The 288,358-nt window shown below is 50.8% G+C and overlaps 3 protein-coding genes across 8 annotated transcripts in view; 2 read left to right on the forward strand and 1 right to left on the reverse strand.

The window, feature by feature from the left end:
• CMAS (cytidine monophosphate N-acetylneuraminic acid synthetase) overlaps positions 1-5,741 on the reverse strand; it is a 9,508-nt gene extending 3,767 nt beyond the window's left edge. Inside the window, exons 1-7 of the mRNA XM_077267223.1 lie at positions 5,506-5,741; positions 3,361-3,503; positions 3,088-3,243; positions 2,826-2,956; positions 2,487-2,581; positions 2,183-2,351; positions 1,019-1,172 (exon numbers count right to left, since the gene is read on the reverse strand). Coding sequence (XP_077123338.1) covers positions 1,019-1,172; positions 2,183-2,351; positions 2,487-2,581; positions 2,826-2,956; positions 3,088-3,243; positions 3,361-3,503; positions 5,506-5,660 — 1,003 coding nt within the window. The 5' untranslated portion in view covers positions 5,661-5,741. The remainder of the gene's footprint in view (positions 1-1,018; positions 1,173-2,182; positions 2,352-2,486; positions 2,582-2,825; positions 2,957-3,087; positions 3,244-3,360; positions 3,504-5,505) is intronic.
• A 45,526-nt stretch (positions 5,742-51,267) lies between these two features.
• ABCC9 (ATP binding cassette subfamily C member 9) lies at positions 51,268-235,817 on the forward strand. Of its 6 annotated transcripts, none has more exons than XM_077267227.1 (41): positions 51,268-51,320; positions 80,059-80,209; positions 83,929-84,070; positions 106,421-106,542; positions 108,063-108,229; positions 109,527-109,769; positions 115,758-115,943; positions 116,852-117,028; positions 117,307-117,462; positions 117,553-117,687; positions 117,954-118,116; positions 122,084-122,124; positions 122,265-122,407; positions 122,485-122,593; positions 137,869-137,973; positions 138,076-138,148; positions 138,634-138,739; positions 141,138-141,167; positions 155,863-155,901; positions 156,459-156,560; positions 158,681-158,765; positions 159,550-159,630; positions 162,435-162,572; positions 189,253-189,378; positions 200,742-200,841; positions 200,959-201,191; positions 201,269-201,441; positions 219,266-219,335; positions 219,407-219,564; positions 219,637-219,729; positions 220,040-220,142; positions 220,891-220,992; positions 225,257-225,377; positions 225,512-225,642; positions 225,856-225,934; positions 226,416-226,524; positions 230,010-230,113; positions 230,564-230,697; positions 233,719-233,781; positions 233,900-234,071; positions 235,458-235,817. In XM_077267227.1, exons 2-40 carry the CDS (start codon positions 80,065-80,067, stop codon positions 234,035-234,037), a joined length of 4,725 nt encoding a protein of 1,574 aa, XP_077123342.1. In that variant the 5' UTR covers positions 51,268-51,320; positions 80,059-80,064; the 3' UTR covers positions 234,038-234,071; positions 235,458-235,817. The 6 variants fall into 6 exon arrangements, with proteins under 6 accessions (XP_077123342.1, XP_077123340.1, XP_077123339.1 ...); XM_077267225.1 differs by lacking the exon at positions 51,268-51,320 and adding an exon at positions 59,745-60,191; XM_077267224.1 differs by lacking the exon at positions 51,268-51,320 and adding an exon at positions 59,745-60,605 and having other exon boundaries at positions 235,458-235,816.
• Positions 235,818-241,232: 5,415 nt separating this feature from the next.
• KCNJ8 (potassium inwardly rectifying channel subfamily J member 8) lies at positions 241,233-275,089 on the forward strand. Its single transcript, XM_077267231.1, has 3 exons — positions 241,233-242,378; positions 257,278-257,713; positions 273,981-275,089. Exons 2-3 carry the CDS (start codon positions 257,361-257,363, stop codon positions 274,870-274,872), a joined length of 1,245 nt encoding a protein of 414 aa, XP_077123346.1. The 5' UTR covers positions 241,233-242,378; positions 257,278-257,360; the 3' UTR covers positions 274,873-275,089.
• The last annotated feature ends 13,269 nt before the right edge of the window (positions 275,090-288,358 follow it).

A 288,358-nucleotide genomic window follows, 5' to 3' on the forward strand; every position in this document is an offset into this window, starting at 1 on the left:
GCTACTGCAGGAAAAGGGAGGGAAACAAGCAAGCGTTACTGAAGGAAAAGAGAAATGAGCGATCGCTACTGCGGAAATAGGGAGGGAAACGAGAGAGAGCAACTGCGGGAACAGTGAGGGAAACGAGAGATCACTACTGCAGGAAAAGGGAGGGAAACGATCGATCGCTACTGCAGGAAAAGGGAGGGAAATGAGTGAGCGCAACTGCAGCAATAGGGAGGGAAACGAGTGATCGCTACTGCGGGAATAGGGAGGGAAACGAGCGCGAGCAACTGCAGCAATAGGGAGGGAAACGAGAGATCGCTACCGCGGCAATAGGGAGGGAAACGAGCGATCACTACTGCGGGAAAAGGGAGGGAAATGAGTGAGCGCAACTGCAGGAAAAGGGAGGGAAACTAGCGAGCGCAACTGCAGGAAAAGAGAGGGAAACGAGCTATCGCTACTGCAGGAAAAGAGAAGTAAATGAGAGAGCTACTGCAGGAAAAAAGAGGTAAATAAGAGAGCTACTGCAGGAAAAGGGAGGTAAATGAGAGAGAGCTACTGCAGGAAAAGGGAAGTAAATGAGAGAGCTACTGCAGGAAAAGGGAGGTAAATGAGAGAGCTACTGCAGGAAAAGGGAGGTAAACGGATAGAGGTAGGGAAACAGGCGAGTGCTATAGCGGGTGAATTCTCCGCCTGTCACACTACAACACCCAGCATACATTGAGAAAGCCCAAAAAGAGTGTTACAGTAATGATATTTTGGATTAGTTTTTTATCGTCACCAAGAATTCAGAATCGATGGGAGAAAATTCACCTGTGACTGTCAGAGCATGCTGGTTGTCGTAGTCCCTTACCAGGTGGAGAAGCTACATTATGAAACGAAGCAGTGTGGAAGCCCCTCCCCATCACGAGAACTCATCCCCCATTACAGAAGCCCTCCCTTAACAAGAGCTCCTCTTCATTGCAGAAGCCCTCCTTTACAACAGACCCTCCCATCACGCGGGCTCCTCCCCTTCAGAAGCCCCTTCTCCTCTCACCCATGTAGGCTGTCTCGCTCAGAGACAGTCCCATCTCCCTTGTCCATCGCTGGAGAGCTTCCCTCTTGTCGGTGACGTTCACCTCGATCTTACACGGCAGCTTCAGGGCAGAAATCAACGAGGGGCCGATCATCCTCTCCGAGATCAGCAGGACCTGAAGGCAGGAATGACAGCAGGAAGAATCAGAGGGGAGGAGCAAGGGTCCGCCCAGCCGGTCAGAAGAGCGATGGTCAGCCCAGCCGGTCAGAAGAGCGATGGTCAGCCCAGCCGGTCAGAAGAGCGATGGTCCGCCCAGCCGGTCAGAACAGCGATGGTCCGCCCAGCCGGTCAGAAGAGCGATGGTCCGCCCAGCCGGTCAGAAGAGCGATGGTCCGCCCAGCCGGTCAGAAGAGCGATGGTCCGCCCAGCCGGTCAGAAGAGCGATGGTCCGCCCAGCCGGTCAGAAGAGCGATGGTCCGCCCAGCCGGTCAGAAGAGCGATGGTCCGCCCAGCCGGTCAGAAGAGCGATGGTCCGCCCAGTCTGTCAGAAGAGCGATGGTCAGCCCAGTCAGTCAGAAGAGCGATGGTCAGCCCAGTCAGTCAGAAGAGCGATGGTCAGCCCAGTCAGTCAGAAGAGCGATGGTCAGCCCAGTCAGTCAGAAGAGCGATGGTCAGCCCAGTCAGTCAGAAGAGCGATGGTCAGCCCAGTCAATCAGAAGAGCGATGGTCAGCCCAGTCAGTCAGAAGAGCGATGGTCAGCCCAGTCAGAAGAGTGATGGTCAGCCCAGTCAGAAGAGCGATGGTCAGCCCAGCCAGAAGAGCAATGGTCAGCCCAGTCAGAAGAGCAATGGTCAGCCCAGTCAGAAGAGCGATGGTCAGCCCAGTCAGAAGAGCGATGGTCAGCCCAGTCAGAAGAGCGATGGTCAGCCCAGTCAGAAGAGGAAGAGCAATTGTCCGCCCAGTCAGTCAGAAGAGGAAGAGCAATGGTCCGCCCAGTCAGTTGGAAAGAGGGGGTCTAGTGATCGAGTCAGCCCACTGAACCGGAGAGGGGTGAGGAATGATGGGCTGCCCAGTCAGTCGAAGGGGAGAGGAACAATGGTCAGGCCAGTCTTTCCGAGAGGGAAGGAGCCGATGGTCAGCTCAGTTAGGCTGGGGGAGAGGAGCGATGGTCAGCCCCTCACTCACTGTGACTCCGCGATCCAGCAGTTTCCGGATCCCGTCCAGATCCCGCAGACTGTAGGAGATCATCTCCTGCTCCTGGCTGAGGTAGACGCGGCCGTCCGTGAAGCAGCCATCAATGTTACAGATCAGCAGCTTCACCACGGTGGGCGCCGCCTTACCGAAATAGCCGTACCTGGGGAGCGACACATGGTGAAGTGTTACCTTACGTCACAAGCAGGGGCAGCCGCCATGTTACAGGAGGCGGTGTCCCCAGCAATATATTGAGTGATGGGTGGAGCCCTCCTTTGGGGGCGTGGTTTCATCTCACCTTTTAACCCTTTGCTCTGCAATGGGCCAGTCCAGGTCGACGTCGATGTCTGTGCTGTGCTCTGGCTTCATCTCATAGTAAGCCATCCTCCCGCCCTGCAAAGAAACAGCACGTCAAAACATCGCCAACAGCACCACCGCGCCATCACCCGCCGGGTACAGGGGTCACGGCGATACAACGGACACCTCGGGTGCACCGCAGGATTGACACTGACTTCCATACTAGCGCGGCAGTATCTGATACTACAGCTCCTCACCCAAAGCCAGGGCCTGTGCCAGCCGTGGGTGGAGGGCGGACAAACACACCCGAAAGGGGCCGCGGGGGAGGGGAACAACACACCTGCAAGAGGCCGCGGACGATCAGCTCTTTGGTGGCGAAGTAGAAGGATCCATTCTCATAGAGCTCCCCCCTCCAGTCCTGGCGACGTGGTCGGCGCTCTGGGATCAGGTTCTCCGGTACCGTGGCCTCACCTGGTGGAATATGAACAGGGTCACTGGTAAAAACATCCAGGAACAGGATGCTGGGACTTGTAGTTCAGCAGCCCTGCACACGCACTCCTATCAGTGGCCGTTGAGCAATGGCGACTTTCCTGCCTGCTCACCTGGCGCCTTCACTTCTCGCCACCGGAATAGGTGATGGCGGACGACCGAAAAGACAGAGTCGAAGCCCTGAGTGGAGATCATATCCACCACCTTGATGAGGTCTTCAGGGTGGAGGCACGGAGAGGTGGCCTGGATGTTCCCCACAACGTCCACCTCTGCGAAAGAGAAGAGCGTGAGAGACCGAGTCCGGCGTACAGCGCCCATATGGGGGGACACGAACACAGGAGAAAACAAACAGGAAGCCTCCGTGGTGACCCCGCATGACCTCTGACCTGGGTGCTGCTGCAGGAACTCCTGGATGGTCTCCAGGGAGGAGGTTGTGTCCTTAGACACCTCCGCGCTCCTCCGATGAACCTGCGCCCCGTAATCCAGCGCCACCTTCTCAATCTCATCGTTGTCTGTAGAAACCCAGACGCTGGAAGAAAAGGAAAATTGTGAAAACCCAAAAATCCAGGGGCGAGAGTGAGGAGAGCGACGTAACGCGGCGAGAGGAGAACAGAGCGACGGAACGGGGCGAGAGGAGAACAGAGCGACGGAACGGGGCGAGAGGAGAACAGAGCGACGGAACGGGGCGAGAGGAGAACAGAGCGACGGAACGGGGAGAGGGAGAGACGGAACGGGGCGAGAGAAGAACAGAGCGACGGAACGGGGCGAGAGAAGAACAGAGCGACGGAACGGGGAGAGGGAGAGACGGAACGGGGCGAGAGGAGAACAGAGCGACGGAACGGGGCGAGAGGAGAACAGAGCGACGGAACGGGGAGAGGGAGAGACGGAACGGGGCGAGAGGAGAACAGAGCGACGGAACGGGGAGAGGGAGAGACGGAACGGGGCGAGAGGAGAACAGAGCGACGGAACGGGGCGAGAGGAGAACAGAGCGACGGAACGGGGCGAGAGGAGAACAGAGCGACGGAACGGGGCGAGAGGAGAACAGAGCGACGGAACGGGGCGAGAGGAGAACAGAGCGACGGAACGGGGCGAGAGGAGAACAGAGCGACGGAACGGGGCGAGAGGAGAACAGAGCGACGGAACGGGGCGAGAGGGAGAGACGGAACGGGGCGAGAGGGAGAGACGGAACGGGGCGAGAGGGAGAGACGGAACGGGGCGAGAGGGAGAGACGGAACGGGGCGAGAGGGAGAGACGGAACGGGGCGAGAGGGAGAGACGGAACGGGGCGAGAGGGAGAGACGGAACGGGGCGAGAGGGAGAGACGGAACGGGGCGAGAGGGAGAGACGGAACGGGGCGAGAGGGAGAGACGGAACGGGGCGAGAGGGAGAGACGGAACGGGGCGAGAGGGAGAGACGGAACGGGGGAGAGGGAGAGACGGAACGGGGGAGAGACGGAACAGGGGAGAGGGAGAGACGGAACGGGGGAGAGACGGAACAGGGGAGAGGGAGAGACGGAACGGGGGAGAGACGGAACAGGGGAGAGGGAGAGACGGAACGGGGCGAGAGGGAGAGACGGAACGGGGCGAGAGGGAGAGACGGAACGGGGCGAGAGGGAGAGACGGAACGGGGCGAGAGGGAGAGACGGAACGGGGCGAGAGGGAGAGACGGAACGGGGCGAGAGGGAGAGACGGAACGGGGCGAGAGGGAGAGACGGAACGGGGCGAGAGGGAGAGACGGAACGGGGCGAGAGGGAGAGACGGAACGGGGCGAGAGGGAGAGACGGAACGGGGGAGAGGGAGAGACGGAACAGGGGAGAGACGGAACAGGGGAGAGGGAGAGACGGAACGGGGGAGAGACGGAACAGGGGAGAGGGAGAGACGGAACGGGGGAGAGACGGAACAGGGGAGAGGGAGAGACGGAACGGGGGAGAGACGGAACAGGGGAGAGGGAGAGACGGAACGGGGGAGAGGGAGAGACGGAACGGGGGAGAGACGGAACAGGGGAGAGGGAGAGACGGAACGGGGGAGAGACGGAACGGGGGAGAGACGGAACGGGGGAGAGACGGAACGGGGGAGAGACGGAACGGGGGAGAGACGGAACGGGGGAGAGACGAGCGCGGGAATGGGGGAAGAAAGAGAAGAGAGCGATGGAACGGGGAGATTGAGAGACGGAATGGGGGGAGAGAGAGAAGAGAGCGACAGAACGGGTAGACAGAGAGATCGACTGGCTGGGGCGAGAGAGCAATGGCTCCCACTGTTCGGGGAGGCGGTGTCTATGGTGACGGGTCGTACAGTAGGGGGCGGTGTCTATGGTGACGGTTGGTCGTACGGTAGGGGGCGGTATCTATGGCGACGGGTCTTACTGTAGGGGGCGGTGATGGGTCAGTGTGGTGGTGTCTGTATGTTGATGGATCCCACTGTTTCTATGGTGATAGGATACACGGGGGCGGGCGTGGGGCAGTGTCTCTATGGTGACGGATCACACTGTGGGGGGGGTCTCTATGGTGACGGCGCCCCCCGTCGCCATGGTTACCTGTGGAAGGCTCCGCTGTCCACCGCCGCCCGCAGCACCCAGCCAATCAGCGGCCTCCCCGCTAACTTCTTGATGTTCTTCAGCGGAATCCCCTTACTGCCGCCCCGGGCCAGGACCAGCGCCGCCACATGCCGCGTCCCGCGCTCCGCCGCCATAGTCTGCTCTCTGCCGCTGCTACGTGTCCGGACCGCCCACTTCCACCACGTGACCGGGCAAAGAGCGGAGCAGCCAATCACAGCGCAGCTCCGTACAGATCACATGACAGGAATCCTCCACTCACAGTCCGGATCAGAGGTCCCTCGGTGTCCGGCCTGACGGCTCCTCGGTGCAGTGTGATGTGACGCGGTTCCCGGGGTCTCCCTGCCCTCACCCCGGGGCTGGATGATGTAACCCGCACTGTACTGATCACAGGGTCCGGGGATGAGGGCAGGATCCCGGTCACTCTACATAGGAGGGCGGTACCAGCGTGTGCTGTGGGAACGGGACACTGTGAGGGGGACACTGAGGGACGGGGACACTGTGAGAGGGGGGACACTGTGAGGGGGACACTGAGGGACGGGGACACTGTGAGAGGGGGGACACTGAGGGACGGGGACACTGTGAGAGGGGGGACAATGAGGGACGGGGACACTGAGGGAAGGGGAACACTGAGGGACGGGGACACTGTGAGAGGGGGGACACTGTGAGGGGGACACTGAGGGACGGGGACACTGTGAGGGGGACACTGAGGGACGGGGACACTGTGAGAGGGGGGACAATGAGGGACGGGGACACTGAGGGAAGGGGAACACTGAGGGACGGGGACACTGTGAGAGGGGGGACACTGTGAGGGGGACACTGAGGGACGGGGACACTGTGAGGGGGACACTGAGGGACGGGGACACTGTGAGAGGGGGGACAATGAGGGACGGGGACACTGAGGGAAGGGGAACACTGAGGGACGGGGACACTGTGAGAGGGGGGACAATGAGGGACGGGGACACTGTGAGAGGGGGGACAATGAGGGACGGGGACACTGTGAGAGGGGGGACACTGTGAGGGGGACACTGAGGGACGGGGACACTGAGAGGGGGGACACTGTGAGGGGGACACTGAGGGACGGGGACACTGTGAGAGGGGGGACAATGAGGGACGGGGACACTGAGGGAAGGGGGACACTGTGAGGGGGGGGCACTGTGAGGGGGAACACTGAGGGACGGGGACACTGAGAGGGGGGACAATGAGGGACGGGGACACTGTGAGAGGGGGGACATTGTAGGACGGGGACACTGAGGGAAGGGGGACACTGTGAGGGGGGGGCACTGTGAGGGGGAACACTGAGGGACGGGGACACTGTGAGGGGGAACACTGAGGGACGGGGACACTGTGAGAGGGACATTGTCGGACGGGGACACTGTGAGAGGGGGGCACTGTGAGGGGGACATTGTCGGACGGGGACAGTGTGGGACATTGTCGGACGGGGACACAGAGGGGGACATTGTCGGACGGGGACAGTGTGGGACTGGAGGAGGGAAAAAAAATCTTAGAAAAATGAAGGAAATTTTGGAAAACTGCGGCTGTGAGAGACGGCGAGATGTAGAAGGGCGTGAGAACAACTTGTGACTGAACACAAGGAGTCCAGAAGGAGCGACGTCCGATGGCGTCTTCCTCTAGAGCATCACGGGCGTTTCTTCACGTTACGTGGATCCTGGAATTGATGTCTGTGATCTGGTGATCAGTGATGGGGCGATACTTCATGTCTCTGTGATCTGGTGATCAGTGATGGGACGATACTTCATGTCTCTGTGATCTGGTGGTCAGTGATGGGGCGATACTTCATGTCTCTGTGATCTGGTGATCAGTGATGGGACGATACTTCATGTCTCTGTGATCTGGTGATCAGTGATGGGACGATACTTCATGTCTCTGTGATCTGGTGATCAGTGATGGGACGATACTTCATGTCTCTGTGATCTGGTGATCAGTGATGGGACGATACTTCATGTCTCTGTGATCTGGTGGTCAGTGATGGGGCGATACTTCATGTCTCTGTGATCTGGTGATCAGTGATGGGACGATACTTCATGTCTCTGTGATCTGGTGATCAGTGATGGGACGATACTTCATGTCTCTGTGATCTGGTGATCAGTGATGGGACGATACTTCATGTCTCTGTGATCTGGTGATCAGTGATGGGACGATACTTCATGTCTCTGTGATCTGGTGGTCAGTGATGGGGCGATACTTCATGTCTCTGTGATCTGGTGATCAGTGATGGGGCGATACTTCATGTCTCTGTGATCTGGTGATCAGTGATGGGACGATACTTCATGTCTCTGTGATCTGGTGATCAGTGATGGGACGATACTTCATGTCTCTGTGATCTGGTGATCAGTGATGGGACGATACTTCATGTCTCTGTGATCTGGTGATCAGTGATGGGACGATACTTCATGTCTCTGTGATCTGGTGGTCAGTGATGGGGCGATACTTCATGTCTCTGTGATCTGGTGATCAGTGATGGGACGATACTTCATGTCTCTGTGATCTGGTGATCAGTGATGGGACGATACTTCATGTCTCTGTGATCTGGTGATCAGTGATGGGACGATACTTCATGTCTCTGTGATCTGGTGATCAGTGATGGGACGATACTTCATGTCTCTGTGATCTGGTGGTCAGTGATGGGGCGATACTTCATGTCTCTGTGATCTGGTGATCAGTGATGGGGCGATACTTCATGTCTCTGTGATCTGGTGATCAGTGATGGGGCGATACTTCATGTCTCTGTGATCTGGTGGTCAGTGATGGGGCGATACTTCATGTCTCTGTGATCTGGTGATCAGTGATGGGGCGATACTTCATGTCTCTGTGATCTGGTGATCAGTGATGGGACGATACTTCATGTCTCTGTGATCTGGTGATCAGTGATGGGACGATACTTCATGTCTCTGTGATCTGGTGATCAGTGATGGGACGATACTTCATGTCTCTGTGATCTGGTGATCAGTGATGAGACGATACTTCATGTCTCTGTGATCTGGTGGTCAGTGATGGGGCGATACTTCATGTCTCTGTGATCTGGTGATCAGTGATGGGGCGATACTTCATGTCTCTGTGATCTGGTGATCAGTGATGGGGCGATACTTCATGTCTCTGTGATCTGGTGGTCAGTGATGGGGCGATACTTCATGTCTCTGTGATCTGGTGATCAGTGATGGGGCGATACTTCATGTCTCTGTGATCTGGTGATCAGTGATGGGACGATACTTCATGTCTCTGTGATCTGGTGATCAGTGATGGGACGATACTTCATGTCTCTGTGATCTGGTGATCAGTGATGGGACGATACTTCATGTCTCTGTGATCTGGTGGTCAGTGATGGGGCGATACTTCATGTCTCTGTGATCTGGTGATCAGTGATGGGGCGATACTTCATGTCTCTGTGATCTGGTGGTCAGTGATGGGACATCTACCTAAAACTACCATGGCTTTCCGACTCTCCCTCTTCCTACTCTGCCTGTGTGTGTAACCAAAAACCCCTCATTTCCCCCTCCCTCAATAATTTATGTGGATCTATGCTGCGACAGACAAGTCTCCCTATCCTCCTCATTCCCCCTCCCACCTGCTACTGTTTAAAACTGGTATAGAAACCATGAGCTTCTATTCTGCAATATTATTCGGCCCCTGTAACTTAATACTTTGTTGCGCCCCTTTTGCTGCGATTACAAGTCTCTTGGGGTTTGTCTCTATCAGTTTTGTACATGGAGAGACTGAAATTCTCGCCCGTTCTTCCTTGGCAAACAGCTCGAGCTCAGTGAGGTTCGATGGAGATCGTTTGTGATCAGCAGTTTTCAGCTCTTTCCACAGATTCTCCATTGGATTGAGGTCTGGACTGTGACTTGGCCATTCTAACACCTGGATACGTTTATTTGTGAACCATTCCATTGTAGATTTTGCTTTATGTTTGGGATCATTGTCTTGTTGGAAGACAAATCTCCGTCCCAGTCTCAGGTCTTTTGCAGACTCCAACAGGTTTTCTTCAAGAATGGTCCTGTATTTGGCTCCATCCATCTTCCCATCAATTTTAACCATCTTCCCTGTCCCTGCTGAAGAAAAGCAGGCCCAAACCATGATGCTGCCACCACCATGTGGATTTTGGTTTCATCTGACCAGAGCACCTTCTTCCACATGTTTGGTGTCTCCCAGGTGGCTTGTTGTTTATGGATATCTTTGAGAAATGGCTTTCTTCTTGCCACTCTTCCATAAAGGTCAGATTTGTGCAGTGTACGACTGATTGTTGTCCTATGGACAGACTGTCCCACCTCAGCTGTAGATCTCTGCAGTTCCTCCAGAGTGATCATGGGCCTCTTGGCTGCCTCTCTGATCAGTCTTCTCCTTGTCTGAGATGAAGGTTTAGAGGGACGGCCGGGTCTTGGTAGATTTGCAGAGGTATGATACTCCTTCCATCTCAATATGATCCTTGCACAGTGCTCCTTGGGATGTTTAGAGTTTTGGAAATCATTTTGTATAAAAATCCGGCTTTAAACTTCTCCACAACAGTATCACGGACCTGCCTGTTGTGTTCCTTGGTCTTCATGATGCTCTCGGTGCTTCACACAGAACCCTGAGACTATCACAGAGCAGGTGCATTTATACGGAGACTTGATTACACACAGGTGGATTATATTTATCATCATTAGGCATTTAGGACAACACTGGATCACTCAGAGATCCACAATGAACTTCTGTACTGAAAGTAAAGGGGCCGAATAATATTGCACGCCCCACTTAAAGGGCACCTGTCACCCCGTTTTTTGAAGATGAGCTAAAAATACCGTTAAATAGGGGCAGAGCTGGGCGTTACAATACTGTCTTTATTACCCACCTATGCTGCCGAAATACCTTTGTAAAGTCGCCGTTTTCTGCTGTCACTCACGCTGGTCTGGTCCTATGGGCGTGGTGACAGCGCTGTTTCTCCCCCAGAAACCTGCTCATCATTACGTTGGTGGCGTAGTGGTGTGCGCATGTCCAAAGCGAAGATCCACTGCCCAGGAGATTCAAAACAGCGCGGTCTTCGCTATTCGCAGTTTACCGGTGGGCGTGGCCATCTTTCCTGTGGCCGCGCGTGCGCAGATGGAGCGCTCTGCTGCCCGGGGCTTCAGGAAAATGGCCGCTGCGATCTCCATCTGCGCACGCGCGGAATCCCGCGGCCATTTTCCTGAAGCCCTGGGCAGCAGAGCGCTCCATCTGCGCACGCGCGGCCACAGGAAAGATGGCCGCGCCCACCGGTAAACTGCGAATAGCGAAGACCGCGCTGTTTTGAATCTCCTGGGCAGTGGATCTTCGCTTTGGACATGCGCACACCACTACGCCACCAACGTAATGATGAGCAGGTTTCTGGGGGAGAAACAGCGCTGTCACCACACCCATATGACCAGACCAGCGTGAGTGACAGCAGAAAACGGCGACTTTACAAAGGTATTTCGGCAGCATAGGTGGGTAATAAAGGCACACAAAGACACTAATGTAACGCCCAGCTCTGCCCCTATTTAACGGTATTTTTAGCTCATCTTCAAAAAACGGGGTGACAGGTTCCCTTTAATAATAATAATCTTTCTTTTTATATAGCGCTAACATATTCCGCAGCGCTTTACAGTTTGCACACATTATCATCACTGTCCCCGATGGGGCTCACAATCTAAATAACTTTTCAGTTTTTGAATTTCCACAAAAATGTAAAATAACCAATAAATTTCGTTCAGCTTCACAATTGTGTTCCACTTGTTGAGTCTTCACCAAAAATTTACATTTGGTATCTTTATGTTTGAAGCCTGATATATGGGAAAAGGTTGAAAAGTTCCAGGGGGCCGAATACTTTTGCAAGGCACTGTATATAGAGGCACCGATCAGGGCTGGAGATATAAGGATTATAAATTTCGATGTCCATTGAGGGATCTATAACTCCCTGGAATCTAGAAGCTAAACCCAATGAGTGCAAGGAGGGGTTTTCCCCGTAAGAGGGTCGTGTAGCTACGCCTTGTTTACACTTAAAAGAATCGCCCCGACGTGGTGCACATCCTGATCATTGTGTCTTTCATATATGAGGTTCGTACAGCGAGCTAGGCATAAAAATGGGTGCCATAACTCTAAGAAAAGGGGAGGATTTAGCCTCTGAGGTCACCACAGGGGGGGCTTTGGTTTTAGGCTAGGAAACGAGTGTAGCAGCAGTCTTCACATGCCTTTGTCTGGGGTCTAGCTGACAGACGGCTGTGATGCATCTGGATATATGCTCGCTCATCCCCCACAGCACACGGTCAGCCACGAAATGATATGACATAACGAAATGTGTTTTTCAACTTTAATCCCATTTTATTTTTAATTGTACTGTACATACGATAATTGTCTTCTTTGCAATATCTTTTTATACTTCTGTAAACACTGCCTACCTTTTTTGGAGTAAAATATAAAAGTACTATCTTTGTCTCTCCTTGCTCAATAATGTACGGTCATGTCCTCTGAAGTGAATTACACTACTGATCTGGTTGGCTCCGGACCCTTTAATAATTAAGAAATCGGAGCTGGTGGCACCAGAATTTGTCCTGCGCGTTTGGGAGTCTTTGTAGCAACCGGCAGCATTGATAATTATTTTTCCCTTCTAACTGGGAGTAGTTATATCGCCCTCGCTGCAGTGTGTCCATTAGCCAGTACAAAGTAAGGCAGCCTTTCTGGTGACTAATTACCCTAGGTGCAATACCTGATCTGACCTGAGGGTAAAGGTGGTGCCAGAGAGCAGCAAGTTCCAAAGCGGAACTGGGAAGTGGGATATAGATAAATCCCCTTCAGAAAGAACCAGGGGCAACCAAACAACCTCGGTTCATGACAAATTGGTGTGAGTGGTGGGGATGATAAAGATATCCTCCCCGTGAACCTTGACACTGATACTTCATGTCTCTGTGATCTGGTGATTATTAATAGGACGATACTTCATGTCTCTGTGATCTGGTGGTCAGTGATGGGGCGATACTTCAGGTCTCTGTGATCTGGTGATCAGTAATGGGGCGATACTTCATATCTCTGTCATCTGGTGATCAGTGATGGGGCGTTACTTCATGTCTCTGATCTGGTGGTCAGTGATGGGGCGATTCTTCATGTCTCTGATCTGGTGATTTATAATAGGACGATACTTCATGTCTCTGTGATCTGGTGATCAGTGATGGGGCGATACTTCATGTCTCTGTGATCTGGTGGTCAGTGATGGGGCGATACTTCATGTCTCTGATCTGGTGATTTATAATAGGACGATACTTCATGTCTCTGTGATCTGGTGATCAGTGATGGGGCGATACTTCATGTCTCTATGATCTGGTGATCAGTGATGGGGCGATACTTCATGTCTCTGTGATCTGGTGATCAGTGATGGGGCGATACTTCATGTCTCTGTGATCTGGTGATCAGTGATGGGACGATACTTCATGTCTCTATGATCTGGTGATCAGTGATGGGGCGATACTTCATGTCTCTTGTTGTGAACTCTGTTTTTGGGCTCCCTCTTGTGGTCACAAGTGGTACTGTGTGAGTGTCACTCTGCAGGTCTGAGGCTGGATCAGCTGTCTCGTTATCTGTTAGCTGGTTTCCTATTTAGTTCACTTGGACTCTCAGTTGTTGCCTGCTGTCGTTGTATTCAGTGCTATTCTGATTGCTCCTGTCTACATCCGTTATCAGTCTCTCAAGAGAAGCTAAGTTTTGTTTGCTTATTTTTGCTCATCTGTGTTCAAGATGTGTCCTAGTATATGATGTGTTTAGTCCAGCTTGCTAATATGTGATTTCCCTGCTTGCTGGTGCTCTGGGGTGCTGAGTTGCTCCCCCCACATCGTTAGTTGGTGTGGGGGTTCTCGCATTCTCTGCGTGGATATTTTTGCATAGGGTTTTTTACTGACCGCACAGATCCCTTGCTATTTTCTGCTATCTAGCGTTAGCGGGCCTCATTTGCTTAACCTGTTTCATCTCTGCGTTTGTCTTTTCCCTCTTAACTCACTGTTATTATTTGTGGGGGCTTCTATATCTTTGGGGTTATTTCTCTGAGGCAAGTGAGGTCTGCACTTTCTCTTTAGGGGTAGTCAGTTTCTCAGGCCGTGAAGAGACGTCTAGGATTTCAGGAAACGTTCCACGGCTACCTTTAGTGTGTTTGGTTAGGATCAGGTTTGCGGTCAGTCCAGTTACCACATCCCCAGAGCTCGTCCTATTATCTCTGACTTAGCTGGTTAGATTTGTGATCCTAAGCCACTGGGATCTAACAGTACAGCAGGCCTGAAAAGTGTTTAATGCATCGCAGAAGTGGGATAAGAGAAGTCCTGAGTACAATTTTTTTTTTTTTTCTCTTCCTTTGCTGCAGTCTGTCCAGCTTCTCTCATCCCCTTAATCTCTGGGTGGCTTTGAGTTCAGCTGCAGACATGTATATTCAGAGTCTGACTTCTAGTGTGGATCATCTTGCTGCAAGGGTGCAAAGCATTCAGGATTTTGTTGTTCACAGTCCTATGTCTGAGCCAAAAGTACCTATTCCTGAGTTGTTTTCTGGAGATAGATCTAGGTTTCTGAATTTTAAAAATAATTGTAAATTATTTCTTTCTTTGAGACCTCGTTCCTCTGGTGATTCCGCTCAGCAAGTTAGAATTGTTATCTCCCTGTTACGTGGCGACCCTCAAGGTTGGGCTTTCTCCCTGGCGCCAGGAGATCCTGCATTGCTGAATGTGGATGCGTTTTTTCTGGCGCTTGGTTTGCTTTATGAGGAACCTAATCTTGAGAACCAGGCAGAAAAGGCCTTGCTGGCTCTCTCTCAGGGCCAGGATGAAGCTGAGGTGTATTGTCAAAAATTTCGGAAATGGTCGGTGCTTACTCAATGGAATGAGTGTGCCCTGGCTGCAAATTTCAGAGAAGGTCTTTCTGAAGCCATTAAGAATGTTATGGTGGGGTTCCCCACGCCTGCAAGTCTGAATGACTCAATGGCTTTGGCCATTCAGATTGATCGGCGTTTGCGGGAGCGCAAATCTACGCACCATCTGGCGGTGTTTTCTGAACAGAGACCTGAGTCTATGCAATGTGACCGAATTCTGACCAGAATTGAGCGGCAAAATCATAGACGTCAAAATGGGTTGTGCTTTTACTGTGGTGATTCAACTCATGTTATCTCAGCATGCTCTAAGCGCGTAAAAAAAATCGCTAAATCTGTCACCGTTGGTACTATACAGCCTAAATTCATTTTGTCTGTTACTTTAATTTGTTCTTTGTCATCCTACTCGGTTATGGCTTTTGTGGATTCAGGTGCTGCCCTGAATCTGATGGATTTGTCGTTTGCCAGGCGCTGTGGTTTTGTCCTGGAGCCTTTGGAATTCCCTATTCCACTGAGAGGAATTGATGCTACGCCATTGGCTACGAATAGACCTCAGTACTGGACACAAGTGACCATGTGCATGACTCCTGTGCATCAGGAGGTGATTCGCTTTCTTGTGCTGCATAATCTGCATGATGTTGTCGTTTTGGGTCTGCCATGGCTGCAGGCCAATAATCCAATTCTGGATGGGAAAGCTATGTCTGTGTCAAGTTGGGGTTGCCAGGGGATTCATGGCGATGCTCCTTTGGTATCAATTGCTGCTTCCACTCCTTCTGAGGTCCCTGAGTTTTTGTCGGACTACCAGGATGTATTTGATGAGCCCAGATCCGGTGCCCTGCCTCCTCACAGGGATTGTGATTGTGCTATAAATGTGATTCCTGGTAGTAAGTTCCCTAAGGGACGACTTTTTAATTTGTCTGTACCAGAACATGCCGCAATGCGGAGTTATATAAAGGAGTCTTTAGAGAAGGGACATATTCGCCCGTCCTCCTCCCCTCTTGGTGCAGGATTCTTTTTTGTGGCCAAGAAGGATGGTTCTCTGAGACCTTGTATAGATTATTGTCTTCTAAATAAAATCACGGTCAAATTTCAGTATCCTTTGCCATTGTTGTCTGATCTGTTTGCTTGGATTAAGGGGGCCAGTTGGTTCACCAAGATAGATCTCCGTGGTGCGTATAACCTTGTGCGTATTAAGCAGGGGGATGAATGGAAAACAGCATTTAATACGCCCGAAGGCCATTTTGAGTACTTGGTGATGCCTTTTGGACTCTCTAATGCTCCTTCTGTGTTCCAGTCCTTCATGCATGACATCTTCCGAGAATATCTGGATAAATTTATGATTGTGTATCTGGATGACATTTTGGTCTTTTCTGAGGACTGGGAGTCCCATGTGAAGCAGGTCAGGATGGTATTTCAGGTCCTGCGTGCTAATGCCTTATTTGTGAAGGGCTCAAAATGTCTCTTCGGAGTACAGAAGGTTTCCTTTTTGGGTTTTATTTTTTCTCCTTCTACTATTGAGATGGACCCAGTCAAGGTCCAGGCTATTCATGACTGGACTCAGCCTACATCTGTTAAGAGTCTTCAGAAGTTCTTGGGTTTTGCTAATTTTTACCGTCGCTTCATTGCTAATTTTTCTGGCGTGGTTAAACCCTTGATGGATTTGACCAAGAAGGGTTCTGATGTGACTAATTGGTCTCCTGCGGCTGTGGGAGCCTTTCGGGAGCTGAAGCGCCGGTTTTCTTCGGCTCCAGTTTTGTGTCAGCCTGATGTCTCTCTTCCTTTTCAGGTCGAGGTTGATGCTTCTGAGATTGGAGCAGGGGCTGTTTTGTCGCAGAGAAGCTCTGATTGCTCTGTGATGAAGCCTTGTGCTTTCTTTTCAAGAAAGTTTTCGCCTGCCGAGCGGAATTATGATGTTGGCAATCGGGAGTTGTTGGCTATGAAGTGGGCATTTGAGGAGTGGCGACATTGGCTCGAGGGAGCTAAGCATCGTGTGGTGGTCTTGACTGATCACAAAAATCTGATTTATCTCGAGTCTGCCAAGCGGCTGAATCCTAGACAGGCTCGTTGGTCGTTGTTTTTCTCCCGTTTCGATTTCGTGGTCTCGTACCTGCCTGGTTCGAAGAACGTGAAGGCTGATGCTCTTTCTAGGAGTTTTGTGCCTGACTCTCCGGGAGTTTCAGAGCCGCCTGGTGTCCTCAAAGAGGGAGTGATTTTGTCTGCCATTTCCCCAGATTTGCGACGAGTGCTGCAGAAATTTCAGGCGGATAGACCTGACCGTTGCCCACCAGAGAGACTGTTTGTCCCAGATAGATGGACCAGCAGAGTTATTTCCGAGGTTCATTCTTCGGTGTTGGCAGGCCATCCTGGGATTTTTGGTTCCAGGGATTTGGTGGCTAGGTCCTTATGGTGGCCTTACTTGTCGCGGGATGTGCGTTCTTTTGTGCAGTCCTGTGGGATTTGTGCTCGGGCTAAGCCTTGCTGTTCTCGTGCCAGCGGTTTGCTTTTGCCTTTGCCTGTCCCGAAGAGGCCTTGGACGCACATTTCCATGGATTTTATTTCGGATCTTCCAGTCTCTCAGAGAATGTCTGTCATCTGGGTGGTGTGTGATCGTTTTTCTAAAATGGTCCATTTGGTGCCCTTGCCTAAGTTGCCTTCCTCCTCCGATTTGGTTCCTCTATTTTTTCAGAATGTGGTTCGCTTGCACGGCATCCCTGAAAATATTGTGTCTGACAGAGGATCCCAGTTTGTGTCCAGATTTTGGCGGATCTTTTGTGCTAAGATGGGCATTGATTTGTCTTTTTCGTCAGCCTTCCATCCTCAGACGAATGGTCAAACCGAGCGAACTAATCAGACCTTGGAAACTTATTTAAGATGTTTTGTTTCTGCTGATCAGGATGATTGGGTGACTTTTTTGCCATTGGCCGAGTTTGCCCTTAATAATCGGGCTAGTTCTGCTACTTTGGTTTCGCCTTTTTTCTGCAATTCTGGTTTTCATCCTCATTTTTCCTCGGGTCAGGTTGAGCCTTCTGACTGTCCTGGGGTGGATTCTGTGGTGGATAGGTTGCAGCAGATTTGGAACCATGTGGTGGACAATTTGAAGTTGTCACAGGAGAAGGCTCAGCGCTTTGCCAACCGCCGTCGCGGTGTGGGTCCCCGACTTCTTGTTGGGAATTTGGTATGGCTGTCTTCTCGGTATGTTCCTATGAAGGTTTCCTCTCCTAAATTCAAGCCTCGCTTCATCGGTCCTTATAAGATTTTGGAAATCCTTAACCCGGTGTCATTTCGTTTGGACCTCCCAGCGTCGTTTGCCATTCATAACGTGTTCCATAGGTCTTTGTTGCGGAGGTATGTGGTGCCTGTGGTTCCTTCTGTTGAGCCCCCTGCCCCGGTGCTGGTTGAGGGCGAATTGGAGTACGTGGTGGAGAAGATCTTGGATTCTTGTATTTCGAGACGGAGGCTTCAGTATTTGGTTAAGTGGAAGGGCTATGGTCAGGAGGATAATTCCTGGGTTGTCGCCTCTGATGTTCATGCGGCCGATTTGGTTCATGCCTTCCATGTGGCTCATCCTGATCGCCCTGGGGGTTTTGATGAGGGTTCGGTGACCCCTCCTCAAGGGGGGGGTACTGTTGTGAACTCTGTTTTTGGGCTCCCTCTTGTGGTCACAAGTGGTACTGTGTGAGTGTCATTCTGCAGGTCTGAGGCTGGATCAGCTGTCTCGTTATCTGTTAGCTGGTTTCCTATTTAGTTCACTTGGACTCTCAGTTGTTGCCTGCTGTCGTTGTATTCAGTGCTATTCTGATTGCTCCTGTCTACATCCGTTATTCGTCTCTCCAAGAGAAGCTAAGTTTTGTTTGCTTATTTTTGCTCATCTGTGTTCAAGATGTGTCCTAGTATATGATGTGTTTAGTCCAGCTTGCTAATATGTGATTTCCCTGCTTGCTGGTGCTCTGGGGTGCTGAGTTGCTCCCCCCACATCGTTAGTTGGTGTGGGGGTTCTCGCATTCTCTGCGTGGATATTTTTGCATAGGGTTTTTTACTGACCGCACAGATCCCTTGCTATTTTCTGCTATCTAGCGTTAGCGGGCCTCATTTGCTTAATCTGTTTCATCTCTGCGTTTGTCTTTTCCTCTTAACTCACCGTTATTATTTGTGGGGGCTTCTATATCTTTGGGGTTATTTATCTGAGGCAAGTGAGGTCTGTACTTTCTCTTTAGGGGTAGTCAGTTTCTCAGGCCGTGAAGAGACGTCTAGGATTTCAGGAAACGTTCCACGGCTGCCTATAGTGTGTGCGGTTAGGATCAGGTTTGCGGTTAGTCCAGTTACCACATCCCCAGAGCTCGTCCTATTATCTCTGACTTAGCTGGTTAGATTTGTGATCCTAAGCCACTGGGATCATAACAGTCTCTATGATCTGGTGATCAGTGATGGGGCGATACTTCATGTCTCTGTGATCTGGTGGTCAGTGATGGGGCGATACTTCATGTCTCTATGACCTGGTGATCAGTGATGGGGCGATACTTCATATCTCTGATCTGGTGATCAGCGATAGGACGATACTTCATGTCTCTGTGATCTGGTGATCAGTGATGGGACGATACTTCATGTCTCTGTGATCTGGTGGTCAGTGATGGGGCGATACTTCATGTCTCTGTGATCTGGTGATCAGTGATGGGGCGATACTTCATATCTCTGTGATCTGGTGATCAGTGATGGGACGATACTTCATATCTCTGATCTGGTGATCAGTGATGGGGCGATACTTCATGTCTCTGTGATCTGGTGATTAGTGATGGGGCGATACTTCATGTCTCTGTGATCTGGTGATCAGTGATGGGGCGATACTTCATATCTCTGTGATCTGGTGATCAGTGATGGGGCGATACTTCATATCTCTGATCTGGTGATCAGTGATGAGGCGATACTTCATGTCTCTGTGATCTGGTGGTCAGTGATTGGATGGTACATCATGTCTCTGTGATCTGGTGATTTATAATAGGACGATACATCATGTCTCTGTGATCTGGTGATCAGTGATGGGGCGATACTTCATGTCTCTGATCTGGTGATCAGTGATTGGACGATACTTCATGTCTCTGTGATCTGGTGATTATTAATAGGACGATACTTCATGTCTCTGTGATCTGGTGATCAGTGATGGAGAGATACTTCATATCTCTGTGATCTGGTGATCAATGATGGGACAATACTTGATGTCTCTGTGATATGGTGGTCAGTTATGGTACGATGCTTCATGTCTCTGTGATCTTGTGATCAGTGATGGGACCATACGTCCTGTCTCTTTGATCTGGTGATCAGTGATGGGACGATACTTCATGTCTCTGATCTGGTGATCAGTGATGGGGCGATACTTCATGTCTCTGTGATCTGGTGATTAGTGATGGGGCGATACTTCATGTCTCTGTGATCTGGTGATCAGTGATGGGGCGATACTTCATATCTCTGTGATCTGGTGATCAGTGATGGGGCGATACTTCATATCTCTGATCTGGTGATCAGTGATGAGGCGATACTTCATGTCTCTGTGATCTGGTGGTCAGTGATTGGATGGTACATCATGTCTCTGTGATCTGGTGATTTATAATAGGACGATACATCATGTCTCTGTGATCTGGTGATCAGTGATGGGGCGATACTTCATGTCTCTGATCTGGTGATCAGTGATTGGACGATACTTCATGTCTCTGTGATCTGGTGATTATTAATAGGACGATACTTCATGTCTCTGTGATCTGGTGATCAGTGATGGAGAGATACTTCATATCTCTGTGATCTGGTGATCAATGATGGGACAATACTTGATGTCTCTGTGATATGGTGGTCAGTTATGGTACGATGCTTCATGTCTCTGTGATCTTGTGATCAGTGATGGGACCATACGTCCTGTCTCTTTGATCTGGTGATCAGTGATGGGACGATACTTCATGTCTCTGATCTGGTGATCAGTAATGGGGCGATACTTCATGTCTCTGTGATCTGGTGATCAGTGATGGGGCGATACTTTATGTATCTGATCTGGTGATCAGTAATGGGGTGATACTTCATGTCTCTGTGATCTGGTGATCAGTGATGGGGCGATACTTCATGTCTTTGATCTGGTGATCAGTAATGGTACGATACCTCATGTCTCTGTGATCTGGTGACCAGTAATGGGGCGATACTTCATGTCTCTGTGATCTGGTGATCAGTGATGGGACGATACTCGATGTCTCTGTGATCTGGTGATTATTAATAGGACGATACTTCATGTCTCTATGATCTGGTGATCAGTGATTGGACGATACTTCATGTCTCTGTGATCTGGTGATTATTAATAAGACGATACTTCATGTCTCAGTGATCTGGTGATCAGTGATGGGACGATACTCGATGTCTCCGTGATCTGGTGATCAGTAATGGGACCATACGTCATGTCTCTGTGATCTGGTGATCAGTAATAGGACCATACGTCATGTCTCTGTGATCTGGTGATAAGTGATGGGACGATACTCGATGTCTCTGTGATCTGGTGATCAGTGATGGGACGATACTCGATGTCTCTGTGATCTCGTGGTCAGTGATGGGACGATACTCGATGTCTCCATGATCTGGTGGTCAGTAATGGGACCATACTTCATGTTTCTGATCTGCTGATCAGTAATGGGACCATACGTCATGTCTCTGTGATCTGGTGATCAGTAATGGGACCATACGTCATGTCTCTGTGATCAGTGATGGGACGATACTTCATATCTCTGTGATCTGGTGTTCAGTAATGGGACCATACGTCATGTCTCTGTGATCTGGTGATCAGTGATGGGACGATACTCGATGTCTCTGTGATCTGGTGGTCAGTAATGGTACGATACTTCATGTCTCTTTGATCATGCTCCTGACAGGGAATGTCACCCCAGGTTCAGACCCCGTCATCGTCTCTGCCTCCTCTATTGTTGGTCACCGGGCAGAGGCTCGTCTCTGCAGGGAATATGGCGGGTGCAAAGCTTTTACTTATATCCGTCCCATATAAGAAGTGACAGAAATGGAGATTTACCGAATCATCGGAGGCTTTTGCTGTGTTTTCTGGATTACAAGTAAGCGCAGTTTTGGGGACAACGAAGTTGCGGCTTTTTCAAGACAAGGTGAACAGACTTATCAATTTTTGGGGTCAGTTTCTTTGCTTGACAGGGACCCCTGGTCTGACATGTAATTACCCAGCGGAGGGCGCCACAACGAGGAGCTGTAATAACAGGAAGAGCCGGGGTGTGGGGGTCACAGAGGATAACTGGGTCTCCGCCCACAGACTGCACTCTTGGCAATCTCAATTCAGCACCATTGTCATGAATATACACACACACACGCTGTGGGCTTTCTGACCCCCCTCTTCACTCTGCCTAGAAAATTCTCCTCTGCCTGCCAGCTCTGTGTAATTCTAAACCCCTCATCCCCCCTCCCGCCTGATACCAGCTAAAACTGGTAGAGCAGCTTTCAATCCGCATGGAGACTTCTTTGTTCTTGAAAAGTTACGTATAATGGCACCGATTAGTGATAGAGACATAAAAGTTACATATTCCGGATGTCCACCGAAAGATCTATACCCCACTGAAATCTCTAGGATTAAATCCCAACGGAATTCAAGGAGCGGATTTCTCTGTAAGCAGGTCATGTATCCACTTCTTGTTTATACTTAAATGAACCCCCATGTCACGCTGAGCATAATGATAATGGTGTCGTCCTTCTACAAGGTTCATACGCCGAGATATGTTTACAGATGGTTTTTCATATCTTTCAGAAAGGGGAGTATTCAGCCACCCAGTGAGGTCACCACAGGGGGAGTGCCTTGATTTTGGGCACAGGCATAAGACAGGGAGACCTCATTTTGCACTAGTCTTTGTCCAAGAAGGTAGCTGAGAGATGCTCTGTGATGCATTTTGATGTCACCTGTTGTGAATTCCGTTCTTGAACTCCCTCCTGTGGTCATGAATGATACTTCGGCGAGTTCTGTCCGTGGACTCCCTCTGGTGGCTGTGAGTGGAACTGCTGGTTCTGAGGTTGCTCCCTCAGCTGCCCTTGTTTGCGGCTAGGCTGGCTTCTCTATTTAACTCCACTCAGATCGTTACTCCATGCCAGCTGTCAATGTATTAGCACTGGTTCAGATCTCTCTCGGATCTTTCTGATGACCTGTCTACTCCAGCGAAGCTAAGTCCCTGCTAGTTCATTTTGTTGTTCATTTTGTACTGAATATATTTCTTACTTCTTGCTAAGTTCTAGTCCAGCTTGCTAACATGATATTGCCTTGCTAGCTGGAAGCTCTGGGTTGCAGAGTGGCACCTCCGCACCGTGAGTCGGTGCGGGGGTCTTTTTGCACACTCTGCGTGGCTTTTTGTAGTTTTTTGTGCTGACCGCATAGATCCCTTTCCTATCCTCAGTCTATCTAGTAAGTCTGGCCTCCTTTGCTGAAACCTGTTTCATCCCTGTGTTTGTGACTTTCCTCTTAACTCACAGTTAATATATGTGGGGGGCTGCCTTTACCTTTGGGGAATTTCTCTGAGGCAAGGTAAGGCTTATTTTCCTATCTTTAGGGGTAGTTAGCTCTTAGGCTGTGAAGAGGCGTCTAAGGAGAGTTAGGTACGCTCCACAGCTATTTCTAGTGTGTGTGTTATAGGATTAGGATTTGCGGTCAGCAGAGTTCCCACTTCCCAGAGCTCGTCCTGTCTTCTAGTTTAACCATCAGGTCATTCCAGGTGCACCTAACCACCAGGTTCATAAGTCACCCCTCCCCCCACCACATGGTCAGCCACGATATGAGAGAACTGTAAGTTTCATTTCTTTTAATCCCTTTTATTTTGTAATTGTCTGTACATACGATACTTGTCTCCTTTTGTAATATCTTTTTATACTTTTGTAAACACTGCCTACCTTTTGGAGTAAAATATATAATATTACTTGCTTCATTTCTCATTGCTCTATAATGTACTGTCACGTCCCCTGAAGTGAATTACACTACTAATCTGGGTTGGCTCCTGACCCGCTATTAATTAAGAAATCGGAGCTGGTGGCAGCGAAGGTGTCCTGAGCCTTTGGGAAAACTGGTAGCGATGAATAGCGTTGATAATTTTTGTTCCTGCCTGAGTGGGAGTAGTTATATCGCCCTCGCTGCAGCGTGCCCAATAGCCAGCACATAGCAGGCAGCCTTTCTGTCGACTAATTATCCTAGGTGCAGTACTTAATCTGACCTGAGGGTAAGGGGGGCGCCAGAGAGCTGCAAGTTCCAAACTGGAACGGGGAATTGGGATATAAATAAATGCCCTTCAGAAGGAACCAGGAGCAACCAAACAACCCTGGCTCATGACAACCATATTTAAAGGGAATGTCCAGAGAAAACCATTGTGACATAGGATGGGTGATAGCATACTGATTGGAAGGTGGTCGCCCCTGAGAGCCTTTCACAAGACTGCGGCTCTTACCATTCTGTACGGGGCGGCCGGATAAAGCCTAGTACATTAATAGAGTGGTGCTCCAGCTTTCTCACTGCCACTAATGGGGATGTATCCTGTTCTGCTGATTGGCGCCAGGCCCAACAGTCGGACCCCCACTGATTCTCCTCTGGAGAGGCGATAACTTGTTTTCCCAGAGTTCCCCTTTAATCTGCTGTTCTAAGTGGCTGTGACTGTTCAGTGCTGCACAGCGCCACTGGTTTATGAGTGTCGGTTATTGGTATTGCAGCAATATTCCATTCACTTAAATATGACAAAACCCAAGTGCGGCCTCTAGTGATACAATGAGGTGTAGGACAGGTGAAGCCTGTCGCCTCAGAAAGCACTAATTACCTGCAGGGGTCACCACTGCCCCATAAAGTCATTTCTATTACTTCCTAGAGTCCCCATTTTAGTACTAATTCTGCCTCAAGTGAGAAACGTGTCACGTGTCAGTCCCCTTTAAATGGAAAAAATAGCACAAAACTGCAGATTTCTGAGCAGGTGGATGTCCATGTAACCACCAGGTGGCAGCCGAGCATTGCCGCGAATCCTCATAATCATCTATGGTTGGTGCAGTCACGCTATGGCATGTGGACACGGTCATATACAGAGATTTTGTGAATTTCACCACAAATTGATTTGCAGGCAATCGTGTAAGTAAAAGGCCTCTAATTGCCCAGAAAATACATGTAAAACACTCGGGTTAATATGTGCACACTGCTGTACTAATATCCAAGTGACCTCAGCCTCTCTGACTAGAGGAAAATGGATGGTGGACGCAGGTAAGCAGAAGCATATTTCACTGCACACTGCAGTATAAGACATTGTAGGCTGCTTGCATTGTATAAATGCACAAAAATTATCCCTTTTTGCGTGGGATGCATTCATTGTTGCTGTTAGCAGACGAAGCTGTGGCATTTCACACAGTGTGGTGCAGCATTTATCACTGTTTGGGGAGTATAAAGAGCTTTGCTGAGTGAAGAAGTGAAAGCTTTTTTAGAAGTAGTCCAAAAATTAGGGAGACAAAACAGGTGAACTGTTTTGAATGTGAATAAGTTCTTGTTTCGCAACTAGCAATGAATAAGTTGTTTTTTTTGGGATCTGCAACTGGTTTGCTAATCACAAAATGATAAATTAATGGTAAAGGCTTTCTATCAAGCCGTCAAAAAATTATCCCCATTTTTTATGGAGTACTGCTTTGAAAGTGGAGAAGTTCTGGCTTGTTTTCATTAAGGATTTTCAAAAATTAGCCCAATTTTCAAACAGGAAAAATCTGATCTTTGTCCCGTCTTGGCTCATAGAAAAATAAGGGATCATCCACTGAGGGCTTTCAAATTTTATCGATGGAAAGGGGGATATACATACTGACATATAAAGAAAAATCACATCAACCAACAATTTGTTACATTGGGAATCCTGGCACCCTCTGTCTTTGAAGACCGTGATACCGGTCAGACAGTACCTTCGGGCGAGGCGTAATTGCTCTAATGATGTTTTTTTTGGTAGAGAGAGTCAGAACCTCTCAGAGATTTAGATCTAGAGGTTATCACAAGAAGGTGCTCACGGCCAAGGTGACTGATAGAGAAAAATTATTGGATGTGGCTCCCAGAAAGATGGAAACCCCACTTGTAAGATTTATAGGGACATATGATGAGAAAGGGACATGAGCCTATGATTCCCTACCCAAGTACTGGCCGATACTAAGGGCTGCCCCGGATTTGAGGGGCGTAATCGGGGAATATCCATCTGTGACCTATCATAGAGGGAAAAACCTGAGGGGCCATCTCTCCACTGAATGTGCTGATGGACCAGTGAATAATAAGGGATCGCATCCTTGTGGTTCCTGTACATTTTGTGCATTCTTGCCCAAAACGGGGAGAAATTTTGTAATCCCTGTGGATAGGGATGACATAAATTGTGAGACCCGAGGAGTGGTTTATGTGATCAGATGCCCGTGCCCTAAATTATATGTAGGGAAAACCATACAGGATCTGAGGTTTAGTTCCATTAATACGGGCACCGATACCCCACCGTTAGTACATATGAGGAAGGTACATCCCTGGACATTCAGGTTTGGGGGACTAGACATATGGGTTTGGGACCCCGTAAAGGTGACCTTGATCAGTTATTATTGCAGGGGGAATGTAGGTGGATGTTTAGATTAAAGTCACGTAGCCCCCGTGGGCTCAATGAGGGCTTTTCCTTTATTTGGTCCTGCTCTCGGTAATGGCCTTTTAAACCCTTTCATGTTCTAAATGTCAGCGTTAATGAGAGTTGTATTGGTTTCCTACCATATAATAATACACAGTTATTGGGAATGTTTTGTTTTGAGATTCTGCTGGACCTAAAGATATTATTGGAGTATGAATAGCTAATTAGCTACGTATTGGCTGTGTATGTGTGATGATGGAGGGTAAATATGCCGCATTGTGAAAAGAACGATGATGTTGATGATTATTATTGAGCCTTAGAATACAGAGTTAAATAACCCATCACATTTTAGGTAATGGAGAAAATGAATTGTAGGCTGTCACGATAATGTAAAAATGCCATGGTCTGAGTAATTTTCCATAAGGGCTATGGTTCCAGACACATGCTGCGATTTCATTCCTCCTCCCCCTGATATACAGCTGTAATGTGAGACCAGTGTGCCAGCAGCCCTCACTGAGGAGTTTTATGGACTTAAACTGAAAGTACAAGTAGAAGCACATTGAAAAAACCAAGGTTTCTTTGTCCTTGCAAACTTAAATATCATAGCACCGATTAATGATAGAAGTGGGACAAATACATTTTTGGCATGTGCCTCAGTAGAACTATCAGCCTGTGAGTTTTCCAGGTTCCAGAACCAGCACAATTGAGAAACGGATTATTGCTTAACTGTGTCACCCAGCTACCCCATGTTTATACTTAATGGAACCCCCATGACGTGGTGATCACCATTGTCACAGATCCCACCGTGCTGTCACCAATATGTCATGGATCCCACCACAATGTCACGGTTCACGGGGAAGATAACTTTATCATCCCCACCACTCACATCAATTTGTCACGAACCGGGGCTGTTTGGTTGCTCCTGGTTCCTTCTGAAGGGGCTTTATCTATATTTCACTTCCCAGTTCCGGTTTGGAACTTGCAGCTCTCTGGCGCCAACCTTACCCTCAGGTCAGTCAGGGTACTGCACCTGGGGTGATTAGTCACCAGAAAGGCTGCCTACTATGTACTGGCTATTGGGCTCACTGCAACGAGATATAACTACTCCCACTCAGGCGGGAACAATAATTAACGCCGCCGTCGCTACAAAGCCTCCCAAATTCACAGAACAAAGTATGCTGCCACCAGCTCTGATTTTTAAAGTATTAACAGGTCCGGAGCCAACCCAATCAGTAGCTTAATTCTCTTCAGAGGACGTGACAGTTCGTTTAGAGCATGGAGAGACAAGCTAGTAATTTTACATTTTACTCCACAAAAAGGTAGGCAGTGTTTACAAGGTATAAAAAAGATATTATAAAGAAGACAAAATCATGTGTACATTTCGATTACAAATAAAAGAAGGATTAAAATTGAAAAAACACATAGCGTTCAGATCATTTCATCTCCTATTTACCCATGTGCTCAGGAGATACATCAAGATGCATGAAGATGCATGTCACATCTATAGAGCAGCTGGACCCCAGGCAAAAAGACTCCAGAAGACTCCTCGCTTCACTACTTGTTTCTTAGCCTAAAACCCAGGCACTCCCCCTGCGGTGACATCACTTAGGGGCTGAAACCTCCCCTTTACTTAGACTTAGGAAAACTATTTTTTATGTCTAGCTCGCTGTAGGAATCTCGTACCCGGAATACACCCGGATCACGGCGTGCGCCACGTCGGGCGATTCTTTTAAGTGTAAACACGCAGCAATTACCTGAGCCGTTTACTGAGAAGTCCGCACTTTGCCCTCGTTGCGTTTAGCTGCTAGCGGTTTCAGGGAGTGCTAGATCTATCGATAGACATCTGGAATATACAATTCTTATAACTCTAGCCTGGATCGGTGCCAGAATATGTCACTTTAATAGAACAAAGAATCTCATGGTGGCTACACCAGTTTCAACTAGTACCATGTGGGAGGGGGAATGAGCAGTTTTAGGGAGACTGCTCTGCCTGCAGCATAGAACTATAAAATAAAAATTCTTCAGGGAGGGGTGTAGGATTCACACACACACACACACGCAGCAGGCAGAGAGAGAAGAGGGGTGGTCGGAATGGCCCCCAGCGTGTCTGGAAAGCCATGTAACCTTCTGAAACTAAACTCACAATATGACATTTTTACATTATCGTGACAATCATGATTATTGTGTCATTCTTCTACGAGGTTCATACAGCGAGAAATGTGTAGAGATGGCTTTTCATAATTTTAAGAAAGGGGAGTATTCAGCCTCAGAGTGAGGTCACCACAGGGGGAGTGCCTGGGTTTTGGGCACAGGGATAAGTGAGTGAGACTTGAGTCTTCACTAGTCTTTTGTCCAGGGTCTAGCTGCGAGAAGCATCTGTAATGCATCTTGATGTGTCGCCCTTCCCCAAAGCCACATGGTCTGCTATGAAATGATATGAAAGAAGTCTATTTTCTTCTGTTAATCCCTTTTTTATTTGTAATTGTCTATACATACGATACTTGTCTCATTTTATAATATCTTTTTATACTTTTGTAAAACACTGCCTACCTTTTTAGAGTAAAATATATAAAACTAGATGGTGGCCCGATTCTAACGCATCGGGTATTCTAGAATATGTATTTAGTTTATTTATGAAGATTTAAGAATAATGCAATGAATATGGATCGCCCCCATGGGGCCGTGGGGTACTTGGTACCAGGTCCTGCAGTTCACAGGGGGATGTCACGGTGGCTGACCCAGTCCATGGCCCTGGGACGTCCGTGTAAAAGGGAAAGGTCTTTAAGGGGAATGTTCGTGACGCCACCTGTGGTATTCGGTCAGGGTGACCGACCCTGCTTTAAGGGGTCCGCTGGGGTGATGTTATGGCAGCTAGATGGTATACCTTCCCACAGGTGAAGTGTATCCTCAGGGCTCCCGGTGTGTATATGGTGGATGGTGAGAGGCGCCAAGAAGAACGAGGACACAAGGTTGCAGTCTCTTTACCTTTACTGAAGACTTCAGCATCCACAGTCCAGAGCACCGGATCACAGGGCAGACAGAGTCCGGCCGGTTTGGAGGCAAATCCAGAGTTCCCTTATCCAGGTGGAAATCAGTAGCCTTCCTTTGCGCTGCGGTGGTGTAGTCCCTTACTGCCTATGGCTTCAAATAAGGGTCTCACAGATGTGGTGTTTCATTCTCTATGTCCCCCATATAGGATAGGACAATACCCGTATGACTGGTGACTTGAGCCTGTTTATAGGGTCTCCTAGATAACCCGGCTCTGTAGTTGTCACCGTGCCTCCTGGGTGTAAGTACGGACAGGTAACTTGCAATTAGCTGTCCTGCCGGTCTCTGAAATAAGGCGTAGAGGTCCTTACTCCCTCGGTGTTCCGGCTACCGGGCTTCTGCGCCTCAGAAGGAGACAGCTTGAGCAGGGCTGGTCCCCTTCTGGTATCCTCTCCTTTGCTGCGACTCCCTTCACGCTCGCTGCAATACAGTTCTGCCTTTCAATGTCTCTTTCTGAGAGCTGCAGCTCTGAGGACATGCACAGCTCCTTTAACTTTCCATCCTCCCCAGACTCTGGCCTGGAACTAACTAACTATCCCTACAAACTACCAGTTATATATATATATGGGGAGTGACCTAATGAATAGGGTCAGGAGCTCCCCCTGGTGGTCTGGAGTGTGAAATGTGTTGCATGTTTGTGATACCTGGATGCAGTTATCCTTCTTTTCCTCCAAACGTAGCATCACTCTCCCCGAGAGGAAAGCAATACCACTGTGACGACCAGGACCCTGGGGCGCCGCACTTACACAGGATTTTCTGGGTAAAATATATACATTATCATTAAATTTTATTGCTCATAGAACTTAATACAACTGAACTAAATTATTAAACAGATCATCAAAATATGTAAACCATTACATGAATATCTAACTGTATTTAAATAAATCATTAGACAAAAGAAGTGCATCGACACTATAATATATTTGTGCGTGGCACTGTGACTGACAGAACTGCGCCTGTCGCTGATTGGTCACGGGCGGCTGGCATGACCAATCAGCGACGCTGGATTTCCGTTACAGACAAGCAGACAGAATTAGATAATTATATAGTAGATTACTAGCTTGTCTCTCCTTGCTCTATAACGTACTGTCACGTCCTCTGAAGTGAATTACGCTACTAATTGGGTTGGCTCCTGGCCCCTTAATTCAGACATAGGAGCTGGTGGCAGCGGATTTGTCCTGCGCTTTTGGGGAAACTGGCAGCGACGGACGGCGTTGATAATTATTGTTCCCGCCTGAGTGGGAGTAGTTATATCGCCCTCGCTGCAGTGTGCCCATTAGCCAGTACATAGTAAGGCAGCCTTTCTGGCGACTAATTATCTTAGGTGCAGTATCCTGTCTAACCTGAGGGTAAGGGGGGCGCCAGAGAGCTGCAAGTTCCAAAGCGGAACTGGGAAGTGGGATATAAAATATCCTCCCTGTGATTTGTGACATATTGGTGGCAGAGCGGTGGGATAATAGAGCATTAGTGGTCGGGTTTGAGCAATCATTCCTCTCACTAAAAACTTGTACAGTTCTTGCGAGGACTCTGCGCAAAAAGGTTTTGGAGAACAAGCTCAGTGTTTACTAGTCCTGAAACAATAGTGTGTATAGAGATTACCCCCTCCCTTCTCTTCTTTTTTATGTTCTATCTTTTATTTGGCAACGATGGCTATGCTGGGAGAAACCTTTTATAAGAAGCAGACCAAGGATGCTCTAAGGGTATGTGCACACGTCAGGATTTCTTGCAGAAATTTTCCTGACAAAATCCGGACATTTCTGCCAGAAATCCGCATGCGGTTTTTTTGCGCGTTTTTTATGCGTTTTTTTGCGGATTTTTTGCGTTTTTTTCCCGACACTCCAATTTCATGGGAAATCCGCAAAAAATCCGCAAAAATAATGAACGTGTTGCTTCTTTTTCCAAATGCGTTTTTTTTTGCAGAAAAAAACCGCAACATTTGCACAAAACATGTGGAATGCTTTCTAAATGATAGGATGCATAATGTATGCGTTTTTTATGTGGTATTATAGCGTTTTTATTAGGGAAATCCGCAAAAAAACTTGCAAAAATTCCTAAAGAAATCCTGACGTGTGCACATACTCTTACTGTCTTGTGCATGTCGAAGCAGATTGACTCTGCGGACAAAAAAAAAAAAGCTAACTGGTCGCAGACCTGGTGCAATGAGAAGCCGCTCAAGACCGTTCTCAGAGCTCAGTGGATGCAGAAGCCAGCACAAGCGAAAATGGTGCTGCAGCAGAGGTCCACCAACTGAATGCTGGCCCTACTTTCAACCGGGGCGGATTGGACCCCCACCTGCAGGCGGCCTTGGAACAACTCCCCCACTGACAACCGTGATGAACGTCTGCAGTTGATCCAGCAATACCACGAGAAAGCAGAAAAGCGGGCAGAGTGGGAGGCCCAAGCTCAGAGGGACCATGAACTGCAGATGGCCCAACTCAGAGCCGTACCATCTACCACGCAGAGCAGTGAGTCAAGCAACGCTCAGTTACCCAAACCCTGGCCGGAGCACTTTCCTGTGATAGAAAAGGACGGTGACTTGGACACTTTTCTGCCGGCATTTGAGAAAGCCTGTAGACAGTATTGGCTGCCGGATGATGAATGGGCCCGATACCTGACCCCAGGGCTAAGAGGCAAAGCTCTGGAGGCGTTTGCTGCACTCCCTCAAGAACAAGATGGTGACTATGAGACCATCAAGCAGGCCCTGATAAAGAAGTACCACCTGACTCATGAGGTGTACCATAGAAAGTTCCGGAACCTCCAACGTGGCCCACACGACAGTCATAGCAATGTGGTGCATGGACTCAGGATCCACTTTGACCAGTGGATCCAAGGACTGACAGTGACCACCATTGCACAGCTGTGGGACCTCATGATCAAAGACCAGTTCTTACATTTTTGCCCAGCTGAGGTGCAACAGTTCGTGATGGACAGAGAGCCCAAAGACGTGACTAAAGCAGCGCAGATTGCTATGAGGCCAACTATAAATCGGAAGTGCGGAAGCCAGTCACCGCCAGCTGGAGAGGGGATAAGCCTGCAGCCAGCCTCAGTACCCCAGCCAGCCAACTCACCAGAGGTCCTGTCCCTGTTGCCAACAGCACCAGACCTACCACCGACCTTCGCTAGTGTTTTTCCTGCAAGCGGACTGGTCATATCAGTGCCAACTGTCCGGAGAAGCAGAAGAACCCCCCAGCCAGGGCCCCAGGGCCTAATGCAGCAGTTCTTTTGGTGGGTGGGGTGGTTAGGAAGGTGTATGACAACGTGCAGCACATCACCGTGGGGGGCCATGTCGCTACAGACCTCAAGGACACCGGGGCTGAACGAACCCTCATCCGACCCGAACTGGCGGCCCCTGAAGAGATTATTCCGGGGAAAACCCTGACTGTCACCGGGATTGGGGGCATCAGCTGTCCCCTGTCAATGGCCTGGGTGTTTATAGATTGGGGTGCCGGGAACGTGGTGAAAGAAGTGGGGCTGTCCCGATAACTTGCCCACTGATGTGTTATTGGGGACTGATTTGGGGAGGATGGTTGCATATTATGTCCCTGACTCCCCTCCCCAATCTAATGCTGATGATAGCGATGGGAAATTGCATGTGTTACCTGACAATGCTTTACTGATTAATGATGGGCCTGGTAATCATTTTTCTGAAAATGCCGAGGGTAATACTGATGAAATGTGCATGTGTCACCTGCTAACCATTTATTTCCCAAGAATGATGTGTTCACAAGTGCAGGAGTGCTCAGCCACGTCACTCTACGGGGGGGGGGGGGGGGGGAATGGCTGAGGAACCCCTAACAGGAGCAAGCGATGGTGCTATGGGAAATTGGGAGATGCATGGGAACCATGAGGAAGGTGATACTGTGCAACTGACCAGTGCCACAGAGGAAGGTAACTGCCTCATAAGTAGCAATACTCCTGGGATGTCAGGGGCTGATGGGTCTGTGGGAATTCCCGGGGAGACAGCCTACGTAGCTGCTGTCACCCGCAGTCAGAGTGCCCGGAACGCAGACAACGTTCTGCCTTCTGGATCCTCCTCAGTCACAGGCGTGTCTGAACCAGAGCTGGACCCAGAGCAGGTCCCAGAGGGTTCCCGTGGGGAAGGGACCCTGACGTCGCTTCTGGCTGCCCCTAGCCAGGAGTTCCAGGCCACTCTGCACTCAGATGTGAGCCTGAAGAATTTGAGACACCTCACCGAGAGGCCCACCTCCGTGACTGATAAGGAGAGGGTGTTCTGGGAACGAGGGAGGTCATCCCAGGAGACAGTTCCCGGTCAATCCCAAAAGGAGTGGTTGAGGGAAAGACAGCTGGTTGTCCAGTACCAATTCAAGGGTGAGTTGTTGCCAATTGCCCATAAGATCCCACTCGCTGGACACTTGGGGATCAGCAAAACTAAGGCCCAGCTGTCTCGACACTTCTATTGGCCCAAGATGGTGACCGATGTGACAAGCTACTGCTGCTTCTGTATCACCTGCCAAAGAGTGGGGAAGGCGGGGCCTGCTCTTAAGGCTCCCCTGATCCCTTTGCCAGTGATAGAGGAGCCTTTCCAGAGGATCACGGTGGACATTGTGGGCCTGCCGGCCGTCCCCAGCAGCTCTGGAAAGCAATACGTCCTCACTGTGGTAGACTACGCTACCCTGTACCCAGAGGCAGTGGCTCTTTCCTCAACTAGGGAAGATAAGGTGGCGGATGCCCTGTTGGCCATCTTTTCACGGGTAGGATTTCCCAAGGAGATGCTTACCGATCAAGGGACCCAATTCATGACTCGCCTAATGGAGGCTCTCTGTAAGAAAATGCAGGTGAAGCATCTGGTATTGAGTGTGCATCACCCACAGACCAATGGTTTGTGTGAGCACTTCAATGGTACCCTCAAACAGATGATACGCATGCTGGTTGAGGCCCAAGGACGCGACTAGGAGTGGTATCTCCCACACCTGCTATAAGCTTACCGAGAGGTTCCGCAGGCCTTGACGGGTTCTCCCCCTTCGAGCTCCTGTACACCTCCCTGACCCCTTGGGTTGGTAAGGGAATCCTGGGAAGAGGAGCCAAACCCTTCTGAAGTGTTCATAGTGAAGTATGGCATGCACTTCCGTGACAAAATGCAGACCTTGACGCAGTTGGTGCATGACAACATGACGCAGACTCGCGCTAATCATAAGCACTGGTACGATCAGAACGCCCAGGAGCGGACCTACCAGGTGGGTCAAAAGGTGTGGGTGCTGGTCCCCGTGCCAAAGGATAAGCTTCAGGCAGCCTGGGAAGGCTCGTACGTCGTCCACCAACAGCTCAACCCAGTCACCTACGTGGTCACGCTTGACCACACTCGGTTTAGGCGAATGGCCTTTCACGTCAATATGATGAAGGCTCATCACGAACTTGAAACCTACGTCCTACCAGACTGCAACCTGCCCAAAGACGGGGAGGAAGACCCCCTCCTGGACATGCTGGCCTAAGCCAAGGCCGATGGGTCCATCAAGGACATGGAGGTAAGCGCCTTGCTATCAGAACCCCAGTAGTCACAGTTGTGGACCACGCTGGAACCCTGCAGGGTCGTGTTGTCCAACTGACCTGGAAGGATGGAGAGGTGGACACCGGGAATCATGCCCCACTACGGCGAACACCCTATCGGATCTCCGACGAGGTGCAGCAGATAATGCGCCAGGAGATCGATGAAATGTTACAGCTGGGGTCGATTCAATGGTCCAACTGCGCGTGGGCCTCACCTGAAGTTCTCGTGCCAAAGAAGGATCGGACCACCCGGTTCTGCATAGACTACAGGGGGCTCAACGCACCCAATGCCGCGCATCAAAGAGCTGCTTGAGCAGCTAGCTGGCACAAAATATCTGTCCATAATGGATCTGAGTCGGGGATACTGGCAGAATCCCCTGAGCCCTGAGGTGCAGGAGAAGTCTGCCTTTAACACAACCTTTGGACTGTACGAGTCCACAGTCATGCCCTTCGGCAGGAAAAATGCCCCTGCCACTTTCCAGTGGATGGTCAATTACCTGCTTCAGGGACTGGAGAAGAATGCGGTGGCGTACTTGGATGACATTGCCATCTTCAGTTCCTCCTGGGATGAAAACCTGAAGCATCTTGAGGAGGTGCTCAGGCGAATTCACCAAGCAGGTCTGACCATCAAGCCGGGAAAGTGCCAGATGGGCATGAGAGAGGTCCACTACCTGGGGCACCGGGTAGGCGGGAACTCCATAAGGCCAGAGCCTGGGAAAGTGGACGCGATCGCATCCTGGCCCACCCCCGAGACCAAGAAGCAGGTGATGTCCTTCCTGGGCACTGCATGTTACTATAGGTGCTTCGTACAGAACTATAGTAGCCTGCCAAAACCCTTGACGAACCTCACCAGGAAGAGGCTACCCCATACAGTCGACTGGATAGACGGCTGTGAGGTGGCCTTCCAGGCTTTGAAAACAGCCCTGTGCAACTCTCCTGTGTTAAAAGTAGTCAACAGCAGCTGACTGTTCCTGGTGCAGACCGATGCCAGTGAGTTTGGCCTCGGTGCTGTGCTCAGCCAGGTCGACTCAGGGAACCAAGAGCACCCCGCGTTGTACCTGAGCCGGAAGCTTCGGCCGAGGGAAGTGGTCTATTCCACAATTGAGGAGTACCTGCTAAGGGTACGGGCCCTGAAACGTTTGCAGCCCTACCTGTACGGTCACATCTTCACTGTGGTGACTGACCACAACCCTCTGCGCTGGCTACAAGCCATGTGTGGAACCGACGGAAGGTTGCTACGCTGGAGCCTTGCCCTCCAACAGTACAACTTCACTGTGAAACTCAAAAAGGGCAGTGAGCAGGGCAATGCAGATGGGTTGTCCTGCCGGGGCAAACCTGCCGAGGTGCGCATGGAGGAGTACCGAGAGGTTCTGACTCCGTAGCGCAGTCCAAAAAGGGAAGGTGTCAGGAAATAGGAAGAATTTCTTATTTCATTTACACATACAGGGCTTTCAGCTGCAGTTTACTTTGCCTGCATGTGCCTGTGTGCGGTTTCCCCTTTCCCCCTCCCTCCCCCCTGCTATATAGCTGGAATGTGAGACCAGCGTGCCAGCAACGTTCACTGAGGAGTCTTTATGGCTTTAAGCTGGGAAAGCCAGTCCTGTGTCTGAAACCATGTGCTCCTTTGTGTATCAGAGAGTTATTCAAGATGAAATAATTCCACCCCAAATAGTGACATAGATCTGAAAGTTATATATTTGGTATGTGCAACAATAGGGCTCCTAATTGGTGGGTTTTGGGAGCCCAGCGTGTAGCAGAATGTGAGAAACACATTACTACGTAATTTAGTCACCCAGCAAACCCCATGTCTATACTTAAATGAATCCCTAGGTCACACTGGTGTCGTCTTTCTACGAGGTTCATATGCCGAAAGATGCGGGATGATGGTTTTTCATATACTCAAGAAAGAGGAGTGAATTCCATAGCTCTAAGCTACCCCATGAGGTCATCCAAGGTGGGAGATCCTTAGTTTTGGGCAAAGGTATAAAACTCAGAGGCCCAGACAAAGGGGGGTCTTTTGCCGGGGGATTCAGCTACGATAGGCTGTGTAATCTGTCATGATTCTCAATGGCGAGAGAACATAGCCCAGCATATATGAGAACTAGCTCTTGGAAGATGGAAACTATACTGACCATGAACTAAACCTGCCGCACAACTAGAAGTGGCCGGGTAGCATGCCTACGTTTTTTATCCCTAGATGCCCAGCGCCAGCCGGAGAACTACCTAATCCTAGCAGAGGAAAAGACAGTCCTGGCTCACCTCTAGAGAAATTTTCCCAAAAGGCAGACAGAGGCCCCCACATATATTGGCGGTGATTTTAGATGAAATGACAAACGAAGTATGAAAATAGGTTTAGCAAAATCGAGGTCCGCTTACTAGATAGCATGAAGACAGAAAGGGCACTTTCATGGTCAGCAGAAAACCCTATCAAAACACCATCCAGAAATTACTTTAAGACTCTAGCATTAACTCATAACACCAGAGTGGCAATTTCCGCTCACAAGAGCTTTCCAGACACAGTAACGAAACAGCAGCTGTGAACAGGAACAAAATGCAAAAACACACAAGGACAAAAGTCCAACTGAGCTAGGAGTTGTCTAGTAGCAGGAACATGCACAGAAGGCTTCTGATTACATTGTTGACCGGCATGAAACTGACAGAGGAGCAAGGTTATATAGCGACTCCCACATCCTGATAGGAGCAGGTGAACAGAGGGGATGATGCACACAAGTACAATTCCACAAGTGGCCACCGGGGGAGCCCAGAATCCAATTTCACAACAGTACCCCCCCCTCAAGGAGGGGGCACCGAACCCTCACCAGAACCACCAGGGCGATCAGGATGAGCCCTATGAAAGGCACGGACAAGATCGGAGGCATGAACATCAGAGGCAGTGACCCAAGAATTATCCTCCTGACCGTATCCCTTCCATTTGACCAGATACTGGAGTTTCCGTCTGGAAACACGAGAGTCCAAGATCTTTTCCACAACGTACTCCAACTCACCCTCAACCAACACCGGAGCAGGAGGCTCAACGGAAGGCACAGCCGGTACCACATACCTGCGCAACAATGACCGATGAAAAACATTATGAATCGAAAAGGATGCAGGGAGGTCCAAACGGAAGGACACAGGGTTAAGAATCTCCAATATCTTGTACGGGCCGATGAACCGAGGCTTAAACTTAGGAGAAGAAACCCTCATAGGGACAAAACGAGAAGACAACCACACCAAGTCCCCAACACAAAGCCGAGGACCAACACGACGATGGCGGTTGGCAAAAAGCTGAGTCTTCTCCTGGGACAACTTCAAATTGTCCACCACCTGCCCCCAAATCTGATGCAACCTCTCCACCACAGCATCCACTCCAGGACAATCCGAAGATTCCACTTGACCGGAGGAAAATCGAGGATGAAACCCCGAATTACAGAAAAACGGGGACACCAAGGTGGCAGAGCTGGCCCGATTATTGAGGGCGAACTCCGCCAAAGGCAAAAAAGCAACCCAATCATCCTGATCCGCAGACACAAAACACCTCAAATATGTCTCCAAGGTCTGATTAGTCCGCTCGGTCTGGCCATTAGTCTGAGGATGGAAAGCAGACGAAAAAGACAAATCTATGCCCATCCTAGCACAGAATGCCCGCCAAAATCTAGACACGAATTGGGTCCCTCTGTCAGAAACGATATTCTCCGGAATACCATGCAAACGAACAACATTTTGAAAAAACAGAGGAACCAACTCGGAAGAAGAAGGCAACTTAGGCAAGGGAACCAGATGGACCATCTTAGAGAAACGGTCACACACCACCCAGATGACAGACATCTTCTGAGAAACAGGCAGATCCGAAATAAAATCCATCGAGATGTGCGTCCAAGGCCTCTTCGGGATAGGCAAGGGTAACAACAATCCACTAGCCCGAGAACAACAAGGCTTGGCCCGAGCACAAACATCACAAGACTGCACAAAGCCTCGCACATCTCGTGACAGGGAAGGCCACCAGAAGGACCTTGCCACCAAATCCCTGGTACCAAAGATTCCAGGATGACCTGCCAACGCAGAAGAATGAACCTCAGAGATGACTCTACTGGTCCAATCATCAGGAACAAACAGTCTACCAGGTGGGCAACGATCAGGTCTATCCGCCTGAAACTCCTGCAAGGCCCGCCGCAGGTCTGGAGAAACGGCAGACAATATCACTCCATCTTTAAGGATACCTGTGGGCTCAGAATTACCAGGGGAGTCAGGCTCAAAACTCCTAGAAAGGGCATCCGCCTTAACATTCTTAGAACCCGGTAGGTAAGACACCACAAAATTAAACCGAGAGAAAAACAACGACCAGCGCGCCTGTCTAGGATTCAGGCGCCTGGCAGACTCAAGGTAAATTAAATTTTTGTGGTCAGTCAATACCACCACCTGATGTCTGGCCCCCTCAAGCCAGTGACGCCACTCCTCAAAAGCCCACTTCATGGCCAAAAGCTCCCGATTCCCAATATCATAATTCCGCTCGGCGGGCGAAAATTTACGGGAAAAAAAGGCACAAGGTCTCATCACGGAGCAGTCGGAACTTCTCTGCGACAACACCGCCCCAGCTCCGATTTCAGAAGCGTCGACCTCAACCTGAAAAGGAAGAGCAACATCAGGCTGACGCAACACTGGGGCGGAAGAAAAGCGGCGCTTGAGCTCCCGAAAGGCCTCCACAGCATCAGGGGACCAATCAGCAACATCAGCACCCTTCTTAGTCAAATCAGTCAATGGTTTTACAACATCAGAAAAACCAGCAATAAATCGACGATAAAAGTTAGCAAAGCCCAAAAATTTCTGAAGACTCTTAAGAGAAGAGGGTTGCGTCCAATCACCAATAGCCTGAACCTTGACAGGATCCATCTCGATGGAAGAGGGGGAAAAAATGTATCCCAAGAAGGAAATCTTTTGAACCCCAAAAACACACTTAGAACCCTTCACACACAAGGAATTAGACCGCAAAACCTGAAAAACCCTCCTGACCTGCTGGACATGAGAGTCCCAGTCATCCGAAAAAATCAGAATATCATCCAGATACACAATCATAAATTTATCCAAATAATCGCGGAAAATGTCATGCATAAAGGACTGGAAGACTGAAGGGGCATTTGAAAGACCAAAAGGCATCACCAAATACTCAAAATGGCCCTCGGGCGTATTAAATGCGGTTTTCCACTCATCCCCCTGCTTGATTCGCACCAAATTATACGCCCCACGGAGATCAATCTTAGAGAACCACTTGGCCCCCTTTATACGAGCAAACAAATCAGTAAGCAGTGGTAACGGATATTGATATTTAACCGTGATTTTATTCAAAAGTCGATAATCAATACACGGCCTCAAAGAGCCGTCTTTCTTAGACACAAAGAAAAAACCGGCTCCTAAGGGAGATGACGAAGGACGAATATGTCCCTTTTCCAAGGACTCCTTTATATATTCTCGCATAGCCGCGTGTTCAGGCACAGACAGATTAAATAAACGACCCTTAGGGTATTTACTACCCGGGATCAAGTCTATGGCACAATCGCACTCCCGGTGCGGAGGTAGTGAACCAACCTTGGGTTCTTCAAAAACGTCACGAAAGTCAGACAAGAATTCAGGAATCTCAGAGGGAATAGATGATGAAATGGAAACCAAAGGTACGTCCCCATGAGTTACTTTACATCCCCAGCTTAACACAGACATAGCTCTCCAGTCGAGGACTGGGTTATGAGATTGCAGCCATGGCAATCCCAGCACCAAAACATCATGTAGATTATACAGCACCAGAAAGCGAATAACCTCCTGGTGATCCGGATTAACACGCATAGTCACTTGTGTCCAGTATTGTGGTTTATTACTAGCCAATGGGGTGGAGTCAATCCCTTTCAGAGGTATCGGAGCCTCCAATGGCTCCAAATCATACCCACAGCGTTTGGCAAAGGACCAATCCATAAGACTCAAAGCAGCGCCAGAGTCGACATAGGCGTCCGCGGTAATAGATGACAAAGAACAAATCAGGGTCACAGATAGAATAAACTTAGACTGTAAAGTGCTAATAGAAACAGACTTGTCAGGCTTCTTAGTACGCTTAAAGCATGCTGATATAACATGAGTTGAATCACCACAATAGAAGCACAACCCATTTTTTCGTCTAAAATTCTGCCGCTCGCTTCTGGACAGAATTCTATCACATTGCATATTTTCTGGCGTTTTCTCAGTAGACACCGCCAAATGGTGCACAGGTTTGCGCTCCCGCAGACGCCTATCGATCTGAATAGCCATCGTCATGGACTCATTCAGACTCGCAGGCACAGGGAACCCCACCATAACATCCTTAATGGCATCAGAGAGACCTTCTCTGAAAATCGCCGCCAGGGCGCACTCATTCCACTGAGTAAGCACAGACCATTTGCGGAATTTTTGGCAGTATATTTCAGCTTCATCTTGCCCCTGAGACAAGGACATCAAGGCCTTTTCCGCCTGAAGCTCTAAATGAGGTTCCTCATAAAGCAACCCCAAGGCCAGAAAAAACGCATCCACATTGAGCAACGCAGGATCCCCTGGTGCCAATGCAAAAGCCCAGTCCTGAGGGTCGCCCCGGAGCAAGGAAATTACAATCCTGACCTGCTGTGCAGGGTCTCCGGCAGAGCGAGACTTCAGGGACAAAAACAATTTGCAATTATTTTTAAAATTTTGAAAGTGAGATCTATTCCCCGAGAAGAATTCAGGCAAAGGAATTCTAGGCTCAGACATAGGTGCATGAACAACAAAATCTTGCAAATTTTGTACCTTTGTGGCGAGATTATTCAAACCTGTAGCTACACTCTGAAGATCCATTTGAAACAGGTGAACACAGAGCCATTCAAGGATTAGAAGGAGAGAAAGAGAGGAAGGCTGCAGTATAGGCAGACTAGCAAATGATTCAATTAAGAGCACACTCAGAACTAGAGGGAAAAAAAAAAAAAAAAAATTGTAGCAGACTTCTTTTTTCTCTCCTTTCTCAGCCAGTAATTTAACCCTTTTTTGGGCCGGTCAAACTGTCATGATTCTCAATGGCGAGAGAACATAGCCCAGCATATATGAGAACTAGCTCTTGGAAGATGGAAACTATACTGACCATGAACTAAACCTGCCGCACAACTAGAAGTGGCCGGGTAGCATGCCTACGTTTTTTATCCCTAGATGCCCAGCGCCAGCCGGAGAACTACCTAATCCTAGCAGAGGAAAAGACAGTCCTGGCTCACCTCTAGAGAAATTTTCCCAAAAGGCAGACAGGCCCCCACATATATTGGCGGTGATTTTAGATGAAATGACAAACGAAGTATGAAAATAGGTTTAGCAAAATCGAGGTCCGCTTACTAGATAGCATGAAGACAGAAAGGGCACTTTCATGGTCAGCAGAAAACCCTATCAAAACACCATCCAGAAATTACTTTAAGACTCTAGCATTAACTCATAACACCAGAGTGGCAATTTCCGCTCACAAGAGCTTTCCAGACACAGTAACGAAACAGCAGCTGTGAACAGGAACAAAATGCAAAAACACACAAGGACAAAAGTCCAACTTAGCTAGGAGTTGTCTAGTAGCAGGAACATGCACAGAAGGCTTCTGATTACATTGTTGACCGGCATGAAACTGACAGAGGAGCAAGGTTATATAGCGACTCCCACATCCTGATAGGAGCAGGTGAACAGAGGGGATGATGCACACAAGTACAATTCCACAAGTGGCCACCGGGGGAGCCCAGAATCCAATTTCACAACAGTAATCTGACCTGAAGATAAGTAGTTAAGGTCCCCTCCCCCGCCACCGCATGGCGTACCATTGAATGATATGAAAGAACCGTAAGTGCTTTTTTTCCACTTTAATCTCTTTTTATTTGCAATCGTCTGTATATACATAATCGTCTCATTTTATAATATCTTTTTACCCGTTTGTAAACACTGCCTATCTGTTGGAGCAAAATATATAAAATTACTAGCTTCGTTTCTCCTTGCTCTATAGCGTACTGTCATGTCCTCTGAAGTGAATTACGCTACTAATTTGAGTTGGCTCCGGACCCGTTATTAGATAAGAAATCTGAGCTGGTGGCAGCAGATTTGTCCTGTTCGTTTGGGGAAACTGTTAGAGACAGACGGCGTTGATAATTATTGTTCCCGCCTGAGTGGGAGTAGTAATATCGCCCTTGCAACAGTGTGCACATTAGCCAGTACAAAGTAAGTTAGCCTTTCTGGTGACTAATTATGCTAGGTGCAGTACCCAGTCTGACCTGAGGGTAAGGGGGGCACCAGAGAACTGCAAGTTTCAAACCGTAGCTGGGAAGTGGGATATAGATAAATCCCCTTCAGAAAAGAACCGGGGGAAACAAAACAACCCCAGTTCATGACAATGAACGCTGTGACTGCACCAGCAGAATAGTGAGTGCTGCTCTGGAGTATAATACAGGAGGTAACTCGGGATCAGTAATGTAACATATGTACACAGTGACTGCACCAGCAGAATAGTGAGTGCAGCTCTGGAGTATAATACAGGATATAACTCAGGATCAGTAATGTAATGTATGTACACAGTGACTGCACCAGCAGAATAGTGAGTGCAGCTCTGGGGTATAATACAGGAGGTAACTCAGGATCAGTAATGTAATGTATGTACACAGTGACTGCACCAGCAGAATAGTGAGTGCAGCTCTGGGGTATAACACACGATGTAACTCAGGATCAGTAATGTAATGTATGTACACAGTGACTGCACCAGCAGAATAGTGAGTGCAGTTCTGGGGTATAATAAAGGATGTAACTCAGGATCAGTAATGTAATGTATGTACACAGTGACTGCACCAGCAGAATAGTGAGTGCAGCTCTGGGGTATAATACAGGATGTAACTCAGGATCAGTAATGTAATGTATGTATACAGTGACTGCACCAGCAGAATAGTGAGTGCAGCTCTGCAGTATAATACAGGATGTAACTCAGGATCAGTAATGTATGTACACAGTGACTGCACCAGCAGAATAGTGAGTGCAGCTCTGGGGTATAATACAGAATGTAACTCAGGATCAGTAATGTAATGTATGTACACAGTGACTGCACCAGCAGAATAGTGAGTGCAGCTCTGGGGTATAATACAGGGGGTAACTCAGGATCAGTAATGTATGTACACAGTGACTGCACCAGCGGAATAGTGAATGCAGCTCTGGGGTATAATACAGGAGGTAACTCAGGATCAGTAATGTAATGAATGTATACAGCGACTGCACCAGCAGAACAGTGAGTGCAGCTCTGGGTATAATACAGGATGTAACTCAGGATCAGTAATGTAATGTATGTACACAGTGACTGCACCAGCAGAATAGTGAGTGCAGCTCTGCAGTATAATACAGGATGTAACTCAGGATCAGTAATGTATGTACACAGTGACTGCACCAACAGAATAGTGAGTGCAGCTCTGGGGTATAATACAGAATGTAACTCAGGATCAGTAATGTAATGTATGTACACAGTGACTGCACCAGCAGAATAGTGAGTGCAGCTCTGGGGTATAATACAGGGGGTAACTCAGGATCAGTAATGTATGTACACAGTGACTGCACCAGCGGAATAGTGAATTGTTGTGAATTTTCTTTTTGCTCCCTCTAGTGGTTACTAGTTTTTTGACTCTGGTTTTTCTGTCATTCCTTTTATCCGCACCTGGGTCGTTAGTTTAGGGTGTTGCTATTTAAGCTCCCTGGACCTTCAGTTCAATGCCTGGCAACGTAGTTATCAGAGCTAGTCTGCTGTGCTCTTGTCTACTGATCCTGGTTCCAGTTATATCAGCTAAGTCCGCTTTTTGCTATTTTGTTTTGGTTTTGTATTTTTGTCCAGCTTGTTCCAAATATATATCCTGACCTTTGCTGGAAGCTCTAGGGGGCTGGTGTTCTCCCCCCGGACCGTTAGACGGTTCGGGGGTTCTTGAATTTCCAGTGTGGATTTTGATAGGGTTTTTGTTGACCATATAAGTTACCTTTCTTTATTCTGCTATCAGTAAGCGGGCCTCTCTGTGCTAAACCTGGTTCATTTCTGTGTTTGTCATTTCCTCTTACCTCACCGTTATTATTTGTGGGGGGCTTCTATCCAGCTTTGGGGTCCCCTTCTCTGGAGGCAAGAAAGGTCTTTTGTTTTCCTCTACTAGGGGTAGCTAGATTCTCCGGCTGGAGCGTGTCATCTAGAATCAACGTAGGAATGATCCCCGGCTACTTCTAGTGTTGGCGTTAGGAGTAGATATATGGTCAACCCAGCTACCACTGCCCTATGAGCTGGATTTTTGTATTCTGCAGACTTCCACGTTCCTCTGAGACCCTCGCCATTGGGGTCATAACAGTTTGCCAGGCCAGTATTAAATGTTTAATGCATTGCAGAAGAGGGATTATAAGAAAGAAGATTCTGAGTTTTTTTTTTCTTCTTCCCCTTTACCTCAGAGTGGCTATGCTTGCTGCAGACATGAATGTCCAGACCTTGATTACAAGTGTGGACCAGCTGGCTACTCGTGTGCAGGGCATACAAGACTATGTTATCAGAAATCCTAGGTCAGAACCTAAAATACCGATTCCTGAACTGTTTTCCGGAGACAGGTTTAAGTTTAGGAATTTCGTGAATAATTGTAAATTGTTTTTGTCCCTGAGACCCTGTTCATCTGGAGATTCTGCTCAGCAAGTAAAAATTGTTATTTCGTTCTTACGGGGCGACCCTCAGGATTGGGCTTTTTCGCTGGCGCCAGGAGATCCGGCATTGGCTGATCTTGATGCGTTTTTTCTGGCGCTCGGTTTACTTTATGAGGAACCCAATCTTGAGATTCAGGCAGAAAAGGCCTTGCTGGCTATGTCTCAGGGGCAGGACGAGGCTGAAGTGTATTGCCAAAAATTTCGGAAATGGTCCGTGCTGACACATTGGAACGAGTGTGCACTGGCCGCTAATTTTAGAAATGGCCTATCTGAAGCCATTAAGAATGTTATGGTGGGTTTTCCCATTCCCACAGGTCTGAATGATACTATGGCACTGGCTATTCAAATTGACCGGCGGTTGCGGGAGCGCAAAACCGCAAATTCCCTCATGGTGTTGTCTGAACAGACACCTAATTCGGTGCAATGTGATAGAAAAATCGCAAATTCCCTCATGGTGTTGTCTGAACAGACACCTGATTTAATGCAATGTGATAGAATCCTGACTAGAAATGAGCGGAAAATTCATAGACGCCGGAATGGCTTGTGCTACTACTGTGGTGATTCTACACATGTTATCTCAGCATGCTCTAAACGTATAGCTAAGGTTGTTAGTCCTGTCACCGTTGGTAATTTGCAACCTAAATTTATTCTGTCTGTAACTTTGATTTGCTCACTGTCATCTTATCCTGTCATGGCGTTTGTAGATTCAGGTGCTGCCCTGAGTCTCATGGATCTCTCATTTGCTAAGCGCTGTGGTTTTACTCTTGAACCATTAGAAAATCCTATTCCTCTTAGGGGTATTGATGCTACGCCATTGGCAGCAAATAAACCGCAGTATTGGACACAGGTTACCATGTGCATGACTCCTGAACACCGCGAGGTGATACGTTTCCTGGTTTTACATAAAATGCATGATTTGGTTGTTTTAGGGCTGCCATGGTTACAGACCCATAATCCAGTCCTGGACTGGAAGGCTATGTCAGTCTCAAGTTGGGGCTGTCGTGGTATTCATGGGGATTCCCTGCCTGTGTCTATTGCTTCTTCTACGCCTTCGGAAGTTCCGGAGTACTTGTCTGATTATCAGGATGTCTTCAGTGAGTCTGAGTCCAGTGCACTGCCTCCTCATAGGGACTGTGACTGTGCTATAGATTTGATCCCAGGCAGTAAATTTCCTAAGGGAAGACTGTTTAATCTGTCGGTACCTGAACATACCGCTATGCGTTCATATATCAAGGAGTCTCTAGAGAAAGGACATATTCGTCCGTCTTCTTCCCCTCTTGGTGCGGGATTCTTTTTTGTGGCAAAAAAGGACGGATCTTTGAGACCTTGTATTGATTATCGGCTTTTAAATAAGATCACTGTCAAATTTCAGTATCCTTTACCGCTGTTGTCTGACTTGTTTGCCCGGATTAAAGGTGCCAAGTGGTTCACCAAGATAGATCTTCGTGGTGCGTACAACCTTGTGCGCATTAAGCAAGGTGATGAATGGAAAACCGCATTCAATACGCCCGAAGGTCATTTTGAGTACTTGGTGATGCCTTTTGGGCTCTCCAATGCGCCTTCAGTTTTTCAGTCCTTTATGCATGACATTTTCCGGAAGTATCTGGATAAATTTTTGATTGTTTATCTGGATGATATTTTGGTTTTTTCTGATAATTGGGATTCGCATGTGGAGCAGGTCAGGTTGGTCTTTAAAATTTTGCGTGAAAATTCTTTGTTTGTCAAGGGCTCAAAGTGTCTCTTTGGTGTACAGAAGGTTCCCTTTTTGGGGTTCATTTTTTCCCCTTCTGCTGTGGAGATGGACCCAGTCAAGGTCCGAGCTATTCTTGATTGGACTCAGCCCTCGTCAGTTAAGAGTCTACAGAAGTTCTTGGGTTTCGCTAACTTCTACCGTCGTTTTATCGCTAATTTTTCTAGCATTGTGAAACCTTTGACGGATATGACCAAGAAGGGCTCCGATGTAGCTAACTGGGCTCCTGCTGCCGTGGAGGCTTTCCAGGAGTTGAAACGCCGGTTTACTTCGGCGCCTGTTTTGTGCCAGCCCGATGTCTCACTTCCCTTTCAGGTTGAGGTGGATGCTTCGGAAATTGGGGCAGGGGCCGTTTTGTCGCAGAGAGGCCCTGGTTGCTCTGTTATGAAACCTTGTGCCTTTTTCTCTAGGAAGTTTTCGCCTGCCGAGCGAAATTATGATGTGGGCAATCGGGAGTTGTTGGCCATGAAATGGGCATTTGAGGAGTGGCGTCATTGGCTCGAGGGTGCTAAGCATCGTGTGGTGGTCTTGACTGATCACAAAAATCTGATGTATCTCGAGTCTGCTAAACGCCTTAATCCGAGACAGGCCCGCTGGTCATTGTTTTTCTCCCGCTTTGATTTTGTTGTCTCGTATTTACCAGGTTCAAAGAATGTGAAGGCCGATGCTCTTTCTAGGAGCTTTGTGCCTGATGCTCCTGGAGTCGCTGATCCTGTTGGTATTCTTAAAGATGGAGTTATCTTGTCAGCTATTTCCCCGGATCTGCGACGTGTGTTGCAGAGATTTCAGGCTGATAGGCCTGAGTCTTGTCCACCTGACAGACTGTTTGTCCCGGATAAGTGGACCAGCAGAGTCATTTCCGAGGTTCATTCCTCGGTGTTGGCAGGTCACCCGGGAATTTTTGGCACCAGAGATCTGGTGGCCAGATCCTTTTGGTGACCTTCCTTGTCTAGGGATGTGCGGTCATTTGTACAGTCCTGTGGGACTTGTGCTCGAGCTAAGCCTTGCTGTTCTCGTGCCAGCGGGTTGCTCTTGCCCTTGCCTGTCCCGAAGAGACCTTGGACACATATCTCCATGGATTTCATTTCTGATCTTCCGCTATCCCAGGGCATGTCCGTTATCTGGGTGATATGTGATCGCTTCTCAAAGATGGTCCATTTGGTTCCTTTGCCTAAGCTGCCTTCCTCTTCCGATCTGGTTCCTGTGTTTTTCCAGAACGTGGTTCGTTTGCACGGCATCCCTGAGAATATTGTGTCAGACAGAGGATCCCAGTTCGTTTCCAGATTCTGGCGATCCTTTTGTAGTAGGATGGGCATTGATTTGTCGTTTTCGTCTGCTTTCCATCCTCAGAATAATGGACAGACGGAGCGAACCAATCAGACTTTGGAGGCTTATTTGAGGTGTTTTGTCTCTGCTGATCAGGACGATTGGGTGACATTCTTGCCGTTGGCTGAGTTTGCCCTTAATAATCGGGCTAGTTCCGCCACCTTGGTTTCGCCTTTTTTCTGCAACTCTGGTTTCCATCCTCGCTTTTCTTCGGGTCATGTGGAGCCTTCTGACTGTCCTGGGGTGGATTCTGTGGTGGATAGGTTGCAGCGGATCTGGAATCATGTGGTGGACAACTTGAAGTTGTCACAGGAGAGGGCTCAGCGCTTTGCCAACCGCCGCCGCGGTGTGGGTCCCCGACTACGCGTTGGGGATTTGGTATGGCTTTCTTCCCGCTTTGTTCCTATGAAGGTCTCCTCTCCCAAATTTAAACCTCGTTTTATTGGGCCTTACAAGATATTGGAAATCCTTAATCCTGTATCTTTTCGTCTGGATCTTCCTGTGTCGTTTGCTATTCACAATGTATTTCATAGGTCCTTGTTGCGGCGGTACATTGTGCCTGTAGTTCCTTCTGCTGAGCCTCCTGCTCCGGTGTTGGTTGAGGGCGAGTTGGAGTACGTGGTGGAGAAGATCTTGGATTCTCGCCTCTCCAGGCGGAGGCTTCAGTACCTGGTCAAGTGGAAGGGCTATGGTCAGGAGGATAATTCCTGGGTGGTCGCCTCTGATGTTCATGCGGCCGATTTAGTTCGTGCCTTTCATGCCGCTCATCCTGATCGCCCTGGTGGTCGTGGTGAGGGTTCGGTGACCCCTCACTAAGGGGGGGGTACTGTTGTGAATTTACTTTTTGCTCCCTCTAGTGGTTACTAGTTTTTTGACTCTGGTTTTTCTGTCATTCCTTTTATCCGCACCTGGGTCGTTAGTTTAGGGTGTTGCTATTTAAGCTCCCTGGACCTTCAGTTCAATGCCTGGCAACGTAGTTATCAGAGCTAATCTGCTGTGCTCTTGTCCTCTGATCCTGGTTCCAGTTATATCAGCTAAGTCTGCCTTTTGCTTTTTGCTATTTTGTTTTGGTTTTGTATTTTTGTCCAGCTTGTTCCAAATATATATCCTGACCTTTGCTGGAAGCTCTAGGGGGCTGGTGTTCTCCCCCCGGACCGTTAGACGGTTCGGGGGTTCTTGAATTTCCAGTGTGGATTTTGATAGGGTTTTTGTTGACCATATAAGTTACCTTTCTTTATTCTGCTATCAGTAAGCGGGCCTCTCTGTGCTAAACCTGATTCATTTCTGTGTTTGTCATTTCCTCTTACCTCACCGTTATTATTTGTGGGGGGCTTCTATCCAGCTTTGGGGTCCCCTTCTCTGGAGGCAAGAAAGGTCTTTTGTTTTCCTCTACTAGGGGTAGCTAGATTCTCCGGCTGGAGCGTGTCATCTAGAATCAACGTAGGAATGATCCCCGGCTACTTCTAGTGTTGGCGTTAGGAGTAGATATATGGTCAACCCAGCTACCACTGCCCTATGAGCTGGATTTTTGTATTCTGCAGACTTCCACGTTCCTCTGAGACCCTCGCCATTGGGGTCATAACAGTGAATGCAGCTCTGGGGTATAATACAGGAGGTAACTCAGGATCAGTAATGTAATGAATGTATACAGCGACTGCACCAGCAGAATAGTGAGTGCAGCTCTGGAGTATAATACAGGATGTAACTCAGGATCAGTAATGTAATGAATGTATACAGCGACTGCACCAGCAGAACAGTGAGTGCAGCTCTGGGTATAATACAGGATGTAACTCAGGATCAGTAATGTAATGTATGTACACAGTGACTGCACCAGCAGAATAGTGAGTGCAGCTCTGGGGTATAATACAGGATGTAACTCAGGATCAGTAATGTAATGTATGTACACAGTGACTGCACCAGCAGAATAGTGAGTGCAGCTCTGGGGTATAATACAGGATGTAACTCAGGATCAGTAATGTAATGTATGTACACAGTGACTGCACCAGCAGAATAGTGAGTGCAGCTCTGGGGTATAATACAGGATGTAGCTCAGGATCAGTAATGTATGTACACAGTGACTGCACCAGCAGAATAGTGAGTGCAGCTCTGGGGTATAATACAGGATGTAACTCAGGATCAGTAATGTAATGTATGTACACAGTGACTGCACCAGCAGAATAGTGAGTGCAGCTCTGGGGTATAATACAGGATGTAACTCAGGATCAGTAATGCAATGTATGTACACAGTGACTGCACCAGCAGAATAGTGAGTGCAGCTCTGGGGTATAATACAGGATGTAACTCAGGATCAGTAATGTAATGTATGTACACAGTGACTGCACCAGCAGAATAGTGAGTGCAGCTCTGGGGTATAATACAGGATGTAACTCAGGATCAGTAATGTAATGTATGTACACAGTGACTGCACCAGCAGAATAGTGAGTGCAGCTCTGGGGTATAATACAGGATGTAACTCAGGATCAGTAATGTAATGTATGTACACAGTGACTGCACCAGCAGAATAGTGAGTGCAGCTCTGGGGTATAATACAGGATGTAACTCAGGATCAGTAATGTAATGTATGTACACAGTGACTGCACCAGCAGAATAGTGAGTGCAGCTCTGGGGTATAATACAGGATGTAACTCAGGATCAGTAATGTATGTACACAGTGACTGCACCAGCAGAATAGTGAGTGCAGCTCTGGGGTTTATATCTCCAGTGTAGGGTCAGGTATGTATAGATTTTGGGGGTCACAGAAGCAGCACAGTGTGTTTTCCTGTGTTCTCTGCTGTGTGATGATGGGGGTCTTCTGCACCACTTATAGGTGGGCACTCCTCTTTCCGGGGGTACTGCACTGGTCGCTCTCTTGGGCACATGGTGCCATCCTGTGTGCGGTGCAGTCACTCCCCCTCCCGTGTCCGGGTCTCCCCTCCCCCAGCGCAGGGCTGCACTTCGCTCTTGTCATCCCGGAGCCGGTGTCTCCTCAGTGAGTAGCGGAGAAGCTCGGGGGGGTGGAGGATGAGGGTTGTCCTCATCTCCTGGTATAGGATGTTGGGTCACAGCTGTGATGTTTCTCATCATTAGCGGAGGATGGGGGCAATTCCGGCACCGGGTGATGGCTGTTGTGGGGGTCAAGGGTAGTACAGGGGGTGCGCAGTGTCTGTATGGGAGGTGTTGGCCGGGGAGGGAAGGATCAATGTGTCTGTGTTACTAGAAATGTATCTATAAAAATGTGAGGACAAATCTGTACATTGTATCACAGGGAGCATAAATACCGGCACACACTGTGCTGTGCAGCCGCCAGGGGGCGCTGTGTGCTGACATCTTGCTGCAGGAGATGCCGGCTGCCACCACGTGACCTGTTTAGGGAAACTATACACCCTGTATTACAGGTCCTTCTCAAAAAATTAGCATATAGTGTTAAATTTCATTATTTACCATAATGTAATGATTACAATTAAACTTTCATATATTATAGATTCATTATCCACCAACTGAAATTTGTCAGGTCTTTTATTGTTTTAATAGTGATGATTTTGGCATACAACTCCTGATAACCCAAAAAACCTGTCTCAATAAATTAGCATATCAAGAAAAGGTTCTCTAAATGACCTATTACCCTAATCTTCTGAATCAAATAATTAACTCTAAACACATGCAAAAGATACCTGAGGCTTTTAAAAACTCCCTGCCTGGTTCATTACTCAAAACCCCCATCATGGGTAAGACTAGCGACCTGACAGATGTCAAGAAGGCCATCATTGACACCCTCAAGCAAGAGGGTAAGACCCAGAAAGAAATTTCTCAACAAATAGGCTGTTCCCAGAGTGCTGTATCAAGGCACCTCAATGGTAAGTCTGTTGGAAGGAAACAATGTGGTAGAAAACGCTGTACAACGAGAAGAGGTGACCGGAACCTGAGGAAGCAGTGGACTGAGTCTGGTGTGGAAACATCCAGAGCCACCGTGCACAGGCGTGTGCAGGAAATGGGCTACAGGTGCCGCATTCCCCAGGTAAACAGCGGCAGAAGCGCCTGACCTGGGCTACAGAGAAGCAGCACTGGACTGTTGCTAAGTGGTCCCAAGTACTTTTTTCTGATGAAAGCAAATGTTGCATGTCATTCGGAAATCAAGGTGCCAGAGTCTGGAGGAAGACTGGGGAGAAGGAAATGCCAAAATGCCTGAAGTCCAGTGTCAAGTACCCACAGTCAGTGATGGTGTGGGGTGCCATGTCAGCTGCTGGTGTTGGTCCACTGTGTTTCATCAAGGGCAGGGTCAATGCAGCCAGCTATCAGGAGATTTTGGAGCACTTCATGCTTCCATCGGCTGAAATGCTTTATGGAGATGAAGATTTCATTTTTCAGCACGACCTGGCACCTGCTCACAGTGCCAAAACCACTGGCAAATGGTTTACTGATCATGGTATTACTGTGCTCAATTGGCCTGCCAACTCTCCTGACCTGAACCCCATAGAGAATCTGTGGGATATTGTGAAGAGAAAGTGGAGAGACGCAAGACCCAACACTCTGGATGAGCTTAAGGCCGCTATTGAAGCATCCTGGGCCTCCATAACATCTCAGCAGTGTCACAGGCTGATTGCCTCCATGCCACGCCGCATTGAAGCAGTCATTTCTGCCAAAGGATTCCCGACCAAGTATTGAGTGCATAACTGAACATTATTATTTGATGGTTTTTTTGTTTGGTATTAAAAAACACTTTTATTTGATTGGTCGGGTGAAATATGCTAATTTATTGAGACAGGTTTTTTGGGTTATCAGGAGTTGTATGCCAAAATCATCAGTATTAAAACAATAAAAGACCTGACAAATTTCAGTTGGTGGATAATGAATCTATAATATATGAAAGTTTAATTGTAATCATTACATTATGGTAAATAATGAAATTTAACACTATATGCTAATTTTTTGAGAAGGACCTGTATACTCCAGAGCTGCACTCACTATTCTGCTGGTGCAGTCACTGTGTACATACATTACATTACTGATCCTGAGTTACATCCTGTATTATACCCCAGAGCTGCACTCACTATTCTGCTGGTGCAGTCACTGTGTACATACATTACTGATCCTGAGTTACATCCTGTATTATACTCCAGAGCAGCACTCACTATTCTGCTGGTGCAGTCACTGTGTACATACATTACATTACTGATCCTGAGTTACATCCTGTATTATACTCCAGAGCAGCACTCACTATTCTGCTGGTGCAGTCACTGTGTACATACATTACATTACTGATCCTGAGTTACATCCTGTATTATACCCCAGAGCTGCACTCACTATTCTGCTGGTGCAGTCACTGTGTACATCACATTACTGATCCAGAGTTACATCCTGTATTATACCCCAGAGCTGCACTCACTATTCTGCTAGTGCAGTCACTGTGTACATACATTACTGATCCTGAGTTACCTCCTGTATTATACCCCAGAGCTGCAAGCACTATTCTGCTGGTACAGTCACTGTGTACATACATTACATTACTGATCCTGAGTTACATCCTGTATTATACTCCAGAGCTGCACTCACTATTCTGCTGGTGCAGTCACTGTGTACATACATTACACTACTGATCCTGAGTTACATCCTGTATTATACCCCAGAGCTGCACTCACTATTCTGCTGGTGCAGTCACTGTGTACATACATTACACTACTGATCCTGAGTTATATCCTGTATTATACTCCAGAGCTGCACTCACTATTCTGCTGGTGCAGTCACTGTGTACATACATTACACTACTGATCCTGAGTTACATCCTGTATTATACTCCAGTGCTGCACTCACTATTCTGCTGGTGCAGTCACTGTGTACTTACATTACATTACTGATCCTGAGTTACATCCTGTATTATACCCCAGAGCTGCACTCACTATTCTGCTGGTGCAGTCACTGTGTACATACATTACTGATCCAGAGTTACATCCTGTATTATACCCCAGAGCTGCACTCACTATTCTGCTAGTGCAGTCACTGTGTACATACATTACTGATCCTGAGTTACCTCCTGTATTATACCCCAGAGCTGCAAGCACTATTCTGCTGGTACAGTCACTGTGTACATACATTACATTACTGATCCTGAGTTACATCCTGTATTATACTCCAGAGCTGCACTCACTATTCTGCTGGTGCAGTCACTGTGTACATACATTACACTACTGATCCTGAGTTACATCCTGTATTATACCCCAGAGCTGCACTCACTATTCTGCTGGTGCAGTCACTGTGTACATACATTACACTACTGATCCTGAGTTATATCCTGTATTATACTCCAGAGCTGCACTCACTATTCTGCTGGTGCAGTCACTGTGTACATACATTACACTACTGATCCTGAGTTACATCCTGTATTATACTCCAGTGCTGCACTCACTATTCTGCTGGTGCAGTCACTGTGTACTTACATTACATTACTGATCCTGAGTTACATCCTGTATTATACTCCAGAGCTGCACTCACTATTCTGCTGGTGCAGTCACTGTGTACATACATTACATTACTGATCCTGAGTTACCTCCTGTATTATACTCCAGAGCTGCACTCACTATTCTGCTGGTGCAGTCACTGTGTACATACATTACTGATCCTGAGTTACATCCTGTATTATACCCCAGAGCTGCACTCACTATTCTGCTGGTGCAGTCACTGTGTACATACATTACATTACTGATCCTGAGTTACATCCTGTATTGTACTCCAGAGCTGCACTCACTATTCTGCTGGTGCAGTCACTGTGTATATACATTACATTACTGATCCTGAGTTACCTCCTGTATTATACTCCAGAGCTGCACTCACTATTCTGCTGGTGCAGTCACTGTGTACATACATTACATTACTGATCCTGAGTTACCTCCTGTATTATACTCCAGAGCTGCACTCACTATTCTGCTGGTGCAGTCCCTGTGTACATACATTACATTACTGATCCTGAGTTACCTCCTGTATTATACTCCACAGCTGCACTTACTATTCTGCTGGTGCAGTCACTGTGTACATACATTACATTACTGATCCTGAGTTACATCCTGTATTATACTCCAGAGCTGCACTCACTATTCTGCTGGTGCAGTCACTGTGTACATACATTACATTACTGATCCTGAGTTACCTCCTGTATTATAGTCCAGAGCTGAGCTCACTATTCTGCTGGTGCAGTCACTGTGTACATACATTACTGATCCTGAGTTACCTCCTGTATTATAGTCCAGAGCTGAGCTCACTATTCTGCTGGTGCAGTCACTGTGCACATACATTACTGATCCTGAGTTACCTCCTGTATTATACTCCAGAGCTGCACTCACTATTCTGCTGGTGCAGTCACTGTGTACATATATTACATTACTGATCCTGAGTTACATCCTGTATTGTACTCCAGAGCTGCACTCACTATTCTGCTGGTGCAGTCACTGTGTATATACATTACATTACTGATCCTGAGTTACCTCCTGTATTATACTCCAGAGCTGCACTCACTATTCTGCTGGTGCAGTCACTGTGTACATACATTACATTACTGATCCTGAGTTACATCCTGTATTATACTCCAGAGCTGCACTCACTATTCTGCTGGTGCAGTCCCTGTGTACATACATTACATTACTGATCCTGAGTTACCTCCTGTATTATACTCCACAGCTGCACTTACTATTCTGCTGGTGCAGTCACTGTGTACATACATTACATTACTGATCCTGAGTTACATCCTGTATTATACTCCAGAGCTGCACTCACTATTCTGCTGGTGCAGTCACTGTGTACATACATTACATTACTGATCCTGAGTTACCTCCTGTATTATAGTCCAGAGCTGAGCTCACTATTCTGCTGGTGCAGTCACTGTGTACGTACATTACTGATCCTGAGTTACCTCCTGTATTATAGTCCAGAGCTGAGCTCACTATTCTGCTGGTGCAGTCACTGTGCACATACATTACTGATCCTGAGTTACCTCCTGTATTATACTCCAGAGCTGAGCTCACTATTCTGCTGGTGCAGTCACTGTGTGCATACATTACATTACTGATCCTGAGTTACATCCTGTATTATTCTCCAGAGCTGCACTCACTATTCTGCTGGTGCAGTCACTGTGTACATACATTACATTACTGATCCTGAGTTACATCCTGTATTATTCTCCAGAGCTGCACTCACTATTCTGCTGGTGCAGTCACTGTGTACATACATTACATTACTGATCCTGAGTTACATCCTGTATTATACCCCAGAGCTGCACTCACTATTCTGCTGGTGCAGTCACTGTGTACATACATTACATTAATGATCCTGAGTTACATCCTATATTATACTCCAGAGCTGCACTCGCTGTTCTGCTGGTGCAGTCACTATGTACATACATTACTGATCCTGAGTTACCTCCTGTATTATAGTCCAGAGCTGAGCTCACTATTCTGCTGGTGCAGTCACTGTGTACATACATTACTGATCCTGAGTTACATCCTGTATTATACTCCAGAGCTGCACTCACTATTCTGCTGGTGCAGTCACTGTGTACATACATTACATTACTGATCCTGAGTTACCTCCTGTATTATACTCCAGAGCTGCACTCACTATTCTGCTGGTGCAGTCACTGTGTACATACATTACTGATCCTGAGTTACATCCTGTATTATACCCCAGAGCTGCACTCACTATTCTGCTGGTGCAGTCACTGTGTACATACATTACATTACTGATCCTGAGTTACATCCTGTATTGTACTCCAGAGCTGCACTCACTATTCTGCTGGTGCAGTCACTGTGTATATACATTACATTACTGATCCTGAGTTACCTCCTGTATTATACTCCAGAGCTGCACTCACTATTCTGCTGGTGCAGTCACTGTGTACATACATTACATTACTGATCCTGAGTTACCTCCTGTATTATACTCCAGAGCTGCACTCACTATTCTGCTGGTGCAGTCCCTGTGTACATACATTACATTACTGATCCTGAGTTACCTCCTGTATTATACTCCACAGCTGCACTTACTATTCTGCTGGTGCAGTCACTGTGTACATACATTACATTACTGATCCTGAGTTACATCCTGTATTATACTCCAGAGCTGCACTCACTATTCTGCTGGTGCAGTCACTGTGTACATACATTACATTACTGATCCTGAGTTACCTCCTGTATTATAGTCCAGAGCTGAGCTCACTATTCTGCTGGTGCAGTCACTGTGTACATACATTACTGATCCTGAGTTACCTCCTGTATTATAGTCCAGAGCTGAGCTCACTATTCTGCTGGTGCAGTCACTGTGCACATACATTACTGATCCTGAGTTACCTCCTGTATTATACTCCAGAGCTGAGCTCACTATTCTGCTGGTGCAGTCACTGTGTACATACATTACATTACTGATCCTGAGTTACATCCTGTATTGTACTCCAGAGCTGCACTCACTATTCTGCTGGTGCAGTCACTGTGTATATACATTACATTACTGATCCTGAGTTACCTCCTGTATTATACTCCAGAGCTGCACTCACTATTCTGCTGGTGCAGTCACTGTGTACATACATTACATTACTGATCCTGAGTTACCTCCTGTATTATACTCCAGAGCTGCACTCACTATTCTGCTGGTGCAGTCCCTGTGTACATACATTACATTACTGATCCTGAGTTACCTCCTGTATTATACTCCACAGCTGCACTTACTATTCTGCTGGTGCAGTCACTGTGTACATACATTACATTACTGATCCTGAGTTACATCCTGTATTATACTCCAGAGCTGCACTCACTATTCTGCTGGTGCAGTCACTGTGTACATACATTACATTACTGATCCTGAGTTACCTCCTGTATTATAGTCCAGAGCTGAGCTCACTATTCTGCTGGTGCAGTCACTGTGTACATACATTACTGATCCTGAGTTACCTCCTGTATTATAGTCCAGAGCTGAGCTCACTATTCTGCTGGTGCAGTCACTGTGCACATACATTACTGATCCTGAGTTACCTCCTGTATTATACTCCAGAGCTGAGCTCACTATTCTGCTGGTGCAGTCACTGTGTGCATACATTACATTACTGATCCTGAGTTACATCCTGTATTATTCTCCAGAGCTGCACTCACTATTCTGCTGGTGCAGTCACTGTGTACATACATTACATTACTGATCCTGAGTTACATCCTGTATTATTCTCCAGAGCTGCACTCACTATTCTGCTGGTGCAGTCACTGTGTACATACATTACATTACTGATCCTGAGTTACATCCTGTATTATACCCCAGAGCTGCACTCACTATTCTGCTGGTGCAGTCACTGTGTACATACATTACATTAATGATCCTGAGTTACATCCTATATTATACTCCAGAGCTGCACTCGCTATTCTGCTGGTGCAGTCACTATGTACATACATTACTGATCCTGAGTTACCTCCTGTATTATAGTCCAGAGCTGAGCTCACTATTCTGCTGGTGCAGTCACTGTGTACATACATTACTGATCCTGAGTTACATCCTGTATTATACTCCAGAGCTGCACTCACTATTCTGCTGGTGTAGTCACTGTGTACATACATTACATTACTGATCCTGAGTTACCTCCTGTATTATACCCCAGAGCTGCACTTACTATTCTGCTGGTGCAGTCACTGTGTACATACATTACATTACTGATCCTGAGTTACATCCTGTATTATACTCCAGAGCTGCACTCACTATTCTGCTGGTGCAGTCACTGTGTACATACATTACTGATCCTGAGTTACCTCCTGTATTATACGCCAGAGCTGCACTCACTATTCTGCTGGTGCAGTCACTGTGTACATACATTACATTACTGATCCTGAGTTACATCCTGTATTGTACCCAGAGCTGCACTCACTATTCTGCTGGTGGGATCACTGTGTATGGATGGTATAATTTAGCCATTACTTTGTATATGACTGCCGAACTTCTCCGTACCCCTGCTTGCTGCACACCTGTTGGGTCACTCTTTTAATAGATCCTGCACCACTGAACTTTTCCCCAGAAGATGTTGACCCCGAGGTACAGGTCAGAGGGGCTCACATACAGGAGAAGCTCTGTAATGATCATTTAATAGAGCCCCCCTATTAGCAGCCACCTCCACTTCGTAGCCCCCCAGTCAGCAGCCCCCTGCAATCACCAGCCCCCGATCAGCAGCCCTCAGGAGTCGTCCTGTCTCCCTGCACCACCATAGCTGGAGTGCCCCTAACTTATCCTGTCACTGAACCCCAGATCAGCCAATGTCAATAAGCCCCCAATATCTGGAGCCTCTCAGCATGTAAAGGTGAACCCCAAAAGAAGTCCCATGTGATGGAGTATCCCCCACCAGGAGCAGAAGCCCGGACCCCCAGAGCTGCTGCTGACGCTCCTGTTTCCTCTCCGGCTCTTGAGATTCTCCGCATAATTTGGGAGTAGAAGATCCGAGAGGAAACTGGAGAGGAGGCAGCAGCTGATCTCACAGCCTAAAAATAATCCCACTCCAGCCCCGGCAGCCGTGAGACCGAAGCCCCAGAGCCAAGTGACTGGAGCCCCCAGAGGCAAGTGATTGGAGCCCCCAAAGGCGAGTGACCGAAGCCCCCAGAGGCGAGTGACCGAAGCCGCCAGAGGCGAGTGACCAAAGCCCCCAGAAGCGTGTGACCGAAGCCCCCAGAGGCGAGTTACAGGAGCCCCCAGTGCCAAATGACCGGAGCCCCCAGAGGCGTGTGACCAGAGTCCCCAAAGGCGAGTGACCTGAGCCCCCAGAGCCAAGTGACAAGAGCCCCCAGAGGCGTGTGACCGAAGCCCCCAGAGCAAAGTGACAGGAGCCCCCAGAGGCGAGTTACAGGAGCCCCCAAAGGTGAGTGACTGGGGCCCCCAGAGCCAAGGGACAGGAGCCCCCAAAGGCGAGTGACCGGAGCCCCCAGAGCCAAGTGACAGGAGCCCCCAGAGGTGTGTGATCGATGCCCCCAGAGCCAAGTGACAGAAGCCCCCAGAGGCGAGTTACAGGAGCCCCCAGAGGCGAGTGACCGAAGCTCCCAGAGGTGTGTGACCGAAGCCCCCAGATCCAAGTGACCGGAACCCCCAGAGGCGAGTGACTGGAGCTCACAGAGGCGTGTGACCGAAGCCCCCAGAGGCGAGTCACAGGAGCCCCCAGAGGCGAGTGACCAAAGCCCCCAGTGCCGAGGGACAGGAGCCCCCAGAGGCGAGTGACCAGAGCCCCCAGATCCATATCTGCACTGTCCCCAGCTGGTATCTGGAGTCACTTCACAAGGTAGGAGCCCAGGCGACAGTGCTGGTGGGTCAGTGCCGGAGGGGTCAGTGCTGGGGGATTAGTGCCGGAGGGGTCAGTGCTGGTGGGTCAGTGCTGGAGGGGCCAGTGCTGGGGGTCAGTACCGGAGGGGTCAGTGCTAGGGGATTATTGCCGGAGGGATCAGTGCTGGAGGATCAGTGCCGGAGGGGTCAGTTCTGGAGGGTCAGTGCCGGAGGGGTCAGTGTGGGGTCAGTGCTGGTGGGACCAATGCGGAGGTCTGTGTCAGTAAGGGACAGTGTTGGGTCAGTGCTGGTAGGACCAATGCGGAGGTCTGTGTCAGGAAGGGACATTGTGGGGGTCTGTGCTGGTGGGAACAATGCGGAGGTCTGTGTCAGGAAGGGACAGTGTGGGGTCAGTGCTGGTGGGACCAATGCGGAGGTCTGTGTCAGGGAGGGACAGTGTGGGGTCAGTGCTGGTGGGACCAATGCGGAGGTCTGTGTCAGGAAGGGACAGTGTGGGGTCAGTGCTGGTGGGACCAATGCAGAGGTCTGTGTCAGGGAGGGACAGTGTTGTGGATTCTGTTTGCGGGCTCCCTCTGGTGGTTACTGCTGGTACTGGGTGACTTTGGTGGGTTGCGGCCTTTGGTTTCCATCTGTCCATCAGAGGCTGGGTGTTTCCTATTTTACCTGGCCTCTCTGTCATTTCCCTTGCCGGCTATCAATGTGTTCAGATGTGCTCTGTTTGGTTCCTGCCTACCTGCTCCCAGATCTTTCAGGATAAGCTAAGTGCTGATTTTCAGTTGTTTGTTTTTTTTGTCCAGCTTGCTTATTATGTCTCTATGCTAGCTGGTAGCTCTAGTGGACTGAGGTTCTCCCCATGTGCCATGAGTTGGCACATGGGTTCTTGTAATCTCAGGATGGTTTTTTTGATTAGGGTTTTTTGCTGACCGCTCAGTCCCCTTTTGTATCGTTCTGCTTTCTAGTTTTCAGCGGGCCTCTATTTGCTAAAGCTATATACATCATCTCTATGTATGTGCCTTCCTCTCATTTCACCGTCAATACATGTGGGGGGCAACTATATCTTTGGGGTTAATTCCTCTGGAGGCAAGTGAGGTCTTGTTTTCTCTGCAGTACTAGTTAGCTCTTAGGCTGGTGCGTGGCGTCTAGAACCAACGTAGGCACGCTCCCTGGCTATCTCTAGTTGCGTTTGTCAGGCGTAGGGCAGCGGTCAGCCCAGGTTCCATCACCCTAGAGCTCGTCCGATATTTATTATACTTTGCTTATCCTGTGCTATCCCTAGCCATTGGGGATTCATGACAGTATAGCCGGCCCACAAAGTGTTAATTGTTTGGGCTGAAGCAGGAGGAAAAGAAGTGTTCAAGGAAAATTTTTTTTTTTATTTTTTTTTCCTTCAGAGTTTTGCTGCCTAGCCCTTAATTGCTGTCTAGCTGCTTCTTACCTCCTCTTAACCCTTGAATGGCTCTGATCTTAGCTGTTTATCATGGATGTCCAGAGTTTGGCTTCCAGCCTGAGTAATCTCGCGGCAAAGGTTCAAAACATACAGGATTTCGTTGTTCACACTCCCATGTCTGAACCTAGAATTCCTATTCCAGAGTTTTTTTCTGGAGATAGATCTACCTTCCTGAATTTCAGGAACAATTGTAAATTGTTTCTCTCTTTAAAATCTCGCTCCTCTGGAGACCCTGCTCAACAGGTCAAGATTGTTATATCGTTCCTACGGGGCGACCCTCAGAATTGGGCATTTGCATTGGCACCAGGGGATCCTGCATTGCTCAGTGTGGATGCGTTTTTTCTGGCATTGGGATTGCTCTATGAGGAACCTAACCTAGAGATTCAGGCTGAAAAGGCTTTATTGGCCCTCTCTCAGGGGCATGATGAAGCGGAAATATATTGTCAGAAATTTCGGAAATGGTCGGTGCTTACTCAGTGGAATGAGTGCGCCCTGGCTGCAAACTTCAGAAATGGTCTTTCTGAGGCCATTAAGGATATTATGGTGGGGTTCCCTGCGCCTACAGGTCTGAATGAGTCGATGGCTATGGCCATTCAGATTGATCGGCGTTTACGGGAGCGCAAACCCGTGCACCAGTTGGCGGTGTCTTCTGAACAGGCACCTGAGACTATGCAATGTGATAGAATTCAGTCCAGAAGTGAACGGCAAAATTATAGGCGGAAAAATGGATTGTGTTTTTATTGTGGTGATTCAGCTCATGTTATATCAGCATGCTCTAAACGCACAAAAAGGGTTGATAAATCTTTTGCCATTGATACTCTGCAGTCTAAGTTCATTTTGTCTGTGACTCTGATTTTTTCACTGTCTTCCATTTCCGTCGATGCCTATGTGGATTCAGGCTCTGCCCTGAGTCTTATGGATTGGTCATTTGCTAAACGCTGCGGTTTTAGTCTAGAGCCTCTGGAAGTTCCTATTCCTTTGAAAGGAATTGATTCTACACCATTGGCTATGAATAAACCGCAATATTGGACACAAGTGACCATGCGCATGACTCCCGTTCATCAGGAGGTGATTCGCTTCCTTGTACTGTATAATTTACATGATGTACTAGTGCTTGGTCTGCCATGGTTACAAACTCATAATCCTGTCCTGGACTGGAAAACAATGTCTGTGCTAAGCTGGGGATGTCACAGGGTTCATGATGATGCACCTCCGATTTCTATCGCTTCATCTACTCCTTCGGAGATCCCTGCGTTTTTGTCGGATTATAGGGATGTTTTTGAGGAGCCTAAGCTCAATTCGCTCCCTCCCCATAGAGAGTGTGACTGTGCTATAGAATTGATTCCTGGCAGTAAGTTCCCTAAGGGTCGTTTATTTAATCTGTCAGTGCCAGAGCATACTGCTATGCGGAATTATATTAAGGAGTCCTTGGAAAAGGGACATATTCGTCCATCTTCGTCCCCTCTGGGAGCAGGTTTTTTTTTCGTGGCAAAAAAAGATGGTTCCCTGAGGCCTTGTATAGATTATCGCCTTCTGAATAAGATTACAGTCAAATACCAGTATCCATTGCCATTATTTACTGATTTGTTTGCTCGCATTAAGGGGGCTAGGTGGTTCACTAAAATAGATCTTCGTGGTGCGTATAATCTGGTGCGGATAAAACAGGGTGATGAGTGGAAAACCGCATTTAATACGCCTGAGGGCCATTTTGAGTATTTGGTAATGCCTTTTGGACTCTCCAATGCTCCGTCAGTCTTTCAGTCCTTTATGCACAATATTTTCCGTGAATATCTGGATAAGTTTATGATTGTGTATTTGGATGATATTTTGGTGTTTTCTGATGACTGGGAGTCTCATGTTCTACAGGTCAGGAAGGTGTTTCAGGTTTTGCGGGCCAATTCTCTGTTTGTGAAGGGCTCAAAGTGTCTCTTCGGAGTCCAGAAGATTTCTTTTTTGGGGTACATTTTTTCTCCTTCTACTATTGAGATGGATCCCGTTAAGGTTCAGGCTATTTGTGACTGGACACAACCTACATCTGTTAAGAGCCTTCAGAAGTTCTTGGGGTTTGCTAATTTTTATCGTCGGTTCATTGCTAATTTTTCCAGTATTGTTAAACCTTTGACTGATTTGACTAAAAAGGGTGCTGATGTTGCTGATTGGTCTCCTGCGGCCGTGGAGGCCTTTCGGGAACTTAAGCGCCGGTTTTCTTCTGCTCCTGTGTTGTGTCAACCAGATGTTTCACTTCCTTTCCAGGTGGAGGTTGGTGCTTCCGAGATTGGAGCGGGGGCGGTTTTGTCACAGAGAAGTTCTAATGGCTCGGTGATGAAGCCATGTGCTTTCTTCTCTAGAAAATTCTCGCCCGCCGAGCGCAATTATGATGTGGGTAATCGGGAGCTTTTGGCCATGAAGTGGGCATTTGAGGAGTGGCGTCATTGGCTTGAGGGTGCTTAACATCGCGTGGTGGTCTTGACTGATCACAAGAATCTCATTTACCTTGAGTCTGCCAGGCGTTTGAATCCTAGACAGGCTCGTTGGTCGTTATTTTTTTCTCGTTTCAATTTCGTGGTTTCATACCTGCCAGGTTCAAAGAATGTGAAGGCAGATGCTCTTTCCAGGAGTTTTGTGCCTGACTCTCCTGGAGACACTGGGCCTGCTGGTATCCTTAGGGATGGAGTAATATTGTCCGCCGTATCCCCAGACTTGCGACGCGCATTGCAGGAGTTTCAGGTGGATAAACCGGGTCGATGTCCACCAGAAAGACTGTTTGTTCCGGATGATTGGACCGGTAGAGTCATCTCTGAGGTCCATTCTTCTGTGTTGGCTGGTCATCCTGGAATATTTGGTACAAGAGACTTGGTGGCCAGGTCTTTTTGGTGGCCTTCCTTGTCTAGGGATGTGCGTACCTTTGTGCAGTCTTGTGAAGTGTGTGCTCGAGCTAAGCCTTGCTGTTCACGGGCTAGTGGGTTGTTGTTATCCTTGCCCATCCCGAAGAGGCCTTGGACGCACATTTCCATGGATTTTATTTCTGATCTCCCGGTTTCACAGAAAATGTCCGTTATCTGGGTTGTGTGTGACCGCTTTTCTAAGATGGTTCATTTGGTGCCCTTGCCTAAGTTGCCCTCCTCCTCTGAGTTGGTTCCTTTGTTTTTTCAGAACGTGGTTCGTTTGCATGGGATTCCGGAGAATATCGTTTCTGACAGGGGATCCCAGTTTGTGTCTAGATTTTGGCGGACGTTTTGTGCCAAGATGGGCATTGATTTGTCTTTCTCGTCTGCATTCCATCCTCAGACGAATGGCCAGACGGAGCGAACTAATCAGACCTTGGAAATTTATTTGAGGTGTTTTGTTTCTGCTGATCAGGATGACTGGGTTGCTTTTTTGCCACTGGCCGAATTTGCTCTTAATAATCGGGCTAGTTCGGCCACGTTGGTCTCTCCTTTTTTTTGTAATTCGGAGTTTCATCCTCGTTTTTCCTCTGGTCAGGTGGAGTCTTCGGATTGTCCTGGCGTGGACGTGGTGGTGGACAGGCTACATCACATTTGGAATCAGGTGGTGGACAATTTGAAGTTATCTCAGGAGAAGACTCAGCAGTTTGCTAATCGCCGTCGCCGCGTGGGTCCCCGACTTCTTGTTGGGGACTTGGTGTGGTTGTCTTCTCGTTTTGTCCCTATGAAGGTCTCTTCTCCTAAGTTCAAGCCTCGGTTCATCGGTCCTTATAGGATCTCGGAGATTCTTAACCCTGTATGTTTCCGTTTGGATCTCCCAGCATCGTTCGCTATTCATAATGTGTTCCATCGGTCGTTGTTGCGGAGGTATGAGGTGCCTGTTGTTCCTTCGGTCGAGCCTCCTGCTCCGGTGCTGGTGGAGGGAGAATTGGAGTATGTTGTTGAAAAGATCTTGGATTCTCGTGTTTCCAGACGCAAACTCCAGTATTTGGTTAAGTGGAAGGGTTATGGTCAGGAGGACAATTCCTGGGTGGTCGCCTCCGATGTTCATGCTACTGATTTGGTCCGCGCCTTCCATAGAGCTCACCCTGATCGCCCTGGGGGTTCTCGTGAGGGTTCGGTGACCCCTCCTCAAGGGGGGGGTACTGTTGTGGATTCTGTTTGCGGGCTCCCTCTGGTGGTTACTGCTGGTACTGGGTGACTTTGGTGGGTTGCGGCCTTTGGTTTCCATCTGTCCATCAGAGGCTGGGTGTTTCCTATTTTACCTGGCCTCTCTGTCATTTCCCTTGCCGGCTATCAATGTGTTCAGATGTGCTCTGTTTGGTTCCTGCCTACCTGCTCCCAGATCTTTCAGGATAAGCTAAGTGCTGATTTTCAGTTGTTTGGTTTTTTGTCCAGCTTGCTTAGAATGTCTCTTTGTTAGCTGGTTGTTCTAGTGGACTGAGGTTCTCCCCATGTGCCATGAGTTGGCACATGGGTTCTTGTAATCTCAGGATGGTTTTTTTGATTAGGGTTTTTTGCTGACCGCTCAGTCCCCTTTTGTATCATTCTGCTTTCTAGTTTTCAGCGGGCCTCTATTTGCTAAAGCTATATACATCATCTCTATGTATGTGCCTTCCTCTCATTTCACCGTCAATACATGTGGGGGGCAACTATATCTTTGGGGTTAATTCCTCTGGAGGCAAGTGAGGTCTTTGTTTTCTCTGCAGTACTAGTTAGCTCTTAGGCTGGTGCGTGGCGTCTAGAACCAACGTAGGCACGCTCCCTGGCTATCTCTAGTTGCGTTTGTCAGGCGTAGGGCAGCGGTTAGCCCAGGTTCCATCACCCTAGAGCTCGTCCGATATTTATTATACTTTGCTTATCCTGTGCTATCCCTAGCCATTGGGGATTCATGACAGGACAGTGTGGGGTCAGTGCTGGTGGGACCAATGCAGAGGTCTGTGTCAGAAAGGGACAGTGTGGGGGTCAGTGCTGGTGGGACCAATGCGGAGGTCTGTGTCAGGACGGGACAGTGTGGGGTCAGTGCTGGTGGGACCAATGCGGAGGTCTGTGTCAGTAAGGGACAGTGTGGGGTCAGTGCTGGTGGGACCAATGCGGAGGTCTGTGTCAGGAAGGGACAGTGTGGGGTCAGTGCTGGTGGCAACAATGCGGAGGTCTGTGTCAGGAAGGGACAGTGTGGGGTTAGTGCTGGTGGGACCAATGCGGAGGTCTGTGTCAGGAAGGGACAGTGCGGGGTTAGTGCTGGTGGGACCAATGCGGAGGTCTGTGTCAGTAAGGGACAGTGCGGGGTCAGTGCTGGTGGGACCAATGTGGAGGTCTGTGTCAGTAAGGGACAATGCGGGGTCAGTGCTGGTGGGACCAATGCGGAGGTCTGTGTCAGTAAGGGACAGTGTGGGGTCAGTGCTGGTGGGAACAATGCGGAGGTCTGTGTCAATAAGGGACAGTGTGGGGTCAGTGCTGGTGGGACCAATGCAGAGGTCTGTGTCAGTAAGGGACAGTGTGGGGTCAGTGCTGGTGGGACCAATGCGGAGGTCTGTGTCAGTAAGGGACAGTGCGGGGTCAGTGCTGGTGGGACCAATGTGGAGGTCTGTGTCAGTAAGGGACAATGCGGGGTCAGTGCTGGTGGGACCAATGCGGAGGTCTGTGTCAGTAAGGGACAGTGTGGGGTCAGTGCTGGTGGGACCAATGCGGAGGTCTGTGTCAATAAGGGACAGTGTGGGGTCAGTGCTGGTGGGACCAATGCAGAGGTCTGTGTCAGTAAGGGACAGTGTGGGGTCAGTGCTGGTGGGACCAATGCGGAGGTCTGTGTCAGTAAGGGACAGAGAGGGGTCAGTGCTGGTGGCAACAATGCGGAGGTCTGTGTCAGGAAGGGACAGTGTGGGGCTAGTGCTGGTGGGACCAATGCGGAGGTCTGTGTCAGGAAGGGACAGTGTGGGGTCAGTGCTGGTTGGACCAATGCGGAGGTCTGTGTCAGTAAGGGACAGTGTGGGGTCAGTGCTGGTGGGACCAATGCGGAGGTCTGTGTCAATAAGGGACAGTGTGGGGTCAGTGCTGGTGGGACCAATGCGGAGGTCTGTGTCAGTAAGGGACAGAGTGGGGTCAGTGCTGGTGGGACCAATGCGGAGGTCTGTGTCAGTAAGGGACAGAGTGGGGTCAGTGCTGGTGGGACCAATGCGGAGGTCTATGTCAGTAAGGGACAGTGTGGGGTCAATGCTGGTGGGACCAATGCGGAGGTCTGTGTCAGGAAGGGACAGTGTGGGGTCAGTGCTGGTGGGACCAATGCGGAGGTCTGTGTCAGGAAGGGACAGTGCGGGGTCAGTGCTGGTGGGACCAATGTGGAGGTCTGTCAGGAAGGGACAGTGTGGGGTCAGTGCTGGTGGGACCAATGCAGAGGTCTGTGTCAGTAAGGGACAGTGTGGGGTCAGTGCTGGTGGGACCAATGCGGAGGTCTGTGTCAGTAAGGGACAGAGAGGGGTCAGTGCTGGTGGCAACAATGCGGAGGTCTGTGTCAGGAAGGGACAGTGTGGGGCTAGTGCTGGTGGGACCAATGCGGAGGTCTGTGTCAGGAAGGGACAGTGTGGGGTCAGTGCTGGTTGGACCAATGCGGAGGTCTGTGTCAGTAAGGGACAGTGTGGGGTCAGTGCTGGTGGGACCAATGCGGAGGTCTGTGTCAATAAGGGACAGTGTGGGGTCAGTGCTGGTGGGACCAATGCGGAGGTCTGTGTCAGTAAGGGACAGAGTGGGGTCAGTGCTGGTGGGACCAATGCGGAGGTCTGTGTCAGTAAGGGACAGAGTGGGGTCAGTGCTGGTGGGACCAATGCGGAGGTCTATGTCAGTAAGGGACAGTGTGGGGTCAATGCTGGTGGGACCAATGCGGAGGTCTGTGTCAGGAAGGGACAGTGTGGGGTCAGTGCTGGTGGGACCAATGCGGAGGTCTGTGTCAGGAAGGGACAGTGCGGGGTCAGTGCTGGTGGGACCAATGTGGAGGTCTGTCAGGAAGGGACAGTGTGGGGTCAGTGCTGGTGGGACCAATGCGGAGGTCTGTGTCAGTAAAGGACAGTGTGGGGTCAGTGCTGGTGGGACCAATGCGGAGGTCTGTGTCAGTAAGGGACAGAGTGGGGTCAGTGCTGGTGGGACCAATGCGGAGGTCTGTGTCAGTAAGGGACAGTGTGGGGTCAGTGCTGGTGGGACCAATGCGGAGGTCTGTGTCAGGAAGGGACAGTGTGGGGTCAGTGCTGGTGGGACCAATGTGGAGGTCTGTGTCAGGAAGGGACAGAGTGGGGTCAGTGCTGGTGGGACCAATGTGGAGGTCTGTGTCAGTAAAGGACAGTGTGGGGTCAGTGCTGGTGGGACCAATGCGGAGGTCTGTGTCAGTAAGGGACAGAGTGGGGTCAGTGCTGGTGGGACCAATGCGGAGGTCTGTGTCAGTAAAGGACAGTGTGGGGTCAGTGCTGGTGGGACCAATGCGGAGGTCTGTGTCAGTAAGGGACAGAGTGGGGTCAGTGCTGGTGGGACCAATGCGGAGGTCTGTGTCAGTAAGGGACAGTGTGGGGTCAGTGCTGGTGGGACCAATGCGGAGGTCTGTGTCAGGAAGGGACAGTGTGGGGTCAGTGCTGGTGGGACCAATGCGGAGGTCTGTGTCAGGAAGGGACAGTGTGGGGTCAGTGCTGGTGGGACCAATGCGGAGGTCTGTGTCAGTAAGGGACAGTGTGGGGTCAGTGCTGGTGGGACCAATGCGGAGGTCTGTGTCAGTAAGGGACAGTGTGGGGTCAGTGCTGGTGGGACCAATGCGGAGGTCTGTGTCAGTAAGGGACAGTGTGGGGTCAGTGCTGGTGGGACCAATGCGGAGGTCTGTGTCAGTAAGGGACAGTGTGGGGTCAGTGCTGGTGGGACTAATGCGGAGGTCTGTGTCAGGAAGGGACAGAGTGGGGTCAGTGCTGGTGGGACCAATGCGGAGGTCTGTGTCAGTAAGGGACAGTGTGGGGTCAGTGCTGGTGGGACTAATGCGGAGGTCTGTGTCAGGAAGGGACAGTGCAGGGTCAGTGCTGGTGGGACCAATGCGGAGGTCTGTGTCAGTAAAGGACAGTGTGGGGTCAGTGCTGGTGGGACCAATGCGGAGGTCTGTGTCAGGGACAGTGTGGGGTCAGTGCTGGTGGGACCAATGCGGAGGTCTGTGTCAGTAAGGGACAGTGTGGGGTCAGTGCTGGTGGGACCAATGCGGAGGTCTGTGTCAGGAAGGGACAGTGTGGGGTCAGTGCTGGTGGGACCAATGCGGAGGTCTGTGTCAGTAAGGGACAGTGTGGGGTCAGTGCTGGTGGGACCAATGCGGAGGTCTGTGTCAGTAAGGGACAGTGCGGGGTCAGTGCTGGTGGGTCCAATGCGGAGGTCTGTGTCAGTAAGGGACAGTGCGGGGTCAGTGCTGGTGGGTCCAATGCGGAGGTCTGTGTCAGTAAGGGACAGTGTGGGGTCAATGCTGTTGGGACCAATGCGGAGGTCTGTGTCAGTAAAGGACAGTGTGGGGTCAGTGCTGTTGGGACCAATGCGGAGGTCTGTGTCAGTAAAGGACAGTGTGGGGTCAGTGCTGGTGGGACCAATGCGGAGGTCTGTGTCAGGGACAGTGTGGGGTCAGTGCTGGTGGGACCAATGCGGAGGTCTGTGTCAGTAAGGGACAGTGTGGGGTCAGTGCTGGTGGGACCAATGCGGAGGTCTGTGTCAGGAAGGGACAGTGTGGGGTCAGTGCTGGTGGGACCAATGCGGAGGTCTGTGTCAGTAAGGGACAGTGTGGGGTCAGTGCTGGTGGGACCAATGCGGAGGTCTGTGTCAGTAAGGGACAGTGCGGGGTCAGTGCTGGTGGGTCCAATGCGGAGGTCTGTGTCAGTAAGGGACAGTGTGGGGTCAATGCTGGTGGGACCAATGCGGAGGTCTGTGTCAGGAAGGGACAGTGTGGGGTCAGTGCTGGTGGGACCAATGCGGAGGTCTGTGTCAGTAAGGGACAGTGTGGGGTCAGTGCTGATGGGACCAATGCGGAGGTCTGTGTCAGGAAGGGACAGTGTGGGGTCAGTGCTGGTGGGACCAATGCGGAGGTCTGTGTCAGGAAGGGACAGTGCGGGGTCAGTGCTGGTGGGACCAATGCGGAGGTCTGTGTCAGGAAGGGACAGTGCGGGGTCAGTGCTGGTGGGACCAATGTGGAGGTCTGTGTCAGTAAGGGACAGTGTGGGGTCAATGCTGGTGGGACCAATGCGGAGGTCTGTCAGTAAGGGACAGAGTGGGGTCAGTGCTGGTGGGACCAATGCGGAGGTCTGTGTCAGTAAGGGACAGTGTGGGGTCAATGCTGGTGGGACCAATGCGGAGGTCTGTGTCAGGAAGGGACATTGCGGGGTCAGTGCTGGTGGGACCAATGCGGAGGTCTGTGTCAGGAAGGGACAGTGTGGGGTCAGTGCTGGTGGGACCAATGCAGAGGTCTGTGTCAGGAAGGGACAGTGTGGGGTCAGTGCTGGTGGGACCAATGCGGAGGTCTGTGTCAGGAAGGGACAGTGCGGGGTCAGTGCTGGTGGGACCAATGTGGAGGTCTGTCAGGAAGGGACAGTGTGGGGTCAGTGCTGTTGGGACCAATGCGGAGGTCTGTGTCAGTAAAGGACAGTGTGGGGTCAGTGCTGGTGGGACCAATGCGGAGGTCTGTGTCAGGGACAGTGTGGGGTCAGTGCTGGTGGGACCAATGCGGAGGTCTGTGTCAGTAAGGGACAGTGTGGGGTCAGTGCTGGTGGGACCAATGCGGAGGTCTGTGTCAATAAGGGACAGTGCGGGGTCAGTGCTGGTGGGACCAATGCGGAGGTCTGTGTCAGGAAGGGACAGTGTGGGGTCAGTGCTGGTGGGACCAATGCGGAGGTCTGTGTCAGGAAGGGACAGTGCGGGGTCAGTGCTGGTGGGACCAATGCGGAGGTCTGTGTCAGGAAGGGACAGTGCGGGGTCAGTGCTGGTGGGACCAATGTGGAGGTCTGTGTCAGTAAGGGACAGTGTGGGGTCAATGCTGGTGGGACCAATGCGGAGGTCTGTCAGTAAGGGACAGAGTGGGGTCAGTGCTGGTGGGACCAATGCGGAGGTCTGTGTCAGTAAGGGACAGTGTGGGGTCAATGCTGGTGGGACCAATGCGGAGGTCTGTGTCAGGAAGGGACATTGCGGGGTCAGTGCTGGTGGGACCAATGCGGAGGTCTGTGTCAGGAAGGGACAGTGTGGGGTCAGTGCTGGTGGGACCAATGCAGAGGTCTGTGTCAGGAAGGGACAGTGTGGGGTCAGTGCTGGTGGGACCAATGCGGAGGTCTGTGTCAGGAAGGGACAGTGCGGGGTCAGTGCTGGTGGGACCAATGTGGAGGTCTGTCAGGAAGGGACAGTGTGGGGTCAGTGCTGTTGGGACCAATGCGGAGGTCTGTGTCAGTAAAGGACAGTGTGGGGTCAGTGCTGGTGGGACCAATGCGGAGGTCTGTGTCAGGGACAGTGTGGGGTCAGTGCTGGTGGGACCAATGCGGAGGTCTGTGTCAGTAAGGGACAGTGTGGGGTCAGTGCTGGTGGGACCAATGCGGAGGTCTGTGTCAGGAAGGGACAGTGTGGGGTCAGTGCTGGTGGCAACAATGCGGAGGTCTGTGTCAGTAAGGGACAGTGCAGGGTCAGTGCTGGTGTCTGAATGTTCTCATCATTCCTCTAGTACGGATCAGTGTCAGGATGGTTGGAGGCTGAACTTTAACCCCTGCTGCCCCCTGGACCTTGTTACCCTGGACCAGCTCCATGTTGTGAAATCATTGATCTATTGATAATATGTATCACAATATTTACAGTTTTCTATCTGTGCAAAACGCCGGACAGTGTTCAATGTACCCCCTGTATATGGCATATATCGTATCCCCCTGTATATGGTATATATCGTATCCCCCTGTATATGGTATATATCGTATCCCCCTGTATATGGTATATATCGTATCCCCCTGTATATGGTATATATCGTATCCCCCTGTATATGGTATATATCGTATCCCCCTGTATATGGTATATATTGTATCCCCCTGTATATGGCATATATCGTATCCCCCTGTATATGGTATATATCGTATCCCCCTGTATATGGTATATATCGTATCCCCCTGTATATGGTATATATCGTATCCCCCTGTATATGGTATATATCGTATCCCCCTGTATATGGCATATATCGTATCCCCCTGTATATGGCATATATCGTATCCCCCTGTATATGGCATATATCGTATCCCCCTGTATATGGCATATATCGTATCCCCCTGTATATGGTATATATCGTATCCCCCTGTATATGGTATATATCGTATCCCCCTGTATATGGTATATATTGTATCCCCCTGTATATGGCATATATCGTATCCCCCTGTATATGGTATATATCGTATCCCCCTGTATATGGTATATATCGTATCCCCCTGTATATGGTATATATCGTATCCCCCTGTATATGGTATATATCGTATCCCCCTGTATATGGTATATATCGTATCCCCCTGTATATGGTATATATATCGTATCCCCCTGTACATGGTACATATCGTATCCCCCTGTATATGGTATATATCGTATCCCCCTGTATATGGTATATATCGTATCCCCCTGTATATGGTATATATCGTATCCCCCTGTATATGGTATATATCGTATCCCCCTGTATATGGTATATATCGTATCCCCCTGTATATGGTATATATCGTATCCCCCTGTATATGGTATATATCGTATCCCCCTGTATATGGTATATATCGTATCCCTCTGTATATGGTATATATCGTATCCCCCTATATATGGCATATATCGTATCCCCCTGTATATGGCATATATCGTATCCCCCTGTATATGGCATATATCGTATCCCCCTGTATATGGTACATATCGTATCCCCCTGTATATGGTATATATCGTATCCCCCTGTATATGGTATATATCGTATCCCCCTGTATATGGTATATATCGTATCCCCCTGTATATGGTATATATCGTATCCCCCTGTATATGGTATATATCGTATCCCCCTGTATATGGTATATATCGTATCCCCCTGTATATGGCATATATCGTATCCCCCTGTATATGGCATATATTGTATCCCCCTGTATATGGTATATATCGTATCCCCCTATATATGGCATATATCGTATCCCCCTGTATATGGCATATATCGTATCCCCCTGTATATGGTATATATCGTATCCCCCTGTATATGGTATATATCGTATCCCCCTGTATATGGTATATATCGTATCCCCCTGTATATGGTATATATCGTATCCCCCTGTATATGGTATATATCGTATCCCCCTGTATATGGTATATATCGTATCCCCCTGTATATGGCATATATCGTATCCCCCTGTATATGGCATATATCGTATCCCCCTGTATATGGTATATATCGTATCCCCCTATATATGGCATATATCGTATCCCCCTGTATATGGCATATATCGTATCCCCCTGTATATGGTATATATCGTATCCCCCTGTATATGGTATATATCGTATCCCCCTGTATATGGCATATATCGTATCCCCCTGTATATGGTATATATCGTATCCCCCTGTATATGGTATATATCGTATCCCCCTGTATATGGTATATATCGTATCCCCCTGTATATGGTATATATCGTATCCCCCTGTATATGGTATATATCGTATCCCCCTGTATATGGTATATATTGTATCCCCCTGTATATGGTATATATCGTATCCCCCTGTATATGGCATATATCGTATCCCCCTGTATATGGTATATATTGTATCCCCCTGTATATGGCATATATCGTATCCGGGTCATTCCATGTCAAGTGAACCAATGATTTTTACCACTATATTTTTAATTCTTTTGAGATTTTGTTATTTGGTAATAGTGTGTCAGAGAATGCAAAATGTGAAGAAGAAAAAAATTCTAGATTTTTTTTTTATTTTTTATTGATTTTCAAAGTTCGGAAAAAGTGCGAATTTCGGTGTTGCCTGCCTTTACATTTCTCCCCATAACTCATGCTAGAAAAGAGATAGAGAAACAAAATAAACACCATTCTACTCAGAACAGTACAAGCTTTCACGAGATATGTCACAAGAGTATCTTTGATAATATTTTACCTATGCGAACGCAAGCGCAAAACTTGAAAACGCATTTCCGAAAAAAACGTTTAATTTAAAAATTTCAAAAACTGCACATGTACCTGTTATGCTCCTATTCACATCTGTACCAAAATACAAGCTGGGATTGTGATGGGATCATATTTTAAAAAATAAAACTATTACAGTGTCCGTTCAAAAATCTTGATTTCAGATCTGCTCAGCTTGTGGTCTAACAGTGTGGGGTCCATATTTACCAAATAATCCATGATTGTTAGATATTACGGTATTATTTATTATGTTACAGAGTATTAGAAGCAGGAGAGGACAGAGGAGAAGCTTTGTTAGAGCTGAGGATGACCAGGGGTAGACGGTGACTGCAGAGCAGATGACCGGCCGGCAGCTCGGGTCTCCACAGACCGTATTCACACCAAATCTTATCACCCAGGCAACTCCTCAAATGGAGGGAGAAAAATACTCTTAACATCCAGTTCATGGATTGTACAAACCAGGACTACGGGGAGGAGGAGAGTTTGTTATAACATCGGTTACAGGAAGCAGAACCCATCACATGGACTCAGCAATACCGGACTGTCATCCCATGTAGTAGAAATAGACAGAGAGGTCCATGACGTGGTAGAAGGCGGCACAAGATCGGCAATGGATGACAGAACTGGTGATGTGACCTGTGAATATGATCGGCGCTGGCGGCTACTGGACTCTCCAAAGATTGTGAAAATGAAGACGTAGAAAGGACTTTTCTGCACCTTCTGGTCCAGCGCCGTCCTATGTGTATCCAAGAAAATCAGACATTGTAAAAGTGAACAAAAATCAGATATAACTCAGGTGGAGCCGAGCACCATGACAGCCGCACATACTCTGACACAGAAGGAAACGGCCATTGCTAGTGAGCACTTATGGGCAAGATGGCATTTCACCCACTAGAAGGGACACATTGATGATAACAGGCCAGTGTAACAACCTACTATTAATTGTTTGATTAGTCTATATTTTATAGTACGAGGATTTAACTACTGGACTATTCTTCTTAAACACTTCAGAGATGACATGTTTAGTGATATAGTAGAAAAAAAATTGTTCCATGTATAAATAGGTGGTAGAAATATTGGTTCTTTTAATCTTGTTTTTAACATATAATTAGGATCAGACTGTATTTAGAAAACCACACTGGAGGATGTGATCACCTTTTATCTTTTGGCTTGTTCAATGCATTCAGGTTGAAAATCCTGAGCAAGTAGTTATGATGATTAAGGGTACTTTCACACTGGCGTTTTTTGTCCTCCGTCGCAATGCGTCGTTTTGGTCAAAAAACGCATCCTGCAAAAGTGCTTGCAGGATGCGTTTTTTCTCCATAGACTAACATTGGCGACGCAGTGTGACGCATTGACACACGTCGCAACCGTCGTGCGACGGTTGCGTCGTGTTGTGGCGGACCGTCGGCAGCAAAAAACGTTGCTTGCAACGTTTTTTGGTACGTCGGGAACGTCTTTTCCGACTGCGCATGCGCGGCCGGAACTCCGCCCCCTCCTCCCCGCACCTCACAATGGGGCAGCGGATGCGCTGAAAATCTGCATCCGCTGCACCCGTTGTGCAGCGCAAACAACGCTAGCGTCGGCGCGACGCACTGCGACGGGCCGAGTACGATGCTAGTGTTAAAGTAGCCTAAGATGCATTTATTCTGGCACTTTGTTTTTTGTGTTTCTTTATTGTTACATATAAATGTTGAATGCAGTAAGTTGTAATTTGAAAAGAAAAAAGGAAGAAACTCACACAAACATAAACATCAGATGATTCAAGGCTTAAAAAAAAAATACAAATGTGATAGATCCCAAGTTGAATCCCTGTACAAATGTAAACAAGGACACAAGTGACACACATGCATGTTTTCACAATTTTAAAACATACGTTTTTTTCAGAATTGCGCATCAAAATTTTTAATTTGATTTCTCCAAAACAAAATATAAAGAAACATAGTCTTGTGACATATCAAATGAAAGCCGGTACCGTTCTGAGAAAAATGATGCCTCTCCCACCTCTATATCTTAATTCTAGCCCGAGATATGATACAAAATGTAAAGCCATACCAGGCCAAAATCCATGCTTTTTCAAAACTTTAAAAATCTGTAAAAAATTAACTGATGAAGAAAAAAATTCTAAACTTTTAATTTGTAATTAACTAAAGTTGTACTTCATAAAAACAAAAAATAAAAAAATCTAAAGACGTAAGGTAAAAAAAATATTCATATTTGGATCACTTGATATGGAATGACCCATCCCCCTGTATATGGTATATATCGTATCCCCCTGTATATGGTATATATCGTATCCCCCTGTATATGGTATATATTGTATCCCCCTATATATGGCATATATCGTATCCCCCTGTATATGGTATATATCGTATCCCCCTGTATATGGTATATATCGTATCCCCCTGTATATGGTATATATTGTATCCCCCTATATATGGCATATATCGTATCCCCCTGTATATGGCATATATCGTATCCCCCTGTATATGGTATATATCGTATCCCCCTGTATATGGCATATATCGTATCCCCCTGTATATGGTATATATTGTATCCCCCTGTATATGGTATATATGGTATCCCCCTGTATATGGTATATATCGTATCCCTCTGTATATGGTATATATCGTATCCCCCTGTATATGGTATATATCGTATCCCTCTATATATGGTATATATCGTATCCCCCTGTATATGGTATATATCGTATCCCCCTGTATATGGTATATATCGTATCCCCCTGTATATGGTATATATCGTATCCCCCTGTATATGGTATATATCGTATCCCCCTGTATATGGTACATATCGTATCCCCCTGTATATGGTATATATCGTATCCCCCTGTATATGGTATATATCGTATCCCCCTGTATATGGTATATATCATATCCTCCTGTATATGGTATATATCGTATCCCCCTGTATATGGTATATATCGTATCCCCCTGTATATGGTATATATCGTATCCCCCTGTATATGGTACATATCGTATCCCCCTGTATATGGTATATATCGTATCCCCCTGTATATGGTATATATCGTATCCCCCTGTATATGGTATATATCGTATCCCCCTGTATATGGTATATATCGTATCCTCCTGTATATGGTATATATCGTATCCCCCTGTATATGGTATATATCGTATCCCCCTGTATATGGTATATATCGTATCCCTCTGTATATGGTATATATCGTATCCCCCTGTACATTATATACATTATTTTCCTCTAGCATAAGCCGCAGTTTTCTGCTTGCGCTGGTTCCAGAGATTTCTGGATGGTTGTTTCTTGTTCAATTTGTCCTCATTTACCGACTGATGAAATGTGTAATCCCAGGAACCAGTTATTATACATCCCAGTGTGATCACTGTCATCAGGGGTGCAGAGACTATGTAGAATCCTGAGTTATACTCCAGAGCTGCACTCACTATTCTGCTGGTGCAGTCACTGTGTACATACATTACATTACTGATCCTGGGTTACATACTGTATTATACTCCAGAGCTGCACTCACTATTCTGCTGGTGTAGTCACTGTGTACATACATTACATTACTGATCCTGAGTTACATCCTGTATTATACTCCAGAGCTGCACTCACTATTCTGCTGGTGCAGTCACTGTGTACATACATTACATTACTGATCCTGGGTTACATACTGTATTATACTCCAGAGCTGCACTCACTATTCTGCTGGTGCAGTCACTGTACATACATTACATTGCTGATCCTGAGTTACATCCTGTATTATACCCCAGAGCTGCACTCACTATTCTGCTGGTGCAGTCACTATGTACATACATTACTGATCCGGAGTTACATCCTGTATTATACCCCAGAGCTGCACTCACTATTCTGCTGGTGCAGTCACTGTGTACATACATTACATTACTGATCCTGAGTTACATCCTGTATTATACTCCAGAGCTGCACTCACTATTCTGCTGGTGCAGTCACTGTGTACATACATTACATTACTGATCCTGAGTTACATCCTGTATTATACTCCAGAGCTGCACTCACTATTCTGCTGGTGCAGTCACTGTGTACATACATTACATTACTGATCCTGAGTTACATCCTGTATTATACCCCAGAGCTGCACTCACTATTCTGCTGGTGCAGTCACTGTGTACATACATTACTGATCCTGAGTTCCATCCTGTATTATACCCCAGAGCTGCACTCACTATTCTGCTGGTGCAGTCACTGTGTACATACATTACATTACTGATCCTGAGTTACATCCTGTATTACACTCCAGAGCTGCACTCACTATTCTGCTGGTGCAGTCACTGTGTACATACATTACTGATCCTGAGTTACATCCTGTATTATACTCCAGAGCTGCGCTCACTATTCTGCTGGTGCAGTCACTGTGTACATACATTACATTACTGATCCTGAGTTATATCCTGTATTATACTCCAGAGCTGCACTCACTATTCTGCTGGTGCAGTCACTGTGTACATACATTACTGATCCTGAGTTATATCCTGTATTATACCCCAGAGCTACACTCACTATTCTGCTGGTGCAGTCACTGTGTACATACATTACGTTACTGATCCTGAGTTACATCCTGTATTATACCCCAGAGCTACACTCACTATTCTGCTGGAGCAGTCACTGTGTACATACATTACATTACTGATCCTGAGTTACATCCTGTATTATACCCCAGAGCTACACTCACTATTCTGCTGGTGCAGTCACTGTGTACATACATTACGTTACTGATCCTGAGTTACATCCTTTGTTATACCCCAGAGCTGCACTTCATTTTTACACTACAGCCGGGTGGACTCTCTGTCAGTGGTCTTGTGATTGCAGCTCCGGATGTGAGTATGGTGTTTTCTGCCGCTGAATCCATCTTCTGTGTTGCAGGTAGATATGAGCCTCTCGTTCTGTGGGAATGACACTAACACCTCCTACAATGTGAATAACGGCGTGCTGAACAATATCTGCTTCCTGGACGCCCTGAACCTCGTCCCTCACGTCTTGCTGCTCTTTATCACTTTTCCAATTCTCTTCATTGGTAAGTGTCACGTGGGCTGCTCCTGATTATGGGGGTGCATGCATATCTATGGGCTGGTCCTGATTATGGAGGCGCATACATATCTATGGGCAGCAGCCCATAGCAGCTTCATTATGGGGGCACATACATGTCTATGAGCTGCTCCTGATTATGGGGGCGCATACATTTCTATTGGCTGCTCCTGATTATGGGGATGTGTACATATCTATGCTTCTCCTGATTATGGGGGCGCATACATATCTATTGACTGCTCCTGATTATGGGGGTGCATACATGTCTATGTTTCTCCTGATTATGGGGGTGCATACATATCTCTGGGCTGCTCCTGATCATGGGGACGCAGACATATCTATGGGCAGCAGCCCATAGCAGCTTCATTATGGGGGCACATACATGTCTATGAGCTGCTCCTGATTATGGGGGCGCATACATTACTTTTGGCTGCTGCTGATTATGGGGGTGCATACACATCTATGTTTCTCCTGATTATGGGGATGCATACATATCTATTGGCTGCTCCTGATTATGGGGATACATACATATCTATGTTTCTCCTGATTATGGGGCACATACATACATACCTGTCTATGGGCTGCTCCTGATTATGGGGGTGCATACACATCTATGTTTCTCTTGATTATGGGGATGCATACATACATACCTGTCTATTGGCTGCTCCTGATTATGGGGATACATACTGTACATATCTATGTTTCTCCTGATTATGGGGTCACATACATATCTATTGGCTGCTCCTGATTATGGGGGTGCATACATATCTATTGGCTGCTCCTGATTATGGGAACACATACATATCTATGTTTCTCCTGCTTTTGGGGGCACATACATATCTATTGGCTGCTCCTGATTATGGGAACGCATACATATCTATTGGCTGCTCCTGATTATGTGGACGCATACATATCTATGTTTCTCCTAATTATGGGGGCACATACATATCTATTGGCTGCTCCTGATTATGGGGATTCATACATATCTATATTTCTCCTGATTATGGGGGCACATACATATCTATTGGCTGCTCCTGATTATGGGGATTCATACATATCTATATTTCTCCTGATTATGGGGCGCATACATACATATCTGTCTATGGGCTGCTCCTGATTATGGGGATGCATACACATCTATGTTTCTCCTGATTATGGGGGCGCATACATATCTATTGGCTGCTCATGATTATGGGGATGCATGCTGTACATATCTATTGGCTGCTCCTGATTATGGGGATACATACATATCTATGTTTCTCCTGATTATGGGGGCGCATACATACATACCTGTCTATGGGCTGCTCCTGATTATGGGGGCGTATACATAGCTATTGGCTGCTGCTGATTATGGGTGCGCATACATATCTATTGGCTGCTCCTGATTATGGGGACACATACATATCTATGTTTCTCCTGATTATGGGGCGCATACATACATACCTGTCTATGGGCTGCTGCTGATTATGGGGGCGCATACATATCTATTGGCTGCTCCTGATTATGGGGACACATACATATCTATGTTTCTCCTGATTATGGGGATGCATACATACATGTATTAGGGCTGCTCCTGATCATGAGGGACATGCATATATTTGAATGCCTCCTTATTATAGGGGTGCATACACATTGTCATGGCCAAAAGTCTTAACTCCCTTGAAATTGTTCCAGAAAATTTAGTATTTCCACCAGAACATTATCACAATTCCCCACATTTTGTTACCCTTCAGGTCTGTATTTACTGGAATGACACGAAAAACACAGGGAAAAAAGGCAAATTGGACATAATTTCACACAAAACTCCAAAAATGGGCTGGACACAATTGTTGGCTCTTTTCCAAAATTGTGGGTAAACATCTTTGTTTCCAGCATGTGATGCTCGTGCACATTCACCTGTCGCAAGTAACAGGTGCAAGCAATATAAAAATCACTCCTGAAAACCGATAAAAAGGGGAGAATTTGACTCGATCTTTGCATTGTGTGTCTGTGTGTGCCACACCAAGCATGGAGAACAGAAAGAGGAGAACAGAACTGTCTGTGGACTTGAGAACCAAAACTGTTGACCAATATCAACAATCTCAAGGTTACCAGTCCATCTCCGGAGATCTTGATGTTCCTTTCTCCAAGTTACACAACATAATCAAGAAGTTGATGATCATTGGCACTGTAGCTAGTTTCCCTGGATGTGGACGGCAGATAATGAATGAAAAGTTGCAACGCAGGATAGTCCGATGTTGGAGAAGCCCCAATCAATGTCCAAAGAGATCCAAATTGTCCTGCAGGATCAGGGTGCATCAGTGTCAGCGTGAACTATCCGTCCACATGTGAATGTAATGAAACGCTATGGCAGGAGGCCCTTGAGGGCTCCACTGCTGACACACAGACATAGAAAAGCTAGACTGCAGTTTACCAGAATGTATGTGAGCAACCAAAATCCTTCTGGGAGAGCATCTTGTGGATAGATGAGACCAAGATAGAGCTTTTTATTAAAGTAGATAATTCTGTTGTTTACCAAAAGCGAAATGAGGCCTGTAAAGAAAAGAACAGAGCACCTACAGTCAGATATGGTGGAGGCTCACAGACAAGAACACAGTACCTACAGTCAGATATGGAGGAGGCTCACAGATAAAATCACAGTACCTACAGTTATGGTGGAGGCTCACAGATAAGAACACAGTACCTACAGTCAGATATGGTGGAGGCTCACAGATAAGAACACAGTACCTACAGTCCGATATGGTGGAGGCTCACAGATAAAATCACAGTACCTACAGTTAGATATGGTGGAGGCTCACAGATAAGAACACAGTACCTACAGTCAGATATGGTGGAGGCTCACAGATAAGAACACAGTACCTACAGTCAGATATGGTGGATGCTCAGGTATGTTTTGTGGTGGTTTTGCTGCCTCTGGCACTTGGTTCCCTGACTGTATGCAAGGAATCATTGATCTGACATTTACCACAGGATTGTGGGTAGCAATGTAGTGCCCAGTGTCAGAAAGCTGGGTGTGCTTTCTAGGTCATGGATCTTCGAGCAGGACAATGATTCCAAACATACTTCAAGAAGCCCCCAGAAATGGATGGACACAAAGCGTCGGAGAGTTCTGAAGTGGCAGCAATGAGTCTGGATCTAGATCCCATAGATCCACTGTGGAGAGATCTTACAATCGCTGTTGGGAGAAGATGAAATATGATACCGGGAGCAGATTGTAAGAAGAGTCCAAGATCCAGGCTGAGAGGAGGAAGAAGCTTGTGGATGGTTATAGGGAGCGACTGATCGCAGGGATTTATCCCAAAGGGCGTGACCAAATATTCAGGAGGGCGCCAGCAATACTATACAGACCATTTGTGGGGTTTTGTGTGAAATTATGTCCAATTTGCCTTTTTTCTCTGTTTTTTATGTTGTTCCAATGAACACGAAGGAAATAAACCTGAGTATGAGAAACGCGGTGGGTGCCAACACTTTTGGCCAAGACTGTACATGCGGAGAACTGTGGTAAATAATGGAGGAGCTGACACTAATGACTCCCTGAATATTGCTGACCTAGTGGAATCATTTGGGAGTGACCCCACACTCAGGATCAGAGACAATACTCTGCACATATGTAGTAACCCAGCTTCTGCAGAACCTCGTGCAGCCTCTCTGGGTGTAGACTCATCATGTGACCCGCATGGATTTGTGATTTTTCTGGATTATTTGCAGGATGGGGGAGTCAGAGCTCCAAGGTCCAGATCCACCACAACACCTGGCTGCACTTCCCAGGGCACAACCTGCGATGGATCCTGACGTTCGTGCTGCTGTTTGTCCACGTGTGCGAGATCGCGGAGGGCATCGTGTCCGACGCGTGAGTGCAACCACACGTGACCTCTGCTAGAACATTACTCCAGTCATCTCATCATCACACATATACAAAAAACAGTAAATGCTTGTTGCGAATTATAAACCCGATGACCACAAATATTTTATAAAATCAAACCTTTTATTAATTACAGAATATAATAGTGATAATAAAATCAGAAAGGGAAAATATTCCTCAAAAGGAAAAGTGACACAATGTGCGGATAGAAAGTGATCTGTCCACATCCCCACATGATGGAACAGAGAGTGTCCCCGAAATCAACGTACAATAGTAACAATATTGGGTACAATGTAGCACAGCCGTCCAAGCTGCTGGGGAAACATCACAAAATGTCCGTCAGTGTGCGCCACGTCAGCGAGGGGAGTAGCTGGGAGTGCAGGGAGGACATGTGAGAGCGGGAGTAGATGGGAGCACGGGGAGGATATGGGAGCTCAGGGAGGACATGGGAGCACGGAGTAGATGGGAGCGCGGGGAGGACATGGGAGCACGGAGTAGATGGGAGCGCGGGGAGGACATGTGAGCACGGAGTAGATGGGAGCACGGGGGAGGATATGGGAGCTCAGGGAGGACATGGGAGTGTGGAGTAGATGGGAGCGCGGGGAGGACATGGGAGCACGGAGTAGATGGGAGCGCGGGGAGGACATGTGAGCACAGAGTAGATGGGAGCGCGGGGAGGACATGGGAGCACGGAGTAGATGGGAGCGCGGGGAGGACATGTGAGCGTGGAGTAGATAGGAGCATGGGGGAGGATATGGGAGCGCAGGGAGGACATGGGAGTGTGGAGTAGATGGGAGCGCGGGGAGGACATGGGAGCACGGAGTAGATGGGAGCGCGGGGAGGACATGTGAGCGTGGAGTAGATGGGAGCACGGGGGAGGATATGGGAACATGGGGAGGACATGGGAGCGTGGAGTAGATGGGAGCGCAGGGAGGACATGTGAGCACGGAGTAGATGGGAGCATGGGGGAGGATATGGGAGCTCAGGGAGGACATGGGAGTGTGGAGTAGATGGGAGCGCAGGGAGGACATGGGAGCATGGAGTAGATGGGAGCACGGGGGAGGATATGGGAGCTCAGGGAGGACATGGGAGTGTGGAGTAGATGGGAGCGCAGGGAGGACATGGGAGCACGGAGTAGATGGGAGCGCGGGGAGGACATGTGAGCGTGGAGTAGATGGGAGCATGGGGGAGGATATGGGAGCTCAGGGAGGACATGGGAGTGTGGAGTAGATGGGAGCGCAGGGAGGACATGGGAGCATGGAGTAGATGGGAGCGCGGGGAGGACATGTGAGCGTGGAGTAGATGGGAGCACGGGGAGGATATGGGAGCTCAGGGAGGACATGGGAGCACGGAGTAGATGGGAGCGCGGGAAGGACATGTGAGCGTGGAGTAGATGGGAGCACGGGGGAGGATATGGGAGCTCCGGGAGGACATGGGAGCGTGGAGTAGATGGGAGCTCAGGGAGGACATAGGAGCACGGAGTAGATGGGGGCGCGGGGAGGACATGGGAGCACGGAGTAGATGGGAGCGCGTGGAGGACATGGGAGCGTGGAGTAGATGGGAGCACGGGGAGGATATGGGAGCTCAGGGAGGACATAGGAGCATGGAGTAGATGGGGGCGCGGGGAGGACATGGGAGCACGGAGTAGATGGGAGTGCGTGGAGGACATGGCAGCGTGGAGTAGATGGGAGCACGGGGAGGATATGGGAGCTCAGGGAGGACATGGGAGCATGGAGTAGATGGGAGCGCAGGGAGGACATGGGAGCACGGAGTAGATGGGAGCGTGGGGAGGACATGGGAGCACGGAGTGGATGGGAGCGCGGGGAGGACATGGGGGCGTGGAGTAGATGGGAGCACGGGGAGGACATGGAGCGCGCAGTAGATGGGAGTTCACGGAGTAGATGGGAGCACGGGAAGGACATGGGAGTGCGAGGAGGACATGGGAGCATGGAGTAGATGGGAGTGTGGGGAGGACATGGGAGCGCCAGTTGATGGGAGCGCAGGGAGGACATGTGAGCGTGGAGTAGATGGAAGGACATGGGAGTGCGGAGTAGATGGGAGCACGGAGAGGACATGGGAGTGCGGAGTACATGGGAGCACGGGGAGGACATGGGAGCGCCAGTTGATAGGAGTGCAGGGAGGACATGGGAGCGTGGAGTAGATGGGAGAGCGGGGAGGACATGGGAGCGCAGGGAGGACATGGGAGCGCGGGGAGGACATGTGAGCGTGGAGTAGATGGGAGAGCGGGGAGGACATGGGAGCGCGGGGAGGACATGGGAGCGTGGGGAGGACATGTGAGCGCGGCGTAGATGTGAGCACGGGGAGGACATGGGAGCGCGGGGAGGACATGGGAGCGTGGAGTAGATGGGAGAGCGGGGAGGACATGGGAGCGCAGGGAGGACATGGGAGCGCGGGGAGGACATGTGAGCACGGGGAGGACATGGGAGCGCGGGGAGGACATGGGAGCGTGGGGAGGACATGGGAGCGCGGGGAGGACATGGGAGCGTGCAGTAGATGGGAGCTCGGGGAGGACATGGGAGTGCAGAGTAGATGGATGCACAGAGTAGATAGGAGCACTGAGAGGACATGGGAGTGCGGAGTAGATGGGAGCGCGGGGAGGACATGGGAGCGCGGGGAGGACATGGGAGCGTGGAGTAGATGGGAGCTCGGGGAGGACATGGGAGTGCAGAGTAGATGGAAGCACAGAGTAGATAGGAGCACTGAGAGGACATGGGAGTGCGGAGCAGATGGGAGCGCGGGGAGGACATGGGAGCTGTGCCATCCTCTATGGAGCAGGTGATAGACAAATACAACCAAAGGAATTAATTGGATACAAAAAATTCAGGATAACGGCAAGAAATAAAAAGGGGGATGGGGATATAAAGTGAGAAATACGTAGTGGAGGGTAAGAATAGAGAAATAAGGATCGTTTGCAGCATAAAAAGTTATAACTCCTAATAATAATCAGCGTTGTTATATCAGGAGAAAAAGAAAAAAAAGAGAACAAAAGAGAAACAAACGGCGAGGACAGAGAAGGCCGGAAATCAGAAAGGTCTGAGAAAGGGAAACATACCATAAAATGTGGAAAACTAAAATACAAATATGTATGAAATGTAGTGTAAACTACTGCACGTATGTAATAATGACATGTCTTATGGCACACTCTAGTCACCTCCAGAGCTGCACTCATTATTCTGCTGTTACATCGTGTCTTATGGCACACTCTAGTCACCTCCAGAGCTGCACTCATTATTCTGCTGTTACATCATGTCTTATCCTCCAGGTCTTTTATTAAATAAAATAAAAATACTTTACATGACAATAACCAAGATACATTACAAATAAAACACAACAGAACAAAACATAAGAACAAAGCTCCAATCAGACGACAACAAACGACAAAAATCACAAAGAAATAAACCAGAAATGGAACCAAAATGGAGAAAGTTCATGACCTACAAATCAGGACCGAGAAACAAAAATTCCAATAAAATAAAGCAAAGCTAAAAGACAACAAACAAAATACTCATAATTACATGAATACCCCTGTAACAATTTTACATAATAAATAGTATAAAATCATATAAGACCCCCGGCCCAGCTTCATTCATACTACTATATACAACCCCAACTACATTCACACCGTCCTATATACAATATTATATACAATATATACACTATAAACACATTATACTAAACCGAACACTATACAACACCGCAAACACAACACAACCCTACTGGTCCCACTGCCTTACCTTACAGCCCCCCCCTTACACCACCACATTCACCCCACAACAAACCTAAATACAATACAGTGTACAAAATTTTTTTTTTATTATTATTATTATTATTATTATTTTTTTTTTTTTTCCTTTTTTAATATATATACACACACCTACCCCTAACTATCCCGCCACCCCTGATCCAGCTCTGGCCACAAAGTTCAGGAATTATCCGAGCTAGGATCAGGCCCCAAAGTTTTTCCCCAGGCAGGGCCTGGGCCAGGCCAGATCAGTCTCTTATCACCGCCGTTGAACCCCCCAATCCCCCCACCCAACCTAACTAAGACCCTCTATTATACACACTATATACAATATATACAATACACTATATACAATATATACAAAAACCAACATCACAGAACACAACCTACATACTCACCACCCAAGGCTCAAGTTCGATGCCTGCAAACCTTCTATTCAGGGAACAGAGATACAAAACAAAAATCTAGGGTGTAAAGACATCAGCCCGCCACCAGGATATAGGAGCGCTAACGGACTAAGGCACCCCGAAGGAGAAACCCCTCCAGAGATGGGCCGCCCTCCGGGCACCCAGTCTTTCGCACTCCAGAGAACGCACCTTCACCAGGGCACCTAGGATGCTGCTACAAACTTCATCTACACGGAGGATTTTACTCTGCGTCGTAACTAAAACACGTGCGTTCCACGTGAAGTACCTGACCACTGCGCTGACTAAGAATAAAGTGGCTCGGTCCCTTCTCCCGAGGTCTCTGAACGCTCCATAGGCCCACTCGGCATAGGACAGAGTGGCCAGCCGCGGCCAACCAATGGAAGCACCCAGCCTGTTGTACACCTCTGTATTAAAGGGACAATGAAGCAGGAAGTGCTCCATGCTTTCCAGCATGGTAGCACAAGCCTCACGGGGACAATTCCTGTCCACGGAGCTCCTGTGCTTCAAATTGTCCCTCACATACAACTTACCTTGGAAGCAGCGCCAAGTCAAGTCCCAATACTTCTTGGGGATCCTACTAGAATTTAGCAAACTTAACCCAACCTCTAGATCCCGACTCGGGCAGTCCCTGAGGACCAATGGTCTCTGAAAATGCGAAAGCAAGACCCGCATGTCGAGGAGTTTCCTCGGGAGGGACCTCACTTCCCACATTCCCAGACCCCACCGGCGCATCATTTTCAGAACCGGGGTAACATAAGCCGGGAGATGCCCGTGCGGTGTGCGAAGATCCTTCAATCTTCCCCCTGTCTCCCATTCCTGGAAGAAAGGCTGAAACCATCCTTTGCAGGAGAATACCCACGGAGGAGCCCTCTCTTTCCAGAGGTTTGCCACGTTAACTTTCAAAAAGGTGTTCACTAGAAACACCACGGGGTTTACCATATTCAACCCCCCTAGTCTCCTCGTGCGATAAGTGACCTCCCGTTTGACTAGGTTTAGTCTATTCCCCCATAACATCTGGAAGAACAGACTGTAGACCCGTGTCCAAAGGGGCTCCGGCAAGACACAGACGCTGCCCAGGTAGATTAACAAGGGGAGCAGGAAAGCTTTGCACAGGTCAACCCTTTCCCTCAGGGTCAAAAAACAACCCTTCCATTGGTCCACTTTTTGGGCGACACCCTTGATTCTGCCTTCCCAGTTTTTCGTGGGGTAATCACCCTGGCCAAATTCGATGCCTAGGACTTTGGCATGTTCTTGGGGTTCGGGGAGGGTGTCCGGAAGATCAAACGTGGGATCCCCGCTTCCCAGCCAGAGACTCTCACACTTGTCTTGGTTGACCTTGGACCCGGATGCCTCCGAGTAGCTCTCCACTTCTGACATCACCACCATCGCCTCCTCTTGCGAAGAAACAAAGACAGTAACGTCGTCCGCGTAGGCCACTACCCTCAGGATAGCCTCTGGCGCCAACCCGCCCATCCTCACCCCCGCCAACGGTCCACAATCAACCCTTCTGAGGAAGGGATCGATCGCAAACGCGTAAAGCAAAGGACTAAGAGGGCAGCCCTGGCGGACACCAGATCCCACCCCGAAAGGTTGTCCAATCCACCCGTTTACCAGAGGGAAAGTCTCAGCCCCTGCGTACAAGGTCTTAAGCCAGTCCACAAACCCTCCAGGCAGACCATACCTCAAAAGAGTGGACCAGAGGTACTCGTGGTCGACCCGATCAAAGGCTTTTGCCTGATCCAGGGTCAGCAAGAACCCCTTCCAAAGGCCTGCCCTGCCCTGCTCCACGGCCTCTCGGACACCCAGAACAGCACTGAAAGTGCTACGGCCAGGAACGCAACAGTGCTGGGCCTCCGAAAGGAGCTGCGGTGCAAACTTCACCAGCCTATTGAAGAGTATCTTAGCCAAAACCTTCCTGTCCACATTGAGAAGTGATATGGGACGCCAATTCTCAATGCGTGACGGGTCCTTACCCTTTGACAAAATGATCAAAGCTGACCTCCTTAATGATCTCGGCAGAGTGCCCGAGGAGAGACACTCATTAAATACCTGAGTCAAGAGGGGGACCAAGGAGTCCCTAAAGGTCTTAAAGAACTCGGATGTTAAGCCATCCGGACCTGGCGATTTTTTGGGCCGGAGCCCATCGATCGCCAGTCTCACTTCCTCTTCTTTGATCGCTTCTGCCAAACCGCCCAGCGAGAGGTCAGCCCCTGGCTCAGGAACAGCTTCAGCCAGGAAAGCCGACATCCTGTCACGATCCAGTTCCTTCCTTCCCAAGAGGTGCGAGTAGTATGAACTGACGACCTCCAAGATCCCTGATCTGGACCTTCTCAGGGATCCCGTACTGTCCATCAGCCCAGTCACTATCTTACTATTCACTGACATCTTGCAGCTTCTGTAGGGGTCGGGCGAGTAGTACTTCCCGTAATCCCTCTCAAAAACCAAAGATGCGTGCCTATCGTACTGACACCTCTTTAGCAAGGATTTCACACTGGAGATCGCCTCGCGGCTACCCCCAGTCGAGACAAGTTGCTCGAGTTTCCTCCTCAGGCTCTGATACAGGCGATCCCTGTTCAGGCTTCTGAGGTTCGAGAGTTGCCGGAAGAATCTCGCCACCCGATGTTTGAACATCTCCCACCACTCAGACTTAGTGTTACTTAGGCCCAGCAGCGGTACCTGGCTCTGAAGAAATTCCTCAAAGGACCGTCTTACAGCTTCTTCCTCAAGGAGTGACGAATTCAGCTTCCAATAACCTCTTCCCATCCGAGGAGTCTCTGTAACGCTCAGAGAAAACATAATCAAACAGTGATCGGAGAACTCCACCTCCACAACCGACAACGGCGAGGAGACGGCATCCTCCTTCAAATAAAACCTGTCTAACCTAGACCTGCACTGACTACCTCTAAAAAAAGTGAACCCCGCGTGGCCTGTGTTGTGCCGGATGTGGACATCCACCAGGCGTGCCTCACTTACTATCCTATTTAGCGCGACGCAATCGTAAGCCAGCCGGTCTCCGGAACCTCCTCTATCACAGGGTCTCGTGACGTTGTTGAAATCCCCTCCAAAGACCACCTGCCGACTCGAAAATAAGAAAGGTTTGATCTTCATGAAGAGACACTTGCGGTCCCACTTGGACTGGGGACCGTAGATGTTAATGAGCCGAAGCTCCTGTCCCCCAATGGAGACATCTAGGATCAAGCATCTCCCCATTTCTAACTCGATCAATCGCCTGCATTCAACCGCTGCGGTCTTAAAAAGGACCGCCACCCCACTATACGGCTCGGCCGCAAGAGACCAGTAGGAGGGCCCGTGCCTCCACTCCCGCCTTGCTTTATGCATGGTTGATAGGTCGGTCAACCTGGTCTCCTGCAAAAACAAAATGTCGGCGTCAAGTTGGCCGAGAAAATGAAAGGCCGTGTACCTTGCCACATCTGACTTTATGCTGGCAACATTAATGGTTGCCAGCGTCAATGGGGTGGGTGCCGCCATCATGATTGATTGAATTAGATAGCCTTTTTCTTCCCACCCCCAACAGTTTCACCCTCTTCCTCTGACAATGATGAGTTTTTAGTGCGCTTAAGACAAACAGACTCATCCATTCTCTCCTTACATACACTCTGGCCCTTGTCTGGTGGTCCTGAGGTAGTCCCCCCCCCAGAAGGCTTTGTATTTGCCCCCTGAGAAGAAGACCCAGCGACCTCCTGAGCCCCAACAACCTTGTCCGCAACCTCCGGCCCCGGTTCCCCATCGCTCCCCTCTGGAGGGGAGTCCTGGAGGGCCCGGAACCGGTTAGAGAGATCCACCAGAGGGGGGGCGGCTGGACCTTCCAATGGCACCTGGATCAGGGCTACGGAGTCAGAGGGGTCGCACTCCAAGGAGGAGGCTCGAGGCCCGGACCCCCTCTTTTCCTTAGTTGTTTTCCTGTTACCCTTTTTCTTTTGCTGTGACCACTCCCCATCTCCCTCATCCAGACTGTCACCGGATGAAGGTTCCTGGGCAGACATGGCGTCCTTTTGCTCCTCCCTTTCAAGTCTCTTGACTTCCTCGCTCAATTCGCCGTCTTTAGGATCCTCAGCTGCAAGTGAAGCACCCGGGTCAGAGTTTAGGGTCATTACTCCCTGCCCCCTGTTCCCACGGCGCTGCTGCTGCCGCCTGATATTGGATGGCGGCAGCCTGCTCCTCACCGGTTCCCTGCCTCCTCCGCCTCTGTTGGTCCCTTCACCGGCGAGATTAGTCCCGGCTTTCGCCTGTCCCGCACTCGCCGCTTTCAGGACCACATTGGCAAAGGAACGCGGACAGCGACTGAACGGGTGACCGAGGTCACCACACAGGTTACACCTAATTCTGCCACAGGTAGCAGCGAGATGGCCGAGGTCCCCACACAGTGCGCATTTCTGGGTGGTACACTGCGCACTGAAGTGTGTGGGGCTGCCGCACCTGTGACAGACCTTAGGCTGCCCCCGGTAGAAAATCAAGATCCTGTCCCTCCCCAAAAATGTTGAGGAAGGGATATGGGTAACGGTGTTTCCTGAAACCTTCAATTTCACCATGAAGGTCCAGGCTCCTGACCAGATACCATGCTCATCGAGGGTTTTCTCGGGAATACCGATGATGTCGCCATATCGTCCAACCCAGGTGGAGATGTCGACACAGGAAAGTGACTCGTTACTGGTCAAAACGGTCACCTTCCTGACCGAGTTCTGGCGGGATATTGCTTCAGCGAGGAAACCCTGCCATTCGGGGCGACCCCGAGCCAGCTCATGGCGAGACCAGAAAAGCTCAAGGCCCTCCGGCCTCACGAAGCTGACATCGAAGTAGGAGGTCCCATAGGGATGGATCAAGGCAAAGATGTCATGTGCCACGAAGCCCATCCCCAGCAGGAGCTCAGCAACCTTTGACCGATCAGGACAGGCATCCTTGCTTACCCACTGGAGACGGGCCACGTTCCTACGGTTACTCCTCTGCCCCGGTGTCGGCAGAGACCAGACAGTCTCTGCCCCTCTATCTCGGAAGGCGGAAAGACCGTGTCTCTCTATCCAGAAAGACAGATCAACCTCCCTCCCCTCTACATTGATAGAACTCTCCCCTCTCCTCAGGGCGTCCAGGAAGCGCTGTTGCAAGTCACCATCCTCAGGGTCACCAGACAAGGGCGCACTACTACCCCCAGCAGTGACAGCTGCTGAATAGCTTGGGGCTGAAGACCCCGCCACCGCTGGGGAGGCAGCGGGACCACTACCTGCTTCCCCTCCACCAACACCAGTAATGTTCTCCTCATTCACTCCACCACTACTCCCATCATTTGCAACATCACTACTCCCACCATTCACTCCACTACTACTCCCATCATTTGCAACATCACTACTCCCATCATTTACTCCACCACTGCTCCCATCATTCATTCCACCACTATTCCCACCATTCACTCCACCACTACTCCCATCATTCACTCCACTACTACTCCCATCATTTCCTGCACAGCTGCTTTCATTCTTCTTACCATTGCCACCACTTCCCGTCACTTTTTTTCCAGTATTCACACCACTATTTGTAAAACTGTTCTCTGCACCTTCCACAGTAACATCCATTTTCTCCTCACTTGTGTCTGGCTTCTTTGCACTCACACCTGCTGGACCGGGGGAGGGGTGCAGCACCACACCTGTTTTCCCTTGATTGGTGCTGGCTCTCTGTTGTGTCTCTGGAGCGCCTTGCCCCCCTACTGCAGCAGTTTGTATTTTATTATTCTGGGCCCACTGCCTGTTGGGGGGCACCGCCTGCCCCGCACCCACAGACTTCGGGGTCCCGGCGTCACATTTGGGTGCTGGAGCACTCTGTCCTCCCGTCGCAGCAGGGCGCCCAGTGTTCCCTGCAGATGATGTTTCCTGCTTTTTTTTTCCTTTTTGGACTCGCTGCTCCCCTATTGCAGCCGCGTGCCTCTTCTCTGTTGAGGCGCACTGCGCCCCTGACACAACAGTGCGCCCCCCTTTCGCCGCACCAAGTTTCTCGGACCTGCCCCCCACAGCCCCGGCGTCGGCCGGCTCAGCCGTAGCGAGCAGGGATGGAGTCTGCCCACACCGTCCCCCTTTCGCAACGGCGTGGACATCCCCCTCGCCCCCCTCAGCCCCGGTGATAACCGGCTTAGCCGCAGAGGGCAGAGAGGGAAACTCCTCGGGGTCCCCTATGTCCGGCGCCGTGAGTACCTCCACAGCCTCGCCCCCTGCACTGTTCCCCGCACAGACGGCAGCACCGCCGGACGTCCTCCTCCTCTCCCCACCTTGCCTATGCCCCGGACCCACTGCAGAGCCCGTGCCTTTAGGTTTGGTGGGGTTTACACAGGAGGTGGTAGGTGTCACATCATCCATCAGTACATATCTGTAACTCACCACCTCCCGTGCGGTCTCCTTCGTTGTCTTCTTCCTCTTCTTTGTTTCCTCTGCTGGCTCGTCCTCACCAAAGGAGAAGCAGTCCAGGTTCACTGGAGACTCCAGCTGTCGGATCTCCTGTAGCAGACCGCCCTCCTCCTCTTCCTCCGCTGACACTCCAGCCTGTGCTGTCGGAGTCCTCTGCCGTGCCGGGAGGCCGCTTCTCTGTTGTCGGCTCTGCGACTCACTCTCCCGGCTGGTTCCAGCTTGTAGGACTCCAGTCACAGCCACGTCGTCGTCCTCCTCCTTGTCGCTTAGGACGCCGGCTGGCGGCTCTCCTGAGGTATTTAACCCCTTCATTTCTGAGAACCGCCGCTGGTTCTTAAACCTCTCCAGGAAGGGACCTGCGCTTTTCTCAATCCCCTCCCGGAGGAGCACTAACCGGGCCACCTCATCTCTGAGGGCTCTGAACCTCTGGGAGGTCACGGGTTTCTCCTTGCTAGAGGCTCGGGTGTTCAGGATTCGAGCCTCCTGCAGCTTCTCCTTCAGCCCGGTCAGTGCTTTGCCGGCGTCCTCATACTCACGTAGCATGGCGACCACTCGGGAGGAGAAGGTACTCGTGGACTCGCCGGAGCTCCTCTCCCCCCAGGATGTTCCTGGGCTCTCCTTCCTGGGGCCTGGGGTGCCCCTGTCTCCCTCTCTGGGCGGACGATGAGCCGTCTCAGGGTTGGAGTAGGTGGGTATGGTTCTTCTCACCCGTCCCGACCTCCTCAGTCCCTCTTGGGCCGGTTGCTGCTGCTGCTGCTGCTGTCTGTCCCCCGCCGGCACAGACCGGGGAACAGAAGCCTGGGAAGCCATGCCGGCCTCCCAGGAAGCCTGCCTCTCCCTGGGGAGAAGAGAGGCAGACTCTGGGCCTCCTGCTGGAAGTGCTGGAGCTCACAAGACAGGTGCTGCTCCTAGCAGGGTGTGACTGATTGTGGGCACCTGTCCTCCAGTCACCTCCAGAGCTGCACTCACTAATCCTCTGTTTCATCTTATCCTCCAGTCACCTCCAGAGCTGCACTCACGATTCTGCTGTTACATCATGTCTTATGCTCCAGTCACCTCCAGAGCTGCACTCACTAATCCTCTGTTTTATCTTATCCTCCAGTCACCTCCAGAGCTGCACTCACGATTCTGCTGTTACATCATGTCTTATGCTCCAGTCAATTCCAGAGCTGCACTCACTATTCTGCCTTATACTCCAGCTTTCGAGACTACTCAGGCCTCTTCATCAGGCATAGACTAATACAAATTCTGAAGAATCACATATTTATACACAACACAGCAGAAAGATAATGCAGTGGATAAGACAAGTGAAGTGAAGCAGAACCACCATTATGTGAGTGATAAACAGTTGTGTCCATAAATATTGCAGCAGTTCCTAGATAAGGAGTGAATGTTTTATTGTCCTCTGATTAGGGTCTGGTTCTGTGTTGTGATGCCCCCACAAGGTCTGAGGAGCCTCTGGCGTACTACCGCTACATTGATGACAATTTAGTCATCTGGACGGAGTCTGAGCCACAGCTAAAGACGTTCCATGAACAGTTTAATCAATTTCATCCCACCATCAACTTAACACTCAACTACTCCTGCACTGAAATTAACTTTCTGGACACCATCATTAAGCTGCAGAACAATAAAATAGAGACATCCCTGTATCAGAAGCCAATCGACCGTCCAACATACCTTAAATGGGACAGTTCCATCCAAAACACACAAACTCCATTGTCTACAGCTAAGCCATCAGATACAATCGTATATGTTCCAACCCAATGGACAGGGATGAACACCTTGGTCGCCTCAGAAAGACCTTTTTGAATCAGGGCTACCATCCAAGAACAATTGAAAATCAGATCACAAGAACCACCAGAATATCAAGGAATCACCTGCTACATTACAAAGCTAAAGAAGAAAATAACCGGGTACCTCTAGTAGTCACCTACAATCCAAATCTGGAGGCGCTAAGGGGAGCTGCACGGAAATTACAACCTTTACTACAAAAAGATGCCTGATTACAATCCTCCAGACCCCCCACTACTGTGTTTTAGGCAGCCCCCAAATCTAAAGGTACCGTCACACTAGGCGATATCGCCAGCAATCCGTGACGTTGCAGCGACCTGGATAGCGATATCGCTGTATTTGACACGCAGCAGCGATCTGGATCCCGCTGTGAAATTGCTGGTCGCTGCTAGAAGGTCTGCACATTATTTGGTCGCTAGGTCGCCGTGTATCGCCGTGTTTGACAGCAAAAGCGACGATACCAGCGATATTTTACACTGGTAACCAGGGTAAACATCGGGTTACTAAGCGCAGGGCCGCGCTTAGTAACCCGATGTTTACCCTGGTTACCAGCGTAAAAGTTAAAAAAACAAACAGTACATGCTCACCTGCGCGTCCCCCAGCCTCTGCTTCCTGACACTAAAGCGCCGGCCCTAAACTGAAAGTGAAAGCAACAGCGGTGACGTCACCGCTGTGCTGTTAGGGCCGGAGCTCAGTCAGCGTCAGGAAGCAGAGGCTGGGGGACGCGCAGGTGAGCATGTACTGTTTGTTTTTTTAACTTTTACGCTGGTAACCAGGGTAAACATCGGGTTACTAAGCGCGGCCCTGCGCTTAGCAACCCGATGTTTACCCTGGTTACCCGGGGACCTCGGCATCGCTGGTCGCTGGAGAGCGGTCTGTGTGACAGCTCTCCAGCGACCACACAGCGACGCTGCAGCGATCGGCATCGTTGTCGCTATCGCTGCAGCGTCGCTTAGTGTGACGGTACCTTAAGAAGCATCATTGTCAAGAGCTCCCTGTCCTCTCCAACAGCTGCAGGAACCTTTCCCTGCAACCAGAAAAAATGTAAAACCTGTCCATTTATAATGACCACGGACAAGATAAAGATCCCAACTCACATCAGGACTACAAGATCCCAGGTACTTTCAGCTGCGACACTTCTAATGTGGTGTACCTAATTATTTGTACTAAATGTCCAACTGGGGGTCTGTATGTGGGGGAGACAAGGCAGAAACTGAGAACAAGGATGAATTCTCACCGCCACACAATAAGAGAAAAAAGAATGGATCTACCTGTGGCCAAACATTTCTGTATGTCTGATCACAGCACCATGGACCTGAAAATACTGGTATTGAAAGAAAAATATTTAGAATTGAGAGTCCTCAGTGGTTGATACCTTTTAATGGCTAACTGAAAAGATGGTAACAAATTGCAAGCTTTCGAGACTACATACGTCTCTTCATCAGGCAAAGACTAAAACAAATTCTGAAGAATCACATATTTATGCACAACATAGTATAGAAAAAAAAAAAAAGGGGAGAGGGGAAAAAAACCATGGATAAGCCAGGTGACATGAAGCAGAATTACCATGGGTGATAAACAGTTACGTCCATAAATATTGGGCCAATTCTTAGATAAAGATTGTTTTATTGTCCTGTGATTAGGGTCTGATTCACAACAGAACCAGCCCTGTTATGATCCGGTGACCCTGGAGCCACATGTGACTATCTCTGGAGTAGGTGGTACCTGTACTGACCGCAATCCTAATACTGACACCGCAACTAGAAGTAGCCGTGGGATGTACCTAACCAGGCCTAGACACCTCGACACAGCCGGAGGACTAAATACCCCTAAAGATGGAAATGGGAAATCCTATCTTGCCTCAGAGCAGAGCCCCAAAGGATAGGCAGCCCCCCACAAATATTGACTGTGAGTTTAAGAGGAAATACGTACACAGGCAGAAAAGACAGAGTTTAGCAAAAGAGGCACTTTTAGCTAAAATAGAAAAGGATAGGACAGAGTACTAAGCGGTCAGTATTAAAACTCTAGAAAAATCCACAGCAGAATATACTATCTACTACATCTAACTAAAGACATAGGATGTATATCTGCATCTCCAAAGAATCCAGCATGACAGAAAAATCCAAACAAAGTCTAAGCTGGACAAAAACACAATAGATTGCACTGCACATAAAAGCACACTGCATGCGTGCTAAAGAGAGCAAAAACCAGACACTTATCTTAGCTGAAATGACAGCAGGGCAAGTGGAGCCAGACAGAGATGCAATCCCTCCAAGATACAATGGACAACTGGCAGGGTTGATGGATCCTACACACCTAAATACCTAATAGAACTGCAATAAGCAGAAACACCTGCCCTAGCTTACAATCCAGAGACCACTGCACTACCACTAACAACCACCGGAGGGAGCCCAAGAGCAGAATTCACAGCAGTGCCCCCTCCCCTTGAAGAGGGGTCACCGAACCCTCACCAGAGCTCCCAGGCCGATCAGGACGAGCCAGATGAAAGCCCCGAACCAAATCAGCAGCATGGACATCAGAGGCAAAAACCCAAGAATTATCCTCCTGGCCGTAACCCTTCCATTTGACAAGGTACTGAAGCTTCCATCTCGAAAAACGAGAATCCAAACTCTTCTCAACCACATACTCCAACTCCCCATCAACCAATACAGGAGCCGGAGGATCAACAGAGGGAAGAACGGGCGTCACATATTTCCGCAATAAAGATCTATGGAAAACATTATGGATGGCAAAAGATGCCGGAAGGACCAAACGAAAAGAAACCGGATTGATAATCTCAGAAATCCTATAAGGACCAATAAACCGAGGCTTAAACTTAGGGGAAGAAACCTTCATAGGAACATGACGGGAAGACAACCAGACCAAGTCCCCAACCCGAAGCCGGGAACTAACACACCGACGACGATTAGCAAAACGTTGCGCCTCCTCCTGAGACAACACCAAATTGTCCACCACATGAGCCCAAATTTGCTGCAACCTGTCAACCACAGAATCCACACCAGGACAATCAGAAGGCTCAACCTGCCCTGAAGAAAAACGAGGATGAAAACCAAAATTACAAAAGAAGGGCGAAACCAAGGTAGCCGAACTAGCCTGATTATTAAGGGCAAACTCGGCCAATGGCAAGAAAGCCACCCAATCATCCTGATCAGCAGACACGAAGCATCTCAAATAAGTTTCCAAAGTCTGATTAGTTCGCTCGGTTTGGCCATTCGTCTGAGGATGAAATGCGGAAGAAAAAGACAAATCAATGCCCAGCCTAGCACAAAAGGCTCGCCAAAACCTAGAAACAAACTGGGAACCTCTGTCGGACACAATATTCTCCGGAATACCATGCAAACGAACCACATGCTGAAAAAACAATGGAACCAACTCAGAAGAGGAAGGCAACTTAGGCAAAGGCACCAAATGAACCATCTTAGAAAACCGGTCACAAACCACCCAGATAACCGACATCCTCTGGGAAACCGGAAGGTCTGAAATAAAATCCATAGAAATATGCGTCCAAGGCCTCTCAGGGACCGGCAAAGGCAAAAGCAACCCACTAGCGCGGGAACAACAAGGCTTAGCCCACGCACAAGTCCCACAGGACTGCACAAAAGAACGCACATCCCGCGACAAAGAAGGCCACCAAAAAGACCTACCAACCAAATCTCTGGTACCAAAAATACCAGGATGACCAGCCAACACAAAACAATGAACCTCCGAAATCACTCTACTAGTCCATTTATCAGGAACGAACAGTTTCCCCACTGTACAGCGGTCAGGTTTGTCAGCCTGAAATTCCTGAAGAACCCGTCGCAAATCAGGGGAGATGGCAGAAAGGACCACCCCTTCCTTTAAAATGCCGACTGGTTCAAGGACCTCCGGAGAATCAGGCAAAAAGTTCCTAGAGAGGGCATCAGCCTTAATATTCTTAGAACCCGGAAGATACGAGACCACAAAATCAAAACGGGAGAAAAACAAAGACCATCGAGCCTGTCTAGGATTCAGCCGCTTGGCAGACTCGAGGTAAATCAGATTTTTATGATCGGTCAAGACCACAATACGGTGCTTGGCTCCCTCAAGCCAATGTCGCCATTCCTCGAACGCCCACTTCATAGCCAACAATTCCCGATTGCCGACATCATAATTACGTTCAGCAGGCGAAAACTTTCGGGAAAAGAAGGCACATGGCCTCATCAAGGAACCATCAGAATTCCTCTGAGACAAAACGGCCCCTGCCCCAATCTCAGAAGCGTCAACCTCAACCTGAAATGGAAGAGAAACATCTGGCTGACGCAACACCGGGGAGAAGTAAATCGGCGTTTAAGCTCCTGAAAGGCAGAAACAGCCGCAGAGGACCAATTCGTCACATCAGCGCCTTTCTTCGTCAAATCGGACAAGGGTTTAACCACACTGGAGAAGTTAGCAATGAAACGGCGATAAAAATTAGCAAAGCCCAAAAATTTCTGAAGACTCTTCACGGACGTGGGCTGAATCCATTGATGAATGGCCTGAACCTTAACCGGATCCATCTCTATAGATGACGGAGAAAAAATAAAGCCCAAAAAAGAAACCTACTGCACTCCAAAGAGACACTTAGACCCCTTCACAAATAAAGCATTATCATGAAGGATCTGAAATACCATCCTGACCTGCTCCACATGAGACTTCCAATCATCGGAAAAAATCAAAATATCGTCCAAATATACAATCATGAATTTATCAAGATAAGTCCGGAAGATATCATGCATGAAGGACTGAAAAACAGATGGAGCATTAGAGAGCCCGAAAGGCATCACAAGGTATTCAAAATGGCCCTCGGGCGTATTAAACGCAGTTTTCCATTCGTCACCCTGCTTAATACGAACAAGATTATATGCCCCTCGAAGGTCAATCTTAGTAAACCAACTAGCCCCCTTAATCCTAGCAAACAAATCGGAAAGCAAAGGCAAAGGGTGTTGAAATTTGACCGTAATCTTATTCAAGAGGCGATAATCAATACAGGGTCTCAAGGAGCCATCCTTCTTGGCAACAAAAAAAAATCCCGCTCCCAATGGTGAAGAAGATGGCCGAATATGCCCTTTCTCCAAAGACTCCTTAATATAACTCCGCATGGCGGTATGTTCAGGCACAGACAGGTTGAAAAGTCGGCCCTTAGGAAACTTACAACCTGGAATCAAGTCGATAGCACAATCACAGTCCCTATGCGGTGGAAGGGAACTGGACTTGGGCTCATCGAACACATCCTGAAAATCAGACAAGAACTCTGGAATTTCAGAAGAGGGGGAAGAGGAGATTGACATCAAAGGAACGTCACCATGAACTCCCTGACAACCCCAACTAGTCACAGACATAGATTTCCAATCCAACACCGGATTATGTACCTGCAACCATGGAAAACCCAGCACAATAGCATCATGCAAATTATGCAACACCAGAAAGCGACAATCCTCCCGATGGGCTGGCGCCATGCACATGGTCACCTGTGTCCAAAACTGTGGCCTATTTTTAGCCAAAGGTGTAGCATCAATGCCCCTTAAAGGAATAGGGTTCTCCAAAGACTGCAAGGGGAAACTGCAACGTCTAGCAAATTCAAAGTCCATTAAGTTCAAAGCGGCGCCAGAATCTACAAACGCCATGACGGAAAATGACGACAATGAGCAGATCAATGTCACAGATAACAGAAATTTAGGTTGTACGGTACCAATGGTAACTGAACTAGCGATCCTCTTAGTACGCTTAGGGCAGACCGAAATGACATGAGAAGCATCACCACAGTAAAAACACAACCCATCCTGTTGTCTGAATCCCCGTTGTTCCGCTCCAGACAGAATCCTATCGCACTGCATAGGCTCAGGTGTCTGCTCTGAGGACAACGCCACAGCGCGCACAGCTCTGCGCTCACGCAGGCGCCGATCAATCTGAATGGCCAGAGACATAGAATCACTCAGACCAATAGGCGTGGGAAACCCCACCATAACATCTTTAACAGATTCAGAAAGACCCCTTCTGAAAATTGCCGCCAAAGCATCCTCATTCCACTTAGTCAGCACAGACCATTTTCTAAATTTCTGACAATACAATTCTGCCGCTTCTTGACCCTGAAACAGGGTCAACAAGGTCTTCTCAGCATGATCCACAGAATTTGGTTCATCAAACAATAACCCTAGAGCTTGAAAAAAGGCTTCTACATTAAGCAAGGCAGGATTCCCAGATTCCAAGGAAAATGCCCAATCCTGAGGATCGCCACGCAGCAGGGAGATGACAATTTTAACCTGCTGAATGGGATCATCAGAAAAACGAGGTTTCAGCGCAAAAAAACAGTTTACAGTTATTTTTAAAACTCAAAAATGTAGACCTGTCCCCAAAAAATAAATCAGGAGTAGGAATCCTAGGCTCTAAAACCGGAGTCTGAACAATATAATGGAAATACCCTGTACCCTAGCAGCCAGTTGGTCTACACGAGAAGCCAATCCCTGAACATCCATGCTAGCACACAGCTCTTCAGTCACCCAGAGGAAAAGAGGGAAGGAAAGACAAAACAGACTACAGAAAAAAAAATGGCTCAGCACTTTTCTTCCCTTCTTCTGAGATGCATTCAACTCATTGCGGGCCAGTTGTACTGTTATGATCCGGTGACCCTGGAGCCGCATGTGACTATCTCTGGAGTAGGTGGTACCTGTACTGACCGCAATCCTAATACTGACACCGCAACTAGAAGTAGCCGTGGGATGTACCTAACATGGCCTAGACACCTCGACACAGCCGGAGGACTAAATACCCCTAAAGATGGAAATGGGAAATCCTATCTTGCCTCAGAGCAGAGCCCCAAAGGATAGGCAGCCCCCCACAAATATTGACTGTGAGTTTAAGAGGAAATACGTACACAGGCAGAAAAGACAGAGTTTAGCAAAAGAGGCACTTCTAGCTAAAATAGAAAAGGATAGGACAGAGTACTAAGCGGTCAGTATTAAAACTCTAGAAAAATCCACAGCAGAATATACTATCTACTACATCTAACTAAAGACATAGGATGTATATCTGCATCTCCAAAGAATCCAGCATGACAGAAAAATCCAAACAAAGTCTAAGCTGGACAAAAACACAATAGATTGCACTGCACATAAAAGCACACTGCATGCGTGCTAAAGAGAGCAAAAACCAGACACTTATCTTAGCTGAAATGACAGCAGGGCAGTGGAGCCAGACAGAGATGCAATCCCTCCAAGATACAATGGACAACTGGCAGGGATTGATGGATCCTACACACCTAAATACCTAATAGAACTGCAATAAGCAGAAACACCTGCCCTAGCTTACAATCCAGAGACCACTGCACTACCACTAACAACCACCGGAGGGAGACCAAGAGCAGAATTCACAACACAGACCCTAATCACAGGACAATAAAACAATCCTTATCTAAGAATTGGCCCAATATTTATGGATGTAACTGTTTATCACCCATGGTAATTCTGCTTCATGTCACCTGGCTTATCCATGGTTTTTTTCCCCTCTCCCCTTTTTTTTTTTTTTTCTATACTATGTTGTGCATAAATATGTGATTCTTCAGAATTTGTTTTAGTCTTTGCCTGATGAAGAGACGTATGTAGTCTCGAAAGCTTGCAATTTGTTACCATCTTTTCAGTTAGCCATTAAAAGGTATCAACCACTGAGGACTCTCAATTCTAAATATTTTTCTATCTACTGGCTAACACGGTACCAAGATATATTCTTTTCTGGTATTGAAAGGTAACTTCTAATCTCAGAGAGACAGAAGAGTCTGGGAATACAGTGGGGCAAAAAAGTATTTAGTCAGTCAGCAATAGTGCAAGTTCCACCACTTAAAAAGATGAGAGGCGTCTGTAATTTACATCATAGGTAGACCTCAACTATGGGAGACAAACTGAGAAAAAAAAATTCAGAAAATCACATTGTCTGTTTTTTTATCATTTTATTTGCATATTATGGTGGAAAATAAGTATTTGGTCAGAAACAAACAATCCAGATTTCTGGCTCTCACAGACCTGTAACTTCTTCTTTAAGAGTCTCCTCTTTCCTCCATTCATTACCTGTAGTAATGGCACCTGTTTACACTTGTTTATCAGTATAAAAAGACACCTGTGCACACCCTCAAACAGTCTGACTCCAAACTCCACTATGGTGAAGACCAAAGAGCTGTCAAAGGACACCAGAAACAAAATTGTAGCCCTGCACCAGGCTGGGAAGACTGAATCTGCAATAGCCAACCAGCTTGGAGTGAAGAAATCAACAGTGGGAGCAATAATTAGAAAATGGAAGACATTCAAGACCACTGATAATCTCCCTCGATCTGGGGCTCCACGCAAAATCCCACCCCGTGGGGTCAGAATGATCACAAGAACGGTGAGCAAAAATCCCAGAACCACGCGGGGGGACCTAGTGAATGAACTGCAGAGAGCTGGGACCAATGTAACAAGGCCTACCATAAGTAAAACACTACGCCACCATGGACTCAGATCCTGCAGTGCCAGACGTGTCCCACTGCTTAAGCCAGTACATGTCCGGGCCCGTCTGAAGTTTGCTAGAGAGCATTTGGATGATCCAGAGGAGTTTTGGGAGAATGTCCTATGGTCTGATGAAACCAAACTGGAACTGTTTGGTAGAAACACAACTTGTCGTGTTTGATGGATGCAACTCAGTATTCTTTTTCCTCCAAACACCATACCTACTGTAAAGCATGGTGGTTGAAACATCATGCTTTGGGGCTGTTTCTCTGCAAAGGGGCCAGGACGACTGATCCGGGTACATGAAAGAATGAATGGGGCCATGTATCGTGAGATTTTGAGTGCAAACCTCCTTCCATCAGCAAGGGCATTGAAGATGAAACGTGGCTGGGTCTTTCAACATGACAATGATCCAAAGCACACCGCCAGGGCAACGAAGGAGTGGCTTCGTAAGAAGCATTTCAAGGTCCTGGAGTGGCCTAGCCAGTCTCCAGATCTCAACCCTATAGAAAACCTTTGGAGGGAGTTGAAAGTCCGTGTTGCCAAGCGAAAAGCCAAAAACATCACTGCTCTAGAGGAGATCTGCATGGAGGAATGGGCCAACATACCAACAACAGTGTGTGGCAACCTTGTGAAGACTTACAGAAAACGTTTGACCTCTGTCATTGCCAACAAAGGATATATTACAAAGTATTGAGATGAAATTTTGTGTCTGACCAAATACTTATTTTCCACCATAATATGCAAATAAAATGATAAAAAAACAGACAATGTGATTTTCTGGATTTTTTTACTCAGTTTGTCTCCCATAGTTGAGGTCTACCTATGATGTAAATTACAGACGCCTCTCATCTTTTTAAGTGGTGGAACTTGCACTATTGCTGACTGACTAAATACTTTTTTGCCCCACTGTATAAGCTGATAATGACCTTTGACAGTCTCAGTGCAGGAATGAATGTGTCGCATGGATTTACATCTTTTTACATCAACTAAGGAATTTACTCCTCAGACCTTGTGGGGTCATCACAACACAGAACCAGACCCCAATCAGAGGACAATAAAACATTCACACTCCTTATCTATGAACTGCTCCAATATTTATGGTCATAACTGTCTATCCCCCTCTCCCATAATGATAGCTCTGCTTCCCCTCACTTGTCTTATCCATTGCATTATCTTTCTGCTGTGTTGTGCATAAATATGTGTTTTTTTTTCAGAATTTGTGTTAGTCTTTGCCTGATGAAGAGACCTGAGTAGTCTCGAAAGCTGCAATTTGTTACCATCTTTTCAGTTAGCCATTAATAGGTATCAACCCCTGAGGACTCTCAGTTCTAAATATTTTTCTATCCACTGCCTAACACGGTACCAAGATATATATCTATCCTGTATCTTATCCTCCCGTCACCTCCAGATCTGCACTCACTATTCTGCTCTGTACCCTCCTTGTTGTGTAGGCAGATGACGTCGCGGCACCTGCACCTCTTCATGCCGGCCATTGTGGGCTTCATTGCAGCGACGACGTCCATTATTTATTATCACAACATCGAGACGTCAAATTTCCCAAAACTGTTATTAGGTGAGAAAGACAATGAGGTGGGGCGGTGTGAGGAGAGGGCGGGGCGGTGTGAGGAGAGGGCGGGGCGGTGTGAGGAGAGGGCGGGGCGGTGTGAGGAGAGGGCGGGGTGCTGTGAGGAGAGGGCGGGGCGGTGTGAGGAGAGGGCGGGGCGGTGTGAGGAGAGGGCGGGGTGCTGTGAGGAGAGGGCGGGGCGGTGTGAGGAGAGGGCGGGGTGCTGTGAGCAGAGGGCGGGGTGCTGTGAGGAGAGGGCGGGGCTGTGTGAGGAGAGGGCGGGGCTGTGTGAGGAGAGGGCGGGGCTGTGTGAGGAAAGGGCGGGGCGGTGTGAGGAGAGGGCGGGGCTTTGTGAGGAGAGGGCGGGGCGGTGTGAGGAGAGGGCGGGGCGGTGTGAGGAGAGGGCGGGGCGGTGTGAGGAGAGGGCGGGGTGCTGTGAGGAGAGGGCGGGGCGGTGTGAGGAGAGGGCGGGGTGCTGTGAGGAGAGGGCGGGGCGGTGTGAGGAGAGGGCGGGGTGCTGTGAGGAGAGGGCGGGGTGCTGTGAGGAGAGGGCGGGGCTGTGTGAGGAGAGGGCGGGGCTGTGTGAGGAGAGGGCGGGGCTGTGTGAGGAAAGGGCGGGGAGGTGTGAGGAGAGGGCGGGGCTTTGTGAGGAGAGGGCGGGGCGGTGTGAGGAGAGGGCGGGGCGGTGTGAGGAAAGGGCGGGTTGGTGTGAGGAGAGGGCGGGCAGTGTGAGGAGAGGGTGGGGCCGTGTGAGGAGAGGGCGGGGTGCTGTGAGGAGAGGGCGGGGCGGTGTGAGGAGAGGGCGGGTTGGTGTGAGGAGAGGGCGGGCGGTGTGAGGAGAGGGCGGGGTGCTGTGAGGAGAGGGCAGGGCGCTGTGAGGAGAGGGCGGGTTGGTGTGAGGAGAGGGCGGGTTGGTGTGAGGAGAGGGTGGGGTGGTGTGAGGAGAGGGTGGAGTGCTGTGAGGAGAGGGCGGGGCGGTGTGAGGAGAGGGCGGGTTGTTGTGAGGAGAGGGTGGGGTGGTGTGAGGAGAGGGTGGAGTGCTGTGAGGAGAGGGCGGGGCGGTCTGAGGAGAGGGCGGGGAGGTGTGAGAAGAGGGCGGGGCGGTGTGAGAAGAGTGCGGGGAGGTGTGAGAAGAGGGCGGGGCAGTGTGAGTAGAGGGCGGGCAGTGTGAGGAGAGGGCGGGGCGGTGTGAGGAGAGGGCGGGGCGGTGTGAGGAGAGGGCGGGGCGGTGTGAGGAGAGGGCGGGCGGTGTGAGGAGAGGGCGGGGCACTGTGAGGAGAAGGCGGGTCGCTGTGAGGAGAGCGCAGTGCAGAGCGGTGTGTGGAGAGTGCAGTGCAGAGAGGGAGATGCGGAGCAGTGTGCGTGTTTTTGGTGCTGGGAGCTGTGTGACTCGTGCTGCTCTCTTGCTTGGCTGCAGCAGGTTCCTGGGGGCTTGAGATCTTCCAGTTTTCTCCGGTTGCCCCTTGTAGTGCTCAACCACCGTGGTCGTTTCGTGGGTGGTCACGCGGCTGTCTCTTGTGTTCCCACAGCGCTCTTTCTGTACTGGGTCCTGGCGTTCATCTCTAAGACCATCAAACTGGTGAAGTATTGTGAGAACGAGATCGGGGTCCACCAGCTGCGCTTCTGCATCACGGGGGTCATGGTGGTCCTGTACGGCCTCCTCATGGCGGTGGAGATCAATGTTATCCGGGTGCGGGTACGTCTTCACTGTTTCTGCTCTGCCTCGCCATTCCTGCTCCAGCTCTGCTGCGCCATTCCTGTTCCAGCTCTGCTGCGCCATTCCTGCTCCAGCTCTGCTGCGCTATTCCTGCTCCTGCTCTGCCGCGCTATTCCGGCTCCAGCTCTGCTGCACCATTCCTGCTCCAGCTCTGCTGCGCTATTCCTGCTCCAGCTCTGCCGTTCCATTCCTGCTCCAGCTCTGCTGCGCTATTCCTGCTCCTGCTCTGCCGCGCTATTCCGGCTCCAGCTCTGCTGCACCATTCCTGCTCCTGCTCTGCTGCACTATTCCTGCTCCAGCTCTGCTGCGTTATTCCTGCTCCTGCTCTGCCGCGCCATTCCTGCTCCAGCTCTGCTGCGCTATTCCTGCTCCTGCTCTACCGCGCCATTCCGGCTCCAGCTCTGCTGCGCCATTCCTGCTCCAGCTCTGCTGCGCCATTCCTGCTCCAGCTCTGCTGCGCTATTCCTGCTCCAGCTCTACCGCGCCATTCCTGCTCCAGCTCTGCTGTACCATTCCTGCTCCAGCTCTGCTGCACCATTCCTGCTCCAGCTCTTCTGCGCTATTCCTGCTCCAGCTTTGCCGCGCAATTCCTGCTCCAGCTCTGCTGCGCCATTCCTGCTCCAGCTCTGCCGCGCCATTCATGCTCCAGCTCTGCCGCGCCATTCCTGCTCTGCCGTACCATTCCTGCTCTGCTGCACTATTTCTGCTCCAACTCTTCTGCGCTATTCCTTCTCCAGCTGTGCCGCGCCATTCCTGCTCCAGCTCTTCTGCGCCATTCCTGCTCCAGCTGTGCCACTCCATTCCTGCTCCAGCTCTGCTGCGCCATTCTTGCTCCAGCTCTGCTGCGCCATTCCTGCTCCAGCTCTGCCGTTCCTTTCCTGCTCCAGCTCTGCCGCGCCATTCCTGCTCCAGCTCTTCTGCGCTATTCCTTCTTCTGCTCTGCCGTACCATTCCTGCTCCTGCTCTGCTGCACTATTCCTGCTCCAGCTCTGCTGCGTTATTCCTGCTCCAGCTCTGCCGCGCCATTCCTGCTCCAGCTCTTCTGCGCTATTCCTGCTCCAGCTGTGCCGCGCCATTCCTGCTCCAGCTCTGCTGCGCCATTCCTGCTCCAGCTCTGCTGCACTATTCCTGCTCCTGCTCTGCTGCACTATTCCTGCTCCAGCTCTGCCGCGCCATTCCTGCTCCAGCTCTGCAGTGCTATTCCTGCTCCGTGGCGCCATTACTGTTCCGCCCCTCTCAGCCGCTTCCCTCTTGTTTCTCCACCATTTTCTTCCAGAAATACGTGTTCTTCATGAGCCCCCAGAAGGTGAAGCCCCCCGAGGACCTGCAGGACCTGGGCGTGCGATTCCTGCAGCCGTTTGTCAACTTACTGTCCAAGGCGACGTACTGGTGGATGAACCCACTGATCATCACCGCGCACCGGCGGCCCATCGACCTTAAGACCATTGGCAAGCTGCCCATCGCCATGAGGGCGCTCACCAACTATGTCAGCCTGAAGGACGCATACGACGAGCAGAAGGTGAGGCCGCAGAGTGGGAGAGGAGTCTGCGGAGTGGGAGGGGAGGCCACTGAGCGGGAGAAGAGTCCGCGGAGAAGGGGAGGGGGCCACGGAATGGGAGGGGAGACCACGGAGCAGGAGGGGAGGCTGCCGAGGAGCGGGAGGAAAGGCCACGGAGTGGAAGGGGAGGCCACGAAGCAGGAGAAGGGGCCACAGAGAGGGAGTGGAGGCCACGGAATGGGAGGGGAGACCACAGAGCGGAAGGGGAGGCCGCCAGGGAGCAGGAGGGGAGGCCGCAAAGCGGGAGAAGGGGCCACAGAGAGGGAGGGGAGACCACAGAGCGGGAGGGGAGGCCGGCGAGGAGCGGGAGGGGAGGCCGCAGAGTGGTAGGGGAGGCCGCGAAGCGGGAGAAGGGGCCACAGAGAGGGAGGGGAGGCTACAGAATGGGAGGGGAGGCCACAGAATGGGAGGGGAGACCACGGAGCGGGAGGAGAGGCCGCGGAGGAGCAGGAGGGGAGGCCATGGAGCGGGAGGGGAGGCTGCGGAGGGGAGGCCCTGGAGCTGGAGAAGGGGCCGCAGAGAGGGAGGGGAGGCCACGGAGCGGGAGAGGGCAGTGGAGGAGCAGAAGGTGAGGCACGGAGGGAGGCCACAGAGCGGGAGAGGGGGCCGCGGAGGAGCAGAAGGCGAGGCTTCGGAGCCGGAGAGGAAACCGCATGGGATCAGGTGAAGCCGCGGAGGAGAGGGAGGGGAGGACCAAAGCATAAGGTGAGGCCCGCAGAGCAGCGCTCCCTATGGCAGCCTCCCCAGTGGATGAGGAGACGCTGCACAGGACTCTGTCTGCAGCGTGGTGAGATCTCTGCTTGCTGTCACTGACGCTGAGGAGCTGCCCATAGTCTACTCACAGCTGAGACTTGTTACATTGTATCCAGTGTTCACTGCCCGCACTGATACATTGTAACACACTAACTGCAGGACTGACTCACTGTAACAGACACACAGCTGTGTAATCAGGATGAGATAATGAATGTCGCCTCGCTGACTGCAAGCAGAGGTATTGTACCCAGTACATCAGGACATGGAGGAGCGCCTCATCCCACTTAGAACAACACTTCTCATCCGCCGCACTCCTATAAATCTATAAATCTGTGGGGACCCGGGGGTCGAGGTGGCCCCTGGGTCGGAGGTTCCTGCCCGGTGTGTCGGGGGTTAATTTTTGTATCACCGCACTGTGATATTTGGCGCTCGCTGCATTTTTCCATCCTGTGGTGCGATGCTGCTCTGAGCCACCATTTACACAAGTGTCTGGGCTGCGGCCAATCAGATTTGTCCACAGTGTGTGGCTCACATCCAGGAGCGTGAGCAATGGGGGCGCTGCACCCGGGAGAGAGAGCAATGGGGGCGCTGCACCCGGGAGGGAGAGCAATGGGGGCGCTGCACCCGGGAGGGAGAGCAAAGGAGGCGCTGCACCCAGGAGGGAGAGCAAAGGGGGCGCTGCACCTGGGAGGGAGAGCAAAGGGGGCGCTGCACCTGGGAGGGAGAGCAAAGGGGGCGCTGCACCTGGGAGGGAGAGCAATGGGGGCGCTGCACCCGGGAGAGAGAGCAATGGGGGTGCTGCACCCGGGTGGGAGAGCAAAGGGGGCGCTGCACCCAGGAGGAAGAGAAAAGGGGGCGCTGCACCCGGGAGGGAGAGCAATGGGGGCGCTGCACCCGGGAGAGAGAGCAATGGGGGCGCTGCACCCGGGAGGGAGAGCAAAGGAGGCGCTGCACCCAGGAGGGAGAGCAAAGGGGGCGCTGCACCTGGGAGGGAGAGCAAAGGGGGCGCTGCACCTGGGAGGGAGAGCAAAGGGGGCGCTGCACCTGGGAGGGAGAGCAAAGGGGGCGCTGCACCTGGGAGGGAGAGCAATGGGGGCGCTGCACCCGGGAGAGAGAGCAATGGGGGTGCTGCACCCGGGTGGGAGAGCAAAGGGGGCGCTGCACCTGGGAGGGAGAGCAAAGGAAGCGCTGCACCCAGGAGGGAGAGAAAAGGGGGCGCTGCACCCGGGAGGGAGAGCAATGGGGGCGCTGCACCCGGGAGAGAGAGCAATGGGGGCGCTGCACCCGGGAGGGAGAGCAAAGGAGGCGCTGCACCCAGGAGGGAGAGCAAAGGGGGCGCTGCACCTGGGAGGGAGAGCAAAGGGGGCGCTGCACCCGGGAGAGAGAGCAATGGGGGCGCTGCACCCGGGAGGGAGAGCAAAGGGAGCGCTGCACCCGAGAGAGAGAGCAATGGGGGCCCTGCACCCGGGAGGGAGAGCAAAGGGGGCGCTGCACCCGGGAGAGAGAGCAATGGGGGCGCTGCACCCGGGAGGGAGAGCAAAGGGAGCGCTGCACCCGGGAGGGAGAGCAAAGGGGGCGCTGCACCCGGGAGGGAGAGTAAAGGGGGCGCTGCACCCGGGAGGGAGAGCAAAGGGGGCGCTGCACCCGGGAGGGAGAGCAAAGGGAGCGCTGCACCCGGGAGGGAGAGCAAAGGAGGCGCTGCACCCAGGAGGGAGAGCAAAGGGGGCGCTGCACCTGGGAGGGAGAGCAAAGGGGGCGCTGCACCTGGGAGGGAGAGCAAAGGGGGCGCTGCACCTGGGAGGGAGAGCAATGGGGGTGCTGCACCCGGGTGGGAGAGCAAAGGGGGCGCTGCACCCAGGAGGGAGAGAAAAGGGGGCGCTGCACCCGGGAGGGAGAGCAATGGGGGCGCTGCACCCGGGAGAGAGAGCAATGGGGGCGCTGCACCCGGGAGGGAGAGCAAAGGAGGCGCTGCACCCAGGAGGGAGAGCAAAGGGGGCGCTGCACCTGGGAGGGAGAGCAAAGGGGGCGCTGCACCTGGGAGGGAGAGCAAAGGGGGCGCTGCACCTGGGAGGGAGAGCAAAGGGGGCACTGCACCTGGGAGGGAGAGCAATGGGGGCGCTGCACCCGGGAGAGAGAGCAATGGGGGTGCTGCACCCGGGTGGGAGAGCAAAGGGGGCGCTGCACCTGGGAGGGAGAGCAAAGGAGGCGCTGCACCCAGGAGGGAGAGAAAAGGGGGCGCTGCATCCGGGAGGGAGAGCAATGGGGGCGCTGCACCCGGGAGAGAGAGCAATGGGGGCGCTGCACCCGGGAGGGAGAGCAAAGGAGGCGCTGCACCCAGGAGGGAGAGCAAAGGGGGCGCTGCACCTGGGAGGGAGAGCAAAGGGGGCGCTGCACCTGGGAGGGAGAGCAAAGGGGGCGCTGCACCTGGGAGGGAGAGCAATGGGGGCGCTGCACCCGGGAGAGAGAGCAATGGGGGTGCTGCACCCGGGTGGGAGAGCAAAGGGGGCGCTGCACCTGGGAGGGAGAGCAAAGGAGGCGCTGCACCCAGGAGGGAGAGAAAAGGGGGCGCTGCACCCGGGAGGGAGAGCAAAGGAGGCGCTGCACCCGGGAGGGAGAGCAAAGGGAGCGCTGCACCCGGGAGGGAGAGCAAAGGGGGCGCTGCACCCGGGAGGGAGAGCAAAGGAGGCGCTGCACCCAGGAGGGAGAGAAAAGGGGGCGCTGCACCCGGGAGGGAGAGTAAAGGGGGCGCTGCACCCGGGAGGGAGAGCAAAGGGGGCGCTGCACCCGGGAGGGAGAGCAAAGGGAGCGCTGCACCCGGGAGGGAGAGCAAAGGAGGCGCTGCACCCAGGAGGGAGAGCAAAGGGGGCGCTGCACCCGGGAGGGAGAGCAAAGGAGGCGCTGCACCCGGGAGGGAGAGCAAAGGGAGCGCTGCACCCAGGAGGGAGAGCAAAGGGGCGCTGCACCCGGGAGGGAGAGCAAAGGGGGCGCTGCACCCGGGAGGGAGAGCAAAGGAGGCGCTGCACCCAGGAGGGAGAGAAAAGGGGGCGCTGCACCCGGGTGGGAGAGCAAAGGGGGCGCTGCACCTGGGAGGGAGAGCAAAGGAGGCGCTGCACCCAGGAGGGAGAGAAAAGGGGGCGCTGCACCCGGGAGGGAGAGCAAAGGGGGCGCTGCACCCGGGAGAGAGAGCAATGGGGGCGCTGCACCCGGGAGGGAGAGCAAAGGGGGCGCTGCACCCGGGAGGGAGAGCAAAGGGGGCGCTGCACCCGGGAGGGAGAGCAAAGGGAGCGCTGCACCCGGGAGGGAGAGCAAAGGGGGCGCTGCACCCGGGAGGGAGAGCAAAGGGAGCGCTGCACCCGGGAGAGAGAGCAATGGGGGCGCTGCACCCGGGAGGGAGAGCAAAGGGAGCGCTGCACCCGGGAGGGAGAGCAAAGGGGGCGCTGAACCCGGGAGGGAGAGCAAAGGGGGCGCTGCACCCGGGAGGGAGAGCAAAGGGAGCACTGCACCCGGGAGAGAGAGCAATGGGGGCGCTGCACCCGGGAGGGAGAGCAAAGGGAGCGCTGCACCCGGGAGGGAGAGCAAAGGGGGCGCTGCATCCGGGAGGGAGAATAAAGGGGGCGCTGCACCCGGGAGGGAGAGCAAAGGGGGCGCTGCACCCGGGAGGGAGAGCAAAGGGGGCGCTGCACCCGTGAGGGAGAGCAAAGGGGGCGCTGCACCCGGGAGGGAGAGCAAAGAGGCGCTGCACCCGGGAGGGAGAGCAAAGGGGGCGCTGCACCTGGGAGGGAGAGCAAAGGAGGCGCTGCACCCAGGAGGGAGAGAAAAGGGGGCGCTGCACCCGGGAGGGAGAGCAAAGGGGGCGCTGCACCCGGGAGAGAGAGCAATGGGGGCGCTGCACCCGGGAGGGAGAGCAAAGGGGGCGCTGCACCCGGGAGGGAGAGCAAAGGGGGCGCTGCACCTGGGAGGGAGAGCAAAGGGAGCGCTGCACCCGGGAGGGAGAGCAAAGGGGGCGCTGCACCCGGGAGGGAGAGCAAAGGGAGCGCTGCACCCGGGAGGGAGAGCAAAGGGGGCGCTGCACCCGGGAGGGAGAGCAAAGGTGGCGCTGCACCCGGGAGGGAGAGCAAAGGGGGCGCTGCACCCGGGAGAGAGAGCAAAGGGAGCGCTGCACCCGGGAGGGAGAGCAAAGGGGGCGCTGCACCTGGGAGGGAGAGTAAAGGGAGCGCTGCACCTGGGAGTGAGAGCAAAGGGGGCGCTGCACCCGGGAGGGAGAGCAAAGGGAGCGCTGCACCCGGGAGGGAGAGCAAAGGGGGCGCTGCACCCGGGAGGGAGAGCAAAGGGAGCGCTGCACCCGGGAGGGAGAGCAAAGGGGGCGCTGCACCCGGGAGGGAGAGCAAAGGTGGCGCTGCACCCGGGAGGGAGAGCAAAGGGGGCGCTGCACCCGGGAGAGAGAGCAAAGGGAGCGCTGCACCCGGGAGGGAGAGCAAAGGGGGCGCTGCACCTGGGAGGGAGAGTAAAGGGAGCGCTGCACCTGGGAGTGAGAGCAAAGGGGGCGCTGCACCCGGGAGGGAGAGCAAAGCGGGTGCTGCACCTGGGAGGGAGAGCAAAGGGGGCGCTGCACCTGGGAGTGAGAGCAAAGGGGGCGCTGCACCCGGGAGTGAGAGTAAAGGGGGCACTGCACCTGGGAGTGAGACCAAAGGGGGCGCTGCACCCGGGAGGGAGAGCAAAGCGGGCGCTGCACGCGGGAGGGAGAGCAATGGGGGTGCTGCACCCGGGAGTGAGAGCAAAGGGGACGCTGCACCTGGGAGGGAGAGCAAAGGGGGCGCTGCACCTGGGAGGGAGAGCAAAGCGGGCGCTGCACGCGGGAGGGAGAGCAATTGGGGTGCTGCACCCGGGAGTGAGAGCAAAGGGGACGCTGCTCCCGGGAGTGAGAGTAAAGGGGGTGCTGCACCCGGGAGGGAGAGCAAAGGGGGCGCTGCACCTAGGAGGGAGAGCAAAGGGGGCGCTGCACCTCTCCTGATGAGAGTAGTAGTGACATCGCCTGATGAGAGTAGTAGTGACATCGCCTGATGAGAGTAGTAGTGACCTCGCCTGATGAGAGTAGTAGTGACATCGCCTGATGAGAGTAGTAGTGACATCGCCTGATGAGAGTAGTAGTGACATCGCCTGATGAGAGTAGTAGTGACCCTTTTCTCCGCTCCTCAGAAGCCGCTGGAGCAGCCGCACCGGACTCCCTCCATCTGGGTCGCCATCTACAAGGCGTTCGGCCGGCCCATCCTGCTGAGCAGCACCTTCCGCTACCTGGCCGACCTCCTGGGCTTCGCGGGGCCGCTCTGCATCTCGGGGATCGTCCAGCACCTGGGAGGCAACAATGCAACCAAGGCAGATCAGGTAACGCTGCAGTGTGACTGCTGGGACCACGGAGAATCCCTCCTGGTGGGACCGCGGAGAATCCCTCCTGGTGGGACCGCGGAGAATCCCTCCTGCTGGGACCGCGGAGAATCCCTCCTGCTGGGACCGCAGAGAATTCCTCCTGCTGGGACCGCGGAGAATCCCTCCTGCTGGGACCGCGGAGAATCCCTCCTGGTGGTGACCGCGGAGAATCCCTCCTGGTGGGACCGCGGAGAATCCCTCCTGGTGGGACCGCGGAAAAACCCTCCTGCTGGGACCGCGGAGAATCCCTCCTGCTGGGACCGCGGAGAATCCCTCCTGCTGGGACCGCGGAGAATCCCTCCTGGTGGTGACCGCGGAGAATCCCTCCTGCTGGGACCGCGGAGAATCCCTCCTGGTGGTGACCGCGGAGAATCCCTCCTGCTGGGACCGCAGAGAATCCCTCCTGGTAGTGACCGCGGAGAATCCCTCCTGGTGGTGACCGCGGAGAATCCCTCCTGCTGGGACCGCGGAGAATCCCTCCTGCTGGGACCGCGGAGTATCCCTCCTGGTGGTGACCGCGGAGAATCCCTCCTGCTGGGACCGCGGAGAATCCCTCCTGCTGGGACCGCAGAGAATCCCTCCTGCTGGGACCACGGAGAATCCCTCCTGGTGGGACCGCGGAGAATCCCTCCTGGTGGTGACCGCGGAGAATCCCTCCTGCTGGGACCGCGGAGAATCCCTCCTGCTGGGACCGCGGAGAATCCCTCCTGCTGGGACCGCAGAGAATCCCTCCTGCTGGGACCACGGAGAATCCCTCCTGGTGGGACCGCGGAGAATCCCTCCTGGTGGGACCGCGGAGAATCCCTCCTGGTGGTGACACCCTGTGCCTCACTGTGATAAGTCTGTGTCCCCTCGTGTCCCCCCAGGATCTTCCCAGCAGCCCCTTCATCAGCGTCTGCTTCCTCTCCTCCAAGGAGTTTCTGGAGAACAATTACGTCCTCGCCGTCCTGCTGTTCCTGGCGCTGATCCTCCAGAGAACCTTCCTGCAGGCGTCCTACTACGTGGCCATCGAGACCGGGATCAACCTGCGAGGGGCGCTGCTGGTGCGTGTGCGCTGTATGTCTGCGCCTGTGTGTGCAGTCTATTACTCCCTGGTGTCAGCCTTGGGGCCAGATGTGTGATTACAGTGCTAGTGCTCTCTGGTGTCAGCCATTACTGGGGAGGATGTGTGATCACACTGCTAGTGCTCTCTGGTGTCAGCCATGGGGGCGGATGTGTGATCACACTGCTAGTGCTCTCTGGTGTCAGCCATTACTGGGGAGGTTGTGTGAGTACACTGCTCTCGCTCCTGCTCTCTGGTGTCAGCCGCCCTCTCTTGCAGGCCATGATCTATAATAAGATCCTGAAGCTCTCCACCTCTAACATGTCCATGGGGGAGATGACGCTGGGGCAGATCAATAACCTGGTGGCCATCGAGACCAACCAGCTGATGTGGTTTCTGTTCCTGTGCCCCAATCTGTGGGCGATGCCCGTGCAGGTACAGCTCAAGTAAGGGAGCGTCCGCCGACAACCTCACACCTGCACACCGCCGAGTTGTCAGTACTGATGGGTGGTCTTTCTCCTGCAGATCATTATGGGGGTCATCCTCCTGTACAAGCTCCTGGGGGTTAGCGCTCTGGTGGGCGCGGCGGTCATCGTGCTGCTCGCCCCGGTACAATACTTCATTGCTACCAATCTGGCGGAGGTGCAGAAGAACACGCTGGTGAGTGTGGCCCCGGCTGGTGAGTGTGGCCCCAGCTGGTGAGTGTGGCCCCGGCTGGTGAGTGTGGCCACGGCTGGTGAGTGTGGCCCCGGCTGGTGAGTGTGGCCCCGGCTGGTGAGTGTGGCCCCGGCTGGTGAGTGTGGCCCCGGCTGGTGAGTGTGGCCCCGGCTGGTGAGTGTGGCCACGGCTGGTGAGTGTGGCCACGGCTGGTGAGTGTGGCCCCCAGCCTGTCTGCAGATTCTCTTCTGACTGCTCCTTGTTTTCAGGATTATTCCACTGAGAGGTTAAAGAAGACGAACGAGATCCTGAGGGGCATCAAGCTGCTGAAGCTTTACGCCTGGGAGGACATCTTCTGCGCCAGCGTGGAGGAGACGCGGGCCAAGGAGCTGACCAGCCTGAAGACCTTCGCCCTGCACACCTCGCTGTCCAGTGCGTGCCCCTCAGGGCCACCATCCTGTAATGTCCTGGGGATTCGGGGGTGCCCATCTGTAATGTCTAGGGGATTCGGGGGTCCCCGTCCAGTAATGTTCGGGGGATTCAGAGGTCCCCGTCCTGTAATGTCCAGGGGTTTCGGAGGTCCCAGTCCTGTAATGTCTAGGGGATTCGGGGGTCCCCGTGCTGTAATATTCAGGTTACGTTGGGGTCTTGTAATGCAAGCATTGTCATGTGGAAATGATGGGGAAGTAGTGTGTGGCGTGAGAGCGGATGATGGGAGTTCAGGCCTCGGGGGTGGGGGGGTTGCACTTTGCTGATGACTGTGGGATCCTTAGATCTCAGAAACTAGGTCATTAGAAAAGATGGGATGTACGGGGCGATGGTGCCACCCGCGGGCGAGAGCAGAAGAGTGCCCCATTATATCTGCGTACAGAGGATGTTGTGGTGGATCCGGAAGGGCTAATATTAACGCATCACTGACCCGTCTGTATGCTTCTCTGCTGTAACGTGCATCTGATCTCATATTGCACTGCCGACAATAGTGTGTGGTTCTGTAACGCTTCCGACTATAGTGTGGGGTTCTGTAACGCTGCCAACAGTAGTGTGGGGTTCTGTAACACTGCCGACAGTAGCGTGGGGTTCTGTAATGCTGCCAACAGTAGCGTGGGGTTCTGTTACACTGCCGACAATAGCGTGGGGTTCTGTAACGCTGCCGACAATAGCGTGGGGTTCTGTAACGCTGCCAACAGTAGCGTGGGGTTCTGTTACACTGCCGACAATAGCGTGGGGTTCTGTAACGCTGCCGACAATAGCGTGGGGTTCTGTAACACTGCCGACAATAGCGAGGGGTTCTGTAACGCTGCCAACAGTAACGTGGGGTTCTGTAACGCTGCCGACAATAGCGCGGGGTTCTTTAACACTGCCAACAATAGCGCGGGGTTCTTTAACACTGCCGACAATAGCGTGGGGTTCTGTAACGCTGCCAACAATAGCGCAGGGTTCTTTAACACTGCCAACAATAGCGCAGGGTTCTTTAACACTGCCGACAATAGCGTGGGGTTCTTTAACACTGCCGACAATAGCGTGGGGTTCTGTAACACTGCCGACAATAGCGTGGGGTTCTGTAACGCTGACAACAATAGCGTGGGGTTCTTTAACACTGCCAACAATAGCGTGGGGTTCTGTAACACTGCCAACAATAGCGTGGGGTTCTGTAACGCTGCCAACAATAGCGCGGGGTTCTTTAACACTGCCAACAATAGCGCGGGGTTCTTTAACACTGCCAACAATAGCGTGGGGTTCTGTAACACTGCCAACAATAGCGCGGGGTTCTTTAACACTGCCAACAATAGCGCGGGGTTCTTTAACACTGCCGACAATAGCGTGGGGTTCTGTAACGCTGACAACAATAGCGCAGAGTTCTGTAACTTCACAGAGTAACACACAGACCACCAGATCACCTCATGCAGCAGCGAGGGTCCTGATCACAAGAGTTTACATCTATGAGGAGATGGGGTCATGAGAGGTGAAAGATACAAAGTTCTTGCATTGTACGGTCCGGCCATCAGTATAATAAATAAGGTGCTCACATAATGCTGCATAACTGGCCAGTGTGTGCACAGAGCAGAGGACTGTGGAGGTGCATGGAGGGTGTGAACAGATGATAGAGGGTCCTTATTTTGAAGAAAATTCTGTTTGGACAAAACAAGGATAGTTAGATAGGCGAGGTGATAGGCCAGTCTGAAGAAATGCGTTTTTAGGTCACTCTTAGAACTGTGGATATTGGGGATTAGTTGAATTGTCCTGCGTAGTGTATTCCAGAGAGTTGTCGCAGTACGTGAGAAGTCTTGGAGACGAGAGTGGGAGGTTCGGATTATGGAGGATGTTACTCTTAGGTCAGCAGAACGGAGTGCACAGGAAGGGTGGTAGACTGAGATGAGGAGGAGATGTAGGATAGTGCAGCACTGTGGAGAGGACAGGTAGGTGGTAGACAGGTGAGGAGGATATGTAGGGTAGTGCAGCACTGTGGAGAGGACAAGTAGGATGGTAGACAGAGAGGAGGAGGAGATGTTGGGCAGTGCAGAACTGGAAAGGACAGGTAGGGTTTTAGACTGACATGAGAAGGAGATGTAGGGTGCTGCAGCACTGTGGAGAGGATGGGTAGAGTGGTAGACAGGAGGAGGAGAGGTTGGGTAGTGCAGCACTGTAGAGAGGGCAGGTAGGTGATAGACAGAGATAAGGAGGAGATGTAGAGCGATGTAGCACTGTGGAATGGATGGGAAGATGGTAGACAGTGATGAGGAGATGTAGGGTGGTGCAGCACTGTGGACAGGACAGGTAGGGTGGTACACAGTGAGGAGGAGAAGATGTAGGGTGCTGCAGGACTGTGGAGAGGATGGGAAGTTGGTAGACAGGTGAGGAGGAGATGTAGGGTACTGCAGCACTGTGGAGAGGACGGGTAGGGTGCTAAACAGAGGAGGAGGAGATGTAGGGTGGTGCAGCACTGTGGAGAAGACAAGTAGGGTGGTAGGCTGAGATGAAAAGGAAATGTAGGGTGGTGCAGCACTGTGGAGAGGATGGGAAGATGATAGACAGAGATGAGGAGGAGATGTAGGGTGGTGCAGCACTGTGGAGAGGACGGGAATGTTGTAGACTGAGATGAGGAGATGTAGGGCGGTGCAGCACTGTGGAGAGGATGGGAATGTGGTAGACTGAGATGAGCAGATGTAGGGCGGTTCAGCACTGTGGAGAGGACGGGAATGTTGTAGACTGAGATGAGGAGATGTAGGGCGGTGCAGCACTGTGGAGAGGATGGGAATGTGGTAGACTGAGATGAGCAGATGTAGGGCGGTGCAGCACTGTGGAGAGGACGGGAAGGTGGTAGACAGAGGTCAGGAGGACATGTAGGGTGGTGCAGCACTGTGGAGAGGACAGGAATGTGGTAGATTGAGATGTGGAGCAGATGTAAAGCTGTGCAGCACTGTGGAGAGGATGGGAATGTGGTAGACAGAGGTGAGGAGGAGATTTAGGGCATGCAGCACTGTGGAAAAGACAGGAATGTGGTAAACTGAGATAAGAAGATGTAGGGTAATGCAGCACTGTGGAGACGATGGGTTGGGTGGTACACCGAGGTGAGGAGGAGATGTAGGGTGGTGCAGCGTGCATATTCCTATAAGTTTGGAAAGTGGGGGTTCCTGAGTGGGATGACAGTCACTGACAGCATGAAAGATTGTGGTCAGAGAACATAGAGGGGAGCACTGAGCAGGGGCGGGAGAAGACCAGGTCCAGACTATTCCCATCTTTATGTGTAGGAGAGGTAGTAAGCTGTGAAAGAAGACAGCGAAGTTTAGAGATAAAAAGTGAACGGCGGATGGCGAGAGGGGATCACCAATGGGTGTAGTAAAGTCCCCCATGATGAGAGTGGGAATGTCACAATAGGAACTGTGGGAGCCAGGTGGCAAAGTGATCCAGGAACTGGCGGAAGTGGAGCGGAGGGCGATACACAACCGCCACTCACAGGGAGAAGGGCCCGTAGAGTATGACAGCATGGACCTCCAGAAAAGGGACGATAGCATGTGGGCCCACATGCTATAAGGCACAGTAACGTGACACATACAGCTAACTGCTATCCCCAACCTGTACCCTCCCTTTATCTGTACCTCCGGCTGTAATCTCTGTATATTACTCTGTATATATGTGTAGTATCTAGTGCGCCTTTTGGCAATTAAAATATCTATTAATTTTTGGCTGCTCTTTTATCTCGATTCCGAATTTTCCACATCAGTGAGTCTGGCTAGTACTTATATGCTACCTGGGGTTGTTTTCTGACCCGATTTAGGCTTGTTAATGGACTGGGCTTACGAGGAACTAACCTAACGAGGAACTGGTGGCCGTAGATGGTTTGGAGATGTGGGACTTGCAGTTCTCTGCCGCTAACCCTCTGTAATCTTGTGTCTTGCAGTCTTCATGAATGCAGCCATCCCCATAGCAGCTGTGCTGGCGGTAAGATCACACTTCCAATACATATGTGTACCTGTTGGGGACCCCTTTACCTCTGGTTCCTTCTATTGCCCTTCTCTCGGGGACCCGGCCCCCCGTCACCTCTGGGCTCTGACTTTAGTGGTCTTTTCTCTGGTCCTCAGACATTTGTGACGCACGAGTACGTGGAGAATGTGGCACTGACTCCGGCCAATGCCTTTGCATCCCTGTCGCTTTTCCACATCCTGGTGACGCCGCTCTTCCTGCTCTCCACCGTGGTCAGATTTGCCGTGAAGGCGCTCGTCAGGTGCGTTGTAAACCTTGTACGCGACGTCTCGCCCTACGCTCGCATCTGTGACCCCGTCTCGGCTTCTCTCTCTGCAGTGTCCAGAAGTTAAATGAGTTCTTCACGAGTGATGAAATCAGAGACGACAACGCAAGGAACGGAGAGTCCCCGGCCCTGCTGGACGCCTGCCGGAAGCATCCTGGCATCGTAGGTACCACGGCCCCCAGGGGCCATGTGTCTCTGGTGATGGGCGGACATGACGCATCAGTGCCAGCACACATTATTCACTAACATTCTGGAAGATACTGACACACTGGCCTGTAATGCCCTATTATTGCCCGGCCGCTCACATATGGGCCATGCTGTTATCATAGTCCCTGCTGCTGTCAGTGACTGGTCGCAGTGTTACAAAGCCTGTCCTGAACTAATACTGCTCACAGATGAGGGTGTGGTGAAATATGTGTGTGTATGTATATATATATATATATATATATATATATGTGTGTGTGTGTGCAGTGACCTTATGTATAGGTATTGTGTGACTAGGAACATCTGTCCTGAAAGCTGCATGTCTCACCCAGGTGTTAATATGTATTTTCCTGGGACAAGTACAATTCTGTCTCTAATCTCACCAGGGGGTCCTGCTAGAAGCAGAGAAGAAAGGTAACATTTGACACCTCCTAGCTCTTGGAAGAGATATGTTAATTACGGCCATATAGTATCTCTGTGAGAACGTTTACACAAAGGATCTCAAGAGAAAATAATATATTCATTGGGGTGCGCAGCCATGGTCCAATCAAAAACCAAGCAATTATGATATTAACTTGAGGGGCTGGCCAGACCAAAGTTATAAATTAGACCTGTATACAGAGAAATGTGTTCACATAATGGGGGCGGCCGAGCTGGTGTGATCCATTCATCCTACCCTCAGGGAGCAGAAAGCAAACTACCAGTTAGATGATTTCTGTAAGTTTTCTCCTGTTATTTTATACTGTTTTGCATAATTTGTATGTCTTTTTATTATCATATTTTTATACCTTTTCTTAATGTAAGCACTGAACCTTTTTGTATTAAAGCATAAAACTTTAAGAACCTTGAATGTTCTAAAAGAATCCATAGCCTAAGGTGTGTGAGCCTTATGAGTGGTAGACATTATTAGTGTTAATATTTCCGGGACTCACCGCCCGTGTGTTCGGTGAGTGGTGGCAGTGTGTATGAGCGGGTGTGTGGCCGGGGTCGGTGTGTGATTTATGCTCCCATTACAGCAAAGGACAGAGGTTGAATGCTGGACTGATAGGGGGGAGATAGATTAACCCTTGCAGGCACAACCCCAAGTCACGTGTGAGAGCGGGTACGTGACGAATAAGTGACACCACGGAGAAGGGATCCATGACAATTGATGGCAGAGCGGTGGGATAGAATTATTTCTATTAGAGCATTAGTGCATGGTTTAAGCAATTATTCCCTGTACTAAAGAATTGGTATCCTTGCGAGGAGTGCACCAGTTCTACAAGGTTCAACTCAGTGCTTACTTAGACATTCTTGCAAACAGTTTCCCCTCCCCGTTTTCCTTTTCTATCTTTTATTTGGCAAAGGCTGTTCATCGATATGGCAGCCCAGTACAAGAAGCTGAGCAAAGAGCGCTCTGACCGACCTCTGTGAGCAGAGAGGAATAGAGACGGCCAACAGATCCAGGGAGCGGCTGATACACGCCTTGGTCGAGCAGGACGTAGAGCAAAGTGCTGGAACATCTGGGCAAGGAGAGAGCCCACCTCAGAGAGACCCAGCAATGCCAGCTCTTACACCGGAGATACCTGGTGGAAATGCCAGTGCTGAGGAGCCTATGGACTGTACTTTACAAATGGACTTACAAAGGCTGGGAACAAGTGATCCCAATCTGCGCATGCAGCTTATTCTACAGCACCGACAGGCTGAGAGAGAGGCTGCAGAACGCCGGGAGGAGAGAGGCTGCAGAACGTCGGGACCGACAGGCTGAGAGAGAGGCTGCAGAATGTTGGGAGGAGAGAGCTTTCCAGCTTCAGATGGCTCAAATAAAGCGGGGTATCAGTCCTCAGCTAACCCCCTCCCAGGACATAAATCCGAGGAGACCATGTCTGGAAATCTTCCCTGTGATGGAGAAGGATACGGACTTAGATACTTTCCTGCGGGGATTTGAAAAAACCTGCAGGCAGAACCATCTACCCCGTGAGCAGTGGGCGCAGTATCTAACCCCAGAGTTGAGAGGAAAAGCCCTGGAAGTTTTTGCTGGCCTCCCACCAGAGCTAGATGGGAACTATGAGGCCATAAAAGAGGCCCTGATCAGGAAATACAACCTGACACCAGAAGTGTATCGGAGAAAGTTCTGGAACCTGCAATGTGGATCAACTGACAGCTATGCGGATGTTGTGAGCACCTTGAGGACCACGTTCCACCAATGGATCAGGGGACTTTCTGTTAACAGTTTTGAGGACTTAACGGATCTTATGGTCAAGGATCAATTTCTTCACATGTGCCCCACGGATGTACGACAATTTTTGTGTGATCGGGAGCCACAAACTGAGGATCAGGCTGCAAGGATTGCGGACTGCAGGATGCCTGAGGTGCGGAAGCCATCGGGATTCAGCTGGATGGAAGGTAAGCCAAACGGGGACCCTTCTCCCTCTGCCGGCCGATCACCAGTGCTGATGGTGATCACCTCGTACATCTTTCTCAGGTGTTGCAAAGGCTTAAAACTGCAGGTCTTACTGTTAAGCCAGGGAAGTGTCAGGTAGCCATGCGGGAAGTACAATACCTGGGACACTGGGTGGGGGGAGGACTGCTAAAACCTGAGCCAGGGAAGGTAGAAGCCATTACAGCCTGGGCCACCCCAGGAACCAAGAAGCAGGTATTGTCCTTCCTTGGTACTGCTGGCTACTATAGGAGGTTTGTACCAAACTACAGTGCTCTGGCCAAACTGTTAACTGATCTGACCAGGAGGAAGCTTCCCCAAATTGTCTCCTGGAGTCCTCAGGGTGAGGAATCATTTTCTGCCCTAAAGTCGGCATTGGTTAGTCCACCCATCCTTCAGGCCCCAGATTTCACTCGCAGGTTTGTAGTGCAGACAGATGCCAGCACCTATGGGCTAGGTGCAGTTCTCAGCCAGGTGAACCAACAAGGAGAGGAACACCCAATTCTGTACCTAAGCAGGAAACTCCTGCCCAGAGAAGTGGCTTATGCCACCATTGAAAAAGAATGTTTGGCAATTGTGTGGGCTCTGCAGAAGCTGCAACCATACCTCTATGGGCGCAACTTCACCGTGATCACAGATCATAACCCATTGAGTTGGCTCAACAGAGTAGTTGGGGACAATGGGAAATTGCTTAGATGGAGTTTGATACTTCAGCAATATGAATTCACAATTCAGGACAAGAAGGGAGTTGATCATGGCAATTGAAGCGATGGCCGGGGGACCACCACGGTGCAGGGAGACTACTGTACACAAGATGAGGTGCAAACAAAAAAGGGTAGATTTATTGGAAGGCAAGGACTGAAGTGGATGAGGAAGATGCAAACAGGGGTATGCAATGGCAAAAGATAATTTACAAGAGTTATATTCCTTAGCTTGTCCATAAAATAGCACGGTGCTCCAACTGTTACAGACTCAATATATGTCACACAAGTAAATGCAAACAATAAACAAAGATTGATGCTACTCTACGTATAACCTCCCTGGCCTTTACTAAGCAGGCCACACGGCTCCTGTGTACTGACTATTGAAGCCTACACTAGGCCCTGACATGTGCACAAAACAGGAACAAACTCACAGTGATGTTGGGGACCCAGATCCAGTCCCGGGGGGCCCCCAGCAGTCTACTACGGTGGTGCATACGGCTTTTTGTCAGCCTTGTGAAACGTGGTCTTCGCCTTGCTTCGAGGTCCTGGAGGTGCTCCTGGAAACTGTAAATCCCTTTCTCTGTATCTTTGTGGCTCCTCGAACTAACACAGGACAGCCACCCTCGCTTCACCCGGAAAAGTCTGTCAAATCTCACAAGTCCACTCCGTTACAGGCTTGGAGTCCTCTCTTGCAGCTATATCAGGACACAGTTCTCCTCTCTTGCAGCTATCAGCACAAAGTTCTCTCTGCATCAGCCTCAGGCTGTTCAGGCTCCACCCCTGCCATCTGCACAGTCCAGTTCATTCACACAGTCTATTGCTGGGGAGAAGCAGAACATTCCATCACACCAGACAAGGGGGTGCAGTCTCTTAAAGTAACAGCGTGTTCCTTAATGTCCATAACAGCACCACCCTCCTACACAATGCTGATGGCCTATCTCGCCAAAGTGGGGCGGAACCAGATGCGTGCTTGGGAGCTGACCTGTAAGTCAACCCCCACGCACGTTCATAAGGAGGGAGGTGTGGTGAAATATGTGTATATGTGTGAGTAGGAACATCTGTCCTGAAGGCTGCAGGTTCACACCCAGGTGTTAATATGTATTTTCCTGGGACAAGTAGAATTCTGTCTCCAATCTCAGCAAGGGGTCCTGCTGGAAGGTAAGAAGAAAGGTAACATTTGACACCTCCTAGCTCTTGGAAGGGAGATGTTAATTACGGCTTGATAGTATCTCTGTGAGAACGTTTACACAAAGGATCTCAAGAGAAAATAATATATTCATTGGGGTGCGCGGCCGTGGTCCAATCAAAAACCAAGCAATTATGATATTAACCTGAGGGGCTGGTCTAGAAACCTGACCTCCAGACCAAAGTTATAAATTAGATCTGTATACAGAGAAACGTGTTCACATAATGGGGGCAGCTGAGCTGGTGTGATCCAATCTACATTCATCCTACCCTCAGGGAGCAGAAAGCAGACTACTGTAAATTTTCTCCTGTTATTTTATACTGTTTTGCATAAGTTTTATGTCTTTTTTTATCATATTTTTATACCTTTTCTTACTGTAAGCACTGAACCTTTTTGTATTAAAGTATAAAACTTTAACAAGTTGAACCTTGAATGTTCTAAAAAGATCCATAGCCTAAGGTGTGTGAGCCTTATGAGTGGTAGACATTATTAGTATTAACATTTCTGGGACTCATCGCCCATGTATTCGGTGAGTGGTGGCAGCGTGTATGAGCGGGTGTGTGGCCTGGGTCGGTGTGTGATTTATTTATTTACAGCATAGCACAGAGGTTGAATGCTGGATTGAGAGTGGGGAGATAGATTAACCCTTGCAGGCACAACCCCAAGCCACGTGCTGAGAGCGGGCACGTGACGAATTAGTTACACCGCGGAGAAGGGATCCGTGACAGAGGGTTTGTTACACTGCGTGAAGTCTGGGCAATGTGAGGAAACAGGCTACAACCAGAGGGATACACTGTAACACACTCTCAGAGGTGGAGATCTCTGCGGTGTGTCTCACTGATACACTGTAACACACTCTCAGCAGTGGAGATCTCTGCGGTGTGTCTCACTGTTACACTGTAACACACTCTCAGCGGTGGAGATCTCTGCGGTGTGTGTCACTGATACACTGTAACACACTCTCAGCGGTGGAGATCTCTGCGGTGTGTCTCACTGATACACTGTAACACACTCTCAGCGGTGGAGATCTCTGCGGTGTGTGTCACTGATACACTGTAACACACTCTCAGCAGTGGAGATCTCTGCGGTGTGTCTCACTGATACACTGTAACACACTCTCAGAGGTGGAGATCTCTGCGGTGTGTCTCACTGATACACTGTAACACACTCTCAGCAGTGGAGATCTCTGCGGTGTGTCTCACTGATACACTGTAACACACTCTCAGCGGTGGAGATCTCTGCGGTGTGTCTCACTGATACACTGTAACACACTCTCAGCGGTGGAGATCTCTGCGGTGTGTCTCACTGTTACACTGTAACACACTCTCAGCGGTGGAGATCTCTGCGGTGTGTGTCACTGATACACTGTAACACACTCTCAGCAGTGGAGATCTCTGCGGTGTGTGTCACTGATACACTGTAACACACTCTCAGCGGTGGAGATCTCTGCGGTGTGTCTCACTGTTACACTGTAACACACTCTCAGCAGTGGAGATCTCTGCGGTGTGTCTCACTGTTACACTGTAACACACTCTCAGCGGTGGAGATCTCTGCGGTGTGTCTCACTGATACACTGTAACACACTCTCAGCGGTGGAGATCTCTGCGGTGTGTCTCACTGATACACTGTAACACACTCTCAGCGGTGGAGATCTCTGCGGTGTGTCTCACTGATACACTGTAACACACTCTCAGAGGTGGAGATCTCTGCCGTGTTTCTCACTGTTACACTGTAACACACTCTCAGAGGTGGAGATCTCTGCGGTGTGTCTCACTGATACACTGTAACACACTCTCAGCGGTGGAGATCTCTGCGGTGTGTCTCACTGATACACTGTAACACACTCTCAGCGGTGGAGATCTCTGCGGTGTGTCTCACTGATACACTGTAACACACTCTCAGCGGTGGAGATCTCTGCGGTGTGTCTCACTGATACACTGTAACACACTCTCAGCGGTGCGGTGGAGATCTCTGCGGTGTGTCTCACTGATACACTGTAACACACTCTCAGCGGTGGAGATCTCTGCGGTGTGTCTCACTGTTACACTGTAACACACTCTCAGCGGTGGAGATCTCTGCGGTGTGTCTCACTGTTACACTGTAACACACTCTCAGCAGTGGAGATCTCTGCGGTGTGTCTCACTGATACACTGTAACACACTCTCAGCGGTGGAGATCTCTGCGGTGTGTCTCACTGATACACTGTAACACACTCTCAGCGGTGGAGATCTCTGCGGTGTGTCTCACTGTTACACTGTAACACACTCTCAGCGGTGGAGATCTCTGCGGTGTGTCTCACTGTTACACTGTAACACACTCTCAGCAGTGGAGATCTCTGCGGTGTGTCTCACTGTTACACTGTAACACACTCTCAGCGGTGGAGATCTCTGCGGTGTGTCTCACTGATACACTGTAACACACTCTCAGCGGTGGAGATCTCTGCGGTGTGTCTCACTGATACACTGTAACACACTCTCAGCGGTGGAGATCTCTGCGGTGTGTCTCACTGATACACTGTAACACACTCTCAGCGGTGCGGTGGAGATCTCTGCGGTGTGTCTCACTGATACACTGTAACACACTCTCAGCGGTGGAGATCTCTGCGGTGTGTCTCACTGATACACTGTAACACACTCTCAGTGGTGGAGATCTCTGCGGTGTTTCTCACTGTTACACTGTAACACACTCTCAGCGGTGGAGATCTCTGCGGTGTGTCTCACTGATACACTGTAACACACTCTCAGTGGTGGAGATCTCTGCGGTGTGTCTCACTGTTACACTGTAACACACTCTCAGCGGTGGAGATCTCTGCGGTGTGTCTCACTGTTACACTGTAACACACTCTCAGCGGTGGAGATCTCTGCGGTGTGTCTCACTGTTACACTGTAACACACTCTCAGCGGTGGAGATCTCTGCGGTGTGTCTCACTGTTACACTGTAACACACTCTCAGCGGTGGAGATCTCTGCGGTGTGTCTCACTGATACACTGTAACACACTCTCAGCGGTGGAGATCTCTGCGGTGTGTCTCACTGTTACACTGTAACACACTCTCAGAGGTGGAGATCTCTGCGGTGTGTCTCACTGATACACTGTAACACACTCTCAGCGGTGGAGATCTCTGCGGTGTGTCTCACTGATACACTGTAACACACTCTCAGCGGTGGAGATCTCTGCGGTGTGTCTCACTGATACACTGTAACACACTCTCAGCGGTGGAGATCTCTGCGGTGTGTCTCACTGTTACACTGTAACACACTCTCAGCGGTGGAGATCTCTGCGGTGTGTCTCACTATTACACTGTAACACACTCTCAGCGGTGGAGATCTCTGCGGTGTGTCTCACTGATACACTGTAACACACTCTCAGCAGTGGAGATCTCTGCGGTGTTTCTCACTGATACACTGTAACACACTCTCAGCGGTGGAGATCTCTGCCGTGTGTCTCACTGATACACTGTAACACACTCTCAGCGGTGGAGATCTCTGCGGTGTTTCTCACTGATACACTGTAACACACTCTCAGCGGTGGAGATCTCTGCGGTGTGTCTCACTGATACACTGTAACACACTCTCAGCGGTGGAGATCTCTGCGGTGTGTCTCACTGTTACACTGTAACACACTCTCAGCGGTGGAGATCTCTGCGGTGTGTCTCACTATTACACTGTAACACACTCTCAGCGGTGGAGATCTCTGCGGTGTGTCTCACTGATACACTGTAACACACTCTCAGCGGTGGAGATCTCTGCGGTGTGTCTCACTGATACACTGTAACACACTCTCAGCGGTGGAGATCTCTGCGGTGTGTCTCACTGTTACACTGTAACACACTCTCTGCGGTGTGTCTCACTGATACACTGTAACACACTCTCAGCGGTGGAGATCTCTGCGGTGTGTCTCACTGATACACTGTAACACACTCTCAGCGGTGGAGATCTCTGCGGTGTGTCTCACTGATACACTGTAACACACTCTCAGCGGTGGAGATCTCTGCGGTGTGTCTCACTGATACACTGTAACACACTCTCAGCGGTGGAGATCTCTGCGGTGTGTCTCACTGATACACTGTAACACACTCTCAGCGGTGGAGATCTCTGTGGTGTGTCTCACTGATACACTGTAACACACTCTCAGCGGTGGAGATCTCTGCGGTGTGTCTCACTGATACACTGTAACACACTCTCAGCGGTGGAGATCTCTGCGGTGTGTCTCACTGATACACTGTAACACACTCTCAGCGGTGGAGATCTCTGCGGTGTGTCTCACTGTTACACTGTAACACACTCTCAGAGGTGGAGATCTTTGCGGTGTGTCTCACTGATACACTGTAACACACTCTCAGCGGTGGAGATCTCTGCGGTGTGTCTCACTGATACACTGTAACACACTCTCAGCGGTGGAGATCTCTGCGGTGTGTCTCACTGTTACACTGTAACACACTCTCAGCAGTGGAGATCTCTGCGGTGTGTCTCACTATTACACTGTAACACACTCTCAGCGGTGGAGATCTCTGCGGTGTGTCTCACTGATACACTGTAACACACTCTCAGCGGTGGAGATCTCTGCCGTGTTTCTCACTGATACACTGTAACACACTCTCAGCGGTGGAGATCTCTGCGGTGTTTCTCACTGTTACACTGTAACACACTCTCAGCGGTGGAGATCTCTGCGGTGTGTCTCACTGATACACTGTAACACACTCTCAGCGGTGGAGATCTCTGCGGTGTGTCACACTGTTACACTGTAACACACTCTCAGCGGTGGAGATCTCTGCGGTGTGTCTCACTGATACACTGTAACACACTCTCAGAGGTGGAGATCTCTGCGGTGTGTCTCACTGATACACTGTAACACACTCTCAGCGGTGGAGATCTCTGCGGTGTGTCTCACTGTTACACTGTAACACACTCTCAGCGGTGGAGATCTCTGCGGTGTGTCTCACTGTTACACTGTAACACACTCTCAGCGGTGGAGATCTCTGCGGTGTTTCTCACTGTTACACTGTAACACACTCTCAGCGGTGGAGATCTCTGCGGTGTTTCTCACTGTTACACTGTAACACACTCTCAGCGGTGGAGATCTCTGCGGTGTTTCTCACTGATACACTGTAACACACTCTCAGCGGTGGAGATCTCTGCGGTGTGTCTCACTGTTACACTGTAACACACTCTCAGCGGTGGAGATCTCTGCGGTGTGTCTCACTGTTACACTGTAACACACTCTCAGCGGTGGAGATCTCTGCGGTGTTTCTCACTGTTACACTGTAACACACTCTCAGCAGTGGAGATCTCTGCGGTGTGTCTCACTGTTACACTGTAACACACTCTCAGCAGTGGAGATCTCTGCGGTGTGTCTCACTGTTACACTGTAACACACTCTCAGCGGTGGAGATCTCTGCGGTGTTTCTCACTGTTACACTGTAACACACTCTCAGCGGTGGAGATCTCTGCGGTGTTTCTCACTGTTACACTGTAACACACTCTCAGCGGTGGAGATCTCTGCGGTGTTTCTCACTGATACACTGTAACACACTCTCAGCGGTGGAGATCTCTGCGGTGTGTCTCACTGTTACACTGTAACACACTCTCAGCGGTGGAGATCTCTGCGGTGTGTCTCACTGTTACACTGTAACACACTCTCAGCGGTGGAGATCTCTGCGGTGTTTCTCACTGTTACACTGTAACACACTCTCAGCAGTGGAGATCTCTGCGGTGTGTCTCACTGATACACTGTAACACACTCTCAGCGGTGGAGATCTCTGCGGTGTGTCTCACTGTTACACTGTAACACACTCTCAGCGGTGGAGATCTCTGCGGTGTTTCTCACTGTTACACTGTAACACACTCTCAGCAGTGGAGATCTCTGCGGTGTGTCTCACTGATACACTGTAACACACTCTCAGCGGTGGAGATCTCTGCGGTGTGTCTCACTGTTACACTGTAACACACTCTCAGCGGTGGAGATCTCTGCGGTGTGTCTCACTGATACACTGTAACACACTCTCAGCGGTGGAGATCTCTGCGGTGTGTCTCACTGATACACTGTAACACACTCTCAGCGGTGGAGATCTCTGCGGTGTGTCTCACTGATACACTGTAACACACTCTCAGCGGTGGAGATCTCTGCGGTGTGTGTCACTGATACACTGTAACACACTCTCAGCGGTGGAGATCTCTGCGGTGTGTCTCACTGATACACTGTAACACACGCTCAGCGGTGGAGATCTCTGCGGTGTGTCTCACTGATACACTGTAACACACTCTCAGCAGTGGAGATCTCTGCGGTGTGTCTCACTGATACACTGTAACACACTCTCAGCGGTGGAGATCTCTGCGGTGTGTCTCACTGTTACACTGTAACACACTCTCAGCGGTGGAGATCTCTGCGGTGTGTCTCACTGATACACTGTAACACACTCTCAGCGGTGGAGATCTCTGCGGTGTGTCTCACTGATACACTGTAACACACTCTCAGCGGTGGAGATCTCTGCGGTGTGTCTCACTGATACACTGTAACACACTCTCAGCGGTGGAGATCTCTGCGGTGTGTGTCACTGATACACTGTAACACACTCTCAGCGGTGGAGATCTCTGCGGTGTGTCTCACTGTTACACTGTAACACACTCTCAGCGGTGGAGATCTCTGCGGTGTGTCTCACTGATACACTGTAACACACTCTCAGCGGTGGAGATCTCTGCGGTGTGTCTCACTGATACACTGTAACACACGCTCAGCGGTGGAGATCTCTGCGGTGTGTCTCACTGATACACTGTAACACACTCTCAGCAGTGGAGATCTCTGCGGTGTGTCTCACTGATACACTGTAACACACTCTCAGCGGTGGAGATCTCTGCGGTGTGTCTCACTGTTACACTGTAACACACTCTCAGCGGTGGAGATCTCTGCGGTGTGTCTCACTGATACACTGTAACACACTCTCAGCGGTGGAGATCTCTGCGGTGTGTCTCACTGATACACTGTAACACACTCTCAGCGGTGGAGATCTCTGCGGTGTGTCTCACTGATACACTGTAACACACTCTCAGCGGTGGAGATCTCTGCGGTGTGTGTCACTGATACACTGTAACACACTCTCAGCGGTGGAGATCTCTGCGGTGTGTCTCACTGTTACACTGTAACACACTCTCAGCGGTGGAGATCTCTGCGGTGTGTGTCACTGATACACTGTAACACACTCTCAGCGGTGGAGATCTCTGCGGTGTGTGTCACTGATACACTGTAACACACTCTCAGCGGTGGAGATCTCTGCGGTGTGTGTCACTGATACACTGTAACACACTCTCAGCGGTGGAGATCTCTGCGGTGTTTCTCACTGTTACACTGTAACACACTCTCAGCGGTGGAGATCTCTGCCGTGTTTCTCACTGATACACTGTAACACACTCTCAGCGGTGGAGATCTCTGCGGTGTGTGTCACTGATACACTGTAACACACTCTCAGCGGTGGAGATCTCTGCGGTGTTTCTCACTGTTACACTGTAACACACTCTCAGCGGTGGAGATCTCTGCCGTGTTTCTCACTGATACACTGTAACACACTCTCAGCGGTGGAGATCTCTGCGGTGTTTCTCACTGTTACACTGTAACACACTCTCAGTGGTGGAGATCTCTGCGGTGTGTCTCACTGATACACTGTAACACACTCTCAGCGGTGGAGATCTCTGCGGTGTTTCTCACTGATACACTGTAACACACTCTCAGCGGTGGAGATCTCTGCGGTGTGTCTCACTGTTACACTGTAACACACTCTCAGCGGTGGAGATCTCTGCGGTGTGTCTCACTGATACACTGTAACACACTCTCAGCGGTGGAGATCTCTGCGGTGTTTCTCACTGATACACTGTAACACACTCTCAGCGGTGGAGATCTCTGCGGTGTGTCTCACTGATACACTGTAACACACTCTCAGCAGTGGAGATCTCTGCGGTGTGTCTCACTGATACACTGTAACACACTCTCAGCGGTGGAGATCTCTGCGGTGTGTCTCACTGATACACTGTAACACACTCTCAGCGGTGGAGATCTCTGCGGTGTGTGTCACTGATACACTGTAACACACTCTCAGCGGTGGAGATCTCTGCGGTGTTTCTCACTGTTACACTGTAACACACTCTCAGTGGTGGAGATCTCTGCGGTGTGTCTCACTGATACACTGTAACACACTCTCAGCGGTGGAGATCTCTGCGGTGTTTCTCACTGATACACTGTAACACACTCTCAGCGGTGGAGATCTCTGCGGTGTGTCTCACTGTTACACTGTAACACACTCTCAGCGGTGGAGATCTCTGCGGTGTGTCTCACTGATACACTGTAACACACTCTCAGCGGTGGAGATCTCTGCGGTGTTTCTCACTGATACACTGTAACACACTCTCAGCGGTGGAGATCTCTGCGGTGTGTCTCACTGTTACACTGTAACACACTCTCAGCGGTGGAGATCTCTGCGGTGTGTCTCACTGATACACTGTAACACACTCTCAGCAGTGGAGATCTCTGCGGTGTGTGTCACTGATACACTGTAACACACTCTCAGCGGTGGAGATCTCTGCGGTGTGTCTCACTGTTACACTGTAACACACTCTCAGCGGTGGAGATCTCTGCGGTGTTTCTCACTGATACACTGTAACACACTCTCAGCGGTGGAGATCTCTGCGGTGTGTCTCACTGTTACACTGTAACACACTCTCAGCGGTGGAGATCTCTGCGGTGTGTCTCACTGTTACACTGTAACACACTCTCAGCGGTGGAGATCTCTGCGGTGTGTCTCACTGTTACACTGTAACACACTCTCAGCGGTGGAGATCTCTGCGGTGTGTCTCACTGATACACTGTAACACACTCTCAGCGGTGGAGATCTCTGCGGTGTGTCTCACTGTTACACTGTAACACACTCTCAGCAGTGGAGATCTCTGCGGTGTGTCTCACTGTTACACTGTAACACACTCTCAGCGGTGGAGATCTCTGCGGTGTGTCTCACTGTTACACTGTAACACACTCTCAGCAGTGGAGATCTCTGCGGTGTGTCTCACTGATACACTGTAACACACTCTCAGCGGTGGAGATCTCTGCGGTGTGTCTCACTGTTACACTGTAACACACTCTCAGCAGTGGAGATCTCTGCCGTGTTTCTCACTGATACACTGTAACACACTCTCAGCGGTGGAGATCTCTGCGGTGTTTCTCACTGTTACACTGTAACACACTCTCAGCGGTGGAGATCTCTGCGGTGTGTCTCACTGATACACTGTAACACACTCTCAGCAGTGGAGATCTCTGCGGTGTGTCTCACTGTTACACTGTAACACACTCTCAGCAGTGGAGATCTCTGCGGTGTGTCTCACTGATACACTGTAACACACTCTCAGCGGTGGAGATCTCTGCCGTGTTTCTCACTGATACACTGTAACACACTCTCAGCGGTGGAGATCTCTGCGGTGTGTCTCACTGATACACTGTAACACACTCTCAGCGGTGGAGATCTCTGCGGTGTGTCTCACTGTTACACTGTAACACACTCTCAGCAGTGGAGATCTCTGCGGTGTGTCTCACTGATACACTGTAACACACTCTCAGCAGTGGAGATCTCTGCGGTGTGTCTCACTGTTACACTGTAACACACTCTCAGCAGTGGAGATCTCTGCGGTGTGTCTCACTGATACACTGTAACACACTCTCAGCGGTGGAGATCTCTGCCGTGTGTCTCACTGATACACTGTAACACACTCTCAGCGGTGGAGATCTCTGCCGTGTTTCTCACTGATACACTGTAACACACTCTCAGCGGTGGAGATCTCTGCGGTGTGTCTCACTGATACACTGTAACACACTCTCAGCGGTGGAGATCTCTGCGGTGTGTCTCACTGATACACTGTAACACACTCTCAGCGGTGGAGATCTCTGCGGTGTGTGTCACTGTTACACTGTAACACACTCTCAGCGGTGGAGATCTCTGCCGTGTTTCTCACTGATACACTGTAACACACTCTCAGCGGTGGAGATCTCTGCGGTGTTTCTCACTGATACACTGTAACACACTCTCAGCGGTGGAGATCTCTGCGGTGTGTCTCACTGTTACACTGTAACACACTCTCAGCGGTGGAGATCTCTGCGGTGTGTCTCACTGTTACACTGTAACACACTCTCAGCGGTGGAGATCTCTGCCGTGTGTCTCACTGATACACTGTAACACACTCTCAGCGGTGGAGATCTCTGCGGTGTGTGTCACTGATACACTGTAACACACTCTCAGAGGTGGAGATCTCTGCGGTGTGTCTCACTGATACACTGTAACACACTCTCAGCGGTGGAGATCTCTGCGGTGTGTCTCACTGATACACTGTAACACACTCTCAGCGGTGGAGATCTCTGCGGTGTGTCTCACTGATACACTGTAACACACTCTCAGCGGTGGAGATCTCTGCGGTGTGTGTCACTGATACACTGTAACACACTCTCAGCGGTGGAGATCTCTGCCGTGTTTCTCACTGATACACTGTAACACACTCTCAGCAGTGGAGATCTCTGCGGTGTGTCTCACTGATACACTGTAACACACTCTCAGCGGTGGAGATCTCTGCCGTGTTTCTCACTGATACACTGTAACACACTCTCAGCAGTGGAGATCTCTGCCGTGTTTCTCACTGATACACTGTAACACACTCTCAGCGGTGGAGATCTCTGCGGTGTGTCTCACTGTTACACTGTAACACACTCTCAGCGGTGGAGATCTCTGCGGTGTGTCTCACTGATACACTGTAACACACTCTCAGCGGTGGAGATCTCTGCCGTGTTTCTCACTGTTACACTGTAACACACTCTCAGCGGTGGAGATCTCTGCCGTGTTTCTCACTGATGCTGCAGATTTTTCATCTCCATTTTTTCCCCGTCTTCTGTATTGTATTCAGCACTCGCGAGCGATTAATAGGAAGCAGCCGCTGAGATTCCAGCTGGATCGGTACGAGCAACCACCACGGAGACGCCCCGCCGACAGTGAGGAGGCTGCCATCAAGGTACCTGACCATGCGGATGAGATACTTTGTATCACTGGTGGGCGGGGCCAGGCGCGGTCTGCAGGCGGCAGCACAGTGATGGCGGATTCCCTTCTCTTCCAGGTGTTCGGCGGATACTTCTCCTGGGGGACGGGACTGGCCACATTGTCCAACATCGACATCCAGATCCCCACAGGTGAGACGCCGCTGAGCGATCATGTGACATGGCAGGAACACATCATGTCTAACTAATCCTCCAGTCACCTCCAGAGCTGCACTCACTATTCTGCTGTTACATTGTGTCTTATCCTCCAGTCACCTCCAGAGCTGCACTCACTATTCTGCTGTTACATTGTGTCTTATCCTCCAGTCACCTCCAGAGCTGCACTCACTATTCTGCTGTTACATTGTGTCTTATCCTCCAGTCACCTCCAGAGCTGCGCTCACTATCAGATGAGCAGGAAGGAGTCACATGACTCTTCACCTTTGCCCTCTATAATTTCTGGTGGCCACCAATGAGCAGAGCCACATACTGTCACATGACCATTTTCCCTGGTCCGTCTCAAGGGCTCCTTGGGGGCGGAGCTTACATACTGTTGCCCTGTAGTTGGTGCCTGTTTATTTTTGTGTCTATCAGTGTTGTCATGGGGGCGCGGGGCTAATACCATCTGTGTTGTGCAGATCAGCTGACCATGGTGGTCGGACAGGTCGGGTGCGGAAAATCATCGCTGCTGCTCGCCATCCTGGGAGAAATGCAGACGCTGGAGGGAAGAGTGAGCTGGAGCAAGTGAGTGCGGTATCTAAGCCGGTGTGATACACCCCACCCTGTGCCCCTGAGGAGAGGTATCTAAGCCGGTGTGATACACCCCACCCCATGCCCCTGAGGAAAGGTATCTAAACCGGTGTGATACACCCCACCCCGTGCCCCTGAGGAAAGGTATCTAAGCCGGTGTGATACACCCCACCCCATGCCCCTGAGGAGAGGTATCTAAGCCGGTGTGATACACCCCACCCTGTGCCCCTGAGGAGAGGTATGTAAGCCGGTGTGATACACCCCACCCTGTGCCCCTGAGGAGAGGTATGTAAGCCGGTGTGATACACCCCACCCCGTGCCCCTGAGGAGAGGTATCTAAGCTGGTGTGATACACCCCCACCCCGTGCCCCTGAGGAGAGGTATCTAAGCCGCTGTGATGCACCCCCACCCCGTGCCCCTGAGGAGAGGTATGTAAGCCGGTGTGATACACCCCACCCCGTGCCCCTGAGGAGAGGTATCTAAGCCGGTGTGATACACCCCCACTCCGTGCCCCTGAGGAGAGGTATCTAAGCCGCTGTGATACACCCCACCCCGTGCCCCTGAGGAGAGGTATCTAAGCCGGTGTGATACACCCCACCCCGTGCCCCTGAGGAGAGGTATCTAAGCCGGTGTGATACACCCCACCCCGTGCCCCTGAGGAAAGGTATCTAAGCCGGTGTGATACACCCCACCCCGTGCCCCTGAGGAGAGGTATCTAAGCCGGTGTGATACACCCCACCCCATGCCCCTGAGGAGAGGTATCTAAGCCGCTGTGATGCACCCCCACCCCGTGCCCCTGAGGAGAGGTATGTAAGCCGGTGTGATACACCCCACCCCGTGCCCCTGAGGAGAGGTATCTAAGCCGGTGTGATACACCCCCACTCCGTGCCCCTGAGGAGAGGTATCTAAGCCGCTGTGATACACCCCACCCCGTGCCCCTGAGGAGAGGTATCTAAGCCGGTGTGATACACCCCACCCCGTGCCCCTGAGGAGAGGTATCTAAGCCGGTGTGATACACCCCACCCCGTGCCCCTGAGGAAAGGTATCTAAGCCGGTGTGATACACCCCACCCCGTGCCCCTGAGGAGAGGTATCTAAGCCGGTGTGATACACCCCACCCCATGCCCCTGAGGAGAGGTATCTAAGCCGGTGTGATACACCCCACCCTGTGCCCCTGAGGAGAGGTATGTAAGCCGGTGTGATACACCCCACCCTGTGCCCCTGAGGAGAGGTATGTAAGCCGGTGTGATACACCCCACCCCGTGCCCCTGAGGAGAGGTATCTAAGCTGGTGTGATACACCCCCGCCCCGTGCCCCTGAGGAGAGGTATCTAAGCCGCTGTGATGCACCCCCACCCCGTGCCCCTGAGGAGAGGTATGTAAGCCGGTGTGATACACCCCACCCCGTGCCCCTGAGGAGAGGTATCTAAGCCGCTGTGATACACCCCACCCCGTGCCCCTGAGGAGAGGTATCTAAGCCGGTGTGATACACCCCACCCCGTGCCCCTGAGGAGAGGTATCTAAGCCGGTGTGATACACCCCACCCCGTGCCCCTGAGGAGAGGTATCTAAGCCGGTGTGATACACCCCACCCCGTGCCCCTGAGGAGAGGTATCTAAGCCGGTGTGATACACCCCCACCCCGTGCCCCTGAGAGGAATCTAAGCCGGTGTGATACACCCTACCCCGTGCCCCTGAGGAGAGGTATCTAAGCCGGTGTGATACACCCCACCCCGTGCCCCTGAGGAGAGGTATCTAAGCCGGTGTGATACACCCCACCCCGTGCCCCTGAGAGGAATCTAAGCCGGTGTGATACACCCCACCCTGTGCCCCTGAGAGGAATCTAAGCCGGTGTGATACACCCCACCCCGTGCCCCTGAGGAGAGGTATCTAAGCCGGTGTGACACACCCCACCCCGTGCCCCTGAGGAGAGGTATCTAAGCCGGTGTGATACACCCCACCCTGTGCCCCTGAGAGGTATCTAAGACGGTGTGATACACCCCACGCCGTGCCACCCAGGAGAGGTATCTAAGCCGGTGTGATACACCCCACCCAGTGCCACCCAGGAGAGGTATCTAAGCCGGTGTGATACACCCCACCCAGTGCCACCCAGGAGAGGTATCTAAGCCGGTGTGATACACCCCACCCAGTGCCACCCAGGAGAGGTATCTAAGCCGGTGTGATACACCACGTCAGACAACACTACCCCTCATCCTGCGCCCTTGAGCTGCTGTATCTCAGCTCCTCCTGTGTGATACATTTCTGGTGATGCTTTCTTTTCCTCCAATGTGATAACATTTGTTTTTCTAGGCGCCGTCCTCCTGCGATCGCTGCCGACACTGCACGGATTACGGGGGACCACAATTTACTTAGTAACGTTTTGCTGCACATTTCAGGTTCCCCCCGGATGGTGACGAGACGTACAGGTATCATCAGCTGTGCAGCCACGGGGGCGGCGGGGGGCCAAGTGTACAGGGGGCAGACGAGACCACCGAACAGAGCAACCCAGTGCAGCAGCCACAGGACTGAGTGCAGAATGGCTGATAACAGAGAGCAATAGATTGTAGGTGTGATTTATTATATGTAAATACATCACATGACACAACTACGATCCATTACAGGATCAGACACAACAGAACAAGAACAAAACTCCAATCAGACGACAGAATCCGACACAAATCACAAAGAAATAAACCAGAAATGGAGGAAAGTTCTCGACCTACTAATCAGGGAAAAAAATAATAGAAGGGAAGAAACAAAATACCCATAACTACATGATACCCCCTAAAATAATAAATAGTATAAAATCATGTAAGACCCCCGGCCCAGCGTCATTCATACTACTATATACAACCCCAACTACATTCACACCGTCCTATATACAATATTATATACAATATATACACTATAAACACATTATACTAAACCAAACACTATACAACACCGCAAACACAACAAAACCCTACTGGTCCCACTGCCTCACCTTACAGCCACCCCCTTACACCACCACATTCACCCCACAACAAACCTAAATACAATACAGTGTACAACATTAACATTTTTTTTTTAAATATATATATATATACACACCTACACTAACTATCCCGCCACCCCTGATCCAGCTCTGGCCACAAAGTTCAGGAATTATCCGAGCTAGGATCAGGCCCCAAAGTTTTTCCCCAGGCGGGGCCTGGGCCAGGCCAGATCAGTCTCTTATCACCGCCGTTGAACCCCCCAATCCCCCCACCCAACCTAACCAAGACCCTCTATTATACACACTATATACAATATATACAATACATTATATACAACATATACATAAACCAACTTCACAGAACACAACCTACATACTCACCACCCAAGGCTCAAGTTCGATGCCTGCAAACCTTCTATTCAAGGAACAGAGATACAAAACAAAAATCTAGGGTGTAAAGACATCAGCCCACCACCAGGATATAGGAGCGCTAACGGACTAAGGCACCCCGAAGGAGAAACCCCTCCAGAGATGGGCCGCCCTCCGGGCACCCAGTCTTTCGCACTCCAGAGAACGCACCTTCACCAGGGCACCTAGGATGCTGCTATAAACTTCATCTACACGGAGGATTTTACTCTGCGTCGAAACTAAAACTCGTGCGTTCCACGTGAAGTACCTGACCACTACGCTGACTAAGAATAAAGTGGCTCGGTCCCTTCTCCCGAGGTCTCCGAACACTCCATAGGCCCACTCGGCATAGGACAGAGTGGCCAGCCGCGGCCAACCAATGGAAGCGCCCACCCTGTTGTACACCTCTGTATTAAAGTGACAATGAAGCAGGAAGTGCTCCATGCTTTCCAGCATGGTAGCACAAGCCTCACGGGGACAATTCCTGTCCACGGAGCTCCTGTACTTCAAATTGTCCCTCACATACAACTTACCTTGGAAGCAGCGCCAAGTCAAGTCCCAATACTTCTTGGGGATCCTGCTAGAATTTATCAAACTCAACCCAACATCTAGATCCCGACTTGGGCAGTCCTTGGGGAACCAGTGGTCTCTGAAAATGCAAAAGCACGACCCGCATGTCGAGGAGTTTCCTCGGGAGGGACCTCACCTCCCACATTCCCAGACCCCACCGGAGCATCATTTTCAGAACCGGGGTAGCATAATGAAGCGATGGCCGGGGGACCGCCACGGTGCAGGAAGACTACTGTACACAAGATGAGGTGCAAACAACAAAGGGTAGATTTATTGGGAGGCAAGGAATGAAGTGGGTGAGGAAGATGCAAACAGGGGTATACAATGGCAAGAGACACTTTACAAGACTTATACACTTTATCTTGTCCGTAAAATAGCACAGTGCTCCTGCTATTACAGACTCAGAAAATGTCTCACAAGCAACTTTAAACAATACACAAATAACGATGATACTCTACGTATAACCTCCCTGGCCTTTACTAAGCAGGCCACACGGCTCCCGTGTACTGACTACTGAAGCCTACACTAGGCCCTAACAGGTGCCCCAAACAGGAACAGACTCACGGTGATGTTGGGGACTCAGGTCCAGTCCCAGGGGGGCCCCCAGCAGTTTATACGGTGGTGCGCACGGCTTTCTGTCAGCTCTGTGAAGCGTGGTCTTCTCCTTGCTTCCGGATCCTAGGGATGCTCCTGGAAACTGTAAGTCCCTTTTTCAGTATCTTCGTGGCTTCACAAACTAGCACAGAATAGCCACCTTTGCTGTACCTGGAAAAACCTTACAAATTTCACAAGTAAACTCTGTCCCAGCCTGGGACCTTTCTTGTAGCAAACAGCACACAGTTCTCTCTAGTAGCTTCCGCTCACACACACAGTTCAGGCTCAACTCCTCCCCTAATTCTAGGGCAGTTCATCTTCACAGCCTAAAGCAGGGGGAAGCAGGACATTCCATCACACCAGACAAGGGGGTGCTGTCTCTTAAAGTGGCAGCGTGTTACTGTCCATAACAGCACCACCCTCTTACATGCCTCCCTTCTTAATGATGGTTGTCCTCGACCATCACAGAATCAAGGTTGAAGCGTAATGAAGGAACGTGCAATGCGGAACAGCACCTATAGAGGAAGCAACAAAGGTGTAACAACAGACAGAGCACACTGTTCTACATATCGGACTGGTGGAACCCCTGCATTAGACCTCTGGGATCTCCGAAGCTCTTGGCTGTCAGGCAAGGCTTGACTATCTTCCAGAGGAACACTTGTTGCAGGAGACATTGTGAGCTCTTGTCTGGTCTCTTCCTCACATGGCGGTACTGGTACATCCATGGGATTACTGTCTCTGTGCGGCTGAGGACCTCCTACTGTGTCAGGGACGGTTCACCACTCATCATCGATTTCACCATCAGGCATGACAGATTCAGGAAGTGGAGTAGCACCTTCAGGCGACAATGGCGTAGAACAGACCTCAGACCGGCAAGGCCGCAGCATATTTCTGTGAAGTACTCTAGGGGCGGATGCCCCATTCTCAATCTGTACCTTGTAGACAGGTCCGTTAGCATACACTCGCTCGATAACCTTGTACGGCTGTACTTCCCATCTCTCACTTAGTTTTCCCTTAGGGCGTTTCTCTTTGACTAATACTCGGCCTCCAGGTTGGAGTGGTAACTCTTAAGTCGGTTTGTGGCCCGTATGTTCTTTTTCTTGCAATTGCTGACCCGCCAACCACCGTATCATTTGCAATCGTTGCCGATGCTCTTTCACCCATGAGGTGACAGTTCGCTCCATCACCTCCTCTGGCTGTTCCAAATTCAGCTCAATGATCTCTCGTCCAGCTCTTCCAAACAACAGTAGATAGGGGGTATAACCCGTGGTGGAGTGGACCCGATTGTTGTAGGTCCAGACCAATTCTGGCATATAGTCTGGCCAACACGCCTTCTTACCCTCCTCCAACGTTCTCAGCATTTGAAGTAAGGTTCTGTTGAAGCGTTCACAAGCTCCGTTGCCTTGAGGGTGGTAAGGGGTGGTCCGGGACCGCTCGATACCATACATGCGATACAATTCTTCCATCACCTTGCCTTGGAAACATGCGCCTTGGTCGGAGTAGATGCGCTTTGGGCACCCATACACCCGGATGAAGTCTTGACAGATGGCTCGCGCCGCCGTTTCTGCAGTCTGATCTCTAGTCGGAGTGACTACTGTGAACTTAGAGAAATGATCGGTCATCACCAAACAGTATTGCAGCCCCCGGGCCGAGTGTCCCGTGAGGAGATAGTCGATCATCAAGACTTCTAGCGGTTCCTTAGTTTGTATGGTCTGGATGGGTGCCCTCTGTTCAGTACTCTTAATGAGGTCACATACTCAACATTGCCGGCAACCACAAGCTCCAACCGGGGGCAATACACATACCGCTGTAACCATTGGTAGGTCTTTGTGGGGCCGAAGTGCGCTCTGAATTTGTGGGCTTCTTTAGCTACTTCTTGAGCCATTCTTCCTGGGATGACCACTTGCCACCTTACTTCCATATCTTTTGGCTGTTGCCTCTTACGATATAGCACTGACTCTCACACTTCCAGTCTATCCCACTGGTGCAACACACTCCTCATTTCAGAGTCCAGATCATCTCTCTCTTGTTTGCCAGGCTTCCGCTTTTGCATTACCCACCATTTCATCTGTCTCAGCCCTTCGTCTTCATCCTGAACGTGTCCCCATTCCTCATTGGTTCTCCCCAGGGACCGGGGTAATGTGCAGGCCTCCCTTCTTGACTGGGCCGCAACCATTGGGGGCTTAAACTTACTAAAGTCTGGGGTTTCCTCCTCTTCGAGTTGCTCATCAAGATCCCCCACTGGAGTCTCCACAGGCACTCTTGACAGCCCATCAGCATTTGCGTTTTCGGTAGCAGAGCAATAACGGATGTTAAAGTCGAACTTAGCTAGGTGAGCCATCCACCGTTGTTCTAAGGCCCCCAATTTAGCATTCTCAAGGTGGGCCAGGGGATTATTGTCTGTTCGAACTTGAATCTTGGTACCTGTCAGGAAGCCTGCAAACTTTTCTGTCATGGCCCACGCCAGGGCCAGGAGCTCTAACCGGAAGGAGCTGTAATTGTGAGGTATTTCTTTCGCTGTCTCGCAGGGACCTGCTAGCATGACTCTTTCGTATCTGAGAAAGTACTGCACCGAGTCCATGAAAGCTACCATCGGTGTACAACAGGAACGGTTGATCGAAGTCTGCGTAGGCCAAAATCGGGGCCGAAGTAAGGGCATTCTTTATAGCCTGGAAGGCCTCGTCTTGTCCCTGTGCCCAGGGGATGCGCTGGGTCTTCGACACTCCAGCGGTCCCCCTCAGCAACTCATTGAGAGGACCTGCCACCTTCGCGAAGTCTTTAACAAACCGGCGGTAGTACCCAGCGAGTCCCAGGAAGGCCTGGAGTTCTCTCATGGTTCAAGGGACTGGCCACTTCTGGATAGCAGCCACTTTTTCTGGTGAGGGTAGAACTCCATCTTGTGACACTATGTGGCCCAGGTACTCGATCTCTCTTGAAGAGGTGGCACTTCTTTGGCTTCACCTTTAGGTTATGAGCCCGCAGTCTTCGGAGTACCTGTCCAAGCCAGGCAAGGTTTTCTTCGAATGAGGCTGAAAACACAATGATGTCATCCAGATAGATCAGGTTAGCCTCAAAATTTAAATCTCCCAAACAATTTTCCATCAGCCGTTGAAAGGTGCCTGGAGCATTGGAGAGCCCGAAGGGCATCCAGTTAAACTCGAACAGCCCCATAGGGAGGATGAAGGTGGTTTTCTCTCTGTCTTTCTCTGCCACGGCTACTTGCCAGTATCCGCTTGCTAGGTCTAGGGTGGAGAAGTACTTGGCTTTCCCCAACGCTGTCAAGGATTCCTCGACGCGGGGCAACGGATACGAGTCTCGAACAGTGCAGGCATTGAGTTTCCTGTAATCTACACAGAACCGGATGGTCCCATCCTTTTTCTTGACGAGCACCACCGGGGCTGCCCAAGGGCTCTGACTACTCTGCACCACTCCTGAATCCAGCATCTGCCTCAGTAATGTCTTCACCTCTTGATACATCTTGGGCGGGATCTGCCGGTGTCGTTATCGAATTGGACGAGCTTCTCCGGTCGGTATCTCGTGCGTGATTGCTTCAGTACAGCCGAAATCCTCGGCGTGACGGGTGAATGCGGCCTGATGTTCCCACAGCATAGCTTCTATTGCTTGCACACGCTCAGGGCCCAGAGCCTTCACATCCACTTCCATTTGATTAAGGATGACCCGTCCACTCCACTCCGGGGATGGCGTCTCTTCGGCCCCCACAGCAACTGCTGGGGTCCACCCCGCACCTTCTTTCGGCGATAAAGACATCTCCTTTTGACTCGCCACTTCGCCCTTATGTAGGTACACCAGGGCCAGATCTGTCCCTTGTGGCAAGGTGACCTCCCCGGGGCCCACATTCAAAGCTCTTATGGGGACGTGTCCTCGCTGGACCACAGCTATTGTACGAGCTATCATGACTTCTTGGTCCACTCCTCTGCCTACCACAGGCTGAACAACCACTTCCAACCTATCAAGGTTGCGATGCGTCCCCACTGAAAGGTATACTATAGTTTCTCGCTCGGGAGGCAGGATTACAGGTTCTTTACCAGGAGCCCTGATGACCCCTACTGTCTGATAAGATGGCACACTCTTCTGCGTCCCACAGACGCGGATCAGTCGTTGAAGAGCTTCTTGAGTAGGCTTATGTGTAGTAGCCTTCTTCCAATATCCAGGTCTCCGTTTGGTAAACATAATCTGATTGAGTTCACATAGGATATTCATCCCCAGTACGACAGGCACATCTTCTTTGATAGGCTCAGGGAATAGCAGGATCCCTTTTCTCCCCACTTCTTGCCCACAGATTTGAATATTCATCCACACGACCCCTGTGACCGGGATCGGTTGTTGGTTGGCAGCAAACAACCGGATCAATGTCTCTTTTTCTGGCTTGGCCAGGGCCTGGAAATGCTGCTGGAAATAATACGTTTCTGGCATCGTCGTCACTTGTGACCCGGTATCTACCAGGCAATCCACTAGAACTCCCTCAAATTCAGCACGTAGGATGGGACTCCCAGCAATCAAGTGTTCGTTATGATATGGAGCGGCCTCTCTCCTCTCCTCCCCCAGAGAGTGCCGCACTACTGCGGGGGTTGGTAGTTTAACGGCGGCTTCCGCTGGCCTTGAGTATACAGTAGTTCCGACAGTCTCTAGCAAGGTGACCCACATTCCCAGCATTGGATGCCTCCTCCTCGCCAGGGGGCACCTCGAGCCTGTCCTCGTGCCTCTGATGCCTGACGGGAGGGGGCTTGCTCCCACTGATCCCTTATCGGTCAGGCTGAAGTATGGTTGCATGAGTACGGTGGGTCAGGCTCTTGTAGTTCCCCCACTCTTCGCTCCATCTGGGTCAGTTTCTCTTGCACGTTAACAAGGGACCACTGCAAGTCTTGCACTACCTGGACCAGCACCTCTTGATGGTTTGGGTCCCCTCTGGAATTGGTGCCCTGGACACGCATCACCCCAGACGCATAGCTCTCTTCTTTACTTCGGGCCACTGTTTCCACCAGGATTTGACGAAACGTAAGGGCCAGATCTGCCCGGACCCGTTCTGACAGTGCTCGCCTCAAGGATGTGCTGTGCAGTCCCAGAATGAATTGCTCCCGGAGTATCCGGTCGTTAGAGCCCATGCCGCCAAATCCATCCGCCTCTTTTCTCTGCAGCTCTGCTAACACTTCTTGCAGTGCTGTTGCATACTGAGAAATTCCTTCTTCTTCCCGCTGCAGCCTGGAGAAAAATTTGGCGCGAAGGTGTCCGGTGCTAGCAGTCTCGCCGTAGATCTCTTCCAGGAACTTCACTATATCCTTCAGGGTACTGTGGGTGAGTTCTGGTTGTAGGCAGACGTTTCTGCAGGCTTCCCCCTCTAGGGCAGTTAACGCAATGTCAACTTCAAGGTCTGGGCTGATGTTATAAATCCTCAGGGTGCTTTGCAGCCGGGACACCCAGTCAGACAGCGGCATATTCTTGCCGTCAAACTTTGGTAGCACACTAAATATGGTGCCCATAGGGAGTGTCCTTGCAGGGGTTCCACCAATGCCCACAGCATCTCCATTAACATTAGCATTCCCGCCATTGCTGTCTGCTGCCTCAATCTTAGTGACAGTACCCTGCTCGCAGCGCCACTTGAAGCGATGGCCGGGGGACCACCACTGTGCAGGAAGACTACTGTACACATGATGAGGTGCAAACAACAAAGGGTAGATTTATTGGGAGGCAAGGAATGAAGTGGGTGAGGAAGATGCAAACGGGTATACAATGGCAAGAGACACTTTACAAGACTTATAAACTTTATCTTGTCCGTAAAATAGCATGTTGCTCCAACTATTACAGACTCAGAAAATGTCTCACAAGCAACTTTAAACAATACACAAATAACGATGCTACTCTACGTATAACCTCCCTGGCCCTTACTAAGCAGGCCACACGGCTCCCGTGTACTGACTACTGAAGCCTGTACTAGGCCCTAACAGGTGCATCAAACAGGAACAGACTCACGGTCATGTTGGGGACTCAGGTCCAGTCCCAGGGGGCCCCCAGCAGTCTATACGGTGGTGCACACGGCTTTCTGTCAGCTCTGTGAAGCGTGGTCTTCTCCTTGCTTCCGGATCCTAGGGATGCTCCTGGAAACTGTAAGTCCCTTTTTCAGTATCTTCGTGGCTTCACAAACTAGCACAGAACAGCCACCTTTGCTGTACCCGGAAAAGCCTTGCAAATTTCACAAGTACACTCCGTCCCAGCCTGGGACCTTTCTTGTAGCAAACAGCACACAGTTCTCTCTAGCAGCTTCCGCTCACACACACAGTTCAGGCTCAACTCCTTCCCTAATTCTAGGGCAGTTCATCTTCACAGCCTAAAGCAGGGGGAAGCAGGACATTCCATCACACCAGACAAGGGGGTGCTGTCTCTTAAAGTGGCAGCGTGTTACTGTCCATAACAGCACCACCCTCTTACAATAATCCAGGAGATGCCCATGCGGTGTGCAGAGATCCTTCAATCTTCCACCTGTCTCTCATTCCTGAAAGAAAGGCTGAAACCATCCCTTGCAGGAGAATACCCACGAAGGAGCCCTCTCTATCCAGAGGTTTGCTACATTAACTTTCAAAAAGGTGTTCACCATATTCAACCCCTCTAGTCTCCTCGTGCATTAAGTGACCTCCCGCTTGACTAGGTTCAGTCTATTTCCCCATAACATCTGGAAGAACAGACTATAGACCCGTGTCCAGAGAGGCTCTGGCAAACTGACCAGGTAGATTAGCAAGGGGAGCAGGAAAGCTTTGCACAGGTCAACCCTTTCCCTCAGGGTCAAAGACCAACCCTTCCATTGGTCCACTCTTTGGGCAACACCTATGATTCTGCCTTCCCAGTTTTTCGTGGGGTAATCACCCTGGGCAATATTCTTGGGTTTCAGGGAGGGTGTCCGGAAGATCAAACCTGGGATCCCTTCCTCCCAGCCAGAGAATCACACTTGTCCTGGTTGACCTTGGACCGGATGCCTCCGAGTAGCTCTCCACTTCTGACATCACCACCATCGTCTCCTCCTGCGAAGAAACAAAGATGGTGACGTCGTCCGCGTAGGCCACTACCCTCAGGATAGCTTCCGGCACCAGACCGCCCCTTCCTCACCCCAGCCAACGGTCCACAATCAACCCTTCTGAGGAAGAGATCGATCGCAAAAGCGTAAAACAAAGGGCTAAGAGGGCAGCCCTGGTGGACACCAGATCCTACCCTGAAAGGTTGTCCAATCCACCCGTTTACCAGAGGGAAAGTCTCAGCCCCTGTATACAAGGTCTTAAGCCAGTCCACAAACCCTCCAGGCAGACCATACCTCAAGAGTGGACCAGAGGTACTCGTGGTCGACCCAATCAAAGGCTTTTGCCTGATCCAGGGTCAACAGGAACCCCTTCCAAAGACCCGCCCTGCCTTGCTTCATGGCCTCTGGGACACCCAGAACAGCACTGAAAGTGCTACGGCCAGGAACGCAACAGTGCTGGGCTTCCGAAAGGAGCCGCGGTGCAAACTTCACCAGCCTGCTGAAAAGTATCTTAGCCAAAACCTTCCTGTCCACATTGAGAAGTGCTATGGAACGCCAATTGTCAATGCGTGATGGATCCTTACCCTTTGACAAAATGATCAAAGCTGACCTCCTTAATGATCTCGGCAGAGTGCCCGAGGACAGACACTCATTAAGAGTCAAGAGGGGGACCAAAGAGTCCCGAAAGGTCCTAAAGAACTTGGATGTTAAGCCATCTGGACCTGGCGATTTTTTTTTTTTTTCTTGGGCCTGAGCCCATCGATTGCCACTCTTACTTCCTCTTCTTTGATCACTTCTGCCAAACCGCCCAGCGAGAGGTCAGCCCCTGGCTCAGGAACAGCTTCAGCCAGGAAAGCAGACATCCTGTCACGATCCAGTTCCTTCCTTCCCAAGAGGTGCGAGTAGTATGAACCGACGACCTCCAAGATCCCTGATCTGGACCTTCTCAGGGATCCCGTACTGTTTATCAACCCCGTCACTATCTACTGACATCTTGCAACTTCTGTAAGGGTCGGGCGAGTAGTACTTCCCATAGTCCCTCTCAAAAACCAAAGATGCGTGCCTATCGTACTGACACCTCTTCAGCAAGGATTTCACACTGGAGATCGCCTCGCGGCTACCCCCAGTCGAGACAAGATGCTCGAGTTTCCTTCTCAGGCTCTGATACAGGCGATCCCTGTTCAGGCTTCTGAGGTTCGAGAGTTTCCAGAAGAATCTCACCACCTGATGTTTGAACATCTCCCACCACTCTGACTTAGTGTTACTTAGGCCCAGCAGTGGTACCTGGCTCTGAAGAAATTCCTGAAAAGGACCATCTTACAGCTTCTTCCTCAAGGAGTGACCAATTCAGCTTCCAATAACCTCTTCCCATCCGAGGAGTCTCTGTAACGCTCAGAGAAAACATAATCAAACAGTGATCAGAGATCTCCACAACCGACAACGGCGAGGAGACTGCCTACTCCTTCAAATAAAACCTGTCTAACCTAGACCTGCACTGACTACCTCTAAAAAAGGTGAACCCCGCGTGGCCTGTGTTGTGCCGGATGTGGACATCCACCAGGCGTGCCTCACTTACTATCCTATTTAGCGCGACGCAATCGTAAGCCAGCCGGTCTCCGGAACCTCCTCTATCACAGGGTCTCGTGACATTGTTCAAATCCCCTTCAAAGACCACCTGCCGACTTGAAAATAAGAAAGGTTTGATCTTAATGAAGAGACACTTGCGGTCCAACTTGGACTGGGGACCGTAGATGTTGATGACCTGAAGCTCCTGTCCCCCCATGGAGACATCTAGGATCAAGCATCTCACCATTTTTAATTTAATTAATCATCTGCATTCAACCGCTGCGGTCTTAAAATGAACCACCACCCCGCTACACGGCTCGGCCCCAAGAGGCCTGTCACGCTCACACCCAGACTGGTTGGCACGGGCGTGCGGCCCCACTGGACCACAGACCAAACTTCTCTGGAAGGGGCGTAACTAAGTAGCTTCCTAGGTGTTCGCTGGAGCCTCTGATGGTGAGGTCCGACTTGTGCAGTAGGAAGCTACCAGGTACCACTCTAGGGTGGTGTCTGGCTGTGGCTGCTGATCCCACCGGGGAACGGAACATAGACAGGCAAGCGGGCATGGCTGGCACTCTGGCAGACAGGCGGGCACGGCTGGGACACAGGCAGGCGGATGGGTACAACAGAGAGACTGGCAGGCAGGCGGACACGGCTGGGACACAGGCAGGCAGACTGGTACAAGAGACACTGGCAGGCAGGCGGGCACCGCTGGCTCTCTAGTAGGCAGGCAGGTACGGCTGGCTCTCTGGCAGGACAGGCGGAGAAGGCTGGTACACTGGTAGAAACAGTAGGGACCGGTCTGCAGGCAGGTATGTAAAACAGGTAAGAACCTGTTCAGACAGGAGGACTTAAGAATAGGTAGAGAAAGACAGCAAGAGCGGATGCAGAGCGAAAGCACAGGAGCTAGAGCCAAGAACAGAGATGCAGGAGGAGGAGCCAAGAGCAGGAGGCGGAGCCAAGCACAGGAACGCAGGAGGCGGAGCCAAGCGCAGAAACGCAGGGGGCGGAGCTAAGAGCTGGGGGCGGAGCCAAGTGCTGAAACACAGGAGGCGGAGCCAAGAGCTGGAGAAGTAGAACCGCAATGAGCGGAGCCAGGTAGAACCGCAAAGAGCAGAGCCGCAGAGCAAAGCCACAGAGTGCAGAGCAAGGTCAGAGTGCACAGCTGAGAGCAAAGCCACAGAGTACAGAGCGAGGTAACAGAATGCAGAGCAAGGAGCAAACCAAGGTCGCAGAGAGCGGAGCAGAAAGCAGAGCAAAGCAAGACACAGAGTACGCACAGCTGGGAAAGGAAACCAAGGCAGGGATATAAACGGACACAGGAACAGGACTAGGCTAAGACAAAGTCAGGAACCGGATGAGGCACAGAGACATGGACACAAGCCAGGGTACAACGCCCCTCTGGGTGACTACACAGGACACAGACCAGGGTACAATGCCCCCCTGGGTGGCGGAACACAAGAGTCACAGAGACAAGGCCTGGCACCTCAGCAGCTAAGAACTGACTGAGGGAGTAAGTTGCACAGGCCCCCACCAATGGGTGGGGATGTCTTAAATACAGGAAGTCTCATGGCGATTGGCCAGGGACACCTTAGCAAGATGCACACAGTCTCTATAAGACACAGGAGTTGCCGGCGCTGCCCCCCTATGCACACAGACAGGGCATGCACAGAGCAAGCAGCAGACATGAGGCACACAGCATGGAGCTGGCAGCAGAGAGAAGTCACAACAAGGCCCAGAGAAGTAAGTGAGTTCGAGTGTAATGCAGGTGGGGGATGCGAGGCCATGCAGTGATGCCAGCAGGGTTGTTACAAGACCAGTAGGAGGGCCCGTGCCTCCACTCCCGCCTTGCTTTATGCATGGTTGATAGGTCGGTCAACCTGGTCTCCTGCAAAAACAAAATGTCGGCATCAAGTTGGCCGAGAAAATGAAAGGCCGTGTACCTTGCCGCTTCTGACTTTATGCTGGCAACATTAATGGTTGCCAGTGTCAACGGGGTGGGTGCCGCCATCATGATTGATTGAGTTAGATAGCCTTTTTCTTCCCACCCCCAACAGTTTCACCCTCTTCCTCTGACAATGATGAGTTTTTAGTGCGCTTAAGACAAACAGACTCATCCATTCTCTCCTTACATACACTCTGGCCCTTGTCTGGTGGTCCTGAGGTAGTCCCCCCCCCCGGAAGGCTTTGTATTTGCCCCCTGAGAAGAAGACCCAGCGACCTCCTGAGCCCCAACAACCTTGTCCGCAACCTCCGGCCCCGGGTCCCCATCGCCCCTCTCTGGAGGGGAGTCCTGGAGGGCCCGGAACCGGTTAGAGAGATCCACCAGAGGGGGGGCGGCTGGACCTTCCAATGGCACCTGGATCAGGGCTACGGAGTCAGAGGGGTCGCACTCCAAGGAGGAGGCACGAGGCCCGGACCCCCTCTTATCCTTAGTTGTTTTCCTGTTACCCTTTTTCTTTTGCTGTGACCACTCCCCCTCTCCCTCATCCAGACTGTCACCGGATGAAGGTTCCTGGGCAGACATGGCGTCCTTTTGCTCCTCCCTTTCAAGTCTCTTGACTTCCTCGCTCAATTCGCCGTCTTTAGGATCCTCAGCTGCAAGTGAAGCACCCGGGTCAGAGTTTAGGGTCATTACTCCCTGCCCCGTTCCCATGGCGCTGCTCCTGCCGCCTGATATTGGATGGCGGCAGCCTGCTCCTCACCGGTTCCCTGCCTCCTCCGCCTCTGCTGGTCCCTTCACCGGCGAGATTAGTCCCGGCTTTCGCCTGTCCCGCACTCGCCGCTTTCAGGACCGCATTGGCAAAGGAACGCGGACAGCGACTGAACGGGTGACCGAGGTCACCACACAGGTTACACCTAATTCTGCCACAGGTAGCAGCGAGATGGCCGAGGTCCCCACACAGTGCGCATTTCTGGGTGGTACACTGCGCACTGAAGTGTGTGGGGCTGCCGCACCTGTGACAGACCTTAGGCTGCCCCCGGTAGAAAATCAAGATCCTGTCCCTCCCCAAAAATGTTGAGGAAGGGATATGGGTAACGGTGTTTTCTGAAACCTTCAATTTCACCATGAAGGTCCAGGCTCCTGACCAGATACCATGCTCATCGAGGGTCTTCTCGGGAATACCGACGATGTCGCCGTATCGTCCAACCCAGGTGGAGATGTCGACACAGGAAAGTGACTCGTTACTGGTCAAAACGGTCACCTTCCTGACCGAGTTCTGGCGGGATATTGCTACAGCGAGGAAACCCTGCCATTCGGGGCGACCCCGAGCCAGCTCATGGCGAGACCAGAAAAGCTCAAGGCCCTCCGGTCTCACGAAGCTGACATCGAAGTAGGAGGTCCCATAGGGATGGATCAAGGCGAAGATGTCATATGCCACGAAGCCCATCCCCAGCAGGAGCTCAGCAACCTTTGACCGATCAGGACAGGCATCCTTGCTTACCCACTGGAGACGGGCCACGTTCCTACGGTTACTCCTCTGCCCCGGTGTCGGCAGAGACCAGACAGTCTCTGCCCCTCTGTCTCGGAAGGCGGAAAGACCGTGTCTCTCTATCCAGAAAGACAGATCAACCTCCCTCCCCTCTACATTGATGGAACTCTCCCCTCTCCTCAGGGCGTCCAGGAAGCGCTGTTGCAAGTCACCATCCTCAGGGTCAGCAGACAAGGGCGCACTACTACCCCCAGCAGTGACAGCTGCTGAATAGCTTGGGGCTGAATCTCCTGCCACCAGAAAAGCCCTGGACTGGAGGATAAGACCTGATGTAACAGCAGAATAGTGAGTGCAGCTCTGGAGGTGACTGGAGGATAAGGCACAATGTAACAGCAGAATAGTGAGTGCAGCTCTGGAGGTGACTGGAGGATAAGACTCAATGTAACAGCAGAATAGTGACCGCAGCTCTGGAGGTGACGGGAGCACAGCCGTAGTTATCATCTAGAGATTTCTTGCATTTCTCTCATTCTGAATCTCTTTACGGTAATTTGCAGCACAGGAGCAGGTGCAGCGCCCCCTGATGATGAGGACAGGTACTGTCTGTGTTTGGTGTTCCTGGTGATCTGTGATCCTGTAACCTGTGGTTGATTGGGGGATCTGTAGTTGCTGGTGATCGTTTGTCTCATCCTCCCGGGAATCCGTGTCCATTAACCTCAGACTCTTTATTTTCAGACTCATCGCCCCTGATCCATTAACCAGTTGTTTCCTCCCTCCCTTCCATTTTCAGAGCCTCTCGTCTGCTGCATGTTTTCCTGTGTGTGCCTCCCTCATGTATGACCTCCAGTCCGGGCCCTTCATCTCATTGCACGGGGCCCTTCACATAAACGCTGGAGATATATCCAAAATATGATACCTGAACCTGACACTTATAATAACCCTGCCGACAACTGTTCATAAAGGTTGTCAGACATCCGCCCCTTCTGTCATTGTGTTCTTGTGAGTTGTCAGAGATCTGGGCCTCTTCCATCCCCCATGTGCTGAGGTTGAGGCACCGCGGCTCCGGCTGTTCTTCATGGCTCCGACTGTTCCTCGCGGCTCCGGCTGTTTCTTGTTGGTTTCTTGGTTTCTGATCTTCTCTCTTCATTTGCAGTAAGAATCGGTACTCGGTGGCGTACGCCGGACAGAAGCCGTGGCTGCTGAACTCCACCGTGGAGGAGAACATCACATTCGGTAGCCCCTTTAACAAACAGAGGTGAGGACCAAGGGTCGGCGCTGCCACCTATGCCCAGTGTACGCCACATGGTACCGCTGAGTAATACTGCAGTCTGGACGCCTCCAGTACATACAGTGATGAGGTCAGCCGCACATGTTTGGTGATGTAGGCCATAGGCACTCGGTGATCTCGGCTGTAGGCGCTCGGTGATGTTGGCCGTAGGTGGTCGGCAATGTCGGACTGTAGGCGCTCGGTGATGTCGGCCATAGGCGCTCGGTGATGTTGGCCATAGGTGCTCAGCGATGTCTGCTGTAGGCACTCAGCGATGTCGGCTGTAGGTGCTTGGCGATGTCGGGCCATAGGCGCTCAGCGATGTCAGCTGTAGGTGCTTGGCGATGTCAGCTGTAGGTGCTTGGTGATGTCAGCTGTAGGTGCTTGGTGATGTCGGGCCGTAGGCGCTCGGTGATGTTGCTGTAGGCGCTCGGCGATGTCGGGCTGTAGGCGCTCAGCGATGTCAGCTGTAGGTGCTTGGCGATGTCGGCTGTAGGCGCTCAGCGATGTAAGCTGTAGGTGCTTGGCAATGTCGTCTGTAGGCGCTCGGTGATGTTGCTGTAGGCGCTCGGCGATGTCGGGCTGTAGGCGCTCAGCGATGTCAGCTGTAGGCGATCGGCGATGTCAGCTGTAGGTGCTGGGCGATGTCGGCTGTAGGCGCTCAGCGATGTAAGCTGTAGGTGCTTGGCGATGTCGTCTGTAGGCACTCGGTGATGTTGCTGTAGGCGCTCGGCGATGTCAGCTGTAGGTGCTTGGTGATGTCGGGCTGTAGGCGCTCAGCGATGTAAGCTGTAGGTGCTTGGCGATGTCGTCTGTAGGCGCTCGGTGATGTTGCTGTAGGTGCTTGGCGATGTCGGCTGTAGGCGCTCAGCGATGTAAGCTGTAGGTGCTTGGCGATGTCGGCTGTAGGCGCTTGGCGATGTCAGCCGTAGGCGCTCGGTGATGTCGTCTGTAGGCGCTCGGTGATGTCGGCTGTAGGCGATCGGCGATGTCAGCTGTAGGTGCTTGGCGATGTCGGCTGTAGGCGCTTGGCGATGTCAGCCGTAGGCGCTCGGTAATGTCGGCTGTAGGCGCTCGGTGATATCGGCTGTAGGCGCTCGGCGATGTCAGCTGTAGGTGCTTGGTGATGTCGGCTGTAGGCGCTAGGCGATGTCAGCCGTAAGCGCTCGGTGATGTCGGCTGTAGGCGCTCGGCGATGTCGGCTGTAGGCGCTCGGCGATGTCAGCCGTAGGCGCTCGGCGATGTCGGCTGTAGGCGCTCGGCGATGTCGGCTGTAGGCGCTCGGCGATGTCGGCTGTAGGCGCTCGGCGATGTCAGGCCGTAGGCCCTCGGCGATGTCAGCTGTAGGCGCTCGGCGATGTCGGCTGTAGGTGCTTGGCGAAGTCGGCTGTAGGTGCTTGGCGATGTCGGGCCATAGGCGCCCGGCGATGTCGGGCTGTAGGTGCTCGGCGATGTCGGGCTGTAGGCGCTCGGCGATGTCGGCTGTAGGCGCTCGGCGATGTCGGCTGTAGGCGCTCGGCGATGTCGGCTGTAGGCGCTCGGCGATGTCAGGCCGTAGGCCCTCGGCGATGTCAGCTGTAGGCGCTCGGCGATGTCGGCTGTAGGTGCTTGGCGAAGTCGGCTGTAGGTGCTTGGCGATGTCGGGCCGTAGGCGCCCGGCGATGTCGGGCTGTAGGTGCTTGGCGATGTCGGGCTGTAGGTGCTCGGCGATGTCGGCTGTAGGCGCTCGGCGATGTCGGCTGTAGGCGCTCGGCGATGTCGGCTGTAGGCGCTCGGCGATGTCAGGCCGTAGGCCCTCGGCGATGTCAGCTGTAGGCGCTCGGCGATGTCGGCTGTAGGTGCTTGGCGAAGTCGGCTGTAGGTGCTTGGCGATGTCGGGCCATAGGCGCCCGGCGATGTCGGGCTGTAGGTGCTCGGCGATGTCGGGCTGTAGGCGCTCGGCGATGTCGGCTGTAGGCGCTCGGCGATGTCGGCTGTAGGCGCTCGGCGATGTCGGGCTGTAGGCGCTCGGCAATGTCGGCCGTGCGCCCTCGGCGACGTCTCTTCTATATACACGTAGGTTCTTTGTGATGCTTCCTAATCTCTGACCCCTGTTCCCCACTGTACAGGTATAAAGCGGTGACCGACGCCTGCTCCCTACAGCCGGACATCGACCTCCTGCCTTTTGGGGATCAAACAGAAATAGGAGAAAGGGTAAAGTGAACCCTGCTAATGTGAGCCCTAATAATGTGCACATCTTTTCACTCATGATACCGCCATCATACATCCCCACTATACCGCTCCCTCCTCACATCCCCCAGGAGCCGCGGTGATAAATGTCCGACCTCTGCTCATATAAATGTTTATCTGCTGATGTCACATTATTCAGTGAATTCTCTGCTTGTCCTGAGATCTCGCCCTCCATAAATACTGACACCCTGGCTAAATACACCCTCCATGTTTGCATTCCAGCGCCCGGCAGTGTCATTAATTGTGTCGTACCAATTGTTTTGACTCATTCAGTGTCATTTCATCAGCATCTGACCCCGAGGGGGGGGGGAATATGGGGTGCAGTGACTTCTGATACCAGTGGTGCAGAGACTTGTGCAGTGACTTCTGATCCCAGTGGTGCAGAGACTTGTGCAGTGACGTCTGATCCCGGGGGTGCAGGGACTTGTGCAGTGACGTCTGATCCCGGGGGTGCAGGGACTTGTGCAGTGACGTCTGATCCCGGGGGTGCAGGGACTTGTGCAGTGACGTCTGATCCTGGGGGTGCAGGGACTTGTGCAGTGACGTCTGATCCCGGGAGTGCAGGGACTTGTGCAGTGACTTCTGATCCCGGGGTACAGAGACTTGTGCAGTGACGTCTGAACTCGGGGGGTGCAGGGACTTGTGCAGTGACTTCTGATCCCAGTGGTGCAGAGACTTGTGCAGTGACGTCTGATCCCGGGGGTGCAGGGACTTGTGCAGTGACGTCTCCCCTTTATGTTTCCTCCAGGGGATCAATCTCAGTGGTGGTCAGCGGCAGCGGATCTGTGTGGCGCGGGCACTGTACCAGAACACCAGCATCGTATTTCTGGTAAGACGGTGGGTGACTTCCTCCCCGTGTGGTGACGACCTCCCCGTGTGATGATCGCTCCGTGTGATGATCGCCCCGTGTGATGATCGCCCCGTGTGATGATCGCCCCGTGTGGTGATCGCCCTGTGCGGTGACTGCCCCGTGTGATGATCGCCCTGTGCGGTGACTGCCCCGTGTGATGATCGCCCTGTGCGGTGACTGCCCCGTGTGATGATCGCCCTGTGCGGTGACTGCCCCGTGTGATGATCGCCCTGTGCGGTGACTGCCCCGTGTGATGATCGCCCTGTGCGGTGACTGCCCCGTGTGATTATCGCCCTGTGCGGTGACTGCCCCGTGTGATGATCGCCCTGTGCGGTGACTGCCTTGTGTGATGATCGCCCTGTGCAGTGACTGCCTTGTGTGATGATCGCCCCGTGTGGTGACTGCCCCGTGTGATGATCGCCCCGTGTGATGATCGCCCCGTGTGATGATCGCCCCGTGTGATGATCGCCCCGTGTGGTGATCGCCCCGTGTGGTGATCGCCCCGTGTGATGATCGCCCCGTGTGATGATCGCCCCGTGTGATGATCGCCCCGTGTGATGATCGCCCCGTGTGATGATCGCCCCGTGTGATGATCGCCCCGTGTGGTGATCGCCCCGTGTGGTGATCGCCCCGTGTGGTGATCGCCCCGTGTGATGATCGCCCTGTGTGATGATCGCCCCGTGTGATGATCGCCCCGTGTGATGATCGCCCCGTGTGATGATCGCCCCGTGTGGTGATCGCCCCGTGTGGTGATCGCCCCGTGTGATCATCGCCCCGTGTGATGATCGCCCCGTGTGATGATCGCCCCGTGTGATGAACGCCCCGTGTGGTGACTGCCTTGTGTGATGATCGCCCCGTGTGATGATCGCCCCGTGTGGTGACTGCCTTGTGTGATGATCGCCCCGTGTGGTGACTGCCCCGTGTGATGATCGCCCCGTGTGATGATCGCCCCGTGTGATGATCGCCCCCGTGTGATGATCGCCCCGTGTGATGATCGCCCCGTGTGATGATCGCCCCGTGTGATGATCGCCCCGTGTGATGATTGCCCCGTGTGATGATCGCCCCGTGTGGTGACTGCCCCGTGTGATGATCGCCCCGTGCGGTGACTGCCCCGTGTGATGATCGCCCCGTGCGGTGACTGCCTTGTGTGATGATCGCCCCGTGTGGTGATCGCCCCGTGTGATGATCGCCCCGTGTGATGATCGCCCCGTGTGATGATCGCCCCGTGTGGTGACTGCCCCGTGTGATGATCGCCCCGTGTGGTGACTGCCCCGTGTGATGATCGCCCCGTGCGGTGACTGCCCCGTGTGATGATCGCCCCGTGCGGTGACTGCCTTGTGTGATGATCGCCCCGTGTGATGATCGCCCCGTGTGATGATCGCCCCGTGTGATGATCGCCCCGTGTGATGATCGCCCCGTGTGGTGACTGCCCCGTGTGATGATCGCCCCGTGCGGTGACTGCCCCGTGTGATGATCGCCCCGTGCGGTGACTGCCTTGTGTGATGATCGCCCCGTGTGATGATCGCCCCGTGTGATGATCGCCCCGTGTGGTGATCGCCCCGTGTGATGAACGCCCCGTGTGGTGACTGCCTTGTGTGATGATCGCCCCGTGTGGTGACTGCCTTGTGTGATGATCGCCCCGTGTGGTGACTGCCCCGTGTGGTGATCGCCCCGTGTGATGAACGCCCCGTGCGGTGACTGCCTTGTGTGATGATCGCCCCGTGTGGTGACTGCCCCGTGTGATGATCGCCCCGTGCGGTGACTGCCCCGTGTGATGATCGCCCCGTGCGGTGACTGCCTTGTGTGATGATCGCCCCGTGTGGTGATCGCCCCGTGTGATGATCGCCCCGTGTGGTGATCGCCCCGTGTGATGATCGCCCCGTGTGATGATCGCCCCGTGTGATGATCGCCCCGTGTGATGATCGCCCCGTGTGATGATCGCCCCGTGTGATGATCGCCCCGTGTGATGATCGCCCCGTGTGATGATCGCCCCGTGTGATGATCGCCCCGTGCGGTGACTGCCCCGTGTGATGATCGCCCCGTGTGGTGACTGCCTTGTGTGATGATCGCCCCTTGCGGTGACTGCCCCGTGTGATGATCGCCCCGTGTGGTGACTGCCTTGTGTGATGATCGCCCCGTGTGGTGACTGCCCCGTGTGATGATCGCCCCGTGTGGTGATCGCCCCGTGTGATGATCGCCCCGTGTGATGATCGCCCCGTGTGATGATCGCCCCGTGTGATGATCGCCCCGTGTGATGATCGCCCCGTGTGATGATCGCCCCGTGTGATGATCGCCCCGTGTGATGATCGCCCCGTGCGGTGACTGCCCCGTGTGATGATCGCCCCGTGTGGTGACTGCCTTGTGTGATGATCGCCCCTTGCGGTGACTGCCCCGTGTGATGATCGCCCCGTGTGGTGACTGCCTTGTGTGATGATCGCCCCGTGTGGTGACTGCCCCGTGTGATGATCGCCCCGTGTGATGATCGCCCTGTGTGATGATCGCCCCGTGTGATGATCGCCCCGTGTGATGATCGCCCCGTGTGATGATCGCCCCGTGTGGTGACTGCCCCGTGTGATGATCGCCCCGTGCGGTGACTGCCCCGTGTGATGATCGCCCCGTGTGGTGACTGCCTTGTGTGATGATCGCCCCGTGTGGTGACTGCCTTGTGTGATGATCGCCCCTTGCGGTGACTGCCCCCCTGGTGTTGTTCCATCCAGCCGTACCGCCTGCAGCGAGGCGGTGCGGGCCTCAGGGCACTTACCTCTGCTGACTCTTTCCTCCAGGACGATCCGTTCTCGGCTCTGGACATCCATCTCAGCGATCACCTGATGCAGGAGGGAATCCTGAAGTTCCTGCAGGAGGATAAGAGGACGGTGGTGCTGGTGACCCACAAGCTGCAGTACCTGACGCACGCCGACTGGGTAACAACAGTACCACATCCGGAGCTGCGCTCACAAAACTCTGCGGCTGGAGTTTTTAAGGGGAAACTGAGCAGATCCTCTGAGTTTTCCAGGAGGTTTCAGTGTTCGAGGAGGATTTGGAGAATTTCCGCTCAGTTTCTGCTCCAAAAACTCTTAAAAAAAACTCAGTGTGAACATATCCCAAACCCTCCAGTGACACTAAACCCCCCACCTGTAGTAAAGATATCTCCCCCATATAATGCCTGTGGTGTCCACCCTGTGAGGCCTCTCGGCTGATAACAGAGAGCAGGCGCCTACAGGCTCTGAATAATGACACATTCTGTAACTTTATATCAGACTTTATTCCTTAGAACAGTAATGATCAGTCAGGATCTCTGCTGTCAGTGAATGGACAGTGGCTCACAGAGGATGGACTACTGCTACCAGCAATTCTCCAACTGTGCGACCGGTTAGATCCATCATGTCCTAGCCGAGGTGCGGCCTGTGGGGGGAAAGACGCTGTTATGGGGGCACTGACCACACCCCATAAACTACCCAAAGATTAATCTCTACGTAACTGAGGTCCTGGATAGCAACATAGCAACCAGCCACCCCCCGGTCTACGCCGATACATAGTAACCAGCTCCCCCACCCCCGGTCTACTCTGATACATAGTAACCAGCTTCCCCGGTCTACACCGATACATAGTAACCAGCTCCCCCGGTCTACGCCGATACATAGTAACCAGCTCCCCCATCCCCGGTCTACTCTGATACATAGCAACCAACTCCCCCACCCCGGTCTACTGTGATACATAGTAACGAGCTCCCCCGGTCTACTCCGATACATAGCAACCAACTCCCCCACCCTCGGTCTACTCTGATACATAGTAACCAGCTCCCCCAGTCTACACCGATACATAGTAACCAGTTCCCCCCAGTCTACACTAATACATAGCAACCAGCTCCCCCACCCTCGGTCTACTCTGATACATAGTAACCAGCTCCCCCACTCTACACCGATACATAGTAACCAACTCCCCCCAATCTACACTGATACATAGCAACCAGCTCCCCCACCCTCGGTCTACTCTGATACATAGTAACCAGCTCCCCCATTCTACACCGATACATAGTAACCAACTCCCCCCAATCTACACTGATACATAGCAACCAGCTCCCCCACCCTCGGTCTACTCCGATACATAGCAACCAGCTCCCCCACCCTCGGTCTACTCTGATACATAGTAACCAGCTCCCCCGGTCTACACCGATACATAGTAATCAGCTCCCCCCAGTCTACACCGATACATAGTAACCAGCTCCCCCCAGTCTACACCGATACATAGTAACCAGCCACCCCCTGGTCTACGCCGATACATAGCAACCAGCTCCCCCACCCTCAGTCTACACCAATACATAGTAACCAACTCCCCCGGTCTACACTGATGCATAGTAATCAGCTACACCCACCCAGTCTACCCCGAGCATAGTAACCAACTCCCCCCAGTCTACACCGATACATAGTGTCAGGAATCCCACCGCGCTACCACCAATATGTCACGAATCACGGGGAGGATACCTTTATCATCCCCACCACTCACACTAATATGTTATGAACCGGGGTTGTTTGGTTGCCCTGGTTCTTTCTGAAGGGGATTTATCTATATCCCACTTCCCTGTTCTGGTTTGGAACTTGCAGCTCTCTGGCACCCCCCTTACCCTCAGGTCAGATTGGGTACTGCACCTAGGATAATTAGTCACCAGGAAGGCTGCCTTACTATGTACCGGCTATTGGGCACACTGCAGCGAGGGCGATATATGTTGTGAATTCTGTTTGTGGGCTCCCCCGGTGGTGTTTTATGGTAGTGTCACTTATTTGCCTTCTTCTATCCTTGATCACCTGTTGACACCCATTAGGGGAGTTTCCTATTTAAGGCTGCTTGGCTGCTGGTCTGATGCCGGCCATCAATGTATCAGTAGCATTCTGTTGCATTCTCCTGCCTCAAGATCCTGTTCAGCTAAGTTGAATTTTGTTTCTAGTTTATGCTATTTTTGTCCAGCTATTTGCAATGTGACTCTCTGTAGCTGGAAGCTCTCGTGGACTGAAATTGCCACTCCAGTGGCATGAGTTGTCACTGGAGTTTTAAAGTAATTTCAGGATGGTGTTTTTGAGTAGTGTTTTGAAGTTGACCGTGAAGTGACTCTTTCCTGTACTTCTGCTATCTAGTAAGCGGACCTCACTGTGCTAAATCTGCTGTTCATCCTACGTATGTCTTTTCCTCTTGACTCACCGTCAATATTTGTGGGGGGCTGCTATCTCCTTTTGGGGTTCATCTCTGGAGGTAAGGCAGGCCTGTATATTCCTCTGATAGGGGTAGTTAGATCTCCGGCTGGCGCGTGGTGTCTAGGGCATCGTAGGAAACACTCCCCGGCTACTTCCAGTGTCGTGTCAGGTTCAGGTCACGGTCACTTTAGTTTCCATCACCCGAGAGCTAGTCCGTTTGTTATTTTTGATTTCCCTGCCATTGGGAAAATCATAACAGTTTGGCCGGCCCATGTGTTAAAACTATGCACTAAAGCAGGAAAGGATATGAAAAGGTTTTTTTTTCCTTCTGTGTTTGGAAAGTGCACCTTAGTGCTTATTTGTACTCCTTGCTTAAACTGCAGTCTTCAGCCTTTTTTTTTTTCCCTCTCCTCTTAATCTCTGAATGGCTTTGGTTACACCTGTTTGAATCATGGATCCACAGAGTTTGGTTGCAGGTCTGAATAACCTGGCTACAAAGGTCCAGAACTTACAAGATTTTGTTATACGTGCTCCAATGTCTGAACCTAAGATCCCTATGCCTGAATTTTTTACCGGAGACAGATCCCGTTTTTTGAATTTCAGAGAGAATTGTAAATTGTTTTTGTCTCTGAAATCTCACTCTGTTGGTGATCCTGCGCAACAGGTTAAAATTGTTATTTCTCTATTGCGGGGTGACCCACAAAGTTGGGCATTTGCATTGTCGCCAGGGGATCCTGCGTTATTAAATGTAGATGCGTTTTTTCTGGCTTTGGGGTTGCTTTATGAAGAACCTAATCTAGAGATTTTGGCTGAGAAAGCCTTGATGGCTCTTTCCCAAGGGCAAGATGAAGTTGAGATATACTGCCAAAAATTTCGTAAATGGTCGGTGCTTACTAAATGGAATGAGTGCGCTCTAGCAGCTAATTTCAGAGAAGGTCTCTCTGATGCCGTGAAGGATGTCATGGTGGGGTTCCCTGTGCCTACAGGTCTGAATGATGCCATGAAATTGGCTATCCAGATTGATCGGCGTTTACGGGAGCGCAAATCTGTGCACCATATGGCGGTATCTTCTGAGCAAAAATCTGTGCACCATATGGCGGTATCTTTTGAGCAAAAACCTGTGCATCATTTGGCGGTGACCTCTGAAAAGGCACCAGAGCATATGCAATGCGATAGTGTATTGTCTAGAGGCGAACGACAGAATTACAGGCGCAAAAATGGGTTGTGCTTCTATTGTGGAGATCCAGCTCATGTTATATCAGCATGCTCTAAACGCATAAAGAAGGTTGATAAAAAGGTTGATAAATCTTTTTCTATGGGTACCTTGCAGTCTAAATTTATTTTGTCCGTGACATTGATTTGTACTTTATCATCTGTTACTGTGGATGCTTATGTGGATTCTGGCGCCGCTCTGAGTCTCATGGATTGGTCCTTTGCCAAGCGTTGTGGGTTTGATTTAGAGCCTCTGGAGGTTTCTATTCCCTTAAAGGGTATTGATTCTACACCTTTGGCTAGCAATAAACCACAATATTGGACACAAGTGACTATGCATCTTTCCCCAGACCATCAGGAGATTATTCGTTTCCTTGTGTTATATAATCTACATGACGTATTAGTACTTGGATTACCATGGTTACAAATTCATAATCCAGTCTTGGACTGGAGATCAATGTCTGTGCTGAGCTGGGGATGTCGGGGGATTCATGGGGATGCACCTTTGGTTCCCATTTCTTCATCTACTCCCTCTGAGATCCCAGCATTTCTGTCAGATTTTTATGATGTCTTTCAGGAGCCTAAAACTGATTCTCTCCCTCCTCACAGAGAGTGTGACTGCGCTATTGAGTTGATTCCCGGTAGTAAATTTCCTAAGGGTCGCTTGTTTAATTTGTCTGTACCTGAACATACTGCTATGCGGGAGTATATCAGAGAATCTTTGGAAAAGGGTCATATTCGCCCCTCTTTGTCTCCACTGGGGGCAGGGTTTTTCTTTGTGGGTAAAAAGGATGGTTCATTGAGACCTTGTATCGACTATCGACTTCTGAATAAGATTACAGTTAAATACCAGTACCCGTTACCTTTACTGACTGATCTTTTTGCTCGCATAAAGGGGGCGAAGTGGTTCACTAAGATCGATCTACGTGGTGCGTATAATTTGGTGCGGATTAAGCAGGGGGATGAGTGGAAGACCGCATTTAATACGCCTGAAGGCCATTTTGAGTATTTGGTAATGCCTTTCGGTCTCGCGAATGCCCCTTCCGTTTTTCAGTCCTTTATGCACGATATTTTCCGTGAATATCTGGATAAATTTATGATTGTGTATTTGGATGATATTTTGATTTTTTCGGAGGACTGGGAATCTCATGTTCAACAGGTCAGGAGAGTTTTTCAGGTTTTACGAGCTAATTCTCTATTTGTGAAGGGCTCAAAGTGTATTTTTGGGGTTCAGAGAATTTCCTTTTTGGGATATATTTTTTCCCATTCATCTATGGAGATGGACCCTGTTAAGGTTCAGGCTATTTGTGATTGGGTACAACCTACTTCTCTAAAGAGTCTTCAGAAATTCTTGGGATTTGCTAATTTCTATCGCCGATTCATAGCGGGTTTTTCTGCCATTGCTAAACCTTTGACTGATTTGACGAAGAAGGGTGCTGATGTTGCTAATTGGTCCTCTGCGGCTGTGGAGGCCTTTCGGGAGCTTAAGCGCCGCTTTTCTTCTGCTCCTGTGTTGCGCCAGCCTGATGTTTCGCTCCCGTTCCAGGTTGAAGTAGATGCTTCCGAGATCGGAGCAGGTGCAGTTTTGTTGCAGAAAGGTCCTGACTGCTCAGTGATGAGACCATGTGCGTTTTTCTCTCGAAAGTTTTCGCCCGCTGAGCGAAATTATGATGTTGGAAATCGGGAGCTCTTGGCCATGAAGTGGGCATTTGAGGAGTGGCGTCATTGGCTTGAGGGTGCTAGACACCAGGTGGTGGTCTTGACTGACCACAAAAATCTAATTTATCTTGAGTCAGCCAGGCGTCTGAATCCTAGACAGGCGCGCTGGTCGTTGTTTTTCTCTCGATTTAACTTTGTGGTTTCATATCTGCCTGGGTCTAAGAATGTGAGGGCGGATGCCCTCTCTAGGAGTTTTGAGCCTGACTCGCCTGGTGATTCCGAACCTACTGGCATCCTGAAGGATGGGGTGATATTGTCAGCTGTCTCCCCAGACCTGCGGCGCTCTTTGCAGGAGTTTCAGGTGGATAGGCCTGATCGCTGTCCGCCTGGTAGACTGTTTGTCCCTGATGACTGGACCAGTAGAGTTATTTCGGAGGTTCACTCTTCCGCGTTGGCAGGTCATCCTGGAATTTTTGGCACCAGGGATCTGGTGTCTAGGTCCTTCTGGTGGCCTTCCTTGTCTCGAGATGTACGTATTTTTGTGCAGTCTTGTGATGTTTGTGCTCGGGCTAAGCCCTGCTGTTCCCGGGCCAGCGGGTTGTTGTTGCCCTTGCCTATTCCTAAGAGGCCTTGGACGCACATCTCTATGGACTTTATTTCTGACCTTCCTGTTTCTCGTAGGATGTCCGTCATCTGGGTGGTGTGTGACCGTTTTTCCAAGATGGTTCACTTGGTACCTTTGCCCAAATTGCCCTCCTCCTCTGAGCTGGTCCCTCTATTTTTTCAGAATGTTGTGCGTTTGCATGGTATTCCTGAGAATATAGTGTCTGACAGGGGTACTCAGTTTGTGTCTAGATTTTGGCGGGCGTTCTGTGCCAGGATGGGCATCGACTTGTCTTTTTCGTCTGCATTCCATCCTCAGACTAATGGCCAGACTGAGCGTACTAATCAGACCTTGGAGACTTACTTGAGGTGTTTTGTGTCCGCTGATCAGGACGATTGGCTTGATTTTTTGCCATTGGCAGAGTTTGCCCTTAACAATCGGGCCAGTTCTGCCACTTTGGTTTCTCCATTTTTTTGTAATTCAGGGTTTCACCCTCGCTTTTCGTCCGGTCAATTGGAGTCTTCGGATTGTCCTGGAGTAGATGCTGTGGTTGATAGAATGCATCAGATTTGGGGACAGGTTGTGGACAATCTGAAGTTGTCCCAGGAGAAGACTCAACATTTCACTAATCGTCATCGGCGTGTCGGTCCTCGTCTTTGTGTTGGGGACCTGGTTTGGTTGTCTTCTCGATTTGTTCCTATGAAGGTCTCGTCTCCTAAGTTTAAGCCTCGGTTTATCGGCCCTTATAGGATTCTGGAGGTTCTCAATCCTGTGTCCTTTCGTTTGGACCTCCCAGCATCTTTTACTATTCATAATGTTTTTCATCGGTCATTGTTGCGGAGGTATGAGGTGCCGGTTGTTCCGTCTGCTGATCCTCCTGCTCCTGTGCTGGTTGAGGGTGAGTTGGAGTATGTGGTGGAAAAGATCTTGGACTCCCGTGTTTCCAGACGGAAACTTCAGTATCTGGTTAAGTGGAAAGGCTATGGTCAGGAGGATAATTCTTGGGTGACAGCATCTGATGTTCATGCTCCTGATTTGGTTCGTGCATTTCATAGTGCTCATCCAGATCGCCCTGGTGGTTCTGGTGAGGGTTCGGTGCCCCCTCCTTAAGGGGGGGTACTGTTGTGAATTCTGTTTGTGGGCTCCCCCGGTGGTGTTTTATGGTAGTGCCACTTATTTGCCTTCTTCTATTCTTGATCACCTGTTGACACCCATTAGGGGAGTTTCCTATTTAAGGCTGCTTGGCTGCTGGTCTGATGCCGGCCATCAATGTATCAGTAGCATTCTGTTGCATTCTCCTGCCTCAAGATCCTGTTCAGCTAAGTTGAATTTTGTTTCTAGTTTATGCTATTTTTGTCCAGCTATTTGCAATGTGACTCTCTGTAGCTGGAAGCTCTCGTGGACTGAAATTGCCACTCCAGTGGCATAAGTTGTCACTGGAGTTTTAAAGTAATTTCAGGATGGTGTTTTTGAGTAGTGTTTTGAAGTTGACCGTGAAGTGACTCTTTCCTGTACTTCTGCTATCTAGTAAGCGGACCTCACTGTGCTAAATCTGCTGTTCATCCTACGTATGTCTTTTCCTCTTGACTCACCGTCAATATTTGTGGGGGGCTGCTATCTCCTTTTGCGTTCATCTCTGGAGGTAAGGCAGGCCTGTATATTCCTCTGATAGGGGTAGTTAGATCTCCGGCTGGCGCGTGGTGTCTAGGGCATCGTAGGAAACACTCCCCGGCTACTTCCAGTGTCGTGTCAGGTTCAGGTCACGGTCACTTTAGTTCCCATCACCCGAGAGCTAGTCCGTTGTTATTTTGATTTCCCTGCCATTGGGAAAATCATAACAGATATAACTACTCCCACTCAGGCGAGAACAATAATTATCAATGCCGCTGTCACTACAAAGACTCCCAAGCGCACAGGACAAATCCCGCTGCCACCAGCTCCGATTTCATAATTAATAACAGGTCCGGAGCCAACCCAGATTAGTAGCGTATTTCACTTCAGAGGACGTGACCGTAAGTTATAGAGCAAAGAGAGACAAGCTAGTAATTTTATATTTTACTCTAAAAAGGTAGGCAGTGTTTACAGAGGTATAAAAAGATATTATAAAGAAGACAAATATCATATGTGCAGACAATTACCAATAAAATGGGTTTAAAGTTAAAACACTTACATTTCATTATGTCATCTTATCTCATTGCTGACCGTGTGCTTTGGAGGAGGAGACACATCTAGATGCATAGCACGCATCTGTATAGCAGCTAGACCCCGGTCAAAGACACATGAACACTGCTGCTTCACTCACTTATTTCCTAGCCTAAAACCATGGCACTCCCCATGGTGACCTCACTTAGAGGCTGAAACCTCCCCTTTACTTAGAGTTATGGCAACCATTTTAATACCTAGCTCGCTATATGAATCTCGTATACGAAAGACACAATGATCATGATGTGCCTCACATCAGGGGGATTCTTTAAGTGTAAACACGGTGTAATTACATGACCCGCTCTTTCCACTCGTTGGGTTTAGCTTCTAGCGATTTCAGGGAGTTATAGATCCCTCGATGGACATCCACAATATATAATTCTTATATCTCTAGCCCTGATCCGTGCCAATAGACATACCTTTAAAAGAACAATAGAATTTCATGCATTATGTACCAGTTCTAGCCAGTACCAGGTGGAAGGGGGAAATGAGGAGGGTAGGGAGACTTGTCTGTTGCAGCATAGAGCCATATCACTTCTTGGGGGGAGGGAGAGATTTAGGATTACACAGGCAGAGGGAGAAGGGGGGGTTGGAAAGGCCCACAGCGTGTGTCTGAAAAGCCATGGAACCTTTAGGTAGATACTCAAACATGGCATATTCACATTACCGTGACACCTCCCCCTTTTGGACTGCGCTACGGAGGCAGAACCTCTCGGTACTACTCCATGCTCACCTCAGCAGGTTCGCGCCGGTGAGACAACTCATCTGCATTGCCATGCTCCCTGCCCATTTTGTGTTTGACTGTAAAGTCATACTGCTGGAGGGCAAGGCTCCAGCGTAGCATCCTTCCATTGGTTCCACACAAGACTTGTAGCCAGCGCAGAGGGTTGTAGTCCGTCACCACAGTGAAGGTGCGACCGTACAGGTAGGGCTACAAACGTTGCAGGGCCCAGACTATGGCCAGGCACTCCTTCTCGATGTTGGAATAGGCCACTTCCCTCAGCAGAAGCTTCCAGTTCAGGTACAACACGGGGTACTCTTGGTTGCCCGAGTCGACCTGGCTGAGCACAGCACCGAGGCCAAGCTCGCTGGCGTCGGTCTGCACCAGGAATGGTTGACTGCTTGTAACACGGGAGAGTTGCACAAGGCTGTTTTCAAAGCCTGGAAGGCTCCTCACAGCCGTCGATCCAGTCGACTATTTGGGGTAGCTTCTTCCTGGTAAGATCTGTCAAGGGTTTTGCCAGGCTACTATAGTTTTGTACGAAGCGCCTATAGTACCCTGCAGTGCCCAGGAAGGACAACACCTGTTTCTTGGTCCTGGGGGTTGGCCAGGACACAATCGCGTACACTTTCCCAGGCTCCGGTCTTATGGATTACCCACCTACCCGATTCCCCAGGTAGTGGACCTCTCTCATGCCCATCTGGCACTTTCCCGGCTTGATGAACAGACCGGCTTGGTGAATTCGCCTGAGCACCTCCTCAACATGCTGCAGGTGTTCGTCCCAGGAGGAACTGAAGATGACAATGTCATCCAAGTACACCACCGCGCACCGTGGAATCGTACAGTCCGAAGGGTGTAATAAAGGCGGACTTCTCCTGCGCCTCTGGGCTCAGGGGAATCTGCTAGTATCCTCGACTCAGATCCATTATGGTCAGATCTTCTGTGCCAGCTAACCTCTCAAGCAGCTCCTCGATGCGCGGCATTGGATATGCGTCAGAGGCTGTGATGGCATTGAGCCCCCTGTAGTCCATGCAGAACCGGGTGGTCCAATCCTTCTTTGGCTCGAGAACTACAGGTGAGGCCCATGCGCTCTTTGACCATTGAATCACCCCCATCTGTAACATTTCATCGATCTCCTGGCGCATAACCTGCTGCATCTTGTCGGAGATCCGATAGGGTGTTCGCTGTAGTGGGGCATGATTCCCGGTGTCCACCTCGTGGACCGGTAACTCAGTCCTTTCAGGTCGGTTGGAGAACATGGCCCGGAAGGGTTCCAGCTTGGTCCGCAAGTGCAACCGCAGGGGTTCAGTTAACAAGGCGCTTACCTCCACGTCCTCAATGGACCCACCGGCCTTGGTTTGGGCCAGCATGTCCAGGAGGGGGTCTTCCTCCCCGTCTTCGGGCAGGCTGCAGACCGGTAGGACGTAAGCTTCACGTTCACGATGAGCCTTCATCATATTGACTTGAAAGGCCTTTCGCCTACCCCGAGCGTGGTCATGCGTGACCACTTAGGTGACTGGGTTGAGCTGTTGGTGGACGACGTATGGGCCTTCCCAGGCTGCCTGAAGCTTATCCGTTGGTACGGGGACCAGCACCCACACCTTTTGACCCACCTGGTAGGTCCGATCCCGGGCGTTCTGGTCGCACCAGTGCTTCTGATCAGCCTGAGCCTGCGTCATGTTGTCATGCACAAACTGCATCAAGGTCTGCATCTTGTCACGGAAGCGCATGACATACTCCACTATGGACACTTCAGAAGGGTTCGGCTCCTCTTCCCAGGATTCCCTTATCAACCCAAGGGGTCCCCGGATTCGCCTGCCGTACAGGAACTTGAAGGGGGAGAACCCCGTCGAGGCCTGCGGAACCTCTCGGTAAGCGAATAGCAGGTGTGGGAGGTACCGCTCCCAGTCGCATCCTTGGGTCTCAACGAGAATGCGTAGCATCTATTTGAGGGTACCATTGAAGCGCTCACACAAGCCATTTGTCTGTGGGTGGTACACGCTCGATACCAGACGCTTCACCTGCATTCTCTTACAGAGAGCCTCCATTAGGCGAGACATGAATTGGGTCCCTTGATCGGTAAGCATCTCGTTGGGAATTCCTACCCATGAAAAGATGGCCAACAGTGCATCTGCCACCTTATCCGCCCTGGTTGAGGACAGAGCCACTGCCTCTGAGTACCGGGTAGTGTAGTCTACCACAGTGAGGACGTATTGCTTTCCAGTGCTGCTGGGGACGGCCAGCGGGCCCACAATGTCCACCACGATCCTCTGGAAAGGCTCCTCTATCACTGGCAAAGGGATCAGGGGAGCCTTAAGAGCAGGCCCCGCCTTCCCCACTCTTTGACAGGTGATGCAGGTGCGGCAGTAGTTTGTCATATCTGTCCCCATCTTGGGCCAATAGAAGCGTTGAGACAGCCGGGCCTTAGTGTTGCTGATCCCCAAGTGTCCAGCGAGCGGGATCTCATGGGCAATCCGTAACAACTCACCCCGGAATTGGTACAGGACAACCAGCTGTCTTTCCCTCAACCACTCCTTTTGGGATTTTCTGGGTACTGTCTCCCTGTACAACCTCCCTTGTTCCCAGAACACCCTCTCCTTATCCGCCACGGAGGTGGGTGTCTCGGCGAGGCGTCTCAAGTTCTCCAAGCTCGCATCTGAGTGCAGAGCAGCCGGGAACTCCTGGCTAGGGGCAGCCAGAAGCGACGTCAGGGTCCCTTCCTCACGGGAACCCTCTGGGACCTGCTCTGAGTCCATCTCTGGTTCATTTACACCTGTGACTGAGGAGGATCCAGAAGGCAAAACGTTATCTGCGTTCCGGGCACTCTGACTGTGGGTGACAACAGCTCATAGGCTGTCTCCCCGGGGATTTCCACAGACCCATCAACCGGCGCTGCTATGGGCTCTACCTCCCCATCCACCCCCATTACCTCAGGAGCAGTGCTACTTATGGGGCAGTTACCTTCCTCTGTGGCACTAGTCAGTTGCACGGCATCACCTTCCTCACGGTTCCCATGCATCTCCCCATTTCGCTGAGCACCATCGCTTGCTCCTGTTAGGGGTTCCTCAGCCATCCCACCTCGCAGAGTGATGTGGCTGAGCACTCCTTCACCTGGGAACACATCATCCTTAGGACACAAATGGTTATCAGGTAACACATGCACATTTTTATCATCAGCAGCATCAGTATTACCCTTGGCATTTTCAGAGAAACGATTATCAGGTACATCATTAATCAGTAAAGCATTGTCAGGTAACACATGCAATTTCCCATCATTATCATCAGCATTTGATCCGGGAGAGGTGTTAGGGACGTAGTATGCAACCATCCTCCCCAAATCAGTCCCCAATAAAACATCAGTGGGCAAGTTATCAGACAGCCCCACTTCCTTCACCCTGCTCCCGGCACCCCAATCTATATACACCCGGGCCATTGGCAGGGGACAGCTGATACAGATCTTCAGAGTCCGCTAGTTCGGGTCGGATGAGGGTTCGTTCAGCCCCGGTGTCCTTGAGGCCTGTAGCGACATGGCCCCCCACGGTGACGTGCTACACTTTGTCACACACCCTCCCAACCATCCCACCCACCAAAAGAACTGCTGCATTAGGCCCTGGGGCCTTGGCTTTGGGGGTTCTTCTGCTTTTCTGGACAGTGGGCACTGATATGACCAGTCCGTTTTCAGAAAAAAAAACTGGCGGTCGGTGGTAGGTCTGATGCTGTTGGCAACGGGGACAGGACCTCTGATGTGTTGGCTGGCAGGGGTACTGGCGTTGGTTGCAGGCTTGTCCCCTCTCCAGCTGGTGGTGACTGGCTTCCGCAATTCAGATTTACGTTTGGCCTCGTAGGCATCAGCAATGTGCGCTGCTTTGGTCACATTTTTGGGCTCTCGGTCCATCACGAACTGTCGCACCTCAGCTGGGCAAAGATGTAAGAACTGGTCTTTGATCATCAGGTCTCGCAGCTGTGCAAAGGTGGTCACTGACAGTCCTTGGGTCCACTGGTCAAAGTGGGTCCCCAGTCCATGTGCCACATCGCTGTAACTGTCGTGTAGGCCACGTTGGAGGTTCCGGAACTTTCTACGGTAAACCTCAGGGGTAAGCTAGTACTTGGTTATCAGGGCCTGCTTGATGGCCTCATATTCTTCATCTTGGTCTGGCGGGAGAGAAGCAAACGCCTTTGCTTTTTAGCTCTGAGGTTAGATATCGGGCCCATTGGTTCCCAGGCTGCCTGTACTGTCTGCAGGCTTTTTCAAATGCCCGCAGAAAAGTGCCCAAGTCCCTGTCCTTTTCCATCTCAGGAAAGTGCTCTAGCCGATGTTTAGGGGACGAAGCGTTGCTGGACTCACTGCCCCGCGTGGTAGATGGTACAGCTCTGAGTTGGGCCAGCCGCAGTTAATGGTTTCTCTGGGCCTTTCGCTCAGCTCTCTCAGTATCTTGCAGAATTGCAGAACCAGCTGCAGACGTCTCACTGTGTCATCTGTGGAGCATTGTGGCAGAGCCAGCTGCAGGCGGAGGTCCACACTCCCCTGGTTGCAAGTAAGGCCAGCATTCAGTGGTTGGACCTCTGCTGCAGCACTATTTTCGCTGGTGCTGGCTTCTGCGTCCGCTGGACTCTGAGGCCGGGCTTGGTCCACTTCAAATTGAACCAGTTCCGTAACTAGTTGAGCCTTGGTTTTGCCATAGGGGTCCAGGCAATGGTTCGTGCATGCTCCAACAAGAGTGTCCTTCTGCTGGGTGTACCAGGCTTCTCCTTTTGCGGCCATCATTGCCAAATAAAAGATAGGATAGAAAAACAAATAGAAGGGAGGGGTAATAGCAAGTACACACGGTATCGTCTCAGGACTAGTAAACACTGAGCTTGTTCTCTAAAACTTATTTGTGCGAAGTCCTCGCAAGAACCATGCAAATTTTTGGTGAGAGGAATGATTGCTCAAACCAGATCACTGATGCTCTATTATCCCACCGCTCTGCCACCAATATGTCACGAATCACAGGGAGGATACCTTTATCATCCCCACCACTCACACCAATTTGTCATGAACCGGAGTTGTTTGGTTGCCCCTGGTTCTTTCTGAAGGGGATTTATCTATATCCCACTTCCCAGTTCCGGTTTGGAACTTGCAGCTCTCTGGCACCCCCCTTACCCTCAGGTCTGACTGGGTACTGCACCTAGGATAATTAGTCACCAGAAAGGCTGCCTTACTTTGTACTGGCTAATGGGCGCACTGCAGCGAGGGCGATATAACTACTCCCACTCAGGCGGGAACAATAATTATCAACGCTGCCAGTCGCTACAAAGACTCCCAACCACACAGGACAAGTCCGCTGCCACTAACTCCGATTTCTTAATTAATAACGGGTCCGGAGCCAACCTATATTATTAGCGTAATTCACTTCAGGGGACGTGACCGTAAGTTATAGAGCAAGGAGAGACAAGCTAGTAATTTTATATTTTACTCCAAAAAGGTAGGCAGTGTTTACAGAGGTATAAAAAGATATTATAAAGAAGACAAATATCATATGTGCAGACAATTACAAATAAAATGGGTTTAAAGTTGAAGAAACACTTACATTTCGTTATGTCATCTTATCTCATGGCTGACCGTGTGCTGTGGAGGAGGAGACACATCTAGATGCATAGCATGCATCTGTATAGCAGCTAGACCCTGGGCAAAGACACGTTGAACACTGCTGCTTCACTCACTTATTTCCTAGCCTAAAACCATGGCACTCCCCCTGTGGTGACCTCACTTAGAGGCTGAAACCTCCCCTTTATTTAGAGTTATGGCAGCCACTTTTATACCTAGCTCGCTGTATGAATCTCGTATACGAAAGACACAATGATCAGGATGTGCCCCACATCAGGGGGATTCTTTTAAGTGTAAATATGGTGTAATTACATGACCCGCTGTAAAAGGACAGGGTTTCCCTCCTCAAATTACTCAACTTATAGTTACCAAAAGGGGGAAACCTCCCTACACCTCTATTGAGGTCCGATATTAACTATTAACGCCAAACTTGGCTATTAATAATTAATATCCACTTAATAATACCACAACATTATCTTTACCTTATACTATATTCTAACTGAGACAAAACAGTGTAACAATAAAGCATATTTATTACACACACACAAGTCTGCAGTTTATAACATACATATATATTTATACCCAAGCTGGTGACTATAAATATATATTATATATACACACAATATACAGATACTACAACTCTAATACAGTAATATCACTACAGTATGCAGTAATATAACAATATCACACAGTAATAACCCACCCTGAATTACCTGTCTAAATTACCCAAATCACACATGCAATATCAGCTGTTGTGGATTCTGTTTGTGGGCTCCCTCTGGTGGTTACCGCTGGTACTGGGTGACTTTGGTGGGTTGCGGCCTTTGGTTTCCACCTGTCCATCAGAGGCTGGGTGTTTTCTATTTTACCTGGCCTTTCTGTCATTCCCTTGCCGGCTATCAATGTATTCAGATGTGCTCTGTTTGGTTCCTGCCTACCTGCTCCCAGATCTTTCAGGATAAGCTAAGTGCTGATTTTCAGTTGTTTGGTTTTTGTCCAGCTTGCTTATTATGTCTCTATGCTAGCTGGTAGCTCTAGTGGACTGAGGTTCTCCCCATGTGCCATGAGTTGGCACATGGGTTCTTGTAATCTCAGGATGGTTTCTTTTGATTAGGGTTTTTTGCTGACCGCTCAGCCCCTTTTGTATCGTTCTGCTTTCTAGTTTACAGCGGGCCTCAATTTGCTAAAACTATATATATCATCTCTATGTGTGTGCCTTCCTCTCATTTCACCGTCAATACATGTGAGGGGGCAACTATATCTTTTGGGGTTCATTCCTCTGGAGGCAAGTGAGGTCTTTATTTTCTCTGCAGTACTAGTTAGCTCTTAGGCTGGTGCGTGGCGTCTAGAACCAACGTAGGCACGCTCCCTGGCTATCTCTAGTTGCGTTTGTCAGGTGTAGGGCAGCGGTCAGCCCAGGTTCCATCACCCTAGAGCTCGTCCGTTATCTATTTGTACTTTGCTTGTCCTGTGCTATCCCTAGCCATTGGGGATTCATGACAGTATAGCCGGCCCACAAAGTGTTAATTGTTTGGGCTGAAGCAGGAGAAATAGAACTGTTTAAGGGAAATTTTTTTTTTTTTTCCCTTCAGAGTTTTGCTGCCTAGCCCTTAATTGCTGTCTAGCTGCTTCTTACCTCCTCTTAACCCTTGAATGGCTCTGATCTTAGCTGTTTATCATGGATGTCCAGAGTTTGGCTTCCAGCCTGAGTAATCTTGCGGCAAAAGTTCAAAACATACAGGATTTTGTTGTTCACACTCCCATGTCTGAACCTAGAATTCCTATTCCAGAGTTCTTCTCTGGAGATAGATCTACCTTCCTGAATTTCAGGAACAATTGCAAATTGTTTCTTTCTTTGAAATCTCGCTCCTCTGGAGACCCTGCTCAACAGGTCAAGATTGTAATATCTTTCCTGCGGGGCGACCCTCAGAATTGGGCATTTGCATTGGCACCAGGGGATCCTGCATTGCTCAGTGTGGATGCGTTTTTTCTGGCATTGGGATTGCTCTATGAGGAACCTAACCTAGAGATTCAGGCTGAAAAGGCTTTATTAGCCCTCTCTCAGGGGCATGATGAAGCGGAAATATATTGTCAAAAATTTCGGAAATGGTCGGTGCTTACTCAGTGGAATGAGTGCGCCCTGGCTGCAAACTTCAGAAATGGTCTTTCTGAGGCCATTAAGGATATTATGGTGGGGTTCCCTACGCCTACAGGTCTGAATGAGTCTATGGCTATGGCCATTCAGATTGATCGGCGTTTACGGGAGCGCAAACCCGTGCACCAGTTGGCGGGGTCTTCTGAACAGGCACCTGAGACTATGCAATGTGATAGAATTCAGTCCAGAAGTGAACGGCAAAATTATAGGCGGAAAAATGGATTGTGTTTTTATTGTGGTGATTCAGCTCATGTTATATCAGCATGCTCTAAACGCACAAAAAGGGTTGATAAATCTTTTGCCATTGATACTCTGCAGTCTAAGTTCATTTTGTCTGTGACTCTGATTTTTTCACTGTCTTCCATTTCCGTCGATGCCTATGTGGATTCAGGCGCTGCCCTGAGTCTTATGAATTGGTCATTTGCTAAACGCTGCGGTTTTAGTCTGGAGCCTCTGGAAGTCCCTATTCCTCTGAAGGGAATTGACTCTACACCATTGGCTATGAATAAACCGCAGTATTGGACACAAGTGACCATGCGCATGACTCCCGTTCATCAGGAGGTGATTCGCTTCCTTGTACTTTATAATTTACATGATGTACTAGTGCTTGGTCTGCCATGGTTACAAACTCATAATCCTGTCCTGGACTGGAAAACAATGTCTGTGTTAAGCTGGGGATGTCAGGGGGTTCACGATGATGCACCTCCGATTTCTATCGCTTCATCTACTCCTTCTGAGATCCCTGAGTTTTTGTCTGACAATAGGGATGTTTTTGAGGAGCCTAAGCTCAATTTGCTCCCTCCTCATAGAGAGTGTGACTGTGCTATAGAATTGATTCCTGGCAGTAAGTTCCCTAAGGGTCGTTTATTTAATCTGTCACTACCAGAGCATACTGCTATGCGGAATTATATTAAGGAGTCCTTGGAAAAGGGACATATTCATCCATCTTCGTCCCCTCTGGGAGCAGGTTTCTTTTTCGTGGCTAAAAAAGATGGTTCCCTGAGGCCTTGTATAGATTATCGCCTTCTGAATAAGATTACAGTCAAATACCAGTATCCATTGCCATTATTTACTGATTTGTTTGCTCGCATTAGGGGGGCTAGGTGGTTCACTAAGATAGATCTTCGCGGTGTGTATAATCTGGTGCGGATAAAACAGGGTGATGAGTGGAAAACCGCATTTAATACGCCTGAGGGCCATTTTGAGTATTTGGTAATGCCTTTTGGACTCTCCAATGCTCCGTCAGTCTTTCAGTCCTTTATGCACAATATTTTCCGTGAATATCTGGATAAGTTTATGATTGTGTATTTGGATGATATTTTGGTGTTTTCTGATGACTGGGAGTCTCATGTTCTACAGGTCAGGAAGGTGTTTCAGGTTCTGCGGGCCAATTCTCTGTTTGTGAAGGGTTCAAAGTGTCTCTTCGGAGTCCAGAAGATTTCTTTTTTGGGGTACATTTTTTCTCCTTCTACTATTGAGATGGATCCCGTCAAGGTTCGGGCTATTTGTGACTGGACACAACCTACATCTGTTAAGAGCCTTCAGAAGTTCTTGGGGTTTGCTAATTTTTATCGTCGGTTCATTGCTAATTTTTCCAGTATTGTCAAACCATTGACTGATTTGACTAAAAAGGGTGCTGATGTTGCTGATTGGTCTCCTGCGGCCGTGGAGGCCTTTCAGGAACTTAAGCGCCGGTTTTCTTCTGCTCCTGTGTTGTGTCAACCAGATGTTTCACTTCCTTTTCAGGTTGAGGTTGATGCTTCCGAGATTGGAGCGGGGGCGGTTTTGTCACAGAGAAGTTCTAATGGCTCGGTGATGAAGCCATGTGCATTCTTCTCTAGAAAATTCTCGCCCGCCGAGCGCAATTATGATGTGGGTAATCGGGAGCTTTTGGCCATGAAGTGGGCATTTGAGGAGTGGCGTCATTGGCTTGAGGGTGCTAAACATCGTGTGGTGGTCTTGACTGATCACAAGAATCTCATTTACCTTGAGTCTGCCAGGCGTTTGAATCCTAGACAGGCTCGTTGGTCGTTGTTTTTTTCTCGTTTCAATTTCGTGGTTTCATACCTGCCAGGTTCAAAGAATGTGAAGGCAGATGCTCTTTCCAGGAGTTTTGTGCCTGACTCTCCTGGAGACTCTGGGCCTACTGGTATCCTTAGGGATGGGGTAATATTGTCCGCCGTATCCCCAGATTTGCGACGTGCATTGCAGGAGTTTCAGGTGGATAAACCGGATCGTTGTCCACCAGAAAGACTGTTTGTTCCGGATGATTGGACCAGTAGAGTCATCTCCGAGGTCCATTCTTCTGTGTTGGCTGGTCATCCTGGAATATTTGGTACTAGAGACTTGGTGGCCAGGTCTTTTTGGTGGCCTTCCTTGTCTAGGGATGTGCGTACCTTTGTGCAGTCTTGTGAAGTGTGTGCTCGAGCTAAGCCTTGCTGTTCTCGGGCCAGTGGGTTGTTGTTGTCCTTGCCCATCCCGAAGAGGCCTTGGACGCACATTTCCATGGATTTTATTTCTGATCTTCCGGTTTCACAGAAAATGTCCGTTATCTGGGTTGTGTGTGACCGCTTTTCTAAGATGGTTCATTTGGTGCCCTTGCCTAAGTTGCCCTCCTCCTCTGAGTTGGTCCCTTTATTTTTTCAGAACGTGGTCCGTTTGCATGGGATTCCGGAGAATATCGTTTCTGACAGGGGATCCCAGTTTGTGTCTAGATTTTGGCGGACGTTTTGTGCCAAGATGGGCATTGATTTGTCTTTCTCGTCTGCATTCCATCCTCAGACGAATGGCCAGACGGAGCGAACTAATCAGACCTTGGAAACTTATTTGAGGTGTTTTGTTTCTGCTGATCAAGATGACTGGGTTGCTTTTTTGCCACTGGCCGAATTTGCTCTTAATAATCGGGCTAGTTCTGCCACGTTGGTCTCTCCTTTTTTTTGTAATTCGGGGTTTCGTCCTCGTTTTTTCCTCTGGTCAGGTGGAGTCTTCGGATTGTCCTGGAGTGGACGTGGTGGTGGACAGGCTACATCAGATTTGGAATCAGGTGGTGGACAATTTGAAGTTATCTCAGGAGAAGACTCAGCAGTTTGCTAATCGCCGTCGCCGCGTGGGTCCCCGACTTCTTGTTGGGGATTTGGTGTGGTTGTCTTCTCGTTTTGTCCCTATGAAGGTCTCTTCTCCTAAGTTCAAGCCTCGGTTCATCGGTCCTTATAGGATCTCGGAGATTCTTAACCCTGTATCTTTTCGTTTGGATCTCCCAGCATCGTTTGCTATTCATAATGTGTTCCATCGGTCATTGTTGCGGAGGTATGAGGTGCCCGTTGTTCCTTCGGTTGAGCCTCCTGCTCCGGTGCTGGTGGAGGGAGAATTGGAGTATGTTGTTGAGAAGATCTTGGATTCTCGTGTTTCCAGACGCAAACTCCAGTATTTGGTTAAGTGGAAGGGTTATGGTCAGGAGGATAATTCCTGGGTGGTCGCCTCCGATGTTCATGCGACTGATTTGGTCCGCGCCTTCCATAGAGTTCACCCTGATCGCCCTGGGGGTTCTCGTGAGGGTTCGGTGACCCCTCCTCAAGGGGGGGGTACTGTTGTGGATTCTGTTTGTGGGCTCCCTCTGGTGGTTACTGCTGGTACTGGGTGACTTTGGTGGGTTGCGGCCTTTGGTTTCCACCTGTCCATCAGAGGCTGGGTGTTTCCTATTTTACCTGGCCTTTCTGTCATTCCCTTGCCGGCTATCAATGTATTCAGATGTGCTCTGTTTGGTTCCTGCCTACCTGCTCCCAGATCTTTCAGGATAAGCTAAGTGCTGATTTTCAGTTGTTTGGTTTTTTGTCCAGCTTGCTTATTATGTCTCTATGCTAGCTGGTAGCTCTAGTGGACTGAGGTTCTCCCCATGTGCCATGAGTTGGCACATGGGTTCTTGTAATCTCAGGATGGTTTCTTTTGATTAGGGTTTTTTGCTGACCGCTCAGTCCCCTTTTGTATCGTTCTGCTTTCTAGTTTACAGCGGGCCTCAATTTGCTAAAACTATATATATCATCTCTATGTGTGTGCCTTCCTCTCATTTCACCGTCAATACATGTGAGGGGGCAACTATATCTTTTGGGGTTCATTCCTCTGGAGGCAAGTGAGGTCTTTTTTCTCTGCAGTACTAGTTAGCTCTTAGGCTGGTGCGTGGCGTCTAGAACCAACGTAGGCACGCTCCCTGGCTATCTCTAGTTGCGTTTGTCAGGCGTAGGGCAGCGGTCAGCCCAGGTTCCATCACCCTAGAGCTCGTCCGTTATCTATTTGTACTTTGCTTGTCCTGTGCTATCCCTAGCCATTGGGGATTCATGACAATCAGCCCTCCCAATCTATAGCTTACTAACCCTAAGGCATAAGAGGTTACAGGGTCTAGTAAGAAAAGGGGATACAGAGTATACTTATCAACCATCCATGGTGATTCCAGGAAATGCAGCCACAGCAAGAGAGAGCTCTAAACACATGTGTTGTCCCTTTTATGTCCAACCAAGAAGAGGTGTGTCCAGCCCCAGGTGTGTGGGGATGAGGTCACGAGTCTATTGTCCACTAAGATATACCTCCTCAGTGTTTTTCCAGCTCATGGCAGCTATGTTCTACAGCAGGCTGGAGGGGGGAGGGCTTTGCTCCATGTGGTATACATGTGGGGGAAATACCCAAAACATGCAATATACATTTTGGGGCACTTCCTCTTCTACACCTGCTTTTGGAGAAACCCACTCTGCACTCGTTGGGTTTAGTTTCTAGCGATTTGAGGAAGTTATAGATCTCTCGATGGACATCCGGAATATATCATTCTTATATCTCTAGCCCTAATCTGTGCCAATAGACATACACTTAGGGCTCCTTCTCACTTGCGTGAAATACGTCCGAGTCTCGCAGGTTAAAACCCTGCTCTGGCGCCGGCACCCCAGAGCGGAGCGTGCGGCCGCACAGCAATACATGGAACCGCACGCTCCGCTCTGGAGTGCCGGCGCCAGCGCAGGGTTTTAACCTGCGAGACTCGGACGTATTTCTCGCAAGAGAGAAGGAGCCCTTAAAAGAACAATAGAATCTCATGCTTTCTGTACCAGTTCTAGTTACCAGCCCCCACTCTACACTGATACATTGTTACCGGCCCACTCTACTCTGATGCATTGTAACCAGCCATGTTCCGCACTGATACATTGTATCCGCCCCGCTCTACACTGATACATTGTAACCAGCCACTGCTCTAAACGGATACATTGTAACCGGCCCCACTCTTCACTGATACATTGTAACCAGCCCCCCCCCCCGCTCTACACTGATACATTGTAACCAGCCCCCACTCTACACTGATACATTGTAACCGACCCCGCTCTACACTTGTCACAATAATGTGAAAATGTCATATTGTGAGTTTAGTTTCAGAAGGTTACATGGCTTTCCAGACACACGCTGAAGATTCGACCCCCCTTTCTCCCCCTCTGCATTCACTCATACAAAAACAATGCCCGATGGCAGACACTCTGTGCAACCTGATACCAATGTGTGAGCAGTTTATGGCTTTTAGCTGCAGCAGACAAATCTCCCTAAAACTACCCATTCCCTCCTCCCAACCAATACCAGCCCGTACTGGTATAGCCACTTCCAACCTGCATGCATTTCTTTGTTAGATTAACAGGATATATAGGGGCACCAATCCGGGCTAGGATTATAAGAATTATATATTCCGGATGTCCATCGATAGATCTATCACTCACTGAAAGCGCTAGAAGCTAAACGCAACGAGTGCAAAGTGTGGGTTTCTCCACAATCAGTTCAGGTAATTACCCTGTGTTTACACTTAAAAGAATACCCATGTTGTGGGGCACATTCTGATCATCGTGTATTTTTTTATATAGGGTTAATACAGCGAGATATGCGTAAAAATAGTTTTCATATGGTCACAGATCCCACCGTGCTGACACCAAATTGTCACGTACCCACTTCCCAGCACGCGACTTGGGGTTGTGCCTGCAAAGGTTAATCTATCTCCCCTCTCTCAGTCCAGCATTCAACCTCTGTCCTATGCTGTAATGGGAGCATAAGTCACACACCGACCCAGACCAAACACCTGCTCATACACGCTGCCACCACTCACCGAATACACGGGCGATGAGTCCCGGAAATATTACTACTACTGTCTGCCAATCATGAGGCTCACACAGTTTAAGGCTATGGATTCTTTAGAACATACAAGGTTCAACTTGTTAAAGTTTTAGGCTTTAATACAAAAAGGTACAGGGCTTACAATAAAAAAAAGGTATAAAAATATGCTAATAAAAAGACATACAAATATGCAAAACAATTCTACAAATAAACAGGAGAAAACTTACAGAAATAGCTAACTTTTTAGTTTGCTTTCTGCTTCCTGGGGGGGATGAATATGGACTGGAACACATCAGCTTGGCTGTCCCTCAATCTGTGAACACGATTCAATGTGTATAGGCCTAATTTATAGAGTTAACTTGGAGGTCAGATTTCTAGACCTGCCTCTCAGGTTTATATTATAATTGCTTGTTTTTGATTGGACCACGGCCGCTCCCCCAATGAATATATTATTTCCTCTGAAATTCTCTGTGTAAGTTTCTCACATATAGATAGTGTCAGGCTGTAATTGACTTCTCCCTTCAAAAGAGCTAGAAGGTGTGAAATGTTTCCCCTTCTTCCTGGTTCCCAGCAAGACCCCCTGGCGAGATTGGAGACAGCAGACTGCCTTCTCAGGACAACATGCTGTGACCCCTGTGAGACCTGCAGTTTACGGACAGATGTTAAATTACTGCTGGCTACACATATAAACCTATACATATTTCACTACACACATATATACCTATTCATATTTCACTACACAAGTGAAGGGAAGTTTTCAGTCTCTATGTGATGTCACCACAAGGGGAGGGCTTTGATTTTAGGCTAGGGAATAACTTAGTTTGACAGAATTCTTTGCAGTGTCTTTTGTCCGGGGTCTAGCTGCTATACAGAGTGGTGCTATGCATCTGGATATATGCTCACCCCTCCCCCAGCACACGGCCAGTCAAGATGATACAATGACATAATGACCTGTAAGCGTTCTTTTCAATTTGAATCCTATTTTATTTGTAATTGTATTGTACACATGATTTTGTCTTCTTTATACTATCTTTTTATACTTTGTAAACACTGTCTACCTTTTTTTTGTAGTAAAATATAAAATTACTAGCTTGTCTCTCCGTGCTCTAAATGAACTGTAGCGTACTCTGAAGTGAATTACGCTACTGATTTGGGTTGGCTCCGGACCCCTTAATCCTTGGAAAATCGGAGCTGGTGGCAGCATAATTTGTCCTGTGCAATTGGGCGTTGATAATTATTGTTCCCCCCTGTGTGGGAGTAGTTATATCACCCTCGCTGCAGCGTGCCAGTCATGGATCCCACCGTGCTGCCAACAATATGTCACAGATCCCAATGGATATGTCAGGGATGCCCCCAATCTGTCACGGTTCACAGGGAAGATACCTTTATCATCCCCACTACTCACACCAATTTGTCACGAACTGGGGTGGTTTGGTTGCCTGTTGTGAATTCTGCTCTTGTGCTCCCTCCGGTGGTTGTTAGTGGTAGTGCAGTGGTCTCTGGATTGTAGGCCAGGGCAGGCGTTTCTGCTTATTGCAGTTCTATTAGGTATTTAGGTTTGTAGGATCCTTCAATCCCTGCCAGTTGTCCATTGTATCTTGGAGGGATTGCATCTCTGTCTGGCTCCACTTGCCCTGCTGACATTTCAGCTAAGATAAGTGCCTTGTTTTGGTTCTCTGTAGCACGCATGCAGTGTGCTTTTATGTGCAGTGCAATCTATTGTGTTTTGTCCAGCTTGACTTGTTTGGATTTTTCTGTCATGCTGGATTCTTTGGAGATGCAGATATACATCCTATGTCTTTAGTTAGATGTAGTAGATAGTATATTCTGCTGTGGATTTTTCTAGAGTTTTAATACTGACCGCTTAGTACTCTGTCCTATCCTTTTCTATTTTAGCTAGAAGTGCCTCTTTTGCTAAACTCTGTCTTTTCTGCCTGTGTACGTATTTCCTCTTAAACTCACAGTCAATATTTGTGGGGGGCTGCCTATCCTTTGGGGCTCTGCTCTGAGGCAAGATAGGATTTCCCATTTCCATCTTTAGGGGTATTTAGTCCTCCGGCTGTGTCGAGGTGTCTAGGCCATGTTAGGTACATCCCACGGCTACTTCTAGTTGCGGTGTCAGTATTAGGATTGCGGTCAGTACAGGTACCACCTACTCCAGAGATAGTCACATGCGGCTCCAGGGTCACCGGATCATAACAGTACAACTGGCCAACAATGAGTTAAATGCATCTCAGAAGAAGGGAAGAAAAGTGCTGAGCCATTTTTTTTTCTGTAGTCTGTTTTCTCTTTCCTTCCGTCTTTTCCTCTGGGTGACTGAAGAGCTGTGTGCTAGCATGGATGTTCAGGGATTAGCTTCTCGTGTAGACCAACTGGCTGCTAGGGTACAGGGTATTTCCGATTATATTGTTCAGACTCCGGTTTTAGAGCCTCGGATTCCTACTCCTGATTTATTTTTTGGGGACAGGTCAAAATTTTTGAGTTTTAAAAATAACTGTAAACTGTTTTTTGCTCTGAAACCTCGTTCTTCTGGTGATCCCATTCAGCAGGTTAAAATTGTCATCTGCCTGCTGCGTGGCGATCCTCAGGATTGGGCATTTTCCCCGGAATCTGGGAATCTTGCCTTGCTTAATGTAGAAGCCTTTTTTCAGGCTCAATAATTATCAACGCCCAATTGCACAGAACAAAGTATGCTGCTACTAGCTCTGATTTCCTAAGGATTAACGGGTCCGGAGCCAACCCAAATCAGTAGCGTAATTCACCTCAGAGGATGCAAAGTTTGTTATAGAGCAGGGAGAGACAAGCTAGTCATTTATATTTTACTCCAAAAAAAGGTAGGTAATGTTTACAAAGTATAAAAGATATTATAAAGAAGACAAAATCATGTGTACAATACAAATTACAAATAAAATGGAATTAAAATTGAACAGAACACTTACAGGTCATTATGTCATGGTATCATCTTGGCTGGCCATGTGCTGGGGGAAGGGTGAACTTATATCCAGATGCATAGCACCCCTCTGTACAGCGGCAGGACCCCAAACAAAAGACCCTCCCAGAATGCTGGTCTCACTAAGTTATTCTATCCCAAAGCCCAGGCACTCCCCCTGTGGTGACATCACTTAGAGGCTGACACCTCCCCTTTACTTAGAGCTATGTTAACTATTTTTATGCATAACTTGCTGTGTGAACCTTGCATAAGTACGACACCTTTCTCATGATGTTCCCCATGTGAGGGGCGTTCTTTTAAATGTGAACACAAAATAATTACGTGAGCCGCTTACTGAGAAATCCGCACTTTGCACTCATTGCGTTTAGCTGCTAGCGCTTTCAGTGAGTGATAGATTTTCCGATGAACATCTGGAATATCTCTAGCCCAAATCGGTGCCACTATATATAACTTTAATTGAACAAAGAAACTCAGGGATTTACACCAGTTCCAACTAGTATTAGATGGGAGGAGGGAATGAGGAGTGTAGGGATCTGCTTGCAGCTTAGAGCAATAAACTTCAGTGATTCTAGAGAGGGTTTTGAATTACACACATAGCAGCTGGCAGAGTGAGAAGAGGTCGGAATGGCCCACAGCATCTGTTCTCTGCTCTTGGATGTAGCAGAGCTCAGTGTGCGCGATAATACACAATCAAATACCTCATGTTTCTGACAGTGCCCAATAGCCAGTACATAGCAGGCAGCCCTTCTGGCGACTAATTATCCTAGGTGCAGTACCCTGACTGACCTGAAGGTAAGGGGGCGCCAGAGAGCTGCAAGTTCCAAACCAGAACTGGGATATAGATAAATCCCCTTCAGAAGGAACCAGGGGCAACCAGACAACCCCGATTCATGACACATTGGTGAGAGTGGTGGGGATGATAAAGGTATCCTCCCCGTGAACCATGACATAGTGGTGGGATCTGTGACAACGCTGATACATTGTAACCAGCCCTCACTCTACACTGGTACATTGTAACCAGCCCCAGTCCGAATATTTAAGCTCATGAAAAATGGTTGATTCCATTCACTGACAACAGGCAGAGATCCTGAAAGCAATAAAAAAGATATATATTGTCTGTCAGAGCTGCCGAACTTTGCTTTTAGCTTCGTGTCCCACCCCTCCCCGACAGCGGATTCACCAGGTCTCCATTACAGATCATCGCCATGAAGGACGGATTCATCCTCCGAGAAGGAACCTTAAAAGACATCCAGAATAATGACAACGAGCTTTACGAGCACTGGAAGACGCTGATGAATCGTCAGGACCAGGAGCTGGAGAAGGTACCGGGCACCACATCATGTCTTATCCTCCAGGTCTTTTATTGAATAAAATAAAATACTTTACATGATAATAACAAAGATACATTACAAATAAAACACAACAGAACAAAACATAAGAACAGAGCTCCAATCAGACGACAACAAAAGACAAAAATCACAAAGACATAAACCGGAAATGGAACAAAAATGTAGAAAGTTCATGACCTACAAATCAGGGACGTGAAAGAAAAATTCCAATAAAAATAAAGAAAGCAAAAACTAAAAGACGACAAACAAAATACTCATAACAACATGAATACCCCTGTAAAAAATATAAATATAAATAATAGTATAAAATCACGTAAGACCCCCGGCCCAGCTTCATTCATACTACTATATACAACCCCAACTACATTCACACCGTCCTATATACAATATTATATACATATATACACTATAAACACATTATACTAAACCGAACACTATACAACACCGCAAACACAACAAAACCCTACCGGTCCCACTGCCTTACCTTACAGCCACCCCCTTACACCACCACATCCACCCCACCACAAACCTAAATACAATACAGTGTACAAGATTAACATTAACACATTTTTGTTTTTTTTTTTCTCTTTTTACTATTTTTTTTTCTTTTTTAATATATATATACACACAGCTGCTCTAACTATCCCGCCACCCCTGATCCAGCTCTGGCCACAAAGTTCAGGAATTATCCGAGCTAGGATCAGGCCCCAAAGTTTTTCCCCAGGTGGGGCCTGGGCCAGGCCAGATCAGTCTCTTATCACCGCCGTTGAACCCCCCAATCCCCCCACCCAACCTAACTAAGACCCTCTATTATACACACTATATACAATATATACAATGCACTATATACAACATATACATAAACCAACATCACAGAACACAACCTACATACTCACCACCCAAGGCTCAAGTTCGATGCCTGCAAACCTTCTATTCAAGGAACAGAAATACAAAACAAAAATCTAGGGTGTAAAGACATCAGCCCACCACCAGTATATAGGAGGGCTAACGGACTAAGGCACCCCGAAGGAGAAACCCCTCCAGAGATGGGCCGCCCTCCGGGCACCCAGTCTTTCGCACTCCAGAGAACGCACCTTCACCAGGGCACCTAGGATGCTGCTACCAACTTCATCTACACGGAGGATTTTACTCTGCGTCGTAACTAAAACTCGTGCGTTCCACGTGAAGTACCTGACCACTGCGCTGACTAAGAATAAAGTGGCTCGGTCCCTTCTCCCGAGGTCTCTGAACGCTCCATAGGCCCACTCGGCATAGGACAGAGTGGCCAGCCGCGGCCAACCAATGGAAGCACCCACCCTGTTGTACACCTCTGTATTAAAGGGACAATGAAGCAGGAAGTGCTCCATGCTTTCCAGCATGGTAGCGCAATCCTCACGGGGACAATTCCTGTCCACGGAGCTCCTGTGCTTCAAATTGTCCCTCACATACAACTTACCTTGGAAGCAGCGCCAAGTCAAGTCCCAATACTTCTTGGGGATCCTACTAGAATTTAACAAACTTAACCCAACCTCTAGATCCCGACTCGGGCAGTCCCTGAGGACCAATGGTCTCTGAAAATGCGAAAGCAAGACCCGCATGTCGAGGAGTTTCCTCGGGAGGGACCTCACTTCCCACATTCCCAGACCCCACCGGCGCATCATTTTCAGAACCGGGGTAACATAAGCCGGGAGATGCCCGTGCGGTGTGCGAAGATCCTTCAATCTTCCCCCTGTCTCCCATTCCTGGAAGAAAGGCTGAAACCATCCTTTGCAGGAGAATACCCACGGAGGAGCCCTCTCTTTCCAGAGGTTTGCCACATTAACTTTCAAAAAGGTGTTCACTAGAAACACCACGGGGTTCACCATATTCAACCCCCCTAGTCTCCTCGTGCGATAAGTGACCTCCCGTTTGACTAGGTTTAGTCTATTCCCCCATAACATCTGGAAGAACAGACTGTAGACCCGTGTCCAGAGAGGCTCCGGCAAGACACAGACGCTGCCCAGGTAGATTAACAAGGGGAGCAGGAAAGCTTTGCACAGGTCAACCCTTTCCCTCAGGGTCAAAGACCAACCCTTCCATTGGTCCACTTTTTGGGTGACACCCTTGATTCTGCCTTCCCAGTTTTTCGTGGGGTAATCACCCTGGCCAAATTCGATGCCTAGGACTTTGGCATGTTCTTGGGGTTCGGGGAGGGTGTCCGGAAGATCAAACGTGGGATCCCCGCCTCCCAGCCAGAGACTCTCACACTTGTCCTGGTTGACCTTGGACCCGGATGCCTCCGAGTAGCTCTCCACTTCTGACATCACCACCATCGCCTCCTCTTGCGAAGAAACAAAGACAGTAACGTCGTCCGCGTAGGCCACTACCCTCAGGATAGCCTCTGGCGCCAACCCGCCCATCCTCACCCCCGCCAACGGTCCACAATCAACCCTTCTGAGGAAGGGATCGATCGCAAACGCGTAAAGCAAAGGACTAAGAGGGCAGCCCTGGCGGACAACAGATCCCACCCCGAAAGGTTGTCCAATCCACCCGTTTACCAGAGGGAAAGTCTCAGCCCCTGTGTACAAGGTCTTAAGCCAGTCCACAAACCCTCCAGGCAGACCATACCTCAAAAGAGTGGACCAGAGGTACTCTTGGTCGACCCGATCAAAGGCTTTTGCCTGATCCAGGGTCAGCAAGAACCCCTTCCAAAGGCCCGCCCTGCCTTGCTCCACGGCCTCTCGGACACCCAGAACAGCACTGAAAGTGCTACGGCCAGGAACGCAACAGTGCTGGGCCTCCGAAAGGAGCCGCGGTGCAAACTTCACCAGCCTATTGAAGAGTATCTTAGCCAAAACCTTCCTATCCACATTGAGAAGTGATATGGGACGCCAATTCTCAATGCGTGACGGATCCTTACCCTTTGACAAAATGATCAAAGCCGACCTCCTTAATGATCTCGGCAGAGTGCCCGAGGAGAGACACTCATTAAACACCTGAGTCAAGAGGGGGACCAAGGAGTCCCTAAAGGTCTTAAAGAACTCGGATGTTAAGCCATCCGGACCTGGCGATTTTTTGGGCCGGAGCCCATCGATCGCCAGTCTCACTTCCTCTTCTTTGATCGCTTCTGCCAAACCGCCCAGCGAGAGGTCAGCCCCTGGCTCAGGAACAGCTTCAGCCAGGAAAGCCGACATCCTGTCACGATCCAGTTCCTTCCTCCCCAAGAGGTGCGAGTAGTATGAACTGACGACCTCCAAGATCCCTGATCTGGACCTTCTCAGTGATCCCGTACTGTCCATCAGCCCGGTCACTATCTTACTATTCACTGACATCTTGCAGCTTCTGTAAGGGTCGGGCGAGTAGTACTTCCCGTAATCCCTCTCAAAAACCAAAGATGCGTGCCTATCATACTGACACCTCTTTAGCAAGGATTTCACACTGGAGATCGCCTCGCGGCTACCCCCAGTCGAGACAAGTTGCTTGAGTTTCCTCCTCAGGCTCTGATACAGGCGATCCCTGTTCAGGCTTCTGAGGTTCGAGAGTTGCCGGAAGAATCTCGCCACCCGATGTTTGAACATCTCCCACCACTCAGACTTAGTGTTACTTAGGCCCAGCAGCGGTACCTGGCTCTGAAGAAATTCCTCAAAGGACCGTCTTACAGCTTCTTCCTCAAGGAGTGACGAATTCAGCTTCCAATAACCTCTTCCCATCCGAGGAGTCTCTGTAACGCTCAGAGAAAACATAATCAAACAGTGATCGGAGAACTCCACCTCCACAACCGACAACGGCGAGGAGACGGCATCCTCCTTCAAATAAAACCTGTCTAACCTAGACCTGCACTGACTACCTCTAAAGAAGGTGAACCCCGCGTGGCCTGTGTTGTGCCGGATGTGGACATCCACCAGGCGTGCCTCACTTACTATCCTATTTAGCGCGACGCAATCGTAAGCCAGCCGGTCTTCGGAACCTCCTCTATCACAGGGTCTCGTGACGTTGTTGAAATCCCCTCCAAAGACCACCTGCCGACTCGAAAATAAGAAAGGTTTGATCTTCATGAAGAGACACTTGCGGTCCCACTTGGACTGGGGACCGTAGATGTTAATGAGCCGAAGCTCCTGTCCCCCAATGGAGACATCTAGGATCAAGCATCTCCCCATTTCTAACTCGATCAATCGTCTGCATTCAACCGCTGCGGTCTTAAAAAGGACCGCCACCCCGCTATACGGCTCGGCCGCAAGAGACCAGTAGGAGGGCCCGTGCCTCCACTCCCGCCTTGCTTTATGCATGGTTGATAGGTCGGTCAACCTGGTCTCCTGCAAAAACAAAATGTCGGCGTCAAGTTGGCCGAGAAAATGAAAGGCCGTGTACCTTGCCACATCTGACTTTATGCTGGCAACATTAATGGTTGCCAGCGTCAATGGGGTGGGTGCCGCCATCATGATTGATTGAATTAGATAGCCTTTTTCTTCCCACCCCCAACAGTTTCACCCTCTTCCTCTGACAATGATGAGTTTTTAGTGCGCTTAAGACAAACAGACTCATCCATTCTCTCCTTACATACACTCTGGCCCTTGTCTGGTGGTCCTGAGGTAGTCCCCCCCCAGAAGGCTTTGTATTTGCCCCCTGAGAAGAAGACCCAGCGACCTCCTGAGCCCCAACAACCTTGTCCGCAACCTCCGGCCCCGGGTCCCCATCGCCCCCCTCTGGAGGGGAGTCCTGGAGGGCCCGGAACCGGTTAGAGAGATCCACCAGAGGGGGGGCGGCTGGACCTTCCAATGGCACCTGGATCAGGGCTACGGAGTCAGAGGGGTCGCACTCCAAGGAGGAGGCACGAGGCCCGGACCCCCTCTTATCCTTAGTTGTTTTCCTGTTACCCTTTTTCTTTTGCTGTGACCACTCCCCATCTCCCTCATCCAGACTGTCACCGGATGAAGGTTCCTGGGCAGACATGGCGTCCTTTTGCTCCTCCCTTTCAAGTCTCTTGACTTCCTCGCTCAATTCGCCGTCTTTAGGACATACCTCCCAACTTTTGAAGATGGGAAAGAGGGACAAAGTTTGCGGCGCGCTTTGCGCGCCGCGGCAAATTTTAGGCCACGCCTCTGACCACACCCATTCATAATTAGTCACACCCATATCCACATCCCAACCACACCCATTTAGTACTGCCGATCACACTGTTTCATATACAATAATTATAAACAAAAAAATATGGCCACACATGATGCTCCATACTGTACGATGACCACACATGACGCTCCATAATATATAATGACCACACATGACGCTCCATAATATATAATGAACACACATGACGCTCCATACTGTATAATGAACACACATGATGCTCCATACTGTATAATGAACACACATGATGCTCCATACTGTATGACCGCACATGATGCTCCATAGTGTATAATGACCGCACATGATGCTCCATACTGTATAATGACCGCACATGATGCTCCATACTGTATGACCGCAAATGATGCTCCATACTGTATAATGACCGCACATGATGCTCCAGACTGTATAATGACCGCACATGATTCTCCAGACTGTATAATGACCGCACATGATGCTCCATACTGTATAATGGCCGCACATGATGCTCCATACTGTATAATGGCCGCACATGATGCTCCATACTGTATAATGGCCACACATGATGCTCCATACTGTATAATGACCGCACATGATGCTCCATACTGTATAATGGCCACACATGATGCTCCATACTGTATAATGACCGCACATGATGCTCCATACTGTATAATGACCGCACATGATGCTCCATACTGTATAATGGCCGCACATGATGCTCCATACTGTCTAATGACCGCACATGATGCTCCATACTGTATAATGACCGCACATGATGCTCCATATTGTATAATGACCACACATGATGCTCCATACTGTATAATGACCGCACATGATGCTCCATACTGTATAATGGCCACACATGATGCTCCATACTGTATAATGACCGCACATGATGCTCCATACTGTATAATGACCGCACATGATGCTCCATACTGTATAATGGCCGCACATGATGCTCCATACTGTCTAATGACCGCACATGATGCTCCATACTGTATAATGACCGCACATGATGCTCCATATTGTATAATGACCACACATGATGCTCCATACTGTATAATGACTGCACATGATGCTCCATACTGTCTAATGACTGCACATGATGCTCCATACTGTCTAATGACCACACATGATGCTCCATACTGTATAATGACCGCACATGATGCTCCATATTGTATAATGACCACACATGATGCTCCATACTGTATAATGACATACAGGCACGCAGCTCACACACGCACGCAGCTCACAAACACATGCAGCTTTGACACAAATGCATCACACACGCAGCCATCACACACACACGCAGCCATCACACATACACACGCAGCCATCACACACACACGCAGCCATCACACACACACACACGCAGCCATCACACACACACGCAGCCATCACACACACACGCAGCCATCACACACACACACACAGCCATCACACACACACACGCAGCCATCACACACACACACGCAGCCATCACACACACACACACACACGCAGCCATCACACACACACACGCAGCCATCACACACACACACACACGCAGCCATCACACACACACACACACGCAGCCATCACACACACACACGCAGCCATCACACACACGCAGCCATCACACACACACAGCCATCACACACACACAGCCATCACACACACACACACAGCCATCACACACACGCAGCCATCACACACACACACACACACGCAGCCATCACACACACACGCAGCCATCACACACACACGCAGCCATCACACACACACGCAGCCATCACACACACACACACGCGCGCGCAGCCATCACACACGCAGCCATCACACACGCAGCCATCACACACGCAGCCATCACACACGCAGCCATCACACACGCAGCCATCACACACGCAGCCATCACACACACGCAGCCATCACACACACACAGCCATCACACACACACAGCCATCACACACACACAGCCATCACACACACACAGCCATCACACACACACAGCCATCACACACACACACGCAGCCATCACACACACACGCAGCCATCACACACACACGCAGCCATCACACACACACACACGCAGCCATCACACACACACACGCAGCCATCACACACACACACGCAGCCATCACACACACACAGCCATCACACACACACAGCCATCACACACACACACGCAGCCATCACACACACACACACGCAGCCATCACACACACACACACGCAGCCATCACACACACACACACACGCAGCCATCACACACACACACACACGCAGCCATCACACACACACGCAGCCATCACACACATCACACACACACAATCTCCTCTGTGATGCAGGGGCGGCTGATGTCCATGTGCAGCTCTCTGCTGAAGTCTTCAGTCTCCTGCTCACAGCTCTGCACTATCCCGGCACCTCCCCCGTCTCTCCTTCTCTGCCGGGATAGCAGCTAAGAGCAGAAGCCGGAGCTCCGTGCACACACAGCCAGAGGTAGTGAATCGCTGACCTTTCTTCTTGATTGCTGCAGGCTCTCTCCTTCAGCGTGGCAGCGCCGCACAGGGGGCGGGAGGGGGGGGGGGTGTTGCGCGGGCGGTCAGGAGGCAGCTTTTATAAAAAAAAAAAAAAAACAGGCTGGCTCTCTCTACGTCCCGGAAGTGGGCGGGGCTTCACCGGCGGCCGCAAATTCGGGATTTTAAATGCCCGAAGCGGGACCCCGGTGCCAAAGCGGGACTGTCCCGCTGAAATCGGGACGGTTGGGAGGTATGCTTTAGGATCCTCAGCTGCAAGTGAAGCACCCGGGTCAGAGTTTAGGGTCATTACTCCCTGCCCCCTGTTCCCATGGCGCTGCTGCTGCCGCCTGATATTGGATGGCGGCAGCCTGCTCCTCACCGGTTCCCTGCCTCCTCCGCCTCTACTGGTCCCTTCACCGGCGAGATTAGTCCCGGCTTTCGCCTGTCCCGCACTCGCCGCTTTCAGGACCGCATTGGCAAAGGAACGCGGACAGCGACTGAACGGGTGACCGAGGTCACCACACAGGTTACACCTAATCCTGCCACAGGTAGCAGCAAGATGGCCGAGGTCCCCACACGGTGCGCATTTCTGGGTGGTACACTGCGCACTGAAGTGTGTGGGGCTGCCGCACCTGTGACAGACCTTAGGCTGCCCCCGGTAGAAAATCAAGATCCTGTCCCTCCCCAAAAATGTTGAGGAAGGGATATGGGTAACGGTGTTTCCTGAAACCTTCAATTTCACCATGAAGGTCCAGGCTCCTGACCAGATACCATGCTCATCGAGGGTCTTCTCGGGAATACCGAGGATGTCGCCGTATCGTCCCACCCATGTGGAGATGTCGACACAGGAAAGTGACTCGTTATTGGTCAAAACGGTCACCCTCCTGACCGAATTCTGGCGGGATATTGCCACAGTGTGGAAACCCTGCCATTCGGGGCGACCCCGAGCCAGCTCATGGCGAGACCAGAAAAGCTCAAGGCCCTCCGGTCTCACGAAGCTGACATCGAAGTAGGAGGTCCCATAGGGATGGATCAAGGCGAAGATGTCATATGCCACGAAGCCCATCCCCAGCAGGAGCTCAGCAACCTTTGACCGATCAGGACAGGCATCCTTGCTTACCCACTGGAGACGGGCCACGTTCCTACGGTTACTCCTCTGCCCCGGTGTCGGCAGAGACCAGACAGTCTCTGCCCCTCTATCTCGGAAGGCGGAAAGACCGTGTCTCTCTATCCAGAAAGACAGATCAACCTCCCTCCCCTCTACATTGATGGAACTCTCCCCTCTCCTCAGGGCGTCCAGGAAGCGCTGCTGCAAGTCACCATCCTCAGGGTCACCAGACAAGGGCGCACTACTACCCCCAGCAGTGACAGCTCCTGAATAGCTTGGGGCTGAAGACCCCGCCACCGCTGGGGAGGCAGCGGGACCACTACCTGCTTCCCCTCCACCAACACCAGTAATGCTCTCCTCATTCGCTCCACCACTACTCCCATCATTTGTAACTTCACTACTCCCATCATTCACTCCACCACTACTCCCACCATTCACTCCAACACTACTCCCATCATTCACTCCACCACTACTCCCACCATTCACTCCAACACTACTCCCATCATTCACTCCACCACTACTCCCATCATTTGTAACTTCACTACTCCCACCATTCGCTCCACCACTACTCCCACCATTCACTCCACCACTACTCCCATCATTCACTCCACCACTACTCCCACCATTCACTCCACCACTACTCCCATCATTCACTCCAACACTACTCCCATCATTCACTCCACCACTACTCCCACCATTCACTCCACTACTACTACCATCATTTCCTGCACAGCTCCTTTCATTCCCCTTACCACTGCCACCACTTCCCATCACTTTATTACCAGTATTCTCACCACCATTTGTCCCAGTGTTCTCTGCACCTTCCACAGTAACATCCATTCCTTCCTCACTTGTGTCTGGCTTCTCTGCACTCACACCTGCTGGACCGGGGGAGGGGTGCAGCACCACCCCCGGTTTCCCTTGATTGGTGCTCTGTTGTGTCTCTGGAGCGCCTTGCCCCCCTACTGCAGCAGTTTGTATTTTATTATTCTGGGCCCGCTGCTTGCTGGGGGGCACTGCCTGCCCCGCACCCACAGACTTCGGGGTCCTGGTGTCACATTTGGGTGCTGGAGCACTCTGTCCTCCCGTCGCAGCAGGGCGCCCAGTGTTCCCTGCAGATGATTTGTCCTGCTTTTTTTTTCCCATTTTGGACTCGCTGCTCTCCTGTCGCAGCCACGTGCCTCTCCTCTGTTGAGACGCACTGCGCCCCTGTCACAACAGTGCGCCCCCCTTTCGCCGCACCAAGTTTCTCGGACCTGCTCCCCACAGCCCCGGCGTCAGCCGGCTCAGCCGTAGTGAGCAGGGATGGAGTCTGCCCACACCGTCCCCCTTTCGCAACGGCGTGGACATCCCCCCCGCCCCCCTCAGCCCCGGTGATAACCGGCTTAGCCGCGGAGGGCAGAGAGGGAAACTCCTCGGGGTCCCCTATGTCCGGCGCCGTGAGTACCTCCACAGCCTCGCCCCCTGCACTGTTCCCCGCACAGACGGCAGCACCGCCGGACGTCCTCCTCCTCTCCCCACCTTGCCTATGCCCCGGACCCACTGCAGAGCCCGTGCCTTTAGGTTTGGTGGGGTTTACACAGGAGGCGGTAGGTGTAACATCATCCATCAGTACATATCTGTAACTCACCACCTCCCGTGCGGTCTCCTTCGTCTTCTTCTTCCTCTTCTTTGTTTCCTCTGCTGGCTCGTCCTCACCAAAGGAGAAGCGGTCCAGGTTCACTGGAGACTCCAGCTGTCGGATCTCCTGTAGCAGACCGCCCTCCTCCTCTTCCTCCGCTGACACTCCAGCCTGTGCTGTCGGAGTCCTCTGCCGTGCCGGGAGGCCGCTTCTCTGTTGTCGGCTCTGCGACTCACTCTCCCGGCTGGTTCCAGCTTGTAGGACTCCAGTCACAGCCACGTCGTCGTCCTCCTCCTCCTCCTCCTCCTCGTCGCTTAGGACGCCGGCTGGCGGCTCTCCTGAGGTATTTAACCCCTTCATTTCTGAGAACCGCCGCTGGTTCTTAAACCTCTCCAGGAAGGGACCTGCGCTTTTCTCAATCCCCTCCCGGAGGAGCACTAACCGGGCCACCTCATCTCTGAGGGCTCTGAACCTCTGGGAGGTCGCGGGTCTCTCCTTATTAGAGGCTCGGGTATTCAGGATTCGAGCCTCCCGCATCTCCTCCTTCAGCCCGGTCAGTGCTTTGCCGGCGTCCTCATACTCACGTAGCATGGCGACCACTCGGGAGGAGAAGGTACTCGTGGACTCGCCGGAGCTCCTCTCCCCCCAGGATGTTCCTGGGCTCTCCTTCCTGGGGCCTGGGGTGCCCCTGTCTCCCTCTCTGGGCGGACGATGAGCCGTCTCAGGGTTGGAGTAGGTGGGTATGGTTTTCTTCACCCGTCCCGACCTCCTCAGTCCCTCTTGGGCCGGTTGCTGCTGCTGCTCTCTGTCCCCCGCCGGCACAGACCGGGGAACAGAAGCCTGGGAAGCCATGTCGGCCTCCCAGGAAGCCTGCCTCTCCCTGGGGAGAAGAGAGGCCGACTCTGGGCCTCCAGCTGGAAGTGCTGGAGCTCACAATACAGGTGCTGATCCTAGCAGGGTGTGACTGATTGTGGGCACCTGTCCTCCAGTCACCTCCAGAGCTGCGCTCACATGCTGTCTTTCTCCCGCAGGACACGGAGGCGGACCAGGCCACGATGGAGAGGAAGACCCTCAGACGAGCCATGTATTCCCGGGAGGCGAAGGTGCATCAGATTGAGGAGGAGGGGGAAGGTAAGCGCTTGCTCCGCACACAGGGGTCTCCGATCAGCAGGGGTCAGTGGGTGCCTTCTTATGAAGAGGTAGCATCTGCTATTGTCTCTGGTGTCAGCTTTGACTCTCGTCACACAGAGGAAGAAGAGGAGGAGGATGAAGAAGACGACATGTCCACGGCCTTGAGACTGAGGACGAAGATGCCGTGGCGGACGTGCTGGCGGTACCTTACGTCGGGGGGCTACCTGCTGCTGTTCCTCATGGTCTTCTCTAAGCTGCTGAAGCACTCGGTGATCGTGGCGATCGATTACTGGCTGGTGCGTTGGACGTCCGGAGCGCAGAACATCAGTGGCGACTTCTACAACGTGACGGTAACGCTGCAGTAGATCGTTAGAAGCGCCGCCCACTCCTGAGGCTGCAGCCGATCACCTGGTCGCTTCCGTCACAGGTGCACAGGAATCGAGAGGAGCAGACGTACTACGTGGTGGGCTTCTGTGTCCTCAGCGCCTCCGGCATCGTCCTGTGTCTCATCACCTCCCTGACCGTGGAGTGGCTGGGACTGACGGCGGCCAGGAACCTGCACCACAACCTGCTGAAGAAGATCATCCTGGCCCCCATCAGGTAAGGCTAAGCCCCCTGCAGGTAATACCGAGATTCCCCACAGCTACTCCTGGCCCCCATCAGGCAACATCGGGCTCCCAGCAGCTCCTCCTGGCCTCCATCAGGCAACATCGGGCTCCCAGCAGCTCCTCCTGGCCCCCATCAGGCAACATCGGGCTCCCAGCAGCTCCTCCTGGCCCCCATCAGGCAACACTGAGCTCCCCGCAGCTCCTCCTGGCCCCCATCAGGCAACACTGAGCTCCCCGCAGCTCCTCCTGGCCTCCATCAGGCAACATCGGGCTCCCAGCAGCTCCTCCTGGCCTCCATCAGGCAACATCGGACTCCCAGCAGCTCCTCCTGGCCCCCATCAGGCAACATTGAACCCCCCACAGCTCCTCCTGGCCCCCATCAGGCAGCATTGAGACCTCCGCAGCTCCTCCTGGCCCCCATTAGGCAACATGAAGCTCGTTGCAGCTCCTCCTGGCCCCCATCAGGCAACATCAAGTCCCCTGCAGCTCCTCCTGGCCCCCATCAGGCAACATCGAGTCCCCCGTAGCTCCTCCTGACCCATATCAGGCAACATCAAGCTCCCCGCAGCTCCTCCTGGCACCCATCAGGCATCATTGAGCCCCCCACAGCTCCTCCTGGCCCCCATCAGGCAGCATTAAGCCCCCCAGCAGCTCCTCCTGGCCCCCGTCAGGCAACACCGAGTCCCCCGCAGCTTCTCCTGGCACCCATCAGGCAACATCGGGCTCCCCGCAGCTCCTCCTGGCCCCCATCAGGCAACATTGATCCCCCCACAGCTCCTCCGGGCCCCCATCAGGCAACATTGATCCCCCCACAGCTCCTCCGGGCACCCATCAGGCAACATTGAGCCCCTCGCAGGTAACACCGACACACCTGCAGCTTCTCCTGGCAGTGAGCTGATCCTCTGCTCATTTTCCCTTTGCCAGTTCTCCTTCTTGTAGAAACTTATCTTCCCAACTCTCTGACAGTTCTTCCTGGCACACGGTCGCAGTATATGGACTCCCCTTATATAATGTCACCTGCCCGGTTCTTTCCTCCCTCTGACAGTTCTTCTGGCACACGGTTGCAGTATATGGACCCCCCTTATATAATGTCACCTGCCCGGTTCTTTCCTCCCTCTGACAGTTCTTCTGGCACACGGTCGCAGTATATGGACCCCCCTTATATAATGTCACCTGCCTGGTTCTTTCCTCCCTCTGACAGTTCTTCTAGCACACGGTCGCAGTATATGGACCCCCCTTATATAATGTCACCTGCCTGGTTCTTTCCTCCCTCTGACAGTTCTTCTGGCACACGGTCGCAGTATATGGACCCCCCTTATATAATGTCACCTGCCTGGTTCTTTCCTCCCTCTGACAGTTCTTCTAGCACACGGTCGCAGTATATGGACCCCCCTTATATAATGTCACCTGCCTGGTTCTTTCCTCCCTCTGACAGTTCTTCTGGCACACGGTCGCAGTATATGGACCCCCCTTATATAATGTCACCTGCCTGGTTCTTTCCTCCCTCTGACAGTTCTTCTAGCACACGGTCGCAGTATATGGACTCCCCTTATATAATGTCACCTGCCTGGTTCTTTCCTCCCTCTGACAGTTCTTCTGGCACACGGTCGCAGTATATGGACCCCCCTTATATAATGTCACCTGCCTGGTTCTTTCCTCCCTCTGACAGTTCTTCTAGCACACGGTCGCAGTATATGGACTCCCCTTATATAATGTCACCTGCCTGGTTCTTTCCTCCCTCTGACAGTTCTTCTAGCACACGGTCGCAGTATATGGACTCCCCTTATATAATGTCACCTGCCTGGTTCTTTCCTCCCTCTGACAGTTCTTCTGGCACACGGTCGCAGTATATGGACCCCCCTTATATAATGTCACCTGCCTGGTTCTTTCCTCCCTCTGACAGTTCTTCTAGCACACGGTCGCAGTATATGGACCCACCTTATATAATGTCACCTGCCTGGTTCTTTCCTCCCTCTGACAGTTCTTCTGGCACACGGTCGCAGTATATGGACCCCCCTTATATAATGTCACCTGCCTGGTTCTTTCCTCCCTCTGACAGTTCTTCTAGCACACGGTCGCAGTATATGGACTCCCCTTATATAATGTCACCTGCCTGGTTCTTTCCTCCCTCTGACAGTTCTTCTAGCACACGGTCGCAGTATATGGACTCCCCTTATATAATGTCACCTGCCCGGTTCTTTCCTCCCTCTGACAGTTCTTCTAGCACACGGTCGCAGTATATGGACCCCCCTTATATAATGTCACCTGCCTGGTTCTTTCCTCCCTCTGACAGTTCTTCTAGCACACGGTCGCAGTATATGGACCCCCCTTATATAATGTCACCTGCCTGGTTCTTTCCTCCCTCTGACAGTTCTTCTAGCACACGGTCGCAGTATATGGACCCCCCTTATATAATGTCACCTGCCTGGTTCTTTCCTCCCTCTGACAGTTCTTCTGGCACACGGTCGCAGTATATGGACCCCCCTTATATAATGTCACCTGCCTGGTTCTTTCCTCCCTCTGACAGTTCTTCTAGCACACGGTCGCAGTATATGGACTCCCCTTATATAATGTCACCTGCCTGGTTCTTTCCTCCCTCTGACAGTTCTTCTAGCACACGGTCGCAGTATATGGACCCCCCTTATATAATGTCACCTGCCTGGTTCTTTCCTCCCTCTGACAGTTCTTCTGGCACACGGTCGCAGTATATGGACCCCCCTTATATAATGTCACCTGCCTGGTTCTTTCCTCCCTCTGACAGTTCTTCTAGCACACGGTCGCAGTATATGGACTCCCCTTATATAATGTCACCTGCCTGGTTCTTTCCTCCCTCTGACAGTTCTTCTAGCACACGGTCGCAGTATATGGACCCACCTTATATAATGTCACCTGCCTGGTTCTTTCCTCCCTCTGACAGTTCTTCTGGCACACGGTCGCAGTATATGGACCCCCCTTATATAATGTCACCTGCCTGGTTCTTTCCTCCCTCTGACAGTTCTTCTGGCACACGGTCGCAGTATATGGACCCCCCTTATATAATGTCACCTGCCTGGTTCTTTCCTCCCTCTGACAGTTCTTCTAGCACACGGTCGCAGTATATGGACCCACCTTATATAATGTCACCTGCCTGGTTCTTTCCTCCCTCTGACAGTTCTTCTGGCACACGGTCGCAGTATATGGACCCCCCTTATATAATGTCACCTGCCTGGTTCTTTCCTCCCTCTGACAGTTCTTCTGGCACACGGTCGCAGTATATGGACTCCCCTTATATAATGTCACCTGCCTGGTTCTTTCCTCCCTCTGACAGTTCTTCTGGCACACGGTCGCAGTATATGGACCCCCCTTATATAATGTCACCTGCCTGGTTCTTTCCTCCCTCTGACAGTTCTTCTAGCACACGGTCGCAGTATATGGACCCCCCTTATATAATGTCACCTGCCTGGTTCTTTCCTCCTTCTGACAGTTCTTCTAGCACACGGTCGCAGTATATGGACTCCCCTTATATAATGTCACCTGCCTGGTTCTTTCCTCCCTCTGACAGTTCTTCTAGCACACGGTCGCAGTATATGGACCCACCTTATATAATGTCACCTGCCCGGTTCTTTGCTCCCTCTGACAGTTCTTCTGGCACACGGTCGCAGTATATGGACCCCCCTTATATAATGTCACCTGCCTGGTTCTTTCCTCCCTCTGACAGTTCTTCTAGCACACGGTCGCAGTATATGGACCCCCCTTATATAATGTCACCTGCCTGGTTCTTTCCTCCCTCTGACAGTTCTTCTGGCACACGGTCGCAGTATATGGACCCCCCTTATATAATGTCACCTGCCTGGTTCTTTCCTCCCTCTGACAGTTCTTCTAGCACACGGTCGCAGTATATGGACCCCCCTTATATAATGTCACCTGCCTGGTTCTTTCCTCCCTCTGACAGTTCTTCTAGCACACGGTCGCAGTATATGGACTCCCCTTATATAATGTCACCTGCCCGGTTCTTTCCTCCCTCTGACAGTTCTTCTGGCACACGGTCGCAGTATATGGACTCCCCTTATATAATGTCACCTGCCTGGTTCTTTCCTCCCTCTGACAGTTCTTCTAGCACACGGTCGCAGTATATGGACCCACCTTATATAATGTCACCTGCCTGGTTCTTTCCTCCCTCTGACAGTTCTTCTAGCACACGGTCGCAGTATATGGACCCACCTTATATAATGTCACCTGCCTGGTTCTTTCCTCCCTCTGACAGTTCTTCTAGCACACGGTCGCAGTATATGGACCCCCCTTATATAATGTCACCTGCCTGGTTCTTTCCTCCCTCTGACAGTTCTTCCAGCACACGGTCGCAGTATATGGACCCCCCTTATATAATGTCACCTGCCTGGTTCTTTCCTCCCTCTGACAGTTCTTCTAGCACACGGTCGCAGTATATGGACTCCCCTTATATAATGTCACCTGCCTGGTTCTTTCCTCCCTCTGACAGTTCTTCTAGCACACGGTCGCAGTATATGGACCCCCCTTATATAATGTCACCTGCCTGGTTCTTTCCTCCCTCTGACAGTTCTTCTGGCACACGGTCGCAGTATATGGACCCACCTTATATAATGTCACCTGCCTGGTTCTTTGCTCCCTCTGACAGTTCTTCTGGCACACGGTCGCAGTATATGGACCCCCCTTATATAATGTCACCTGCCTGGTTCTTTGCTCCCTCTGACAGTTCTTCTGGCACACGGTCGCAGTATATGGACCCCCCTTATATAATGTCACCTGCCTGGTTCTTTCCTCCCTCTGACAGTTCTTCTGGCACACGGTCGCAGTATATGGACCCCCCTTATATAATGTCACCTGCCTGGTTCTTTCCTCCCTCTGACAGTTCTTCTAGCACACGGTCGCAGTATATGGACCCCCCTTATATAATGTCACCTGCCTGGTTCTTTCCTCCCTCTGACAGTTCTTCTAGCACACGGTCGCAGTATATGGACCCACCTTATATAATGTCACCTGCCTGGTTCTTTCCTCCCTCTGACAGTTCTTCTGGCACACGGTCGCAGTATATGGACCCCCTTATATAATGTCACCTGCCCGGTTCTTTCCTCCCTCTGACAGTTCTTCTGGCACACGGTCGCAGTATATGGACCCCCCTTATATAATGTCACCTGCCTGGTTCTTTCCTCCCTCTGACAGTTCTTCTAGCACACGGTCGCAGTATATGGACCCCCCTTATATAATGTCACCTGCCTGGTTCTTTCCTCCCTCTGACAGTTCTTCTGGCACACGGTCGCAGTATATGGACTCCCCTTATATAATGTCACCTGCCTGGTTCTTTGCTCCCTCTGACAGTTCTTCTAGCACACGGTCGCAGTATATGGACCTCCCTTATATAATGTCACCTGCCTGGTTCTTTGCTCCCTCTGACAGTTCTTCTGGCACACGGTCGCAGTATATGGACTCCCCTTATATAATGTCACCTGCCTGGTTCTTTCCTCCCTCTGACAGTTCTTCAGGCACACGGTCGCAGTATATGGACCCCCCTTATATAATGTCACCTGCCTGGTTCTTTCCTCCCTCTGACAGTTCTTCTAGCACACGGTCGCAGTATATGGACTCCCCTTATATAATGTCACCTGCCTGGTTCTTTCCTCCCTCTGACAGTTCTTCTAGCACACGGTCGCAGTATATGGACCCCCCTTATATAATGTCACCTGCCTGGTTCTTTCCTCCCTCTGACAGTTCTTCTAGCACAGGGTCGCAGTATATGGACCCACCTTATATAATGTCACCTGCCTGGTTCTTTCCTCCCTCTGACAGTTCTTCTAGCACACGGTCGCAGTATATGGACTCCCCTTATATAATGTCACCTGCCTGGTTCTTTCCTCCCTCTGACAGTTCTTCTAGCACACGGTCGCAGTATATGGACTCCCCTTATATAATGTCACCTGCCTGGTTCTTTCCTCCCTCTGACAGTTCTTCTAGCACACGGTCGCAGTATATGGACTCCCCTTATATAATGTCACCTGCCTGGTTCTTTCCTCCCTCTGACAGTTCTTCTAGCACACGGTCGCAGTATATGGACCCCCCTTATATAATGTCACCTGCCTGGTTCTTTCCTCCCTCTGACAGTTCTTCTGGCACACGGTCGCAGTATATGGACCCCCCTTATATAATGTCACCTGCCTGGTTCTTTCCTCCCTCTGACAGTTCTTCTAGCACACGGTCGCAGTATATGGACTCCCCTTATATAATGTCACCTGCCCGGTTCTTTCCTCCCTCTGACAGTTCTTCTGGCACACGGTCGCAGTATATGGACCCACCTTATATAATGTCACCTGCCTGGTTCTTTGCTCCCTCTGACAGTTCTTCTGGCACACGGTCGCAGTATATGGACTCCCCTTATATAATGTCACCTGCCTGGTTCTTTGCTCCCTCTGACAGTTCTTCTGGCACACGGTCGCAGTATATGGACCCCCCTTATATAATGTCACCTGCCTGGTTCTTTGCTCCCTCTGACAGTTCTTCTGGCACACGGTCGCAGTATATGGACCCCCCTTATATAATGTCACCTGCCTGGTTCTTTCCTCCCTCTGACAGTTCTTCAGGCACACGGTCGCAGTATATGGACTCCCCTTATATAATGTCACCTGCCCGGTTCTTTCCTCCCTCTGACAGTTCTTCTAGCACACGGTCGCAGTATATGGACTCCCCTTATATAATGTCACCTGCCTGGTTCTTTCCTCCCTCTGACAGTTCTTCTGGCACACGGTCGCAGTATATGGACCCCCCTTATATAATGTCACCTGCCTGGTTCTTTCCTCCCTCTGACAGTTCTTCTGGCACATGGTCGCAGTATATGGACCCCCCTTATATAATGTCACCTGCCTGGTTCTTTCCTCCCTCTGACAGTTCTTCTGGCACATGGTCGCAGTATATGGACCCCCCTTATATAATGTCACCTGCCTGGTTCTTTCCTCCCTCTGACAGTTCTTCTAGCACACGGTCGCAGTATATGGACCCACCTTATATAATGTCACCTGCCTGGTTCTTTCCTCCCTCTGACAGTTCTTCTAGCACACGGTCGCAGTATATGGACTCCCCTTATATAATGTCACCTGCCTGGTTCTTTCCTCCCTCTGACAGTTCTTCTAGCACACGGTCGCAGTATATGGACTCCCCTTATATAATGTCACCTGCCTGGTTCTTTCCTCCCTCTGACAGTTCTTCTAGCACACGGTCGCAGTATATGGACCCCCCTTATATAATGTCACCTGCCCGGTTCTTTCCTCCCTCTGACAGTTCTTCTAGCACACGGTCGCAGTATATGGACCCCCCTTATATAATGTCACCTGCCTGGTTCTTTCCTCCCTCTGACAGTTCTTCTAGCACACGGTCGCAGTATATGGACCCACCTTATATAATGTCACCTGCCTGGTTCTTTCCTCCCTCTGACAGTTCTTCTAGCACACGGTCGCAGTATATGGACCCCCCTTATATAATGTCACCTGCCTGGTTCTTTCCTCCCTCTGACAGTTCTTCTGGCACACGGTCGCAGTATATGGACTCCCCTTATATAATGTCACCTGCCTGGTTCTTTCCTCCCTCTGACAGTTCTTCTAGCACACGGTCGCAGTATATGGACTCCCCTTATATAATGTCACCTGCCTGGTTCTTTCCTCCCTCTGACAGTTCTTCTAGCACACGGTCGCAGTATATGGACCCCCCTTATATAATGTCACCTGCCTGGTTCTTTCCTCCCTCTGACAGTTCTTCTAGCACACGGTCGCAGTATATGGACTCCCCTTATATAATGTCACCTGCCTGGTTCTTTCCTCCCTCTGACAGTTCTTCTGGCACACGGTCGCAGTATATGGACCCCCCTTATATAATGTCACCTGCCTGGTTCTTTCCTCCCTCTGACAGTTCTTCTAGCACACGGTCGCAGTATATGGACTCCCCTTATATAATGTCACCTGCCTGGTTCTTTCCTCCCTCTGACAGTTCTTCTGGCACACGGTCGCAGTATATGGACCCCCCTTATATAATGTCACCTGCCTGGTTCTTTCCTCCCTCTGACAGTTCTTCTAGCACACGGTCGCAGTATATGGACCCCCCTTATATAATGTCACCTGCCTGGTTCTTTCCTCCCTCTGACAGTTCTTCTGGCACACGGTCGCAGTATATGGACTCCCCTTATATAATGTCACCTGCCTGGTTCTTTCCTCCCTCTGACAGTTCTTCTGGCACACGGTTGCAGTATATGGACCCCCCTTATATAATGTCACCTGCCTGGTTCTTTCCTCCCTCTGACAGTTCTTCTAGCACACGGTCGCAGTATATGGACTCCCCTTATATAATGTCACCTGCCCGGTTCTTTGCTCCCTCTGGCAGTTCTTCCTGGCACACGGTCGCAGTATATGGACTCCCCTTATATAATGTCACCTGCCTGGTTCTTTGCTCCCTCTGACAGTTCTTCTGGCACACGGTCGCAGTATATGGACCCCCCTTATATAATGTCACCTGCCTGGTTCTTTCCTCCCTCTGACAGTTCTTCTAGCACACGGTCGCAGTATATGGACTCCCCTTATATAATGTCACCTGCCTGGTTCTTTCCTCCCTCTGACAGTCCTTCCTGGCACACGGTCACAGTATATGGACCTCCCTTACATGAGGTCACCTGCCTGGTTCTTTCCTCCCTCTGACAGTTCTTCTAGCACACGGTCGCAGTATATGGACTCCCCTTATATAATGTCACCTGCCCGGTTCTTTCCTCCCTCTGACAGTTCTTCTGGCACACGGTCGCAGTATATGGACCCCCCTTATATAATGTCACCTGCCTGGTTCTTTCCTCCCTCTGACAGTTCTTCTGGCACACGGTCGCAGTATATGGACCCCCCTTATATAATGTCACCTGCCTGGTTCTTTCCTCCCTCTGACAGTTCTTCTAGCACACGGTCGCAGTATATGGACCCCCCTTATATAATGTCACCTGCCTGGTTCTTTCCTCCCTCTGACAGTTCTTCTAGCACACGGTCGCAGTATATGGACCCACCTTATATAATGTCACCTGCCCGGTTCTTTCCTCCCTCTGACAGTTCTTCTGGCACACGGTCGCAGTATATGGACCCCCCTTATATAATGTCACCTGCCTGGTTCTTTCCTCCCTCTGACAGTTCTTCTGGCACACGGTCGCAGTATATGGACTCCCCTTATATAATGTCACCTGCCCGGTTCTTTCCTCCCTCTGACAGTTCTTCTGGCACACGGTCGCAGTATATGGACCCCCCTTATATAATGTCACCTGCCTGGTTCTTTCCTCCCTCTGACAGTTCTTCTAGCACACGGTCGCAGTATATGGACCCACCTTATATAATGTCACCTGCCTGGTTCTTTCCTCCCTCTGACAGTTCTTCTAGCACACGGTCGCAGTATATGGACCCCCCTTATATAATGTCACCTGCCTGGTTCTTTCCTCCCTCTGACAGTTCTTCTGGCACACGGTCGCAGTATATGGACCCCCCTTATATAATGTCACCTGCCTGGTTCTTTCCTCCCTCTGACAGTTCTTCTGGCACACGGTCGCAGTATATGGACCCCCCTTATATAATGTCACCTGCCTGGTTCTTTCCTCCCTCTGACAGTTCTTCTGGCACACGGTCGCAGTATATGGACCCCCCTTATATAATGTCACCTGCCTGGTTCTTTCCTCCCTCTGACAGTTCTTCTAGCACACGGTCGCAGTATATGGACCCACCTTATATAATGTCACCTGCCCGGTTCTTTCCTCCCTCTGACAGTTCTTCTAGCACACGGTCGCAGTATATGGACCCCCCTTATATAATGTCACCTGCCTGGTTCTTTCCTCCCTCTGACAGTTCTTCTAGCACACGGTCGCAGTATATGGACCCACCTTATATAATGTCACCTGCCCGGTTCTTTCCTCCCTCTGACAGTTCTTCTAGCACACGGTCGCAGTATATGGACTCCCCTTATATAATGTCACCTGCCTGGTTCTTTCCTCCCTCTGACAGTTCTTCTAGCACACGGTCGCAGTATATGGACTCCCCTTATATAATGTCACCTGCCTGGTTCTTTCCTCCCTCTGACAGTTCTTCTAGCACACGGTCGCAGTATATGGACCCACCTTATATAATGTCACCTGCCTGGTTCTTTCCTCCCTCTGACAGTTCTTCTGGCACACGGTCGCAGTATATGGACCCCCCTTATATAATGTCACCTGCCTGGTTCTTTCCTCCCTCTGACAGTTCTTCTGGCACACGGTCGCAGTATATGGACCCCCCTTATATAATGTCACCTGCCTGGTTCTTTCCTCCCTCTGACAGTTCTTCTGGCACACGGTCGCAGTATATGGACTCCCCTTATATAATGTCACCTGCCCGGTTCTTTGCTCCCTCTGACAGTTCTTCTGGCACACGGTCGCAGTATATGGACCCCCCTTATATAATGTCACCTGCCTGGTTCTTTCCTCCCTCTGACAGTTCTTCCTGGCACACGGTCGCAGTATATGGACCCCCCTTATATAATGTCACCTGCCTGGTTCTTTCCTCCCTCTGACAGTTCTTCTAGCACACGGTCGCAGTATATGGACCCCCCTTATATAATGTCACCTGCCTGGTTCTTTCCTCCCTCTGACAGTTCTTCTGGCACACGGTCGCAGTATATGGACTCCCCTTATATAATGTCACCTGCCTGGTTCTTTCCTCCCTCTGACAGTTCTTCTGGCACACGGTTGCAGTATATGGACCCCCCTTATATAATGTCACCTGCCTGGTTCTTTCCTCCCTCTGACAGTTCTTCTAGCACACGGTCGCAGTATATGGACCCCCCTTATATAATGTCACCTGCCTGGTTCTTTCCTCCCTCTGACAGTTCTTCTAGCACACGGTCGCAGTATATGGACTCCCCTTATATAATGTCACCTGCCTGGTTCTTTCCTCCCTCTGACAGTTCTTCTAGCACACGGTCGCAGTATATGGACCCCCCTTATATAATGTCACCTGCCTGGTTCTTTCCTCCCTCTGACAGTTCTTCTAGCACACGGTCGCAGTATATGGACTCCCCTTATATAATGTCACCTGCCTGGTTCTTTCCTCCCTCTGACAGTTCTTCTGGCACACGGTCGCAGTATATGGACCCCCCTTATATAATGTCACCTGCCTGGTTCTTTCCTCCCTCTGACAGTTCTTCTAGCACACGGTCGCAGTATATGGACCCACCTTATATAATGTCACCTGCCCGGTTCTTTCCTCCCTCTGACAGTTCTTCTAGCACACGGTCGCAGTATATGGACCCACCTTATATAATGTCACCTGCCCGGTTCTTTCCTCCCTCTGACAGTTCTTCTAGCACACGGTCGCAGTATATGGACCCCCCTTATATAATGTCACCTGCCTGGTTCTTTCCTCCCTCTGACAGTTCTTCTGGCACACGGTCGCAGTATATGGACTCCCCTTATATAATGTCACCTGCCTGGTTCTTTCCTCCCTCTGACAGTTCTTCTAGCACACGGTCGCAGTATATGGACCCACCTTATATAATGTCACCTGCCTGGTTCTTTCCTCCCTCTGACAGTTCTTCTGGCACACGGTCGCAGTATATGGACCCCCCTTATATAATGTCACCTGCCTGGTTCTTTCCTCCCTCTGACAGTTCTTCTGGCACACGGTCGCAGTATATGGACCCCCCTTATATAATGTCACCTGCCTGGTTCTTTCCTCCCTCTGACAGTTCTTCTAGCACACGGTCGCAGTATATGGACTCCCCTTATATAATGTCACCTGCCTGGTTCTTTGCTCCCTCTGACAGTTCTTCAGGCACACGGTCGCAGTATATGGACCCCCCTTATATAATGTCACCTGCCTGGTTCTTTCCTCCCTCTGACAGTTCTTCTAGCACACGGTCGCAGTATATGGACTCCCCTTATATAATGTCACCTGCCTGGTTCTTTCCTCCCTCTGACAGTTCTTCTAGCACACGGTCGCAGTATATGGACCCACCTTATATAATGTCACCTGCCTGGTTCTTTCCTCCCTCTGACAGTTCTTCTGGCACACGGTCGCAGTATATGGACCCCCCTTATATAATGTCACCTGCCTGGTTCTTTCCTCCCTCTGACAGTTCTTCTGGCACACGGTCGCAGTATATGGACCCCCCTTATATAATGTCACCTGCCTGGTTCTTTCCTCCCTCTGACAGTTCTTCTGGCACACGGTCGCAGTATATGGACCCCCCTTATATAATGTCACCTGCCTGGTTCTTTCCTCCCTCTGACAGTTCTTCTGGCACACGGTCGCAGTATATGGACCCCCCTTATATAATGTCACCTGCCTGGTTCTTTCCTCCCTCTGACAGTTCTTCTAGCACACGGTCGCAGTATATGGACCCACCTTATATAATGTCACCTGCCCGGTTCTTTCCTCCCTCTGACAGTTCTTCTAGCACACGGTCGCAGTATATGGACCCCCCTTATATAATGTCACCTGCCTGGTTCTTTCCTCCCTCTGACAGTTCTTCTGGCACACGGTCGCAGTATATGGACCCCCCTTATATAATGTCACCTGCCTGGTTCTTTCCTCCTTCTGACAGTTCTTCTAGCACACGGTCGCAGTATATGGACTCCCCTTATATAATGTCACCTGCCTGGTTCTTTCCTCCCTCTGACAGTTCTTCTAGCACACGGTCGCAGTATATGGACCCCCCTTATATAATGTCACCTGCCTGGTTCTTTCCTCCCTCTGACAGTTCTTCTAGCACACGGTCGCAGTATATGGACCCACCTTATATAATGTCACCTGCCCGGTTCTTTCCTCCCTCTGACAGTTCTTCTAGCACACGGTCGCAGTATATGGACCCCCCTTATATAATGTCACCTGCCTGGTTCTTTCCTCCCTCTGACAGTTCTTCTGGCACACGGTCGCAGTATATGGACCCCCCTTATATAATGTCACCTGCCTGGTTCTTTCCTCCTTCTGACAGTTCTTCTAGCACACGGTCGCAGTATATGGACTCCCCTTATATAATGTCACCTGCCTGGTTCTTTCCTCCCTCTGACAGTTCTTCTGGCACACGGTCGCAGTATATGGACCCCCCTTATATAATGTCACCTGCCTGGTTCTTTCCTCCCTCTGACAGTTCTTCTGGCACACGGTCGCAGTATATGGACCCCCCTTATATAATGTCACCTGCCTGGTTCTTTCCTCCCTCTGACAGTTCTTCTGGCACACGGTCGCAGTATATGGACCCCCCTTATATAATGTCACCTGCCTGGTTCTTTCCTCCCTCTGACAGTTCTTCTGGCACACGGTCGCAGTATATGGACCCCCCTTATATAATGTCACCTGCCTGGTTCTTTCCTCCCTCTGACAGTTCTTCTAGCACACGGTCGCAGTATATGGACCCACCTTATATAATGTCACCTGCCCGGTTCTTTCCTCCCTCTGACAGTTCTTCTAGCACACGGTCGCAGTATATGGACCCCCCTTATATAATGTCACCTGCCTGGTTCTTTCCTCCTTCTGACAGTTCTTCTAGCACACGGTCGCAGTATATGGACTCCCCTTATATAATGTCACTTGCCTGGTTCTTCCCAACTCTCTGACAGTTCTTCTAGCACACGGTCGCAGTATATGGACTCCCCTTATATAATGTCACCTGCCTGGTTCTTTCCTCCCTCTGACAGTTCTTCTAGCACACGGTCGCAGTATATGGACCCCCCTTATATAATGTCACCTGCCCGGTTCTTTCCTCCCTCTGACAGTTCTTCTAGCACACGGTCGCAGTATATGGACCCCCCTTATATAATGTCACCTGCCTGGTTCTTTCCTCCCTCTGACAGTTCTTCTGGCACACGGTCGCAGTATATGGACCCACCTTATATAATGTCACCTGCCTGGTTCTTTCCTCCCTCTGACAGTTCTTCTAGCACACGGTCGCAGTATATGGACCCACCTTATATAATGTCACCTGCCTGGTTCTTTCCTCCCTCTGACAGTTCTTCTAGCACACGGTCGCAGTATATGGACCCCCCTTATATAATGTCACCTGCCTGGTTCTTTCCTCCCTCTGACAGTTCTTCTGGCACACGGTCGCAGTATATGGACCCCCCTTATATAATGTCACCTGCCTGGTTCTTTCCTCCCTCTGACAGTTCTTCTAGCACACGGTCGCAGTATATGGACCCCCCTTATATAATGTCACCTGCCTGGTTCTTTCCTCCCTCTGACAGTTCTTCTGGCACACGGTCGCAGTATATGGACCCCCCTTATATAATGTCACCTGCCTGGTTCTTTCCTCCCTCTGACAGTTCTTCTGGCACACGGTCGCAGTATATGGACCCCCCTTATATAATGTCACCTGCCTGGTTCTTTCCTCCCTCTGACAGTTCTTCTAGCACACGGTCGCAGTATATGGACCCCCCTTATATAATGTCACCTGCCTGGTTCTTTCCTCCCTCTGACAGTTCTTCTAGCACACGGTCGCAGTATATGGACCCCCCTTATATAATGTCACCTGCCTGGTTCTTTCCTCCTTCTGACAGTTCTTCTAGCACACGGTCGCAGTATATGGACCCCCCTTATATAATGTCACCTGCCTGGTTCTTCCCAACTCTCTGACAGTTCTTCTAGCACACGGTCGCAGTATATGGACTCCCCTTATATAATGTCACCTGCCTGGTTCTTTCCTCCCTCTGACAGTTCTTCTGGCACACGGTCGCAGTATATGGACCCACCTTATATAATGTCACCTGCCCGGTTCTTTCCTCCCTCTGACAGTTCTTCTAGCACACGGTCGCAGTATATGGACCCCCCTTATATAATGTCACCTGCCTGGTTCTTTCCTCCTTCTGACAGTTCTTCTAGCACACGGTCGCAGTATATGGACCCCCCTTATATAATGTCACCTGCCTGGTTCTTCCCAACTCTCTGACAGTTCTTCTAGCACACGGTCGCAGTATATGGACTCCCCTTATATAATGTCACCTGCCTGGTTCTTTCCTCCCTCTGACAGTTCTTCTAGCACACGGTCGCAGTATATGGACCCCCCTTATATAATGTCACCTGCCCGGTTCTTTCCTCCCTCTGACAGTTCTTCTAGCACACGGTCGCAGTATATGGACCCCCCTTATATAATGTCACCTGCCTGGTTCTTTCCTCCCTCTGACAGTTCTTCTGGCACACGGTCGCAGTATATGGACCCACCTTATATAATGTCACCTGCCTGGTTCTTTCCTCCCTCTGACAGTTCTTCTAGCACACGGTCGCAGTATATGGACCCACCTTATATAATGTCACCTGCCTGGTTCTTTCCTCCCTCTGACAGTTCTTCTAGCACACGGTCGCAGTATATGGACCCCCCTTATATAATGTCACCTGCCTGGTTCTTTCCTCCCTCTGACAGTTCTTCTGGCACACGGTCGCAGTATATGGACCCCCCTTATATAATGTCACCTGCCTGGTTCTTTCCTCCCTCTGACAGTTCTTCTAGCACACGGTCGCAGTATATGGACCCCCCTTATATAATGTCACCTGCCTGGTTCTTTCCTCCCTCTGACAGTTCTTCTGGCACACGGTCGCAGTATATGGACCCCCCTTATATAATGTCACCTGCCTGGTTCTTTCCTCCCTCTGACAGTTCTTCTGGCACACGGTCGCAGTATATGGACTCCCCTTATATAATGTCACCTGCCTGGTTCTTTCCTCCCTCTGACAGTTCTTCTAGCACACGGTCGCAGTATATGGACCCCCCTTATATAATGTCACCTGCCTGGTTCTTTCCTCCCTCTGACAGTTCTTCTAGCACACGGTCGCAGTATATGGACCCCCCTTATATAATGTCACCTGCCTGGTTCTTTCCTCCCTCTGACAGTTCTTCTAGCACACGGTCGCAGTATATGGACCCCCCTTATATAATGTCACCTGCCTGGTTCTTCCCAACTCTCTGACAGTTCTTCTGGCACACGGTCGCAGTATATGGACCCCCCTTATATAATGTCACCTGCCTGGTTCTTCCCAACTCTCTGACAGTTCTTCTGGCACACGGTCGCAGTATATGGACCCCCCTTATATAATGTCACCTGCCTGGTTCTTTGCTCCCTCTGACAGTTCTTCTGGCACACGGTCGCAGTATATGGACCCCCCTTATATAATGTCACCTGCCTGGTTCTTTCCTCCCTCTGACAGTTCTTCTGGCACACGGTCGCAGTATATGGACCCCCCTTATATAATGTCACCTGCCTGGTTCTTTCCTCCCTCTGACAGTTCTTCTAGCACACGGTCGCAGTATATGGACCCACCTTATATAATGTCACCTGCCTGGTTCTTTCCTCCCTCTGACAGTTCTTCTGGCACACGGTCGCAGTATATGGACCTCCCTTACATGAGGTCACCTGCCTGGTTCTTTCCTCCCTCTGACAGTTCTTCTGGCACACGGTCGCAGTATATGGACCCCCCTTATATAATGTCACCTGCCTGGTTCTTTGCTCCCTCTGACAGTTCTTCTGGCACACGGTCGCAGTATATGGACCCACCTTATATAATGTCACCTGCCTGGTTCTTTCCTCCCTCTGACAGTTCTTCTGGCACACGGTCGCAGTATATGGACCCACCTTATATAATGTCACCTGCCTGGTTCTTTCCTCCCTCTGACAGTTCTTCTGGCACACGGTCGCAGTATATGGACCTCCCTTACATGAGGTCACCTGCCTGGTTCTTTCCTCCCTCTGACAGTTCTTCTGGCACACGGTCGCAGTATATGGACCCCCCTTATATAATGTCACCTGCCTGGTTCTTTGCTCCCTCTGACAGTTCTTCTAGCACACGGTCGCAGTATATGGACCCCCCTTATATAATGTCACCTGCCTGGTTCTTTCCTCCCTCTGACAGTTCTTCTAGCACACGGTCGCAGTATATGGACCCCCCTTATATAATGTCACCTGCCTGGTTCTTTCCTCCCTCTGACAGTTCTTCTGGCACACGGTCGCAGTATATGGACCCCCCTTATATAATGTCACCTGCCTGGTTCTTTCCTCCCTCTGACAGTTCTTCTAGCACACGGTCGCAGTATATGGACCCCCCTTATATAATGTCACCTGCCTGGTTCTTTCCTCCTTCTGACAGTTCTTCTAGCACACGGTCGCAGTATATGGACCCACCTTATATAATGTCACCTGCCTGGTTCTTTCCTCCCTCTGACAGTCCTTCCTGGCACACGGTCACAGTATATGGACCTCCCTTACATGAGGTCACCTGCCTGGTTCTTTGCTCCCTCTGGCAGTTCTTCCTGGCACACGGTTGCAGTATGGAGACCCCCCTTACATGAGGTCACCTGCCTGGTTCTTTCCTCCCTCTGACAGTTCTTCCTGGCACGCGATTGCAGTATATGGACCCCCCTTACATAATGTCACCTTCCCAGTTCTGTTGTCCCTCTGACAGTTCTTCCTGGCACACGGTTGCAGTATGGAGACCCCCCTTACCTGAGGTCACCTGCCTGGTTCTTTGCTCCCTCTGACAGTTCTTCCTGGCACACGATTGCAGTATATGGACCCCCCTTACATAATGTCACCTGCCCGGTTCGGTCCTCCCTCTGACAGTCCTTCCTGGCACACGGTTGCAGTATGGAGACCCCCCTTACATGAGGTCACCTGCCCGGTTCTGTTGTCCCTCTGACAGTTCTTCCTGGCACACGATCGCAGTATATGGACCCCCCTTATATAATGTCACCTGCCCGGTATAACGCCGCAGTGCTATAGATCTGTGGATCATGTACGTGTCCCTTTAAGCGCGGACCCCCTGATGTCTTGTGTCTCTCTGCAGGTTCTTTGACACGACGCCGCTGGGACTCATCCTGAACCGCTTCTCTGCCGACACGAACATCATCGATCAGGTGAGACGGCGCCGGCTGCGCTGGGTCCTGCGGCTCCTCCGTTACTGATGTGGCCCCTCGTGTCCCCGCAGCACATCCCCCCCACCCTGGAGTCGCTCACCCGCTCCTCGCTCCTCTGCCTGTCCGCCATCGGGGTCATCAGCTACGCCAACCCCCTCTTCCTGATCGCACTCCTGCCTCTCGGCGTCGCCTTCTACTTCATCCAGAAATACTTCAGAGTCGCCTCCAAGTGAGTATGGGGGTCCGAGCAGCCCCCGGGGGGCTCCTGTCATGTGGTCACCCTCCGCTCCGTGTTTTCCAGGGACCTGCAGGAATTGGATGATAACACCCAGCTCCCGCTGCTCTGCCACTTCTCGGAGACGGCCGAGGGTCTCACCACCATCCGCGCCTTCAGGTATCCGCCATGTTATATAGGATGGATGTATTACAAGTGACGGAGCAGGAGATCGGGACCCCCAGGGAAGATCGGGACCCCCAGAGAGTGGCGTGGCCCCCAGTTACTGCTCACAAGGGCCCTGACACGTCAGATGGAGTCCCGAGGTCTGTACAGGGGCCGAGTAGCCCCACCACAGCCCCCCGATAACTCCTCCTGGCAGCACGTGCCCATCATAGCCGTGGTCACGGGGGGCTTTCTCTACATGGGCTGAGCTGTGTCGTGCAGGATGATGGCGGCAGAATAATCATCCACCTCTCATCACCCGCAGGCACGAGTCCAGATTCAAGCAGCGCATGCTGGAGCTGAGCGACACCAACAACCTGGCGTATCTCTTCCTGACTGCGGCAAACAGGTGGCTGGAGGTCCGGACGGTGAGGAGGGCAGACCCTGCCAGAGAAGAGCTCACTGCACCCATCATCCATCCACACTGCACCCATCATCCATCCACACTGCACCCATCATCCATCCACACTGCACCCATCATCCATCCACACTGCACCCATCATCCATCCTCGCTGCACCCATCATCCATCCTCACTGCACCCATCATCCATCCTCACTGCACCCATCATCCATCCACACTGCACCCATCATCCATCCTCACTGCACCCATCATCCATCCTCACTGCACCCATCATCCATCCACACTGCACCATCATCCATCCTCACTGCACCCATCATCCAGCCACACTGCACCCATCATCCAGCCACACTGCACCATCATCCATCCTCAGTGCACCCGTCATCCATCCTCAGTGCACCCGTCATCCATCCTCAGTGCACCCGTCATCCATCCTCACTGCACCCGTCATCCATCCTCACTGCACCCATCATCCATCCTCACTGCACCCATCATCCATCCGCACTGCACCCGTCATCCATCCGCACTGCACCCGTCATCCATCTGCACTGCACCCATCATCCATCCACACTGCACCCGTCATCCATCCACACTGCACCCATCATCCATCCGCACTGCACCCATCATCCATCCGCACTGCACCCATCATCCATCCGCACTGCACCCATCATCCATCCTCACTGCACCCGTCATCCATCCGCACTGCACCCGTCATCCATCCGCACTGCTTCACGATCTGTATACATATCTCCTTCTAGGATTACCTGGGCGCCTGCATTGTCCTCACTGCTGCCGTCACCTTCATCACTTCCGGACTCACCTCTGGGATTGTTGGGTTTGGCCTCACCTACGCCCTCACGGTATGTGACTCTCACTATCCGACCCCATTCACCTCCAGAGCTGCACTCGCAAATCTATTCTATGGATCTAAAAAACGTAAACCGTAAATGACCCCTGTCCAGTGCACCGAGCACTGCATTATGTGATGGGGGTGGTAGTACCTATATGTGCAGTAATATTCGGGGGTCCCGTGTGCAGTAATATTCGGGGGTCCCATGTGCAGTAATATTCGGGGTCCCATGTGCAGTGATATTTAGGGGTGGTGTAATATTTCGGGGTGCAGTAATATTCTGGGGTTTTAACACGGAAAAAATTGGAGTTCCATACAACAAGAGATTTAGTAAAAAGTTTAAGACACTTTATTGAAAATACAAAAATGACATAGAAATAACAGAAAATCAAAAAAGGACGAAACACCTAGTAAGAAAACAAGTGAGTCCTCAGCGTCTCCAATGAGTAAATGTGGTCTCACACCAAGGGGTTGGTATACACTGCTATATAGTGATTTATATTGTGTAAAACCACTGAGTGCCGACAGATAAATGTGCGCCCTAATGCCTGTCACAGTGACCTGCACACAAATAACAAATAGAGCAGTGATAATGTATCTAATAGAAAATTGTCTTACCCATGGTGGAGATAAGTCACCATGCTTGTTCACAAAGAGGGAAATGTCTTTGTGAACAAGCATACGCGAAACGTGCGTTAGGGGGGTCGATTTGGCACCTGACTTATCTCCACCATGGGTAAGACAATTTTCTATTAGATACATTATCACTGCTCTATTTGTTATTTGTGCGCAGGTCACTGTGACAGGCATTAGGGCGCACATTTATCTGTCGGCACTCAGTGGTTTTTACACAATATAAATCACTATATAGCAGTGTATACCAACCCCTTGGTGTGAGACCACATTTACTCATTGGAGACGCTGAGGACTCACTTGTTTTCTTACTAGGTGTTTCGTCCTTTTTTGATTTTGTGTTATTTCTATGTCATTTTTGTATATTCAATAAAGTGTCTTAAACTTTTTACTAAATCTCTTGTTGTATGGAACTCCAATTTTTTCCGTGTTAAAATGTATTTTGGGAGTATACACTTACTAGTCCTTTAATACAGTTAGGTCCATATATATTTGGACAGAGACAACATTTTTCTAATTTTGGTTATAGACTTTACCACAATGAATTTTGAACAAAACAATTCAGATGCAGTTGAAGTTCAGACTTTCAGCTTTCATTTGAGGGTATCCACATTAAAATCGGATGAAGGGTTTAGGAGTTTCAGCTCCTTAACATGTGCCACCCTGTTTTTAAAGGGACCAAAAGTAATTGGACAATTGACTCCAAGGCTATTTCATGGACAGGTGTGGGCAATCCCTTTGTTATGTCATTCTGAATTAAGCAGATAAAGGGCCTGGAGTTGATTTGAGGTGTGGTGCTGCATTTGGAAGGTTTTGCTGTGAAGTAAACATGCGGTAAAGGAGCTCTCCATGCAGGTGAAACAAGCCATCCTTAAGCTGCGAAAACAGAAAAAACCCATCCGAGAAATTGCTACAATATTAGGAGTGGGACAATCTACAGTTTGGTACATCCTGAGAAAGAAAGAAAGCACTGGTGAACTCATCAATGCAAAAAGACCTGGGCGCCCACGGAAGACAACAGTGGTGGATGATCGCAGAATAATCTCCATGGTGAAGAGAAACCCCTTCACAACAGCCAACCAAGTGACCAACACTCTCCAGGAGGTCGGCGTATCAATATCCAAATCTACCATAAAGAGAAGACTGCATGAAAGTAACTACAGAGGGTTCACTGCACGGTGCAGCCACTCATAAGCATCAAGAGGAAAAAGGCTAAAAAACATCTAAAAAAGCCGGCACAGTTCTGGAAGAACATTCTGTGGACAGATGAAACCAAGATCATCCTCTACCAGAATGATGGAAAGAGAAAAGTATGGCGAAGGCGTGGTCCAGCTCATGATCCAAAGCATACCACATCATCTGTAACCACGGCGGAGGCAGTGTGATGGCTTGGGCATGCATGGCTGCCAGTGGCACTGGGTCACTAGTGTTTATGGATGATGTGACACAGGAATGAATTCTGAGGTCTTCAGAGCCGCCATACTGTGTGCTCAGATCCAGCCAAATGCAGCCAAACTGATTGGTCGTCGTTTCATACTACAGATGGACAATGACCCAAAACATAAAGCCAAAGAAACCCAGGAGTTCATTAAAGCAAAGAAGTGGAATATTCCTGAATGGCCAAGTCAGTCACCTGATCTGAACCCAATTGAGCAGCATTTCACTTGTTAAAGACTAAACTTCAGACAGAAAGGCCACAAACAACCAGCAACTGAAAACCACCGCAGTGAAGGCCTGGAGAGCATCAAAAAGGAGGAAACACAGCGTCTGGTGATGTCCATGAGGTCAAGACTTCAGGCCGTCATTGCCAACAAAGGGTTTTCAACCAAGTACTAGAAATGAACATTTTATTTACAATTATTGAATCTGTCCAATTACTTCTGGTCCCTTTAAAAACAGGGTGGCACATGTTAAGGAGCTGAAACTCCTAAACCCTTCATCCAATTTTAATGTGGATCCCCTCAAATGAAAGCTGAAAGTCTGAACTTCAACTGCATCTGAATTGTTTTGTCTAAAATTCATTGTGGTAATGTCTATAACCAAAATGAGAAAAATGTTGTCTCTGTCCAAATATATATGGACCTAACTGTATATGGGTATGTACTTTAAGTCAATTTGACAGTTACTTTCCACTATATGGGACTCATGTTCTTTTCTGTGAGTTTAAATATAATATTCAGAGGTCCCATGTGCAGTAATATTCGGGGTCCCATGTGCAGTAATATTCTGGGGTCCCATGTGCAGTAATATTCTGGGGTCCCATGTGCAGTAATATTCGGGGGTCCCATGTGCAGTAATATTCGGGGGTCCCATGTGCAGTAATATTCGGGGTCCCATGTGCAGTAATATTCGGGGGTCCCAAGTGCAGTAATATTCTGGGGTTCCATGTGCAGTAATATTCGGGGTCCCGTGTGCAGTAATATTCGGGGGTCCCGTGTGCAGTAATATTCTGGGGTTCCATGTACAGTAATATTCGGGGTCCCATGTGCAGTAATATTCAGAGGTCCCATGTGCAGTAATATTCAGAGGTCCCGTGTGCAGTAATATTCGGGGTCCCATGTGCAGTAATATTCGGGGTCCCGTGTGCAGTAATATTCGGGGGTCCCGTGTGCAGTAATATTCTGGGGTTCCATGTACAGTAATATTCGGGGTCCCATGTGCAGTAATATTCAGAGGTCCCATGTGCAGTAATATTCAGAGGTCCCGTGTGCAGTAATATTCGGGGTCCCATGTGCAGTAATATTCGGGGGTCCCATGTGCAGTAATATTCGGGGTCCCATGTGCAGTAATATTCGGGGTCCCATGTGCAGTAATATTCGGGGTCCCATGTGCAGTAATATTCGGGGGTCCCATGTGCAGTAATATTCTGGGGTCCCATGTGCAGTAATATTCGGGGGTCCCATGTGCAGTAATATTCTGGGGTCCCATGTGCAGTAATATTCGGGGGTCCCATGTGCAGTAATATTCGGGGTTCCATGTGCAGTAATATTCGGGGTCCCATGTGCAGTAATATTCGGGGTCCCATGTGCAGTAATATTCTGGGGTCCCATGTGCAGTAATATTCGGGGGTTCCATGTGCAGTAATATTCGGGGGTCCCATGTGCAGTAATATTCTGGGGTTCCATGTGCAGTAATATTCTGGGGTTCCATGTGCAGTAATATTCGGGGTCCCATGTGCAGTAATATTCTGGGGTTCCATGTGCAGTAATATTCGGGGGTCCCATGTGCAGTAATATTCGGGGGTCCCAAGTGCAGTAATATTCTGGGGTCCCGTGTGCAGTAATATTCGGGGTCCCATGTGCAGTAATATTCTGGGGTTCCATGTGCAGTAATATTCGGGGGTCCCATGTGCAGTAATATTCGGGGTCCCGTGTGCAGTAATATTCGGGGTCCCATGTGCAGTAATATTCTGGGGTCCCATGTGCAGTAATATTCGGGGGTCCCATGTGCAGTAATATTCGGGGTCCCGTGTGCAGTAATATTCGGGGGTCCCGTGTGCAGTAATATTCTGGGGTCCCGTGTGCAGTAATATTCTGGGGTCCCATGTGCAGTAATATTCTGGGGTCCCGTGTGCAGTGATATTTAGGGGTGCTGTAATATTTCGGGGTGCAGTAATATCCGGGGTCTCCCGTTTTCTGCAGGTCACTAATTACCTGAATTGGGTGGTCCGGAATCTGGCGGACCTGGAGGTTCAGATCGGGGCGGTGAAGAAGGTGAACAGTTTCCTGAACATCGAGTCTGAGTGTTACGAGGGGACCATGGGTACGACATTGGGGGTCCGTCCTGTACCTGATGGAGGAGGGGGTCCTGGTACCCCCGATGATTTCTGAGGGCCCCCGCTGCTTCCATCGTGTCGTCCTTTGGGTCCTCGTCATCTTCTCCGCCTGTTTCTCCAGATGCGCAGCAGGTGCCGGACGATTGGCCGAAGAGCGGAGAGATTCGGATCAGCGATCTGTGCGTTCGCTATGAGAACAACCTGAAGCCGGTGCTGAAACACGTGAAGGCTTATATCAGACCGGGGCAGAAGGTGACTACCACCCTCATCATGTCACCGCCCTGCAGAGCGCCATCACATCCTCCCACTGCTGTCCTCATGGGGATCAGACTACACGGGGCTTGTAACCATGGAGACACATAGACTAGCGGGGGAGCTGAGTACACAGAACGAGGCCGTGCCCCGGAGGAGTCAGTATTACGGGGGGGGAGTTCTTCCTTACTGTGCGCTTCCTCCTCTCCCCAGGTCGGGATCTGTGGGCGCACGGGCAGCGGTAAATCGTCCCTGTCGCTGGCATTCTTCAGGATGGTGGACATCTTTGATGGTGAGTGTGCAGATGTTTCTGCAGAGCATCCATAGTGGGAGTAGTAGTGATTCACTGTCCCAGGGCATTATGGGGTCCGCAGCGTGGAGGTGGCGGGCATCAGCAGCCGACCGGGAGATGTCTGTGCTGATAGGAGACGGGAATCCCAGCCAGGGACCTCCAGAGCCCCCAAACCCATTCCATGGGGCCACTACAGAAGTGCCATCTCATGTCACCCCCCACCTCCTCCATCCTGGGGCCCCGGGCCCTTCTTCTCAGCCATTTCCCAGGAGTAACCGGACCCTGCTTGTACTCCATGTGTCTCTGGGGGCTCCTGCACGGGGCCCATCCAAGCCAGGGGCCCCTGAGCATCTGCAGGGCTTGATGTGGCTAATTTTCATTGGTTCATTACCAGCCGACCTGTAGTGAAACTACAACTCCCAGCATTGCCTGACCGCCACAGATGGGTGGTGATAATGGTTTATTGGATATTTTTCCTTAGGAAAGATTGTGATTGATGGGATGGACATCGCGAAGCTCCCGCTGCACACGCTGCGCTCCCGCCTGTCCATCATCCTGCAGGACCCCGTGCTGTTCAGCGGCTCCATAAGGTGGGTGCACCGACCACACGGGGGACCCTGCCAGCTACAATGTAGCACTGAGCGTCCAGGGGAAAGACAGCAGCTACAATGTAGCACCGAGTGTCCGGGGGGGAGACAGCAGCTACAATGTAGCACCGAGCGTCCGGGGGGGAGACAGCAGCTACAATGTAGCACCGAGCGTCCGGGGGGAGACACCAGCGACAATGTAGCACCGACCGTCCGGGGGGGAGACACCAGCTACAATGTAGCACCGAGCGTCCGGGGGGAGACACCAGCGACAATGTAGCACCGACCGTCCGGGGGGGAGACACCAGCGACAATGTAGCACCGAGCATCCGGTGGGGAGACACTAGCTACAATGTAGCACCGAGTGGTCCGGTGGGGAGACACCAGCTACAAAGTAGCACCGAGCATCCGGTGGGGAGACACTAGCTACAATGTAGCACCGAGTGGTCCGGTGGGGAGACATCAGCTACAATGTAGCGCCGAGCGGTCCGGTGGGGAGACACCAGCTACAATGTAGCACCGAGCGGTCCGGTGGGGAGACACCAGCTACAATGTAGCACCGAGCGTCCGGGGGGAGACACCAGCGACAATGTAGCACTGAGCATCCGGGGGGAGACACCAGCTACAATGTAGCACCGAGCGTCCGGGGGGAGATACCAGCGACAATGTAGCACCGAGCATCCGGGGGGGAGACAGCAGCTACAATGTAGCACCGAGCATCCGGGGGAAAGACAGCAGCTACAATGTAGCACCGAGCGTCCGGGGGGAGACACCAGCGACAATGTAGCACCGACCGTCCGGGGGGGAGACACCAGCTACAATGTAGCACCGAGCGTCCGGGGGGAGATACCAGCGACAATGTAGCACCGAGCATCCGGGGGAAAGACAGCAGCTACTATGTACCACTGAGCATCCGGGGGAAAGACAGCGCGTCCGGGGGGGAGACAGCAGCTACAATGTAGCACCGAGTGTCCGGGGGGGAGACAGCAGCTACAATGTAGCACCGAGCGTCCGGGGGGAGACACCAGGTACAATGTAGCACCGAGCATCCGGGGGAAAGACAGCAGCTACAATGTAGCACCGAGCGTCCGGGGGAAAGCCAGCAGCTACAATGTAGCACCGAGCGTCCGGGGGGGAGACAGCAGCTACAATGTAGCACCGAGTGTCCGGGGGGGAGACAGCAGCTACAATGTAGCACCGAGCGTCCGGGGGGAGACACCAGGTACAATGTAGCACCGAGCATCCGGGGGAAAGACAGCAGCTACAATGTAGCACCGAGCGTCCGGGGGAAAGCCAGCAGCTACAATGTAGCACCGAGCGTCCGGGGGGAGACACCAGCGACAATGTAGCACCGAGCGTCCGGGGGGAGACACCAGCTACAATGTAGCACCGAGCGTCCAGGGGGGGAGACACCAGCTACAATGTAGCACCAAGCATCCGGGGGGAGACACCAGCTACAATGTAGCACCGAGCATCCGGGGGGAGACACCAGCTACAATGTAGCACCGAGCGTCCGGGGGGGAGACACCAGCTACAATGTAGCATCGAGCGTCCGGGGGGAAAGACATCAGCTACAATGTAGCACTGAGCATCCGGGGGGTGACGCCAGCTACAATGTAGCACCGAGCATCCGGGGGAAAGACACCAGCTACAATGTAGCACCGAGCGTCCGGGGGGAGACACCAGCTACAATGTAGCACCGAGCGGACCGGTGGGGAGACACCAGCAACAATGTAGCACCGAGCGGTCCGGTGGGGAGACACCAGCTACAAAGTAGCACCAAGCATCCGGTGGGGAGACACTAGCTACAATGTAGCACCGAGTGGTCCGGTGGGGAGACATCAGCTACAATGTAGCACCGAGCGGTCCGGTGGGGAGACACTAGCTACAAAGTAGCACCGAGCATCCGGTGGGGAGACACTAGCTACAATGTAGCACCGAGCATCCGGGGGGGAGACACCAGCGACAATGTAGCACCGAGCGTCCGGGGGGGAGACACCAGCTACAATGTAGCATCGAGCGTCCGGGGGGAAAGACATCAGCTACAATGTAGCACTGAGCATCCGGGGGGTGACGCCAGCTACAATGTAGCACCGAGCATCCGGGGGAAAGACACCAGCTACAATGTAGCACCGAGCGGTCCGGTGGGGAGACACCAGCTACAAAGTAGCACCGAGCATCCGGTGGGGAGACACTAGCTACAATGTAGCACCGAGCGTCCGGGGGGAGACACCAGCTACAATGTAGCACCGAGCGTCCGGTGGGGAGACACCAGCTACAATGTAGCACCGAGCGGTCCGGTGGGGAGACACCAGCTACTATGTAGCACCGAGCGTCCGGGGGGGAGACACCAGCTACAATGTAGCACCGAGCGTCCGGGGGGAGATACCAGCTACAATGTAGCACCGAGCATCCGGTGGGGAGACACTAGCTACAATGTAGCACCGAGCATCCGGTGGGGAGACACCAGCTACAATGTAGCACCGAGCGTCCGGGGGGAGACACCAGCTACAATGTAGCACCGAGCATCCGGTGGGGAGACACCAGCTACAATGTAGCACCGAGCGGTCCGGTGGGGAGACACCAGCTACAAAGTAGCACCGAGCATCCGGTGGGGAGACACCAGCTACAATGTAGCACCGAGCGTCCGGGGGGAGATACCAGCTACAATGTAGCACCGAGCATCCGGTGGGGAGACACCAGCTACTATGTAGCACCGAGCGTCCGGGGGGAGACACCAGCTACAATGTAGCACCGAGCATCCGGTGGGGAGACACCAGCTACAATGTAGCACCGAGCGTCCGGGGGGAGACACCAGCTACAATGTAGCACCGAGCATCCGGTGGGGAGACACCAGCTACAATGTAGCACCGAGCGGTCCGGTGGGGAGACACCAGCTACTATGTAGCACCGAGCGTCCGGGGGGGAGACACCAGCTACAATGTAGCACCGAGCGTCCGGGGGGAGACACCAGCTACAATGTAGCACCGAGCGTCCGGTGGGGAGACACCTGCTACAATGTAGCACTGAGCATCCGGTGGGGAGACACCAGCTACTATGTAGCACCGAGCATCCGGTGGGGAGACACTAGCTACAATGTAGCACCGAGCATCCGGTGGGAGACACCAGCTACAATGTAGCACCGAGCGTCCGGTGGGGAGACACCAGCTACAATGTAGCACCGAGCGGTCCGGTGGGGAGACACCAGCTACAATGTAGCACTGAACATCTGGCTGCTGAGCTTCTGTAACTTCAATTCTTCAGCCATTTCAGTAGCTCTGCTTCGTGTTACTGTATACGGGTCGGGGGCCGCTGGTAACAGGACAGATTTCTCGTCTGCCACATCTGTGACTGACGTCGGCCGCGGCTGTTACCGGCCCTGCTGATTCCCCTCATTACAGTGTGTCGTGCTGCGGTGACGGACGGGGTTTGTCGGTTTACAGCATTCCTCTGTGCTGCGGTGACCGCTGTCGGCCATTTTGTTTCAGGCTGAATTTGGATCCAGAATGTAAGTGCACGGACGACCGCCTCTGGGAAGCGCTGGAGATCGCGCAGCTGAAGAACCTGGTGAAGGCTCTGCCAGGGGGTCTAGGTATGTGGCCGGGGGAGGGGTGGGCCGCACACTTCTCCATTTAAAGGAATAGAAGTAGTGGTCTCTTGTGTTAGGAAACATAAACCAGGAGGATGTGGGGGGGCAACATCTGACGATCCGCAGCTGCAAAGCCAGATGTCATCCCAGCGATGTCCGTCACCAGCGAGACAATCACAGATCCTTCTAGAAAGATGGCGCCCCTAAGTAACACCGCCATACCCCCACAGGATGTGTGATTCGAGGCTGAGGGACACGTGATCCGTGCGCGGGCCGGGGTGGGGGGACACACGGGTGTGGGTGGGATGTGCGTACCGGGAGGGGTGGGCTGTGCGTGTCGGGTTGGGGGTGACGCGAGAGCCGGCGGCAGGGAAGATTCATAAGCGGAGGCCACGGCCCGCAGGGGACGGCCATTTCTGTGGCTGTGAGGACATCTTCGCCTTCTCTCTGCAGACGCCATGGTCACGGAGGGCGGTGAGAACTTCAGCGTCGGGCAGCGGCAGCTCTTCTGCTTGGCCCGAGCGTTCGTCCGGAAGAGCAGCATCCTCATCATGGACGAGGCCACAGCCTCCATCGACATGGCAACCGTGAGTAACCCACCAGACCCCGCACTAACCCCGCTGCGCCTCCGCTTCACATGCTCTGCCCAACTAGTGCTCTCTGCTATCATCCTGCAGTCACTGTAAGGGGAGGGGCAGAGTGCAGCGGGGGAGGGGCAGAATGCAGCGGGGGAGGGGCAGAGCGCAGCGGGGGAGGGGCAGAGTGCAGCGGGGGAAGGGCAGTGTAGCAGTCTGATAGGTGTCTGCTTTTGCTGTTGATGGGCGCTGCTCCTGTACTCCCAGTATTGGCTGTGGCAGCTTGTTCCGCCTTCATTTGCCCATTGCCATTGCTTCCCCGTCACAGTTGCTTCCTTGTTGCTGTTGCTTCCCCATCGCCGTTGTAGCCTCTTTGCTGTTGCTCCCCCGTTGCCGTTGTTGCCCCTTTGCCATTGCTGACCCTTTGCCGTCACCGTTGCTCCCCCATCGCCGTTGTTGCCCCTTTGCCATTGATGCCCTGTTGCCGTTGCTGTTCTGTGCCGTTGTTCCCCCATCACCGGTGCTTTCCTGTCGACGTTGCTTCCCTGTCGCCATTGTTTCCCATCGCCATTGCGCTCCCATTGCTGTTGTTGCCTCTTTGCTGCTGCTCCCCCATCGCTGTTGTTGCTTCTTTGCTGTTGTTGCCCCTTTGCTGTTGGTGCCCCTTAGCCGTTAGTGCCCCTTAGCCGTTGGTGCCCCTTTGCCGTTGCTGCCCCTTTGCCGTTGCTCCCCCGTCACCGTTGTTGCCCCTTTGCCGTTGATGCCTGTTGCCGTTGCTGTTCTGTGCTGTTGCGCCCCGTCGCCGTTGTTGCCCCTTTGCCGTTGATGCCTGTTGCCGTTGCTGTTCTATGCCGTTGCTCCCCGTCGCCGTTGCTCCCCCGTCACCGTTGTTGCCCCTTTGCCATTGATGCCCTGTTGCTGTTGATGCCTTGTTGCCATTGCTGTTCTTTCCCGTTGCTGTTCTGTGCTGTTGCCCCCTGTCACGGATCCTTACTCCGTGGTGTAACTAATTCGTCACGTGTCCGCTCTCAGCACGTGACTTGGGGTTGTGCCTGCAAGGGTTAATCTATCTCCCCACTCTCAGTCCAGCATTCAACCTCTGTCCTATGCTGTAATGGGAGCATAAATCACACACCGACCCCAGGCCACACACCCGCTCATACACGCTGCCACCATTCACCGAACACACGGGCGATGAGTCTCGGAAATTATTAATAATGTCTACCACTCATAAGGCTCACACACCTTAGACTATGGATTCTTTTAGAACATTCAAGGTTCAACTTGTTAAAGTTTTATACTTTAATACAAAAAGTTCAGTGCTTACAGTAAGAAAAGTTATGAAAATATGATAATAAAAAGACATACAACTTAAGCAAAACAGTATAAAAATAAACAGGAGAAACTTACAGAAATCATCTAACTGTTAGTTGCTTTCTGCTCCATGAGGGTAGGATGAATGTAGATTGGATCACACCAGCTTCTCAGGCTGCCCCCAACATGTGAACACGATTCTACGTATGCAGGTCTAATTTATAGCTTTGGTCTGGAGGTCAGATTTCTAGACCAACCCCTCAAGTTAATATCATAATTGCTTGTTTTTTGATTGGACCACGGCCGCGCACCCCAATGAATATATTATTTTCTCTTGAGATCCTTTGTGTAAAAGTTCTCACAGAGATACCATCAGGCCGTAATTGACATCTCTCTTTCAAGAGCTGGGAGGTGTCAAGTGTTACCTTTCTTCTTGGTCCTAGCTAGACCCCCTGGTGAGATTTGGAGACAGAATTCTGCTTGTCTCAGGAAAATACAAATTAATACCTGGGTGAGACCTGCCTTCAGGACAGATGTTCCTAGTCACACAATTCCTATACATAGGTCACTGCACACACACACACACACACACACACACACACACACACACACACACACACACACACACACACACACACACACACATACATATATATATATATATGTATATATATATATATACATATACATATTTCACCACACCCCCATCACCATTGTTGCCTCTTTGCCGTTGTTGCCCCTTTGCCGTTGTTGCCCCTTTGCTGTTGTTGCCCCTTTGCTGTTGTTGCCCCTTTGCCGTTGCTCACGTCGCCGTTGTTGCCCCTTTGCCATTGATGCCCTGTTGCCATTGCTGTTCTGTGCCATTGCTCCTCCGTCACCGTTGCTGTTCTGTGCCGTTGCCCCCCCATCACCATTGCTGTTCTATGCCGTTGCTCCCCCGTTTGCCGTTGCTTCCCCATCGCCGTAGCTGTTCTATGCCTTTGCTCCCCGCTGCAGTTGCTTCCATGTTGCAGTTGCTCCCCTTTGCTGTTGCTGTTCTATGCCGTGGCTTCAATGTCGCCATTGCTCCCCCGTTGCCCCCCATCACCGTTGCTGCCCCGTTGCTGTTCTGTGCCGTTGCTCCCCGTTGCAGTTGCTTCCCCGTTGCAGTTGCTCCCCTTGGCCGTTGCTGTTCTATGCCGTTGCTTCAATGTCGCCGTTGCTCCCCCGTTGCCCCCCCATCACCGTTGCTGCCCCGTTGCTGTTCTGTGCCGTTGCTCCCAGTTGCAGTTGCTTCCCCGTTGCAGTTGCTCCCCTTCGCCGTTGCTGTTCTATGCCGTTTCTTCCCTGTCGCCGTTGCCCCCCGTTGCCCCCCATCACCGTTGCTGCCCCATTGCCGTTGCTGTTCTGTGCCGTTGCTCCCCGTTGCAGTTGCTTCCACGTTGCAGTTGCTCCCCTTCGCCCTTGCTGTTCTATGCCGTTGCTTCCCTGTCGCCGTTGCTCCCCCGTTGCCCCCCATCACCCCTGCTGCCCCGTTGCTGTTACTGTTCTATGCCATTGCCCCCATCACCGTTGCTGCCCTATGTACATGGCAGTTTATTAGAGCCGGTGCTGATCTTCTGTGAGACTTGTGCGGTTTCGTACCGGAGCCTCGGTGCCCCACGGTCTGGTGGACCCCCTGTGATGGAGGGTTGGGGTGGGCTGTGATGTTTCCTTATTCTCCCCTTTCTTCCTGTGCAGGAGAACATTCTACAGAAGGTGGTGATGACGGCTTTCGCTGACCGCACTGTGGTCACGATTGCAGTAAGTTTCGGGTGGGGTCTGGGGGTTCTTTATTAGGGGTCTCCAGAATGAACACTCGGCGCGGTCACGTCTGTCTCTTCCCTCTCACCTCTCTCTGTCTCTTTCCTCTGCGCTCCAGCACCGCGTCTCCTCCATCTTGGATGCGGATCTGGTGTTAGTCTTTTCCGAGGGAATTCTGATAGAAAGCGACTCGGCGACGACGCTGCTCTCCAACCCGGACGGTCTCTTTACCTTTCTGGTCAAGAGTCACAAGTAGAATCAGTCAGGCCATGACCGCTGCTGGCTGCCTGGTACGGACCTCCTGATTGACCCGCGACACACGGGGTCTCACCGCAGGGGCCGCTGCAAAAATAACCCCACAAGTAGAATAAAGGTGATGGAGAGAGAAGTTGCAGCCGCATCCTCCACCCACTGCCCGGGGGGACACAGCTGCAGCTTCTCTCTCTGTGAGAGTGAGACTGCATGCTGGGAGGGGAGGAGGGGGATGCTGCTGCAGCTTCTCTCTTCTTGGGAGAGGATGCAGCTGCAGCTTCTCTCGTGCTGTGAGAGGAGGAGGGGATGCAGCTTCTCTCTTGTTGGGAGGAGGGAGGCAGCTGCAGCTTCCCTCGTTTGGAGGGGAGGCAGCTGCAGATTCCCTCTTGCTGTGAGGGGAGGAGGGGAGGCAGCTGCAGCTTCTCTTGCTGTGAGGGGAGGAGGGAATGCATCAGCAGCTTTTCTTGGTGGAAGGGGAGGAGGGGGATGCAGCTGCACTTCTCCCTTGTTGGGAGGGGAGGCAGCTGCAGCTTCTCTCTTGTTGGGAGAAAGGGAGGCAGCTGCAGCTTCTCACTTGATGGGAGGAGGGGAGGCAGCTGCAGCTTCTCACTTGTTGGGAGGGGATGCAGCTGCAGCTTCTCTCTTGCTGGGAGGGGAGGCAGCTGCAGATTCTCTTGCTGGGAGGGGAAGAGGGGAGGCAGCTGCAGCTTCTCTCTTGGGAGGGGATGCAGCTGCAGCTTCTCTCTTGGGAGGGGATGCAGCTGCAGCTTCTCTCTTGTTGGGAGGGGATGCAGCTGCAGCTTCTCTCTTGTTGGGAAGGGGATACAGCTGCAGCTTCTCTCTTGCTGGGAGAGGAGGAGGCAGCTGCAGCTTCTCTCTTGTTGAGAGGGGAGGAGGGGATACAGCTGCAGCTTCTCTCTTGTTGGGAGGGGTGGGGGCTGCTGCAGCTTCTCTCTTGTTGGGAGGGGAGGAGGGAAGGCAGCTGCAGCTTCTCTCTTGTTGGGAGGGGAGGAGGGGAGGCAGCTGCAGCTTCTCTCTTGTTGGGAGGAGGGGAGGCAGCTGCAGCTTCTCTCTTGTTGGGAGGGGAGGGGGCAGCTGCAGCTTCTCTCTTGTTGGGAGGGGAGGAGGGGATGCAGCTGCAGCTTCTCTCTTGTTGGGAGGGAAGGAGGGAAGGCAGCTGCAGCTTCTCTCTTGTTGGGAGGGAAGGCAGCTGCAGCTTCTCTCTTGTTGGGAGGGGAGGCAGCTGCAGCTTCTCTCTTGTTGGGAGGGGAGGGGGCAGCTGCAGCTTCTCTCTTGCTGGGGGGGATACATTTCAGTGAGATTTCTGTGCAGTTTCTCCTATAATAGCTTCAGATCTCATATCACAACTACGACTCCCAGCGTCCATCCCACCACCATCCTAACCTCTGCTTTCTTCTCTGCAGCATCGCGTTCACACCATCCTCACCGCTGACCTGGTGATCGTGATGCGTCGGGGGAACATTCTGGAGTACGACACTCCGGAGAGTCTCCTGGCCCAGGAGGACGGGATCTTTGCCTCTTTCGTCCGGGCCGACATGTGACGTTTCTCATCGGCTCAGAGTAGTTTTTTAGCTTTTTTATATGAAGTGTTTATATTTTGTATTTATTAATCGCATGAGAAGAAGCGACGATTCTACGTCTCCACATTTGTACCACACTGACAATAAAGGGTTAATCACAACTGCCTCCTATTACTGCGTCTGACACAGCAGCACAGAGCATGTCAGGAAAGAAATGTGCTGACATTGTGGTGAGCTGACACTCGAGTGCTGCAGACTGTGGGCATAGACTATGTAGAGAGATTACTGACAGCGCCTGGTGGTCCTCACCTGACACCGCTGTACACACAGACTGCCCCCTGGTGGCCTGAAAGTAACTGACATCACTGTTCATAAATACAGGGAGCTCCCCCTAGTGGTGGCTGCAGACAGGATCTTATCATGTATCTCTGTATACAGGGAGCTCCCCCTAGTGGTGACTGCAGACAGGATCTTATCATGTATCTCTGTATACAGGGAGCTCCCTCTAGTGGTGACTGCAGACAGGATCTTATCATGTATCTCTGTATACAGGGAGCTCCCCCTAGTGGTGGCTGCAGACAGGATCTTATCATGTATCTCTGTATACAGGGAGCTCCCCCTAGTGGTGACTGCAGACAGGATCTTATCATGTATCTCTGTATACAGGGAGCTCCCCCTAGTGGTGGCTGCAGACAGGGTCTTATCATGTATCTCTGTACACAGGGAGCTCCCCCTAGTGGTGGCTGCAGACAGGATCTTACCATGTATCTCTGTATACAGGGAGCTCCCCCTAGTGGTGGCTGCAGACAGGATCTTATCATGTATCTCTGTATACAGGGAGCTCCCCCTAGTGGTGGCTGCAGACAGGATCTTATCATGTATCTCTGTATACAGGGAGCTCCCCCTAGTGGTGGCTGCAGACAGGATCTTACCATGTATCTCTGTATACAGGGAGCTCCCCCTAGTGGTGACTGCAGACAGGATATTATCATGTATCTCTGTATACAGGGAGCTCCACCTAGTGGTGGCTGCAGACAGGATCTTATCATGTATCTCTGTATACAGGGAGCTCCCCCTAGTGGTGGCTGCAGATAGGATCTTATCATGTATCTGTGTATACAGGGAGCTCCCCCTAGTGGTGACTGCAGACAGGATCTTATCATGTATCTCTGTATACAGGGAGCTCCCCCTAGTGGTGACTGCAGACAGGATCTTATCCTATATCTGTATACAGGGAGCTCCCTCTAGTGGTGACTGCAGACAGGATCTTATCATGTATCTCTGTATACAGGGAGCTCCCCCTAGTGGTGGCTGCAGACAGGATCTTATCATGTATCTCTGTATACAGGGAGCTCCCCCTAGTGGTGGCTGCAGACATAATCTTATCATGTATCTCTGTATACAGGGAGCTCCCCCTAGTGGTGACTGCAGACAGAATCTTATCATGTATCTCTGTGTACAGGGAGCTCCCCCTAGTGGTGGCTGCAGGCAGGATCTTATCATGTATCTCTGTATACAGGGAGCTCCCCCAAGTGGAGACTGCAGACAGGATCTTATCATGTATCTCTGTATACAGGGAGCTCCCCCTAGTGGTGACTGCAGACAGGATCTTATCATGTATCTCTGTGTACAGGGAGCTCCCCCTAGTGGTGACTGCAGACAGGATCTTATCATGTATCTCTGTATACAGGGAGCTCCCCCAAGTGGTGGCTGCAGACAGGATCTTATCATGTATCTCTGTATACAGGGAGCTCCCCCTAGTGGTGGCTGCAGACAGGATCTTATCATGTATCTCTGTATACAGGGAGCTCCCCCTAGTGGTGGCTGCAGATAGGATCTTATCATGTATCTGTGTATACAGGGAGCTCCCCCTAGTGGTGACTGCAGACAGGATCTTATCATGTATCTCTGTATACAGGGAGCTCCCCCTAGTGGTGACTGCAGACAGGATCTTATCCTATATCTGTATACAGGGAGCTCCCTCTAGTGGTGACTGCAGACAGGATCTTATCATGTATCTCTGTATACAGGGAGCTCCCCCTAGTGGTGGCTGCAGACAGGATCTTATCATGTATCTCTGTATACAGGGAGCTCCCCCTAGTGGTGGCTGCAGACATAATCTTATCATGTATCTCTGTATACAGGGAGCTCCCCCTAGTGGTGACTGCAGACAGAATCTTATCATGTATCTCTGTGTACAGGGAGCTCCCCCTAGTGGTGGCTGCAGGCAGGATCTTATCATGTATCTCTGTATACAGGGAGCTCCCCCAAGTGGAGACTGCAGACAGGATCTTATCATGTATCTCTGTATACAGGGAGCTCCCCCTAGTGGTGACTGCAGACAGGATCTTATCATGTATCTCTGTGTACAGGGAGCTCCCCCTAGTGGTGACTGCAGACAGGATCTTATCATGTATCTCTGTATACAGGGAGCTCCCCCAAGTGGTGGCTGCAGACAGGATCTTATCATGTATCTCTGTATACAGGGAGCTCCCCCTAGTGGTGGCTGCAGACAGGATCTTATCATGTATCTCTGTATACAGGGAGCTCCCCCTAGTGGTGGCTGCAGACAGGATCTTATCATGTATCTCTGTATACAGGGAGCTCCCCCTAGTGGTGGCTGCAGACATAATCTTATGTATCTCTGTATACAGGGAGCTCCCCCTAGTGGTGGCTGCAGACAGGATCTTATCATGTATCTCTGTATACAGGGAGCTCCCCCTAGTGGTGGCTTCAGACAGAATCTTATCATGTATCACTGTACACAGGGAGCTCCCCCTAGTGGTGGCTGCAGACAGGATATTATCATATATCTCTGTATACAGGGAGCTCCCCCTAGTGGTGACTGCAGACAGGATCTTATCATGTATCTCTGTATACAGGGAGCTCCCTCTAGTGGTGACTACAGACAGGATCTTATGTATCTCTGTATACAGGGAGCTCCCCCTAGTGGTGGCTGCAGACAGGATCTTATCATGTATCTCTGTATACAGGGAGCTCCCCCTAGTGGTGACTGCAGACAGGATCTTATCATGTATCTCTGTATACAGGGAGCTCCCCCTAGTGGTGGCTGCAGACAGGATATTATCATATATCTCTGTATACAGGGATCTCCCCCTAGTGGTGACTGCAGACAGGATCTTATCATGTATCTCTGTATACAGGGAGCTCCCCCTAGTGGTGGCTGCAGACAGGATCTTACCATGTATCTCTGTATACAGGGAGCTCCCCCTAGTGGTGGCTGCAGACAGAATCTTATCATGTATCTCTGTATACAGGGAGCTCCCCCTAGTGGTGACTGCAGACAGGATCTTATCATGTATCTCTGTATACAGGGAGCTCCCCCTAGTGGTGGCTGCAGACAGGATCCTACCATGTATCTCTGTATACAGGGCGCTCCCCCTAGTGCTGGCTACAGACAGGATCTTATCATGTATCTCTGTATACAGGGAGCTCCCCCTAGTGGTGGCTGCAGACAGGATCTTACTGTGTATCTCTGTATACAGGGAGCTCCCCCTAGTGGTGACTGCAGACAGAACCTTATCATGTATCTCTGTATACAGGGAGCTCCCCCTAGTGGTGACTGCAGATAGGATCTTATCATGTATCTCTGTATACAGGGAGCTCCCCCTAGTGGTGGCTGCAGACAGGATCTTATCATGTATCTCTGTATACAGGGAGCTCCCCCTAGTGGTGACTGCAGACAGGATCTTATCATGTATCTCTGTATACAGGGAGCTCCCCCTAGTGGTGACTGCAGACAGGATCTTATCATGTATCTCTGTATACAGGGAGCTCCCCCTAGTGGTGACTGCAGACAGGATCTTATCAGGTATCTCTGTATACAGGGAGCTCCCCCTAGTGGTGGCTGCAGACAGGATCTTATCAGGTATCTCTGTATACAGGGAGCTCCCCCTAGTGGTGGCTGCAGACAGGATCTTATCATGTATCTCTGTATACAGGGAGCTCCCCCTAGTGGTGGCTGCAGACAGGATCTTATCATGTATCTCTGTATACAGGGAGCTCCCCCTAGTGGTGGCTGCAGACAGGATCTTATCATGTATCTCTGTATACAGGGAGCTCCCCCTAGTGGTGGCTGCAGACATCGTCTTGTCATGTATCTTTGTATTTAAAGCGATCCCCCTTGTGTTGGTTAGTAATCTTATTTAAGATCTTTGTTTATTTTTTTTATTCATAAATCAATAATAAATGCTGGAGTCCTGGGTTCAAATCCCACCAAGGACAACAACTCCAAGGAGTTTGTATGTTCTCCCCGTGTTTGTGCGGGTTTCCTTTGGGTTCTCCGGTTTACTCCCACATTCCAAAGACATACTGATAGAGAATTTAGATTGTGAGCCCCAATGGGGACAGTGATGATAATGTGTGCAAAGCTGTAAAGTGCTGCGGAATATGTTGGCGCTATGTAAATAAAGATATTATTATACGGAACATAATGAAAATAATAACAATTAACTTTGTAAATACTCTTATTAGAGGAATCGTCTTCATTTTCAAATTGTTCTGTTCTCATGTGAAATCTGCAATTAGTGCTCACCGATTGTTTCTTTACTGGGAGGCGGTGTAAGTTGCTCCTGATTATATGTAGATGAGGGGGAGGGGCTTTGTCTCCAGCTCCTCCTCCCTCTCGTTATCGAGATGACAGTTGCTCCTGGCAACATTCTATCTCAGAAATGAAACATTTTGTCCTCACTGGATACATTTTTTCTTGTGATCTGAGACTGTTGAGCTTTCTATGTCCTGGAGGAGAATGAAGCCAATGTCTCCTGTTATATTTATTATAAAGTTTCTTCTCTTTATGTTTATTTTTCATTTATGAAATAAACATTAAATACCGGCACCTCTTTAGTAACAGAACAATAGTTCTGTTATAACTGTGATGTTATCAGCATGGGATTCCCACTTAGGCTACTTTCACACTTCCGTTGGTACGGGCCATCGCAAACCGTCGGCCCGACGGACGTTGTGCTAAATTTAGCACAACGTGGGCAGCGGATGCAGTTTTACAACGCATCCGCTGCCCATTGTGATGAGCGGGGAGGAGGGGGCGGAGTTATGGCCGCGCATATGCGGTCGGAAATGGCGGACACGTCGCACAAAAAAACGTTACATTGAACGTTTTTTGTGCGTCGCGTCTGACAAAACACGACGGATCCGTCGCACGAGGGACGCAACGTGTGCCCATCTGTCGCGATCCGTCACTAATACAAGTCTATGGGCAAAAAACGCATCCTGCAAGCACATTTGCAGGATCCGTTTTTTGCCCATAACGACGGATTGCGATGGAGGACAAAAGACGGAAGTGTGAAAGTAGCCCTATTGTTTAGTGGGGTCCTTCTGCCCCTCGTTCCAGGTCGACCAGAGAGTTTTTAACAGGTTTCTGGATTATTTTAGCTGTTTCTAGTTATTTTCCATGTCTTACTGTTCCTTCTCTTCCTGGTCCAGGGTCAGCGGTGCGGCGCAGGGGTCATGGCTCCTGTTTGCTGTCCCTGTGTGCTGTGCCAGGACTGGCTGTACCCGGGCACATTGCCCTCCTGGTGGAGCTCACCAGGGTCTCTGAGTCCCAGGACAAGACTCCCCCTGCTCCTGGAACCTCCCTCTCCTCACGTCACCACAGGCTGCTAATGTAGGAAAACTTCCAGACTGGGAGCAGAACAAGGGAACAGATGTTTGTTCTACACCAAAAGCTCCAGGAGGACTGAGGAGGTTACCCGGGATTGACAACAAAAGCTGCTGAATGCAGGGACCGGTCATCTGTGATCAGAACTGAAGACCTCAAGGTGCAGGTACCGGTCATCTGTGATCAGAACTGAAGACCTCAAGGTGCAGGTACCGGTCATCTGTGATCAGAACTGAAGACCTCAAGGTGCAGGTACCGGTCATCTGTGATCAGAACTGAAGACCTCAAGGTGCAGGGACCGGTCATCTGTGATCAGAACTGAAGACCTCAAGGTGCAAGAACTGGTCATCTGTGATCAGAACTGAAGACATCAAGGTGCAGGTACCGGTCATCTGTGATCAGAACTGAAGACCTCAAGGTGCAAGAACTGGTCATCTGTGATCAGAACTGAAGACATCAAGGTGCAGGTACCGGTCATCTGTGATCAGAACTGAAGACCTCAAGGTGCAAGAACTGGTCATCTTAGATCAGAATTGAAGACCTCAAGGTGCAAGAACTGGTCATCTGTGATCAGAACTGAAGACCTCAAGGTGCAGGTACCGGTCATCTGTGATCAGAACTGAAGACCTCAAGGTGCAGGGACCGGTCATCTGTGATCAGAACTGAAGACCTCAAGGTGCAAGAACTGGTCATCTGTGATCAGAACTGAAGACCTCAAGGTGCAAGAACTGGTCATCTGTGATCAGAACTGAAGACATCAAGGTGCAGGGACAGGTCATCTGTGATCAGAACTGAAGACCTGAAGGTGCAGGGACCCGTCATCTGTGATCAGAACTGAAGACCTCAAGGTGCAGGTACCGGTCATCTGTGATCAGAACTGAAGACCTCCAGGTGCAGGGATCGGTTATCTGTGATCAGAACTGAAGACCTCAAGGTGCAGGGACCAGTCATCTGTGATCAAAACTGAAGATCTCAAGGTGCAGGGACTGGTCATCTGTGAACAGAACTGAAGACCTCAAGGTGCAAGAACTGGTCATCTCACTGAAGAGCTCGAGGTGCAGAGATCGATCATCTGTGGACTCTGTGCACAGGATTCCGCTTCCCCGGTGACACATTGGGCAGCAGAGTCCATAGACCCTGGAGACCCTCTACGATGTGGACTTACGGTAGGTGACAACTGATTAGTATTGTAGACAGATATCGGCATGAGCTGTGGAAACACATCACTGTGCCACAAAGAACAGATCTGGTGCATTAAGCTCCCCATTGATCTCTAGTGATGGATAGGAGACATTCTCAGTGACGTCACCGCTGATCTCTGGTGATGGATAGGAGACATTCTAAGTGACGTCACCGCTGATCTCTAATGATGGATAGGAGGCATTCTCAGTGATGTCACCGCTGATCTCTGGTGACGGATAGGAGACATTCTCAGTGACGTCACCGCTGATCTCTAATGATGGATAGGAGACATTCTCAGTGATGTCACTGCTGATCTCTGGTGATGGATAGGAGACATTCTCAGTGACGTCACCGCTGATCTCTAATGATGGATAGGAGGCATTCTCAGTGATGTCACTGCTGATCTCTGGTGATGGATAGGAGACATTCTCAGTGATGTCACCGCTGATCTCTGGTGATGGATAGGAGACATTCTCAGTGATGTCACCTCTGATCTCTAGTGATGGATAGGAGGCATTCTCAGTGATGTCACCTCTGATCTCTGGTGATGGATAGGAGACATTCTCAGTGATGTCACTGCTGATCTCTGGTGATGGATAGGAGACATTCTCAGTGATGTCACCGCTGATCTCTGGTGATGGATAGGAGACATTCTCAGTGATGTCACCGCTGATCTCTGGTGATGGATAGGAGACATTCTCAGTGATGTCACCGCTGATCTCTGGTGATGGATAGGAGACATTCTCAGTGATGTCACCGCTGATCTCTGGTGATGGATAGGAGACATTCTCAGTGATGTCACCGCTGATCTCTGGTGATGGATAGGAGACATTCTCAGTGATGTCACCTCTGATCTCTAGTGATGGATAGGAGACATTCTCAGTGATGTCACCTCTGATCTCTGGTGATGGATAGGAGACATTCTCAGTGATGTCACCGCTGATCTCTGGTGATGGATAGGAGGCATTCTCAGTGATGTCACCGCTGATCTCTGGTGATGGATAGGAGACATTCTCAGTGATGTCACCGCTGATCTCTGGTGATGGATAGGAGGCATTCTCAGTGATGTCACCGCTGATCTCTAGTGATGGATAGGAGACATTCTCAGTGATGTCACCGCTGATCTCTGGTGATGGATAGGAGACATTCTCAGTGATGTCACCGCTGATCTCTGGTGATGGATAGGAGACATTCTCAGTGATGTCACCGCTGATCTCTGGTGATGGATAGGAGGCATTCTCAGTGATGTCACCGCTGATCTCTGGTGATGGATAGGAGGCATTCTCAGTGATGTCACCGCTGATCTCTGGTGATGGATAGGAGACATTCTCAGTGATGTCACCGCTGATCTCTGGTGATGGATAGGAGACATTCTCAGTGATGTCACCGCTGATCTCTGGTGATGGATAGGAGACATTCTCAGTGATGTCACCTCTGATCTCTGGTGATGGATAGGAGACATTCTCAGTGATGTCACCGCTGATCTCTGGTGATGGATAGGAGACATTCTCAGTGATGTCACCGCTGATCTCTGGTGATGGATAGGAGACATTCTCAGTGATGTCACCTCTGATCTCTGGTGATGGATAGGAGACATTCTCAGTGATGTCACCGCTGATCTCTGGTGATGGATAGGAGACATTCTCGGTGATGTCACCGCTGATCTCTGGTGATGGATAGGAGGCATTCTCAGTGATGTCACCGCTGATCTCTGGTGATGGATAGGAGACATTCTCAGTGATGTCACCGCTGATCTCTGGTGATTGATAGGAGACATTCTCAGTGATGTCACCGCTGATCTCTGGTGATGGATAGGAGGCATTCTCAGTGATGTCACCGCTGATCTCTGGTGATGGATAGGAGACATTCTCAGTGATGTCACCTCTGATCTCTGGTGATGGATAGGAGGCATTCTCAGTGATGTCACCGCTGATCTCTGGTGATGGATAGGAGACATTCTCAGTGATGTCACCTCTGATCTCTGGTGATGGATAGGAGACATTCTCAGTGATGTCACCGCTGATCTCTGGTGATGGATAGGAGACATTCTCAGTGATGTCACCGCTGATCTCTGGTGATGGATAGGAGGCATTCTCAGTGATGTCACCTCTGATCTCTGGTGATGGATAGGAGACATTCTCAGTGATGTCACTGCTGATCTCTGGTGATGGATAGGAGACATTCTCAGTGATGTCACCTCTGATGTCTGGTTATGGATAGGAGACATTCTCAGTGATGTCACCGCTGATCTCTGGTGATGGATAGGAGGCATTCTCAGTGATGTCACCGCTGATCTCTGGTGATGGATAGGAGACATTCTCAGTGATGTCACCGCTGATCTCTGGTGATGGATAGGAGGCATTCTCAGTGATGTCACCGCTGATCTCTGGTGATGGATAGGAGACATTCTCAGTGATGTCACCGCTGATCTCTGGTGATGGATAGGAGGCATTCTCAGTGATGTCACCGCTGATCTCTGGTGATGGATAGGAGGCATTCTCAGTGATGTCACCGCTGATCTCTGGTGATGGATAGGAGACATTCTCAGTGATGTCACCGCTGATCACTGGTGATGGATAGGAGGCATTCTCAGTGATGTCACCGCTGATCTCTGGTGATGGATAGGAGGCATTCTCAGTGATGTCACCGCTGATCTCTGGTGATGGATAGGAGACATTCTCAGTGATGTCACCTCTGATCTCTGGTGATGGATAGGAGACATTCTCAGTGATGTCACCGCTGATCTCTGGTGATGGATAGGAGACATTCTCAGTGATGTCACCGCTGATCTCTGGTGATGGATAGGAGACATTCTCAGTGATGTTACCGCTGATCTCTAGTGATGGATAGGAGGCATTCTCAGTGATGTCACCTCTGATCTCTGGTGATGGATAGGAGACATTCTCAGTGATGTCACCTCTGATCTCTGGTGATGGATAGGAGACATTCTCAGTGATGTCACCGCTGATCTCTGGTGATGGATAGGAGACATTCTCAGTGATGTCACCGCTGATCTCTAGTGATGGATAGGAGGCATTCTCAGTGATGTCACCGCTGATCTCTAGTGATGGATAGGAGACATTCTTAGTGATATCACCGCTGATCTCTGGTGATGGATAGGAGGCATTCTCAGTGATGTCACCGCTGATCTCTGGTGATGGATAGGAGACATTCTCAGTGATGTTACCGCTGATCTCTAGTGATGGATAGGAGGCATTCTCAGTGATGTCACCTCTGATCTCTAGTGATGGATAGGAGACATTCTCAGTGATGTCACCGCTGATCTCTGGTGATGGACAGGAGACATTCTCAGTGATGTCACCTCTGATCTCTGGTGATGGATAGGAGACATTCTCAGTGATGTCACCTCTGATCTCTGGTGATGGATAGGAGACATTCTCAGTGATGTCACCGCTGATCTCTGGTGATGGATAGGAGACATTCTCAGTGATGTCACCGCTGATCTCTGGTGATGGATAGGAGACATTCTCAGTGATGTTACCGCTGATCTCTAGTGATGGATAGGAGACATTCTCAGTGATGTCACCGCTGATCTCTGGTGATGGATAGGAGGCATTCTCAGTGATGTCACCGCTGATCTCTGGTGATGGATAGGAGGCATTCTCAGTGATGTCACCGCTGATCTCTGGTGATGGATAGGAGACATTCTCAGTGATGTCACCGCTGATCTCTGGTGATGGATAGGAGACATTCTCAGTGATGTCACCTCTGATCTCTGGTGATGGATAGGAGGCATTCTCAGTGATGTCACCGCTGATCTCTGGTGATGGATAGGAGGCATTCTCAGTGATGTCACCGCTGATCTCTGGTGATGGATAGGAGGCATTCTCAGTGATGTCACCGCTGATCTCTGGTGATGGATAGGAGACATTCTCAGTGATGTCACCGCTGATCTCTGGTGATGGATAGGAGGCATTCTCAGTGATGTCACCGCTGATCTCTGGTGATGGATAGGAGGCATTCTCAGTGATGTCACCGCTGATCTCTGGTGATGGATAGGAGACATTCTCAGTGATGTCACCTCTGATCTCTGGTGATGGATAGGAGGCATTCTCAGTGATGTCACCTCTGATCTCTGGTGATGGATAGGAGGCATTCTCAGTGATGTCACCTCTGATCTCTGGTGATGGATAGGAGGTATTCTCAGTGATGTCACCTCTGATCTCTGGTGATGGATAGGAGACATTCTCACTGATGTCACCTCTGATCTCTGGTGATGGATAGGAGGCATTCTCAGTGATGTCACCGCTGATCTCTGGTGATGGATAGGAGGCATTCTCAGTGATGTCACCGCTGATCTCTGGTGATGGATAGGAGGCATTCTCAGTGATGTCACCTCTGATCTCTGGTGATGGATAGGAGACATTCTCAGTGATGTCACCGCTGATCTCTGGTGATGGATAGGAGACATTCTCAGTGATGTCACCTCTGATCTCTGGTGATGGATAGGAGACATTCTCAGTGATGTCACCGCTGATCTCTGGTGATGGATAGGAGGCATTCTCAGTGATGTCACCTCTGATCTCTGGTGATGGATAGGAGGCATTCTCAGTGATGTCACCGCTGATCTCTGGTGATGAATAGGAGGCATTCTCAGTGATGTCACCTCTGATCTCTGGTGATGGATAGGAGGCATTCTCAGTGATGTCACCGCTGATCTCTGGTGATGGATAGGAGACATTCTCAGTGATGTCACCGCTGATCTCTGGTGATGGATAGGAGACATTCTCAGTGATGTCACCGCTGATCTCTAGTGATGGATAGGAGACATTCTCAGTGATGTCACCGCTGATCTCTGGTGATGGATAGGAGGCATTCTCAGTGATGTCACCTCTGATCTCTGGTGATGGATAGGAGGCATTCTCAGTGATGTCACCGCTGATCTCTGGTGATGGATAGGAGGCATTCTCAGTGATGTCACCGCTGATCTCTGGTGATGGATAGGAGACATTCTCAGTGATGTCACCGCTGATCTCTAGTGATGGATAGGAGACATTCTCAGTGATGTCACCTCTGATCTCTGGTGATGGATAGGAGGCATTCTCAGTGATGTCACCTCTGATCTCTAGTGATGGATAGGAGGCATTCTCAGTGATGTCACCGCTGATCTCTGGTGATGGATAGGAGGCATTCTCAGTGATGTCACCGCTGATCTCTGGTGATGGATAGGAGACATTCTCAGTGATGTCACCTCTGATCTCTGGTGATGGATAGGAGACATTCTCAGTGATGTCACCTCTGATCTCTGGTGATGGATAGGAGACATTCTCAGTGATGTCACCTCTGATCTCTGGTGATGGATAGGAGACATTCTCAGTGATGTCACCGCTGATCTCTGGTGATGGATAGGAGGCATTCTCAGTGATGTCACCTCTGATCTCTGGTGATGGATAGGAGGCATTCTCAGTGATGTCACCTCTGATCTCTAGTGATGGATAGGAGACATTCTCAGTGATGTCACCGCTGATCTCTGGTGATGGATAGGAGACATTCTCAGTGATGTCACCGCTGATCTCTGGTGATGGATAGGAGGCATTCTCAGTGATGTCACCTCTGATCTCTGGTGATGGATAGGAGGCATTCTCAGTGATGTCACCGCTGATCTCTGGTGATGGATAGGAGGCATTCTCAGTGATGTCACCGCTGATCTCTGGTGATGGATAGGAGACATTCTCAGTGATGTCACCGCTGATCTCTGGTGATGGATAGGAGGCATTCTCAGTGATGTCACCGCTGATCTCTTGTGATGGATAGGAGACATTCTCAGTGATGTCACCTCTGATCTCTGGTGATGGATAGGAGGCATTCTCAGTGATCTCACCGCTGATCTCTGGTGATGGATAGGAGACATTCTCAGTGATGTCACCTCTGATCTCTGGTGATGGATAGGAGGCATTCTCAGTGATGTCACCTCTGATCTCTGGTGATGGATAGGAGACATTCTCAGTGATGTCACCTCTGATCTCTGGTGATGGATAGGAGGCATTCTCAGTGATGTCACCTCTGATCTCTGGTGATGGATAGGAGACATTCTCAGTGATGTCACCTCTGATCTCTGGTGATGGATAGGAGGCATTCTCAGTGATGTCACCGCTGATCTCTGGTGATGGATAGGAGGCATTCTCAGTGATGTCACCTCTGATCTCTGGTGATGGATAGGAGACATTCTCAGTGATGTCACCGCTGATCTCTGGTGATGGATAGGAGACATTCTCAGTGATGTCACCGCTGATCTCTGGTGATGGATAGGAGACATTCTCAGTGATGTCACCGCTGATCTCTGGTGATGGATAGGAGGCATTCTCAGTGATGTCACCGCTGATCTCTGGTGATGGATAGGAGGCATTCTCAGTGATGTCACCTCTGATCTCTGGTGATGGATAGGAGACATTCTCAGTGATGTCACCTCTGATCTCTAGTGATGGATAGGAGGCATTCTCAGTGATGTCACCTCTGATCTCTGGTGATGGATAGGAGGCATTCTCAGTGATGTCACCTGTGATCTCTGGTGATGGATAGGAGACATTCTCAGTGATGTCACCGCTGATCTCTGGTGATGAATAGGAGGCATTCTCAGTGATGTCACCGCTGATCTCTGATGATGGATAGGAGACATTCTCAGTGATGTCACCGCTGATCTCTAGTGATGGATAGGAGGCATTCTCAGTGATGTCACCGCTGATCTCTGGTGATGGATAGGAGGCATTCTCAGTGATGTCACCTCTGATCTCTGGTGATGGATAGGAGACATTCTCAGTGATGTCACCTCTGATCTCTGGTGATGGATAAGAGGCATTCTCAGTGATCTCACCGCTGATCTCTGGTGATGGATAGGAGACATTCTCAGTGATGTCACCTCTGATCTCTGGTGATGGATAGGAGACATTCTCAGTGATGTCACCTCTGATCTCTGGTGATGGATAGGAGACATTCTCAGTGATGTCACCGCTGATCTCTGGTGATGGATAGGAGGCATTCTCAGTGATGTCACCTCTGATCTCTGGTGATGGATAGGAGACATTCTCAGTGATGTCACCGCTGATCTCTGGTGATGGATAGGAGACATTCTCAGTGATGTCACCGCTGATCTCTGGTGATGGATAGGAGACATTCTCAGTGATGTCACCGCTGATCTCTGGTGATGGATAGGAGGCATTCTCAGTGATGTCACCGCTGATCTCTGGTGATGGATAGGAGGCATTCTCAGTGATGTCACCTCTGATCTCTGGTGATGGATAGGAGACATTCTCAGTGATGTCACCTCTGATCTCTGGTGATGGATAGGAGGCATTCTCAGTGATGTCACCTCTGATCTCTGGTGATGGATAGGAGGCATTCTCAGTGATGTCACCTGTGATCTCTGGTGATGGATAGGAGACATTCTCAGTGATGTCACCGCTGATCTCTGGTGATGAATAGGAGGCATTCTCAGTGATGTCACCGCTGATCTCTGATGATGGATAGGAGACATTCTCAGTGATGTCACCTCTGATCTCTGGTGATGGATAAGAGGCATTCTCAGTGATCTCACCGCTGATCTCTGGTGATGGATAGGAGACATTCTCAGTGATGTCACCTCTGATCTCTGGTGATGGATAGGAGACATTCTCAGTGATGTCACCTCTGATCTCTGGTGATGGATAGGAGACATTCTCAGTGATGTCACCGCTGATCTCTGGTGATGGATAGGAGGCATTCTCAGTGATGTCACCTCTGATCTCTGGTGATGGATAGGAGACATTCTCAGTGATGTCACCGCTGATCTCTGGTGATGGATAGGAGACATTCTCAGTGATGTCACCGCTGATCTCTGGTGATGGATAGGAGACATTCTCAGTGATGTCACCGCTGATCTCTGGTGATGGATAGGAGGCATTCTCAGTGATGTCACCGCTGATCTCTGGTGATGGATAGGAGGCATTCTCAGTGATGTCACCTCTGATCTCTGGTGATGGATAGGAGACATTCTCAGTGATGTCACCGCTGATCTCTGGTGATGGATAGGAGGCATTCTCAGTGATGTCACCTCTGATCTCTGGTGATGGATAGGAGACATTCTCAGTGATGTCACCGCTGATCTCTGGTGATGGATAGGAGACATTCTCAGTGATGTCACCGCTGATCTCTGGTGATGGATAGGAGACATTCTCAGTGATGTCACCTCTGATCTCTGGTGATGGATAGGAGACATTCTCAGTGATGTCACCGCTGATCTCTGGTGATGGATAGGAGACATTCTCAGTGATGTCACCGCTGATCTCTAGTGATGGATAGGAGGCATTCTCAGTGATGTCACCGCTGATCTCTAGTGATGGATAGGAGACATTCTTAGTGATATCACCGCTGATCTCTGGTGATGGATAGGAGGCATTCTCAGTGATGTCACCGCTGATCTCTGGTGATGGATAGGAGACATTCTCAGTGATGTTACCGCTGATCTCTAGTGATGGATAGGAGGCATTCTCAGTGATGTCACCTCTGATCTCTAGTGATGGATAGGAGACATTCTCAGTGATGTCACCGCTGATCTCTGGTGATGGACAGGAGACATTCTCAGTGATGTCACCTCTGATCTCTGGTGATGGATAGGAGACATTCTCAGTGATGTCACCTCTGATCTCTGGTGATGGATAGGAGACATTCTCAGTGATGTCACCGCTGATCTCTGGTGATGGATAGGAGACATTCTCAGTGATGTCACCGCTGATCTCTGGTGATGGATAGGAGACATTCTCAGTGATGTTACCGCTGATCTCTAGTGATGGATAGGAGACATTCTCAGTGATGTCACCGCTGATCTCTGGTGATGGATAGGAGGCATTCTCAGTGATGTCACCGCTGATCTCTGGTGATGGATAGGAGGCATTCTCAGTGATGTCACCGCTGATCTCTGGTGATGGATAGGAGACATTCTCAGTGATGTCACCGCTGATCTCTGGTGATGGATAGGAGACATTCTCAGTGATGTCACCTCTGATCTCTGGTGATGGATAGGAGGCATTCTCAGTGATGTCACCGCTGATCTCTGGTGATGGATAGGAGGCATTCTCAGTGATGTCACCGCTGATCTCTGGTGATGGATAGGAGGCATTCTCAGTGATGTCACCGCTGATCTCTGGTGATGGATAGGAGACATTCTCAGTGATGTCACCGCTGATCTCTGGTGATGGATAGGAGGCATTCTCAGTGATGTCACCGCTGATCTCTGGTGATGGATAGGAGGCATTCTCAGTGATGTCACCGCTGATCTCTGGTGATGGATAGGAGACATTCTCAGTGATGTCACCTCTGATCTCTGGTGATGGATAGGAGGCATTCTCAGTGATGTCACCTCTGATCTCTGGTGATGGATAGGAGGCATTCTCAGTGATGTCACCTCTGATCTCTGGTGATGGATAGGAGGTATTCTCAGTGATGTCACCTCTGATCTCTGGTGATGGATAGGAGACATTCTCACTGATGTCACCTCTGATCTCTGGTGATGGATAGGAGGCATTCTCAGTGATGTCACCGCTGATCTCTGGTGATGGATAGGAGGCATTCTCAGTGATGTCACCGCTGATCTCTGGTGATGGATAGGAGGCATTCTCAGTGATGTCACCTCTGATCTCTGGTGATGGATAGGAGACATTCTCAGTGATGTCACCGCTGATCTCTGGTGATGGATAGGAGACATTCTCAGTGATGTCACCTCTGATCTCTGGTGATGGATAGGAGACATTCTCAGTGATGTCACCGCTGATCTCTGGTGATGGATAGGAGGCATTCTCAGTGATGTCACCTCTGATCTCTGGTGATGGATAGGAGGCATTCTCAGTGATGTCACCGCTGATCTCTGGTGATGAATAGGAGGCATTCTCAGTGATGTCACCTCTGATCTCTGGTGATGGATAGGAGGCATTCTCAGTGATGTCACCGCTGATCTCTGGTGATGGATAGGAGACATTCTCAGTGATGTCACCGCTGATCTCTGGTGATGGATAGGAGACATTCTCAGTGATGTCACCGCTGATCTCTAGTGATGGATAGGAGACATTCTCAGTGATGTCACCGCTGATCTCTGGTGATGGATAGGAGGCATTCTCAGTGATGTCACCTCTGATCTCTGGTGATGGATAGGAGGCATTCTCAGTGATGTCACCGCTGATCTCTGGTGATGGATAGGAGGCATTCTCAGTGATGTCACCGCTGATCTCTGGTGATGGATAGGAGACATTCTCAGTGATGTCACCGCTGATCTCTAGTGATGGATAGGAGACATTCTCAGTGATGTCACCTCTGATCTCTGGTGATGGATAGGAGGCATTCTCAGTGATGTCACCTCTGATCTCTAGTGATGGATAGGAGGCATTCTCAGTGATGTCACCGCTGATCTCTGGTGATGGATAGGAGGCATTCTCAGTGATGTCACCGCTGATCTCTGGTGATGGATAGGAGACATTCTCAGTGATGTCACCTCTGATCTCTGGTGATGGATAGGAGACATTCTCAGTGATGTCACCTCTGATCTCTGGTGATGGATAGGAGACATTCTCAGTGATGTCACCTCTGATCTCTGGTGATGGATAGGAGACATTCTCAGTGATGTCACCGCTGATCTCTGGTGATGGATAGGAGGCATTCTCAGTGATGTCACCTCTGATCTCTGGTGATGGATAGGAGGCATTCTCAGTGATGTCACCTCTGATCTCTAGTGATGGATAGGAGACATTCTCAGTGATGTCACCGCTGATCTCTGGTGATGGATAGGAGACATTCTCAGTGATGTCACCGCTGATCTCTGGTGATGGATAGGAGGCATTCTCAGTGATGTCACCTCTGATCTCTGGTGATGGATAGGAGGCATTCTCAGTGATGTCACCGCTGATCTCTGGTGATGGATAGGAGGCATTCTCAGTGATGTCACCGCTGATCTCTGGTGATGGATAGGAGACATTCTCAGTGATGTCACCGCTGATCTCTGGTGATGGATAGGAGGCATTCTCAGTGATGTCACCGCTGATCTCTTGTGATGGATAGGAGACATTCTCAGTGATGTCACCTCTGATCTCTGGTGATGGATAGGAGGCATTCTCAGTGATCTCACCGCTGATCTCTGGTGATGGATAGGAGACATTCTCAGTGATGTCACCTCTGATCTCTGGTGATGGATAGGAGGCATTCTCAGTGATGTCACCTCTGATCTCTGGTGATGGATAGGAGACATTCTCAGTGATGTCACCTCTGATCTCTGGTGATGGATAGGAGGCATTCTCAGTGATGTCACCTCTGATCTCTGGTGATGGATAGGAGACATTCTCAGTGATGTCACCTCTGATCTCTGGTGATGGATAGGAGGCATTCTCAGTGATGTCACCGCTGATCTCTGGTGATGGATAGGAGGCATTCTCAGTGATGTCACCTCTGATCTCTGGTGATGGATAGGAGACATTCTCAGTGATGTCACCGCTGATCTCTGGTGATGGATAGGAGACATTCTCAGTGATGTCACCGCTGATCTCTGGTGATGGATAGGAGACATTCTCAGTGATGTCACCGCTGATCTCTGGTGATGGATAGGAGGCATTCTCAGTGATGTCACCGCTGATCTCTGGTGATGGATAGGAGGCATTCTCAGTGATGTCACCTCTGATCTCTGGTGATGGATAGGAGACATTCTCAGTGATGTCACCTCTGATCTCTAGTGATGGATAGGAGGCATTCTCAGTGATGTCACCTCTGATCTCTGGTGATGGATAGGAGGCATTCTCAGTGATGTCACCTGTGATCTCTGGTGATGGATAGGAGACATTCTCAGTGATGTCACCGCTGATCTCTGGTGATGAATAGGAGGCATTCTCAGTGATGTCACCGCTGATCTCTGATGATGGATAGGAGACATTCTCAGTGATGTCACCGCTGATCTCTAGTGATGGATAGGAGGCATTCTCAGTGATGTCACCGCTGATCTCTGGTGATGGATAGGAGGCATTCTCAGTGATGTCACCTCTGATCTCTGGTGATGGATAGGAGACATTCTCAGTGATGTCACCTCTGATCTCTGGTGATGGATAAGAGGCATTCTCAGTGATCTCACCGCTGATCTCTGGTGATGGATAGGAGACATTCTCAGTGATGTCACCTCTGATCTCTGGTGATGGATAGGAGACATTCTCAGTGATGTCACCTCTGATCTCTGGTGATGGATAGGAGACATTCTCAGTGATGTCACCGCTGATCTCTGGTGATGGATAGGAGGCATTCTCAGTGATGTCACCTCTGATCTCTGGTGATGGATAGGAGACATTCTCAGTGATGTCACCGCTGATCTCTGGTGATGGATAGGAGACATTCTCAGTGATGTCACCGCTGATCTCTGGTGATGGATAGGAGACATTCTCAGTGATTTCACCGCTGATCTCTGGTGATGGATAGGAGGCATTCTCAGTGATGTCACCGCTGATCTCTGGTGATGGATAGGAGGCATTCTCAGTGATGTCACCTCTGATCTCTGGTGATGGATAGGAGACATTCTCAGTGATGTCACCTCTGATCTCTGGTGATGGATAGGAGGCATTCTCAGTGATGTCACCTCTGATCTCTGGTGATGGATAGGAGGCATTCTCAGTGATGTCACCTGTGATCTCTGGTGATGGATAGGAGACATTCTCAGTGATGTCACCGCTGATCTCTGGTGATGAATAGGAGGCATTCTCAGTGATGTCACCGCTGATCTCTGATGATGGATAGGAGACATTCTCAGTGATGTCACCTCTGATCTCTGGTGATGGATAAGAGGCATTCTCAGTGATCTCACCGCTGATCTCTGGTGATGGATAGGAGACATTCTCAGTGATGTCACCTCTGATCTCTGGTGATGGATAGGAGACATTCTCAGTGATGTCACCTCTGATCTCTGGTGATGGATAGGAGACATTCTCAGTGATGTCACCGCTGATCTCTGGTGATGGATAGGAGGCATTCTCAGTGATGTCACCTCTGATCTCTGGTGATGGATAGGAGACATTCTCAGTGATGTCACCGCTGATCTCTGGTGATGGATAGGAGACATTCTCAGTGATGTCACCGCTGATCTCTGGTGATGGATAGGAGACATTCTCAGTGATGTCACCGCTGATCTCTGGTGATGGATAGGAGGCATTCTCAGTGATGTCACCGCTGATCTCTGGTGATGGATAGGAGGCATTCTCAGTGATGTCACCTCTGATCTCTGGTGATGGATAGGAGACATTCTCAGTGATGTCACCTCTGATCTCTGGTGATGGATAGGAGGCATTCTCAGTGATGTCACCTGTGATCTCTGGTGATGGATAGGAGACATTCTCAGTGATGTCACCGCTGATCTCTGGTGATGGATAGGAGGCATTCTCAGTGATGTCACCGCTGATCTCTGGTGATGGATAGGAGGCATTCTCAGTGATGTCACCTCTGATCTCTGGTGATGGATAGGAGGCATTCTCAGTGATGTCACCTCTGATCTCTGGTGATGGATAGGAGGCATTCTCAGTGATGTCACCTCTGATCTCTGGTGATGGATAGGAGGCATTCTCAGTGATGTCACCACTGATCTCTGGTGATGGATAGGAGGCATTCTCAGTGATGTCACCGCTGATCTCTGGTGATGGATAGGAGACATTCTCAGTGATATCATCGCTGATCTCTGGTGATGGATAGGAGGCATTCTCAGTGATGTCACCTCTGATCTCTGGTGATGGATAGGAGGCATTCTCAGTGATGTCACCTCTGATCTCTGGTGATGGATAGGAGGCATTCTCAGTGATGTCACCTCTGATCTCTGGTGATGGATATGAGGCATTCTCAGTGATGTCACCGCTGATCTCTGGTGATGGATAGGAGGCATTCTCAGTGATGTCACCGCTGATCTCTGGTGATGGATAGGAGGCATTCTCAGTGATGTCACCGCTGATCTCTAGTGATGGATAGGAGACATTCTCAGTGATGTCACCGCTGATCTCTGGTGATGGATAGGAGGCATTCTCAGTGATGTCACCTCTGATCTCTGGTGATGGATAGGAGACATTCTCAGTGATGTCACCGCTGATCTCTGGTGATGGATAGGAGGCATTCTCAGTGATGTCACCACTGATCTCTGGTGATGGATAGGAGACATTCTCAGTGATGTCACCGCTGATCTCTGGTGATGGATAGGAGGCATTCTCAGTGATGTCACCGCTGATCTCTAGTGATGGATAGGAGACATTCTCAGTGATGTCACCGCTGATCTCTGGTGATGGATAGGAGGCATTCTCAGTGATGTCACCTCTGATCTCTGGTGATGGATAGGAGACATTCTCAGTGATGTCACCGCTGATCTCTGGTGATGGATAGGAGGCATTCTCAGTGATGTCACCTCTGATCTCTGGTGATGGATAGGAGGCATTCTCAGTGATGTCACCTCTGATCTCTGGTGATGGATAGGAGGCATTCTCAGTGATGTCACCTCTGATCTCTGGTGATGGATAGGAGGCATTCTCAGTGATGTCACCACTGATCTCTGGTGATGGATAGGAGACATTCTCAGTGAGGTCACCGCTGATCTCTGGTGATGGATAGGAGACATTCTCAGTGATGTCACCTCTGATCTCTGGTGATGGATAGGACACATTCTCAGTGATGTCACCGCTGATCTCTGGTGATGGATAGGAGACATTCTCAGTGATGTCACCGCTGATCTCTGGTGATGGATAGGAGGCATTCTCAGTGATCTCACCGCTGATCTCTGGTGATGGATAGGAGGCATTCTCAGTGATGTCACCGCTGATCTCTGGTGATGGATAGGTGTCTCAGTGATGTAATTGATGTTTTTGGTGTTCATCGATCTGTTTTCCGTTTCCCCTTTAGTGCGGACCCCCGGGAGGTAGCAGGACTCATCGTCGCCCCCACCTTGTATATTACAGATTATTACGGACTATGACACCGACAGGATGTTGGCCCGGAAAAGTATAATCCCTGAGGAATATGTTCTGGCCAGAATTGCTGCTGAAAATCTACGGAAACCGAGAATCCGTGACCGACTGAGGAAAGCACGATTTGTAGCAAAGAATGGAGCTTGCAACGTGGCGCATAAAAACATCCGGGAACAGGGCCGCTTCCTGCAGGACGTCTTCACCACCCTGGTGGACCTGAAGTGGCGCCACACGCTGGTCATCTTCACCATGTCCTTCCTGTGCAGCTGGCTGCTGTTCGCCATGATCTGGTGGCTCGTCGCCTTCGCTCACGGTGACATGGATATCACTGAGAACACGACCTCCCGGGAGCCGTGTGTCGCCAATGTCAAGTAAGGAGGGAGAGGGGCAAAGTCACAGGGTCCGGACAGAACGCAATGGTGGCTGCAGGGGTATTGCTCTGATGTCCTAGTAGCATCCTCGGTGCCCCCATAATAACAGCGACATCCATAGTTTCATAGTGTTGAAGGCAGACGTAAACCATCGAGTTCATTCTATCACCTCACATGTTGGTCCAGAGGAAGCAAAAAACCCCTGGGTCAAATACTAATGGCTCCATATTAGGGGAAAATTCCTTCCTGACTCCATACAGCGATCAGACGAGGTCCCCGGTTCCAGGTCCCATCACCTGACCTGTAATATTATATTTATCAAGAAAGACGTCTAGATAGTGAATCAACCATGGTAAACCCACGTCACAGAGAGTTCCATAGTCTCACTGCCCTTACAGTAGAGAATCTGTGTCTGTGACTAGGATTCAGCCTTCTTTCCTCCAGGCGTAGAGGAGGCCCCTTGTCCCCTTAGCAGTCATTAGTGTAATGATCATTATACAGATCTCTGCACTGATCCTCATATATTTCTACATTACAATAAAATCACCCCTCATCCTTCACTTTTATATCTGAATAACCCCCAGTGTGATTATGACCCATCTTCTGCAGTTGAGTATCATCACTTTACAGGAGTTTAGTATCATCTGCAAATATCGTAATTCTACTCTGAATGCCCTCTACAAGGTCGTTAATAAATATGTCAAAAAGAAGAGGGCCCAATACTGACCCTTGTGGTACCTAATGTACCTAAGGGCCCGATACTGACCCTTGTGTACCTAATCTGCAAATATCGTAATTCTACTCTGAATGCCCTCTACAAGGTCGTTAATAAATATGTCAAAAAGAAGAGGGCCCAATACTGACCCTTGTGGTACCTAATGTACCTAAGGGCCCGATACTGACCCTTGAGTACCTAATCTGCAAATATCGTAATTCTACTCTGAATGCCCTCTACAAGGTCGTTAATAAATATGTCAAAAAGAAGAGGGCCCAATACTGACCCTTGTGGTACCTAATGTACCTAAGGGCCCGATACTGACCCTTGTGTACCTAATCTGCAAATATCGTAATTCTACTCTGAATGCCCTCTACAAGGTCGTTAATAAATATGTCAAAAAGAAGAGGGCCCAATACTGACCCTTGTGTTACCTAATGCTGTCACGGCCACTCCTTCCGCTCATTCTTACCCGCTGCGGCGCGCTCCTCCTGCAGGCGCGCGTCCTCTCCTTCATTCTCTGCTCTCTGGTTCTCGTCGGGTGCGCGTGCGCAGCGCCCACTCCAGCACTTCCTCTTTCTGATTTGCAGGCGCTCTGTATCTCCTCTCTGTGATCCTGGAGGACCGTGACCCGGAAGTCCTCCAGCACTCCATGTATATAAGGTGATTCCTTCCTCTGCTCCTTGCCTGTCTGTCATTTGTGCTTCTGTGACTCAGGTCCACCATTGTCTTTGCACTGCCTGTTCTGAATCTCCGCTCTGTCCAGCCAGTTCAGCTTCTCTGCCTTTCCCAAGCTTCTTTGTCTCCTCATCCAGTCCAGTTCTCCCAGTGTCCTCTCCATGCTCTGTAGTCTGGTGTCTCTGTCCTGTCCTGCTTCCTTTGTGTCTTCCCCTTTGCACTGCTCCTTTGGTCTCGCCGGTTCCCAGCTCTTACCTAACTGTACTTCATCTTGCCTCACTCTGTCCGTCCTAGCTTCTTTATCTTGTACTTCCTACTACCTGTTTCCGGGTTCCAGCTTCTGCGGCAATAGTCTCCCTTGGGTCTGCCCCTAACGCTCCCTGTATAGGGGGTGGTCTACCTGGTCAGCTCACCCTTGGGAGGTTCGTTGTCATGGATCTGCGGGTCCACCCCAGGTATTCCAATAGGACTGCATTCGGATGACATCTGAGTGCAGTCTGATTCTCACAAATGCTGACTCTGTGTTTCCCCACTGATACCTGTTCCCCAATGCCAGCGTGTCCCATTAATAACCACTCAGTTGTTAAATCAATTTCAAATACAGGAGCTTCTCACAATATTAGAATATCATCAAAAAGTGAATTTATTTCAGTTCTTCAATGCAAAAAGTAAAATTCCTATATTCTATAGAGTCATTACACACAGAGTGATCTATTTCACGTGTTTATTTCTGTTAATGTTGATGATTATGGCTTACAGCCAATGAAAACTGAAAAGTAATTATCTCAGTAAATTAGAATAATTAAGACTTAACACCTGTGAAGGCTCCTAAGTGTTTATAAAGGTCCTTAGTCTGTTTCAGTAGCTCCACAATCATGGGGAAGACTGCTGACCTGACAGATGTCCAGAGGGCAGTCACTGACACACTCCACAAGGAGGGGAAGCCACAAAAGGTCATTGGTAAAGAAGCCGGCTGTTCACACAGTGCTGTATCCAAGAATATTAATGGAAAGTGGAGTGGAAGGAAAAAGTGTGGTAGAAAAAGGTGCACAAGGAACCGGGATAACCGCAGCCTGGAAAGGATTGTTAATAAAAGGCCATTCAGTAATGTGGGGGAGATTCACAAGGAGCGGACTGCTGCTGGAGCCATTGCTTCACCACACACAGACGTCTCCAGGACACGGGCTACAAGTGTCACATTCCTTGTGTCAGCCACTCATGACCAATAGACAACGCCAGAAGTGTCTTACCTGGGCCAAGGAGAACAAGAACTGGACTGTTGTCAGTGGTCCAAGGTCCCAGAGTCTGGAGGAAGAGTGGAGAGGCCACAATCCAAGCTGCTGGAGGTCTGGTGTGAAGTCTCCACAATCAGGGATGGTTTGGGGAGCCATGTCATCTGCTGGTGTAGGTCCACTGTGTTTTATCAGGACCAAAGTCAGCGCAGCCGTCTACCAGGACAGTGTAGAGCACTTCATACTTCCCTCTGCCCACAAGCTTTTTGGAGATGGAAATGTCATTCTCCAGCAGGACTTGGCCGCTGTCCACACTGCCAAAAGTACCAATACCTGGTGTAAAAACAACAGTATCACTGGGCTTGATGGGCAGCAGACTCGCCTGACCTTAACCCCATAGAGAATCTATGGAGTATTGTCAAGAGGAAGATGAGACACCAGACCCAACAATGCAGACGAGCTGAAGGCTGCTATCAAAGCAACCTGGGCCTCCATAACCCCTCAGCAGCACCACAGGCTGATCCCTCCATGCCACGCTGCACTGATGCAGTAATTGATGCCAAAGGACCAAAGACCAAGTACTGAGGGCATTTACTGATCACACATTTCAGGAGGGAACATTTCAGATTTCACAATCATTTTTCAAGCTGGTGTGATAAAGTATTCTAATTTACTGAGATAATGACTTTTGGGTTTTCATTGGCTGTAAGCCATAATCATCAACATTAACAGAAATAAACACGTGAAATAGATCACTCTGTGTGTACTGACTCTATAGAATATAGGAGATTCACTTTTTGTAATGAAGAACTGAAATAAATTCACTTTTGGATGATATTCTGGTTGTGTGAGAAGCTCCTGTGTCTTCCCCTATTCCCATTACTCTTTTATATTTTACATACTAACGTGGCCCCGTATTAAACCCCTGTGACAATTCATATAGACGACATCCATTACGTTTGTCTGCTCCAGTCTGGAGCTTCCCTCCTCCTCACAGAAGCTGATCAGATGAGTCTGACAGGACCGATCCCTCACACAGCCATGTTGACGCCAGGTCATGAGGTGATGTGAGATCCTCCAGGATTCTCTGAGGAAACTCTCCAGGATTTTGCCCACAGCCGAGGTTACACTCACCGGCCTGTAATTTTCAGGCTTCGATTTTGTCGCCTTGTTGAATATTGGCTGCACATGTGTTCTGCGTCGTCCTGTGGTAAAGACCCTGTAACTATGGGACCCCTGAATATCAGAAACAACAGTCTGTCTATACCGGTATTATGCCCTGCTGTACTCGGGGGTGTCTGACGTCCGTCCTGAAGTACTTGGGGGTGTCTGTCATCCATCCTGTGGTACTCGGGGGTGTCTGACGTCCATCCTGAGGTACTCGGGGGTCTCTGCCATCCATCCTGCGGTACTCGGGGGTCTCTGCCATCCGTGCTGCGGTACTCGGGGGTCTCTGCCATCCGTGCTGCGGTACTCGGGGGTGTCTGCTGTCCATCCTAATATACTCGGCATACCTCCCAACTTTTGAAGATGGGAAAGAGGGACAAATTTTAGGCCACGCCTCTGACCACACCCATTCATAATTAGTAATTCCCATGTCCACGTCCCAACCACACCCATTCAGCACTGCTGATCACACTGTTTCATATACAATAATTATAAACAAAAAAATATGGCCACACAGTGCTCCATACTGTATAATGACCACACATGATGCTCCATACTGTATAATGGCCACACAGTGCTCCATACCGTATAATGACCACACATGATGCTCCATACTGTATTAATGAACACACATGACGCTCCATACTGTATAATGGCCACACATGATGCCCCATACTGTATAATGGCCACACATGATCCTCCATACTGTATAATGGCCACACAGTGCTCCATACTGTATAATGGCCACACACAGTGCTCCATACTGTATAATGGCCACACATGATGTTCCATAGTGTATAATGGCTGCACATGATGCTCCATACTGTATAATGGCCACACATGATGCTCCATACTGTATAATGGCCACACATGATGCTCCATACTGTATAATGGCCATACATGATGCTCCATACTGTATAATGGCCACACATGATGCTTCATACTGTATAATGACCACACATGATGCTCAATACTGTATAATGGCCACACATGATGCTCCATACTGTATAATGGCCACACATGATGCTCAATACTGTATAATGGCCACACATGATGCTCCATAGTGTATAATGGCCACACATGATGCTCCATAATGTATAATGGCCACACACAGTGCTCCATACTGTATAACGGCCACACACAGTTCTCCATACTGTATAATGATCCCTCATGATGCTCAATACTGTATAATGGCCACACATGATGCTCCATACTGTATAATGGTCACACATGATGCTCCATAATGTATAATGGTCACACAGTTCTCCATACTGTATAATGATCCCACATGATCCCCCTCACTCCTGTATGCATTGCTCATATTCCCCCCCCCCCCGTTGTATGCATGGCTCATCTCCCTCCCATCCCATATACATGGCTCATATTCCCCCTCCTGTATGCAAGGCTCATATTCCCCCCCCCCTGAATGCATGGCTCATATTCCCCCCTGTATGCATGGCTCATATTCCCCCCCCGTATGCATGGCTCATATTCCCCCGCGAATGCATGGCTCATATTCCCTCCCCTGTATGCAAGGCTCATATTCCCCCCCCCCTGAATGCAAGGCTCATATTCTCCCCCCTGTATGCATGGCTCATATTCCCACCCCCCTGAATGCAAGGCTCATATTCTCCCCCCTGTATGCATGGCTCATATTCCCCCCTGAATGCATGGCTCATATTCCCCCCTGAATGCATGGCTTATCTCTCCACCCCCCGCTCCCGCCCCCATCTTGCATGGCGCACCGCCTTATGTCCTCCTTCATCCCCCCGTCCCTCATACTCACCTGTCTCACATCGCGCGGCCGCGCCGACATCCCCCTCACTCTGTCCCACTCCCGGCGCAGCACCTTCTTCCTGCGTGAGCGGTCACGTGATACCGCTCATTAAGGTCATGAATATGCGCATATTCATGACCTTAATGAGCGGTACCATGTGACCGCTCATTCAGGACGAGCTGTGTACGCTGAGACCAGGCATCGCTGGAGCAAGGTGAGTATCGTCTTCAAGGAGGGAGGGCAGGCGGGGGGGCAGGATCAGAGCATCCCGTGCTGGACAACGGGGCGAAGCAACAAAACCGGGACAGTCCCGCACAATGAGGGACGGTTGGGAGCTATGACTCGGAGATGCCTGCTGTTGTGAATTCTGCTCTTGGGCTCCCTCCGGTGGTTATAAGTGGTAGCGCTGCTGTCTTTGGATCGCTGCAGTCATCAGGTGTGTCCACTTATTGCAATTCTGACTGGGCTATTTAGTCTTGCTTGACCCTTTAGTCAGTGCCAGTTGTCCATTGTTCCTGGAGGATTCACATCCCTGCCTGGTCTCTCCTGCTAAGTTCTGGCTTTGTTTTTTTGCAGTCCACATGCTGTGGGCCTTATTGTTCAGTTCTTTTCCATGTTTTGTCTTGTCCAGCTTGGTCTGTATAAGGATTTGTTCAGTCAAGCTGGTATCTCTGGAGATGCAGATATACCCTCCATATCTTTAGTTAGATGTGGAGATTTTGTATTTTCTGTGGTGGATATTTTCTAGTGTTTTAATACTGACCGCATAGTACTCTGCCCTATCCTTTCTATTTAGCTAGAGCGGCCTCCTTTGCTAAATCCTGATTTCAGTCTGCGTATGTTATTTCCCTCTCCTCTCACAGTCAATATTTGTGGGGGGCTGTCTATCCTTTGGGGATTTTCTATCTTTAGGGGTATTTAGTCCTCCGGCTGTGTCGAGATGTCTAGGGAGTGTTAGGTACATTCCACGGCTACTTCTAGTTGCGGTGTTAAGTTCAGGGTCTGCGGTCAGTACAGGTCGCACCTTCTCCAGAGTACGTCTCATGCTGCTCCTAGGCCACCAGATCATAACAGCCTGCCGTCCGTTCTGCGGTACTCGGGGGTGTAAGCCATCCATCCTGCTGTACTCGGTGGTGTCTGCCGTCCATCCTGTGGTACTCGGGGGTGTCTGCCGTCCGTCCTGCTGTACTCTGGGGTGTCTGCCGTCCGTCCTGCGGTACTCGGGAGTGTAAGCTGTCCGTCCTGCGGTACTCGGGGGTGTCTGCCGTCCGTCCTGCGGTACTCAGGGTTTTTTTTCCCATCCATTCTGTGGTACTCGGGGGTGCCTGCCGCCCGTCCTGAAGTACTCGGGGGTGTCTGCCGTCCTTCCTGAGGTACTCGGGGGTGTCTGCTGTCCCTCCTGCAGTACTCGGGGGTGCCTGCCATTCATCCTGCAGTACTCTGGGTATCTGCCATCCGACCTGGCTGCCGAGTCAGACAGACAGAGGCCAGGAGATGGGTCCTGGGGAATTAATGGAGGACGTGACAGTTTTGTCTATTCTGGCCACGTCTAGTCAGGGGTTTCAGGCAGCGTTAGAAGCTGATGACGTCCTGAAAGCTCTTAAAGAACAGGTGGTACAGCCTCCCATTGGAGTCAGACCACGAGCGGGTGGTCTGGGACAAGGGACTGCTGTACCGGGTAATCGTCTAGCAGGGTTCACCGGAGGTGTGGCCCAGGGACCGACAGTGGTACCCTATCCATTCAGGGCGGAATTGTTGGGGATCGCACATGAGATCCGATGGCTGGACACGTAGGGATCGCTAAAACCATGGCCAGGCTAGCCCAGCACTTCTACTGGCCTAAAATGGGGGCTGATGTGGCTGCCTACTGCCGTTGGTTTGACACCTGTCAGAGGGTGGGGAAGGCAGGGCTGCGCCCCAAAGCCCCACTGGTGACTCTGTCCATCATGGAGGAGCCTTTCAAGAGGGTAGCTGTAGATCTCAGCGGACCGCTGTCCATTCCCAGCTGCTCCGGGAAACACTTCATACTGACAGTAGTAGATTATGCCACCCGGTACCCTGAAGCTGTAGCTTTGTCATCCATTCGGGCCGAGAAGGTGGCTACTGCCAAATGCTCACCGACCGAGGGACCCAATTCATGTCGCAGCTGATGGAGTCCCTCTGTAAGAAAATACATGTACCACATCTGGTTGCCAGTCCGTACCACCCACAGACTAATGGCCTGTGTGAGCGGTTCAATGGCACCTTGAAGCAGATACTTAAGATGTTTGTCGACTACCACGGGAGAGATTGGGAGCGGTACCTCCCACACCTGTTATTCGCCTATCTGGAGGTTCCACAGACTTCAACAGGCTTTTCCCCCTTTGCGCTCCTGTATGGGCGATGTCTGTGGGGGCCCCTGGCTCTGGTGAAAGAAGCGTGGGAAGGGGACTTGGTGGCCCCTGGAGTGTCAGTCATCGAGTATGTCGTGCGCTTCCGGGACAAGATGATGGCCTTGACGAGCTGGTGCATGAAAATATGGCACAAGCCTAGACTGATCAGAAGCATTGGTACAACCAGAATGCTTGTGAGAGGACCTACCAGGTGGGTCAAAAGGTGTGGGTACTGGTCCCTGTACCACAGAACAAGCTTCAGGCGGCCTGAGAGGGCCCATTCTTCGTGCACCAGCAGATCAACGCCTGGTCACCCTGGACCACAACCTTGGATGGAGGACTGCCTTCCATGTGAACATGATGAAGGCCCATCATGAGCGGGAGGCCTGCGCCCTCCCCTTGCGCAACCTTTCCGAGGAAGGAGAAGCAGAAATCCTCCTGGATCTGCTCACCCAGGCTAAGGCGGGTGGATCCATTGAGGATGTGAAGGTTGGCAACCAGCCCTCGGAGGACCAACAGTCCCAGCTGGGGGGTCACCCTACACCACTTCCGGGAGCTGTTCAGCAGCCTGCCCGGAAGGACAGAGCCATGACGTGAACACCGGTAATAACCCCCCAATCCGGCGTTCAGCATATTGTGTCTCTCTCAAGATGCAGCAGAACATGCGTCAAGAGATTGACGAAATGCTGAAGCTGGGGGTGATCCAAGTATCCAGCAACGCGTGGGCTTCGCCCGTGGTCCTCGTCCCCAAAAAGGACCGAACAACCTGGTTCTCCGAGGGCTACAGGGGGCTCAATGCTGTGACAGTCACCGATGCGTTCCCCATACCACGCATCGATGACCTGCTCGACCAGTTGGCCGGGGGCCAAGTACCTGACCATCATGGATCTGAGCCGGGGATATTGGCAGATTCCCCTGACCTGTGAGGCATGGGAATGCTATGCCTTTATTACTCCTTTTGGACTCTACGAGTCCACTGTGATGCTGTTCGGCATGAAGAATGCCCCTGCCACTTTTCAACAGATGGTCAGCACACTGCTCAAGGGACTTGAAGGGTATGCGACTGCGTACCTGGATGATATTGCCATCTTCACTGCCACCTGGGAGGATCACCTAGAGCATCTGGCGCAGGTGCTTGGGCGGATCCAATGGGCAGGTTTGACCATCAAGCTGTAAAAATGCCAGCTGGGCATGAGCAAGGTCCTCTACCTGGATCACCAGGTAGGTGGGGTGTTCTGAAGCCAGAGCCTGGGAAAGTGGATGCCATTGCATCCTGGCCCACCCCCAGGACCAAGAAGCAGGTGATGTCCTTTCTGGGAACCGCCGGGTACTATAGTACCCAGGCAAAGCCCCTGATGGACCTCACCAAGAAGAAGCTGCCTGTCGCAGTTGACTGGACAGTCCCCTGCGAGACAGCTTCTCAGGCGCTCAAAACTGCTCTCTCTAGCCTCCCAGTACCAAGCTTCTGACTTTGAATGGCCGTTTATAGTACAGACCGATGCCGGTGACTATGGCCTCGATGCTGTGCTCAGTCAGGTTAACTCGACGGGCCAAGAGCATCTCATCCTGTATCTGAGCAGGAGGCTTTTGCCGAGGGAGGTGGCCTACTCCATGATGGAAAAGGAATGCCTGGAAATCGTATGGGCCCTGCAGCATCTGCAGTCCTACTTATACGGGTGCCACATCACCGTGGAGACGGATCACAACCCCTCAGCTGGTTACACATGGTCTCCGGGACGAATGGGAGGTTGGTACGCTGGAGACTCACGCTCCAGCAATACCATTTCGCCATTCGCCACAAAAGGGGGCGGGACCATGGCAATGATGACGGATTATCCCGGCAAGGGGAGGTTGCGGAATGTCATACCTCCTAGCGCCCTCTAAAGCGGGGATGTGAGGGACAAGGGAGACTCCATTTTGGATTTATGAATTCAGGCCCCATAGATTATCCAGAGATCTCCCTCCACTCCTGAAGGGTGGCCCCCTACTCTTGGGAACAGTACACAATTCCCAAAAGAGCAGAACTTTTGCCAAATGGCTAGAAAATTACAAGCCTAATGTTAATGGAGGCAAGGAGGAACAGAGCTAGGACCCCGTGCTGTCCTGTGTGTGCAAGGCGGCCAACATCAAGGGAAACATCTAGACTCTTTGGCACTGACATCTAGAGATGAATTATGAAAGTACTGTGCATCTCAGGGTTAAGCCCAGTGTACCACCAGAACCCTGGGAGCCCCCTGCACGCACCCCTGCATTTTATATTTCTCTAGCTGTGCCAGATACCGAGCTATCGAGACCGGCTCTCCAGAACCACTTAGCTGACCCAAGTTTGGACTCTCTGTATCGGTCCAGCCCCAATGAACCCGTTGATGAGAATTCACTCCAACCCAGACCGGTGGTGGCAAATATGGGAGGGGCGCACTAAGGGTTAAAAGCTAGCTACACACCTTTAGCCCCATCTTTGTTCTGCCATGGATGCCACATCGCGTCACGCGTGGAGATGGACCAGGAACTAAGAAGGTGCCTGTGGATACAAGAGCTTCCCTCCATCCACAAGTGATAAGAACCGGTAATGTGACGCATACAGCTAGCTGATACCCCAACCTATACCCTCCCTTTATCTGTACCTCTAGCTGTAATCTCTGTACATTACTCTGTATATACCGTATGTGTATTATCTAAAATAAAATATCAATTAATTTTGAGCTGCTCTTTTATCTCAAAACCCGATTTCCCACGTCCGTGAGTCCGGCTAGTACTTATACGCTACCCGGGGTTGGTTTCTGACCCGATATAAGCCTGTTAACGGACCGGACTTATATCTAACAAGGAACTGGTGGCAGCATACAATTCTGGTGTTATTGGAGGATCTTGGCAGTGATGGATCGGAGGTTTATATCTATATTCCCGACCTGGGACTGCTGGTATATATACCGCCTTCACCGCATAGTGCCCCTATAACCAGTATGTAACAGGGCAGCCTCTCCGGCGAGTACTTATCCTAGGTGCAGTTCCCTGACTGACCTGAGGGTAAGGGGGGCACCAGAGAGCTGCGACTGTGTAAGCTCTGCCACACATTGGTGACAGCGGGGGCATATCAGTATCCCCCGGCTCCTCCCTTGTGTGTATTTTTCCTTACACTTTCCTTTAGTATTATTTCCTCATAGTATTTATTCGTCTCCTCCATCTTGTATTATTTTATTGTCTCCTCCCTCTTGTATTATTTATCCTTTCCTCGCTCTTGTATTTTCTCCTCACTCCTGTATGATTTACTCACCTCCTTTTCCCTGTTGTATAAATCCCTCGCCACCTCCTCACTCTTGTCAAATTTCTCGTCTCCTCCCTCTTGTATTATTTCTCTCATCCCTCTTGAGTCATTTCCTCATCTTTTCTCTCTTGCATTATTTCCTCATTTCCTCCCGTTTGTATTATTTCCTAGTCTCCTCCTTCTTGTTTATTTCCTCATCTCCTCCCTCTTGTTTTAGTTCTTTTTCTCCTCCATTTTGTATTAGTTCCTCCTCTCCTCCTTGTAGTATTTCCTTGTCTCCTCCTTCTTGTATTATTCCCTCGTTTCCTCCCTCTTGTAATCTTTCCTCCTCTCCTCCCCCTTGTTTCCTGCCTCTTTTATTATTTTCTCCTCTCCTCCCTCTTGTATTCTTTTCTCCTCCCCCATGTTTCCTCCCTCTTGTATTATTTCCTACTCTCCTCCCTCTTGTATTTTTCCCTTGTCTCCTCCCTCTTGTATTATTTCCTCCTCTCCTCCCCCATGTTTCCTCCCTCTTGTATTTTTCCCTCGTCTCCTCCCTCTTGTATTATTTCCTCCTCTCCTCCCCTTGTATTTTTCCCTCGTCTCCTCCCTCTTGTATTATTTCCTCTTCTTCTCCCCATGTTTCCTCCCTCTTGTATTATATCCTCCTCCCCTCCCTCTTGTATTATTTTCTCCTCTCCTCCCTCTTGTATTATTTCCTACTCTCCTCCCTCTTGTATTATTTCCTCCTCCCCTCCCTCTTGTATTATTTCCTCCTCCCCTCCCTCTTGTATTATTTCCTCCTCTCCTCCCTCTTGTATTTTTCCCTCGTCTCCTCCCTCTTGTATTATTCCCTCTATCCCACCTACTGTCGCCCAGCTGGCGGCCTCACTCTCCTTCAGCTCCATGCTACCATCCACCCCTCCTCTACCTCAGCGCTCACCTGCTCCTTGATCCGCACTTTCCTCTGCACATTGTCTATAGATCTCGGCGTTGTCATTTTTGTCATGTTCATTTATATGCAGTTCCTCACATCTCGCACAGCAGTCTGCGCCCTCACACGGCTGCTCAAGGACTGCATGCGTGTGACCGCATGTAACCAGACTGAGCGCACACCGAACTGAGCGCACACCGGACTGAGCGCACACCGAACTGAGCGCACACCGGACTGAGCGCACACCGGACTGAGCGCACACCGAACTGAGCGCACACCGGACTGAGCGCACACCGGACTGAGCGCACACCGGACTGAGCTCACACCACACTGAGCTCACACCACACTGAGCTCACACCACACTGAGCTCACACCACACTGAGCGCACACCACACTGAGCGCACACCACACTGAGCGCACACCACACTGAGCGCACACCACACTGATCACACAACGGACTGAGTGCACACCACACTGAGCTCACACCACACTGAGCGCACACCACACTGAGCTCACACCGGACTGAGCGCACACCACACTGAGCTCACACCACACTGAGCGCACACCGGACTGAGTACACCACTGAGCGCACACCGAACTGAGCACACACCGGACTGAGCGCACACCGGACTGAGCGCACACCGAACTGAGCGCACACCGGACTGAGCACACACCGAACTGAGCGCACACCGGACTGAGCGCACACCACACTGAGCTCACACCACACTGAGCTCACACCACACTGAGCTCACACCACACTGATCACACAACGGACTGAGTGCACACCACACTGAGCTCACACCACACTGAGCGCACACCACACTGAGCTCACACCGGACTGAGCGCACACCACACTGAGCTCACACCACACTGAGCGCACACCGGACTGAGCACACACCGGACTGAGCGTACACCACTGAGCGCACACCGAACTGAGCGCACACCACACTAAGCTCACACCACACTGAGCTCACACCACACTGACGCACACCACACTGATCTCACACCGGACTGAGCTCACACCAGACTGATCACACAACGGACTGAGTGCACACTACACTGAGCTCACACCACACTGAGCGCACACCACACTGATCACACAACGGACTGAGTGCACACCACACTGAGCTCACACCACACTGAGTGCACACCACACTGAGCTCACACCACACTGAGCTCACACCACACTGAGCTCACACCACACTGAGCTCACACCGGACTGAGCTCACACCACACTGATCACACAAGGGACTGAGTGCACACCACACTGAGCTCACACCACACTGAGCGCACACCACACTGATCACACAACGGACTGAGTGCACACCACACTGAGCTCACACCACACTGAGTGCACACCACACTGAGCTCACACCACACTGAGCGCACACCGGACTGAGCTCACACCGGACTGAGCTCACACCGGACTGAGCTCACACCACACTGAGCTCACACCACACTGAGCTCAGACCGGACTGAGCGCACACCACACTGAGCGCACACCACACTGAGCGCACACCACACTGAGCGCACACCACACTGAGCGCACACCGCACTGAGCTCACACCACACTGAGCTCACACCACACTGAGCTCACACCACACTGAGCGCACACCGGACTGAGCGCACACCGGACTGAGCGCACACCGGACTGAGCTCACACCGGACTGAGCTCACACCACACTGAGCTCACACCACACTGAGCTCAGACCGGACTGAGCGCACACCACACTGACGCACACCACACTGACGCACACCACACTGACGCACACCACACTGAGCTCACACCGGACTGAGCTCACACTGGATTGAGCACACACCAGACTGAGCACACACCGGACTGAGTAAACACCGGACTCACCGGACTGAGCGCACACCACACTGAGCGCACACCACACTGAGCTCAAACCGCACTGAGCGCACACCGGACTGAGCGCACACTGGACTGAGCTCACACCGGACTGAGCTCACACCGGACTGAGCGCACACCACACTGAGCTCACACCGGATTGAGCACAGACCAGACTGAGCGCACACCGGACTGAGCGCACACCGGACTGAGCGCACACCGGACTGAGCGCACACCACACTGAGCTCACACCACACTGAGCTCACACCGGACTGAGCTTACACCAGACTGAGCGCACACCGGACTGAGCTCACACCACACTGAGCTCACACCAGACTGAGCGCACACCACACTGAGCTCACATCGGACTGAGCACACACCACACTGAGCTCACACCGGACTGAGCGCACACCAGACTGAGCGCACACCAGACTGAGCGCACACCAGACTGAGCGCACACCGGACTGAGCGCACACCGGACTGAGCACACACCGGACTGAGCACACACCGGACTGAGCACACACCGGACTGAGCACACACCGGACTGAGCACACACAAGACTAAGCGCACACCACACTGAGTGCACACCACAATGAGCGCACACCAGACTGAGCGCACACCAGACTGAGCGCACACCAGACTGAGCTCACACCAGACTGAGCTCACACCAGACTGAGCTCACACAGGACTGAGCGCACACCAGACTGAGCTCACACCGGACTGAGAGCACACCTGACTGAGCTCACACCGCTCTGAGCTCACACCAGACTGAGCGCACACCGGACTGAGCTCACACCTGTTATGGACCTGGTGGTTAGGAGCACCTGGAATGACCTGATGGTTAAACTAGACGACAGGACAAGCTCTGGGAAGTGGGATCTCTGCTGACCGCAAACCCTAATCCTATCACGCACAATAGAAATAGCCGTGGAGCGTACCTAACTCTCCCTAGATGCCTCATCACAGCCTAAGAGCTAACTACCCCTAAAGATAGGAAAATAAGCCTCACCTTGCCTCAGAGAAATTCCCCAAAGGAAAAGGCAGCCCCCCACAAATATTGACTGTGAGTTAAGAGGAAAGTCACCATCACAGGAATGAAACAGGTTTCAGCAAAGGAGGCCAGACTTACTAAATAGACTGAGGATAGGAAGTACAAAAAACTACAAAAGGCCACGCAGAGTGTGCAAAAAGACCCCCGCACCGACTCACGGTGCGGAGGTGACACTCTGCACCCCAGAGCTTCCAGCTAGCAAGGCAATATCATGTAAGCAAGCTGGACTAGAACTAAGCAAGTACTAAGAAATATATTCAGTACAAAATGAACAACAAATGAGCTAGCAGGGACTTAGCTTCTGCTGGAGTAGACAGGTCATCAGAAAGATCCGAGAGAGATCTGAACCAGTACTGAAACAATGACAGCCGGCATGAAGTAACGATCTGAGTGGAGTTAAATAGAGAAGCCAGCCCAGCCGTAAATGAGGGCAGCTGAGGAAGCAACCTCAAAAACCAGTAGTTCCACTCACAGCCACCAGAGGGAGTCCAAGGACAGAACTCGCTGAAGTACCATTCATGACCACAGGAGGAAGTTCGAGAACGGAATTCACAACACACACCGGACTAAGCGCACACCAGACTGAGCGCACACCACACTGAACTCACATCGGACTGAGCACACACCACACTGAGCGCACACCACACTGAGCGCACACCACACTGAGCTCACATCGGACTGAGCGCACACCACACTGAGCGCACACCACACTGAGCTCACACCACACTGAGCTCACACCACACTGAGCTCACACCAGACTAAGCGCACACCACACAGAGCGCACACCAGACTGAGTGCACACCACACTGAGCGCACACCACACTGAGCGTACACGACACTGAGCGAACACGACACTGAGCGCACACAACACTGAGCGAACACCAGACTAACGCACACCACACTGAGTGCACACCAGACTGAGCGCACACAACACTGAGCTCACACAACACTGAGCACACACCAGACTAAGCGCACACCACACTGAGCACACACAACACTGAGTGCACACCACACTGAGCTCACACAACACTGAGCGCACACCAGACTGAGCGCACACCAGACTAAGCGCACACCACACTGAGCGCACACCACACTGAGTGCACACCACTCCCCACTCTCTCACTCCCTATATCAGATGATTTAAATACAGCTGCTTTTCCTTTAGCTGCAACACAACCTACAACTGACTGATATGTCCCCGTGACGGCAGTGACATCCACAGTGACCGCCATGTTTTCCCTCCTCCAGGTCGTTCACCGCCGCGTTCCTCTTCTCCATCGAGGTGCAGGTGACCATTGGCTTTGGGGGGCGGATGATGACAGAAGAGTGCCCCCTAGCCATCTCCCTCCTGATCATGCAGAACATTGTGGGTCTGATCGTTAACGCCGTCATGTTGGGCTGTATCTTCATGAAGACGTCACAGTCGCACCGTCGGGCCGAGACCCTAATCTTCAGCCGCCATGCTGTCATTGCCGTGAGGAACGGGAAACTTTGCTTCATGTTCCGGGTCGGAGACCTGCGTAAGAGCATGATTATTAGCGCATCTGTGAGGATTCAGGTGGTCAGGAAGATCGTTACTCCAGAAGGAGAGATCATTCCCATCCACCAGATCGATGTCCCGGTGGACAATGCCATAGAGAGCAACAACATCTTCCTGGTGGCGCCGCTGATTATCAGTCATGTGATAGATAAGAGGAGTCCCCTGTATGACGTCTGCGCCTCCGACCTGTCCACCCAGGACCTGGAGGTCATTGTTCTTCTTGAGGGGGTGGTGGAGACCACAGGGATTACCACCCAGGCCAGAACCTCGTATGTCACTGAGGAGATCCTGTGGGGTCATCGCTTCATGCCCATTGTCTCCGAGGAGGAAGAGGTCTACTCTGTGGACTATTCCAAATTTGGTAACACAACCAAAGTGGCGACTCCCCGCTGCAGCGCCCGCGAACTGGACGAAAAGCCCTCCATATTGATACACACTCTCCAGAAGAGCGAGCTCTCCCACCAGAACTCTCTGAGGAAGCGCAACTCCATGAGGAGGAACAACTCTATGCGGCGCACCAACTCCATGAGACGCAACAACTCGGGACTCATTGTGCCCAAAGTGCAGTTCATGGCCCCAGAGCAGAGCAAGGAGACATGACAGACGCGCCTTGTCGTCCTCCATCACTCGCCACTGTCCTCCATACTGGTTTCCCGCTATCTCCTATCTTCTGCCTTTTCCGTACTCCTTTGCCTCGTCCACCTTCCTTCTTTTTCCCCCCACTTCGTCCACCTCTCCCACCCTCCCCTCCATATTGTATCGTTACTTCTAGAATGAGTGAATGTTTTCTGCTGCAATTATTAAATGATTTACCCACAATCCATGTGTTGTTTTTTTCACGGAAGATGTAAGGATGGTCTACAGGGGGCGCCACGGGAGCTGATCTATGTGGAGACATCTCTGGAGTTCCTCTTGTTTTTTTTTGGTTTCAAAAACTGCATTAAAAAAAACAACAAAAACGAGTGAATAAACATCCAAAGCATCATACAAGCCATAAAGCTACAGTATATATATATATATATATATATATATATATATATATATATATATACACACACATCTCCATGCAAAAGTGTGAGGCAGGTGTGGAAAATGCTGCAGAGTAAGACACTTCAGACACAGAATCATTAATGGTTTATTGTATCAATTAACTACGGTAAATACAAAGTGGTTGAAGAGAAGAAAAATGTCAATCCAATCAGTATCTGGTGATTGCCCGTCCTCTCCATCATCAGTATCTGGTGACCACCTGTCTTCTCCATCATCAGTATCTGGTGACTGCCCGTCCTCTCCATCATCAGTATCTGGTAACCGCCTGTCTTCTCCATCATCAGTATCTGGTGACTGCCCGTCCTCTCCATCATCAGTATCTGGTGACCGCCCATCACCTCCATCATCAGTATCTGGTGACTGCCCGTCCTCTCCATCATCAGTATCTGGTGATTGCCCGTCCTCTCCATCATCAGTATCTGGTGACCACCTGTCTTCTCCATCATCAGTATCTGGTTACTGCCCGTCCTCTCCATCATCAGTATCTGGTGACCGCCCGTCCTCTCCATCATCAGTATCTGGTGAACACCCGTCCTCTCCATCATCAGTATCTGGTGACCGCCCCTCCTCTCCATCATCAGTATCTGGTGACCACCCGTCCTCTCCATTATCAGTATCTGGTGACCGCCCATCCTCTCCATCATCAGTATCTGTGACCACCCGTCGTCTCCATCATCAGTATCTGGTGACCACCCGTCGTCTCCATCATCAGTATCTGGTGACCGCCTGTCTCCTCCATCTTCAGTATCTGGTGACCGCCCGTCCTCTCCATCATCAGTATCTGGTGACCACCCATCGTCTCCATCATCAGTATCTGGTGACCGCCCGTAACCTACATCATCAGTATCTGGTGACCGCCCGTCCTCTCCATCATCAGTATCTGGTGACCGCCCCTCCTCTCCATCATCAGTATCTGGTGACCACCCGTCCTCTCCATCATCAGTATCTGGTGACCGCCCGTCCTCTCCATCATCAGTATCTGGTCACCGCCCGTCACCACCATCATCAGTATCTGGTGACCGCCCGTCACCTCCATCATCAGTATCTGGTGACCGCCCGTCTTCTCCATCATCAGTATCTGGTGGCCGCCCGTCTTCTCCATCATCAGTATCTGGTGACCGCCCGTCACCACCATCATCAGTATCTGGTGAACACCCGTCCTCTCCATCATCAGTATCTGGTGACCGCCCCTCCTCTCCATCATCAGTATCTGGTGACCACCCGTCCTCTCCATTATCAGTATCTGGTGACCGCCCATCCTCTCCATCATCAGTATCTGTGACCACCCGTCGTCTCCATCATCAGTATCTGGTGACCGCCCGTCCTCTCCATCATCAGTATCTGGTGAACGCCCGTCCTCTCCATCATCAGTATCTGGTGACCGCCCCTCCTCTCCATCATCAGTATCTGGTCACCGCCCCTCCTCTCCATCATCAGTATCTGGTGACCACCCGTCCTCTCCATTATCAGTATCTGGTGACCGCCCATCCTCTCCATCATCAGTATCTGTGACCACCCGTCGTCTCCATCATCAGTATCTGGTGACCACCCGTCGTCTCCATCATCAGTATCTGGTGACCGCCTGTCTCCTCCATCTTCAGTATCTGGTGACCGCCCGTCCTCTCCATCATCAGTATCTGGTGACCACCCGTCGTCTCCATCATCAGTATCTGGTGACCGCCCGTAACCTCCATCATCAGTATCTGGTGACCGCCCGTCCTCTCCATCATCAGTATCTGGTGACCGCCCCTCCTCTCCATCATCAGTATCTGGTGACCACCCGTCCTCTCCATCATCAGTATCTGGTGACCGCCCGTCCTCTCCATCATCAGTATCTGGTCACCGCCCGTCACCACCATCATCAGTATCTGGTCACCGCCCGTCACCACCATCATCAGTATCTGGTGACCGCCCGTCACCTCCATCATCAGTATCTGGTGACCGCCCGTCTTCTCCATCATCAGTATCTGGTGGCCGCCCGTCTTCTCCATCATCAGTATCTGGTGACCGCCCGTCACCACCATCATCAGTATCTGGTGACCGACCATCACCTCCATCATCAGTATCTGGTGACCGACCATCGCCTCCATCATCAGTATCTGGTGACCGCCCGTCGCCTCCATCATCAGTATCTGGTGACCGCCCATCCTCTCCATCATCAGTATCTGTGACCTCCCGTCCTCTCCATCATCAGTATCTGGTGACCACCCGTCGTCTCCATCATCAGTATCTGGTGACCGCCTGTCTCCTCCATCATCAGTATCTGGTGACCGCCCGTAACCTCCATCATCAGTATCTGGTGACCGCCCGTCCTTGGGGTCCCAGGGACACCGGTTTCCCCCCATCCTGCATTGCACTTTCAGCTGTAGCAGTATCCTGAATGCTGATGGAACGGAGACAACGTCCTCCACCTGAGAAGTGCACAGCTTCAGGACATACTGTGGAGACCGAAGAACGGGGACACGGGGTAGAGGGGAGGGTTTTGTTTAAATCAAAGAGTCCATTGAGGTCTATGTGGTGCCATTATACTGTTTGGAGGGCTATGTGTGATCCAATATACTGTTTGGAGGGCTATATGTGGGGGCCATTATACTGTTTGGAGTACTATGTGTGAGGGGCCATTATATTGTTTGGAGGACTATGTGTGATCCATTATACTGTTTGGAGGACTATGTGTCAGGGTCCATTATACTGTTTGGAGTACTATGTTTGAGGGGCCATTATACTGTTTGGAGGACTATGTGTGATCCATTATACTGTTTGGAGGACTATGTGTGAGGGGCCATTATACTGTTTGGAGGACTAAGTGTGATCCATTATACTGTTTGGAGGGCTATGTGTGATCCATTATACTGTTTGGAGGGCTATGTGTGAGGGGCCATTATACTGTTTGGAGGACTGTGTGAGGGGCCATTATATTGTTTGGAGGACTGTGTGATGGACCATTATACTGTTTGAAGGGCTATGTGTGATCCATTATACTGTTTGGAGGACTATGTGTGAGGGGCCATTATACTGTTTGGAGGACTATGTGTGATCCATTATACTGTTTGGAGGACTATGTGTGAGGGGCCATTATACTGTTTGGAGGACTAAGTGTGATCCATTATACTGTTTGGAGGACTATGTGTGATCCATTATACTGTTTGGAGGACTATGTGTGATCCATTATACTGTTTGGAAGGCTATGTGAGTGGCCATTATACTGTTTGGAGGACTATGTGTGATCCATTATACTGTTTGGAGGACTATGTGTGAGGGGCCATTATACTGTTTGGAGGACTATGTGTGAGGGGCCATTATACTGTTTGGAGGACTATGTGTGATCCATTATACTGTTTGGAGGACTATGTGTGAGGGGCCATTATACTGTTTGGAGGACTATGTGTGAGGGGCCATTATACTGTTTGGAGGACTATGTGTGAGGGGCCATTATACTGTTTGGAGGACTATGTGTGAGGGGCCATTATACTGTTTGGAGGACTATGTGTGATCCATTATACTGTTTGGAGGACTATGTGTGAGGGGCCATTATACTGTTTGGAGGACTATGTGTGAGGGGCCATTATACTGTTTGGAGGACTATGTGTGAGGGGCCATTATACTGTTTGGAGGACTATGTGTGAGGGGCCATTATACTGTTTGGAGGACTATGTGTGAGGGGCCATTATACTGTTTGGAGGGCTGTGTCACCACAACCCGCTGAGACCATGACCAGCGCTAAACATCGAATGTCTCCTACAGCTGAGGATTTGTTACCATTGCATCATCTATCTTAGATAGGACAGATGGATATAGGTGAGAGCTCGTCACTGACCACGGGGCGGAAGCCTGGTAATGATGGCTGCGAGCGGCTGCGGACGGTGCAGAGACGGCGGATGACGCCGGACCACGAATCATCTCGTCACAAAAAGATAATAAGTAGCAAAGACCTGGAGAAGCAGAAAACGACACAATGTAACAAACCCTCAGCATCCAAAGTAAGGACTCATTCACACAGTCTGAGACTGAGGACGGCGGCACCAGGGGCAGATAACGGATGTGCTGCCACATGGCCCTAAAGGCTGGGGGCCCGGAGTAACCTGCAGTGGGATCAGCGACGCTGCAGCCCCCTATACCCGAATGCACATAAACCGGATGATCCCTGAGGACTGGGGGGGCGATGTTCGCAGGGGTGGGGGGGACGGGAGCAGGGGTGGGGGGGACGGGCCCCGGGAGCAGCACAGATTCCCTTATAAGGAGAATTCATCGGGTCTGGACCGATTCATTATAAGAACTCACTGACATCACACAGAGGCGCGGGGGGGGGCACATACTTACCGGAGAACACGCTGCCTGTGGTGTCAGGAGAAGATTTCCTCCAAGAGGAAGAAACCCCCAACATTCCAACAGTCTTAAATGACAACACTGACGGTAAAAAGTGCTGCACTCACTGTTCTGCTGTAACATCATGTCTTATCCTCCAGTTACCTCCAGAGCTGCACTCACTGTTCTGCTGTTACATCGTGTCTTATCCTCCAGGTCTTTTATTAAATAAAATAAAAATACTTTACATGACAATAACCAAGATACATTACAAATAAAACACAACAGAACAAAACATAAGAACAAAGCTCCAATCAGACGACAACAAACGACAAAAACCACAAAGAAATAAACCAGAAATGGAACCAAAATGGAGAAAGTTCATGACCTACAAATCAGGACCGAGAAACAAAAATTCCAATAAAAATAAAGCAAAGCTAAGACAACAAACAAAATACTCATAACTACATGAATACCCCTGTAAAAATATAAATATAAATAATAAATAGTATAAAATCATGTAAGACCCCCGGCCCAGCTTCATTCATACTACTATATACAACCCCAACTACATTCACACCGTCCTATATACAATATTATATACAATATATACACTATAAACACATTATACTAAACCGAACACTATACAACACCGCAAACACAACAAAACCCTACTGGTCCCACTGCCTTACCTTACAGCCCCCCCCTTACACCACCACATTCACCCCACAACAAACCTAAATACAATACAGTGTACAACATTAACATTTTTTTTATTATTTTTTTTATTTTTTTTATTATTATTATTATTTATTTATTTTTTTTCTTTTTTTAATATATATACACACCTACTTTAACTATCCCGCCACCCCTGATCCAGCTCTGGCCACAAAGTTCAGGAATTATCCGAGCTAGGATCAGGCCCCAAAGTTTTTCCCCAGGAGGGGCCTGGGCCAGGCCAGATCAGTCTCTTATCACCGCCGTTGAACCCCCCAATCCCCCCACCCAACCTAACTAAGACCCTCTATTATACACACTATATACAATATATACAATACACTATATACAATATATACAAAAACCAACATCACAGAACACAACCTACATACTCACCACCCAAGGCTCAAGTTCGATGCCTGCAAACCTTCTATTCAAGGAACAGAGATACAAAACAAAAATCTAGGGTGTAAAGACATCAGCCCACCACCAGGCTATAGGAGCGCTAACGGACTAAGGCACCCCGAAGGACAAACCCCTCCAGAGATGGGCCGCCCTCCGGGCACCCAGTCTTTCGCACTCCAGAGAACGCACCTTCACCAGGGCACCTAGGATGTTGCTACAAACTTCATCTACACGGAGGATTTTACTCTGCGTCGTAACTAAAACTCGTGCGTTCCACGTGAAGTACCTAACCACTGCGCTGACTAAGAATAAGTGGCTCGGTCCCTTCTCCCGAGGTCTCTGAACGCTCCATAGGCCCACTCGGCATAGGACAGAGTGGCCAGCCGCGGCCAACCAATGGAAGCGCCCACCCTGTTGTACACCTCTGTATTAAAGGGACAATGAAGCAGGAAGTGCTCCATGCTTTCCAGCATGGTAGCGCAAGCCTCACGGGGACAATTCCTGTCCTCGGAGCTCCTGTACTTCAAATTGTCTCTCACATACAACTTACCTTGGTAGCAGCGCCAAGTCAAGTCCCAATACTTCTTGGGGATCCTACTAGAATTTAACAAACTTAACCCAACCTCTAGATCCCGACTCGGGCAGTCCCTGAGGACCAATGGTCTCTGAAAATGCGAAAGCAAGACCCGCATGTCGAGGAGTTTCCTCGGGAGGGACCTCACTTCCCACATTCCCAGACCCCACCGGCGCATCATTTTCAGAACCAGGGTAACATAAGCCGGGAGATGCCCATGCGGTGTGCGAAGATCCTTCAATCTTCCCCCTGTCTCCCATTCCTGGAAGAAAGGCTGAAACTATCCTTTGCAGGAGAATACCCACGGAGGAGCCCTCTCTTTCCAGAGGTTTGCCACGTTAACTTTCAAAAAGGTGTTCACTAGAAACACCACGGGGTTTACCATATTCAACCCCCCTAGTCTCCTCGTGCGATAAGTGACCTCCCGTTTGACTAGGTTTAGTCTATTCCCCCATAACATCTGGAAGAACAGACTGTAGACCCATGTCCAGAGAGGCTCCGGCAAGACACAGACGCTGCCCAGGTAGATTAACAAGGGGAGCAGGAAAGCTTTGCACAGGTCAACCCTTTCCCTCAGGGTCAAAGACCAACCCTTCCATTGGTCCACTTTTTGGGCGACACCCTTGATTCTGCCTTCCCAGTTTTTCGTGGGGTAATCACCCTGGCCAAATTCGATGCCTAGGACTTTGGCATGTTCTTGGGGTTCGGGGAGGGTGTCCAGAAGATCAAACGTGGGATCCCCGCCTCCCAGCCAGAGACTCTCACACTTGTCCTGGTTGACCTTGGACCCGGATGCCTCCGAGTAGCTCTCCACTTCTGACATCACCACCATCGCCTCCTCTTGCGAAGAAACAAAGACAGTAACATCGTCCGCGTAGGCCACTACCCTCAGGATAGCCTCTGGCGCCAACCCGCCCATCCTCACCCCCGCCAACGGTCCACAATCAACCCTTCTGAGGAAGGGATCGATCGCAAACGCGTAAAGCAAAGGACTAAGAGGGCAGCCCTGGCGGACACCAGATCCCACCCCGAAAGGTTGTCCAATCCACCCGTTTACCAGAGGGAAAGTCTCAGCCCCTGCATACAAGGTCTTAAGCCAGTCCACAAACCCTCCAGGCAGACCATACCTCAAAAGAGTGGACCAGAGGTACTCGTGGTCGACCCGATCAAAGGCTTTTGCCTGATCCAGGGTCAGCAAGAACCCCTTCCAAAGGCCCGCCCTGCCTTGCTCCACGGCCTCTCGGACACCCAGAACAGCACTGAAAGTGCTACGGCCAGGAACGCAACAGTGCTGGGCCTCCGAAAGGAGCCGCGGTGCAAACTTCACCAGCCTATTGAAGAGTATCTTAGCCAAAACCTTCCTGTCCACATTGAGAAGTGATACGGGACGCCAATTCTCAATGCGTGACGGCTCCTTACCCTTTGACAAAATGATCAAAGCCGTCCTCCTTAATGATCTCGGCAGAGTGCCCGAGGAGAGACACTCATTAAACACCTGAGTCAAGAGGGGGACCAAGGAGTCCCTAAAGGTCTTAAAGAACTCGGATGTTAAGCCATCCGGACCTGGCGATTTTTTGGGCCGGAGCCCATCGATCGCCAGTCTCACTTCCTCTTCTTTGATCGCTTCTGCCAAAGCGCCCAGCGAGAGGTCAGCCCCTGGCTCAGGAACAGCTTCAGCCAGGAAAGCCGACATCCTGTCACGATCCAGTTCCTTCCTTCCCAAGAGGTGCGAGTAGTATGAACTGACGACCTCCAAGATCCCTGATCTGGACCTTCTCAGGGATCCCGTACTGTCCATCAGCCCGGTCACTATCTTACTATTCACTGACATCTTGCAGCTTCTGTAAGGGTCGGGCGAGTAGTACTTCCCGTAATCCCTCTCAAAAACCAAAGATGCGTGCCTATCGTACTGACACCTCATTAGCAAGGATTTCACACTGGAGATCGCCTCGCGGCTACCCCCAGTCGAGACAAGTTGCTCGAGTTTCCTCCTCAGGCTCTGATACAGGCGATCCCTGTTCAGGCTTCTGAGGTTCGAGAGTTGCCGGAAGAATCTCGCCACCCGATGTTTGAACATCTCCCACCACTCAGACTTAGTGTTACTTAGGCCCAGCAGCGGTACCTGGCTCTGAAGAAATTCCTCAAAGGACCGTCTTACAGCTTCTTCCTCAAGGAGTGACGAATTCAGCTTCCAATAACCTCTTCCCATCCGAGGAGTCTCTGTAACGCTCAGAGAAAACATAATCAAACAGTGATCGGAGAACTCCACCTCCACAACCGACAACGGCGAGGAGACGGCATCCTCCTTCAAATAAAACCTGTCTAACCTAGACCTGCACTGACTACCTCTAAAAAAGGTGAACCCCGCGTGGCCTGTGTTGTGCCGGATGTGGACATCCACCAGGCGTGCCTCACTTACTATCCTATTTAGCGCGACGCAATCGTAAGCCAGCCTGTCTCCGGAACCTCCTCTATCACAGGGTCTCGTGACATTGTTGAAATCCCCTCCAAAGACCACCTGCCGACTCGAAAATAAGAAAGGTTTGATCTTCATGAAGAGACACTTGCGGTCCCACTTGGACTGGGGACCGTAGATGTTAATGAGCCGAAGCTCCTGTCCCCCAATGGAGACATCTAGGATCAAGCATCTCCCCATTTCTAACTCGATCAATCGTCTGCATTCAACCGCTGCGGTCTTAAAAAGGACCGCCACCCCACTATACGGCTCGGCCGCAAGAGACCAGTAGGAGGGCCCGTGCCTCCACTCCCGCCTTGCTTTATGCATGGTTGATAGGTCGGTCAACCTGGTCTCCTGCAAAAACAAAATGTCGGCGTCAAGTTGGCCGAGAAAATGAAAGGCCGTGTACCTTGCCACATCTGACTTTATGCTGGCAACATTAATGGTTGCCAGCGTCAATGGGGTGGGTGCCGCCATCATGATTGATTGAATTAGATAGCCTTTTTCTTCCCACCCCCAACAGTTTCACCCTCTTCCTCTGACAATGATGAGTTTTTAGTGCGCTTAAGACAAACAGACTCATCCATTCTCTCCTTACATACACTCTGGCCCTTGTCTGGTGGTCCTGAGGTAGTCCCCCCCCCAGAAGGCTTTGTATTTGCCCCCTGAGAAGAAGACCCAGCGACCTCCTGAGCCCCAACAACCTTGTCCGCAACCTCCGGCCCCGGGTCCCCATCGCCTCCCTCTGGAGGGGAGTCCTGGAGGGCCCGGAACCGGTTAGAGAGATCCACCAGAGGGGGTGCGGCTGGACCTTCCAATGGCACCTGGATCAGGGCTACGGAGTCAGAGGGGTCGCACTCCAAGGAGGAGGCTCGAGGCCCGGACCCCCTCTTATCCTTAGTTGTTTTCCTGTTACCCTTTTTCTTTTGCTGTGACCACTCCCCATCTCCCTCATCCAGACGTTCACCGGATGAAGGTTCCTGGGCAGACATGGCGTCCTTTTGCTCCTCCCTTTCAAGTCTCTTGACTTCCTCGCTCAATTCACCGTCTTTAGGATCCTCAGCTGCAAGTGAAGCACCCAGGTCAGAGTTTAGGGTCATTACTCCCTGCCCCCTGTTCCCATGGCGCTGCTGCTGCCACCTGATATTGGATGGCGGCAGCCTGCTCCTCACTGGTTCCCTGCCTCCTCCGCCTCTGCTGGTCCCTTCACCGGCGAGATTAGTCCCGGCTTTCGCCTGTCCCGCACTCGCCGCTTTCAGGACCGCATTGGCAAAGGAACGCGGACAGCGACTGAACGGGTGACCGAGGTCACCACACAGGTTACACCTAATCCTGCCACAGGTAGCAGCAAGATGGCCGAGGTCCCCACACAGTGCGCATTTCTGGGTGGTACACTGCGCACTGAAGTGTGTGGGGCTGCCGCACCTGTGACAGACCTTAGGCTGCCCCCGGTAGAAAATCAAGATCCTGTCCCTCCCCAAAAATGTTGAGGAAGGGATATGGGTAACGGTGTTTCCTGAAACCTTCAATTTCACCATGAAGGCCCAGGCTCCTGACCAGATACCATGCTCATCGAGGGTCTTCTCGGGAATACCGATGATGTCGCCATATCGTCCAACCCAGGTGGAGATGTCGACACAGGACAGTGACTCGTTACTGGTCAAAACGGTCACCCTCCTGACCGAATTCTGGCGGGATATTGCTACAGTGTGGAAACCCTGCCATTCGGGGCGACCCCGAGCCAGCTCATGGCGAGACCAGAAAAGCTCAAGGCCCTCCGGTCTCACGAAGCTGACATCGAAGTAGGAGGTCCCATAGGGATGGATCAAGGCGAAGATGTCATATGCCACGAAGCCCATCCCCAGCAGGAGCTCAGCAACCTTTGACCGATCAGGACAGGCATCCTTGCTTACCCACTGGAGACGGGCCACGTTCCTACGGTTACTCCTCTGCCCCGGTGTCGGCAGAGACCAGACAGTCTCTGCCCCTCTGTCTCGGAAGGCGGAAAGACCGTGTCTCTCTATCCAGAAAGACAGATCAACCTCCCTCCCCTCTACATTGATAGAACTCTCCCCTCTCCTCAGGGCGTCCAGGAAGCGCTGTTGCAAGTCACCATCCTCAGGGTCACCAGACAAGGGCGCACTACTACCCCCAGCAGTGACAGCCGCCGAATAGCTTGGGGCCGAAGACCCCGCCACCGCTGGGGAGGCAGCGGGACCACTACATCCTTCCCCTCCACCAACACCAGTAATGCTCTCCTCATTCGCTCCACCACCACCACTATTCCCATCATTTGCAACATCACTACTCCCACAATTCACTCCACCACTACTCCCATCATTTGTAACTTCACTACTCCCATCATTCACTCCACCACTACTCCCATCATTCCCCTCACCACTTCCCGTCACTTTATTACCAGTATTCACACCACTATTTGTAAAACTGTTCTCTGCACCTTCCACAGTAACATCCATTTTCTCCTCACTTGTGTCTGGCTTCTCTGCACTCACACCTGCTGGACCGGGGGAGGGGTGCAGCACCACACCCGTTTTCCCTTCATTGGTGTTCTGTTGTGTCTCTGGAGCTCCTTGCCCCCCTACTGCAGCAGTTTGTATTTTATTATTCTGGGCCCGCTGCTTGTTGGGGGGCGCCGCCTGCCCCGCACCCACAAACTTCGGGGTCCTGGTGTCACATTTGGGTGCTGGAGCAATCTGTCCTCCTGTCGCAGCAGGGCGCCCAGTGTTCCCTGCAGATGATGTTTCCTGCTTTTTTTTTCCTTTTTGGACTCGCTGCTCCCCTATTGCAGCCGCGTGCCTCTTCTCTGTTGAGGCGCACTGCGCCCCTGTCACAACAGTGCGCCCCCCTTTTGCCGCACCAAGTTTCTCGGACCTGCCCCCCACAGCCCCGGCGTGGGCCGGCTCAGCCGTAGTGAGCAGGGATGGAGTTTGCCCACACCGTCCCCCTTTCGCAACGGCGTGGACATCCCCCTCGCCCCCCTCAGCCCCGGCGATAACCGGCTTAGCCGCAGAGGGCAGGGAGGGAAACTCCTCGGGGTCCCCTATGTCCGGCGCCGTGAGTACCTCCACAGCCTCGCCCCCTGCACTGTTCCCCGCACAGACGGCAGCACCGCCGGACGTCCTCCTCCTCTCCCCACCTTGCCTATGCCCCGGACCCACTGCAGAGCCCGTGCCTTTAGGTTTGGTGGGGTTTACACAGGAGGTGGTAGGTGTAACATCAGCCATCAGTACATATCTGTAACTCACCACCTCCCGTGCGGTCTCCTTCGTTGTCTTCTTCCTCTTCTTTGTTTCCTCTGCTGGCTCGTCCTCACCAAAGGAGAAGCGGTCCAGGTTCACAGGAGACTCCAGCTGTCGGATCTCCTGTAGCAGACCGCCCTCCTCCTCTTCCTCCGCTGACACTCCAGCCTGTGCTGTCGGAGTCCTCTGCCGTGCCGGGAGGCCGCTTCCCTGTTGTTGGCTCTGCGACTCACTCTCCCGGCTGGTTCCAGCTTGTAGGACTCCAGTCACAGCCACATTGTCGTCCTCCTCCTCCTCCTCGTCGCTTAGGACGCCGGCTGGCGGCTCTCCTGAGGTATTTAACCCCTTCATTTCTGAGAACCGCCGCTGGTTCTTAAACCTCTCCAGGAAGGGACCTGCGCTTTTCTCAATCCCCTCCCGGAGGAGCACTAACCGGGCCACCTCATCTCTGAGGGCTCTGAACCTCTGGGAGGTCGCGGGTTTTTCCTTGTTAGAGGCTCGGGTATTCAGGATCCGTGCCTCCTGCAGCTTCTCCTTCAGCCCGGTCAGTGCTTTGCCGGCGTCCTCGTACTCACGTAGCATGGCGACCACTCGGGAGGAGAAGGTACTCGTGGACTCGCCGGAGCTCCTCTCCCCCCAGGATGTTCCTGGGCTCTCGTTCCTGGGGCCTGGGGTGCCCCTGTCTCCCTCTCTGGGCGGACGATGAGCCGTCTCAGGGTTGGAGTTGGTGGGTAAGGTTTTTCTCACCCGTCCCGACCTCCTCAGTCCCTCTTGGGCCGGTTGCTGCTGCTGCTGCTCTCTGTCCCCCGCCGGCACAGACCGGGGAACAGAAGCCTGGGAAGCCATGTCGGCCTCCCAGGAAGCCTGCCTCTCCCTGGGGAGAAGAGAGGCCGACTCTGGGCCTCCTGCTGGAAGTCCTGGAGCTCACAAGACAGGTGCTGCTCCTAGCAGGGTGTGACTGATTGTGGGCACCTGTCCTCCAGTCACCTCCAGAGCTACACTCACTATTCTGCTGTTACATCGTGTCTTATCCTCCAGAGCTGCACTCACTATTCTGCTGTTACATCGTGTCTTATCCTCCAGGTCTTTTATTAAATAAAATAAAAATACTTTACATGACAATAACCAAGGTACATTACAAATAAAACACAACAGAACAAAACATAAGAACAAAGCTCCAATCAGACGACAACAAACGACAAAAATCACAAAGAAATAAACCAGAAATGGAACCAAAATGGAGAAAGTTCATGACCTACAAATCAGGACCGAGAAACAAAAATTCCAATAAAAATAAAGCAAAGCTAAAAGACAACA

This window comes from Ranitomeya variabilis, chromosome 5, assembly GCF_051348905.1.
Source record: "Ranitomeya variabilis isolate aRanVar5 chromosome 5, aRanVar5.hap1, whole genome shotgun sequence".
Taxonomy (NCBI): Eukaryota; Metazoa; Chordata; class Amphibia; order Anura; family Dendrobatidae; genus Ranitomeya; species Ranitomeya variabilis.

What these genes read in the sequence shown, in the direction of transcription:
- ABCC9 (XM_077267227.1), top strand. Translation starts at nt 80,065, where the DNA reads ATGAGCCTCTCGTTCTGTGGGAATGACACTAACACCTCCTACAATGTG. An exon ending in AGGTGCAGAAGAACACGCTG is followed by an intron (nt 117,688 to 117,953) that starts GTGAGTGTGGCC and finishes CCTTGTTTTCAG; the next exon opens with GATTATTCCACTGAGAGGTT. An exon ending in GCCTCACCTACGCCCTCACG is followed by an intron (nt 220,993 to 225,256) that starts GTATGTGACTCT and finishes CGTTTTCTGCAG; the next exon opens with GTCACTAATTACCTGAATTG.
- KCNJ8 (XM_077267231.1), top strand. Translation starts at nt 257,361, where the DNA reads ATGTTGGCCCGGAAAAGTATAATCCCTGAGGAATATGTTCTGGCCAGA. An exon ending in CCGTGTGTCGCCAATGTCAA is followed by an intron (nt 257,714 to 273,980) that starts GTAAGGAGGGAG and finishes TCCCTCCTCCAG; the next exon opens with GTCGTTCACCGCCGCGTTCC.